We start from the raw sequence: 271606 nt of genomic DNA, 5'->3' as shown, positions 1-271606 counted from the left end.
AAAACTAGGATCAGGATTATATATATAGAGAGAAGATAAATCAACCCAAAATATAGACAAACTATCGAAGGGGGGGGTAATGAGACAACCAACGCACTAGTCAGCAAAGCAACAATGGGTCAAAACCAGAGCCAACAATTCTAAAAAAAAACAAAAAAGGGGAGGGCAGCGGGGGATGTGTGTGAGCATTTCATTCAGGGACAAAGACCATATAAGTACTTTATCTATATACATTTATAAAAAACAAAAAAAAACACATAAACGTTATCAGTGAGTGTTAAACGAAGTCAGTCAAAGTCAAAGGAAGTGGCAGTTGAAGTGGAAGGGGTGAAACAAACATACCATTAATTAAATTCAATTAATTATTAATAACGTTAACTGATATATACAAAGTACGTATATATTTTACGTTTATATATATATATATATATATATATTTTATGATTATCGTTTTTTTGATTTCACGAGCGTTATATATTTTTGATTTTCGTTTTATATTTTATACTTTTAATATTTACATTTGGCAATAACACACTTTGAACTCAGGTGCCTTTATTTTTTATAGTCAATTAAGCCTTGTTATCTTTATGCATAAAAAGTGAAATGCAAAAAAGTTTACAATAAATGAAGCCCTAACAACATGTAAATTTAATTAACTTTTTTAAAGCATAAACTTAATACTGTAAATAGTTTAAAAAACAAAGAAAGGAAAACTAAGGATGAGAAGAGAAAATAATGAAACATGAAATGTGCAAATCTTAATTTTTGTTATGCATAACTAATTTGATATGAGCAAAGGGCTCTAAATAAAATCCCGAAATGTTGAAATTCATTTTGAAAATGAAAAAAAGTTTCTGTTATTATTAACTTATGGGAAATGTGGGTAAGTGTTTTATTTATTTACATAAAATTGGAATAAGAAGATAAAAAAGAATGCTTTTTAGTTTGGTTTTTACCACTTTATCTGTCATTAAGGCTATAGATAGATTATAACCCAATAAAATCAACCTTTGAAGTAACTTCTAATCATCAAACATAGACTAACTTCAATCCTTTACAACCCATCCATGTAAAAGGGTTCGATTGTGTATACAAAGTATTGCCTAATTATACCAACTATCAGCCCTATTGAGTAACCAACATTCAGAACAATGAAGCTCGTTGTTGTTCGCCTTCGAGGTGATTATTCACATTTACATTCTATATACTATACCCGTCGAGGGTCTTGTCCATAAATCACAAAAGCTCTCAACTGTATCCAAGAACTAGGCAGCCCCACTAGGCGGGGCAACAAAGCAAACATTAATTGCTAAATAAACAATTCAAAAATATACAAAATAAAGATAATAATTAGTTTATGTTTTTTTTAGGGAATTTTGTTTACTTTTGATTTTTATAGCCTTGGAAATGGTTATTATTTCTGATATTTCCTGATGTACTACACTTTAGATCTTCCGATTAAGCTTTAAGTTTGTTTGGTTTGACTAATTTTTAATGGCTTTCTAGGGTTGGATTTTCATCATCATCGCAATTGGTTGAGAGTATCGATGACGCAAATTGAATAATCAACTTTTCACATCTATTAACCAAATGGTTATTAATTCATAATTAACAACATTTAAGCCCTGCTAAAATGCTATATATAAATAGTAAATGACTGAATAAAATGACAAATAAAGAATATTTTATTAATATTTATTTGCGTTTAACAAATATTCTTTGTAATATTTGTGAAAAGCTTCAGGTTTTCGTTTACATTTTCCCATACATCTGCGATAAATGATAAATTAGTTGCCTTTATATAGTCTGTTTGCACTGTATATGTACATATAGTGTGTGGTGTTAAAAGTGATAAATGGAGCAATATAATGCCAGTGCTTAAACCCATTGATCCCCCCCATTGACGTAGGTTCTAGCTGTTTTAAAGGAAAACCAGCAACCGGCACCTACTGCTTTTAGCTGATCAAAGAAAAGCTATAGTAAATATTTACCCTGGAATCAGTTTCGAAAGTAAATACGATTTTAAGACGATACACAATGGTCTCAACGCTTCTATAGTATCAGTAGGTTATTTAAGGTCGTTGCTAATCATCTTTTCTTAGCCAGCCCTCTCGATGGTTAAATAATCTCTTTAAGTAAGGGAAAACATTCTGTTGCTGCTGCTTTAAGAAGTCGCCCAACTGTCTGAAAATGCAGATTACGTTCAGCCAAAGAGCTCATCCAATTATAGCTCATTCCAAAGGTTCCTCTTGCGGATGTGGCATAGATATTCCAAAGCATGCAACTTGCACTAAATGAACTCGGAAAGTTGAGGCAAGTAGTTTTAATATTACATGGGGAGGGGGAAAAGCACTTTCTAGTAAGGAAATTTTCAGCTTTTTAAATTTTTCAACATTTTTGAAGATAAAAGTATTTTATAAACTAGGCAAAAGAAGTAACTTTTTATTTTTAAAATTTTTTCAAAAATTAGACACTTTTTTATAAAAACTTTTTAATATTTATTTTATTTTTCTATATTTTTTGAAAATTGTTTAAGACGTCAATTAATTAGAAAAAAGGCTAAAATCAACATTATAAATCCAAAAAAAAATCATAAAAAATAAAAAAAGGTTAAAAAAGGTTTAGAAATTAACTTTTTATATCACTTACATTACTAACAACATTTACAGCCTTCCAAAAATACTTTATTAATTGCCTACCCACTAGTTTTGTGTAATTTCCTTTACGACATGATAAGTATCTCGCGTTGTGTTTGTCGTTTTATCACAACTTTTGACGAGCTGCGTCTACAAGTAATCATGGCAAGCAAATATCAATCATGTTCAGGCACACAAACCCCCTATATATGACTTTATATATGTATATATATAGACATATAATATATACATACGTGTCAGTAACCACACTGCCTTCCGATACAGACGACATCCCCAAGTTCAGTTCGTAGAATTTGCTCAGTTTTTCTACGAATCCAACTCTCGATCGTCGTGCTGCCACTTGGTCTCTGGTCTGTTGTTTTTACAGCACAGTGGCGTCGTTTTGCAAGGGGATTGTAGGGGGACGTTTGAGTCAATTGGCTTAAAGCTTGCCATCTGGAAATGACGCAATGTTTTCGAAAACACATCAACATCAACACCCGACTTGTCGGCTGTCGTTGCCGTTTTCTGCTGCTGTTGCCATTGCTGTTAGCTATTTTTTTTGCTTTTGTTTTTGTTTTGCTCGCTGCGTTTCGTTTCGCTTGGCAAAATCAACAATAATAGCAATAACAACAACAAAAGCGATTACAATTGTTAATCTATATAGTATATATAGTCGCATATACAAACATAATTTGTATACATATATGGTACATCTAGTAAACTAATGATAAATTTTAGTCGCGTACTAAACAATAAATGGGAATGATTTTTACACTGGAGAAAATTTATGCTACTCAATGATCAAGAAACATCATATGCAAGGTTCTGTTGAAGTTTTATCTGTTTTATCCAAAAAATGTATTTTCTTTAAAAAATTATTAAAAATTTCACTAATAAAATTTGTTTTAAATATTTTAATTTGATTAAGTTATCAATTATCCATACAAATTTCTTGTTTTCAGTTTATTATTATCCAAAATTCTTAAATCTAGTTTCAGGAAACATTTTTCTCAGTGCCTTAGCTAGTGCCAAAAGAGGACTACGACTTTAGCTTTAATGTTGCTGCTGTTATTGTGGCAACTATTGTTGCTGTTGTATTGTCGGCACTGTTATTTACAAGTATTGCTGCTTTTTGTTTCTCTTTGTTGCTGTTGTTACTTTTGTTCGTACTGTTTTTCTTTGTTGCTTTTGCTTTTGGGTCTACAAAGCTATTGATGTTGTCTTGTGCCTGTAGTGTTGCTGTGGTTGTGGATGTTTCTGTTGATGTTGCTGATGGTTTTGTGATTTTACTGTTGTTCCTAATGTTGCTATTGCTGGTGGTCTTGTTATAGATTTTTTCTCTTTATGCTGATGTTGCTCTAGCTAACAATGTTGCTGATGCTTCTTGGATATTACTGTTGTTCATGATGATGCTATTGCTGGTGGTCTTACTATAGATGTTGCTGCTGCTTTTTGAATATTACTGTTGTTCCTAATGTTGCTATTGCTCGTGCTCTTACTATAGATGTTGCTAGTGATGTTGCTCTAGTTACTTATGTTGATGTTGCTATTGTGATGTTGCTGATTGTTACTTATGTAGCTATGGCTATTGCTTCTGCTTTAAGCGTTTATTTTGCTGTTGGTGTTGCTTTTGTTCTTGTTATATATGTATGTTGCTGTTGCTATTGATGTTGCTTTGCCTTACTAATGTTGCTTTTGACTCTACCATTTAGCTTCGTAAAGTAGCTGCTGTTGTTCATATTTCCCTTACCATTGCTGATATTTCGCTCTGCTGGCAGAGTTGTTTTTTATTTTTTGTACATATTCTTATCTTATAGCTTTACTACATCTGTTAATAATTCTGTTATTGTTTTGTTTTAGTTGTTGTCGTTGCTGTTGCTGTTGTTGCTGCTGCTCTGGGGGCCCCATGTCAGCAATCAACAGTTTGCCATAAATTATTTTTGCAAAATGCTCACGCTCCAATGCGACCCCAGGGAGTCAGTACACACACACACACACTCAATAATATATATATATATACAGTACATAGTATAGTATATATGGAGAGGGAATGATAAGCTGGGAAACACATATATATGGTCCCATTGCGATTGTCGCGCAATCGAGCATTGAGCAAGTCCCCCAGCTAAGCCCCATCTCTCATCCCCAACCCCTTGGCAACCCCATTTTCCAACCCATTCCCAGTGCCTCCATTGTGTTGTTTAGCCTCTAAGAATATCTCCAGCCAGTCAGCAAGACAGATAAAGATAATAGTAACAGTAACAGTAATAATAATAATAAGAACAGAGAAAAGCCAATGGAAGAGCCCCGCATTTGTCACTGGCATGGATGGGCATTGGGAAAGGTTGGAAAAGTGTTGTAAATCAATTAGGCAAAAGCCTTCGCCGCCAGTTCAAAAGTAAGCCAACTTACTGCGTAATACACAAGGGGAAATATGGAATTATATACTCGTTTATATATGTATTCCATTAACTGATTCATTTTCACTTATCAATTTGACCATAAATCATATTTATTTATCATAATTCGAAGATAGCAAATCAAATCTATGTTAATGGGGGAAAGGAAACTGCATTAGATTTGAGGTTTTCAAATAAAATATAGATATAAGAAATCCATTTCTTTCAGTGTAAAAATACCATAAAAGTAGCCAAGTCAGGGGGACATGCAGCATGCCATTATGATTTATGGCTAAGCAAAATGCACAAATGCTGTTCGATCTGCTTTGGGGATTGCATCCATCTCCTGGTCGTAAATAACCCAAGCCGGAACCCTAGAAATGGCCAACAGTAACTGGCCAAGCTAGCTAATTTGTTGCCCTAATGGGGCACCAATCAGGTGAGACGCAGATGGGAATGGCTGCTACTGTCCATCTATCCTAGATACATTCATAAATAAATCTATTTTCGATCGAAAGGAAGTCCTGGCCAAATGCAATTTATTACCAAAATGTTGACGTATTTAAGACTTCTTCAGCATTTCCTTTTAATTTTCTTTTCTGAAGGTAATTTATTTGCTATTATTCTTGCTAAGTTGGAAATGAAGTTGGGTAATCTTTTAACTATCAATTAAAGTGTATTGAAAGTTTGTAAATCTTTGTAATAGAAAGTTTGGTCAACTCAATAAATATTTAATAAAGTTAATGCCAATCTCTGACTGCTTCACAAATCAATAAAATACTACAAACATGAAGTAAAAAACACTTATTTTTAGTAATACATTTAATCTATTTCTTACATTCCGGAATCAAAACGAATGTAGTTTGTAATGAAAGGCAATCAAAAAGCCATTTGCTGAAAATGTCAATAAAAATCGACCAATCTTAGTAAGCGAGTGTGGCAATCTGTATCAATTTAATTCGCTTGAATTTATTTTGTATCTAAAAATATTGATCTAAAAATAATTAAAACTAAAAAAAAATGATACACAATTTATTATGGATTTTGTGAAATTAAATAGAAATTTAATAAGGCAAATCTGGTAATGGGCAAGTAATTTGAGCTAAAACCAACCAGTTTTTAGGGTTATTTATGTCACTTTATATACAAAAATTGTTTAAAAAATATATATATATATTTTTTTTTGTTCATTTTCCTACCCTTGACTTATTTTCCTGAGCCAAAAAAATGAATTTTTGCATGGATTTTCGTGTTGCTAGCCGAACAAAGGTTCCTCGCAACTCTTCTACTTTTTCATTTCCCGCAGCTGTCTGGCTGTGTTATTAATATCAACAACAATAATCACAAAAATCTCTCTCAAAAAAAATATGAAAAATAATTAAAAACCTATTAAAGTCAGGCAAATAACAAAAAAAAAAAAGAAACAAAAAAGTCAACAAAAACTGAACAATAACGAATGAAGAACACAGTCAAATCAAATTACCCAAAAAAAATATAAAGAAGAGGCAAAAATAATAAAAAATCATTAAATGCACGAAATGGGAGAGAAATGTGCCAGGGCCATTAAGAATTATATGCCCAAAAATAATAAAAAATAATAAAAAAAATAAAACTTAAGAGCCAAGTCAGGGAGTAATTATTATGCGAAGATCACGTATTCCCATTTTGCAAACACCAAACCAATGTGGCTAGGATGTGGAGTGGAGTGGTGATTGGGAATATATATCGTATATATAGGAGAGGAGAGGCTGGAGAGGGCGTGGCTTATCAGGGGGGAGGGGGTGTACGTGAATGCAGGCCACAATAGAAGGACGACGACGACGACAACGATTTATGCCACCAGACACAGGCTGGCAAATAAAAACATAAACCCAGATGAGGATTTGCCACTCAATGATGCCATGAAATTGCAAATACCCTGGGAGGGTGAAGTTGGATGATTGAATAAAGGCTTCGTGTTAAGAATAACTAACTTTAACATACTTTTAAATGATAAAGAAGAATATAACAGAGAAGGTCTTTAAGATGTTTCAGGATGTTAATCAACTAATTGACCTTTTTATGAAGTTTTTTCTTAAAATTTTGTTAATTGGTAAGGAACGGGATTTATATTAGATTTTTGATATTGAAGAGTACAAATATATTATTTTTTCTAGCAACAGACTAAGGTATATTTTTATATTAAATCTAATATGATAACTTTAATAAATTTGAGCAAAAATGATAACTTATTCTAAGAAAAAGTGTTAAAAAGGTCACAGAAAAATCCACTAATTTTACCTCTTTTCGTTTTTAAAGAATTAAAAAGCCATTTAAAATTCCATCCTCCCACCAGCCAAACATCTCAATCAAAGCGCTTATCAATTTCCAACTTAATGATCATTTTGATTTGAGATTTCTTAATAATAACAACCCTCGAATCAAAGGGTATAAGAACCCCTCTAATGCCGAATGTGTGGCAAACAAAACAAGTGTGCCGTTGTATGAGTGTGTGTGTGTGTGTATGAGTGTGAGTGTGCCTGTTTTCGTTGGCCAAAAATAAATTTCAATTTTGGTTTTTGTCCACATCCCACAGCCACCAGCCACTAGCCACCCCATTCCCTCATTCCTCAACCATCCCTAAGCACTCCGACACCTTGCTCTACCCATTATCCTACCTCCATATATATATGCAATATATATATCATATAATATATACATATATATAGAAGGTATAGCTATAACGTTTCCCGAAAAAAAAAAAACCAAAGACCCCTTCCGCCGGGCATCCCCACACCCAGTAATTGGCTCAAATTACACAAAACTCAGCTCCGACCGCAAATTCAGGTCCCGAGCTTGGCTCAAAACCGAAAAACTCAAAGCCCAAAGCCCAAACCCAAAAAACCAGACCAAAACCAACGCCAGAGTCCGTCCCGTTCCCGGCCACGACTCTTATTATTGTCATGGCACACAATATTGTTTCCAAAAATGAAACGAAACGAAACAAATACGTGACCAGAAATTAAAGAAACAAAAAAGAAAAAAAAACAAAAAAAAAACAAAAAATAATAATAATAACAATAAAGAAGACTGAGGCAGTGGCAGAGGCAGAGGCGGTGGCAGTGGCAGGCTGAAAAATAAAAACAAAAACTACGCCAGACCCCGAAAAACTGTGCAAAATAAAATAAGGAAACAGAAACAGCAGAAATCGCGTTGATTTGAATTTTAAAATGTTTCATGGCATTTGTTTTGTTTGCTATGGCATATAGCCGCCCCTCATACCCCACCCCCACTAACCACTCCTCTACACCCCCTCTACCCCATCTAGTTCCACAGTTTCAGTTTTGCGGTCTCGCTGTGCTCTGCTAACTTTGTTTTTAGACACAGTGGGCCCAAAAGTCACTAAAGTGCAACAAAGGTGTGAATAAATTTTTGATTGGAATGTCTTTTCCTTAACATTGGTAATTAGAAGTGATTAAATTAGTTAAGCAGTGTCTTGATAGGTTTTTTTTTAAGGATGTTGAGTCTATAAATATGATATTAGAAGGATTTTCCTTAGTTTATAATGTTTAAATACAAATTAAGTGCATTTAATCTAAAAAATGTAATAAAAACCGTTGTTATATATGATTTTGTAGCGCACTTGTTTTGAGTTTTATTTTTATGGCATTCATTTTTAAGCTTGTATTTTAAAGAACTTAAGGTGTTATAATAAGAATATTAATATTTAGGAGGGTTTACGAACGTTGGTCTACTATACACTTTTTATAAGATTTTATTTAAGGATACATTAACTGCAAAGTTAAGTAAGTTTTATATTTCTTAAATATTTTATTCCATTCTATTTAAGGATTCTTTTTTAAAAGATTTTATATAAGGTTAGATTAGCTGCAAAATTAAGTTAGTTTTATTTTTTTGTTATAATTCAATATTAATTTAACTTAGGAGTGTTTACGAATTTTGGTCTACTATACACTTTTTATAAGATTTTCTTTGAGGACACATTAGCTGCAAAATTAAGTTAGTTTATTTTCTTAAATATTTTATCCCCTTCTATTTAAGGATTCTTTTTATATGATTTTATATAAGGATAGATTAGTTGCAAAATTAAGTTAGTTTTATTTTGTAATTATTTTATTATTATTATTATTTGTAATATTTTATTCCACTCTATTTAAGGATTCTTTTTAACTGCATAGTTTACATATTTAATAAATTATCTTCTTATTTATATATACAGCTTAAAGAATAATATTTACTCATTTATTTACTATAACTTAATTGGTTTTTGAATTTCCTTCCTTTACTTTCTTGAAAGGACTTAATGAGTTTTAAATAAAGAAACCTATCAAGACTTTCCAGCCTATGACTGGCTACTTTCTATGATTACAAAGATCTTTTCAGGGAATTTAAACAGGAGAAAGTCATTAAGCAAAAACTAACTAGGAAATAGCAATATTTAAGACTGCTGTGGGGAAAATCAAATTTATATTTCTCAATTTTCAACTTGAGTCAAAAAAGTCATTATTAAATAAATTAGTTACCTCTTCAGCGCATCTTTAACTCTATTTAATATCTCCTTTTTTTCTTTTTAATATTTTTAAAATATTTAATTCTGCATTTTCAACATAAAAAATACTTTATTATAAAATAAATTAGTGACCTCTTCAGCGCATCTTTAACTCCATTTAATAACTCCTTTTTTTCTTTTTAATATTTTTAAAATATTTATTTCTGCATTTTTCAACATAAAAAAGCAATACTTTATTATAAAATAAATTAGTTACCTCTTCAGCGCATCTTCTTGGCCCAAAGCAATAAATGATTTTCTCTTTTTAATATTTTTAAAATATTTAATTTTGCATTTTCAACATAAAAATATAATATTATAAAATAAATTACTTACCTCTTTAATAAATCTTTTTAATGAAACTCCATTTAGTATCACCTTTTCGGCCCCAAGCAATGTAACTTTTCTCCTAATAATTAATATTATTTTTCCTTACCCTTGTCGGCCACAGTGGCCATTGGTTAATATCTATGGCTATCACTAAAAAAGTTTTACACTGCCATTTGCTGTCATTGTTGCTGGTTGAGTTGTTGTTGTTGTTGTTGCTGCTGCCGCTCTGTGCCATTTGGTGGGGCACAACTTTGCAGCTCACTCTGATATATACAATATATATATACATATATATAGACAAACTGGAAGCCGCAACAAAGTTGCAAGGCAGCGCAGTCGCCGTCCCAGACCTTATGCCTTATGTAAATTGTAGAAGAAGAAAAAAAGTTAAAAAAAAAAAATTGATAATGAAACTTTTCAACGCAATAAATAATAGCTGACAAGGGACGGCGAGAGTGCGAAAATCGAGGAAGGGAAGGCTGTTTTTCTTTTTTTTTTATGGAGATGCCGGGAAAGCAATAAAGGAAAGGCATGAAATTCTACGTTTATTATTGATTTCGTGTTGAATTTTTGATTATTTCTATAAATATTACGAATGGTGTACAAAGGTGGCACATTCTGGTTTTTGGTTAGGGGTTTCTATAAGTACAGTATAATATATATATATGGGGAAAGGTGTGAGCCGGTACACGTGCGTTGTTGATAAGGCCCGCCTAGGTCAAGTTTGAGCATATATAGTACAGCACTTATTATATGAACAGAAACAGAGACAGTGAACACACCCAGAATGAAATTTACACAACAAGAAAATATTCAAAACTAATGTTAAGGGGAATTTGCATTTTGAGTGTTGTTTTTAGGATAAATTAGGAATAAATTGGTTTTTTAGGGAATGAAAAGGCTGCAAAATTTTAAAGGAGAAAAGTTGAAAATTTTAAAAATATTTTTATAAGCTTATAATTTCTTATTTAAAAACAAATTAGGTTGAAAAATTGTTAAAATAATATTTAAAACTAACGATATGCTAAATATTTTATATAATATTCTTTACTATTTAAATAGATTTTTAATTTTTGGATTTCTAACTTTGTTTTCAAGACTAAATCTTCTTAAAAACTGCAATTTAATGACTTAAATATTTCCTTTTAAGAACTACAACCCTATAAAGAGCTAAAATGCGCTAAAAGCAATACTTTAAAAATGCTTAAAAGCCATAAAAGTACCAAAACTTCTCAAAACAACACATCTCAATAGAAAATATATTAGCCTTTTCAGCTTTACTTCTATATGGTAGTTGGCCATAAAAACCTTAAATAATTCATTCAAGACCATAACTTACTACATTGTTCTTAATTTTTTTATGATTTTTTCTTTCTGTGCACCCACATCCACGCACCCGTTTGCCTATTTTTTTTTTTGATTATATTTTTACTTATTTTTTTTTTATTTAGCGACGCTCTCGTTTTCGCGTATCGGCATAAAACTGAAAAATAAACAGACATAAAAAAGAATAAGAAGAAAAAAAGAAGTCGTCGTAGTGAAGCGGCGAAAATTGCTATGCAAATAAAGAATACGGCCTCCGCCCGCCGCCGCCCACTGTCACGCACTCCTGCACCCGCCCCTTACCCCAAAAATAACCCCATCTATATGGGTATATCTATGTTATAGGTGTATGTAGGTATGTATGTTTGTATGTACACCTATGGGGACAAACAGCCGAGATAAGCAAACACTCCTCGCACACACAACAAACACACACCTGGGCCACATCGATGCTTATGAGTTGTGCACACATAAACACATACACACACACACACACACACACACATACTTATCCATAAGTAATGGCAAAAGGTGTGCCGGGCATATTGTCGTCTTTGTCTTGGTCGCCCTCTCCTTCGCCTTCTCCCATCTTTCGCTATCAGTCCCGCCAACGCGCAATAAAAAAAAATATTCTAAGGCAAGACCCAAAACAAAAATACAAAAAAAAAAATACAAAAAAAAAAAACAAAAAAAAAATACAAAAAAAATACTAAAAAAATGTGAAAAAAGTTACAAACAAAAAACTATAAACAACAAAAAGTCATCAAAGTTGAGTTTCGCTTTGGGGTCTCCAGTTGAGCTGATAAATTTTCTACCCTTTGCCCCAAAAAAAGATGTAAAAAAAAAAGAAAGTGAAAAGCAGAAAAACACTTTTCCTGCCCCGTTTCCCAATTGGATTTAAGAATATTCAAAAATTCAATTACGTTTGCTGGGGCGGGGTGGGAGGTGAAAGGTTGCTTTGGGATTCTCGAATGTGAATTGAAAACTTTTCTCTCTCGCTTGGAGGAATACTTAAAGATATTGCTTTTAAAACTTTTAAGAGTTAAGCCCGGGAAAGGTCCTCTAAGCCATTTGGGATATTAGCCTTTTAGGTTACGAATGCTTATTAGATGTTTGGAAAGGCAATTTCATATATTTTACATATGATTTAGGGTTATGTTTGTATCTCTTTTTTGAGAAAAATTACAAAAGGTTTTTTAGATTGAAAACTAATCTAGGAATGAGGGAAATTTAAAAGTCAATAAGCCATAACGATTTTCTAATAAGTTTGCTTTAGTCAATTAAAAATCATAATTGTTATTTTAGAAACTCTTTTTAGCAGTTATTTAGTAACAAAATAAGTTATATTAAAAAACAGAGTGTTTTAGAAAATGTTCATAAAGAAACTCAACTTTAAGTTTTCCCTAGAAAGACTTTTCAAATTTATACCTTAAATTATCCTTTGATATCCTTTTTCCAATCCAAATCTTTCACTTTAAAGATATTTTCACATTCCCTCAAATCACTTTTAAAGTCCAAACAGCCCTCCCCCTAACACTGTAGGGTATCCCCTTAGTAGGCTTCACCCTAAACCAAAGACTCAAACCAAAACTGAAACAAGTCCAAAAATGTTTCGCATAAAAAAACTATAAATTGCGTCTGGCTTGAAAATTGAAATAATAACAAAACATGAAATAAACACACACACAAAAATTAAAAATAAAAACAAAAAACAAAAAACTAACAAATAATAAAAAACAGAAGTCATAACAAAGAATGACTTTAAGCATGGCACGACGACGACGTCGACGACAACTCATAAATATTTAAATTTGTGGCTGCGTCTGGGCAGTAGTTGCATTCTATAATTGTGTTTTCATTTCAAGTATTCTCGCTCGTGTTCCCGTGGTATTTTCTTTTTTTTATTTCCTTTTTTTATTGATTACGAGTGTAAACAAATAGTAAAAAAATCATAGACTCAATTGCAAATATTTATACGACACGAACAGTGAGATCTATCTACTTGGCGCCCCATTCAGCAGCACCCAGACCCAGACCCATCGATCTCTCTGCGTAACCCGTTCCAGTCGCATCTGGTCGCCCTATCAAAATAGTTCTATATAGCAAAGTCGTGTATAGTATATAGTATAACTATACTTATCGCCCCCCGACTGCAAGTACTAGAACTATTTGAAATTCACACGTCTCGTCTGGCTACGTTACGTACTGGATCTATCTATCCTAACGTCTAGCCGTCTCGATCGTAAATTGCTAAAAAGAACACAAAACTATAACCCAACAACACCTTGCAAATGAAAATTGAAAACTGCAATAAAAAAAAAAAATATACTGCGACGGCATTGATCAGTAGACCGTGTGCCGGGATCGAATCTCATTGAAGGGGGTCCATTGGTTCGGGCGAGGCTGCTCGTAAATTGCTAATTCCAAGTCAATGTAGAGCCTCGTTTCGGGGGACAGGTGTGGTGCCAGTGCCTGGTCGGCGGAGCAGCGGGCATGATTGATCATTCGTGTTATGATTGAGCTGTTAACTTGATTGAACAACAATATTTTTTAGGGTGCCAAAATTAGTAAGGCTGGTTTCCCCAGAACCAAAAGAAAGAAAGAACGTTTCTAGGGTCCAAAATAGTCAAGGGTAAATAGTTTAACGGAATTATTAAAGGGGTTATAATAGAGAATATCAACTTTTGTGGGATTATTTTTGGTTAGTTAAGTCGACTAGTAAATAAATAATATTTATCATTGATATATCATAACATATTATAGCTTTTCAGCGAATAAAACTTTCTTAAAAGGCCTTTTCTAAGCTTCATTTTAATCATTTTAAAAAATATTTTCTTAAGATTTTTTTAAACACAAAAACTTTTAAATTTCTTTAACTAAAACTACTTATTTTGATTGATAAACTTACCCAAAAACATAAACATATTAAAAAATATAAACAACTAAAAATAAAATCGTGAAAATCATGAAAATCCTGAACCTGTTTCCCTTGAAGTGGCTTCCCATGGCGTTAGTCGCTAGAGTTTCGCTTCGTGTGGCACATAAGTGGCACCACTGCCCACAGTCCAGTCCAGTCTCGAAGCATATTAATTGCAGCAATGTTCTATAAATGTCCCAAGTGGATAGCTGCCTCCCCTCATCCCCTTTCCCAACAATCAGCCACAAGCTAGTATGTAACTCAATTTGCATTTATTCATATTAATATTATCATTTGCCATATTGTTTGACGTCGAAAATGCAACTACAACTGCCAAGTGCAAGCAGAGGCTGAGACGAGGACAGCGACTGCGACAGCGACTGCAATGAAATTTAAATATTTAATTTAACAAGTTTTTCAATTAAATTAATAATGCAAATTGTTTGCCTCGCTGCCTTGTTCCTCGCTTTGCCAGCCGAGAGGAGCTGCCTCAGGATTGCTTTGAGTTACTCACTCGACGGCCCTTTGTGGAGCTGCAACAAGTAAACATAATTAAATAACTGAGTAAGCTGCAAATAAACAAAGGAATTAAAAATTTTATAGGTATTTTAAAATCTTAAATATTTAAATGCTCTTTAAAAGGGTTTTGGAAATATTTAAGGAAAACCTGTAAATAAAATGTTTAAAAATATATTTAGTTTGGAATTCGTTAAATTTTTGAAATAAAGTAGAACATTTTTGTCTTTGGAATGATAAATTGTTTTTAATTTTGTAAGTATTTAGTGTTTGATTAATTAAATAAATGAAAAATGGTAAAATAAAACTTTAATTTTATGGGTTTTGTAGGTTAAAAATCATTAGATTAGGAGGAGTATGGCCCTTTCTTATACAATTATCACTAAAAAGGAGAAGAATATTAAAGAAAAATATTAAAATAATTATTAAAATTATGAAGGTTTCTTATCTAACCTTTAAGTACAAATATTTTTAAATATTTAACTTAAATTATATCTCTATAAAGAGCCTCTGTAGTATCAACTTAGCAACTAGTTTAGCATAATCTTAGCAACTAGTTAGGTAAATCTTTTCTTAGTATATAAAACAATACTTAAAATTCCAGAGAACTTAGTACGTAATATTTAAATGGGTGGCAGGGTATGCAAAATGGACATTAACGAGTTGAAAGCTTAATTTATTTGTAGGTCATTTTCATGTAATGCAAGCAGAGGCAGCAGCGGCAGCAACAATCATCGCCGCCGCCTTCGCAGTCGCAGAGCAATCATAAAAAACAAATCAGCAAGCAGCGAAAAAAAAAACACGAAGACTGAGCAGTACTCATGTAGTACTCGAGTACCCGACAACAACTTAAAAAACAAAACTAGAAAAAAAAAAACTAAAGAAAAGAACAAAAAAAAAGCAGCGATGGGGCGCGACCAAGATTGTTTTTCTTTTTTTTTAGATGGCGTCGATGTCAACGTGGCTTGCAAATTAGTTATGTAAGAGAGTTATGGCAACAAGCAGAACAAGAGTCGGCTCATAAGGTTAAGAAGCTGACATTTGAGGCGTTTCGGGGTTAAGAGCTTGGCAATGAGAGCTGAGAATTATGAACCTGCTCTGGGTCACCAAAAAAAAAAAAAATTTACTTTCGGTTTTTCCTTCTATGGAAGATGAACTGATGGAAATCCATGCGAATTTTGTTGGGTTTATGACATCAGAAGGCCAGACAGAAAACAATCTCAAGACCTTATCTTATCCTAAAACCAACCAACTTGAGCTGTCAACATTCTAGCAAATATTACTCTGAAGTGAAAGCAAATTGGACAGTCCCAGTCTTATCGTTAAGCGTTTGTAGTTAGTTGGTAATTCCTATAGCAGGAGTCTATCTTTGGAATCTAAAATTATAAAACTGTCTGGCCTTGTGGAGGGTATGGCATGATTGTGATCTAGGAACTAGTTTATTTGCCTATTATCTTTTGGTTTTCAATCGGATTTTGTGTGCTTTTGGTCTAGTAACTAGAAGTATCTGATACTTTTTATTTTCTGTATATATTTGTATTTCTGAATTCTGATTATGATTTAGCAATAAGAATGTCTTTTACTCTATCAGCTCTATAACTTTATTATGATGTAGTTTTCGGAGTTTATGTTACTAAGCATTTATCTTAACATCTCTTTTTTTTACTAGAACAAATCTGGTGTCTTAAGTGTCTGCATGCTTTAAGCATGCTTTTTACCTAAAAACTGGAGTCTCTTATAGTCTATCTTACATTCTATTAAGTATAGTGGATAAAACCATTCATTTCCCTACAAACTCTGTCTTTATAATAATTAGACAAACTGAAAATTCGAGAATCTTAAAATATGCTTTTTTTCCTTTACTTTTAGTAGGATAAAGCATGCTTTAGATCTAGTAACTAGATTGGTTTGTCACATTAACTTACCTACAATCTACTCCTTTCTAATATGATTTTGATTTTAACCTAGCCTAGTTAGCTGTCAGTATTCTGCTAATATGATTATGATTTTAATCTAGTAACCAGAGTGTCTCTCGGTTTACATTTTGATCTATTAACTGGAAAATTTAATCTGATAATATTTTTCTTTCTTTTAGCAAAAAAGCATGCTTTTACCACAGTAGCCAGGTTGTCTTATACTTTTTACTTTCCTACAATCTGTTTCTTTCTAAAACGGTTATGATTTTGATCTGGTAACTAGAGAGTCTGTTTTTCTTTAACTTTCCAAGTTATTTGCTAATAAATCTGTTACCTTTAATCGTTTTCTTTAGAATAAAGCATGATTTTGATATGGTAACTAGAATATGTATGTTTATACCATTATAATATCGCTTGATCTGATCTAGTAACTAGAGTATCTGATACAATTCTCTTTCCCAAACTCCCATTCTTTCTTTTAACTTTAATTGCCAGCCTTATTTACCTAACTTTGCTCTTCCAATTCCTGTCCTAATGAATTCTTCTCATTGTTTTTCCTTTTCTCGGTTCTTTTACCACCTTTGAGGTTTCGGCTTATCCATGTTTGTTTTCCTTTTACCCAAAACTCTCTGCTCTTCCTTATCGCACTGCCTATTGAGGCCTCTAATATTATCTTTTCTACTTTTTGATCTTATCCGCTTTCACAATTTATTTGTTAGTTTAGCTGGGTTAGCTTTGGTTTATTAGCTCTTCTTTTAACGGGTTGCTTTTATGTTTTATTTCGATTAAACATACTGAAAATGTGTAAGTGATATCAGTAACGAAATTAAAAAGGCACTTCAATGGCTTCCCACTGAGTGATCATTGATCAGTGATCACAACATCGTTTCCGTTTGATAATCTTCTGGCATTGGAATCTGATTGATTAAACTGTATCAAGTTTCTTGTTTGTGAATCTTCGCCTGGTGATTCGTTTTCGTATGAATTTCTATTTTCTTCTTTAGGAATTCTTTTTGGCTATCAAAATGACAATCGAGAGCTTTGTTGACCAAATTATTTTTTAGCATTTTTTGGCGTAAACAAATTCGTAGAAGACGGAACGTCTGGAAAATAAGCCACCACGGCCATGAGAAATCGAATGTTGATAAGAATTTTTTTTCTAATCGGTTAGTGTTTTGGAGTAGCGCGATTGATAAGACTTTTTTGCTCTAACTGATAAGCAAGTCCAGACCGCTGTGGTAAGTTTTTGTTTTCTTTGAGGAGGTTAGTTTCGGAAACGTCACGTCTCGTTGGCAGAAAGAGAGCCCTAGCAATTCGCACTCGATTCAAGTGCGTTCTATTTTAAAAAGTCTAGTAAAGTGGGGGGTACCAATGTATGTCTATAAACATTATATTATTATGTTAAAAATTCATATCTTAACATCAAAATTAATGTAAATTAATAACAAAACAAAGCTTTTATTCTCTTTAAAATCTTACTAGCTTGCACTTTCTCCTGTTGCACTATTTTACCCACCACAACTGTCCCTACAAACAGCCGTCTGGCGATTGGGTTTTCTACGGGCGGTCTAAAGGTGGGCCCTACATGCGCTTTGCATGCCAAGTATATCCACATCCAGACCTCTGAATCACTGATAACACGTGCCAAGTGCACTCCACCTGACCCAAACCCATGCCCAGGGCCAGAGAAACCAGACAATTGCAGTTGCCTGGGCAAATATTTGCACCGATAATTCAGCTGTCAGACAATGGTTTGTCTCTAGTGCAGTTCGCCATGTGACTCCGCGGAACTCTCCCACTTCTGCCAGCCTACAATTGCCCACTCCCACTATCCCACTTTCTCATTAGCAGTTCAAAACTGGGCGAGTTATAAGTAGGGAGCCCTGCTAATTGATATAGCTGCATCATTGTCCAGTCGATGCCGCGATGACCATGACAAATCAAAATGAATCTTAGTGATATGAAACATACTGGGACCTATATATACACTTCAAAATCGGCGTTGTCAGTGCATTTAGTATATATAATATATATATGTATAGGAATATGAAAGTCATTTGCTTTCAAACAATTATGAACAAGGAAAAGATTCATTTTGAAATTTAGCTGAGATCATCGCCTTATTTAAAAAGTTCTCATTAGCCGGTGAAATAATTTTTATATAATTATACTTAAGATTGCTGCGATTGCGAAAAGTAATGACTTTAAGCACATTTTCTGTGCCGGAGATGTGGGAATTAAAGTTAAATGGATGGGATAGGTCGTGCATCTAGATTAAGTCACATACTATATTGATGATTACCTGAACTTGTAAAGTTTTGTTAGTAATTGCTAGCTCAGCATTTTCTTTAGAACTTATTAGAGGGTTGAGAAACTTTATAATTTTTGGTTTTTTCAGCTGGAATCTTCATGTGGCATGGGAAGTTTTTAAGATCAGGAAACTTTTCGCTGCATTTTAAAGTTGTTTTTCTGGTAAATTCTAAAAAAAAACTGTATAAATACGAACAATATTTGTTTTCTACGGAATAAATAATTCCCAAATATCTGGAATCTTCCTATAAACATCTGCTAAATATCCCATAAATATTTACCTACTTAAATATGCTCACTGATACCCACCATTCATTGCCTTAACTAATGCTTCCTATATCAAGTAAGCTTCCTGGTTTTGACTTCCCTTACTCTTGACTTTGCCAAATACTTCCCAGTTGAGAACCCAATACGAGGAGCTACCTTAAAATTAAAAACAGATATTAAAAGTAGAACTTTAAGTTAGGATATATATATACTTACCTGTACAGTGCCTAAAGTATGACTAATGACAACAGCAGCTTGCATAAACAACTTCGGGCAAATGTTTACACTCGCTGGGGTCTCAGAATATATAATTTCAATTCCAAGTGGACGGGCCCATGCAAATGAGGCCTCGACTACACTAAGTAACTAGTACTAACTCAAAATAAAACAGAGATATATATATATATGTATATCTGCCTGCCTGTATAGTACAGAGTCGTGTCTAAGTATTACTTAATATCATTGACTAAGCACTGCTCACCCAAAAGCCGAGCCATCAAAACAACTTTCGATTACGAAATTTAGCACAGTTCGGGTTCGTATATCTATCTATATGGAAGGGGGGAGGTTTCTTGGCGGTAGAGGCTGAAGAAAAGCTAGAGGAAAAAACAAACTTAATGAGCTTTGCGAAATATGTGTTTGCTTGCCCTTTCGATGGCTGCTGTCAAGTACAATAAACGACAACAGGTTGAAGACTAAGAATCGGCAACCTTAACACTTAACCAGCTAAAATGAAAATTGCTAAAAAAGAGAACAAAACAAAAAAAGAAATCCAAAAACCAAATGAAGACAGAGACGATGACTATGGCTTTGGGGATGACTAATGCTATCTGAAAAACTTTATAATGAAAAACTGAAACTCACCGATGGGGTAACCAAGACATACAAATTTCGAATTAAAATAAAGTCATTGAGTGTGGTTGAGTGGCTCTCCGGTGGTTGCGTGGTTCAGTGGTTCGGCATTGGTGGACTGCCGCGTGCACAGTAAATGTGATGCAGTGCCAGTGCCAGTGCCAGTGCACTGCAAATGCTATCTGAATTCCCGGGAAGATGCCATCTAAATATCACCAACCAGCCAAAGGTTGCTAAAAGGGATTTTAAATTGTGAATCAGTCACGATAGATGATGATCCACGCGGCTGTAATTTAAGCAATTGCAGGTCAGATTTTTTGATCAGGTTCCTAGAAATCACTAATAATTTGGAATTCTAGTTCGGGATGAAAGTTCCATGAAAATTTAATCAAAGTTTTTAGATTAATGGGGTAATTTAAGCTTTAGGTATCTGGGTTTATCAAATATATATATATTTCTTTTTACTAATGTAGAATAAAGAGAAGAGAGAGCCTAAGGAAATGTTGATCTAAGTCAAAATTTAGAACTTTCCAATCCAAGTAATATAAAGTTCTAGGTATTATAACCTTTTTTAGTTCGTTTGTTCAGCCAAAGTCTTGAAATAAGATTTATGCAGGCAACATAACTTGGATTTAAAGTGTCTTGTAAGGAGTTCATAAAAACTTTTCACAAACTCTGTAATTACAGCATTTAAAAACGGATCAATCAGCAATATAACCTGATCGTAATACGACCACATAAACATATATATATATATATATACAACCAAAATGACCTCAGCCAAGTCAATGCTTCCTGAGAACAAAAATATCCGTGCAAAAACACAAAAACCAAAGTACTCTCACAAAGGAACCTGTTCCGAGATACAAATCTACCCAGGCACCACAATCGTAAGACTCAGGGAACTGACGGATCTTGACGGGTTTCTATGCAGATTATGTCTCGTTTCGATATCTGTTCGGACGTGTAAATAATTAATTACAAAGTAAGTAAGCTTAAATGTTAATCCGCACAAGACAAATGCCTGGCCATAACCATCTGCGAAAGATAATCTCTTCGACGAAAATAGATATGCCAACATTGAAATCGAAAGACAAGAATCTTTCATTATATGTATTATATCTTTTTCTTTAATTTGTTTCTTTGAAAGTTTCTCAAAAAAAAAACAAAATAAATAAATTACCTTTAGTCACGAATATCTGTTACTTGTTTGTTGATTCCCATATGGTTGTGACAAAAACTTAGATGGTGAAAAGAGGCAAAAACGACTCACAGAAAAGGAATACTAAAAATTCGCATACAATTTGAGAATTTCTCTGCTGCTGATAAAAAGCGTATCTCACAGATACAAAAATTCGTACACAAGACAACGAATGTTCTGCTATTATTTAATTAGCGTTGAGCTTTTGGCCCTGGGGCATGTACTTAAGTGCATGCCGCTTGTATCTTGTATCTTGTATCTTTTTTGTTGTTCTATCATCTTCAGGGGATTAACGACACTCGAGGGCGGGGAAATAGGAGCTCAGCAGATAGATAACAAAAAATTTACATTTTTTATTGCCTGAATATTCGCATAATAATTGCCTTTCATGCAACAACAACAATAACAACAACAACTTGAAACCCGTACCGCATTGTGGCCACTTCGGTGGCAATTCAGATGTATCTGCCAGATACTTGTTCTCGAAAAATTTGTTTATTTTTGCCAAGCGCTGAAATGGTCTCCAGGGGGCTTACGGATATTTTTGCCGCTCTAATCTGATAATCACCGTGCAGTAGTCCCTCTTCTTACTCCTCCTTAGCCATTTTCCCTTCGATCTTTCCCCGTACCGTACCCGATGATGATGACTTTTCCGTCTCTTCCTCTTGCCACTTATCTGCTTTCCCAGCTCAACTGTTATTACCTTCGCTCCTTTTGTGCTACACTTGCTTCTTGTTTATCTTTTGTTTCTATGCTAAACAATTTTTGCACATGTGGCCCATGGTTATTGTTGTAGTTGTTGTTGTTGTTATTGTTGTTACTATTGTTGTTGTTTCTTCTATTGTTGCTGTACTTTGTTGCTGTTTATGCATTGTTCCCATTGTTGTTGCTGCTGACGTCGTCGGAGTTGGCTCATTGAGTGATTCGAGCCCCTGGCAACAAGAAACACGCACACTCTCAAAGACAGCAGAGGTCAAGGTAATAGCAGTTTATAATAATTATACATGAAAAACAAATGTTGAAAGAGAAATGAAGAGAGATTTAATTTTTAAGTTAAGTTTTGCTAATAAAAATATTAAACCTTAAATTAAAAAAATTTTATAAAAATCAAAAAATTTTTAACTAAGTAAAATTTGTATAATTTAATGTCAATATTAAATTAAATAATATTTTTCTAAACACTCCTATTTTACTAACCTCTGCTGTTGACATCATGGAATAAACATGCACCGACTTGCAGATGACTCACAATATTTTACACCGTCTTTGTTGTTGCTGGTGTTTTGCTTTTGTTGTTTGTTTTAAGTACCGTATTGTTGTTGCTTCGATTTACGAAACCTTCGCTGTTCATAAGTTTCTGTTGTTGTTGCTGCCGCTGCTGCTGCTAGCTCGCTGGTGCTTCTTCTGCTTTTGTGATTGTCGCTTTGTTGCCAAGCCAGGTGTACGAATGGAAAGTGTACAAACAAATACGAAAACACAATCATGCAGAGAGAAAAAGTCAACTAAGTTCAAATTTTAAATTTAAAATCACGTGTTTTGGTGATTTTAAAAGGTAATTAATTTTTAATTTATTTTTAGTTTTAAGTTTTTAAGGGAAATACTTTGATTAATAAGTTTATTAGTATTTCTTAAAGTAAGTTTAAACAAATTTTTAGAAGTCTTAACTTAAAAATCATTCTAAAAACATTAAAACACCAATGTATCCGTATTTTTTTCAAAAGAAGGTTATTTTTACCAATTTAAGCTTAAATTAACTTTCAAAAGTGCAACAAATTAAACCAATTAACTTTTCTCCCTGTGCACTTACATCTACCGTATATGTTTATGTAATTGTCTGCGTGTAGCTATCATTCATATTGTGAAAACCTTGGAAATGCTACAATTACTGTTGACATTTATTTTGCTGCCGTTGTTGTTTTTGTTGTTGCTGTTTTGGGTTTTAATATTTGTTGCTGTTGTTGTTGCCCAGTTTCGCATTTCCGCTTTCGTCGGCCGACATTTGTTTGTCACAGTCGACGACGGTTTGGCTCACAGTTGGTAACAGCGCCGCTTATCAGTTTTTGAAAAACAAACCAAATCTAAAGCGATACCGAAAAAACCATTTGAGTCACAGATACACAGATACAGATACTTGGGGTAAAAGCAACAACAAGCATACGAAGAGCACCTAGCACTAAAAGCAACAACAAGTTGAAAAACAAAATTCGTAATGCAAACAGCCAAGCAGCTCATAGATAGTCACACAAACACTTTTGCACTTGTTACAGGTACTATAATGGCCATATTAATAGTGGCAACTATTGAAAAAAAGAAAAGATAGAAAAAAAGAATATAAATATATTGATCTGGTTGATCTTAAGTTTTAAAATTTATAAAAAAAATTAAATAAAAATATGTTATACTTCCTTGAACTTTACTGTATGCTTCTTAGTACTTATTGGTAAACAGTAAACAAGATACTTTATGTGGAAAAACACTTTTAATAAGGAGATTCTTTAAGCTTACCATAATACTGTTAAATGCTAATTAATAATGTAAACTAAACACACCGACCGTTAAATGCTACTTAATAATGTAAACTAAATATTAAAAACAAATTTTAAATGAAGATTTCCTAAACTTTCACCTGCACTTGTTGCTGCTCATTGAACTTGGACACCGACCAGAGGTTCCTTCCTCGAAAACATTTTCTACAGCTTGGAAATAGTTGCAGAAGCGACAGAGATAGGGCGAGGCAATGGCCAGGGAGAATCTGTATCTGTATCTGAATCTGAGGAGCGACCGTGTCCAATCGAAATAATATATTGTAAGATCTATTTGTGGTCTGCTTACAACAAAGGAGGATAGCAGAAGGCGTAGGGCGGAGGAAAACGAACCCCTCCTCGACGGCAGAAAAAGAAAGAAAGAACCAAAACTGAAATGAAAAGATTCGAAGGTCATAGAAACTGTCAAAGAAGAGAGATGGATGTTTGGTTGTATGGGCCATATATGAATGGTATGAATCGGTTGCTGTGATTGCCCATAGACAAATTGTCAAGAAACATGACAATTGAGGATTTTGCCCTCTGCGAAACATACATATTTTCCCTAGAGTTTACCGATTTTTCCCGCTCGTTGGCTTGCTTGTCAGCAGGCAGGCAGAGGCAGGGCTGGCAAACGGATGGGTCAAGTTTTCCACACTGTGGGAATAATGACACTTTTAAGAGGCGGCAGGGGAAACAATACAGCAGCAGCTAACAATCGGCTACAATGGAATTGATGGCATTATAATATGGGAGCAGCCAGTAATTCGGGGCTTAGTAATGGGAGAAGATTGCCAGTACAATTGTCTCGGATTAGGGGTTTTAGGGTTTTTCTTTTCGTTTCTTTTTTTTCGAGCTAAATTGGGTCAAGTCAGGTGGCTTTTCTTCAGGTTGGATTTTTTTGCCAAGTGTAGGAAATGTTGCGGCTAATTTTGGGATTTATAGTATGGGAATTTTAGGTAAGCTAAGAGATATTGTAAGGTATTATAAAGATGAGTTTATATATTATATAAGATATTAAAGTTAAGATCAAACTAGTTGGTGGAAATATAAATCATATTTACTTTAAAGTTATAAAAAAAGAGTTAAAGTGGGATTAGATTTACTTCCTAGAAAATTTTAAAGATATTTTATAGAAGGCAATCTACAGATATTAATTTGAAGGAAAAACTTCTACATTTTCTTTATATCTAAAGCTAAAAGCTCTTCTTCTTTTTCTCCCTTGTTAATAACAAAATAGATTAGCCATGTCAAAAAGCCAATGAAAGTCTTAAACTGTCTAAGAATTTTCTAGGCCTATAAGCATTTCCCAAAAGTAAACATGTATCTATGAATATAGACCAGTTCTTGGAAAAGATTTTTCAATTTTCACCCTGACCAAGGCAAAAGCAACACTTTAAAGATATTAATCGAAAAAATTCCGAATTTTTTTGTTTTGATTTTGTGACAGCTAAAACATTTTCCAATTTTCTAATACCCCTCACAGAGGGATCTAACATTATTTTTCTCAGCCACGTGCCGTTGAAAAAAATAATAATGAACACGTCCAGAAACGAGTCCACCTACGAGCCAATGTTGATGTGACAAATCCAAAAGCTTTTGACTGCGCAAATCTCACTCGAATCGAAACTAAATTTTGGGTTATAAAGAAGGCGGGCGCGGGCAACACGTGCCGCAGAGCCAATAAGGCTGGAGACTTTCCATGGCCAGAATTTTCCAAAAAAAAAAAAGAATAACTAAAAAATTAATTGGCCAACAACTGTGGGAAGGTACAAACATACATAGTTGAGTTCCTAGAGCGGGATTGTTCAAAAACAAAAACCAGAGGACTTGACCAAATATTTGCGATCTTTTTTTGTCATTTTTTATTTACCACCAACGTTGTTCTCTTAATGTCTACAAATATAGATACATTTGTGTGCTTCAATAACAGAAATTCCGCATTTGAGAATATGCATGCAAAATTGTTGACAAAAGTGACACACCAATCTATTTATTCAGTTTAGGAATGGAACGCGTTGGAAAAACAGTTGAGTGTGGGGTAGGGGAGATGGCGGAGATGGCCAAGAGAAATTTAAAACAAAGCCAAAGGCAAACAAGAAGTTAAATAATATGGCAAATATTCACCAGACACCGACTCAAAGTTCGGAATTTTTGTCTGAGTTGGGGAATACCAAGCAGATGTTCTAGATGTTCTCAATTCAAACTTTAAAAAAAAAGAAAGGAAAGAAACCTTAAAAAGTATTATTAAAAACGAAATTAAACTATGGGAAAACACGCAGCGAAAATGTGGCCAATGGAGAATTCGTGGAAACGCGTGTTGGCCATAATCGAAACGTGTTTTCGTCAACGAAAAACTATCTTTAGGAGAGGCCTCCTCTACACTAGTTGAAAATATTTATGAAAACATCAATAAATTACAAAGTCAAGGAAATTATCAGCGCCAGGCGCGTCATCGGGGGGCATCATTAAAATTGCCTTGAGTCTCGACGGGGAAAAACAAAAACAAAGGCGGCCAAACGAAATCACGAAAATATTCGGTAGGTTCAAAATACGTATTAAAATAAAAAAAAAATATATATTTTTATAGCCAAAATGACATAAAAATATATAACAAAAATGCGAACGAATTGTGACGTGAAATTGATTCAATTAAATCTTTTATGACGTGACAATTGAATTCTATTTTCGCATCTAATTGGAACTGATTGTAGTTTCGCCCCATCAAGCCCAACAACCATCGCCCGGCGCGTACATCTCTACCAACACGTACTACCTCTATACTATATGGATTCCTCCTCTCTCTCTATATATATATATATATATTCTCAATTCTATATAGTCTATATAGTCAAATATTGTGTTGTCAACTAGTCGCGCGTACACTTGCACCCTTTTTGTTTCTATTCTGGGAAATGACCGAATATCGCAATTGTTGGTCCAAAAAAGTGTCAGTTTTTCAGTTTTGCCAGATTTTGCCCCCTGGACCGCTTTCCTTTTCGTTTTGGTAATAGACTTGAGGTGGATACTAGATGGTTTCGCCTTAACAAGAAGAATGACAGCATTTTAAATGACTTTCTACACTCGCTGTTCTTTGGCGAAAATATGGCACACGTCTGGCCGTAATTACAGATCGCACACGAATTAAAAGAAAATCATTTTCCTTGACGATTGCAAATTATGAAATTTTCTTTAATTTGCAAATTAAGTCATTTTGTTAGTTTTTTTTCTTATATTTTAGGTATGAAATAATATAAATATGTTCTTTTAGTTAAGCTAAATTTCTAACTAGTTAAGATAGATAACTTTTCTTACCATCTTAAAGCCATGCAATATCTTCCTACTCCTGATGCACTTTTTTGTTGTTAAACCTCAGCCTGTTTTTTGGCCAACTGAAGCGTTGCCGCTTTTCAGCCAAGTTCATAGTACCCATTGCGGCCCAACAACAAGTTGTGGGCCTAGCCCAAACTGGTTGCCCAATTGTCTTCCCCTGCTGATCGCGAGTTGCCGATTGTTGCCGTTGCCGTTTGTGTAACTACTGCAGCGTTGCACTCAAAAAAAAAAAAAACTTGGATACCCGATCTATAAACTTAAAAGTTAAATGCACTAAATGGTTGTTAGTTTTAATCTTTAAATGCTTTCCTTTGGTATTACAACTTCCTAAAAGAGTTTATGGTTTGTGGTTTTATTTATTACTTAAAAAAAGATTCAATTTCAATTTCAATTTTGAAAATTATATTATTTTATTTATTTCTTAACTAAATGTGTCAAATAAAATCTGTATACAGACTGGAATATTTTTAAAACTTTATTATATTTGTATTTTTTTTAATAATAATGAATTGAACTTATTTTCATCATTAGATCCCTAAATCAGTTTTTGATATCTTCTTCTTAGACAAAATCTTAGTTTAGTATAAAAAAAGTTTTTATATTTATGATTTAAATATATGTATAATATGTTAATATAATTTTTTAATAATTTTTTTTTAAAGACAAATCATCTTTAATCGTAAATATTAAGCTGAAAATTAATAAAAATCCAAAGGGCTGTTGTGGTTGCGGAATCCCTGCTTTTGTTGCTCAAAAAAGGGGCCGTAAATATCTTCTTTTATCAACTTAGATACAGATAGAGCTGATTTCTTTCAGTGTATTTAACACAAACTAACATTGTATAACAATATTCATCTACTTGACGATTTCTCTCAGTGCCGTTGCCATGGCCGTGGCAATAACGGGTTGTGTGGACTGTGCGGCGTTGCCGCATTTCAGTGGTTCGGTGGCTGCTGAAAGAAAGTTGCACCCGCAACAAGCTGAACCGCCCCTGCCCAGCCCCCCATGAAGCCCCTGCCCCTGTTGGGAACGCCAACAGTGTTGGCAGAAAAGAAAGCCGTTTTGTTTTAATTTTTTCCACAATTATTTTCCGCTAGCGCAGGAAAAATTATATGCTTTTATTTTTCGTAATTTTTTTTTGCCTTTGTTTTTTGCTCTGTATGTGTGGTATGGTTTTTTTTTTTCACAAAATGTTTTTGTTTTTTGTTTTGTTTTGGTTACAAATTTCTCACAATTATTTTTGTTGTTTTACGCAATAAAAAAACTTAACATTAAATACAATATATTTTTGTTTTTGCGTTTGCTTGGTTTTTGTGTTTTTTATTTCTTTAATAATAAAAAATTAATACATGTATTTTTTTCGTATTTTGCTTGTTTATTTCTTTCTTTCTCTCTCTCTGGTTTTTGTAATAAATAGTTTTTTCTTTTCGCTTTGATAGATACTTTTTGCTGGTAATAGATACTTTCGTGTGTATATGTGTGTGTGTGTGTGTGTGGATGGTGTGTGTTTTTTGTATTTGTGAGAACATTAAGTTTTCCTCTTTACGTTAATTGTAATTTTTACAAATTATATCGCATTGCATTTAATTAAATTTTTTCACATTTTATTTGACGATTTATTGATTTTGTTTTCGCTGCTCTACATTTAAGTTATGTTTTTTATGTTAAAGTTTTTTTTTTTTATATCGCATTTGGGAGTTTTACACAGACAAAAAAATTTTACAAATTTTTTACGCTTTCACATTTACTGAGATATTCATTGCCTTAAATTTTACGCTTGATTTTTGTTTTTGTTTTTCTTTTAATGTTTAATTTATTCTCATTTTTATGTTTTTGTTGTGGATTTTTTTTTTTTGTTTTTTGTGTAGTACGCGCTATACATTTAATAATATATAAAAATTTGTTAAAATCCTAAAATTTGTTGGTTTTAATTAATATTAATTAATAATTTAAAAAATTTTTATTGCAGCAAGCTGCGTCTAACTAAAATTGGAGCGTGTGTTCATCATCCTACGACTGCCTCCGCCTCGCCGCCTCCTCTGACGCATTTCGAGAGGCCTCTCTTCTCAGTTTTAAAGTTAAATTTTAAATTTACCAAGATCAAGTTTGTTTGTTTTGTTGGTTTGTTTGTTTGTTTGTTTGTTTATTACTATATAGCATACAATTTTTAAAAAAATCTGTTCTTTTGTTGTGTGTAAGTGTTGTATGGGGTGTGTGTGTGTATGTGTGTGTTTATGTTTGTGTAATGTGTAATTTTTTATCAACGTCCTTTGCCGGACTTTGGTCTATCCGGCAAGAGACTCTTAGCATCTTAAACAGTATCACATATTCATGAGTTGTCGACCGGCGAGCCCCAAAGCGAAGGCCCCAGAAATATGATTTTCTGGTTATCAATCGTGGGGCTGCCGTCTTTGAATTTCATGTTGGTTTTTCTTTTAGTTTTTTTTTTTTTTTTTTTTTGTAATTTGTTTTTCTTTAAACTTTTCTTCCGCTCTTCTCTTGCCTTTTTTTGTTTTTCTTGCTTTTGCAGTTTTTGAAAAAGGAGAAACAACTTAAAACTCTAGTTATTTGTTATAGCACTACGCATCTAAGTAAAATGGTGGTGAGAGTCACAATTACAAAAATCGGGCCTTACGGTCCCATATATAATATATAGTATTAGTATGAGAGTGTGGTTGGCGTACCCTAATGTGTATGTGTGTTTTAGGTGTGTTTGTGTGTGTGTGTTTGTATGTGGTGTAGGTGGGGTGGCTTCGAATACTTGCTTCGTTGTTGCTCTTCAACTGCAACAAACTACTGCTCTCGATCATCACAGGGGTGGTGTTTTTTTATTTTTTCTTTATAATTTGTTTCTTGCAGACTATATATACCAATATAATCTGACAGATCTTGCTGGATCACCATTATTAATTTGTGGGCGTTGCAATTGCCGCACTGGGGCTATGGGCATGGCTGCCGAAGCTATAGCTACGACGTGCACCCAAACCATCGGCGGAATATAACTTATTCTTGGTGATCGTATACTCCGGACTGATGGTGATCGTGCGGGCCAAACTCTTCATGAATTGCGGCAACAGTGACGTCCAGCCGCGATGATCCTGCCTGAGGGTCAAGTATACTTCAAAGGTGGACACCGTATCGGGATCGATTTTGATCGAGGCAATGCGCCTTGAATTCTTTGGCTCATCCTCGAATTCAATGTAAATGGTGCAGCCACGAATGCCGCATGGCTCCTTCTCCGACACACGGATTATTTCCCGGGCCACGCTCGGCGTGAGATCACAGGGTAGCGACACTTCCGTACAGGTCAAATGACGCGATTTGGCCGCCCTCAGTTCATCGAGCAAACGCAACGACAGATTATCAACGGCCTTCATATCATAATTTAATGAATAATAGTTGTTGCTATTGCTATTACTGCTGTTGATGCCACCCTCCTCCTCATCGGCATAATAGTAGTTGCTATTGTAGCTGCCACTGGGCTTTGTCTTCTTGCTCTGACTTTGGCCAACATTATTGTTGCTGCTGCCCGCCGGCTGTTTGTGCTTAATACTGGTAGCTGTCGCTGTGGCATTACTATTGCTATTGCTATTGCTGCCCCCAATGGTCTTGGACTTTTTGGGCATAACGGCCACGGCCGCTTCGACGGTAACGGGCGGTGTCAGTGTGCTGGTCCAATCTAAAAGTAAAGTAAAATCAAAAGAAAATCTTGATTAGTAAAGATGATTAAAATGTAAACTTTGTTTGATTTTGTAAATTTCCTGGCTCTGTGAACCCCTTTAAAGACTAAATTCTATTACTAAATCAGATAATGAAAAAGCAAAACGGAAGCCAAAAACAAACAACTAAACAATGAGCAACAGCCGCTTGGCAACAGCGGACCAAAGATGAAAGCGCAACACGCAAACGTGAAACAAAGTGGAAAAAAATATACAAAAAAGACACAGAGGGCAAGAGCCCAAAAAGAAAACGAAAAATCATTTTTTATTGCTGCTTCAGAGTGTATTTTTTTTCTGTTGCTGCCGCTGCTGCTGTTGTTGTTGTTGCAATTTGCGTACGTGACGAACAATTTAACATGTTTTTAAATTTTTTATGACATTTTCCTTTTGTAATGGCAAATTGATTTTTTATGCATTTTTTTGTGTAAATGTAAATTACAAAATCTTAATTGCTGATGAAATTTCAAGGAGCTTTGCAAAGCAGTTGTGGTTTTTTTTGGTTTTTAAGTTAAGGTGAACGAATTAAATATTCAAAAATATATTTTTGACTTTGTCAGATGTTTATTTTTGAAATCGCAAAAGAAATTTGTTCCACTTTTTTCTGAACTTTCTAGAACCCTAAAAATATCTTACTTTCTTCCAGAATTTTCTTGAACTTACCTTTAGTTTTGTTTGATCCTCGCACACTACCGTAGATACTTTGCACAGGAATAACATCCATTTTCATTGGTTTTTTTTTGTGGTGTGGAAAGTCGAATCGAATCGAAAGTCGTTCGTTCGTTCGCTCGCTCGCAATTTTCCGACGGCTTTTTGTGTATTTGCCTTCTGGTTTTTATATCACTTTTACAATTTAATTAATTTAAGATTATTTAAGTTATCACAATTTGCTGTTTGTTTTCTTGCTGATTGCTTTTTCTTCTTCTTTATCTTGTTGTTGCAGTTTAAATTAACATTTGTTGTTGGTTGGTTGGTTGTTGTTGTTGTTTTGTAGTGGAAATCACAGCACTTATGTTGTTTAAACTTTTATTTGTTTTGTTTGTATCACTTAAATGGCGTTGGTCCGTTGCATTTGTTTGATGGCAAAATTTAATTTTTAAATTTTATTTTGTTTTTTTTTTAGTAGTTTAAAAAATATAACGTCAGTAGCATAGAATTCTTCGTGAAACAGTTTTGTATTTTTGAAATATGTATAATATGTGGATTTGTTTAGCAGTGGAAAAAGTCTGGCTATGCACGTTTTTGCTGCTGCTTCATTTGATTTACTTTTCTGGCTGTTTACTGTATTTTCTTGTTGTGTCTATCAGTGTTTTTTCGAAGCTACTATGAGTTTCTCTGCCGGCGCGCCGCTTTATATACCCCACGGCCGGCCGCTGCCGCCATCGCTGTCGGCGTCGACAGCATTGCGGCTATTGAGAGCGAGCACTCTCTTGCTTTCTCGTACTCTTTTGCTCACACAATACTTAACAGCTGTTTCACTCAGCAGGTCTCGCGCCTTCTCGCTCATGCGCACCTACAACCCGGCCGGCAAAAGAGCGAGAGAATGAGAGAGGGCGAGAGCAAGCGAGCGCAGGCAAACGGCGTACGTGACTCGCAAAAGAGGAAAAGAAAAGAAAAACCCGAATTGGAGAAAACCACGTAAAGGATGATGATGGAAATGTTCTCCCGCAAGGAAACGAAACGAATCAAAAAAAGCAACAACAAAATAAGTAAAATGTAATGTAAACGAGAATAAGCCACCCCGGCATTACTGTGCTGCCGACGTCAACGGCGGTGGCAACAGCAGCAGCAGCAACGCCGGCAGAGGGGCAGGCTGAAATTTTCCACTCCGAAAACGAAAACTCAGTTGCAAGTTGCAACATGCTGCAAATAGCGGCTGTTGCCAGGCCGCAAAATAAAAAAAAAAACGAAAAAAAAAACGTACGATACGAGATAGCCAGATATAAGATACGAATGTATCTTCAGAATTTCCTCGCATTTACTACGGAAACAAGCGAATGCAAATTTTACTTCAACAAATGAAAAATAAATTAAGATTGAAAAATCTTTCTAATCAAGGAAAACTTAATAAAAAATTAAATTTATAGATGTTGATGTGAAAATTCGGTTGTTAAGCAAATTGAAAATTCGACAAGGTGCTTGTTTTTGATATTTGATTTTACAAACTTAGATAAGAAGATATACAAATTAAAGTTCCTCCATTTCAGGGGATTTTTAAAGCATTTCACTTCCATTTTTAAAATTTTTCCTAAAAACATGATAGAGTTCGATATCATAAAATATTAAATTTTTTTATAAAAGGGTTCTTTAAAAATGGAAATCAATAAAGATAATAGTATCATGCTTTCTAAATCAGTAATAAATAAGTTCCATAAAAACCTAAATTTATATGGAAAAACAAGCCCATTTTCTTTAGGTAAAACGCACTTTAAAATAAACTCAACCCATATTTATTGAACTTCATAAACTTGTTTTATGGTTCTTATATTTTATTTTTATACAAAATTTCTAAAAAAAATATCTATTTAATTATAACCCGTATTTTGCAGACTGGTAATAAAGAAACTTAATTTTATTAAATGGGTAGTTTTATAAAAAAAAATCTAATATAAAATATCAATCTTGTGAAATCCCAAAAACAGGTTTTACAAAGTGCACGCCCAGCCATAATTTATATTATATTTTCTCCCTGAATATTTATTTCCTAATCTTAAGCAATATAAATTTCTTGAACTTGTCACATTTTGCCATATGTATTATTTCACAAAATTGATTTCCTGATTGTGTTTTCTTAATATAATATATATTTACATATTTCCTTATTTTACTTATCAAATCTTTGAGCATTTTTATAAGTAATTTTTCATTTCAAAACGTTTTATTAAATAATGAAATACCTTTCCAAAATGCATAACTATGTCATGTATTCTTAACAGTTTTCTTATAAAATATGCTAATTTTCCCAAGTCATAAAATCATATTCCAGGAACTTGGATTTTCCCCACAAGAAAACACGTTAAATCTATAAATACTTTCTTCCGATTCAATGACAAATTTCATCATAATTTCAATTTTATGCTCGCTCTTTGATATGAAACTCGCACAACTGATTACTTGAGGACCTGTTCTTATGAATTCATATTCATGGACCCCGAAAAGCGAAGAAGAAAAATTTCATCAGCAAATGAAAATTGTGTGGGATAATTTCATATTCATATCATGATCCCTGGCTGTGTGTCCTTTCCTTTCAATTGAATGCATTTTCCTGCCATCTTCTTTACTTTTATATATACATATATATTTATTTATTTTTGCTTGCCATTGTTGTTTGCTGACCAAAGCTGGCAATGCTGCACGTAGATTGAAAACGAAAGATTGAAATGTATCTCATGAAAGCCCCTCAATCTCCACATCCCTCCAAAAAAAAGCAGAAAACCAAGTTCTCTTTCTGATGCTGGCTCAAATAAATAAAATCAAATTTCTTTCAGATTGAAATGAAATGCCTTGGCTGCCATGAAGCAAGCACGCATGTGTATTTGTATCTGTATCTTTGGGATATCTTTCGTGCCACATTAGCTTTATGTAGATGTGTTTTGTCAGATAATAAATGAATTGAAACGAGAACTTCTTTTGTTTGACTTTTGGCCCCTCTGACTCTTTGGCACATTGCAAAACTGAACTGAACTCAACTGATTTTTGATTTCTGATTTTCGGCTATCACAGATATAAACTTGAGAACTCTTTGAAATTTCGCAATCTTTGAAATGCGAACTCTAATGGTGGCGTGGCCCTGGCTTTTTGATTAGAAACAGGCATAGAAGTTGGCCTGGAAAACGGGCCCCAAAACGGGCCTCTCTTAAAAATAAAACAACAAAGAACTGTGATTCAGGTTGGCCAACAGACGGCGGCCAGGGGTTAATGATCAGCCAAATTTATTGCCCGCACAAAATATATACGGGCATAAATCGGCTCATAGGGCATGTGTTTGCTTATTTTTTGGCTAATAGAAAGCTGATGGCTCTTTGGGTTTTTAAGTTATTAACTTTTTTTGTGATTAAAAAGATTATAACTTGACTGAGAGGGATACGAAAGTTGTATAAATTACGAAAATTGCAATAACTTTTCTTTTTATTTCTATTAAATCTGAAATTCTTATAAAAATCAAATTATTATCCAATAACAACTCAATAAAATTATTTACCTAATTTCGATTACTCAATTGGCAAATTTTTCATTTCGTTTCATAAACAATAAACTGACTTGAATGTTGGAAAATTTAAATGTGAAAAATTTCGCAAGGTAAATCAATCAACTTTGAGATTGAAATCCACTTTCCCAAACTGTTTCCTTTGTGACTTGGGCGATACATGGCAGCCATCGTGCATATAGAGAACTTTCCCTCGGTGTGTTCTCCGCTTTTCCGGGAAAGCAATTTTCACAAAGTTTACGCTTTGGCTTTCGCTCTTGTGGCCCCCTCGAAGGCAATTTGTAAATTTAAATTAGTTTTACTAAACACAACACATTTTCACACCGGCACACTGACAACCACACACACACACACACACACACCCATATGTGTATGCATAAATTTTCATTAAAAAAATAAGAAAAGAGAGTGGCGGGGAAAATCGTTGAACGTGTGCAGAACCCAAGAAAATTATCAAGAACAAGTTGAGTTTTCTTTTTGCCTTTTTTTTTTCTGAGGGGATGGCCCTGCCAAAATGTTTCCCCGAAAAACCCAATAAAAAAAAAAGAGGAAAGCGAGCAGGTGAAAAATACAAGTAGAAATCATAATATGCTGAGCAAATTATCCATTTATCTAACGCAGGGAGATCGACTTTCGTGAAATGCTCTAAAAAGTATCTATAGAAAAAGGCAGAAAAAGTTATGACGAGCACAAATTCGTAAAGTTCATTGTTCTGAATCTGTAGATTCATAAGTATATATAGTATATATATTATACATAGATATATTTCCGGGCTGGCAGCCAAAGTTAATGCCAAGGAATTTGGCAAGTAATTTATGACACTCAAATGGAAATGGAAAACAAATGGCGATAAGCTAATTTGATAAAGGTGTTTGATCGATCCACAGCGATAACAGCGATTTGCAATTGAAAAGAGAAAATCATTCGCTTTTTTGCCAGATAATTATCGCTGAAGTGGACGGATATGCAATGCTCAGAGTTTCTACATGCTGATTATTTCAACAGGTTGGGAAAAAAAGGGGTAGAGGCTTAAGTTAACTTAATTTTAGGGGAATAAATAGCAGAAGTTTTTCATTACAATTGAGATAAATGTAAATTATTCAAATATCATTACTGTATTTACCAAATGTAACTATTTAACAGTAAAATATCTTTTCCTGCTCAACGAAAACCAAAAATCAGATACAAAAACGGCATGTCTGGCGCCACCTAGCGGTCGGAGTTTCCAATGCACTGGCGACGTGACCAAATGAACGTGCGAGTGCAAGGGAGATGGCATAAGGCAATTTTCAGCAAGGCAAAAGGAAAATGATTTGGCAGTTTGTCTTCGGGGAAAATAAAATGCCTAAAATTAGAGCACAAATTAGATTTCAATTGAATTGAGATGTCTGCGGACAAAAGTGTCCCACAGATGCATAATTGATTTATGCAAAGCGAACTTGGGGCGAAAAACTCGGGAAAACTGGCCAAAAAGTTTTCTCTCATTTTTCATTATTTTTTTTTATTTTGTTCCTGCCTCGAAAAGTAACTATGCAAATGCAAATGAGTCCGAGTCGCCTATTTATTATTTATTTATGTGCAAAATGAGGTTTTCCTTCTTGCTGCCACTTTTCCTACTTGATTTAAATAATCTGTATTTTGTAATAATTTTTCATGAAAATCTTTTCACTTAGCTCACTTTTTGAGTGGAAAATAAGAAAATCACATTCCCTCTTTTTTTTATTTTGTAAATCACTCAAGAGAAGTTTTCATGTAACCATTTCTCTTAAGTTTGTTTATTAAAAACTCACTCACTATTTTTTATCTCTTAAGTTACTTTGAGTTACTTTTTCACAAAGTAACTATATTTTTTCCTACCCCCGCTACCATACTCTTTTACTCATTTTCTCTTTCACAGCTGATGCAGACGGTACTCTCTCTTTCTCTCAGCTGGTCGGCAACAAAGTGAAATAACTGGAACAGGCTCTCCTATTGGATTTCTTTGGCTTCAAAATGTAAAAACTATAGTTGGTTGCTTGTTTTAGCGAAAATGTAACATAAATTAATGGTTAGCTATACTATTTAGTTGAATTTCTGCCTTTATTGCTGGTCTCTCTCTCTTGCATTGTCCATCTCTTTTTCTATGGCCCCAACTTGCAGTAATTTTACTGCCTCTCCGCTGTTTTTCCTCTGCTTCTGAGTTTGCAGCTGTTTCGCTCATCATATGTTTCTGAGTCGAGCCTCCCACTGTCCCCCGCCATGCCCCATACACTCTCTTGCCGTATGTGCAACTGTGTGTGTATTTGCATTGTGTATACAAAATCAGCCGCTGCTCGCTGCCGAAGCCGATGCCTCTGCCGCGACGCTGCTCCAAGCGCAGTCAGTAAAATACATACAAACAGGCAATGTATGGAGGTATGTATGCATGTATATGTATATCTTGATTTTCCAACTCGTTTCGCGCAGTCAACGCGCCCCCCAAAAACTCACGCACACACAAGCAAAACAGGCGCATGCATACATTTAAGCATATAGATATACGTATATGCAGTAGAACAAAGAGGTCCAAAATAATAGCAAAAACCTGAAATTAAACATTTATTTTGTAATAAGAAAAATCTTAGTATTCGGGATTTAAAAACATTATAGTAAGTTTTATGTGCATTTTTGTTATGTTTATATGATTTTTAGGTTTTTTTTGTGACAAAAATATTTTACATATTACTGTAATTTGTAAAAAACCATGTAGCCTAATTCAAAATCAAAAGTTATTACCCTTTTAAATGCAATCACGGCAATCAATCAATTGAATAAACTTTATATGGGTTCCGTTGACTTTAAGGTTGTGAAAAAGGCTTTACGATCACACGCTTGGCTTGAATAATAACCATTATCGGTCAACGGATATCATAAGGTGGTTCACCTTTATGAGTAGAAACTTCTATCGGTTGAAAACACTTTCCTTAAAAAATAATATGTATAAGGTAGGTGCATTTAGAATTTTGATAGGAAAGTGCCAAAAAAAGAAGTAGAACGTCTGATAACAGATACTTTTAATCGTTATTTAACTTTTTGGCTGACATGTAGAACCACTTTTGGCTATTTGTTATTGATTTCTTGTTGCTATTTGTTTTTGATTTCTGAACATGTTTTAATAACTGACTAACTTGTTGAATGCATTCTTGTTTTTTATGATTTTTTTTCTGCTGTTTGTGTTATCTTTGTTTTTAGAAAGGTTCTAATTCTTAGATCAATGAACCTTATTATCTGGTATTATTGACATCTTTAATATACATATTTATTTTTAGCATGTTGTGCAGCGAGTTTTAAAAAAATGTGGTTTTTATTGGGATAAATTTCAACTTAATATTTCCCTCTTTCACTTGTATAAACCCATTGTACCCTATTTATTTATCCACCGCTGTTTTTGTGCAACTATGTATGTGGCAAGTTAGATAGATAGTCGCACACACAAATACATATATATATAGATATAGCTAGGTACGTAGGTAAGTAAGTATATGTATTATGCCTAAGGTTTTGTTGCTGCCTCAGCTGTTATTGTTGTTGCTGTTGTTTGTGGCTGTTTTTTGTTGCTTTTTCTTATTGCCTGCACACACGTCTGTTGCGCGCAGTTGCCGATTTTCACTCACTGAGTGAGCTGAATCCACTGGAATCAACTTGCTCAACGGCAACGTTTCATTTTCATTTTCATCTCTTTTCCATTTGTGCCCCACTGTGTACATGTGTTTGTGTGCAGTAAGTGTTTGTGTTGCCGTTTGCTTGTTGTTGTTCTTTCTCTTCTTTTATTTTTTAGCTGGTTATTTATTTATTTATTTTTTTGTTGCTGCAGAAAAGAGAGGGGCCCGAAAAAGGAAAGAGAAAGAAGGAGCTAGAGAGAGAGAGCGAGTGCGAGTGCGAGAGAGCTCTGTGGAGCCCGGCCGGCCTTTTGTTGTTGTTCGTTTTGCTTATGGGCAATCATCTGTTTTATTCTGCACACAGATGCACCTAACACGTACATGCACCTACACAGGTGTAATTGCCTAGGCTGTATCTTAAAGATGTTTTTCTTAAATCCTTAACTTAAAGATAGCTGACTTTTGATGGCTTTAAGAATATTTTTAGAATGTTTATGCCGTAAGTAAGGAACGTTGTTACTTAATTTGTGAAAACGTTATAAGATCTTACAGTAGAATATATTTAATTATATTTTTTAACTAAATATTTGTTGTTTAAAGGCCTTAGATAGGTATATAATTTAGGTATATAATATATTAACAACTTTATGATGTTTAAATTCATATTTTTAAAGCAAACTCATTAAGTTTATTTTGTATAATAAGTAGTATTAAATGTAGTAACAAATATTTGCTTAAAGACCTACTTTATAATCTCTTTTGTTAATTTTTCCATATTATTAATAACCTTAGCACAAACATTTGCTGTAACTAAATCCCTAAACCATTTCCAGTTAGAGAAGGTGGCCTGTCCTTTGTATCTGTATCTGCTACAAAGTCATGCCATGTATCTTTTGTGTCTTTTGCTTGTGTTGTTGCATTCGCCGTCAGCTTTTTTTTCCATCAATAGTTCATTTTCTGCTTGGCAACGGGTTCTTTTTTCTTTTCTCCTCTTTTCTTTTCTTTGTATTTTTTTGTATTACCTCTCTCTCTGTCTCTCTCTCTCTCTTGTTTTACTTACTTTGTGTTATTTTTTTTTTAGATGACTACGTAAAGTTTCATGAAATTGGAGAAAACGTAGAAATGATGAAATTACTGGACATACATGTGTTCTGGGTGGCAATTCTCCACCCCCAAGAGCCCACCTTATTTTTTTTTGTGTTTTTCCAACATCTCATCACATATCATATCATGCCATCATATACCCACTCTATTTTCACCTCTTTCGGTTGATGAACGTGGATTAGTTCCATGGAAAAACTATGCAAAAATTTGATACACAAAGTTGTTGCTGCATGCGATGTACTATGGAACGATGTTTGCAGAATGGGGGAATGGGGCATGGAGATGCTGACTATGACTATGACACACCTGTCATGCGAGACCTGCAACAATGGGCGAGAGATAAAGAGCGGCAGTTTATATAATCCGAGTGCCATGGGTGATTCCATCAACAATGTCAAGATCCAGCTGGGAATTTGATTACCGCCCGCCCTCATGCCATTATGCAAATCGTTAAACCATTTCATTCCATTGTGATTATTGAGCAGATAAACAAGTATCTAAAGGTATTGAAATGTTAAAAACGCTATCTAAATGTGTAGGTTTATTGACAGTTGAAAGTTTATTATCTAAATTATAGTACCTGTTGATTTAAGTTAGTTATAAAAAAGTTTCTTTTGTTTTTTTTATAGTAAACATTTTCACCATAAATGATAATTTTGGAATATTTATGGTACTATAGCTTATAAATGAAGACCACACTCTTTTCTTATCAAATAATTGCAATCTTACAATAAATGACTAACCCAATATTAAATCGCATATCGATGAGTGTGTCAGTTTTTATGGAAGAACTAAAAAGCAACTCCCAACAAAGAAGTAAGTCGTACAAAGTGCTCGAATGATCGATTTTGATAGCAAAGAAGTGACTAATATCAAGTGGTTTATAAATAAGAATTAACTAAGTAAAGAATTAATAAAGTTAAAACAGATAAGAAGAAATTATAAACTGGAAGCAACAAATGGGATTATAGAATCATGCTAGACAAACGACTGTGTGACGTGTAACCTTTCAAGTTCAAGTTGATTATAAACAGAGATTGAGAATAACGATGGTTAATAACCCCTAGCGAGGGGCTAGCATAACCCCCTCACCTCCCTTCCTCCTATCACAATTAGGGATGCGGATAATGCGGCCCTCGACTTCTACTCTTTAATGGCCAGTCCAGGGCTCAGTCCTCTGCTCAGCTGGAGCTCTACGGGAAATGGACACCGTAAAAACGAGCAGAGAGCACGGAAAACGAGGGAAAACAATACAACCCCAAGCAACTCACAACTTCCTTTCCAATCAAGGCAATTTATCAATTTAGCACTCAACTCTGGCCCAGCCCCTTCCTCTCGTCCTCTCCTCTGTTTTTCTCTTCTCCCTCCCCTTCCTCTAGCCGCCCTAGCTGTGGAATCAACTCTCGACTGGGTATGGGAATAGCTATAACGATAGCTATAGGAATCGAAATGGGCATGGGTGTGGGAATAATGGTAGTAGGGGTAGGGTGCCATGTGCCCAACATCTGAGCGCTAATCACCCCTAAAATTGCGTGTGCTACGAAGGTCAGGAGCCGGCTATATCTTTGTTTTCGTCCTCGACACCGAATACGTATCCTTAGCTAGATACAGGAAGAAAATTAGTGTTTAAAAAATGCAAGTTTTAACTTTCTTAAAACTTGATCTTAATATTTATATAAGAGTAACACAGAAATCTAGAGTTCCGAAAGTTAAAAACCCTTAAAAAAAGAGTTTTTGATCCTAAAAGGAAAGTTTGCTTATCATCAAAGTACATAAAAGTTGAAATTGCAATACTTTTACATTTTTAGTTTAAGTTTAAGCTTAAAAACTACAAATTTAGATCATATTAGATACACATTCTTTCTTTCAGTGCATAGGACTGCTCAAGAAGTCAGCCTTTCGACGAGGTCAGGAATCGGGATTGTCGAATAACTAAAAATAGACCGCAGCTCAGCTGAGCAAAACAATCCGTCGTTTCCCGGGTCATGTCGCACTAAATCAATTAAACAAAATTGAGACTTGAATAGATTTAGCATAATAACAATAACAACAACAACTAGAATAGAAACACCAAGTGTATCGAGTGTCACCCCGGTTCGAACTTTTGATGGACGTAATTTATGCAGACCGTAACGAAATGGAAATGGTTCTAGTCGGCAGTCGGCAGTTGGCAGTCATTTTCAAAGATTTCTTGATTTCCCTAAATGATTTCATCAGGCCAAAGTGCGGACTGACTGCCCTGCCCCCTGCCCCTGTATAGAGTACTCCTCCTGTCCATCAACTCTACCTGATTTGAGGACCTCATCAGGTTTTAGTTTTTCTCGCCCTTTATATGGCTTGGTATACCTGAAACTAGACCCAACATTATCCTCAAATTTTCCACAATGAGTTAATGCTTGGGTTTTTCCCAAATCTCCCGCTGTTACTCGACTCTCGTTGAGGTCACCATGTTTTGACATCGATCACAAAGTTTTTTTTTTGGGTTGGGTAGAATAGTAGATGGGTTCTCTCTAGATCAAGTCAGATGGGACCACTAAAAGATAAATAGTTCTTTGCTCCTAAATCACAGTTGTCATTCTGGATAGTTGGCTAAAGTAGTTTCCAAACTGGTTTTGGACCTTTAACAGTTTAAAAGTGTTAAAGAAAGTTCAATTCTGAGATTGAATACCAATTTCCAATGATGAAATACGATCATTATATTACACCGATTTCGAAATATATATTCCGGTTCTACAACCTTTGTTAGCCTATAACTTTGAATCGGTTCTCAATAGTGGTCGTTCTGTCGCCTGTTTGTCTACCAGATGTTAAATACGATAGCGATAGCGATAACGAAAACAAGGCAATTTGCGACCGTCTAAGTATCAGTCAACAGTTTTCGCAACCACTATTGACCCAATGAGCCCCCTCAAAGCCACCTTCCTCCCCCCAGCAAACTTATCTAGCCACCAGGTAACTTTTTTCAGCGACGACAAATCGTCTGACTGATTTTCTGTTTCTATATATATGAGTAAATACGAGTCACAGTTGCGGTTAAAGTAAGACTATTTTTTAATACCTTATGGCATCCGTGAAAATGGTATTTCATTTCAGTTAATTTGATTTGAAATGGAAAAGTTTTTCAGGTTAAATGTAACTTTTTTCAGATTTTTCTAGATTTATAACTTAGGGATTGCCTTTGCTATATTAATCTTAAAAAAATAAGAAGAAAAGGCATATAGTATAAGGGTTTTTTTATCAAAGTTATGATAGATTTTTAGATTTTTATAAACTTTATTACTTTACTAAGAATCTTCTATATTTTAACTTTCGTTCTATTTTTCTTTCCCCCGCTGTGTAACAGGTGACTTAAGGCAACGCTGTGTATAACCATATATATATATATATATATATCTGAAGAATATTAAATCAATATTTAACGGTGCTAGGGAAAATATGCGTCACGTTCCTATATAGAACTTAACTTCTTTGCCCCTCCCTGCGACTACTCTACTCCATCGTTTTATGGCTCTTTGTGTTGTGACTGGGCAAGGTCGCGTGTTTTATCGCGAACATTTTGCACTTCAGATACGCCGAAATGGCGTGGTTCCACTGCTCCACTGTTCCTTTCACCCGCCCTCTGCAGTTTTTCCAACCTTTCCTTCCTTCCTTCCCAGAAATCACAAGGCAGCTACTACGAATACTACAAAGAAAACCCATGAACATGTCCCGAATCGCGTAGACAAAGCGTCTGCTTCTTTCGCAACTTTTTTTTAGGTGGAAACAAAGAAGCTCTGTGGGTCGCTGATTAGATCATTGGGTAAACATGATACTCGATGGAAAGCGATAAGAACTGATTGCGCCCACGGAAAGTGTGTCATTCAAAACGTCGAGCCTCTGATTCAGATTTCATTTGCAATTCTAGTTCTAGCATTGGGAAAAGGTTTTTTTAACTTTAAATTTTACTCCTTTTTTTTTAGATTTTACACAGTTTAGGCATCCTAAATTCGATTTTGAAGGTTTTTTAAAACTTAAATAGAATGTTAATATATGGCAAAGAAGTATTTCAAGACAAAAGTTAATAGATCTTAAGACTCAAAAATAATAAACCTAAACATGACGAATTTTCCTTGTTTTTAAATAGATAATATTACATATATAGAGACTTTCCTCAAACAAAATATCAACTCATATTAAGCAACATTTTATTTGACATTTTCATTTTATGAATCACTAAAATTTCAGCGGAACTTTCCCTATCAACTCAATATCTTTAGTAAAAAGTATCTCTTAATATTCAATATCAAACTGAAATCGTGGTAGTACTATCTTATGTCTGGCCCAGAAAACCAGTCACAGAACTTTATGGTCAGATTGCGAGTGGATTGCATCAGTCCAAAGTTTCCGAGTGAAATGGGGCCCATGGCAACCAAATTCGCATTAGTCAGACGCGATGTCTCTCTCTCGCCGGCTTTTAATAATTTCATCATGGCTTCGTGTTGAAAGACACGTAAGCTCCTCAAAAATAAAACACAAAATAATAAAGAGAGGAAGTTATACTCCCAAGGGTGAAAACCATTTACGTAAGAACCGAAACTTTGGAGCCTTTATATTGAACATCTAAAGTTGAGTCAGCTTAAGTTGCTGTTTCCAAGCGAGAAATGTTTCTAGAAATAGCAATTAGGTAGGTGAAAATTCTAGAAGAAAAGTGCATTCTCTTTGGTTGTCTATTAAATGTAAACAGAACATCAATTTGCCAAGCAATTTCGAGAGATAAGTATGTGTGAAAATATTTGAAATAAGCAATAGAAATTAAGATTGAACTTGGTATCACACTCTGTGACTTGCCTTTTTTCGGTATTTCAAAAAATTTATATAAAGTGGACCATTGAACTTAGTCTAATTATGGGAATCAAGCAACTCATTGCTGATTAGGAAATCAAAACAGAAACATTTTATTTAATGTTTCTTGTTAAATAAATAAACAAATAATTTTTTTAAAATTTTCTTGCTGTTGCCAACCGAAAAAGTCTTAGATAATAAAAAAAATGTGTTCTTGAAATGCGACGCTGAGTCAACTTTTGGTTTCTATGCGGAAAAGGGGAAATACGATTTCATCAGATTATGTTGGGTGATAACTTGCTTAACTGGAATTAATAATAATAAGCTAAATAAATATCTAAAGGAAGTTAAGTATTAAGTATTAAGTTATTAAAAAAAATCTGGGTGCTTATTTTATATTTTAGAAAAGCAATTAAAAATGTAAAACCAATGTCTGAACTTTATTAAGCATTACTTTTAGGTAGCTAAAATACTAATGATACATTTATTTATATATTAACATTAAGATAATTAAGAAGTTAAGACCATTTTTGTATTATTTATATATTCATTTAGTTTTTTTAATTTATTTCTTAAAGAACTTTCTAGAACTGCAATGTTGTCTTAGCCTCAATTCGATTAAAAACGAAAACAAACAAATCTGAGTTAATACTTCGTCTGAAATTGCAAACGCCAGTGGAGCCTCCACACTTCTGAATAATTGCCATTATATAATTGGCCCATTGGACAACTTGATACTCGTAAACAATAATACAAAAAAAGCATTCATTTCTGTCCATTTGTGGATCCATTTAAACAGTTTCATTTGCATGGATTGTCGGAAATTCTACCCCTATATAGCCTTTATAGCCTTTGGACAATTTGCTCAATGGAGCACTGAATCTAAATGTTCGGATATATATGTATATATATATATCTGTTGGTTATATGCAGGGGCATTTATCTGGACTCCACTGAGCGCATAATATTATCCGTCTCAATTTTGCAAATCAAAGCAGTTTTCTAGTTTCCATTATTGTTATATAAGTACAAAAAACTAAAGAGTTGCGGAAAGAACGAAGGCTTAAATGCCCTAAAATTAAATTTTGTTAGTAGAAGTTTTAAATATTAAAAGTAGAAAATAACTTTAATATTTATTCCCATTAAATCTTAGAAATTAAACATTCCTTCCACTTAATCTGTTAAATATTAGTAAAATTTCCTTAAGATTTCCATTCCTTTTACCAAAAGCGTTAAGCCCCCTTTCAGAAAGAGCATAAAAAGAGGCTCGCTGTCATGATTTTCGCTTTTACACACACACATATGCAGGAAAAACAATGAGTGTATCGGGAAAATAAAATGGAATAAAATAAAATAAAATGCTAGGCAAACAGCGGCTGACAAAGTGATTATATAAAAACCGTTACCAGTCAAAGCCGCTGGCAAAGAACAAAAAAAAAAACAGTTGGCAAGAACGAGACAAGAAAAACAGAAAATAATGCCAAAGAACGATTTCGATTTATCAGCAAAAAGCGAAACGGGAGGAAATAATATGAAAAAAACAAAAACCGAGCGTTTTTATCTCGCTGCTCAATTGATTTACATAATCAACGAAATCGCTTTTTACCACCCAGCCACCCGCCCCCACCACCACCACCCTTTTCCTTGCCTTGTTCTCTGTGCATTTAATTAAATGCTGATTAAGTTTTATTCAATGGAGCAAACACATACATATACATAGTGGGAGATATCTATAATATATAGTACGTACAATGTAGGGGCAGGAATACGTGGTGTACGTATACGACCCGTGTGCGTTGTTTGTGCATAGATTCGTAGATTAGTCATTGATATTGGGACAACGTGTTCGTTCAATTTGACTCGACTCGTTGTTAGAATCGAATCGTAAACGTGAATAATTTAATAACGTTCTCATTAAGATAATGAAATTAGTTCAAATAGTCGCCAGAGTTTGGTCAGATAATACAGCTCTGGCTGTCTGGCATACAGATTGATTGGACTCGGGTACATATGTGCACAAACATTCAAGTGCATATACATATGTATGTACATATTTGTGTACATATTCTACACTATTAACTTATGGCTGATTACTGACCATATCGCTGGCTCTTCCCATATCAGGTTTATATAACCCAAGAGCCTCATACAAAAGTAATCTCTTTCATTCGTATATGATAGGGTAGCATTATGCATATGCATTGATTATCTGTAAAAGACAGATGTTAAAATGTTTTATTATATTGCATTTTCAGAAGAGGAAACTTTGAGGAAAAAGGAGTTTTAGTTTAAAATATCTGCCTCATCAAGTCTCATCCCATTAAGGATTAGAAATTATAATAAAATCATCCTAAAATCGGAACTAAAAATCAGGCTAACATAATACGAATATCCATCGGACTTATAATCAATATTAGCATAGATATTTTAAGAGGATTACATAAATTGTCATCGACATATCCCAATTAAAGAATAAATTAGCCAGCGACACGTGTAAATTGAATAAATGTATAAATGCATAAAAAACGGAAAAAACATATAAATAAAGTTGGCAAAATTGGAATTTGCATATTCCGAAACCCGTTTCAAACTGATTCACTAATCAGAAGTGGGAAGATAAATATATGTTTGCTGCTATTCCGATCCCCGAGCGTGTGAACCGAACTTTGTCAATGAACTAGAAAACAAAAACTTTTCGATGGACTTGAGAATATTTCATTTCTGCGCTGTAAACTGTAAGTAAAAAAAGAAAAACAAACTTTATAGATAGATAAAGATGGTTGGACCACAGCTGTGGGGCAATAAATCAGGGGGAAAATTGCTGTTGCTGCTGCTGCTGTTGTTGTTGAAAAGAGGAAAACTTGCTTGGCCGAAACAGAAGGTGGGAAAACTGTTGAATTATTTCCCAGGACACCGGCACACGCACACGCACCTTTAGCTGTGGAAAATTTGTTACATTTTCACACTGTAAGCCAAAGCCGGCAAAACAATAAACTGCCAAATTCGCATAAAATATTTTGTTGGAATTAAAACAGAAGCATATCGAATGGGCCCAAAACTCTCGTGTGCACGGGGATCAGCCGATGAGGAAACCTCAAGGAACCCATAAATTCTGCTGAGAAAATCTACCAACGAAAAACAAAAATAGAAAATGTGTCAATGCAAACAACGGTGAGCCCTCTGGTCCTTTTTTGGCCATGGATCGTGAGGACCAAGTGAATCTGGGCCATAAAAGTGCAAAATGTTTTCCACTCGGCTGGTCCCTGATTCTACCTCTGGTACTCCTACACACCCCTGACAAAATCCCCGCTCGTTCCCATGGCATGCGATGCACTCGTTAGGAGCACAGAATTCGAATTACACTGAGAAAAATAGTTGACTACTTTTGATGTATAAAATATATTTTCAAATTTATACAAATTATTACATTTTATGATAAATTTGTAGACTTTCAAACAAACTAAATAATAATATTTTTTATTTTAATAACATTTCTATGACTTACCCAGATTTCCTCTATGTGTCGGTCCAGAAAACCGACCCGGCACCGGCTGACACTTGGACATGGGAAGCGGTCCGGGGGCGTCCGAAATCGATTTCAGCACTACCTACCTGCCAGGCCTGGCTGCCAGGTTGGACATGGGTTGGATGTGGTTCTGGTCTTGGCCTGGGTCTTTGCTATAGGTATTGGTATTAGTATTGGTCTTTTGAGGTCCAAAGAGAGACGGGTGTTACCTGTTACCAAGCTAATGGCCAGCAGACCGCGCGACCAACATAAATCCATAAAAACATGAAAAGGGAAACGAGCGAGAGAAAATAATTAAATTGCAATTATGTGCAAACAATTCCAAATCCGGACGATTCGGAAAAAGTTAATTACACGACAATAAAGCCCAGAAGAACGGGAATGGATATAGGTAAAGGTATACTCATATATATATATATATATATTAAGTAAGACTGGTAACTGGTTAGCAGCTACCTGCCCACATCACATCCACATCCGCAGGCTGATTGGCTCGGACTCACCGGGCTGACTTGAGCTGACATTAATGGGTATTTGAATGCGGCTTCTGGGCGCTTTAATCGGCTAACTGACTGACTGACTGACGGACTGGTGGACAGACGGACGGACTGAATGTGTCTTATGTCCAGTGACAAGTCGTCGGCCGCATTACTATATCGTTAGTGTAGTGTAGTCTGGGCCTTGACTGCGGATGATCGCAATTTGCTGATTTCGCGACTGCAGTAACTCATCAGCAGCTATAGTAGTACATACTCAACCTCATATCATCAACTGGTCCTCTCGATCTCTCGTGTCTCCCCCTAATGAAGACGGACAGACGGATTATGTTATGGTCTTATGATAAATTAGTCTGATCCAATTGTCTGCTTGAAGGGAGGAACCGAAGTGAGGGGTAGAGGCGGTCAGTCATCGAATTAGTGACAACATCGAGATCGGAACAAAGACTTTCGCCATAGATCTCAATCAGAGGCGGACTGATTAAATGAAATTTAATGATGCTTTCGTCGGTTTCTTCCTTAGTTTGTGATTCTTGATTGAGATGATTGGAGAGATTATCGAATGTTCTAGATATTGATTAAGTCATTTGCTTATGACATAAAACGCAGACCTTACTTAACTTCATTTTGTATTTATTCATTCCCTCCCAAAATATTAGTCCTTCTACCACTAAAAACACCTCTAAGGACACGCCATTACAACGAAAAAAGGGAATCCCTCTAACCTTGAACGCATTATCTGGTTAAACTAATTAACCCCTGGGCCGCAAAACTTTAATTAGTTAACCCCCACTTGCCGGAATGTTGAAATGCGAGCAAAATCAGGTTGATGAGTGACTGACAGTCCGGGGGCTCCCGGTTCACGGAGTTCGGACAAGTTTAATTAGATCTGCATATGCAATGAGGAGGACATGGACGGGTTCATTCCGGTAAACAGGTTAACGAACTGCCGGAATGGAAAGTGGCCAGCAGTTTGTGTTTGGCGGCGAAAGGATGCGTTGTTGTTGGCTGGGAATTCTGGCTGGGACCTGCATATCCCTGGCGATGGCCATCACAATTCCCACAGAAATCCAAAACCCCAACCTAAAGGCTTATGAGATGCATTTAAAAGTCTTGCTACAGAAAATCCTTTGGACTGCCAATGTTAAGCGTTGTTTTAGCGTTATCACAGATGATCTGCATTATCCTATATATGATCGGATATTTTTCGAATCGGTGGGTCGTCAAGTAATCCCATTCTTTGTGATGCGAGCAAATGCCAGTGAGGATCTCCTGCGGCCACCCAAGCAAGTTGAGCTCTTTGTTACGGCCATTAAGGCCAGTGATTGTGAATTAACTTTAATCACTATACTAAACGGCTGGCAGGTCCAGCGTTTCCTGAGATATATCTACGACAACAGATCTTTGAATTTGCAGAAAAAGTTTATCTTACTTTATGATTCGCGACTTTTCGAGAGGGATATGATTCACCTGTGGAGCGTCTTTGTGGGTACCATTTTTCTCAAAAGGGAGTTGGATAATAAGTGGGTCTTATATTAATATGTTTCTTGATTTATATTATGTAATTAAGTTATTATTTTTGATAGGTTTACCATCTCTACCATTGCCTTTCCTGGCATTTTGAGTGGCGTTCTGGTTCTTAAGAATATTGCCAACTGGGAACTGGGAAAAGGTGTTAATGGAAGGATTTTGTTTGCTGACAAGACAGGTAACTTGTATGGTAAGTAAATGACACTTAAAAATCTTAAATAATCTTTAATTAATTCCCCAAGATATCTGCAAACAGCAAAAGTATATTTATTTAGTAACCTATCCCCATAACCAATTCCTAATCCTTTTTTAATTCCCTTCCCTTCCCTTCCAGGAGCCCCAATGCCAGTGGCCATTGCCGAGCACGTGCCCATGGTTATGTGGGTGAACGCGACGAACAGCTTCCAAGGAGTTGAAGTGGAGATTATGAATGCCCTGGGCAAGGCGCTAAACTTCAAACCCGTTTACTACAGACCCAATCAAAGTGAAAACCTAGACTGGGAGCTGGAAACGGGCTATGGAAATAGTAATCCCGATGGATATGGACAGAATGAGACTTACATAGACTCAATGCTTATAGATGAGGTGGTAAGTGGGGATTAAAAAAGAGCTCTTAAATGATGATTATGATATGGTATTACAAACTTTAACTGACTTATTAACATTTTAATCCTCATAGGCAGCTCACAATGCTCGCTTTGCCATTGGGGATTTGCATCAGTTCCAGGTTTATTTGCAATTCGTGGAGCTAAGTTTGCCACACGATTTCGAGTGTCTTACCTTCCTAACACCGGAAGCCTCGACAGACAACTCCTGGCAGACCTTCATCCTTCCATTTAGCGGTGGAATGTGGGCTGGTGTCTTAGTCTCACTCTTTGTAGTCGGCACTGTCTTTTATGGCATTAGTTTCTTAAATGCCATTATCAACAGGAATGTATCTTCTGGATTCTTTCGTTTCCTTCGGAGAAATCATGCAGTTCCCATGGATCCGAAAATCTATCGAAGAATTAGTTTTCGCATTGCCATTAGTCGCTATCGTCCCCCTAAAGAATCTCGGAGACCTCGCGATCTCTTCGATGATTATGCCAACTGCATTCTGCTTACCTATAGTATGCTCCTCTATGTGGCTCTACCTCGAATGCCTCGCAATTGGCCTTTGAGGGTTCTGACGGGTTGGTATTGGATCTACTGCATCCTCTTGGTGGCCACATATAGGGCCAGCTTCACTGCCATTTTAGCCAATCCAGCTGCCAGGTGAGTTTTCTAGGTTTAAATAGTTTTAAATTTATTTTTCTATATTTTTTGCAGAGTTACTATTGATACTCTGGAGGATTTGCTAGGCTCCCATATACCACCCTCTGCTGGAGCCACTGAGAATAGACAGTTTTTCTTAGATGCCGATGATGAGATTGCTAGAAAAGTGGGCAATAAGATGGAGGTGGTTGGACCCAGCGATGATTTGGTAAGAAATATGTTGGAAAAATAAAGAATTAATGAAGAAATTAAAGTAGGAGTGCCTTCCATTCATAAATTTCCTTTATTTTACCAAAAAAAACACTAAAAACCCCCCTTAACCAGTTTCAAATCAGATAAGAATAATTAGAGCATCGAAAAGCCCGATTCATATCATTTTTAACTGGCCTTAAACTAAGATCCTATAAACTTACCCGATTTATAATGTCACTGTTTATCAGAAATTTCGTAGCAATGAACTTTATACCAAAAGATAGAAAAACAAAAACCAGTTTAAACTTGTTTCCAACGGCGGCCAAATATCTTATCTACGTGATAAGCGTATTTGGCAACATTTTTAATTTAACGGTATTAATTCTTTAAGTTGGCCAAATAATCTGCTTTGATATGAAAAGTATTCCGGCGACTTAATGGCTTTAGGCGGGGACTAATTTGTTGGGAAACAGGTCATGGCTTTAGCTTGTATGACTTTCCTTAGTTTCTTTAATGTTACTTATTTTTTATACTTTTAGGCAAATATTTAAAAAATTAAAGTTACGATTAGATAACTACTTTTGTGATCTTGATCATACTTTGCAGACCTCTCGCATTGCCAAAGGTCAGTGCGCCTACTACGACAACGAGTTCTATCTACGTTACTTAAGAGTGGCGGATGAATCTGGATCTGGAATCGGATCAGCTCTGCATATCATGAAGGAATGTGTGGTCTATATGCCCGTAGTGCTGGCCATGGAGAAGAACTCTGCTCTGAAAGAACATGTTGATAGCTCCATTCAACATCTGGCAGAGGGTGGTAAGTAGGGTTTTAATCTGGGTTAATATATAGAGGGTTAATATATAGAGAAATTTCCTCTTATCTTTTAGGTCTCATATCTAAGTGGCTTAAGGATGCCATAGAGCATCTGCCGGCGGAGGCTCCTGCCCAACAGGAGGCCCTTATGAATATCCAGAAATTCTGGAGTTCTTTCGTGGCCCTGGGTGTGGGTTATGTTATATCTGTTCTAACACTTTTCGCCGAGAGATGGCATTTTAAGCATTTTATTATGAAACATCCCATGTATGATGTCTACAATCCAAGTTTGTACTATAATTTTAAAAGAATGTATCCAGAGCAATGAAAAGGAAAACTTAATAAAATGATTTACTTTTTTGTAAAGTTTAAACTGTCAGCTTTTTCCACTTTTGAGGGCAGTATGATGCCTTGCTGCCCACATTACCTAAGAAACTCAAATCCTTTCCATTTCCCTCATGTAAACACTCTCGAGTACTGCTCGTTGTCAATCCAGCACAACATTCCATAAAGTAATGATATATGCACACACATGCCCAATATTTATAATTGCCGGCAGCACAAATGACAAATGTATCTGGTACTCAGGGCTGAATGGCAATTGAGAGGCTGAAAAGTCTTCATTGACGCACTAAGATACGAAGCAAATGCAGACCCGAAACAAATTTTTGTAGGGGGGGCCTTGTGGCGGCCAAAGGCAATATTTATCACGAGGAGCCAAAAGTGGCCTCAAGTGCCAGTGGCAATGTGGTGAATAAAATTCAAGAGCCCGGGATTCGATTCCTTCAATCACTTTTCGTAAATACTGATTTGCATTGTTTATGAGTTAATGCACATTAGGCATTATTTGTTTATGGCCATATCACAAATCCTGGGAAAGCCGAAATGATAAAAGCCCATAAATAAAACCATTTTTAAGTGCCAAACTAAACCCAAACAGAACAAAAAAAAAATCATCCAACAAACACAAATTCTATATAAAAACCAAAACCAAACTGAAAATCCCCTCGAGAATGGTGGGGCTAATAACAGGCACTTCAGGGAAAAAAATTCTGAATGGGAATGGCAATTAAAATTCAAATTTTTTTCATGCGTTGAGGTAGCCAGAAACCAACCAGACGTGCTAAGCAATAAACAATCCAAAGGTTAATAACAATCATAATAATTAATAAGCTTTTGTTTGGCCAGCTCTTTGGCAATTTTCAATATTTCTTTTTGATTTTTCTTTCAAAAATATGGAAAAAAGGTGAGGCAATCAGAAATATTTTGTAAATCTTACCAGCTGATAGATAAATGTTATGGGATTGCTAACTTGTTAAAGATTTCCATTATTTTACCTTCGATTTTATCGGGTAAATAGTATTGGAAAATTTAAAAATTAGAAAAGGTAAGGGTAAATGATTTTTCCTAACAAAACTTCTAACTTTTTTTTATTTAAATTACACCATTTATTTAATTTAATAAAACCCAATTGAATTGTCAACAATTTATTTATTAGTTTTTTCTGGCTGTTAACATTTTTTTGCTTGCCTGAAAGCTTAAAATGAAATTTATTTATTAGTCAAATTGCACAAATATTTAATAACTGTTGTTTACAGTTTCTGAAGTTTGTGCTTTTTCCACCGTGAAATTGTTTCGTTTTGTTTTTCTTTATGATAAATATTTATGGGTGTTTTATTTGTTTTGTTTTTAGCTTCAGCTTGTTGTTTACATTCCTATTTTATATAATTTAATTAGTTTTGCTTCATTTTATTGTGTATTTTTTGTTGCTGTTGTAGCTGTTGTTGCTGTTGCTTTTGCTCCTCGTTTTGTTTCTCTTTTTGTGTATATTCAGTGCTCAACATGGATTCAAATTCAGCAGGAATACTGCACTGAGAAAAATACTAGCTAAGCTTATTTGGTATTTAGTGTTGGGTTGTTAAAAAAAAAAACAATGAAAAAGATTTTTATTGTAAAAGAATTAAATGCCTACAAAAATTATTTTAAAACACTTTTTTGAAAAATATTTTTAAGGGCAACGTACATAATTAAAATCAAAAAAATTGGTACTTAAAAATATTAACATTTTTCCTTTAAAAATATACCAAAAACACTGTTAAGAAAATTCCCTCATATAAGATGGCTCCAAGAAGTATTCCATTTTCGATATAAAAGCTTATCGATAAATTTGTGATATTCTGACATAGAAAAAAGAAAGCACAGTGAAAAACCGCATTCATTTGAGAAAAAAGCTTAAAGATGTCGGAAAATAAAAAGGCAGTGGCTGGGCCAAATTTGGAAAATTACATCATTTGTCCCTACAATAAAGCCCATCGCATAATGCCGCTGCGTTTGACCTTTCATTTGGTTCGCTGTGCCAAGAATTATCCGTCCTCCCAAAAGATTCACTGCCCATTTAACACAAGCCATTGGCACTCTGTTAATGATATGAAGGTAAGTCATAAGCTATATCTTAATCAAATATTTAAGCCATAGTTTCAGGTCCATGTCATCGATTGCCCTGATCGCTTATTATTTGAGCGCACCAAGATGCCGGACATTTTGCCAGCGGTGGAGCCACAAGCCAATCAATTTGTTATCGAGACTGAAGAGGATTGGGACACTGAACCACCAGCTCCATCTTATAATCCGCAGAAATACTGCGAGACAGTGTTGGTGGTCCGTAATCCCCAGGGAAAATCAAGGGCCGCACGTCGTAAGTTTCGCGAAAGTGAACGCCAGCGTTTTAGGGAAAACGGCGAGTCCTAGAGATATCTTTATAGTAAAACCTTATCATAAAGATAAAGATTCAAATTGGAATCTTAAATATGAATATAATATAGAAATAATAATATTAATATATCAAAACTAAAGACAAACTGATTAAACTTTTATTTTCATAGCATTTTTTCTTTGAGTATCTTTGAAGTTGATTCGACTTCAAAGCCACCAGTTTGTTGAAATATTTGCTTTTGGCTGCGCTTTCAGTGTTATACAAAACCTAATTGACGTTTCCTTTTAATCCCCTCTACACCCCGCCCTCGCATTTGTTAGCCCCAAACAAACACCCACACTTCATTCAGACATTCCTGCATATAGCAATTTGTTTTGTAATTAAATTTCAAATATTGTTTATCTAAGTGTCCGCATTTTACAAATACCACTTTCGTACCTTGTTTACTTTTAACGAAAAAGTATGCATATATAAAGCTATATCATTCGTAACATTTTGGCCTTGAACTGAATCGAGTTCTTATGATACAATATTTATATGAGTAAGATGATTAATAATAAAAAAGATTTATATTTTTTTCTTTTTAATACCAATAAATGGAATTTTTGTAAGAATTTCATCTATGCCAAAATGTTTATACCTTAAAACTTATCATTTTCACATCCCAATCATAACTGAGATCATTTCCATATCAGCCTTAGTAAGAGTAAAGATATATACTTCTTAATCCCATTCAAATTTATAGACGGCCGTTGAACCTGAAGAAATGATTTCCATCCCAAACAACACTTTGCTGTTATTTTCAAATTTGTTTATTTTTGTCATCGTTTATTTTGGTTTATCTAAAATTATTGGAGAAATAAAATAACAAGAAATAGGACACAATACGAAAAACAATGCTTTCATCTCCGTTTACTTAAAATATACAAATTTTAAAAATGTTTTAGACGGCTGATATTTGTAGTTGTTCCTTCCAATTTGCAAATTTAATTATATTAAAATATATATAGCTGATCTAAATAATAAAATGTTTTAAAACCGGGCAACTGCTTCTGGAACTTTTTCGTTGGACAAAGAAGTCTTTGTTTTTATTTTTTAGTAAATATTGTCTATTGCTTAAGCTGACTTGGGCATTTGGAGTTATTATTAAAAATACCGACGGCTGTTTAAAAAAAAATACATTAACTAAAATCCAATAGATCCAGAGAGCAGTTGCTATTATGGACACCGACACCTTTGCTTTGATATTTCACATTGTTCTGTTTCAAAGGATAAATATTTTAACAATTTAGTTGGTTTAAAAGCGAATACCACATATGCTCCATTTATATAGTACTAAACTAGACGTCTGTATAAGAAGTACTCAGCTAGTGTATTGTATGCATATATAAAACTAGATCGTATCATAATTTGTTATGTAAGCTACCTTCCATCGAGTGTTTGCATATATACTATATTTATGTATATAAAAACCTACAGACATGAGTTCATGAGTAACTACAAATTGTTTCTGCAAAAGAAAACTTAATAATTGGGCAAAGAAAATGGTGATTTCAGCTCACATTACAAAACATTTCAATTCCTCTTGGTCAGTTTTCCCGGTGTTTTGGGGTCAGCAGTACTTAAAATTATATTGTTTCGTTTTAGCACTTAAACGCAGTCATTTCGGCTTGAAATCCCTTTCTACTAAACCTCAACTAAGCCTAGGACACATCTGAGTATTATTTTTCTTTAAACTTGAAAACATTTGCACCAAAACTGATATTGCTAGAAAACATATTGAATTTTCATATTTATCTGTTATTTAACCTCGTTTTCATAGAATTTTCCTCATCATTTCAGAAGTGAATTTGAACATTTTATAAAACTTTCTGCTATGGCATTTGGACAGATCTGAAGTTAGTAACTTTAATTTTATTTGGATTATTCGATGATCTTCGGTGTTCAAATTATAAACTTCATATAAAATAAAAATCGAATAAGCCAAGGGAAAATCATGTCAGCTAATCGATTAATGAAATTTGTTTAACTCAGATAGATTAATGCCTATATTGCATCATCCATCGCTAAGATATACAATATGTTATACATATATTTATGCAGTTATGTATATATCGAATTATTTATCACTGTTGCTGGTTTGTGTTTTCTGTTTACTGGTTGCCTACTGTGCGCCCTGGACCTCAACCTCAGCGGATTCCGCTTCAAAAACATCATCGGATTCCTGGCCCACATAGTCAATGTCATCCTCATCGCCATCCACTTCATCGTTCTCATCGTAGTCATCGGGATATTCACCAAACTCTGAGGATTCACCAAGCGTCCAGGCGTCGTTTTCCACGGAGTTTCGAGGACTGTAGCTGTTTCCCCCGCTCGTGATGGTCAAATTGTTGGCTGGGCGCAGCACACTGTTTATAGAAAATCTTAATTAATATTTTATTTAAATATAAGTATTTTAAATATTAATATTTCTATATGCACAATTTATATAATGCAAACAATTTCGGATGGTATGTATGTGTGATGTGTTCTTTCTCGATCTCTGGTGAGTTGATTTTTTGGCGAGTTCTAAGAAAGCTTTTAATCGTTGTCTAAGTGTTAGCTTGGTCTACTGACTGGTTTATGTGTGGTTAGCAGTTATCGGATTCGGTGTTATTGGGTATTAAGTTGGTTATCGAGTGGCATGTTGAATGTGATGGTCGGTTAGGCATTAAACAGGACAAACGTTTTTACACTTTACAAAGCCATTTAAGGAGTATTAACTAAAAATGTATTGCTATTAAGTTGGTTAAGTAGTTATGGTTGCAGCAATTTACAAAGTAATGAGAAGTTTGTTTTTTGAAATTGCCAGAGCAAAAGGAGAATTTTATAATTTTGAAAGATGCGGAAAGTGAAAATTGAGTTGTTACTCATTGATTGGTAATAATTGATAGATAATTAATCGATTATTTATAGATTCAAACAAAATGTTTTCTGTAATCTCACTGAATCCATGAGTAACCACCTCATTTTCAATTTCCCTAATGAACTACTAATGCAGATTATAGTTAGGTGATTTCCCCAAACTGATTACTGTTTTGAGTATATCAAAAAACATAATCTGTTTTTTGGAATCCCCTTAATTTCGATAAGAAGTTAGAGTTGATGCTGTTAGTTTTCAATCATCGAGAGCTTTTAGTCGAATTCATTGCTCAGCCAAACAAAATCAAATGAAGCCGCACAAGACAAAGTAACTAACGAACTGACGAACAAACAAATTGGTCGAGACAATTGCACAACGGCGAACAACAACGAAATGATTGATATTAATGCATATAATATTCAACGGTAATACTACGACTGTTTCTTAAACAGAATGCTCTATTACATTGGCAAATGATAGCCCCGCAATCGGCTTCGGGTTGGCTGTCGTTATATATAGTAATATATATATATTTCTTGTCGTTGCTTTGGAAAATCGTATTTTTTTTGTGGATACTACGCTAGATAGATCCGTTTCTCAAAATGATCGTTGTTCGGATTCGATTCGGCGATTGTATCTGGGCACTAGATTTGAATCCTAGTGATACAATCTGCTGTTGCCGCTGCTGCTGCTTGCACCAAGTTAGATCGGGTGGCATGTTCTTTTGTAGTAGTAGTAGTAGTAGTAGTGGAAAGTATTTGGTTTTCTTTTTTGTTTAGGTTTCGTGGAAAGATATTCAACTGAATGTTTAGGTGTACATATATGTTGATGGCTCAGAAATCGGTAACTAGCACACCATCCGTTGGTCATAACTGTCCACGGCGATAGTGGGAGCGTGATGGTCTACCGATTGTTATTCGTAGTGTTGATTTTGTTGTGGTGGTGGTGTAGGTTGTTTGTGTGTGTGTGTGTGTTGGTTTGGGGTGTACAGAAATTAAAAGAGAAGAAATCAATTAGCAAAATCAAAAGTACACAATGCTCGGATCATTTACGACTTAGTACCTATTTAACCGATTACTTTACTGAGCGGTGTTACATAACAAATTCAATACTGAACTCGTTTACTTGTCCACTACTTAGGTTAAATTAGGAAAGAAAATCAAAAGATTCAACTAGGTGTGAGTCATGAGAGATTTTTTGAGAATTACAGCTAAGATATTTGTCTATGACCAGAACGCACCTTTACCTCTAGCCGCGATATTACCCACAACCTTAAGCTAATAAAAGAACCAAAATAAAGGTTACAAATCAAATTCACATAATTGAAAGTATATCTAAAATAATTATAGAATAGTGTTCTGAATAAAAGATTCCTAAAATTCTAAACTTATTTCTAAATAACTAATAATTGTTTGTCTTTGTATCACAAAAGTATGCTACGTTTTTACAGACTTCCATGTGTTGCATATTAGACACTAATACAAAGAAGGTTTAACACTAGTTTGTGACAAGATTTAATATAAATAAGCTTAAATGTTGATCTACAGTTTTTGAATAGGAGTTTTAAAAAACCTACATAGCTTTACTTTAATTAGAAAACTAAATTATTTCACAAATTTATACCTTCTAAAGAAATTCTTCAATGGAAAAGAGTATCGATCTGTCAAAAAGTTGAAAAAGTTTTACTTTACAACAGAAAGAGTTAGGAGTAAACCTTAGTTAAAATATTCAACATTTAAGTTTTTTATAAAAACACAATAAACTCTTTATATCTCTAAAACTATTTTAACTGGGTTAAAGACATTAAAGGTCACCTAAAAGACATATTTATGTAATCCTAAATCCTAACTAAAGACCATCTAATTTACCTCTCAAACGGTATTTCATCAACCTCATCGTTGATCTGTCGCTGAGCTTCGCTTTGGGCACGTCGAGCTTCTTCCTTCTTTCGGCGATCCTCTGCTGCCGCCTTCATAGGATCATAGGTGGATCGTCGCTTCCACATGGCCATTTCGGCCTCCTTTTGTTTGTTTACTGAAGGGATAACGTATTAATATAAGCGGCAGTTTAAAAACTAAAAGCCATTTTCTCACCTGAGGCATCGCGACGCATTGCAGAAGAGTTCCTTGATCCCGGATTTCCACCTCCCAGCGATGTAGTACTGGTGTTCATCGCCGAGGCTGTACTGCGCACACTTCGATTACTGGCCCTTGTTCCCTCACCGCGACTCAAGCCCATGGAGGAGGCGCTGGGACTTCGTTTCATTTGATCCGCTGGCTTTAGAGTGCTCTTGGCATCGTTCTTTCGCAGAAAGTTATTCGACTGCGCTGACTTGTACTTGGAGATGTCCAGGTATTTGGGTTGCACGCGCTGATCCCTTGAATTGGAGTTGACACCAGCATTGGCTGTTTGGAGCAGCTGCTTCTTGGCATTGGCCAAAGAACTGGGCACCTGCTGGGCCAGTCGGCTGAGACTTGTCTCCCGGGGCATAGACTGTCGGGTGTTTCGATTGCCCGATCCCGGGGCTACCCTCGATGCACTCTTAATTCCACGGCGCGGCATTTCAGGTGTATTTGGACAGGCTACCAAGCCAGCTCCACTTTGTGCTATATTCAGCTTTCCCGCTGGAGCTGAGGCTGGTTTTGACGGTGCCTGTGTTCCGGCCACCCTTTGTTTACTCCTCTCGATCCGCATCAACAGAGCCTTGTTCATTCGCGTGTTACTTAGCGGCACAGCACCTTGGGTTCCCTCCTGGTTCTCCTCGACCTCCTCCTCTTCATTGCTGGAGTAGTAAGCACCAGTGGTGCCCATTTCATCCTCATCGTTAATGTAATACTGCAACTCATTGTCATAGTCGCTGTAGGCTTGGTCAAAGTTATTGCTGCTGGCGGATTTCTTTAGCTGCTGCTGCTGGTTAACGGTACTCAGGGCGTGGGCGTGACGGGCAGCGGGCGGTGTGTAGAGGTTCTGGAAATTGGGACGTGCCTGACGTACAGGATGTTGTCCTTGCTGCTGCTGGAAGCTACTCGATCGACGCAGCGGCGACAAGGGGGCAGCAGCTGGCTCAATCTGTTCCACTTCCTGACCAGGATCATACTCTAGGGAGTTCTTGCGGCGACGCAATTGCTTGAGAAGATACTCGCCGCTGGTGAGCAACTGCAGCTGCGCCTCGTTGATGCTGCTGGTCATGAGCGCCCGATGGAGCGGAGATCGTCTATAGCCACCGCCAGCTCCTGCGCCCATTCCTGATTCCAAACTGTGCTGCGGACTACTCTGAGCTGGCGATTTAACGGAGCTCCTCCGTGATAGCGACTGCTGGAGGTTACTTATAGCCGCAGCTGTTTGCTCCAAATAAGCATCCGTTGGTGGACGCGAGCGACTGGCACTGCGCGCACGTCCCAGCGTGTGCAGCGGCGAGGGAATCTTGCTGGGACTTTTGGGTGGTTTATATCCTGGCTCTAGCACCTGTCCACCACCACCTCCTCCGCCATGGCTGCACAATGCTGGATCGCTGGCGTAGTCACAGTCGCCCATTAGGCGATACCGTTCCGCCAGACTGCGATTAAGCTTAGCTGCCGCCGCATACTGCCGCTGCTGGTTGTACAAGCTTAGGCTGTCATCGGTCAAGGAATCTCCTCCAGTATCTGAACAATTATAGCTGCGTGTCATTAGTTGCTGAAAGAAGAAATATATATAAAAAACGAGAAATGAACAATTAAAAATTATGAACTATATATAGACCTAATGTTAGGTTTTTAATTGATTTTCCCTACTTTTAAGGAAGAATTAAAGGGATAGTTAAACCTATTTTCACATAAGCCCATATAAGTATGCTTTCATTTCGCACACCGTTTGACAGTGGTTTGTGTCCGAACTAAGACAGTTTACTTTGTTTCTACATTTTACATTGCGTGGGAGATATTTTAGAAAGAATTGAAAGTAATTTTATAAAAACCATCACCAAACTACAATTTTACTTTAAAAATTTTCTATAATTTAAAAACTGATTATTTATTAATTTTAATAAAATTATCTCTTTGAAGAATTAAAGTAATTAATGTGAGAATCACTGATGAATCATTTTTAGCAATCTTATCTAGACTTGTTAATAGAATGAGGTAAACAAAACTTAGCAGAGTTGTTTGACCTATACGTCATTTTAAATGTGCAAATTTGGTGAATCAATTAGCTCAAGTTTAATACAAAACAAATACAATGTCTAAAGATATTTTGGATTGACTTTAACTAAAGAAATTTGTTTTTTAACTTTTTATACGTCGGTTCAAAAGTTAGTGAAAAATATATATTAAAACTTCAAGAAATTTCTACATTCAAAATAAGGTAAGTCCCTAAAATTAATCTAAGTATGACTCATTCACTGCCAAACTAGCCAGACAAGATTTTGCCAATCAAATGGGATTTTTCCATAAATTCATTTATCAAAGACCGCGGCTTAAATCCAATCGGAAACCGGTTAGCCATCTTACCTGTGCTTGTGCCTGCTGCTGTTGCTGTTGCTTCCGGCGACTGGCACTCGTTCCACTGACATCCTGCGCCAGACTCCTGGCCCGAGCATTGCGTGCCCATTCTTGAATCCAATCCTGCTTAGTCTGCGCCGTTTGCAGCAGGGCAGCCTCCGAGCTTTGAGTAGGCGTGGTTGGCGTCTCCGGTAATTGGTGCTGCTGATTGGTACTAGTAGTGAACACATTCAGTCGATACTCGGCCTTCTGGCGATCTGTGGCCGATCCGGACAAGGCCTGCGTGTGTCTCAATTTAGCCTCATTGCTCACATACTCAGAGCTGTCGATCTGCGATGTGGACAAGCTGTGCGAGTGTCTGGTGAGCTTGGGATGAGTATCCAAGGCCCGTTGTTTGGCCAGCACTCCACTGGTGGTCACACTGGTAAAGCAACCCATATCCGCTGCAGGGGACGGAGGAGTGGGAGGCGACAGAGGAACCTGCTGGCGCAGCACGCGAGTCTTTAGTTGATCCAGATAGGCACCTGCAGAAAAATAAACGGTGGTCAGTAGATTTTCATTTAAAGAAAGATTCAAGTCAGTTTTCTTACCCGTAGAGCTCCTCTGGGCTGGCAGTTGCTGTGGTAGCTGCTCCTGCAGCGGCGTTTCATGGTAGTAGTTCACCTCTAGGACATTGCTACCGCGGCTCGACTTCACTGGCAATTGTTTGGGTCGCTGCTTGGCAGCCGCTCCTTTCCCATTCCTATCGATATTCATGAGATCCTTTTGCTCCTCCGTATAGTTATCCCCATCCAAAGTATAAGTGCCCGCTTCACTGACTGCATCGTTCTCGGCCGGTGGTTTACCATCCGCCAGCGGTGGTTGTGGACATAGCATCTCCACCTGGCGCAGGGCCAGCTGCATGGCAGTGGAACGGGGTGTAAACTGATTGCTCGTACGATTGGCCACCAGATTGGAGGTTCCCTTTGTTGCTGCTGGTGGTGGTGGGAGTTTGGATCGACTTGCGGGTCTAGGAGCAGGTGCAGCACTTGGTTCCGGTGCATTGGCAGAGCTTCTGGGCGACCAACTGTGTCGCTTGGAGGCATCTCTAACCCGGGAGGCACTACGATCTCGCACACGCATCTTCACCTGCACCGGAGGCGCTTGTTCGCTGTTGGGCGTGGCCGTTGTCAGGGATGAGATATCATCGGCCATACTACTACCAGCATCCAAACTACTTCTTTGCGACTGTCTTCCACTATTTGAGGTTGTCGTTGTGTTATCCTTTTCCGTCTCCAGTTTGGACATGGAGGCACCTCTCTTATGGCGACTCTGGAAACGTTCCATCATGTTCTTGTAGCGCGCTGCCTGAGCCGCAGAATCGTTCTCGGAGGCATCGAAATGATCAATGGTGAAGGCCAGCGATGCTTTCGTCGTTGCATTCGACTCGGTCGAGTTCTCCTCTTCATCGGCGCCTGATTTATTGTTGGTTTTGCTGTTGCTGTTGCTGCTGCTGTTGCCATGTTGCTGGTTCGCTCGGCTTTGTGCCGCCGCCGCTGCAATGGAACAGAAAAGAAGCAAACAGACACACAATTAAATTAGCATTTATTTACAGTTATTATTATTATTTTTACTATTAGCGTTTAAGCGGTGAAAACGAAACTAAGCTCTGTTCGCGTAAATTAAAATGAACTCAACTGAAGTGGCAAGCGGACGACGGAGAAAAATGATAGATAAATAGGTGCTGCAGCATAAAGAAAGTCAGGAGCGGTTTAGAGGGAATAAGGTGATTAAAATATATTCTCTTTTTTACCAAAGAATGTATTTTTTTTGATAGCCATAAGTGTTTCCTAGAGTGATTATAAACTAAAAACTCACTAAATTATAAACCTTACTTGCTAATAAATTAACAAGATTATTAACTTCAGAACCAAATATAGATTAAACCAATTAATTTAAACAAACAACTGCCAAAACTTAGCAACACCTTAAATTAATATCTGAACGAAACCCAAAACACCATAATAAAACAGCAAAAAAAAAATATTAGAAATTTAAGCAACATTTGTGATCTGGATATTCCAGTCATAAGACAAACAAGGAAATAGACAATCAACCTGCATCCCGGATGACAATATCGAGATATAGATATGTGGCTTTCCACTAAGTTCAACCAATTCAAGGGCCCCGATTCGCCCACCTGCCGCACGGGGCGATCCCTCACCGCTTCCGCAAAACATTTTCTATACATTTCCGCGGCCAAAGCACGGGCAAAAAAGAAAATCAAACAATTTGCTTTCAGCTCTGCCACACGAAGTGGCACAAGCACAAGCACAAAGACCAAGTCGAGAGGTGGGAGACCATCTAGGGGGCCGCCTCTCAGAATCGTGATCTATGGATGGGTAGCTTCTACGCTTACTCTATATAAGGCGGTCGGTTGGACGGACGGCAAGTGAAGGTTAGAGTTCGGTGATTTCGGTCAATTGCAGGTTCTTTTTTTTTTCTCTATATATTTTCTCTACTAGATGGATGGAGGGGGGGGTATGATTCCTACCACGGGCAGACCCACAAAACTTTTACGCTCTGGCAAACTTTACTGGCCATGGAACTTCCGTTTGGTTTGTACCATGAAAATATATTTCAAATACCATTTCCATATTTAACATAGATTTCACAGCCTTATTTTTTAAACAAGTTTTTCGGTCACGAACCAAAATATTTTTATATTTTTGTTTTGTTTTTGGCTAAGCATTATTAATAGTTTTGTGGTTGGGCAATTAAATAAGGAGTCAAGGTGATAATATACCATTAGCTTGGGTGTGAAATTAAAGTTGATACAGAGGTGTCTTCTATGCATTTCAAAATAGTTGTTCGTTTAGTTTTTCTAATTAATTTGTATGCTTTTGCAGCTAATAGCAGTTAATTTACTATATTAACAAGTTTCCGCATTAAGCTTACTCATTTTTGATTGGCACAAATTAACTTGTATCTGTAATGTGAGCTCTAACAAGATTCTCAGATTTCAACCTCAGATGCAACTGCTTAATGGGAATCATAAAGGGAAATGTGGCAAAAAATATGCACATTCTCTTTCTTCCCAATTTCCCATGTAGATATTTGACTGTCATTACTTACAGTGGTATTAGCTTTTTAATAAACATTTTAAATAATAATAATCATAATAAATAAGCTTATTATTTCATAAAAAGGAAAACTTCTGATATGTAAGTTAGAATAGTAATGTATTTATTTCCCATTAAGACATATCAAAAAGTTATCTATTGTTAAGAATAACTAGAGCACAGATAAGTAAGTAACTTTACTTGGCAACAATTGAATTGCCTTAAAAAATCTAATGGTCTTTGGCTCAACCTAAGAATCTTCTAGTTTACCATCCCAAAAAGCTGATGCGGAATGCCCATAGGAAGTTGCAATTTTCTTAAAAACTAGAACGCCTTGATTCGCTTGTTGGATGGCAAAATTTGCAATTTATTTTGGCAGGAAATATATCCATTTTCCATAGAGCGGAGCAATCACCGATAGACAATAGACCGCAATAGGTAACGACTGGGCTAACGGTAATTACGCTGCCCACTGTGCATGGCCATAAAATGTCTTCTATCGAGTTATCGTTGGTCTTCCACCTTCCCCCCGCTAGTCAACAAATTTTTCTATGGCCCAACAATTGAAAACTGTTGGCACAACACACAAATGTCGGGTATTATTGCCATTATTATTAGTTTTGGCCATTGCCAGTAGTGCTCGTTTAAAAGTCTTTTGTTTGGTTTTATTTGTTAGTTGTTGATGTTGTTGTGTAGTCGCTTTTACTTTTCGCAATAAATATAACAAAATACTAGACTGTAATATATATATATATATGTTTCGCTTTTTTGTCGGTCAGTTAGTTAGCTTCTATTGTTGTTGCTTTTGGAAAGTCGAGCAGAGGAAATTGTACGACCGCCTGCTGATTTCTGATCATTTGCCATTCGTTCGCCATAATTCCGAGTGTTAACTAATTTCGGTTAGCAAATGTGCACTCGAATATAAAGCCAGCGAATGCAAAACGGAAATGGATAACCAAATTTCTCACGTTACCAATTGGTATTCAATTGGCCTCGCTAATTGCATTTTGAGCTTACGTCATCGCCGATCAATCAGGTCTTTAGTTCCACTTCGATATTTGTGGCCTTTCGAGTGGATTTAGATTCTCTCACATTTAAATAAATCTTAATAACAATTTATTTATATTTTTTGTTATTTTACGCTCGGCGACAATAGAGAAAGCCATCGCTGGTGATCATCATCATCTGTCATCTGCGAATGAGGTCATCGACTGGCGGCCATTTGTTGCGCCTTGTTATCGGCGATTATTTGGCTTTTACGGAGCGTTTTAAAATATACTCGAGATATTACGGTGCTTGAGTTCAAGAAGAAAATTGTTTGGGAAGTAGTTCAATAGGATTTTAAAACTCATTTTTGACCAGAAAATAATCTAAAGTATTTTTATCCAAAAATATTCAAAATTCCAATAGTTCATGGCCATATATATTCATAGATATTGAAGGTCTGGCCGGAACATGTTGGGCATGAAATATTTTTTAGCTTCTTAGATCTCTTTCATATATTAATCTGACTTTTCTATTCTAGATTTTTAGGAAAAACCTAGGTATTTAGATTTTATGACAACCTAAAAATTGATACAAAATTGTTGAAATATTTTCGAGACATTTCTTGACGGCATATTCAGGAGCCTACAAATTTAATAATACAACTAATTAAGCATGCCTCAATCATTATCAATTTGGGAACAAGGCCAAAACCTAGAGATTTGTTCTGAATCTGTTTGATTCTTGGGTGTTTGCCAAGAATTAATGCCTCTAATTTATATTAGACTGGTATTCATACGCAACGAAGAATAAAAATGTTTTCAGAAAGAGTTTTGCACGTGATCAGAAAAAATAAAAACTGAGACTACAAACTTTTTAGGCATATTTTTTGTATATTAAAAGTTTATAGAAATCAATCAAAAATAAATCCTCAACTTCATTGCGAACTGTAACACCACAAAAATCTGTGAGTCATACCGATACATTGAATGAGTTAAGCGGATGACATAATACACTATTCGCAGAGTTGGCTAATATTTTGTCTCTCATTGTCAACGGTACTTGAATCAAATTGTATAAAAACCCCAATTCCCAAGCACCAAAACCCCTTGATTACCCCCTTTTCCACATCAAGTGCGGTGATTTGTTTTTCATAAATCTCCCATTTCACAATGTTTATCAGTTTTGGTTTCTTTTCGCAGCTCTTGCCAAATCTTACACAATTATAGCATTCGCCGTCATTATCTCACACATTTTCATTCCTTGCACGCAACACATTGGCAAAATAAAAAATATAAAAAAACCAAAAAAAAATTCAAAAAGTGAAACAGATTTTGTATCTGAGTATCTGGAAGTGGAAGTGGATGACTCAGCCAAAAGCTGTGGGGCGTTGATCGATCGGAGGTTACTGCGTTCCAGTCCAGGCTGCAGCTTTATTTGCCTTCCAGGCTTGTCAATTTTACACAAAATCATTTAATTTAAAACAAAAAAAGTTCAGGGACTCAAGTACTTAAATTATTTAATGAAAACGCAAGCAGAACTCGGTCAGGCTATTTCTTGTATTTTTATAAATATATGCTTTTGATTATATTTTTGTATATAAACGAAAGTTGTTTACCTTTAAACCTTGCCTTGTCTGAAAATTTGCATTCAAAACAATAATATTTATAACGCCTTTTGTCTGATTAACCAACTGTGATTAAAGTTTTTAAGTGTTTTGTTGATATTTTTATTTAAAGTTCTTGCTCTGCTGAATTTTAATTTTGGTATCCAGCCAAATCAAAAATAAATCACAAAGTATTTTGAACACGTTGCTATTGCTTAAATGCAACACTGGAATGCCATTATGCTTAGCATAATAAATCAATGTTTTACACGAGTAAACATCTAAGTTTTTGGAAAATAAACATATTAAGACTTTGGTTTCGAAAAATAGTTTTATATTTAGTTTTAATAGTTTAACTTGTGCAACGAAGCAGAGGTGTAAAATGCGTGAGGCGTAAACGAGTAGTTTACTGTTAAATTTATTGAGCAATTTTTATTATTTGTGTTGAAAAATTACTTTAGTCGTCAAATAAATAACATTAAATATGATTTTAAATCCACGTCAATCCTTTAATATACTTTTTCTTGGCTGCATTAAAGACTTATCATTGTAAAGGTATTGAAAAATCTAGAAATCAGCATTTCCGGTCCATAAAATAGCTAAAGAAGAATTCAAGATTGGCAACTTCTTAATTGGGTGTCATAGGGCCATAAATACAGAAGAGCTCACGAGCTGATGTCACTTGCCGCTTTCGCAGGCTATTGATCCCGTTCCACTTTCTCGAAACCAGAAACGAGAACTTGCTTTTCAACCTAACGTGGCCCACTGTGCCAATCTGAACAACAAACATAAACGAGGTGTGTTTGCGGGTGTGTGTTTCGCTATGCTGGTGAGTGCCAGCCATGACTATGACTATTGCAATAAATATTTGCGCTTAGTCGTGGCCAGAGACTCGCATAAAATAACTTCATTAAAAATTCAAATTAACAGAGAGAGAAAAAAAAGCAAAGACAAGCCACAACCTGGAACAACAAAAGCAAAAGCAACGCCATGGTTAAATTAGCCATCAATTGTCGCCGGCTTTTGCGGTTGCTGCTTTATCTTTTACCTAAACAGTTGAAAATAAGTTAAACTACCCATCGTGACATAAGCAAAGTGCGATATCATTTTGACCAAGGCTTACTCTTAAAGTTTAAATAATAATAAAGAAACCAACATGTTATTTAATGTGAAAATTTGTTACGCAAATAATATTATTTTAGCATATACATTTATTTTTATTTGTTTAATTTATGGTTTAACTGGTCCTAAATTATTTATGATAGTTATAAAGTACGGCAGTGTCAAAAGTGAAATAACGGAAAATAAAATATTAAACAATTAAGATTATATTTAGCTGTTAAATGAAAATAAAGTTGATGACTTTTCTTCAAGCGAAAGCTCAAACATATTATCTTTTCTTTTGCAGAACTCATAAAATGCAGGTTTTCTAACCCCAGATGAACTTACATCGTCATTAACAAACAGGTTTATTTACTAAATTTTAAATGAATTAATAAATTTAAACATAAAATTAAACTTGGAAAAGTTCTACAATAAGAGTTAAACCTATACTTTTCAATGTATCCTTACCTTTCTCGGCCGGCGATAGTGGCGGGTTGCCAAGGCAAAATTTGCCACAGGAGTCATCGATAGCGGCCCCGAGGCCCACGAAGCCGGGATTCATTGGATTCCTGAGCTGGACATGACGAGGGGAGGGAATTGGCGAACTGGCCGAGGTCGTACCATCTGGGCTATCTATTATTTCAGTCATTTTCTTAAGATTTTCCGGCGTTGTGTCAGCCTTTTCACGCCCATCGCTGCTATTGCCATCCTCATCGCCATATTGTGTACGGCTGATGGACAAATTGTCGCGGCCTTTGACTTTGGATGAATCAGCTGATGTGGCCACGCCCCCCACAGTTGATAGGGGGGCGGTGTCAGCTGTTATTGCTGCTGCCGATTCTACTGCGACAGCTGATGTTGCTGCTGCAGTAGATGATGTTGTCGTTGTTGTTGCTGCGGACGTTGTGTCATTTGCGTATGATGTCATTTTAAGCCCTTGCCCTTGACTCGTTGTAAATTTTGCAACAAATCGGAATTTATTGTTGGTTTTAGAAGTGTTACACCTATTTTCGCCGCTTTTCTTTGCCTACTTAGCTAATTAATTAGCTAGTCATTTCCACGTTTTCCGGCCTCCGTTGCGTGTTGTCTACTGCCTTTTCTACTACGCTTTCCACATCCTGCTGCGTTCCAATGTCGTTCTTGTGCGTAAAGTGAATTCCAGTTGGTTGCTTTTTACCTAAACAAATAGGGTGTAAAACTCACATATAGCAGTGGTCAAAACAAGAAGGATCTTTTATGAACTCGAAGTTAAACTTTTTAGTACTTTATTGGATTTAACAAACTTGATAAGTTTATATGTATATATTATATAAATCTGGTATATTGTAAGACCTAATCCATATATTTAAGTTCTTGGGAAATAATTATAAAAGCCACTATTATTTTGACCGCAGCTGTAAGTTGAAGAACCGAAAAAGACTTTTATTTTTCAGCTTAAGGATGCGTGATCACGCCTCAAATGAAAACGGAAACACTTGGAGACACGTTGAATAGGTAAATGGCCAAGAAATTTTCAATTGCGCGACGTGAGTTTTCCGATTGGACACTTGGAAAACTATTTGGACATTTCCACATGCAGTAAAAATAGCCGAAAAGCTGAAAGGCAGATTCTTGGCTGCCTTTTCAAGGTTGCTTTTGTTGTGCTTGAAAAACCTAATCGGATATTTTATTTTTACATTGAACACTTTTGGAGGCATACGCACAAGCACACACAGGCACAGACACACACAAAAGAACAGACTTTTGCGGCCAACACATACACACTTTCAAGGGCAGGGTCCAATTGGACTTTTCACTTGCATTTCCCTTTCAGTTTTCACTTATTCAGCGGCTTTATTTTCCGTTATTCTTTCTGCATTTGATAATGAACTTTTCTTTATCTTTGTCTCGATTTTCCGATTCGCGACACGCGCTCGCTTTTTTCGGACCAACGCTTACTCACGGCAATTCAGTCAAGAATGAGCGTCGCAGGTGTGCGTGAGTTGAGTTGGCCTGGCCAAAAGTGACGTCGTGAGAGATAGAGAGGGAGCGAGCACGCGACAACAATGGAGAGCGCACAGCAGTGTTGCCATCTATTGTTTTCAAATCTGGCTTTAAAAAGCTATACAAATGATTGCTTAAAGGTTACTAGCAAAGTTTTTTAAAGATGATAAAAGAGCAATGTTAAGTTACGAATTTTAATGAATTAATGGATTGAAAAATTGTTCAGCAAATGTTAAAATATTAGGTAATGTTAAAAATTAGCTAACATTTCTCGGGTTTTTCCGACTTAGTAATAGCCAGGCTTGGCTGGAAAATGGATAGGTTAGCAGAACTTCACGAAGTGTTTGCTCCTGGGGAGAGAAAGAAGGAGAGTAAGCAAACAGCTGGGAGTTGCCAGAGTAATTCAGGGTAGTCGCGTTTTTTTTTTGATGATTGAACTCTTCTTAAAAAAAACAATCAATACGAAGTTGAAGCTCGAAATAATTAGTTTCTTTTTTAATTAATTTTACCACCATATTGAGCATTAAAACAAGTAAATTTTGATATTTGTAAAAGCCAACAATTAGAGGACAGAAAGGTGGCAGCCCTAATTTTACTGTCTCTCTTTCAGACTCTTTCGCCTCTCCGCATTGATTGTTTTGGCCTGGCCAGAAGCTAATTAAGCCGTTGAATAACACAGACCAGAACACAATACACAAATCAGATAATTCAGCGAATGAATCGCTTTCTGCAGATTCACGCTTCACTGGCCGCACAAATATCCGCAGGCAGTGCACTCGACAGGTGGCCTTCAAACGGCGACGCTAACGCTATTTTTAAAACGAACACTTGTGATCACTCTCGTTTTTTACGCGAACAGGTGAACTAACTTAAATTCTCTCGAAATATCTAACTTTCAGTCACTGATATATAGGCTTTTAAGACTGGACAATTGTCAAATGGTGAAACAATAACAAATGCCGCGCAAATGATAACAAGAGGTGGAGAGAGAATGCGCGCTGTCTCTCTTTTCCTCCCCCTCTCTTTTCTTTTTGTATTGGCATTTACAGCCCCACCAATTTTTTTCTCGCCCTCCAATTTATGCACTTGTTTTACGTTCGCTTTTCAAAGCGTATTTTTCACTTTTCACTATTTTGTTTGGATTTTTATTGGCTCAATGAGCTGATTTTAATATTTACACTTAAATTTTGCGTTATAGAGGATTATTTACGTGCGGGACGAAGCAAAAAAAAACAGCGCCTGGAATTGCAAACTTTTTCGTTTGTTGTGCCAATCAGACTCAGTGTGACCGTGTCACGTACAGAGACTAAGCCCATAAATTTCCTCTTAGGGCTGCCGAAATTTAACGGAATTTTGATTTTTGAAAAATCATCATCAAAAATACTGCATCCTAAGAAAGTTTTAAGTTTCTTGTTTATATGTATACAAATTCTAGAAAAAAAAATTTGGAAAATTGTATTTCTTCGTATTTTTTATTTTATTTCTGAAAGAAGTACTTTATCCTCCAATATGTTGTTCCAAATATTTAGAACAAAACAAATTCTTCATTATCGGAACACTAAGCTAAAATAACAATTTGAGACGACCCCCACAAATAAACAGAAATGGGTGTGTTCCGAAAAACTCGCCATGCTTCTTATTGGGTCTCTGTTTATCTTCAGATAACATATAGCAAACATAGTGATAGCCAATTGTAATACCACACTTGATTATTTTTCAAGTATTATCTAAGACGTTTCCAAATAATCAACAGGTCTTTTATTCTAGATAAGTTTTAAAATTGCATTTATTCAGACATACATTAATATTTGTATATAGGTATGTAAGCTATGCATGTGTATATGGTTGGAGGGCACAACGCCAATCTTTATCTTTCGTTCTCCCCAAGGAGCTTACAAAACTAATAAAAACGAACGCAAACTTTAAGACTGCGATGCTGACTTGGGTGATGGGTTAGAATATGTGAATGCGGTAGCGGTTATATATACGTATATATAAATATAAATCTGTTTGCTTATAATTCGGTCCGCCAACTGTACACAAACTGATAAGTAACTGGGAAAGTAAATAAAATGCGGAATACTCGGGGAATGCATTAGTGCGTGGGCTTCTTAGCGCCCATTCCAATGGCCCACGTGTCCGTTTTCAAATGCCAGGTTTATTCTTGGATGAGGAAGTGGCCGGTTAGCCTGGACTGACTGCCTGACCGGATCATCTTCAAAGTACAGGCATTGCCGCACGAAATCCAGGAAAAGAACCTGAGCCTGCCCGGCGGCCACAGGCAATGCTTCCAAATTGGCATCGCTGCAGAGTCGTTGGACCAACTGCTCGCAAATCCTTGTATTGGTATCGACATCGAAAAGTGGTACACCAAAACTTACATCCAGCAGGGTCCACTCTTCAGTTGCGTCCTCCTCTTGTCCCTCATCCACCGACGGGGATATGTCCTCCAATGCCATAGGTATCTCCACAGAATTCTGCGAGACTAGATCCGCACGACTACTGCACTTGGCCAGTTCGCTAGCCAGCACTTGACTACAATCCGCTGAGGTAAACTCATTCGCAGGACCATGTTCCGGCGTGGCCGCAAAGTGGTTTTCATCGGGACTCTTTAATTGAAAGCTTGTCACCTCGGTACTTGGCACATTGTTTGGTTTGCTGGGCGCTGCAATCGAGGAGCGTTTCTGGCGTTGCGCCGGCTTTAAACGCACCTGCAGCTCGTAATCTTCGCAGCCGAGATCTGGCACACCAGTGTTTAGGAATGTTATAAAGCCGCATTGCTGGCGCAGATCCAATAGGTTGGATAGCTTCCGTACGGCCCGATGCCCGGCCCACTTAGCTTGTCGCGTGTCTGAAGGTTGGAACGGAAATGACTCATAGTGAAGAACGCCGGCTGTACGGATCCCATAACCCTGAAGTAGCACACAACCATTTTTGAGTTGATCATTCAGGTTGCGAAAGTTCTCCGAATTAAGCACGTACGAATCCGAATGCAGGATGTTCACCAGGAGTTTTCCGTAGCCCAAAAAAAGACGTGGCAAGGTCTTCAGTACAGTTCCTCGGCAAAGCAGCAAGCTAGGCGGTCCATAGCCTAAATATCAAAGCGGTAAAATAAAAACTAGTGCGATAATACTATTTAGTTAAATACCTGTGATATGATTGTAGAACAGCTTCATCCACATGGGTGCCACATCGGAGCTGCGTAGGAATTGGCCAAAGTAGGGAATGCTAAATGTATGACTGAGTGACGCCGTCAGCGGCGATGCGGCAATGATAAACTTGTACTTCTTCTCCAGAACGCGATCTCTTGTTTGTCGGTCCAAGCCCTCCAGACACTCTAGTCGCAAGAGATCCAAACCACCAGGCAGCAAATGCCGCAGTGAGCAAATTGTAGATCGCAGAATAACGGCGTGGGCAAAGTAACGCGAGACATCACCCTCGCCCTCCGCATCCAGCAGCGAAACCTGCTCCAGTTCAGCCAGAAAGCTGTCCAAGCTTTCCTCACACAATTTACCCACTTCGAACATAGTCACAGCATGGTTCTTTAAACCAGGAGATAGGTTGCCCATCATCAGAAAAGCAGTGAGTGTGGAATCGAAAAGGAATCCCACCCTTTTACCGCTTTTTGGCAGAGCAGCTGCGGTTTGAGCAGCCTGCTTTGTGATACTCACATCCTCTGGTTCCAGCTCAGAACTCAGTTCTTGCTCATCGCTGTTATTCATTCTTTCCTGGGGCGTTGTATTTAGATTGGCAAAGCTGAAGTCACTGGTATTACCATCCGAGGAAAGATAGCCAATGGAACTGCTGTCCTTATCTTTGTCCTTCTCTCTATCCTTAGGCGTCTTTGGTGATTTAGGACTCTGGTCAAATTCGAAGCTGCTACTGGCATGTAGATTGTAATTTAATGGCGTAATCTGTGGCGTTTCGGGAGTTTGTTGGTGGTTGTAACCTTCCCAGCTGGAATGATTTGGCTGATTTAGCTGATCCTGCTTACGATGAGCAAAGCCAAGCCGGCAGATGAACGAAATGGCCTGCTTAACGCTGTCCAGCTCCAATTGCAGCATTTGAGCCAGCTCGGCAATAGTCATGTGCTCATCCGCGCTGACAAAAATCTTGTAAAGCAGATTCTCAAAGTAATCGCCACTAACTCGATTCATTACAAAGTTCCGCAGCGGTGGAATCGATATCCTATCCTCTCCACTAATGGGCACATCTAAATAGATCAGACCCTTCTTGTACAGACTGTGCACCACCTCGTGATCGCATTTCCCAGCCGGCTGGGCACCAAAATCGATGAGGTCATCCAATAGACCTCTTTCCGCGGGCGATAAGAATCGGATATCTGCTTCTAGGACATAGCCAATGTCCAATCGCCACCAGGGTTCGATGTGGATGCGCACAGGAAAGCGTGGCAGGAAGTCAAGTGGATTGGGTCGCGACCCAAAGATTAAAGAACGTGGCGTATGGGTTTTCAAATCACTGATGAGGGCCAGGTACTCATTTCGGCCAATGCCCAAGACACGAAGACAATCGGCAGCCGTAAAGTTGGGCAAAGTATCATAGCTTTTATCGCTCCTCAAAAGCTGACCCAAAACATCCAAATAATAGTTAAAGGGCGTGACCCTCAAACCCTTTGTTACAATATCTGCCAGATGGTAGGGAAATGCACCCAGGCCATTAATGCTTTTCTGGACCAACAACTCGTAGTATCGCTGCTCCCGGCGAAATACCTTGGCGGCCAGGTTCCCCCGAAATCTTAGCTGATTCTTCAAACTATAGTTAAAGACAAACTTCTCGTAGTCGCGCTGATTGTTGTGAAGCACAGATCGCAGGTGAACGGGCAACAATTCCCAGGTGACATTCCCACGCACACATTGCTGCAGTTGGTTTTGGCAATTGTTTCCGGACCCCGCCGACGCACTGCCTCCACCGCTAGCCAAATCCTCTTGCTCCGTCATCTCGGGACTCGGATTGGGATTATTTTGCTGGTCGGACTAACTCATATCATGGCCTCCAGTTGCGGAATTCAGTATTTTCCTCCTGCGTTTTATTTTTCTTTATTTTTATCGAAGAACGATAGGTCCGATAACAGATGGTGCTTTTTGCTTCCTACGTCGACAGCTGATAAAAACTGCATCTCTTTTGCCACACTGGTCGATAGATCACCAGTAATTTTAACGAAAATTTGGGAAATTTATTTGGTCCCTAAAATGTTAATTTGTTTTTTTTAATAATGCCACATCTAAACTTTTTTAATTAAATTGTTGCTATTTATATATATTCTGGTGTTTCAGGTTTTTATAGTTAAAGAAATGAAATCTGAAGCCATGATTTTAATAAAAATTATGATAAAGTTAACAAATAATTAAATTACTTATTGATAAAATTAATATTAAAAGAATTTTAAAACAAAAAATATATGCATTATAAAGTTAAAATTTGTTTAGTAGCATAAGCAGTAGATGAATAATATGGTGTCATCGTAATTCTACCAACTAAAATTGGTAAAAGTTTGAATATTATATTTATAATTTATATATTTAATATTAATTTGTAGTTCAGTTCGAGCGGTAGCGTTAATTTTTCAAAATTCTAACCGAATCCTTTCGATAGGCACAGATATTCATTTTCGATATGCTTCTTTATCCAGATATAGATAACATAAAAGGCAAGACGTTAGCACGGGCATATCGATAGCATATCGTATAGAATGATTTTCAATATTGCTTTGCCTGCTTATTTTTAAAAACACTCGCTCTGAAGTCAAAATTGTCAAATTGTTGTGATGAATAGTTGAAATATATATTATAGACATCATAAAGTAAGAAATACGGCGATCATAGGTCGATGCGAGGCCAGCATAGTCAGCGATAAAAGGAGCGACAGCGGCAAAGCATCGGCAACTAAAGAATTTAAGGTCACAGCGACACAAAAAAGGGACATCAACATCGATTTTTTTGCACCCTTTTTTTTGCGTGCGGGGCACAATATCTTTTGGCAAACAAAGAAAGGGGCTGCGGCGGTGGAGGCGTGAAGTGCGCAGATATCAGCGAAGATGAGCGGAGGCGGTGGTGGCGAGGAGGAGCAGCATCTGCCAGGTGTTTCCAGGTGAATAACTTCTTTCTTTGCGATTATGGTAAACTAAATAAACTTTTCTGTCCTCTAGTGCATCAGGATCGGCAGCTGGAACGACGGGCGGTCGTTCCACTCCCGATGTAAAGCGTTCGGCGGTGCGCCACTTGATCCAGCGATATTTCCACCAACTACAATCTGGCTGCGGGAACGCCCACTGTACCAACGCCAATTGTGCCTCCAGTGGTAGGGTGGCGCCCATGACCCCCAACGAAGTCGCTGCTAGGGCACTGCAGCTTTTCTCCCAGGATGCACAGCTCTGTGAGGCACCCACATCGGCAACTAGCAGGTGAGGACACTTCTTAAACAATTGGTTGATCTTAATGATTGTAATGTGTAATGTGATGAATGAAATCTTGAAAATAACTTCCATCTTCCTTTCAGCCCCCAAGACGTGGACATGCTGTCGCCGAATGATAGCAGTAGCAGCAGCAGCGGCAGTTCAACGAGTACTATTACCTCCGCCAGCACCACCACGACAACTAGTAGACAATCGCAGAATGCTCAACCTGCTGCTGTAGTGGCTGTTTGCAGTCCAAATCTTGTCCAGAATATTCCCCAGTTGGATATAGGCTGCGTTGAACCCTCCTCCGGTGATTCGGAACCTTGTACACCCACCCTGCCGACAGTCCAAAGCCTGGAGGCCAACAGTCTGATGGCTCTATACGAGCAATGTAGGGCGGCGGACAGTTACGATAGGATTTGTCACGCTATCGGAGATGTTTTCTCCAGCGTGGATAGACTGAGTAAGAGCTTCATTCGCAGTGCAGAACCAGCGGCTTCTAGTAGTCTTCAGGAGCTGCTGGCCAATCCACCGGAGGCTTTAAACAAAGAGCAGTTACGAACTTTAGAGGGAGAACACGACAAAGACGAGGACAGTACACAACAGGTGGAAGAAGAGGTGGTGACAGAAGAAGGATTAGCAATCGCTTCTACTGAATCTGAAGTTGTTACGGAGGCAGAACCCGAAGAGGAGGATGAAGACGTGCCCATGGCTCAAACAACAGAGGCAACGTCGGAGGAGGACCCATCCCAAAGCAGCGACACGCAGGTGGATCTGCCTGGTTTGCGTCGAGTGCAGCGCCTTCTTTTTGGGTCACAAACGCGAGCCATCACGGACAAGCTGACCAGCAGCGTTATCCAACTGGCTGACTGGGTTCACTACATGCGTCCCGATTGGGAGAAGGTCATCCACTGTCTGATCATTTGTTTTGATCTGGCCACAAATAGTAAGTTTTTGAATTGTAACCCTAAACAATTTCTTTAATTTTAAGATTTCCCTAATTCTTAACAGCCAACAACAGTGTGGCAGACACAGACTATTTGGATAGGGTGCTTCCCAAGCTGTGTCACGCAGCTGCGGCCATGCCAGTGCACGCACAGGCACGTCTGGCCCGGATTTGGGCAGCTCATTGCTCGGATCAACTGCAAGCGTTGGTAGCTGCTTGCCAGCAACAGATCACAGTGCAGGTGCTCTTAGACGAGGATTCCATGCGTGAGAACGGCTCCATCATTAGCGTTACCAAAGTATTGAAGGTAAGGTATAGCTTATAACTTTCCCGTGCACAACTTATCGTTATTTCTCATCAATCAGATTGTCTTTTACGCTAACATTTTGGCTAGCGAGTTGGAGCGACCTTCTTGTCGGGTGCCACTGGAGGATCGGACGGAAACGGTGGCCGCATCCTCATCTAACAGTGTATCAGTGGAGGACGATATCTTTGCCTATAACTCAATACTGCAGCCGCACATGCCCAAATTCGCCGAGGATCAACTGGAGAAGGCACTACAGGTATCGGCCATTGATTGCCGGAAACCATTGGTTCCACTGGAGGAGTTTTACAACGAGGCGCTCAGCGATAACATCCAAATGCATCACGACTACCTCTCTTACAAGACACTGGCCATGGAAAGCGAGCTGGGCTCTGGCCAAAATAACTACTTTTCGTTTATGCTGTACGCTTTTATCCTTACGCCGGCTACTAAAGTAGATGCCTTGTACTACGACAGCCGGATGAGGATGTACAGTGAGCGTTATTCATCGCTTTACTCGATCCTTAACAACTTCGGCCAGGAGGGACAAGATGGCACTCCGCGGCCGGATCTTAAATTGTCCGTTCGCAGGGACCAGCTTATCAACGATGCGCTCATCGGGGTAAGTACATGGATTTCTTTAAAATGTTTATTTAATTAAAACTTACAATTAATGTTTACTTTGCTAGCTGGAACTGGTGGCCATGAGCAATCCGAAGGATCTCAAGAAGCAGTTGGTGGTGGAGTTCGTTGGCGAACAGGGTATCGATGAGGGTGGCGTATCCAAAGAGTTCTTCCAGCTAATTGTGGAGGAGATTTTTAATCCAGCTTTTGGAATGTTTATACAGCAGGAAGAGACCAATAATATGTGGTAAGGATTCTATTTTTTTAAGTATTGACCACAACTAACCATTTAATATTGATTATGTTTCCCAGGTTTAATGCCACACCATATGAGAACGGAGCTCAATTCACTCTTATAGGAATCATAATCGGCCTGGCGATCTACAACAACGTAATCCTGGCTGTAAACTTCCCTATGGTGGTTTACCGCAAGTTGATGGGTTATTGTGGCACATTCGCAGACCTCAGTGACTGGAGTCCAACGCTGAGCAAGAGTCTGAAGTCTATGCTAGACTACCAGGGTCAAGACATGGAGGAGGTCTTCGATCAGACCTTTAAGATCAGCTACAGCAATGTATTCGGCGAAATGGTGGAGCACGAACTGGTGCCCAATGGCAAGGACGTGTTGGTGGGGCAACACAATAAGCAGCTGTTTGTTAATCTGTACAGTGACTTCCTGCTCAACACGAATATCCAGCAGCAGTTCAATGCTTTCCGCAAGGGATTCGAAATGGTTACGGACGAGTCACCGCTTAAGCTGCTCTTCCGGCCCGAGGAGATTGAAATGCTGGTCTGCGGAAGTCGAGTGAGTACTTGTAAACATTAATGAATGAAAGTGCTTGATTGTTAAGCTTTCCTTGTAGGAATTCGATTTCGTGGAACTGGAGCATTCGACGGAGTACGAAGGCGGCTATACGGAAGAGACGCAGATTATCCAGGACTTCTGGAGCATTGTGCATGCTATGCCTAATGAGTCAAAGCGCAAGCTGCTAGAATTTACGACAGGATCGGCGCGTGTTCCGGTGGGCGGACTGAAGTGTCTCCGACTGCTGATCACGCGACATGGTCCTGATAGCGACCGGCTGCCTACCTCGCACACCTGCTTCAATGTACTGCTGCTTCCCGAGTACAGCAGTCGCGAAAAGTTGGAGGAGCGCCTGCTGAAGGCCATCAACTACTCGAAGGGCTTCGGCATGCTGTAAACTGTGCATATTGCCACAACTTTAAGTCCAAGTCTGTCATCGGAACTGAACCACCTCTCTGGGATGAACAAGGAGAAGATTTTGATGGGTTTGAGTTCGTTTTGGGTTCTGCCATTTATTTTTGATACGACCTGTTCAATGAGACAATATACACGCTCAATTTATGGTGCGCTGGCGAGCAAGCAGACCGAACGGACACTCGATTTTGTTTCCCTTTGTGTCACCCAGTTAATTGTAAATACACACCGCATATATACACATATTATGTGCATTCACCTTTGTAACATCCACATTTAAGTCAGAACGCGCTTAGTATTTTCCTAAATAAATTTCAAGTTGTGCGCCGAAAAGATTGGGACTTATTGATATTAATCCGTTTGAAAACTTTATTCTTTAGATCCGAGATGTACATTATATTTAAAAAGCGGTTGGAAAGTCCTATAATCCATCAGCTGTTTCTTATAGTTCTATAGATGGATTTTTTAGGGTGTTTTTGAAGTTGTGGTATTTCCTAACGACCACGCCGCGGTCACACGTTTGTTATTCGCTTTATTTCGTTCGGTGCGGGCGGAAACTCCCGAAATTTCGAGGAGCCGAAAATATTTCAAATTCTTATCACTTATTCTAATAAAAATGCAACTAGTATAAATAAACGTAAAGTGCCTGCAGAAAATTAGTGTGAGTGAGTGAGCAAAAAAAATAATTGCAGAATCATGAATAAACAACAACAAAGCGCTTTGTTTTTGTTGCTGCTGGCTGTGACGTCGCAAGGAGCCAGCGCAAACGCCGATGCTGACGCCGACGTCGCTGCAGCGCCGGAGACCAATTGGAATGGTTTGTTTCTAATTTCTAACTAGAATATGAGTTCATCAACAGTCATAGAATATTATGCACTGCATTCATTTTAGCGGCTTTCAAGTGCATCTCCCTCACGTAGGCATCAGTACACAGGAAGAAAATAGGACATATGATGATCTTATCTGTTAAATTGTGGAATCAAATCTTTCATTTCGAATCTTTTCACTTCAAATTTACAATAATGAGTAGTATATAATTTATCTAAATTTTAAGGTTTTGGAAAATACATTGAAATACATTTTTTCCTGTGTACTATGTACTACATATCTCACAGAATTTGTTTATGATCCATGCACCATCTCACTTCCCTTGCCTTTTAAAATTGCCTTTGTTTTCATTCCGCTTTGATGTTTGCGGTCGTTTACTCTGGAATTGCATGGAAACGGAGAAGATGCAGATGCAGATACAAATATTCGGATGCATATGTATCTAAGAAGAAAAAATTGTATTTTAAATAACAAATTCTTTTAACTATCTCATAAGTTTGCAGCCCTTAAACCTGATTAACTTGTTAGCTAATGTTCGTATGACCGGTTAATGTGGAACATAAAAAATAACATGACAAAACAATGCATATTTTATTTCTTTTTTATTGTGATTCTAATTTGATCCAATTACCACATTGTATTTGTGGGAACATAAAATAAATATATATTAAATTGCAGTAGAGCTTACGTAGAATAATAACAATTTGTTAGTGAAGAAAATATAATTTAATGAGAAACTTTTAAAAATGATAAATATATATCATTTATAGGTAAATAAGTTCTTGGGTTAAAATTCATACTAAAAATGTAGTTAAATCTATTCTAAAATATATAATAAACTTTTTAAGAATCCTAATTAATCACATGTAAATTATCTTTCGAATATCCCCTATAGACAAAATCAAAGTGTTCACCGTGGCCACTGAACGCACCGATGGCTATACCAGATATTTCCGATCTGCACGGGTCTACGACATTGAGGTGAGGCTGACCCCTTTTAAGGCTAGAATTATTATTAATTAGAACAATCTAAAATCGTGACAAGACTTAGATTTTGTGGTTACCGTTAGCGGTTAAATATGAAAACTAGTTAAATTCTTGATCTATAGAGATAGTATATTAAGAAAGTTTGTGTACAGCATACAAATTAAATTAAGGTTTTTAAAGATAATTCAATTTCTAAAACCAAACAGAGAATATATTAGGTCAGCATCACAGGTTTTTTGAAAAAAAAAAAACATAAAAATAATATTTAGATTCGCAAAATTTGCAATTAAATACGTTCGCAAGAACATCTGTTACCCACTGTTTATATGCAAATCTATTTTGATTGTTTTTATTGATGAATTTCTAATTTGACAACTCTAAGACAATCGAATCTTAATCAAAACTAGTATATAAAAAAGAACATAAAAACTATGACAGATAAGAACAGGGAGAGAATATGTCTTTTATGATTCCCGAGACTTGTCCGGCGGCTTGGCACACTTGGGCAACTTTGTATTGTTTAAATGTCTGGTTAGTATATAGCATATATAGTATATATCTGTAAATGTATGCCGCTAACCGAGCATCCGGCGTTGGCGTCCGATTTTCTGATGTGGAACACCAAGATTGGCTGGTCATTGTGGGCCAGCGGCAACATATAGTGCACACATGTTGGAGTCACGTAGTCCAGACAGATTCGGTGCAGTTGCCGGGGGTAGTAATTAGCACAATACATTAAGATTTTGTTTCCTCGGTCTATTGATAGCTTAGAACTTTCTACACCAAGTTGGTGGGAGATTTTAGCTTATCAGGCTCAGAGTATGTGACACTTTTTGTATTTGTCGGCCGGTTCAGAATCTTTTTTGTGTTAAAATAAATACTCGACAACAAAATATGCTGATAAGCTCGCTTAGCCGGCTTTTTTATAAGTGTAAGCTGATCTCTCCCCTTTTGTTTTGAATTTCTTCAGCTCTTTGTACTGAGAGAACTGTGCGACTCAAGTTATTTGATCCCAAAGGGATTGCATTAATGAGTTTCTTAAATGGCTTTTTATTTAATTTTACTTTTGAGACTTTTTAGCCTTTTATATAGTTAAGTAACAATTTGACAAATTATAATTTTCCGTTTTAAAACTATAAATATTTGTATAGGCAAATCTATAAGTTAGCATTTAGCATAATTTTATGGCTCGTGGATTTAACTAAACGTTAGTAAAGATCTAGTTATGATCAAACAACGGCTTGAAAATCAAATTCATAACCACTTGCCAAGACACTTTATTGTTATATTGCTAGCTAATCCAGTTTTTCATCAGAGATAAAAAGAAACTCGATCACGAGTTAGAATTTCTATTAATATTATTATAATAATTTAATCTCCAAAAGGTGACGACTCTTGGCTTGGAAGAAGAATGGAAAGGAGGGGATATGCAAAGACCCGGCGGCGGTTTCAAGCTTAATCTTCTGAGGGAAGCCATTGCGCCCTATAAAAATGATCCTGAAATAATAATACTATTTACAGACAGGTTTGTAAATTAATAAAAACTTCATAAAACATTATTAAATATATCATATTTTTTTTAGCTACGATGTGATTATTACTACAACGCTGGATGAGATCTATGAGAAGTTCAAAGAGTCAGGAGCTAAGATACTAATCTCTGCGGAGAAATACTGTTGGCCCGATAAAAGTCTTGCCAATGACTATCCCGAAGTGGAGGGCAAGGCTTCTCGATTCCTAAACTCAGGTGCATTTATTGGATATGCACCACAGGTTTATAGCCTACTTGAAGAGCCAATTGAAGATGCTGCCGACGATCAGCTGTATTTGACAAAGATTTTCCTCGACGAGGCAAAACGCGCCAAGCTAGGCATTAAGCTGGACACACAATCCAGGCTATTCCAAAACCTACATGGTGCCAAGAACGATGTGAAACTTAAAGTGGATCTGGAAAGCAATCAGGGTGTTCTGCAGAATGTGGATTTCATGACCACGCCGTCTATTATCCATGGCAATGGATTAAGCAAAGTGGATTTGAATGCCTATGGTAACTATTTGGCAAGGACTTTTAATGGAGTCTGCCTGTTGTGCCAGGAAAATCTTTTGGACTTGGATGTGTGTAATATATGTTATGAGTATATATGCTATGATTAATATTCATATTATTTTGTAGGAGAAAGAACTTCCGGTAATCTCGTTGGCCCTGATTGTCACACAACCCGTGCCTTTCTTCGATCAGTTCCTCGAAGGAGTAGAGAAGATTAACTATCCCAAGGAGAAGCTTCACTTGCTCGTCTACAGCAATGTGCCATTCCACGATGATGACTGCAAGTCGTTTGTGACCAAGCATGAAGAGGAATACGCCAGTGCTAAATATGTTCTTTCTACGGATGAACTGGATGAGCGGCAAGGCAGGCAGCTGGCCATGTAAGTACTAAAAGCCCATGTTAAAACTTCCTTAATGTCTTTTTTATATGTATTTAAATATATTTAATTAATAATTTTTACTTTTCCAGTGACAAAGCTCGTCTCCATCGTAGCGACTATATATTCTTCGTGGACGCAGATGCGCACATTGACGAAGGCGAGGTGCTCCGGGAGCTGCTCAGGCTGAATAAGTAGGTCAAGGTTCGCTGTAATTCGATTTCCAAAATAATAATATTTCCCGTCGCAGGCAATTCGTGGCGCCGCTCATTACCAAGCACAACGAGCTGTGGAGCAACTTTTGGGGAGCCCTTTCCGAGGGTGGTTACTATGCCAGGTCACACGACTATGTGGATATTGTGAAGCGGGAACTGATGTAAGTAAAACACGGATTTAAATTCTCAACTTTTTGATTTATAGGAAGAGGGTTTTGTATTATTATTATAATGAAGGCTGTACAAATTTAGGGGGCTTAATCTGCACATTTTCAAACTAGATATAAAACTTATAGATTTCGAGATAGAACCAAAGAGTTTTCGATCCCAAATCAATCGAATGCAATGGAGAAATCTGTCTTGAAACTGCGTCGATCGATGGAGTACATGTTGTCTGCAGTGCACTCATAGAGTCCCGCGTCCATTTGGGTAGCAGGGTCAATCTCGATCTTGGACTTGACCTTGTCGTCGCCGATACGCCATTCGTGGACGTGCATATAGAGGTGCTGATAGATCTCAGCTCCGTCCTTGTACCAAGTGATATGAGGTCGGGGATTACCCTTGGCCACGCAGAGGAAGGCAATCTTGTGGCCGAGGACGTACTCAAGATCAAAGTGTGAGGCTTGTAGAATTTTTGCGCCCTATAGAGAGACGGAAAAGAAGATGAATCTATTCATTTTCGGGGTTTTATTATGATAAAATCTTATAATAAATTCCTTTTCACTAATGTAATTTGTAATCCCGACCTGATCCTAAAAGAAAATCACCAAAAACTTACGTTATTATTGTTATAGTACTGATCAGACTCCGGATCGCGATATTTTCCCGTAATTGGCAGTCCGATCTGAACCCTGGACTTGGTACGTCCACGGCCACGCCCTCGGCGCGCCTCGCAAATGGGCGTGGCCAGCATTAGGAGACCCAAGGCAAGGCAAATGATCAGGCACTTAACCTGCATGACTCTCCGGATAATGGATATTTTTACTGGCAGAGATCACGATCACTTTTTCTACGACTGCTGATGATGGCGTTGCTGTGCGAATCTCGTTTGCTGGGTGACTGGTGATCCACTCGGTCAGACTACTCTGCATGCACCAACACTCTGCTCATCTCATCTAATTTGCCACAATTGTCCGGCGGATTAAATCCGTTTGGTTTTGCTCTCAAAATTCGCCGCTCGCGGCTTTGTTGTTCTGTTTAGGCTTTCTCATCGCCGCATTTTCATATTTCACTCAATTCCCTGGCTTGATTTGATTTGGACGCTTGCTGATATCGCTCATCATGGTGGGCACCCCTTTCCTAGTGTCTTGCTGGGATACGATCTAGTTTACAGTGGGTTGAGAACAATGTTTCTGGAAGTCTAATATATTTCTTGGCAAAAGGAGTTTTTGGTGAAACAACAATTCAATGTGTTCTTTTGCGGACTTAATATATTTTGTTTATAAAAGAACTAATAGTGGTTAAAATGGTTAAAGGTTATTAGGTGGGTTATAGATCTACCAACAATCTAGAGAAAATGTTTAAACTTTCTAAAAAATTCGCTTAAATTTCTAAAGGAAGCCTTTATCAAATTGTGTTTTCAAGCTGCATACAAATGCAAATTGTATTATTGCATGTTGAATGAAAAAAAAATATATATTTTGTATCCTTAATTTTGTTGTGCTTGCCCCACTGTGCCCTTGTGGATGCCATGGAGCGCTCAACACTTTAGAACTAAAAAGCCTCCGTTTGTTTGGTTTGCTTTCACACATTTTAATAAAATAAATGCAAAAAAATCACTTGAATTGGGTAATTGAGTCAATTTGTCGGCTTTGTTCACACACACACACAGACACTCACACCTATACACTTTGGCACTCAAAGATACTGACATAGATACACACACTGACAAGGAGAAAGGTCGGATTGAAATAGACATTCAATTGCCATAATGCAAGTCGCAAAAAATGTATTTTTAAATATTTTTGCATTTAATTGTATGGTTTAAGATATGCATTTTAGGTTTTAGGTTTACAAGGTCAAATAGTTCAAGTGTATAGTTAATGGTGATAGGAAACTTGGCTTAAAAGTTAACCATAACGTAGTCCGTGCGAAAGCCTCGACGATCAATGGCGTAGATATTGTCCGCTTGGCATTCGTAGAAACCTTAAATGGAAAGGTATATACAGACAAGATTAACTATAAAATTTAATAAATTAGTTTATTTTTGTTATTACCAGCATCCATTTGAGTTGTTGGATCGATTTCCATTTTAGATTTAACAATATTCGCCTCGATATGAGATTCGTGTACCTTGAAAAACCAAATTTAAATCATAAGTTTCATATCTAAAAATTCATAAGGTTACCTGAAAGAATCGGTGCTGGTAGAGCTCTGCTCCATCCTTAAACCAGGTGATGGAAGGTCGTGGGTTGCCTAAAATGTGTAAATTCCAGTACTACATAGATTGTATAACTTAAAATATTATATATCCACCTTGAGCCATGCAAAAGAAGGTAATCTTGCGACCCAGGGTATAGTCCAACTCGAAATGCGAAGACTTTATGATCTTGGCGCCCTGAAAAGTATTGGAAATTACTTAGAAATCTATTTTAAAACTTTCTCCACTCACATTTTCGTGATCATAATAGTTGACTGCATCCTGGGATCGGTGTTGGATCACCACGGGTTTCTTGCCCGTATAGTTACGACGCTCCGTCTTTCCCGCAGTACTTCCTATGATAATTATCCAGTTATTATATCATATTATAATGATTTTTGATAAACTCACTTTGGGCTTCAATGCAGATTAGATTCCCGAGTATCAAGAAACAGAGGCATAGGAATACGATCCGATCAAGATTCCAGATGCCACGAGGCATTGTTGTCCAGCCGAGATTCCGATCGCCTACGGTGAATGTTGTTTTCAAACTGCGCTCCCGACATCTGAACAGAACGTCATCCAATCCGTTCTAATCCGTGCGAATTTGATTGAATTAAGTGGATCTAGTTGAGGCTTCTGCCAGCGCAACGTCACTTTCCATTTTCGCAACATTGTTGCAATTTTGCTGGACATTCGCGGCCATTCCGCTGTCGGCTTTATCAGTCGCCCTGTTTTGACTATCTCATTCATCACTTTTATTTCTCATCTGCATTTGCAGTGGAATGTTCAACGTGCCCCATGTGACCAGCATGTATCTGGTGAAGAGCACTGCCTTTGATGCCATCTCCTTCAAGCACAATGAATTCGATCCCGACATGGCCATGTGTGAGTCACTCAGGAATGCTGTAAGTTTTAATAAATTTTAAATTAAGTAGTTTATCATAACCATAAGTTCGTGTTTTGTTACTAATTCGAAATGTGTCCACTCTTCATCCCAGGGAGTCTTCATGTACATCAGCAATCTGCGCATATTCGGTCACTTGGTCAACACCGATAACTTTAATAGTTCGGTGACACGTCCGGACTTCCATACGCTGTTTAGCAACCGCTATGATTGGGCGGAGAAGTACATACACCCGAACTACTCGCTTCAGCTTAATACCAGCTACAAGATACCGCAGCCGTGTCCGGATGTTTTCTGGTTCCAGATCGTGACGGACGCTTTCTGTGACGATTTGGTGGCCATCATGGAGGCTCACAACAGCTGGTCAGATGGCAGCAACAGCGACAGCCGTCTAGAAGGTGGATACGAGGCAGTGCCCACAAGGGACATTCACATGAAGCAGGTGGGACTGGACCAACTGTATCTAAAGTTCCTTCAGTTGTTCGTGCGCCCGCTGCAGGAGCGAGTCTTTGAGGGATACTTCCACAATGTAAGTTTTACTTTATTTTAAATATTTTTCAAATTATTATTATATATTTTATTTTAGCCTCCCCGTTCGCTGATGAACTTCATGGTGCGCTATCGTCCGGATGAACAGCCTTCGCTGCGTCCCCACCACGACTCCTCCACGTACACCATCAACATTGCCATGAACAAGGCGGGAATCGACTACGAGGGCGGTGGCTGTCGCTTCATTAGGTACAACTGTTCCGTGACCGACACGAAGAAGGGATGGATGCTGATGCACCCGGGACGACTGACTCATTACCATGAGGGTCTGCTTGTGACCAATGGCACTCGTTACATCATGATTTCGTTCATCGATCCGTAGGGGAGCCAACAAACTATAAGTCATACTCTTTATCAAACTGCCATATCGGCCAATCCAAAGAACTGCATACTAAGCCCAATGAACGAATTGTGTCGATGGAATTGCGGCATCGGCCCTCTGTTTCTGATGATTTTACATACTACTTTTGAGATCGATAGCTTTAGGATCCCTCGATGAATCTGTTGCAGCCTTAAGTTAATTATAAGTTTTTTTACCAAGTGCAAAGTGTTCAATTTTTGAATAAATAATTTAATTCAATAATTAATTAGATGTTTTGTTTAATGTTTGTAAAAAATATATTTTTATTTAGCTCTGCTTGTTTAGTGGTTCAAATTTAACTTGCTTAATAAAAGCGTAAGTTTTGTATTCGTTTAGGTCGAAAAGTGTTCCACAGTGCTACTGTTAACGTAACACTGTTAGTCAAAGTTCTGTAACAACAGCTGTTTCACACTAACAGCCCTACCACCCACGCGAGCAACAGTAACAGAGCAGAGGATGTTTAAATATCTGCTGTTATTAACATTTCACAACAGCCACTTGACAGATTGCCCTGCATAGTGGAATAACGACATTGCCCCTTGTATCTAATAATGTTGACAAGAAAAAGTTTATGAATCTGAAAGTAGTAAACTTAATATATAAGCAAACATGAATAGAAATGGATAATAAATGCATAAACCTTCAAAGAAGATTACGAAGACTTGCCGTAAGAATACGTTATCATCTTATTTTACTTACTCAAAGTCGAGCCACTGTGCGCTGTTGTTGCATCGAACCTAAGAGTTCGAACTCGGAGGAGTTCGAAACTGACCATTTGGTTGGAAGAAAAATGTATTTAAGCGCTTGGCAAAGCACGCTCTTTGTTATTGCTTTTTTCTCGTCCGGGTGGAGCGTTTCGATGTAAATTGCAATTCAATTTTTAAGGAGTATCAACAAAAGTTTGCTCTAAGTCTAGTTAGAATATTCCAAAATAAACGAAATTCGTTGCAAAAATTAAACACAAACAAAAGGAATATTTGAATGACTCTAATTTGGAGAGTTTGTGTGCGGGTGTGCGGTAAATTTACAGTTAGTTGCGCAAAGTGCGTGTTTAAAAATAGCAAGAAAAGACGCTGGAGATAAAAACCGAAATAAATAAGGAGAGGAATAAATGAATGGCAAAGAGAAATGCAAATATATCGGGTCGGTCAGTTTTAAAACGCCGCATCCTGGAAAAGTGTCAGTGTGTTGTTGTGTGGCGCGCGTGTGTGTCTGTGAAATAAACAAAAAAGGCGAAAGTTTACTAGCTCTCTCTCTGTCCTTCTCTCTTTGTGCCGCCCTCTCTTTAGGCTTCTGTCTTTCTCTCTCTCGCGGGACGAATTTCCTTCGATTTTTCTTCCGCCTGGTTTTCCTGTTTCACTTCCCTACATTTTTTTTATTACTCTATTTACACTTGGCGAGTCCTTCCCGTCTATGTGTATGCGCGTGTGTGTGTGTTCCATCTCACACCTGATGTTCTTGTTGTTGTTGTTGCTCCTTTTAGCCGTTCCTGTTGGCCAAGTTTTCATGTTGTTGCTTTGGCAACCATTAACAACAACAAGAACAACAAGGAAAACATCACACACATAAGGGTAAATCCGTTTTTAAAAACATTTCCACTCTTAAAAATAAAACAGAAAAGCGCAGCCAGACAGTCTGAAAAATCTATAGAAATACAAAATTTTCCTTTTTGCCGGCACTAAAAACCGAAAGTGGCCGGCCGTAAGAGTACCCTCGATTTTGATGAGCAGCCAACAGAGATTTCCGGTATCCAGACAAATGGCGAGGCGGAGTCCCATGCTCCAGGTGAGTGCTGGTGCTACCTCCCCCCTTTCCTACTACCGAACACACGTTGAAAAAAACATTTCCTCTTTTCTACCTTATTAATCTAATCTAAAAATGTTACCAAAAATGTTTTTCGGTGTCGAAAGTTTACATGATTTGAAAATAAAATAAGGAAATGAATTTCCAAACACTATCTCTCTAAAAATGTAACGAATTTTTCCATTGCAAAATATGAAGTACATTTTTTTGATTGTTTATTATCTTTATGTTCAATGAGGAAGTAACAAGATAGCACACGAAGTTTAAAATGAAGTAGTAGTACTAGTTAATATAGAAATAGGAGCATCTATTAGTAGTAATTCTTTCTTTGATTTATTGTTAAATCAATTAAGAATTGGAAGGTCGGTTTAGTATTATTTCTCTTAAAACCAAACTAAGTTTATTAAACTTAATATTAGTTTTTTTTCTGTGGAGGGTAGCTTGCATGTGTGTGCCGATTACTTGCTGTTTTCTATTAGCGGGTGCTGGATTTTCCTTCATCGTCGCCTTGAGCAGCTGCTAATAGCTTGTGAAAAAAGTAAACGAAACGGAGCGAAAAGGGGCAACAAAAAGAAAAAATAGAAGGTGGCGAAAAAGTGGGAAGACGGCGGGGGCCTCATAGGGAATAGGGTAAATGGCTAAGCATGTGTGAAACTTCCTCACAATGGGAAAACATATGGTGGCAAGTTCAGTGCTTAAAGTTCTAGATTTCAAGTTTCCGCACTTGATTTTATAGCCCATCAATTTCCAGTACATTTGTGTGTGCCAGGCATTTAAATTAAATCCAATTATCATTCCGAATTTAATAGTTAATAACTTTTTATGTATTTTATTAAGTTAACTGTAAAAGTAATACCTTTTCAAAGGGAACTTTCTGAGGTAATTAATTGGAAAGATAATAGCAAAGTCCTTGGCTGTGATGACAGATTGTTTCTTGGGGCTGTAATTGATTTATGGATTTGAATCAGCAACTGATGTGAGAACTGTTAAATTAATATTTAATGTGTATTAATTATAAGTTATTAGGAATTTAAAGCAGTTAAAAGTTTGTAGAGTTTAATCTTGGCAAATAATTATTTTTCTTTCAGATAAATAAGTTCTTTAAGTTCCATTTCCAGTTGTTGGTTTTCATATTTTGTTTAGCATATTCTTTTTATGTTTTTCCATATGTTAGCTGCTAATTGACCAAAACCACTTACATTTTTTAGCGAAACTAAACCACGTCATTAGAAACATATGTTGTTAAAACTATTTAAAACGTTTGGTACTTCTAGAAATTTTATGACACAGCTTTTAGTTTCTTGCCTCTTAACATTCTTTGTTAAACTTTTATTATTAAACAAAATAAGCTAGCTAGCCTCTCAACAGTTTGATGACCCAAAGCTGGAATCTGTCATTGCCTTAGGTATAGGATGGAGCTCTTTGTGGGAACTGAGCCCTAAATCAAATTTACATCCCCAGCAACCATCGTAAAAGAAGGCAGCTGAGCTGGCCCCCGGGCAGGTGGATGAATGTGCACCTCCTTGGAAAAGCTCTCCTAGTAGACACATATGCAAATGATGGCCCAGTGCCCCCCTCTACAAAATCCCCTTTCCCTTTCTCCACTCCCATGTGCGTGCGTGCGAAATCTGCGAGTTGAGGCAAAATGATTAACAAAGGCTCCCTGAGGTGCGGCAACAAGGAGGTGGTGGCCCTAGGAGTGGATGGGGTTTTGTACTAGTGGTGCACGAAAAAAAATTTTAATCTGCGGATAAAACAACATTTGTCGATATTATATATTCTAAATTTTATTTATAGTTTTTCATTTGCTTCTTTCTGTCTAAGAATTATGATTTTTGCATAAAAGCTTTTTGGCCTAATGAAACTAAACATGATGCTGTAGATTATGATATGTTTTATGAGGTTCTGACAAAATTTTAAGGAAAAAAAGTTCATATCTTATCCAGTAAAAGATAGAAAATGAAAGTTTTCTTGGGGTTTAGATAATCTTATCTCGACATTCACTTTACCTCTTAACTTGTTTTTTCCTGGATTTTCAACTTTTATTTTTGGTGTACTCACATGAGGAATTACATCCATCGTCACTGACACGGACACCAACTGAGACGCGGGACATTTGGACAGATCCTGGGACAGAGGCTAGGCCCCTTAGGGACAGGCGCAGTGCGGCTGTCAAAACTGGGCCCAGCCCAGCCCAGTCCGCCCACCAAACGACAAACCCACCATCCTCAACATCCTCTACTTTTTCCATGGACGCTCATGTCCTGGTTAATGACATTTGAGCGAGAAGGAATCTCCCCTCGGGGCGGGCGGGGACTCAGGCCGACCGAGTAATTTGTGTCACGTTTTAATTTTTGACGCCGCAAAGGACGTTCAAGTGTCTCCCCTCGTGATTATGACAATTAGGATTGCGTTGGAATCCTTCTCGGTTATTTTGTTTCTCGTATTTAAAAAGGTTTATTGTGTAAGCCGCGCCGGGGGAGCGCTTTTGTCCAACTTATGTCTGTGTCCCCCCATTAAAGTGGGTGAGAATTAAATCTAATTACTTTTAAAGCTCTAATGCCATATGGTAGTTTCAATTAGTAAAGGCTAGTGTTTAGAATCCCAAAGAATATTCTCTAAAATGCTTAGTAAAATAATCTATTTGATAATCCTTGTTTATGCAAATTTCAACTAAAAGTTATTAATTACAATTAAATGCATTTAACGATGAGTAATGGCAAAAGATTAAATTACGCATGCTATTGAAATTAACAAAGGCTATTTCTAGTATGTATTTTGATTGTTTATTTCGTGAAATTATTACCATTTAATATTTAAACAAATGTGCTTTGATATGCCATTCATAGAGCTTTCCTCTTTTATGCTCTATCAATCGATTGGTTGGCCTTTTTAAAAAATCATTTTTGATAAACATATTTAAAATTCGCCATCGCAGTAATTGGATAGATTTGCATATCAATCAATTTGCGGCGTAATTGCCATTTTAAAATGAATTTTCTGCTCTGGACGTCGAGTGGTTGGCTCAAATCGCCGCAAAGTCGGCCGAAATGCGTCAGTGGAAAGTCCGCAGTCATTAGCGGTGATTTCTTTTTCAGTTTTCCTTCTCCTGAAACGCACTTTGGAAAAGAAAATCCTTCCCTCGGCGGTATGTCAAAAGTCCTGTACTCTACTGAGTTTTTCCTCTGCTTTGGAAGCTGACAGGCAGGCAGCTTAAAAAGTGGCAAAAAGCATTTCAGTTTGGCTTTAAAAGGTCGGCGGTAAATTGACTTTAATGCGAAATTTTTAAAAGGTTTGTCAATATATATTTGTTTTTACATTACTTAAGAAAATAAAACTTTAATTCCTTAGAAAAATAAGCCTTAAATCATATTTTTAATAGGTTCTTTCAAAAGTCTGCCTTGAGAGAGAATTTTCATTTGCCATTCTGAAATTCAATTGAGTTTAAGTGGTATTTCCTAACCTGTTACCGCCAGCTTCATTCCGAACCCCTTGGAAATGTCATAGGCATGGCTTGCATTTTCCCATCCTCTTTGCTTTCCCTGCTCTTCTGGTCGGCTTCTATCGCCTGAGATCCTCAGCTTTCCGCTAGAGGCCTCAAGGAAACCAACAACTGCGTAAACAGAACACAACAGGAGCGACAAGAAGCGGACAGGACATTAACAAGAACGGGGTGGGGAAGGGTAGGAGCTGGGGAAAGGACTTCACTTCAGTCAATTTGACAAACATGACACAGAAACGAAAACTGCCTGGTGCACAGGAAGAAATTTGGGTAGTTAAGTTTGAATACGTAATACAGACTTTAAAAATCAAAATGCTTAAAAATAAGTATTAAATATTTAGTTAATATAAAGATCATTTAACTATATATAAAACGGAAAATTAAACTAAGAAAAACTTTCCTTAAAAGCCAGAAAAAGGTAATAACACATGGCAAAAAAGCCAATTAAATTTTGTAATTAAAACCCAACGTTGCATAATAATAATAATAATAATAATAATGATTTTTAATTACACTTTTCTTATGATTATTGCAATGTTTTTTTTTAACTTTTAATTAGTAAATACCCTCAGAAGTTTCGCCAAACTTTCTTTAAATAACATACAAAAGCCAAAGAAAATAACCCAGATTTTCTGGAAGTTTTTCTCTATGTTTTCCCGGTGACTGGCAATTTAGCGAAGCAGTTGCTCTAATGGACACTCAGACGCTGCTGGAAGGCATCTTCCTTCTGGGAGGGAGGGGGACAGGAGCTCGTTGGGCAGACGGAGCTGGCAATTAAATTTTTAAAATGCCATTTCAAAAGCAATTTCGAACGGCAGTGGAAATTAAAAATGCCAACTGTGCGTGTGTTTTCCTTGGAAAATAGAAAACAGAGCGTGAAAAGGAGCTGCAGTAGGGGGGAAAGGAGGCACGACAGGACAGGACAGGACAGAACACCAAGGACAGCGGCAATATTTTCGCAAATAAACGTAAATTGAATTTGCGGCCAAGAATGGCAAGTTTTGTGCGGCCGACCAGCACAAAATCACCCAAAAGAGAAACAAACTTAAAAGAAAGTTTTTACAAAAGTTTTCATTTTGTTTTCCTTTTCTTTTTTTTTGTTTTTGTATGTCATCATCGAGGAAATCCGGCGCCAAGTGCCGGCGCCTCTGCGGCTACTTTTTCTTTTCAGCCAACTCATGTGATTTCCCCAAACTTTTTTCTTTTTTTTTCACCCCATCCTGAAATGCGCTTTTTCCTCGTCTGTTTTGCTTGCCATTTTCGCAGCTCAGCTGTTGTCACCACCCACTCATCTCTCTTCCTGGTAAATGCAATTTTAACTGGGCCCCTTTAACCCAACGGCCCAATGCCTGCATTGCCATTTCTCACACCGTGTTCTCTGGCCCGTCTTCCTCGTAATTTAATTGGCAATTTGAACAGTTTTTCACTTTCGTCTTTCTTTCTGGCCAAATGCCATGAACTTCCAAGTCCAAGTCTGGCGCAATCTCAATTTGACCAAAAAAACCAAATGAAAACAATGTTTTTATTCGTTTTTCTTTTTGGCAATTTCTAGCAAAGGATGAAATCTTTTGTAAACTCAATTTGATTATGCACTGGACACAGCCCAGATTGTGCTGCCCATATTTTCTCTGGCCAGCTTCTCTGTCAAAGGGAAAAATGACAAGAAAAAAATAGAAAGATGGATAAGCACTTTTTGCCAGGTAATGAAAGACAAACATGAGAATGTTTGATTTAGTGCAGATTCTTCTAGTCTGGGTAAAAGGAAAGAGATTAATACCGACATTATTTGAAATTCGATAAAGTGTGATGTTTTTTTTTATTAAAATGCTCGTTAGTTGAAGGCGAATTTCTTTAATACATACATACATACATACGTATGTCTCAAAAGTAAACTGTAAATCAGTGCTGCTCAAATTCGTCTTTCGGTAGGGGATTTACTAACACAAATACAAGAAAGAATGCATATATTGAGTGACGCTTTTGTGTTGATTTACAGCTGTGCACTGAGAGAAAGAGACTTTACTAATTTAACATTCATTTTAACACTCACGTCGACGGCCCACTGCGAAATAAACTCTAAAAAGCACACAGAAGTTATACGGAATGATTTCCAGTGCAAGTGTTCGAGGATGATCGAGGAAGAGGCAAGAACAAAATATATTACAGTTAGCGTCGAAATGAGATGGAAAGAGAAAAACGAAAAATTGTTGGTGGAATAGCGCCGCAAGTGAGCAAGTCCATATTCAGCGAGCATTTACAAAAACAAATGAGCACTCAGAGTATAGGCTTTTAGTACCTCTAATTAATGGGATAATGGATAATATACAGACTTATTATATAAAGTATTGGTTTGAAACTAAAAACAGCATATAGGATGTCTAATGCATAATTATAATAATAAACATATATGTATGTTCTAAGGCACTATTCATTATACCATTTGACATCCTATATTCCGGTTTTATTTTTAGCCTATCTTTTACATTAGAAAGTAACAATTTCCTGCCTGCTCTTATCGTTTTCTCCTAATGAATAGACTGTATGAAAAACATAAAAAATCAAAGAAATTGCCGGCCACTTTGCAGAAACTAAAAAGAAATATCAGAACGAAAAGTAAATAAGAATAATGAACTCATTTGTATGTACTGATAAGGCCCAGCTTGACCCCCCTTATGTTTCTACTTATCAGAACAGTAGAACATACAGAAAGTAATGTATTTTCAAACTGATGATAGCGCACAAAGTGATTTTTTACATAATATATGTATGTATATCCAAAAACAAGCGCAAGCCTATATAAAAATAATGGGTTTGTTCTCTAGAAAATCTAGTCTTATAAATTACACTTTATCTTGGTATTAATTTCGTACGACTTATCTCATAATTATGTAGTTTAAGCAGTTAATCATCTATTTAATGGACAATAAACTAACTACCAAAGACATTCTCTTCTTCAGGAAGGTCAGTTATTAAGTTGGGGTCAAACGAATAAACAAAACCGAAAGAAGAATCATTAATCATCAAAAGCCTTAAAAGAACAAGAAAGATTTATCTTTGAAGAATGAAGATAGGTTTGTGAGTCCCAAAAATCAGTTGGGGTTTAATGAATATGCATATATATTATCTATCTAAATTATATTTATGACTTAACCAAAAACAAATTGTTATTAATAGTTAATCAAAATAAAAACAAACAAACATCACGTATTTCGCTTACAGTCACAGCTATGGCATTGATTTCCCTTAATGCATATTTTATTGGTTAATTTATAATAATTTAATAAACTATCAAGTCTTTATCTCGTGCTTTTCCGCCATTAAATAAAGCTGACAAACTGATTTTTATTGACTTGAGAAGCGACCTTCGCGCCTTTTGAGAAATCAAATTAGTATTGGGGCCTAATTAGTAGCATTGATCGTTTTGGCAGGTGATTAAGAATACCGGCATGCGAAATAGGAAAACTGTTCCAATGATTATAACTTTTAAATAGTTTGCCCAACAAATCATTGACACCTTTTCCTAAGCAAACGAATTCCTTTTGCTTCAAACTTTGACTTAGTATATGTATCAACTGTTGCGTCCATCGAAAATAAAAGAAAAAGGCGCTCCCAAACTCACGCAACAGTTTTCCTAACTTCTAACCCGAACTCACGCCCGCCGCCCACTAAGTTCGATTGATGACGCTAACGATTGATGATTCCCGATGGGGATGACTGGTTGCCTTGTGTGGGCCTAGAATTTTGGGAATACCATTTAAGCCAGAACCTGGTTGCCACAGTGGAATGTTAACAAGTTTTTGTCAGCTGTAGATAACTTGATTATATAGAAGCTTCTATAGGTCGATATTGTTTATTATTTCCATTACACTTAATCGATGTAAGTTTACTGTAGATTCAATGGCCATCTCATCTGTTTGTTTGGAGTAAAAATATTTAGTTTGATATAACTAGCACGTAGCAGATGTTATTAACATAGAGAGTATCTAATGAGAGTCTTTTGTCAATGAAAATATTGACTTTGTTAATAGGAAAGTTAGATATGAGATACAATACTGGACCTTCTCTTTTACTTAGTCCCGCTTGATATCACCTTAGACACCTTTACAGACCTTCTTAATTAGTCGCAATTCTGCCCACTGTAAACCTCATTGACATTAGCCTAATAGCTCATCCATCCATTTCCAAAGCGAACCCATCTCATCGAATCGAGCCCAGCCCAGCCCAAAAGCCATTAGTCGCAGCACACTAATTTGTTGTCATAAATTTTATGGATCTGGTCTGCTGTAAAGTCGATATTATATATAGCTCACAATATCCCCATTATTCCGAACGATATTTGGGCAAATTGGATCTGAATATAGATGTGTGGTAGATATGAGTTGATAAATGCCACACTGTTTGACTCTTTTATGGTAGCAAATCTGTGCCACACGACGTCACTTTTGGCTTATTAATCAATTTTTGGTCTATTGGCAAAACGAAGCTTATCTAGAATGGTTTTAGGTTCAGTTTATCAAAACTTCTGTGGGAGACAACCCACCTTACATTTGGTTTAAATAAATATTAAAAAAATGAGTTTGCTGTTTAGTTTGTCTTTTGAGTTAAACAAACTTTAAATTTAATGTGTTAAGTGTGCTTGTTTTCATGTTATTATTGAGCGTGAACAATGAATTCTACACTTGTTAAGCAAATCGAATTTAATAATGTTTTTTGTGGTAATTCTAGAAATTATTAAATAAAATATGTTTAGTACAAAGCTATTTGGTGCGCTAATGAAAAGCTCTTGTTTAATTTATTTAATTTGTGAGTTTAATTGAGAAAAATTTAAATATGTGGCAAAAATTGAATGAAAATTAAACAATGGAACTGTAATTAAAACGAATTGGGTAGGTATAAAGGCAGTGATTAGTTAGTATTAATATCATTTTGATATTTGTAACATTCTAATTTAAATTTAATATTTTTGTATAATAATTTAGCCAAGAAGTGTAGAAATCTACGCAACATTATGATATAAAGTTCTTTACTATTTCTCATAATATTTAAGAACACATTTCATCCATTTGTATGCAAAGGCTATATAATAATAACGATGGATTATATATATATATATGTGCACTTACTTTCCCACTTCATCAAGCACGAACTGCAGGCAACTCCAAACTCAGAAAAAAAAAAATGAAACAAAGAAGCAGCAGAGCGCGACTCTTAAGAATTTGTGGCACGTTTCCATTGATTGCATTTGAGAGCTGCCACCAAACCGGATATAAATGACTCTATGCACTATAACTCACATGGCCATAAAGGCATTCAGATACTGCCACTGCCTTCCTCCTGGCCTGCTCCTGCCTTCTCCTCCAGAAATGTTCGTTAATCCATTAAATTTGAAATATGTTTTTGCGGGTGGCGTGGAGGGGGCGGGTAAAACCCTTCGCCTTGTGCATCCTGGAAATCCCGCTCGCATTCAGATAAATGCCATGGTTGCTTGGGTAATGCCGATGTGTCAAGTCTGGGTTCAAGCGCCTCGAAAGCTGCCAACACAAATCAAAATGCAAAAAGTACTTGCAATCACCTCTGCCATTTCGAAGAGCAATTTCTTTTTCCTTGAGAAAACTTTCCCTCTGTTTGCAGAGAAGTTTTAGGGTCGTAAAAGTGGCAAAAAACAACAATATTTCATTTAAATAAATAAGAAATGATTTTGCAAAGGCAAGATGTTGAGAAAACTTGACCAACGGACTTTTCTTTGAATAAATATGACTTTTGTTTTGTGAGTAGATTTCAGTTTTTAGTAAAGAGGAGACTTATTGGAGTTTACCTTTAAATTTAAAGCATTTTAAAGGCTTTTAATTTGTAATTCAAATGAAAATTATACCTTTGAAAAATGTGAAAATGTAAATACCAAACAAAATGGTGTAATAAGCTGGTCAGTTAACACCGCTGCAGCGCGCTGGCCAATGCACATGCCCCTGGTATTATGCAATTGTTTTTGCCACAAACACAGTCAGGAACACACACACAAACACATTCTGAAACACCAACACATTGATGCATAAAAGAGAAATTGCGATGCCGGCGTCATTTTGATGGCTCTCCACAGTGGGACATTTCATTTGACGCTTATGGCCGAAATGAACTGGAATTGAATGGAACGAGATGGAAAATAGAAATAAAGGAGAGGCGCTGGCATTTCCCACAACGACTCCTAAATTCGTGTCCTTGCCGCAAAACGAGCTAGTGGTTGGGCATTCAAAAAGCACTTTGAATTCCAACAATGCCACAGAAATTCGCTGTCAGTCGTTCATAGCGTGTTTTCACTTTAATTATTAAAAGTGAGATTAAGGTGAATGGGAAACATTCTGGAAAGTTGGCTCTTTCTTCTGTCTAAAGTATGATCTTTAATAAGTGGAAAAACCTTCACTTTAATCATTCCCTTCTTGAACTCATAACTCATATTATTCATAAACTTAAAAAGTCAAACTGCTTATAACGACTGAGAACATGTTTATCAACATTTTGTGCCATAAGTTAAAAACTGGATGAGGAGGAGCTGTCAACGATACGTGACAAATGCCAACATCTTTAATTCAGCCATTACATAAAATAAAATATTGTGATATAGCACTCTGACATTTGTGCCCCACAGTGTCTCTGGGCTCATCCACCCACCCACTGTGCGTTGGTGTTTGCGTCCATTCAAGGACATGCCCTGGCATCGCTCTCGAATGGCATCCGGGTGCTTTCGAGAGCCTGGTGTGTTCGGTGCAGCTCCTCGACGCCGCTCTCCATAACCCTGGCAATGGCAGAGTGTTCCATTTCCACTCTGACGGCCAGACCCGCTCGTAACTTCCAACCCCATGCCCGCCATTTTCCGGGTTTTCCTCTGTCAGCACTTGGCGCCCACTTGTGTGGTATTTTGTTTTTACACTCCACCGCCCACACAACGCTACACAGCAAGAAAATTATAAAATGTTTTTAGATTATTATAAAAAAAAGTTGATGGTTTGTAAGAAATGTGATTAAGAATTGTATTATTCTGATGTAGAGACTTTTAGATTTCTGTTATTAGTTTAGTTAATCATTTTGTAATATATTTCTTGCAGTGCACTTAGCCATGCCCTCTTGATGGGCCTCCCGTCTGGCTGGTATGCACACATCCAGTTGTTTCCTTTTTCATTGCGGCTTTATTTGTTGGCCTCGGTGTGCTGGAATTGTCATGTAAATGGGTTAAGTTCTGACATTAAATTGTTCTCGCCCAGATTTTTCATTTGTGCTCTCCACTGCTTTGACGTTTTGGGCCAAAATGATTTCCCATTTCTGGTCGACCTACCATATAGTTCATGATCCCCGTTTTCCGCATCCTTCAGCCTCCCTCAGTTTTTCATTATTCATTAAAAAGCAAAGCCGAAACAATGTCTGCAATTTCTGCCAACGGGCATAAAGAGATTTGCAGTATTTGTTGATAATTGCATTTTGTACTTTGTCCTGTTCTGGTCAGGCCTTTGACCAAGGCATTCGAATTTATTAAAATTGCTTGCAAGTCTAGCAATGAGATGGAAAAACTGGCATCTAAAGCAGTTTAATTGAATTTTCTTGAATGGTAATTTATAAAATAGTTTCTGCAAATGAAATGAAATTAAATTTGTACATGAATCTAAATAAATAATGAATTTATATCAACATTTTATGATTTTTAAAAAAAGAAAAAAAGAAGACACATCTCCCCGACGGGGAATTGAACCCCGGTCTCCCGCGTGACAGGCGGGGATACTAACCACTATACTATCGAGGATGTTGATTTCCGTTCTATCAAATATTCATTTCTCATACACCTGGCTAAAGTTTATTTTTGAGATGTCAGCATTCATTTATTATTGGCTATTTCTGGCTTACAATCAAAGTATTGATAAGAAGCCGTATAATCATATCTTTAGCTTGCAAACTTGTTGACATTGTTATGGCAATTTGCAACCAAGACCATCTTGACACTTGCTTCATTCTTTATAATCTTAAACATGTAAAACATAAAACAGATAGAAAATTGAAACCATTTAAATATGATACACTTTCACATAATAGCCCGAAGATAATCACTTAAACATTTGTTAAAAGCTTAACAAAAAAGTTAGCTAATATACTTCCGCAAGTTGTGGGTGCACTTTAATTGCATGCAGATTGAGGCGGATAAAAAAAGAGAACACAACCGAAACAGAAATCAAATTAAACTAAAGCGAAGAACAAAACGGCGCCGAACTTTGTTGGAATCATGCAAAGCGCAGCACATTTCGAATTGGCCATTGAACTTTGATATCAAAAACAGCGGCAACACCGGCGAAAATGGTTTTTAAAACGCTTAAACACGCGAGACCCAGCCAGCCGCGCCCCATCATAATTGGAAAAGTCTGTAAGAATCGCCAGTACCACACAAGCTTGTACCTACTATATATGTTTCTATATATATATACACATACATATATGTACTTTGTATAAATACATGTGCTTGGGGTCTGGTAGGTGGGGGGAAAACAACTTCCGCTACCAGCTGATAGACCCCTCTTTCCCTTGTTCTTATTTCCCCAGGCAGTTGTTAACAACTTTGCGCAAATTACATTCGAAGAGTGGAAACTGTAGTCGCAGCGGTTAGGAGGTCGTTCTTTCAAAGTACAAGTGATTAGCCCAACTGCAAGGGAAATAATGCATTCAAGAAATTGCTACGTTTTCAGATTAACTAAGAAGGAGGCTTAAGAAAAGAGAGTCTATTTATTAACCTCTAAAATATATCTACCGACTGACTGGATAATATTAAATATGTTAATTGATTGATTGATAAAAAAAATTGATATTAGAATTACAACAGATTTAATTTCATAAGGCACTTAAGTACGTTGATAACTGAGCCATATACAAGCCATTAATGGTTCTCGATTGCCATATGACAAGATATTGCAAAGTGGTTTATGTTTACTTATAGAGTAAAAGGGTATATTGAATTTGTCGAAAGGAATGTAACAGGTTTAAGGGAAGCTTTTCAGGCCATATACAGTTTATATATCCTCGATTAGGATAACTCACAGGAAAGTACTAGCTATGTCCGTCTGTCCGTTGTTCTATCTGTCCTGCATATCTATCTATCTATCTGTATAAGCTCTGAGATCTCTGGAACCTAAAGATTATAACTTAAAACCTATAAACGATAGTAACGTATGCTTAGTTGTAGGCCATGATCTGATATGTGTCTTATCATATGGCAATATTTTCGTACGTAATAGATACATTTATTACGTTGAATGGGTAATCGATTATATAGTTTATATTGAATATATGTATGCAAAACCAAGGAATTATTTGATTTATACTTATATTTATTGGTACATTTGGATAAGATAAAACCCACATTTTAGTTATAGTATCCAAACTAATCAGATAATTAGTAAATAATTTATAAGCAATACTAAAGTTTCTTTTAATTTTCTATCCATCTTTTATCAGGCTTCCAATGCGGCAAATAGTTCTATGAAATGTAAGTGGAATCCAGTGAGCGAACCATTCACAAAACTGATAGCGCAGTTTAGTATATAGACTATATATTATATATGGACATATGGATACATAGGAGAAGCAAGTGCGATAAAGCCAAAATCAACATAATATCCATACAATTTCAGAATTTTCGTTGCGTACCACCAGCTAGCTACGTACGCCCTATCGTCGACCGTCCCGTCCCGCCCCCCTGAACGCCTCCGTCCCGCCCTCATCCGCTTGGCCCTGCGTGGAGGCAAATCAGAGAGAGAGAGTCAGTAAATGGAATGAAAATAAAATAAATCAAAACCGCAAAGCCAGCGAAACGGAGCAGAGTTGACAAAAAAAATAAGAAAAGAAATATAACAAAGTAAAAGGCCAGAGGAAAATCACATATAAAATTCGAAAGCGAACGAATGAAATCAAAAAACCAACATAGAGTAACGTGGCCAACACGAAAGAAATCATCACAACTTGCAACTGCAACAGCCATACAGTTTGTAATAGTAATTTGAGGAATTCGAGCCAGTTCCGGCCACTAGGATGAAGGGCAACTATACCAGTCTTGGCACGTACAGTGGGATCAATGCCGGTGGCAATGGCAAAATGTCGCTGGGCAAATCCATCAAAATGTACCTGACCATTTTCATTTTGACCACATGCATTTACATGGCTCTCTATCAGTATCACATATCCCGCGAGCCCTTCGCCGCCAGCGAAGTTGTCAAGGTGAGTGGAGCTCAAATTTCAAAATTTATTTAAATTAATTATTAGGTTTATAAATTAAATTATAATCTAAATAATAAAAAGATAATACGTCTGAGCAGCATGACATTTTTAAATAGTTTGTAAGCCTAGTTAAAATAGGAACAATTAACATGATATATAATTTTTTTAAATATTTAGTAATAAAAATATTGCTACACAATTTAATGGGAAATTTGTTTGTGGGAGTTAATTTTTTGTTACCTTTTTTCTTGGCTAGTGTTTGGTAATGGATTGCTGTCTCTTTTCTAAATGCACTTTACTTTTCCCAATAATCTTGCACAACTTGCCCTATAGTTTATATTCCAAGGTACTTATGTCAAAGGGAATACTAATTTAATAATCTTGTATAACTTCATTTGATAGTCTACAGCGGCAAAACATAATTTAATATATCTGACTTTAAGGTTTAAAGTTTTTGACTTCTGTGACCTTGACCTAAACCATGATATTAACTTATTATCTAAAACTTTGGCCACCTGTGCGATTAAGGCGTGGGAACAAATATTGTTTTTGTGTGCAAAAAAGTAACAAAAGTGCGTGAAACATAAGCAAGCCTAACAACAAGCTTTTAATCAATGAAGATAACATAAATGTGTTATATTTGGGGAAACCCAAAAAGTTCTAACTGAGAAACAGGAAATCATAAAATAACATTTATGTACAGATAATGTACTATATGTGTTATTTTTTTGGCTGTCACAAAATAGATATCAGTAAAAACCGCTAGAAGCACGAATTAATATAGCAGACGCTAAATAGAGAATAAAGAAAGATTAGATTTAAACGTGCTTGGAGTAAAATAAACCAAAAATATCATTAGAAACGTTGGGTTGAGGAAGGTCGTGTTTTTACTGTATAATTCCCAACTATTTTTAGCTATCATCTTAATCACACTTTAGTGCTAACTCTAGAACCTAACTAGACTATATACTATTGTAATGTTTTCTGTGTGTTCTTGTTCTATTTCCTCTGATCCTCTCTATATGAAACCTAATCTCATTGACTACCTAACTTTAGCATCAAGAGAAATCATCGTCATATATCGCTTCATATTTGTGGTCACCCATTTCCTTGCTAATGGCCAATAGTTCCTCAAACACTATTAACAATTCCATAACAACAACAACAACAACAACGACAAGCACAACAACAGCTCCAACAGCAACAACAACTAGAACAGCTGGTCAAAAACTGACTGCCTCCGCCTCCATTCGCATGGTTTCATTAGCTGCCACCATACCCACATTGATAAGTTCGTCATCGGATTTGAGATCGGGATCGTTGGGTGGTCATCCTCAAAAAACTGCAACCACTAAAACTACTACCACGACAACCACAACAACAACAACAGCCAGTGGGTTGGCCACAGCAACATCAACAAGAACAACAACCACAGCTAAAACAAGCGCAAAAACACCTGCGGCTACCACGCCCACTGCCGGGCACATGGAAAACGCTCATAAGACTCGACCAACATTCGTTGCCGCATCCGTGCCCGTAAATATATTGACATAATCATAATCCTAGACGAGCACTTCACTTCCCCACCTCCACCTAAAACACACTGAGAAAAAGACGGCTAAAAATATAATAAATATCTATAAAAAAGCCTTAAAGCGTAAAATACTGTTTCAATAAAAAATCATCTTAAAATAAAATACTAAACTTTAATCCTTCGCTTCAAGAAAGTTAAATATACTAAAATACTAGATACGGATTGCTAGAAATACTAGAAAATCTGTTTACATTTTCGTAAAAATAACTGAAAATCGAACACTGTTTAACTTACTTTAACGTTAAAGATCAAATATCTGTAAACTTCTTGCTACGTTTTTCTCTCAGTGATCTAAAGTTGGAAACACCCACAACTAACCAAACTTATTACACTCCTGCTCCTCCCGCATTTCACATTTTGTGTTTTAATCTTGGAAAGTGCATTTCCAGCTTATCTGCATACTATTTTCACTTGGCTTGTGCATGTCCGTACGAAGTGTTTGTTTGTTGTCCAGTGTTTGTTTGTGTGTCGCGGGTTGGTTGTCATAATACGATAACCGATTGTCGCACTTGTTGCCCTCTCAATGGCCATTGACAACCTGCTGGCAACTCTCTTATCGCTTTTCTTCACCCTTTTTTTTTGTAATTTCCCTAATTGCCATTTGCTAAACGCTATGGGAGTGCTTTTATATTTAGTTGGGGTTGGGAAAAAGGAAAACAAAATGACTAAAAAATAATTTTACTCTCTTTAAGAATACAAACATATATTCAACGTAAAATAAGTTTATGTTACTTTTACTTTTCTTTTTCAGTTTTAAGTTGACAAATATTTGTAAATAATAATTATTCTCTTCTAAGAAATACTTTTGAATATTTTAAGATTATGTATGTAAGATTGCACTTCACCTTAATTACTAATTTCTGCCTGAAACTGGACAAACATAAATGCATATTTAGCAATTATTTAAACTAAGCTGAAACCAGAGCAGGGCAAACAAACAAAATGACAAATGTGTTCTACATTTGGCCAACCGACTTTGCCACTTTGGTACGTTAATTATGGACTCATTAAAGTCCTAAATGGGAATATATTACCAACCACCGACTTGGAATAATGCGAACTCAACACAATGGGACGCTGGGCCGCACAAATTGCAGTGTTTAATTTAGCCAAGTTTTGTTTGGCCAACATGTGCAAATTGGTTGCCGGCTATCCGTATCACGATTTCTGGGTTAATCACATGCATTATATTAACCAACAAGCCACCGCCGCCGTCGCACTAACTGCGGGCGTGCCACTCCAACTGGTGGCAGAACAAAAAGATTCTCATTCACCATTTGGCATGAGCCTAATTTGAAAATTGCTCTAGTGCGTTGCTCACAAAACCAAAACCGCAAAACTGCATCTAAAAAAAGAGTAAACTATATACTATATATATATATAGATAAATTAGTAGCATTGAAAGCAGGCACTGAAAATAAGGGGTGGTCGCTGATCTAGATTCCAGGTTTATGCAAAACACAAAAACCAAGCCAATTGAAAACATTCACGCGCCTTTGTTGGTTTTGTGGCATTTAGTAGCCAGTAGTTGCAGCTACAATCTGCCATTCCAATCCACCCTGCACTCAATGTCAACGGTCAAGCTTATCAGTGATCAGATAAATTTCTTTTTTAAAGGATTTTCTGGAAATTCAATAGCTTGGAAAAATGTATTGGTATTGGAAATGACCCAAAAAAGGATTTTTACCTAAACTTACTAACTTTAATGTCTTAATCTGTAACCCAACAATATTTAAAGTTTAATAAAAATGATCTATCTGGTAGATAGAATAGAAAACTAGCAATGATAAAGGGGAGCTATCAAATGAACTCTTCTGATATTGTGAAAACTGAGCTAATTTGCATGTTATCTCCGCCCCTTGATCCCTTCCACGTAGTTTCATTTGAATATCCGAGTTTATTTTGCAAAATAAATTTAAATGCATTTTCTTTTTTTTGTATTTGTTTGATATTTTCCACCCCCTTGCATGTGGTGGGTGGGTTGATGGTGGGTGCATGTGTGTCAACAATGGACAATTTGCAAAGTGAGTGCGCCAGTTTATTTATTTTCAACGTCAGTGTCGTTCAATGGGCCATGGGTTCACAGGCGCAACATATCTAGAACGGGTGTTTGATGCCACATGTGTGTTGGAGAGTCCACTGTGAGAAAATATGACTAACAGTTGTATAGGAAAATATTAATTTGTAACCTCAAGTAGAAGGTATTATTTCCTTACTCCTTAAAAGAGATCTTTTTTTTGTAAATTTTGCTTTAAAAGAAAATAAAATTGCTAGCTTTTTCTCTCAGTGAATTTGACTAGCGAAATGCGACCCATATTGCTTAACCAGAGCCTAGACATACTGACTTACGGCAATGATGGGCGGATGTGGCTAGCTTGCTTTCGCCTAGTCAAGTCATTGGGCTGTAAATTAATTTGCATAATTGCTCATAAAAAGAAGCTCACGCCGCATTACGCACCACCCACTGGCACCTAACGAGGCACTCAGCCACCCAGCCACCTAGCCACCTAGCCACCCAACGACCCAACTAACCCAGTAACCAGTCCAAGTGCAGTGCACACATACACGCACACAGATAGAAACAACGTTAGATAACCTAATGACACTCAACTCAAATCAACTCGACCCACAGCCGCCCCTGTACATAATCACGCCCACCTACCGACGACCCGAGCAGATGGCGGAGCTTACCCGGCTGGGTTATACCCTGAAGCATGTGGTGAATCTACTTTGGCTGGTCATCGAGGATGCCAACATAACGAATCCATTGGTGTCCCATACTTTGGATCGAATTGGTGTGCCCTATGAGTACATGTTGGGTGAGTACTAGTTCCTTACCCAGACTCTAGCCCAGTGTCATGTCCTGGACACATTCAAGTGATATTTACGAGTCACTACATCGCACCCATTTCCATTAACCATTTACCATTTCCTTTGCGATTTTCCGTAGCGCCCATGCCGGAGAAGTACAAGCAGACGAAGAAGGCCAAACCCCGTGGCGTCTCCAATCGGAATCGAGGGCTTGAGTATCTGCGGCAACATGCCACCGAGGGAGTGCTCTACTTTGCCGACGACGACAACACCTACGACATTAGCATATTCGAACAGGTATACCTATTGAAAGGAATAGCAGTAGTAGCAGCAGCAGCAGGTGGGCGGGTTGTCCGTTTTACTTGCCCTCTGACCTACCCAGTACATAAACCACAATTTACACGAATTAGGGGTCAAAGGCTGCCCATTCCAAATCAATAGACGATAGATAAGGGCCACCGTTGCCACGCTTTTGGGTAGAATGTTAAACAATTGAAATTGATGTTTAAGGATCAGAGTCAAAGATGTCAGGAATGGGGGTTTAAACTTTCTTTCTTTTCTTAAATCTTAAATCTTTCTTTTAGTTTACAATCAAAAACGTATCTTAGTCGAGAAACTATCTCAGTTTTTAATCCTCTTTTGTATATTTTCTGTCTCCCAGATGCGCTACATCACCAAGGTGGCCATGTGGCCCGTGGGGCTGGTAACAAAGACCGGCGTAAGTAGTCCCATAATTCAGGAGGGCAAGCTGGTGGGCTTTTACGATGGCTGGATCGGTGGACGTAAATATCCTGTGGATATGGCCGGATTTGCAGTAAACGTTAAGTTCCTGAAGGAACGGCCCAACGCCCAGATGCCCTTTAAGCCGGGTTACGAAGAGGACGGCTTCCTCCGTAGTCTGGCGCCGCTGGACAATAAGGAAATCGAGTTGCTGGCCGACGACTGTCGAGATGTGAGTTGGTTTTTTATAATTAAACATTTAAATTTAAAAATTTACATAATAATTTGTTTTTAATCTTCAAGGTTCTTACGTGGCACACGCAAACGAAGAAGAACGCCCCCGCCCAGGAGCTGAACAGGACGCGCTACAAGAACACAAACCTGGAGTATATAGACAAGCTGCTGGTCCGCCCATAGGGACATTGACTGTAGTTAGCTAGTTAGGCTTAGCTAGGCAATGCTCATCGTATTTACGGTGGCTTGCTAAAACCATTTTGACCGTGGCTCTGACGGGTTGTACTGGTACAACCCGGCGCACGGAGAAACCAATCAGATTTGATCAGATCATTAGTCGGTGTACATTATTATCATAATCATACGGAGTAGTTAGGCTCTAAGCGCACACACACACGCACCTCTATGATATATAGTTCACGGCACCGTAGGCTTTGTTTGACCCCGTACACGTATTCCTAACGTACGCACATCTAAAAAAATACCTTAAGTAAAAGTATTGTATCATATCGCTGCGTCCATGACTATTTTGTAAATAATCGCAATGATTAATTTAAGCTACAAGTTTATTTTACACTCTAAGTTAAAAAAAAAAACGCAACGAATTGGATAAGATGTTCCTAGACCAAAGAAAAGGCAGCCCCTTAAGTTCTGCATTCAAACCATTCCCTAGGGGAAAATTCAATCACCAAAAGAAAGCAAGGACTTCCTTATTCGTGTGAGTTCAAGGTCGGAAGCACAACAGCAATCAATTAGGGCAAGGTGTCAACAAAGACTTATTTCCCCGAAATCCTCCTGCAACCGGGGCAAGCGTTTCAATAATTCATGCCGACATATGGATGGTTCGTTCTAGGGGCGAGTGGCACAGATAAGTCGCCTCTTTCCACCAGCGAAACCAAATCGCGTGCCTCACTAAAATTGCACGAAACAAAAAAAAAGAAAGAAAAATTGGATACAAACAGGACGAAGGGGACATAGTTTAAACATTGTAATGGCTCCTGCTAATGGGACTGAATGGCTCAAAAGTTTGGCAAAATCAATTTTATTCCAAACACTGCACGAGTTTTATGTGTTGAATGAGAACTCTTATTTTGAATATGCCTAAGAAAATGCGTTTCTTTTCTGATTTTTCCGAAACGGGTTTCCAAAGCAACACTTTGTGCACACTATTCTTATAAGTAAGTTAAGTTTATAAAGAAAATTTATATTGAAGTTATGAACTGCACTGAAAAATCGCCTACTACATGTAAATAATAATCACCAAATATTGTAACCAAATTTTTACACATCCCCCAGCAAAGGCAGGGACAATGCGCAGGGATGGGAGGAAACTATGACAAATGGTATTACGAAATTTATACAATTTATACAATTGAATATGGAATATGGAATACGATAAGCCGCAAAGCAATTAGTTAGGTACTTATAAAAATCTTAAAAAAAATATAAATAAATATTAACAATCGAGTATGAAAGAGAGCTCGCAAGCAAGTAACTTAAAAACTTTTCAAGAATATCGAAAAAAAAAATGTTTCAAATGAATACTAAAGATACAGAAATACGTCTAAAACTATTCTCTTATTCAAGTAAACTAAAAGATACAATGTTTAAACCTGACAGGACTTATAGCAAGGAACTTCAATCATTTTTTAACAAAATACAAAATACCTTTCAATAAATTGATAAACTTTTCTTAAGAATTTTCAAAAGTAAACCATGTTGTTTTATTCCTTTCCCCAACAAGAATTATTTTTCAATTTAGAGAGATTGTACATGGGTGTTTTTATTTTGGAACAAAATCTTGCAAATATATATATCATCGAAAAGTGCGGAGTTGGAGTAATCGAAGCATGTTGGTGATCTACATAAAATCTGATAATATTATATCATCTAGTGGCTTCAGGCGGCAGCATCAATCAACTGGTTTAGAGTCCTGCAGTCGCTCATCCCGTAAAGAGAGGCCTCATCCAGGCAGATTTCTGAAGGTTGTTCATAAATCTGCCTTAGCTCGTTGGCATTAGTTTAGATACTTGGAATATTTTACGTGTATTTACCATCGCCGTTTTGGTTCTTAATCTTCATTTTTCAACCATTTATATCTTTTTCAAATACCAATAAGGATTTTCCATCGGACAGTCAGCAACAGTAGAATTTTACTACATTCAGTGCTAGCTAAATTATAATCTCTTGTGCATCATCTAGTAAGCTTACATTATATGGCACTAATCTGGGTAAGTAATTAAAACTATAAAGCTAAAAGTTGGAGTTCTTATGAGTAATCTCAAAAGGGAATTTTTCATTACTTTAATTTTGCTACTTTCAAATGGAACTTACTTGTTTTTTGTTTGCGAATAAAAACTGTTTATATATTGATTAGATTTTATAAATAGTATTTAAGTTCCTTAGTGCATTGGTCATTCGCCAAGAAAGTCGATTTATATCATAGACCAAGAGACAACATAACAAGCTTACATGCTTTTGATCAAGTAGGAAATGGTTAACTAAAAAATAACATAAATATGATAAAAGGTAATCTAAGTATCTTTTCTGATCCATAAATAACTTTAAACCAAAATTTCAAGAATAATATTAATAGACCTTTAGTTTATGATTTAGTTCTTCTCTAAGCTGATCTAATGAAACTAAAAACAAAATCTAACTAATCTTTGATGACATCTCTTGTGCTTAAATGTGAATCGTTCTAACTTTAGCAAAGGAGTTTCTATAACTTTTACGTTCCTGGGATTCTACTGCGTGGTACTAAAAAGATAACTCAACATCGATGGCTGCACGTGAAAGCTTATAGTTGCCTCTTCCCACTTGGTACGAATCAGACGCTGCAACGGCGTGTTGAGCGTCGACTCCTCCTTGGCGACCACATCGTTACCACCGCTAGCGCCACTAGCAGCACCACCAACACCGCCGCTAGCGCCACCCACACCGCCGCCGGCACCAGCACCTCCTCCACCGGAAATGGCCGTTGGCGACGTAGCGCCGCCTCCGCCCTCCTCTTTTCCGGACATCGAGGTACTCTCCGGCGTGATTGGTTGCCGCTCCAACATGACCAATGCCTGTTCGTTGTACGTCCGATTATCGATGGTCATCAATATCTGATGACCCGAACAGCTATAGTAGTTCACATCGAAACGCGACTCAGCATGGTAGTTGCGCAGCAAATCCGGATTCTTGTTGAAGATTACGCCGTAGTGTCCCGTGCAGCTGGTTATCCAGATGGGATAGTTGGGCGTCTTCAAGCGGGAACCCGGCTGACGACTCTGATTAACAGCAGCCTGTTGTGAGAAATGTACCAGAAATGTATATTTTTAATACTTAAAACAAAAAATATACTTAAAATTTATAAATAATTTATAAAAATGTAGTAAAATTCTTAAAGAAAAGATAATAACTTTTTAGATTAATTTACTTACACTAGCCGATTCAATGTCCCAAAGAAGTAGACCAATCATGCAGCGCTTAAGGACTCCATATTGAGGAACTGCCTGGAAAAATAGAATTAAAACCATGGTCATACAAAGATCTTATAGGACTATCTCCTGATCTCTGGCTACCCACATAGCTACTCTCGTCTCCCACATTTACAACACCATTGTGTATGTAGGGCGTCGCACGACCCGTCAGCAGCAAAGTGACAATCATTAGGGAACCCTCCTCATGATTACTGGAAGTCAAGGGCGAGGATTTGGCAGAGTCCAGATCGGTTCGAACTCTGTAAAGATATTCGAAAGTATTCACCGCCGAAAGGTAAATTTAGAGTGATTATAAAGAAAAGGTTCTCTGAAACGTAGCAAAAGCATTCGCAATATACAAACACTTGGGGCTAATCTTACTTTCCCATGGATCGCGTGAGGACGGCGCTATAAAGGAACAGCAGGGTGCCCGGGGTCTCCTCCTCTGTAAACTTTTAGGTGGGTTAAGTGCAAACTGTTTGATCAAATAGGCTGGGCAAGTAAGTAGTTAACTATCTGGGTCTTACGTATTTGAAATTTCGCTTCAAGAAGTATTCCAACTCCTCGTTGGGTGATAGGGTAAAGACATAGAGCTGAGAGATTATATAGAACGTATACTTTATATAGTATTTTAATGTGTTTTAAGCTACGAAGCAAAATAACTTATAGTGTCTATACAATCAATAATAATATATTATGCAATAACGGCACCTACTTTTTCGGTTACGGAATCGTGAAAGTAACAGGCGCTGTGCTCCACGAACACCTCGTCCTCCGAGGGTAGAACAATGGTGACCTTGCCCTTGTCCGAGATGGTACGCAGGATCTCTAAGAGGGCGCAGAACAATGCTTCTCGTTGCATTTCAGCTGTGGCCAGGAGTGGGCTGAAATCAAAACACAGGTACTCTGGATAACCCACTCAGACTCGCACACAGCCAAACCGGAAACGGAAGTGAAAAGGGGAAATGGAAACGCACTCTGTAAGCGAAGCAACGCGACTGGTCTTCCGGGCAAAGAGCAGATACTTTAAGACAAATCCCTGGACGACAGACAAAAGTCCACGGGTGGCATTTCGAGGCGAACGGAGACCGTAGGCCAGCTCCTCCTTTGGAGCGCCAAACACAAACGATGTCTGAAGCCATTCGGCTCGCATGGGAATGGCGGCGGTACCGAAAACCAGATTACGCAGATCCTAAACGAAAGCAAATCTGCTGGATCAAATCGCATCCGGATGCGGATAACTACTAATTACCGTGGCCAATTCAGTGGTAATGGGCGTACCGCCCTGTGTGATGAACTCTTTGTTCATTTTTTGTTTTTTGTTTTTTCTAATTAGCTGCTGATTTCCGTTTCCGCTAGAGACCTTTGCTCCACTCTGCGACTCGTTGGCGAATGATTTCTCGACGAGCACGGTTCCGGGCTCCAAGTCGAGCCACAGCTGGTAGAGCGTTTGGAGGTGGAGGCGACGGCAGACAGCTAGCTCCTAGGCATTTCACACTTCAGCATGGATTTTTAATTTCATATTTAGCCGTGGGCGCACGGGGCGTATGCGCAACTAAACAGAAGTCAGGTGGCAGTTAGTTACAGTGGGCCTGATTAAGATTCTGTTGCATTTTATAACGTTTTTACTTCTGTTATAAAAATATTAGATACTTACTAGATTTTTATTTTAGAATACATAATATTTTAGAAAATCTATAGAAAATCAGATGGGTAAACAGAATTATTGATTTCTAGCCCACTGTGCTGGGTTTTAGGCTTAGGCTGAGAGGGTCGTTCGCTGTCTGTCAGTCAGCGAAAGTAACTTTAAATGAAATTGAATTGAATTTAGTTCTGTGTGCGGCACACGAAACTCGATGTATGTGGCACAAGAAGTGAAAGTGTTACGTCGGGACGAGACGGAGACGGAGACATGGGACATAGGACATGGGCTTGGCCATAGGTGGAGGTTATATTCAACTGGAATCTGGCATGTTGCACAGAGCCTGTCAGGGTGCTCCACACAACCGGAAATATGTAGTTGACGCCCATTTGTGCCTATTCCGAGGCAGGAACACCTGTACCAATGCCGTCGTGTGTGCATTACTGGGTGTTAATATTCCAATGATAAACTCTGTAAAGACATTCCAGAGGCCACCGCAGTATTGCTCAGTCATTTTAAATTTAGACAGCACTCGTGTTTCAGGCTCTCTCGATTGATTTGTTGAATTTTTGGGCGGACCTAAATGGAAGTGAAAGTGGCCCAATAACTGAGGCTGATTGGCTGTCTGGCTAGCTGCCTGGCTGGTTATAACCTTGGCCAAGTCGCCGCGAATTTTATTAAAGTCCCAGACTTGGCATGCACAACCCAGTGAATGCCGCATTCACTAAACGACTAAAAGCTGCTAAGGTGTCAAAAATGATCTGGCTTAGCCAAAGTGTTGAAGGATAGCTACTTGAAGGGTTGTTAAGCCTAAAAAAAATCTTTTTCCTGTCAGTTAATTTTCACTGTTTTGATAGGCAGTAAAAAACTAAAATTAAATACAATTCGCTTAAAAATTTATTCATACGTCCTCAACCAAAAAGCATCATAAAGGCATAAATACTTTGCATATAATCTTACAATAAATATTATCATTTCACACCATATAAAACCCTATTCCTGACCTATTCTCTAGCATATTCATTGTCATGATGTCATTGGAATTGCAATATGCCAGAGAATAAGCTAGTATAATATAAATATTTATAAAAACATTTACCTTAAAAACTACATTTTAAACTAATGATTTAGGTCGACCTGTTTCGGCACTCATCTCAACATCTCTGGCTCTGGGGGTTGCGTAATTTCCCTCATTACGGTTCTAGCCGAGGCAGGAGCACGACCCATCAAATATAGGATATTGAAATACCAGTCAATGAGACGTAACTTAAAGGCTGAGCAAAACAAACAGTATTCAAAGTAGATACGCCGTCTTAGCCAGTGGAAATATTGCACGGGACTTCGTCCACTCTGCTGCATATAAAGACACTTTTGGGCATATCGTGCCATCACCCGGGGACGATTTACCACGTCTCCGTGCTGATGGCTAATTGCTCGCACCGTGTTTAGATTACGGACCTGCAATAGAAAGGTCAACGGTTTAGGAATGGTCGAAGATCTTGATAGACTTAGTACTCACCACAAACAACATGCTTCTGGGCATCTCCTTCAGTGTGCCCATAATATGCTCAAAATTATTCCTAGCTATCTCCTGCATATGATCGATATCCTCCTGCGTCAGTTTACCCCTTATGCTGCCTCCTCGATTTCGAATAGGTTGTTGGAAGAGTACTTCGGCGAAGCGCATGTAGTCGCCTATTCCGATCTTCTCGGCGGCGCTCTGCATCTTGGCCTCATCGCGCAGAACTGTAGCCTCCCAGAATTCGCACAGTGGTCCGCGCACATTTTGAGGCAGTTCTTCGTAAAGGCCATGATCCAACAGGACAATGTCCGCTCGGCCATTTTTATTATTTTTACGCACAAAAACTAGAGAAAATTAAAAAAAAAAACATTTAAATAGAAATTATAAAAGTGTTATTTTGAAAAGTTAACCCACTGTTTCCTGGATGAGGATCGGCATGTACGAAGCCAGTGTAGAATATCTGTTCAGCAAAGGTCTCAAAGAGCTTAACATCGATGTCCTTCAAGCAGAGCTTTTCTCTTTCTATTGTCTTAAGATCGTTGATCTTACATCCGTCCATCCACTCAAGAGTCAGGACGCGCTGGATGATATATAGAAATATAAATATATTGAATATAGTATGGTGATCCAAATATCTAATGGATACTCACCGTTTTGGTATGCGACCAGTAGACTTTAGGAACATGGACATATTTGAACTTTTTCATATCCGTGGCACACCGTTCTGCATTCCGACCCTCCTGTAAAAAGTTTAGCTCCAACACCAAATTCTTTCGCAGATCATTCAAGATCCAACCGAAGTTGTAGTCCTTGAAAAAGAACTCAACAATGTCCTGAAGGAAGATTATGGTGCCTAGGTCGCTGATGAAACGTTTCTGGAGATCATTGTACTGCACCTTGACGGCAACTTGCTCACCACTGGGCAACTTGGCTTTGAAAACCTGCGCCAAACTGGCGGCTGCCACAGGTTTGTAGTCAAACTCTTGATAGATCTCCTCGGGTAGCTGACCAAAGTCCTTGCGAAAAACTTTCTGCACATCCGCCTGGGTGGTTGGCAAACAGCGATCCTGCAGCAACGACAGTGTGCTGGTGTATTCCACGGGTAGGATGTGATTGATGGCGGCGAATCCTTGCCCAACTTTGATGTACAGACCGCCGTTCAACAAGCATGTCTCCAACAGACGATCGGCGCTCTTTTTGTGAAGCACTTTCACCTTCGTTTCGTAATCCGGATCATTCTCGTCCAGTTGTAAATAGTCAGCTGCTATTAATCCAGCAGTTTTTAGAGACCGAACGAATCGCACCGAAGCTCCGCAATAGGTGAAGTCGTTTACTATCCCATCGTAAGCCAACGCACCTGCTCCGGCTGCTAGGAGACTCAATCGGACCACGGGAATACCGCGTTTCTGGACAGGCACTTCTCGCTGGCCATGGAGAAGTCTTCTGTCCAGAATACGGCTTCCCACGCTCAACAGCTGCCGCGCACGCTGAAGGATGGAAAATATCCGGATTTATTAGTCATTTGGTACTTTAGGATTACAAAACTCACCTGAAGAGGTCGCATTTTTCGTCCGCGCGCTGCAAAGTTCACCCAAACTTTAGCCTTTGGCCACCTGTCGCGATATCAGCTGACGAGTCCGAACAGCTGTTTGTGGAGCCGCCGTCGTGATGATAACAACAATGCGATGATGGGGCAACATCGCCAACGCCTTCGCTCATTTGGCGGTTTAAGAAATTAAATGTTTTTCCGTTTTGTCAACTGACAGGTTATGTGTGTCAAAAATAGTTTGTATACTTTGATAGACAAAGCATACTTGAAATTGTATGAATCTACATATACTAAGAAATTGGCCTATAAACATAATTAAAACTAATTAGATATATGTAGATAAAACTCAGGTTTTCTAGTTAAGTTCCGCCGATTTAGTTCAGACTGCAAGACATTTTATGCTTGTCAAGATGCTTTATTTGAGTTCTTAGTTTCGACATTTTTACAAAAAGTATTCCGCCTGTGGTACCTTTGTGGGACGTTTTCGATTGTCCGGAGTAGCGGCATCAAAGATAATAAAACTGCGCCTGAGCGCCTCATCCAATTCTAGGATGGAAGCCACATTGCCGCAACTTTCGGTAAATACCAGAATTGTTATTGCAGAGTTTATATCTTGGATATGGAGAACTCACCGATAGCAGTAGTTAGGAGCTGACCATACAGTCAGAACAGATTTATTGAAATGCCACTTATAGCCAGTCATTGCCAGCTGGTGGGCGCGGCAGATTAAGTCCAAGTCGTTATCGTGTCTGAACCGGTCGACTACATCAGATCCAAAGAGGTAACCAGCCCCACGAGGCGACATTTCCCAGCCCTCCTGATCCTCAGGATCGCTCCAAAGCAAATCGCACATTGGTCCCTCGTGCGGTACCTCCTGTTTGCGATCAAGACAATGGATCTGGTTTAGATACTGTATGGAAGGAGACAGTCCACCGTGGACGCAGAACACCTTGCTATCAATTAAGGCAGCTGGACTGAGGTAGTCAAAGAGATCCGTGCAGAATCGCCAAACGCTCGATGAGCCGAACTTTCGCATGCACTCGTCGTAGAATCCATAAACCTGGGTGATTTGGCGCGTCTCGTGATTCCCGCGGATCAAGGCGATGCGATCCGGATGGCGCACCTTCAGGGCAAGGAGAAGAAGGAAGGTCTCCAAGCTGAAGTGGCCTCTGTCCACGAAGTCGCCCATAAAAAGGAATTTCTCTTCTGGCACACGGCCGGCAACCTTGAACAGCTCTAATAGGTCGTAAAATTGGCCATGCATGTCGCCGCACACAATTACTGGTGCGTTCAAGCGCTGCACATTACCGTCCTCCACTAGTATTTCGCGGGCCTTGGCGCACAGGATCTGGATCTCTGATTCCTCAAGAGCCTCGCAGCGATACAGTCGCTCAATCTGGCGGTCCAGATCGTTTTTATCAGTCATTGCAATATTTGAAGAATTGGAGAACAGTTAATAGAGCTTTGAGACTTGTTTAGAAATATTTTTGACAAGGCTACTTGCTTTGACAAGCTTCGGTTGTGCCTTGTGAATAATTTTGCAAGGCTACTTTCTATGACGTTAAAACAATTGCTTCTTGTGGTTATTTTAAATTAATGTTTCTAAATTTAAGATAAATGTGATTAAATTATTGATTTTGATTTAAATGCATAAAAGTTATGGTAATATGTGGAATATTTGTTTTTTATTTTATCGATGGGATAAGTTAATATTTATTAAGTTCAACACAGGGGTTTGGAACAAATGTATAATATTGTTGTTTGTTTTATTTTAAATTCAAAATAATAAAACTTAACCGATTGCGGTTTTGGCAAATACCAATTATCTTTTCAGTATATTTTAATTGGCGTCCGGTATATTTGAATTAACCAAATACGGTCATGCTGATTTGTAGTTTCATTGTTGTTGGCTTGGCTCTGGATTTTTTCTGTTTGCGGCAACGGCGGCGCGTTTGAAGTACGATTCCCAAGTGCAGCAAATTGTTTACATTGTGTGCACCTATTTGTACTCACAAATTGAAGGCAGGGCAGTAAACCAGTGAGATCAGACTCCTCGAATAACCAAGATGTCGGGCACCATACTGGAGAACCTAAGCGGTCGGAAGCTGTCCATATTGGTAGCCAGTTTGCTGCTCTGTCAGGTGCTGTGCTTCTTGCTGGGTGGTCTTTATGCTCCCTTGCCAGCCGGTCATGTCACCGTATTAGGATCGCTGTGCCGAGAGGATCACGCACGTCAGAATGATACTGGATTCTTGTTGTACTCCCGCGGAGCAGGTGCCTGTATTCCCGTGACCAGGGAGGAAGTAGAGCGAGATTCAATGAAGATGGCCAACGAGTTAGTCCATGTATTCCAGATGCCGCTACCACGTGACCTTCGCGATTTGGACTACTCTCGATGGCAACAGAATCTCATTGGTGTGCTACAGGTGGAGTTTGGATACGATTCCACATCGGAGCTAAGGGAGCCGCCCAGAGAACTCCAGCTGACCATCGACATGCGTTTAGCTTACCGGAATAAAGGAGATCCGGATAATGGTTGGAAGTTGTATGCCCATGGCGTGGAGCACCGCTATCTAGATTGTGCTTCTTCTCATGTCGGCCCCACAGAGACACTCTATTCCTGCGACATGATCCCATTGTTTGAACTTGGGGCTCTCCACCATAGCTTCTATCTGCTCAACCTACGATTCCCGCTCGATACTCCACGTCAGATGAATTTACAGTTCGGCCACATGCACGATCTCACACTGACCGCCATTCATCAGAACGGAGGATTCACTCAGATCTGGCTTTTGCTTAAGACTGTTCTGTTTCCCTTTGTGGTTGGAATCATGATCTGGTTCTGGAGGCGGGTGCATTTGCTGCAGCGATCTCCAGCGCTGTTGGAGTACATGCTCATCTATTTGGGAGCCGCTCTGACCTTCCTCAACCTGCCGCTTGAATACTTATCACTGGTCTATGAAATGCCTTATATGCTACTGCTGAGTGACATCCGCCAAGGCATATTTTATGCTATGCTGCTGTCCTTTTGGCTGGTCTTTGCCGGAGAACATATGCTCATTCAGGATGCACCTAATAAGTCGACTATCCGTTCGCGCTACTGGAAGCATCTCTCGGCCGTCGTTGTGGGCTGCATCTCGCTGTTTGTGTTCGACATCTGTGAAAGGGGGGTCCAGCTGCGTAACCCATTCTACTCAATTTGGACAACTCCACTGGGCGCAAAGGTGGCTATGACCTTCATTGTGCTGGCTGGAGTTTCAGCGGCCATTTACTTCCTGTTTCTGTGTTACATGATCTGGAAGGTATTCAGAAACATTGGCGACAAGCGCACCTCCCTTCCATCTATGTCCCAGGCCCGTCGACTACATTACGAGGGTATGTTATCTATCGTCTATTTTTACTCTCGACCTAAAATAACTATTGATGTAAAATATTATTTTTTTCGATTCCCTGTAAGTCAAGACAATATCTCCGTTTCAAGATAGATACTTTTTAATATTTTTTAATTTGATGTAACATCCATATTTTTTTTGGAATGCCGTTTAGTTTACATTGATCAACCAATAGCACATTGGACAGAAATAGCAGTTTTTTACTGGACAACTTTTACTGTGCTTTGTGGTCTTGTTGTGCAGCTTTTTATTTCTGTAGTTAATAAACCTAAGGAAGATAAAGGTATGACGAAGCAAAACTGAATAATGAATTCATTGTTGTACTTAAAACCTCGAACCAAACTAAATAATAACTCTAATTCAAAGTGTACTCATATATATTTTAATGTGCTAATACGCTAAGACTTTTAAAATACCTATTAACGTAAGAATAAACAATTTCAGGCCTCATTTACCGATTCAAGTTCTTGATGCTGGCCACCCTTGTATGTGCTGCACTGACTGTGGCAGGTTTCATCATGGGACAAATGGCCGAGGGTCAATGGGACTGGAATGACAACGTAGAGATTCAACTTACCTCTGCTTTTCTGACCGGCGTGTACGGCATGTGGAACATCTACATATTCGCCCTGCTCATCCTCTACGCCCCCAGTCACAAGCAATGGCCAACAATGCACAACAGCGATGAAACCACGCAATCCAATGAGAATATCGTGGCCTCGGCTGCCAGCGAGGAGATCGAGTTTAGCCACCTGCCATCAGACTCCAATCCCAGCGAGATCTCCTCCCTCACCTCGTTCACCCGCAAGGTGGCCTTCGATTAGGCTGGGACATTTGAAATATTAATATCGATTTCTAATGGGTTGTGTGCCAAACTGAGATCACGATTTGGCCTGCAGCCGTAACGCTCCAAGTGTGTGCTCATTTTATTACCATAGTCAGTAGCATTTTCTTGCCTAGTTTTGCATTCTGTGCATTCGACAACGCGATCAGCATTATTACTTAACATTAACGTATAGATTGTCTAGTTTCTCTCAGCATGCTCAAAGTGTACGATTTTATCTACTGTATTTTTTATGTATGCCCCGGCAGTATTATCTATTGAAGTCCAATTCACTAGCTCGTAAGTTTTAACATATTTATCGAATAACATTTTTTATATACATATTTACATTATAAGATGGTCCTTTTTTAATTGACAAAAAAAAAGTAAGAGTATAACGTAATCTTTACCTTGGCAACTATATGTTAAAAAATAAGGTTGGTCTTTTGGTATCTTTTGAAACCGAAAGACTTATGTCAATCATAGATTACGTTAAACTAATACGATTTTTTATTTATTTACATTCACCACCCTTTAAATATCTATCAACAGGACTCTGCTTAGATTTTTAAACTAAAACGTAGAGCAATTTCATATTCAAGTAGCAATGCATCGAATAAAAAGCAATATTGAAAATGCCGAGCGGTTTTATTTTGTAAATGCCAAAAAACGTATGTATTATTTCGATCTACGCTTTTAGTTTGTAAGGAATGCAGGTTGCAGGAACTACCAAATGATCCTTTGAGGAGCGCGGTAATTTTGCCAGTAGAACTCTTTGGTGAAGTACACATAAAATGTGGCCACATTTAGGAGCAGATGGGCCCCAAGTTCCAACCACTCAGCGTAGCCCTTGCGAGTGTATCTCGTGTTCAGCCGGAAGAGTATGTAGGGCACTAGGAAGTATCGCAGCTCTAAGAGCCGCTGGAAGCACAGCACTAGGAAAAGACTGAGCGGGAACATCAACTTAAAGCTGTCCGGCATGTGACGAAGTCCGCAGAAAAGTACGTAAATAGAGAACAGGTATACCGGTGCCATGGCGTAGCGGAACCACCAGAATCGTCCGTAAAGACGGCTCCAAACGTAGAAGGTATAATGCCTGTTGTCGGCTAGTAGATATGGATGCACCTCAGTGTTTAGGTGCACCACCAGCATTATTAGCAGCATCGCCAAGATGGATAATACGCGGTTTCTACGGATTAGATCCGCTGCCGGACGAAATTGGCGTATGGTATTTGATATTCCAAATCCAGCGGCAAAGACAGCGAAGTAGAAGAGCTGCGGTATATGCAAACTGGCTTCGTGAGCACTCTTGTCACCCACCACAATGGATCCATTGATGAACAAGAATCCCACAAAGGGTAGAATGATTGAAGCGTAGAAACAGCATTTCGCCAAGATGCTTAAAATGCAATTACACAGTAATTGGGGGCTACTGAAAAGCTGTATCCATAACTGAAAATATAGAAAAGTAAACAAATGAGTGTTTATACAATGCTACAAAAAAATATGAATCTATATACAAACTTTGCAATGAATACTTTAATTTCTAAGAATGTAAGGTGTGGCAAGTAAAATTTTAAAGTAACTACATTTGTATTGCAATTTATATCAGGTTATGACATATTTTTAAGAGATAACTCACCTGCTTGCCCAATAATTGAATTTTATCCTTGGGAACGGCCTTAGTTCGAGCGCATTGATGTATCAAGGTGTCCAGCACGGTCATCCCAGTGGCCATGCAGATCCACACGATATTTGTCTGACGCATAAGCACACTGGCGGCTCCAAAAACCGCCGCCGGCAGATGTGCCTCTTGTTGCCAATAGTTATAGAACATGAGCACCATGGTCAGCGACAGGGTGTCCGTGTAGTATAGATGGCTGAAGAAGTAGAGTGGCGGAAGCACAGACATCGTGATAGCCTCATGGGCAGCATACGAGTTACCCCCAGAGCCGGCTAGGATACGCCTTCTGATCTTGTAGAGCAGAAGGATATTGATACCGGCACCGGCCAAGCTAAGCATCCTCAAACCAGTCACTGTGCATAGGTTAAAAGGATTGAGAATAAGGGTTATCAGGTACAGGCCCGGAAACGTTGTTATTTTGGGATCCCACTAAAGAAGAAGACAGGATGTATGGTGTCTGGTATATGTAGTACGTAACTCAACTACTAACTACATCAAATTCTTTGCGGCAAAAGGCCAATCCCTGTGGGATGTGAAACTCCTCGTCGATTACATAGTCTGAGGTGCCGTTCACCCGCAGGAACAATGGCAGCGAATAGAGTACAAAGCCCACAGGCAGAACCAGTTTCCAGGAACCATTCATGGCAGGGGATCTTCTTCCTTCTCCGCCTTTCAAAAGAGAGCTCCAATTGTTTGGGTTTGTTTATTTTTGGACCGAACCGAACCAGCTGGCAATGCGCTGGAATTCACTAACGCGTTTCCCGGAAAGAAACGGCATTAAAATATACTGAGCAAAAATACCATCCGCGTTATTAAGGGGACTCTCAAAATTATTTTTTTGGGTTTCTCATTTCTAACCTTAGTTGTATAAAATTTTAATTTGATTTTCTGCAGGATTTAAAAATCCAAAAAAAGAATTGTTTTTCATCTACAGGTGTACGGTCTGACTTGAAGTTTATAAGTTGTTTTATATCAGTAATAATATTGTCATAAAATAAGTTTTAAAAAATGAGTTTAAAACTATTGGATTTGAACTATGACTGCAGACTTCCATTTTAAGCTGTTTGCCCTTAATGGATCATTTGCCCTTCTTCCATGTTTGTAGTCGCTTTCATAACATTTTTAAGGATTATGGCAGGAGCTTCTATAAGGAAATATAACTTTCCCAAATCCAAGACGAGTTAATACCGGTTCGAGTTGTTGGTGATCGAGTTAAAAGTCTATACTACAAATATTACCCGGATTTTGTTGAAAATGTGCTTAAGATTCTATCCAAAGCGATAAGTTTACTGGTGAGCCTGGAGCATGTTACATATAATAACATATAATAACGTAATATTTCAATACAGTGAGTTCTATAACATGATAAATAGACCTCGAGCACGAATGTGGGTACCATCTCCCAGAAGATTCTGCGGATGCTTCAGGCATGTAACATCAGTATATCAACACACGACTGGGAGATTATGAAATTAAAGCCAAACAACGGGTCCAGAAACCAGGTGGTTCTTTTTATAAACGTGGTGTCACTGGATCAAATTATAGCCGCTAATAACACTCTGAGACTCGCCACCAATGACTGGTCACAAAAACCGAAATAAATAAATATCTGGAAAATTTGATCTGTTTCACATTTAAGGCTGGTAACTGAGCCATAAGTCTAGTCTTCACAGAGTCTCTCTAGATAGTTAATGTGAACCCATCGCCATTGAGCAGCGATATCTATTGGAAGGTATTCGAGGTGCTATCAAAATACTTTTCAGGTGAGTCATTTCGATATAATTAATTTTAGTTATTTTTGCAGTTGATTTACTTACAGAAAAAGGAATTTTATCCCTACATACGTTCAATTCCTCTTTAATTTGGTTTCGTCTACCTATATATCTGACCTATATACATATGTATATATATGTACATATTTTTTAAAACACCATCAATGAACTTATGATCAAAATATCTCTCATGAAATCCATTAGTTATATATCCCAATAAGATTAACTATTACTCTTGTGAACTTTATAAGGTTTTTTATTCATTAGGCATTTGAATATACATTTCGAACTTTAACATAGAGTACATACAAACAGAATGTTTAACAAACAGTACGACTTAATGACTACCAAATATCCAGGGCCCAGAAGCAACTGGAGGATCTAACTGATAATGCCTTTAAAACTGTATATGCGCTATATAAAACGTGTGATTTGTATAGATTGCGTTAATTTGTGTTTGGTCTGAATAAGATTGTGATGGTGGTGGTGGCTGGAGCTTTCGGTTTATCCAGTAACCGGACATTGGTCACAGGGAAAACTCCACCTTCCGCTGTCGTTGCTACTTGTTCACACTCCGATAGATCATAGGTGCCGATCGGTCGTTGGTCTTGGTGTGTCGCAACTTAACCGTGGCGAACTGAGAGGCTCTGCAAAAATCAAGGACTTGTCCATTTGAGAATGTGATCCCTAATCCGTGGGACCTCTACTTACAGCTGGAAATACAACCTACTAGGGGGAATGGTGGGGCTAGCTGGGATACACGGACTCGCTAGAGGTCAGTAATCTATGGAATAGTTGCGGTAAATACCGCGCCTGCTAGAAAACCAATTTACATTTGCATTATTCCGTCTAAAATTAAGCTTAAGCTTTGTCTTAAATGAAGTTTAAAAATCAAAATTGTATGGATATGAATGCAGGCACCAAAACTCAAGGGATAGAATGTTCAATGGAGAGGTCCTTGGTCTATAAAGTTTCCTCTGGCATGTTCAAATGCATGGATTGTTCGTCGTCGGCAGAAATACAAAAATTTAAATAGCTTTTAAAATTAAAATAAGATATGTACATAAACAAACAAAACAGAAATCGTCTTAGAGACTACTAAAACTAAATTATACAGGGTAAATATAATGCTTAAATCAAACGAAGGAGGGTACAGTGGGAAGGGGTTTTGGGATGACGGATATTTCCCAGCTGCACTTTCCTTTCACACACTCTCTGCTCATTTTCTTAACCGGTAAGAAGACGGCGAAACTCTTGTATTAATTCGCACTCGCACCAATTCCTAACCCATTATATCCTACTTCATCTTGGCACTCGCTGACTTCTGGCCATGCTGTTCCTGATCCCAGAAGTCGTACCATGGCCCGTAGCTCTTGTTACCGGCCAGACTCTTCGAGTTCCGCTCCAAGGTGGCACTGCTGTTACTGATATTATTACTAGCGGAGGCGGAGGACTTGAGGAGGCGTGTTCGCGGCAAAATGGTGGCCGTTGGTGCTCCCGAACTGGCCGTTGAATTGCGGGTCAAAGTGCTGTCCTGCTCCTTTGATGAGCCCTTCTTCAGCGTATTGGTTGCCGTCGTGGATGTGGAGGATCGGAATGTGTGGAACTCCATTTGCTGATGCTGTTGCTGATGATGACGACGCAACTTGTCATCCTTGCGCACCAGATGATCATTGATAACGATGCAATCGTAGGGATCAGAACTGGTCGACTTGAGCTCCGCATCAGATTCCTCCTCATCCTCGCTGGTATAGTACTGCTTGAGTATATCCTGTCGCTTCACCGTCTTCATAACCAGTCCATGACCATGGTTATTGCTCTTGCCCTCGACATCAAAGAAGTTGTTAACATCGCTGAGCTTCAGGGTTCCATGTTCATCGCTTTCACCTTCGTCCGTGGATTGTGGAAACTGCTGCAGTTGCTGCTGCTGGCTGGGCTTGGAGCGACTCAAAGTCTGGGACTTGTGCTGTGATCCTGTGCCCGATACCTGTTTGTCCAACTTTCGGTGTTGCTGCTGCTGCTGCAGCTGTTGATCCTGCGACTGACCACGTCGCATGGTGCTCATCCGCTCCGCCTCCGTTGGCTCCTCAATGTCTATCTCTATGGTCTTCATGATCTTCATGCGGGACTTGGGGGTATAGCTGCTTCTATGTTGCTGTTGCTGCTGCTGCTGCGGTGGCTGTTGTGGACTCACCCCGTAGATATTCTCATCCTCATCTCCATAGAGTTCCGTACTGGTTAGGCTATCCTTGCGTTCGCGCTTCTCCTGCGAGGAACTGGAGTTATGCGACTTGGTAAGTGTGCCATTGCGATCCTCTTCAGAACGCCGTTCAATTTCATCACGATCGCGCATCTCCTCCATATTTGGAGCTGCCACCAGATCGCGGTGCTGCCACAAGGACATGCCGGCTAGGATATCCTCGCCGCTTCGTCCGCCACCGAACTTCCAGAAGGATTTGGTGCGCTTCAGACCAGCACTAGAAGCCTGCAATATCTCGTCATCGGAAGCAATAAGATCGTAACGCATCTTTCCAATTCCTCCTCCGCTCTGCCGGCTCAAACGATGAAGGCTCTTGTCATCGATTTGACTGTCAACGCTATTCCGGAAATTACGATTCAACGTCCAAGATGCCACATCCCGGGGCACCGTGTTCGTATGGGAATTGGTATCCGCCCTGCGTCTACATTTGGTTTGTTGTGTAATTGAAGGGGAGTGGTTTCGGAGTGTTTGTGTGTGGGTTTTCGTGTTTTTGGGTGCATTTTTAGGTGGTTAACACAAAGGATGACAACAGGACAAAATGGCGATACATGAAATCAAACAAGAACATAAGAAAAGCAAATGAAAATAAGTAAATTCAATCAATTAAGGCTCTTTAAATCAGGCAGTAACAACATGGCAAGGATTTCAGTTAAATGGGCTATGTTGGTAGGGATTAGTGACAAAAGGAGGAAAAGCAGGGATGCTGTGGCTTTACTTGGAGAGCAATAATTTTTATAGTTAAGCGGTATTTGGAATGGGATTGTTGCTTTCCAAGTTTTTGATTTATAATACTATACATTTGGTTTAACTCTAGAAGAAGGATCAATCCATCTTTTAGATTATTAACCTATATTTCTAGTCCACCTACCGGATGGGTACTCGTTGTGTGGCTGGTTCCTCATCAGAATAATCAACTTCCGGCTGTGGTGGTGGCTCATTGGCGAATCCACTGTCATTGCTGCTGTGCAGAGAGGTCTTGGCAGCCACCCCGGTCTTGCCTGAAGGATGGTTCTTGGAGCTCTGCAAGAATATAACATAAGCTGATGTTCTTTAACATAATCAATATTAAACCTACCTGGACTCCATTTAGCAGCTTTTGCTTGCGTCTTTCCACTGCCGCAGTGACTCCTCCGTTGGAGGCACAGAAGCTTTGCGAGCTGTTCAACATCCTAGAGGAGGACTGACTCTGCGGTCCATTTGGCACCGGAGCTGGCAGTGTGGGTGGTGGACCCGGGCGTGGGTTGGCTGCAGAGCCCGGACGGTACTTCTTCTGCTGCTTGATAGTATCACCGAACATTCGTGTGGGCGATGACTCTTCAGCGGAATGGTTTCTTCGTCTCCGGTAAGTTGCCTCATGGCTCTCCATCAGCTCCAACTGTGCCTCGTAATCCTGCTGCTGTTGCTGATAGCTTCGCAGACCTCCTCCGCCAGAGCCTGATCCAGATCCGCCTCCATTACGCTCATAGCTCATCAGCATGTTTTCGTATCGCCGACCGCCTGATGTGGTCGCTTCGGCGACATCCGCATTGGTATAGGCCACCGGGAACCATCCAAAATGCTGTGTCCTCAGATTCTCGCCAAATTGCCAGCCCTTGGCCTTGCCGCCGACCAGGGCAATGCGGTCGCCCTCCTCGAACGACAATTGATTCTCCCCAGATGGCATGTATGCATAAAGGGCCTTCACCAAAGGACGCTGATCGCCGCGCTGATCATCACCCAAAGTGGTCAACTGCTCCTCGATGATCTTGTGTTTGTTGCCTATCAATCGAAAGGGAATGATAAGTATAAGTATAACTATATAATTTCAATCCCACCTGAGCTTTGTCCAGTGCCAACTAAAGCCAGATTGAAGTCCGATTTGGCACGTGGCAGCGAGTTTTGGGCATAATGCGAGGGTCCAGTAACGCCCATTCCGGAGATGTTCTCCCGCTCGTGTAGGGTGCGCATATCACCATAGGGTGCATCAATGCTACGCGACTTCTTCAGCTGGGCTCCGTGACCCTGGAGGTGATCGTCCTCTCCATCCTTAATCCGTTCCTATAAGAACATACAATTTTTCAGTATATTATTGTTGTTTTCAGAAATTCGGTATATTAAATACCGAAAAAGTTAAGAAGGAGTATTAATACTGAAATAACTTTAATGGCGGAATCTCCTTGACTAAAAAAGAGTCTAAAAATTCTTTTCTTTAATTTAAAACCACAAATTTAATTTCCTCAAACAATTCACTCTTAACTAGCAAAAAGTTTTGGTTAAGGAAAATGAAAAACAATAACCACAATCATTTTTGTTAGAAATAGAACTAAGAGAGGTTTAAACCCCATTAAAAAATTTATTTTTCTAATGTGAACAGAGGTCAGCCCGAATTTCCTAAAGCCATTAGAAATGATTCCTCTGTTTCTTGTTTGTACGGGAAATAGAAGACCTGGGTTGTTAACAGAGTGGTTAGCGCCCAATCGGATGGAATCGGCTGGGAATAATAATGGGCGGAGATGTGGAGATGATGACTCACCAGGCGGCGCATGTTCCCGTTGTTGATGTTGTTGTTGTTGCTGCTGTTATTGTGGCCATTGCTGCTGCTGTAGCCACTTTCATACGCGGCCGGTGGAATGATCTCACGAGAAGCGGCAATCTCTTGCCAATTTTCGAAATTATTATCAATTACCGTCTTGCCGGTGGTGTGGTAGGCCATCCAGTGCTTGGCGATCGAGCACTGGCGCTCCAAGACGAATCCGTAACGTCGACGCTCCTGTGTCATGGCCTTTTATCGAGAACGGAAGTGGGAAAGAGTGGAAAAGTCGTAAATATCTAACAATTTTTCATAATTTCTAAGATAATTTAAATATTTTTTGGACATTTTATACAATATAATCAGTTATAAATTTGTTTATTAAAAATGTTAACTTCTATTATAGATTCATTTCTTTCTGTGTACTCAATCAAGATTTGGCTGGCAGCCAATGAACTTACATTCTTATAGCTCTGATCGCAAAACACATCCAGCTTCTTCTTCTGATCCTCAAGCAATTGCAGGCTCTGTGGGAAAGCGTATGTTTTTTGGTGGCTCCTTTAGATCCAAGGTACTATAAATGCATCGACTTACCCTCAGCTCCTTTTCGGTATTCTCGGGCGTGGCCTTTTTCTTGCGCTGCTTCTTCATCGTGGAGACGGCCTTCTGATAGCTCTCCATACGCACCTTGTGCTGTTGCAGGAACTTCTTCTGCTCATGCTGCACCACCTTCGTGTCCTTCTCCAGATTTGTCTCCAATGGCACCAATAGATCCACGTAGAAGGCTTTCAACTGGAATGTAAATTTAGATGTTAATTTTTGTAAAGAAAGATAACCCCTCGAAGTACTAACAATATTCATTTGCTGATCCTGTATCTCCTTGTTGACATTTACAACGCTCATCAAAGCTGAACCTAAATGAAATACAAGAATATTTAAGATCAAAAGTGCTTTTTTAGGTCTCTAGTCTCTGAGTCTTACCAATATCGCCCGTTCCGCTTTGCTGGGCGTTCATCGCAATCTTGGCCAATGCTTCATTGAATAGACGAGAGGCAGTTGCGGCACCTGTTGCATGAAATGGCACGGAATGCATTGCAAATTAGTTAACTGTACTGCACTCTGGCAGCAGCGTCGATTATGGTGTTACTATCGTATGATAGTTGGTTATAACACACAACCAAAACTCACCGTGCAACGCCTTGAGGTAACTTTTGCCCGCTGCGATCAGCTGCCTGGCACCCGGATTGAATCTATCAAGTATGTTCTGCAAATTAGAGGAGATCAAATTTTAGTTCATATATACATACTAAGCTTATCGCTATGGTTAATTAAATGTAATTTACTGGCCAGCATGCACCGACATTTCAATTTCATTAGCCCCCTCCAAAACCTGGTAATGGTTTTCCCCGTTTTGCCCCAAGCAGTAAAAGTCGGGTTGTATAATCTTGTTGATTTGAGACAATGTTGTTGTGGTCAGGCGGCCGACAGCCGGCAGAGACATCATTAGTTCCGTGTAGTCCCAACTGAACATACTCCTAATGCTAATTGCTCATTTAGTAATCTCTCATCAATGATTTAGTAGCGGTGAATGTAAATGAAAGTTATCTGATAGATCGGCAAACATAATTGCTAAATGCATTTTTATTACTAACTATTGCAGTCAGTTAGTTATTTTTAACCAAAGAGTTTTATTTTTGTGTTTTGTGAAATGTACATTCTGAAATGTGATCCAAATTGACCAGATCACTTAACACTATATCGAAAGACTATATCGTAGCATTGTTAAACCTGTTTCGCTAAAATAAAATTGAAATTTATTGGTTGCAGTTTTTTGTTTTACTGCCGGCAGTAAATTTTTTACTCAACAGCAAATGAGGAAGACTTCCAATTATTTAACCAGTTTCAAAGCTGATGAAAACTTGATTTGTTTTAACTGGATTAGCCTAGTTTTTCATTGGGATTACTTTCAAGATAGAAAGAGCATCTACCTTTAACAACAAGGCAGAACCTATTTATCTTTCTAAAAATATCTAATTTCAATAATAAACCTGTAGAAATTCTCACTTCTCAGCTGATATCAAACTACCATCAATCATTGATGAACTTACAGCCTCTTTGGCCTTAACGCCTTAAGTGATTTATTATCCACAGAACTCCTTCATAACCTGAACCTATTTAAATACAAATCTATTACTTAAAATGAGTCATGTAACCAATCAATTGATCTCAGCTAGGGCCTCGGAAAATGCAAAATGATGAACAGAGAAAAACGACAATTAATTAACAACTTTGCACATTAGTACAAAATTTGCATACAAAATCGTGAGAGTGTGCTTCGGGATGAAGCTGCATTACGGCTGGGGGCTGGGATGACGTGAATGGTTAGACATGTGGAAGGGAAGTTGACATCACCGTCTCTGTTGACACCATAAAGCACCATAAATAATGACAAAGAAACACTTTGGGTCCTGGGCTTGGCCTAAAGTTGAGCTGGCGAGACAAGCAGACAATGCCAAACATTTAACACGCAAACCGATAAAACCCGAAAATCTCAATTCTCTTTTCTTCAGCCACAAAGCCTTTGCATTGTTCCAAAGACAGTCATTAGAAACTATCGAATATATTTTTTGGGCAAAGTATAATTGATTGTTTTTCCAAGTGATAGACGAGTAATACATACTGAATCACTTCCGTGCTTCATAAGGCCAGTACTCAAAGTCTGACTACCGAATTCTTTGGCCCCCTCGGTTAATTAACAAGAAAATGTCAAAAACCCATATGTAAACAAGGCGTTCTCTGTGGAACAGTTCGTTTCGCTTGTGCCACGGTTTATTGCCAAATGTTTACGCCTCGAAATGTTTGCTTTTCTACACACAAATTTATTGGCTACAAATGTGGCAGCAAGGCGTGGGAATGAATCGAGCCAGCAGCAGCACTCCAGCTCAGATACTTAGATACTTATTTATTCAGATACTCAGCTCGAAGGTCGTCTCCGTTTAACGATTCAACTTCGGTTGAGAGTGTTTGCTTTTATGATCTACTAGCTGGCTGATTTAGTTTAAGACTTCACGAGAAGATATATATATAACAGATATCTGGTGCAGTTATAGTTGCATTTGGATCTTCTAATGTTTGTTTTGGGCCAAGTGCACTTGACTTTGCTGACCTCATCGTAATTTATTTAACTTTGATACGGATACCTTAATAACACGTACAGATAGCCAAGTAGGTTCGTGGCTTCAAGTGCGTTGCGTCGAAACATTTATGGGTTTATCAATGTTAATTGTTTCGTTTTTTTTTAAATCTTTTCCTTGCGATGGCAAACACATTTTGTGGTTAATGCAATCAATGTCTTCGGATCGAAGTTTGATTATTTATTTGGGATTTACCTTAAGGTTCGTTAAATGATTATACCCTTGAGAGTAATTATGACAACAGATTGAAAAATCAATGAGCAAAGGCGAGTTTAGTAAATTGAAATTTGTGATCTTTAAAAACAGGAAAGATTTTGTTATAACCACAAACTTTATAAGCAAAATCCTTGAAAATGTGTAAAATAAAAGTATTTTATAAACTAACTTCCTCTTTCACTTGTTTTAACTCCTATAATACACCCCATTAAATAACCCAAACCAGATTTCCTTTAATCGCGATGACTATCGGGTCATGTAATTGGCCTAACTGCTTAACAAATTCCAGCTCGTTCGATCCGGCAATTAACATTTCTCCTCATACACCCACTCTTGAATTAAAGCTGACGCAATCGCTTATCACGCCCGCGAATCTGCGACCCACTGCGGCAACACTTAACCCAAAATTAATTGAGGTAGTCTTGGCCAGTACCCAGTACTCAGATCTCAATCCCCTGTTGAAAACCCAGGCCCAGACACAAGACCCAACTGACTTGGTCTCTAATCGTCGCTTAACATAAATCGCCAGCAGTGAGCGCCACACATGTATTATTTTTAATTAAAACAGAGACTAAATGCAAAGCATAACACGAAAGCCTCCCCTTTTGCGCTTAAAAAGCCAACGAGGCGGAATGTTAGGCGGTACACAGAGAGAAAGAGTGTACTTACTTTTCAAAATATTATTTTTGCACTTTAAAATATGAAAAGAAATAATATTTAAAACATAAACTAAACAAGAAACTGCTTAGAAATAAGTTTTAATAGTCAATTACTAGACACCTTAGTTTACTAGTCATATTTCTCTCAGTGTCATATAGACAGGGGGCTTGAGGGGGCTTTTTGGAGAGCCTCCTTCAGGTTGGGCCATAATTCAGCGACGCCAGCGAGCGACACACCCACTTCAGAGCATGCGAGAATGCAGCACCAACTTCAGGCAACAACAGTAAGCCGCAATTATGCCAATTAGAAACCAACAAATGCAAAAGGCAACACGCAACAGGTTTGCCAGCCACAATTCCAGCTCAACTGTTGTTGACAAAAACCTCAACGAAGGCGTCAAGGCGCAACCAGTCACGCCTTTAAAAAGCAAGAGAGAGAGAGAGAGAGAGAGGGGCAGGGGGCAACCCATCTAGGAGTGGTAGCCCCCAGAGTGGAAATCCCTTTCCCTTCCCCCGACAGATGAACGCAAAGTGCGTGAAAAATGCTAAACGTAAATAATTCTCGCTTGCGTGACTTCTTCCCAGGCACTTGGAAAAACATCGCAAATGAAAATGTAATTTGGTCTAAAGCGAAGACTAGATGTCCTTGGTGATAGGGAAATATATATATGGTATTATTACATGACAAGTAGTTAGATAGGAAGGATGAGAAATATAACTAAAGCTTTTCCACTAATGTTACCATAGGTTGGCTTCCAAGAGATACATCTACAAAAATATTCACTTTCCTTTTATTTATAATAAAATTTATAACTTTTTTAGCAATAACCTTTCTAAGAGTGAGTAAAATCAATCTGATAAAGCATTTAGAAAAGCCCACACAATCCCTTTTCAGTAAGAGTAGACGAGAAATGGACCCAGCGGGTTTGATAGGGCTTCTCGCCGGCAAGTCGGACGTTAACCCAGTTCCATTTGCCATGGTCATACCCATGTCCATGCCCCCCCCTCAATCCAGACGATGTGACATCGTTACAAGTGTCGGCGTCGGCCCCTCTAATGCAGCCTTAGAAATGCCTTCTCAGCATGGCAATATCAGCTGCATAGCCCACAATTCCCAGATTCCCACTTTGCAGTTTGCAGTTCTCTGGTCCGAAGTGCCTTTTCACAGCTCCACTACCAACCAATCTAACCCATACCCCAGACTGTCTGTGGGCATTAGGTGGCTGCAATTTTAATTTATTTCTACCGGAGCTTCAGCACATCGGACACCTTCGTCCCACCATGCTGGGTCCCCAACTCTTGCGGGGCTTCACCTCCTTCTTCGCCTGCCAGTCTTTATGTTGTTTTTTCTTTCGTATATATAGTATTGCGGCCCGCAGCAGGTTGGCTTTTGTGTGGTCAGCTGGATGTCATTCTGATCCGATCACCTGGCATCAGGCTCTCCTCGCAGCTAGCAGCTCGCAGCTCGCAGCTCGCAGCGACTTCAGTTTCGATTTATGCTACGGGGAATGTGCCATAAATCTAAGCGAATGACAAACAATCCGAAGGCATTCATCGCCACCGGCAATTTGCTGGCAGCTGTTTGAATGAAATGCGTTTTTAACATCGACTTGACGGCCCCAACTTGCGGTTTTATTCAGTTGAAAAAATCATATAAATATACGTACACGTGAGAGGAGAACAAGTTAAGGATTGGGGCGATTTCTTGGGCCTTAAAGCAAAAAAATGACTCACAACGAAAACAAAGACTTCTTTAAATAATATACTCTTCAATGTGATGTATTTTTCTTTTTCTCAAAAGAACCACAAATAACTATTTGCCTTTAGATAAATTCATATGTCTAAAAGGGAAAGTGAAAGCGGCTATTGCAATCATCTCCTGAGCACATCTTTTAGCCAACTTTACTCGTTTGCCATTCAAGATTTATGGCTGAACGGAGTACAAGATTTATTACGGGTGCGGGCAACACAAAAAAATCAGAGAGTTTTATAAATTACAACGATGCTGGTGAATTATATAAGCATTTAAATACAAAAGAGATCTAAATTAATCATTTTTTACACAAAAAGTAACAAGGAAAATAACAATAAATTTTAAGCACAGCCCAAAACATATAATTTGGGCAGTTTTTACAAAAAAGAAGAGAAAAATTACTTTTTATAAGAAATTTTTGTTCAAATTTGTTACCCTTACATATGTTATTGGTATAAGGAATTCAAAATTTGATATATATATCTTGAAGATATAAGATATTTATCAACGAAGTTCCCTAAAACACAAGCCGAAATCCATCACTTAGCTAATGACCTGTAAAATTCCAAAATTCCTGCTCCATTTGCATACCCGCATATGGGGAGACCCTCTTAAAACTACCAAAGTGTGCCAAATTTAGAAAGGCCAAACTGGCCACTCGAACTAAAGATAAGCCAATGCGGTCTGCTAATGAGTTTAGAATACCGAAAGGCTATCTATCGAATTAATTAAAACTCGTTCCAGAACTTGCACAGGCCAACCCAGAAGTTAGTTCACACGGCAAAACCAGACAGAAAGATAGTCAATCTATTAAGCCAAATGAAACTAATATAAAAGACTAACTAAAAGAGAGAAAAAATCAAAAGTTGATATAGTAAATCGATTGATAGACCCGTTCAGCCAGAGCAGTCAAGACAATTGCTCATAAATCACTGGGAATTAAGTCATAATCTGGTATGTGTTGAGGAAGTGACTCCAGATGATTGATGTGCGGTCATTGAGATTCCAATTCCGATATTTTTCCTGCCATTGACAGAGCAGCAAGTTCGTTTCCTGAGTCTTTCGTTTGTCAAAAGCGGCAACCCACTAATTAAAGCAACCAGCAGCACACCTATTTATTCGATTCGACATTACACGGCTGCGACTCTGTCACAAATAAACAATAAGAGTGCGAAAAAATGTTGAAAAGAAAAAACTCTAGCGGGAAAAATGCAAAAATGCTGGTCGCGAAAATGCAGCCATGTGCAACAAGCCAAGGAAGCGGCCCCAAAAACAAAATTTCCGCAATTTCAAGCGGCAGAAACCGCAGAAACCCAGCAACAACACCCAGCTAGTTTTCCTAGAAACAAAACAAAAAAACGACTAAGAGTTACATAATGAAATAGATGCGCGAAATGTGCAATACAACTTCCACATGGGGCAGATGCAACCGCTACAAGAAAACCAAAGAAAAAAGAAGCCGAAACTTGCCAAACTCTCGAGGCGGAGTCGTCGCGTCGCGTCTGTCGTCGTCGTCGTTGACTTGGGAGGATTTTTCGGGGGATTCGCAAACAAACAAATCAAACCACCAATTGAACTCGTTTGCTAGGCTATATATATATATACCAGACTTATATATATATATATGACCAAAAAAGATACAAAACCTATGCCGAAAGATACAACACAGCCACCGTATGTCGTGACCAAATTTGGCTATGAATTTACAGCAGCCCCACTGACAAGAAAAAATTCACTTTCAAATGCTGTTTTGCCATTTTTATCTTCAAATATTTGTACGGTTCTCCGTTACGATTTCTGGTTATGATTTAAACACCCTTTAGTGGTAGGGTAGTTAAAACTTAACCTCAAGTTATAGTGGTTAAATATTTGCTTAAATAAAAGTTTTTATTCCTGACATCAAATGACTCAACTACCTTGCCAAGATTATTTTGTATTTTCCTGTTTAAATAAGTTAGGCACATTCTTTCAGTCCAACTTAATTAAACCTAATAAAAAGCAAAGTATGTCAGTAAAAAGTATGTTTAAAATCCTAGTTTACAGCTCCATAAAAACACAAAAGTCTTGGAAAATTTCAAGGGTATCCATGATAAACTTTCAAGTCACGGCTTTTTGTTTTCATTTTGTAGATTAATTTTTGGTGGCTTTCATTTGGCTGGCAAGCGCTTATGGAGATCGCGTGTGGCGATAAATTTAGTTTACAAAAGGAAAACGTTTAAAGTTATAAATTGTTTTCCAAAAGGGTAAACATCGGTTATGAGCCAGCCTAACAGTGAATTAGTCTCAAGTGGCTAATAGAAATGGCCTTCATGCAATAGCTGGCTTAGTATTTGGATGTCAGGGGGGGGTTATATAAGTTTTAATTTGACCGCCAAAGTAAATGAACAAACTACAAGTAATTGTTAATAAAATTAAAGGTTCTTGTGAAATGATAAAGTTGATTTTATAAATAAGTTAAAATAGTTAAATTTTAGATCATTGGTGCCTAAATTCCTTTAGGGGCAGAGCATTTACTAATACAAATATAAGAAAGCGTGCACACATTTAGTGACGCTTTTGTAAACCACACAAAAGATGTACACTGAGAGAAAGAAATACACTTTTTGGTGCTAACCAATTCGTCACTCATTTCATTGACCCGCAATGCGAAATAAACTCGAAAGTGCAAACAGAAGTTATAAGGAATGAGTTCCAGTGCAAGCGTTCAAGGAAGATCCAGGAAGAACCAAGAACAAAATATTTTACAGTTAGCGACGAAATGAAACGAAAAGAGGAACACTAAAAATTGTTGGTGGAATACATCGGAGAGCGCTCAAAGCGAGGGTGAGGAAGCCCATATACAGCGAACACAGAACATAGATAATGGAAGTTTAAATCAGACTTTATGCAGCTCTAAAAATGTTCTTGGCACCTTAGAATGTCTATTTAACCCTATTGTCTCATCAATTAACAACTAATGAATTGGTTTAATTAGTAAAACAAATAAAAAATGTTGTAATAATTAAGATAAACTTACCCGGTACACGCCATCGACGAGTTTTGTAACTTCCTCGGCCTCCATTGTTGCTGCTCTGATATTTGGCCCTCCTGCCGTTGGATGGATGAAGTGGATTCAAGTAGCCGAAAAACCCGGGGCTACTGATCGATAATGATGAATTGAGCGACCGAAAGCCGTGTATCGAAAACTCACTTGCAGCCCGAAAATAAATTCACTTTCAACTGCAGCGCCCAAAGGCCGCCGATTCAGATTCAAACAAAGTCGCGGCCTGCACTCGATTTTCACTTTCTAAAGTGGCACAACACCGAGACACCCGGGGGAGACACCGAAAAATGACTGGAGTCTGAAGACGAAGACCCCGAATGTGGCAAAGACGTTGAACCGGGCCCAAAAGACTCGAATTTGGAGTAAACTTGTAACTTTGACTTTCGTTGCAGAATCTTGGAAATCTCGTTTCAATCGACTCTTTTTTCTTTTCTTTCTCTGTCGTGACTTTCTTTTTGGCGGGCAGACGAAGACCAACCGCACCACGTAACGCGATCCAGGCAAATGAAATGAGTTTTGAGTTTGTTTATTTCAGTTTCAGTTTCGGTTACTGTTCCTCTCAACAAGTTTTGTTGGGTCTTCGGGTCGTGTTTGTTGTTTGTAGTTTGCCGTTTGCCCAGTGACTTATCAACAACTTGTGGCTTCGGCACGTGATAGAGCTGTTCGTGGATCTGAAAATAACAGAGAGAATCGGAAGTTTAGTCACTCAGCTCATGGAAATCCCTAAAATTGCCTAGGCAAAAATGCCTGGCAACAGGAAATGTTTAATCGATACTTTGGTAAGGATTTTTCACAGGTTAAAGTTTGTCAAACATAATATAAAAGTCATATTACAAAATTACTGAGCTTAAAAGTATAATCCCTAACTATGAGCAAACTCGACGACCTGCTGTCCAAAAAGAAGACGGTTGTTCCCGTTTTGGACCTCAGTCGCAGCAATATCCAGACTGTGGAGGAGTTCAAGCGACTTTTAGAAAAGGTGCCCGACTACAAGATGCGACCGGTAAAGGTGCGCGCCGAGGAAATAAAGATCCGGGAGAAGGACTATGCCTTCAAGATGCCCAAAAAGGAGATGCGAAAGTTGCTAAGGGCCAATGGAGAACGAGAGGCGATGTACACCTACGCAGACCCTGTGCCCAGTGAAATGAAGGATGTGGTACTGATGGAACTCTGTGCAGTGCCCATCGATTGGAAGATGTTGACTACTCTAAGGCCTAAAAACAAGCAGGAGGAGGAGTACTTCAGCCGCATGGTTGAGATGGGAAAGTTGGAACTGAAGACAGAGGCCCGAGATCGCCGAGAGTTTGCACTTAATAATTGTGTCAAGAAAATCAAGAATAAATCTGGAATTGTGGAGTCTCGACTTATGACCTGCGAGTCTTGCGGCGAGGAAATGTGTTGTGGTAAGTTAGAGATTATATTAGTTAGTCAGTAACACCAACTAACATAATATTTCTTATTTAGGCAAGACTTGCGGCGACTTTAACTACGATCTTTATATTCGTGTCGAGGCCAGAGTGGTTAAGCCCAAGCCGGCTGCATTGTCCTCCAACAAGGCCAAATTGAATGGCCGCAAAAAGTCAACTGTGGCCGGAACTAAGATCAAGGTCAAAAAGTCCTCCAACAAAACCAGTTAGAAAAGCTTTAGGGAAAATATTTACCTATATTTATCTAGACTTATTTGCTATTAGATTTTTCATATATTTAACAGGTTTTATAAAATTTATTCGATCAAAAAGCTACTGGAATTTACTTTTATAAACATTTCATGCCATGTGTAACATTTGATAAAGTTGCTAATTTGTTAATAATGTTCATGCCTTTATTATCCCAAGGTGTTAAATAATGAGGAACCTAAACTTAATTAAAGGCAAAGACTAAATAAAACACTAAAAATGTTGGGCATTTCCTCTTAGCTTTTATTTACAACTTATAAATCAGGAGTGTTCAAATTCGCCTTATGGCAGGGAATTCACTAATACAAACATTAGAAAGTGTGCACATATTTAGTGACGCTTTTGTGTTGGTTTGCAGCTGTGCACTGAGAGAAAGAAATACACATTTTGGTGCGAACCAATTCATCACTCATTTCTATGACCCGCAATGCGAAATAAACTCGAAAGTGCAAACAGAAGTTATAAGGAATGATTTCCAGTGCAAGTGCTCAAGGATGATCCAAGAAAAAAACGAAGAACAGTTAGCGACGAAATGCGGAGAAAAGAGGAACACGAAAAATTTTTAGTAGAATAGCGCCGCGGGCTCGCAAATTCTATGGGCGAGTAACCCCATATGCAGCGAGTATTTACAAAAACAAACGAGCACTTCACAGCATAGGCGATGAACACCCATGTTATACTTAAACAAGCATTTTAAGTCATTGTAACACCAAATATTAACTTAAATAATTGCATTAAAAAATCTAATAAAATTCTTTAAATTTTTTTTAGTAAACGTTTAGTTACAAAAATATTGCTTGGAAGTTTTTCACTTCTTACAAACACAAATTCCTATGCTCCTTTCTAACGAATTCCACTTAACATCCAAACTGTTAGCGAACAGCTTCAAAAATGTTGTAAACTGCTGAAAATAATGATCACAACTCAAATGCAAAATAGTAGAAATTTTTGACCATTTTTTTTTGCTTGCTCGACAAGCGATACTCGAGTGTTTTATTTACCGGTCAGCAGCATAAAACTCAAAATGAAATGGCTAAAATATTTAAATTGCCAAAGAGCAACACAAGCGAATGGCCATTAAGACAAAGTCAACAAGGTAACAGGGGTTCTCGGTGCTCGGTGGTCTGGAGAGACTTGATTATGGGTAAGTAGAGAATACACTGAGAAAAATTGAACTTCCTTGAAATTTGATTGATTACAAGCTATGTCTTCAGATTATTGCTATAGAAAAAATTTATTTTCTATATAAGTTTTCAGTAAAATGCTCATTCAAATCCAAGAAAATATGTTTTTAAAGAGAAAAGTGATCAATTTTAGTTTTCCATTTTCATTGACAAACAAAACCTCTTTGATGACAGATTTTTCTATATTTTTTCTCCACGTAATACAACGACTGAAAGGCGCCTGCGGCTATTTCGATGCGTTGGCGACATCGCTCCAGTGGCAAACAGCCACTTACAGCCCACGAATCGCCGATACAGCGACTTGTGCAACAATTTGTGCAAGTCTCTGCTCTCGGCCAGAATTCAATGGCCATGTCTCAGGCAGAGCCTGTGTCTCCGATTCTCCACTTCTCCTGGTTGCCCACTTCTCCAGTCCCATTCTCAGTCCAGCAAGCTGCACAGCTTTTGATTACTAATGAGACTGAGTTCGCTTTTGAGCTCTGTCAGATGGACGATGGTAGCAGCTCTGATTTATGCGGTTTATTTATGGAAATATCTATTCGCGTAGAAATTGAAAATTTACTTTGAATATCAAATTTATAGCCTGCTGGCTGGCACACACACAGCCGGGGGGCCAATGCGAAGTTTGGCTTGGAATCTTAATTTGATTTTGATTTTCTTACAACGAAACTTGCAATTAATTGAAGAATGTTGAGGGTAAATGGAGTATGTCAAGATTGAATTACCAAGTTTATTTATAAAAATTGAATGCAAGTTTAATGATTTTCACATACAAAATAAACACTTATAATTTTTAGCTAAATATAGATAGGTTTTTAATAAATAAAAACTTTAATGCCTGAAGTCTGTTGACTTTTTCCTTTCTTTCTTGACTTATCTCCTCTCAAGATGTCATTGCTTTACTTTTCATTGTTGTGTGGGCTTTGATTGTGGCTTCCAAAATATAATTATTGTAATTGAGGGAGAGATTTATCTTTTCCTCATCTCTATGCCCCTTCCCTGTATCATTTCCCTGCATAGACACAGGTCATAACTACAATTCACCTCGTATATCAGCTCAGATTGTTGACTTTTACCAACTTAATTGTGGAACCGAGTTTGAAACACCATTCCGGATGAATTCTGTTATTGTTAGCCACCATGGAACATGGAACAACAATCAACAGTCAGCATCAATATGTCAGCACTACGCCGCGGGTGACTTTCGTATCTTGGGGTCTTTCACCTGGCCAAAAAAAAAAAGACGTGTCAAGACGATTACGTAGGCACACGCGTCTTTAACTCGGATCTGTGTGTAACCGATCGGAAGATTTCCAACATAAACACGGCCGAATGAAAATAAAAACATGGCCCCGAAATGAAACGCATTTAAATCTTACGAAATACTCGATGTCGCATCTCTATATAGTTATGCAGATGCAAGATAAACACATACCAGATAAGCTGGTAAAGTGAGAGTGTCGGCCAGAAAGAAAGTTAGTTTTATTTTTCGTTAGGCTTTCGTCTACGTGATGTCTGGCAGGGCCACGCCCTACGGCCTTGATTAGAATTCCAAGTTGCCCGGCAAACCGAAAGACTTAGGCAACGAACTTCGCAGCAACTGCATTCTTTCGCAAGCAAGGTTAGCATCGTCACTGTGGTCAGCAGTGGAACTTGATACTGGATACTGCATTCTGTATACGACGACTTAATTATGCATCTGCCATGAAAATGTATGCAAAAACGGCGGTTGTCTATTAAGAACAAGGCCAGAATCGCCACTTGGCTGACTTAGCCAGAGAAAAATCAAAAATAACATTGCTGAGCTAAGAGTTGGCTGTGTGATTATTGGATTTTAATTGCTACCTTAACATTGGCTTTTTGTGGAGTTTAATTGGTTTTGGAAGTCAAGTAAAAAGTAACTTGGGTAATAATAATTATAAAAGAATTAAAAGATAAAAGAATTATACAAAAAGTAAGGTAATAAAAAGGAAAGATTTATGTTAAAAAAGGTTTAAAATGTCTTTTAAATTGGTTTAAGATTTCTGATTTTAAACTTAAAAGGAATAAAACTAAAATATTCATATAAAAATATCCAAAAATCTTAACCAAAATCCAACTGCCTAATAAACTTGTTTATTTGCGTGGGAAGACCCACTCCCACCGAAAACCAACTGCATCCTCCCTTCCTGCCAATGCCGTAAATCACTTGGAAAAACTTTCGCCAAATCGAAGAGCTGATGAGCAGTCAACGACCATTTTCCTGACAGCCTCGCAATACATGCGAATAATCGGGCAAACAACTTAAAGCAGCATGTCCAACATCAGTTAAGCCCAGAGAAGAAGATTGGTTTGCGAATGAAGAGGCCACTATTATCAAATGCTCATCATTAACATTTGCTAGCTGCTGCCTGGCTGTTGCTGGAATCTCGACGTGACGATCAAATTGCAGCACATGTGAATACACGTGTGCTGAGCTCAGTTGGACAAAAGGTGAGCCAGCTGAAGATGTTGCCGGCATATCTGTTGTTGTGAAAATAAAATTAAACTAAAGTCTGAAGACAATGCACTGGGCGAAGGGGCTGGCTCTGACTGTGGCAGATGCATAATCGTATCTGTGCGCTAAATTGCCGCCAGATAGATTTGCAAATGAGTCTTAGATACACACAGCACACAATAACATTGTTCAGCCATACCACAACATACCATAGGAAACTATATATATATTTTTACCTGCCCCTCACCTCTCTTAGCTCATTCAGTACCATGCAAATTGAGAGACTCGGCCTGTTCGTTCAGTCAAATTGGCAGTGAAAGTAAAAGTTTAAGTTATTTTTTTCACTCTCTGGGCTGTCGAACCAAGACCAAATCCCAAACCGTGGCCAAACGATTCGAACGCACATGAGCTGCCGACGAGACGGGGCAGGCATCTCGACTGACACTTGCCTTGCCATAAAGAGATGTAGTCCATGTTTCACCTCGCCCTGAACTGTGGCACCTCGAAGGCCCCCAATGCCCCTGAACCTAACCTCCCCCGCTGGCTAAAAGACCGCCCAAAACCATTTGCTTTTTGCAATTAACTTTTAACCAGTAAATATCTTAACAAATTTTTTTTAATAAAGAAAGTTGGCTTGTAAAATAATTATCGGAAATATAACTTAAACTTTACCATAATGGTAACAGAAAGTAATTTCCAATATTTAATAACTTAAAAATTTCAGTGGAAAAATAATTAAAAACTTGACAAGTTATTGATGAAATAAATTTACTAAGAAAGTCTAGAAACCTATTTAGGTTTGGTTGTTAATGAATTTATACATTTAATCATTAGCTATCTGAACTTAGAAGATCCTCATTTAGCGAAAATTATCTCTCTTTGGTCTAGCTTGGCTGTTCCATTAACCCACTGAGCTTGGCTTCTTGGCGAGAGAGATTCCCCCTCCACCCAGCTGGAGGCTGATCACCGGACACACCCAACTTGGGCCACCACCATCTTCCATCTCCCATCCCCCACACACAACCACATACCATATCTTCTTGCCTGAACGATCGTGACTCCATTTAGCCGTACTGCTCACGTACTGGCATCTCCTGTTTATTGCCATTGCGCTGGCGGGGAAAAAAGAAGCTCTCCCCATCATAAATTAGGTGCAGATGGAATCTCAAAGTGCCGACTCTAGTTTGTTGTTGGTTGGATTTTTCTCTGGGAGCGTTAATGGCCATGCCTATAACTTTGAACAGGAACTGCCTGTACAGATCGTACACCCACATCAAAGAAAATTAAAGAAAATTCCAAAGAAAATCGAATGGTCTTGTGATGATGATCATTATGGAAAGGTTGGTAAATTTAACTTTAACTTTAAACCGGAACCCAGCCAAGCTAAGTACTTCCACGTGCTGTGAGCCAAATTTGATTGATTTCCAAGCACTTGTCATGGGATTTTCTTGGCCTGAGCAGCGGATCGGTAGCTGAGACTCCAACTCATTTGTCCGCCCACTAACCAATCATCGGAATAGAGATACTCAGAGTATTGGGTCCTAAGACATGGAGTGCCAAAGTGAAACAAATCGCCAAACGACGTACTGACGACTGCGTCACCTGCAAGGAATGCGACCTTGAGCTGTCGTCGGCTATATGGGGCTGGTTGTTCAGTTGTCGTGACTGCCCAGGCCCAGACCCATAGCCAGGTAATGGCAAGCCGCAATATCAGAGAAATATCAGCCTGGGACAGACCATAAATCCGAGGCAGACTTGAGGCTTGAGCAGGGGTCTGCGGGCGGGATCAGAATCTACTTGAGATGAGACAAGACAAGACGCAGAAAATAGCGCAAATATCTCGCTCTCTCTCTCTCTCTCTCTGAGTGGCATACAATAAAACACGTTTGACGAACGATTTGATGGTGAAGATGAAGATTGAATATCTGTCAGATACATATATGTACGAATGTACGTACCTAGATTGGCAACCACAACAACAGCGATAAGTATCTTTGGAAGACGGCGCTCACTTTTATTTTCAACATTGCAACCGCACTAACCACAACAACAACAACAATGAATCAAAATAACAAAGATCAAATGAGAACAAAGACCCAGCAGCAGTAACGAGAATAATATCTCAGACTACTATATACTATAAAAAGTATCTGCCAGTACCATTTACTTTTTCCATTAGAAACTCCAGCTGGCAAGGCCAAGCCCCATGAGTTTGTCAGGCCCAAAAGTGATTCGCTCATTACTTGAATAAATATAAACAAATTTCTGATATTTTGGGGAATTATTCTGCCCAAATCAATATTTGTCTAATTATACGAAAATGACAGAGAAAAATGGGGATAAATATTTACATTTTTTGTGATATTTATTCAGTTAATAACTTTAGTTAAGTAAAGGTTTAAATTCAGTAAAAAAGATTCGAAATAAAATTCCTATAAAATTCTTTAGTTTATGGATTCTACCCGCCCTTTCACCTGAAACTTTCCCATTGCCTCTCGTTCATACTCCTCTCAAATCTGCGTCTCTAACGTTTTTCAAGCTCGTTAATCGACGCCGAAAAGGTGGCACAGTTATAAACCCCGACCCATGAAATCGTTTTCAGAATCCAAGTCAATGAACCTAAAAGACTGCTCAGCGTTTATTTATGCAGTCGGAGGCCCAATTAGTTATAGGAATGTCTTCGAAAAATAACCAAACCAAAAGCCACTGAAATATTCGATTTGCCATTCGTAAAAAATGCACAACTGATTAAAAACAAAATATTTGAGTAATTCTCCCCGCGCATTCTTGAAGATTTGACACAGTTTTGATTAGGAAAAACCTGTTTCGGATCTGTGTGCTAGAATTGGTATTAATATTTGCTGGCTTGCCTTTGTCTGTGTTTGCATTCCATTTGTCTCTCAATAACCAGTTACAGAATCTATAATTTTCGCTGAAATTACATTATGCAAATTGAAATTTGCATTTCGTTATTCATTGAATTTCTCTCCCTTTTTTCGCCTATCTAGCCAATCTGTCAATCTGTGATTATTTGAAAAGTTTAAGAAGAGGGAACTTGGATTTCTATACAGCTTGGAGTTCAATGGTTTGAAACGGAGTTCAAGGGATTTGCATAAATTAGCAAATGAATTCGCCATTTGATTTTGTAAGAGAGAATTGTGAAATCTCAAGAGATTATTACATCAATATAGCAGCTTGAACATGATATGAAGTTCTAAGCGATTACCTTTCTAAAAGTTATTCTTCTTTCTCTACCTAACCTTCTTAAGCTTTTCTAAAAAGGCTTTTCTGGGTTTCTATACCAAAGAGAGCAAGGCATTAAATCAAAAGCATAACCCCAATTATACCAGTTTTACGACAAACATTTGTGGCTTAAATTAGTCGTAAAACAAAAGACTCAGGCAACAAACTTGAACCGTAATTAAAGCTACGTGCCGAGCCTTATTAAACATTTCTGCTGATCTGCAAAGCCAAAGACCAAAAGAAGTAAACAAATGGCTTTTATTTTTCGGGGATCGGCTGTCGTAAAAATCACTCAATAAACCGACGGAAATGACTTGCTCTCCGAACTGGCAGAAGAAGCGGCGGCAAAAGGTAAAAAGTATCTTTCGGTCTTAAAGAAATTTCATAATTAGCCGCAGTGAAACCCGACGGGGCGCGACGTGAGCTAGTCAGATCACATTATCCCAGCAAGTTGAGATGAAGATGTACGCGGCAGTTCGTGCATTTAATTAGCCATTTTCACACATTTCACTTTCAACAAGCTGCCAAATTGTGAAAAGCCAAGATGCTGGACAGTTTGTTTTTGTCTCTCTTTTGGCTCAATGAAACGCAAAAAAGCCATTAGCCGATCAAGTGCACAAAAAGCGTAGGCTGCTTGACAAGACCGTTCATTGTAGCTATGTCTCTTTGTATCTATGTATCTATGTATGTATCTTTGTATCTTTGTATCTTGGTAACTGGTCATCTGTCGCTTCCTCTGTTTTGTGTGCCCACAGCGGTGAATTGCTTTCAAGTGGCCAATTTCTATTTTTTCCCTCCGCCGCTACTTTTTTTTGGAAATCTTTTCTTAATTGAAATTTCCCATTGCATTGAACTTGAAAGCTCGCAGACATTTGGCATAAATCTCAATCCGTCTGCAATGGCCAAAAATTCAATTTCCATTAGGCTAAAAAGTGGTCACATTGATTGGCAATCGATGGACCGACGTTTTGGCTTTCTCATTTGCTGGCCCGAACTTTGATTTCTACCTGCGTAATTAGCATTTTTGATTTGTTTGTTTGTTGTTGTTTTTGGTTGATTTGCATTAAAATCCCTCTGCCCACATACTAGAGCCTCGATTAAAAATAGAAATTGCGCCGAAACAGCGTGTGGTTAACTCATCCAAAGGTGATTTACAAACCTGTAATAGAACAGAGAAAAAGTGCTTGGATTAATGGCCATATAAAAGTTTCTAGAAAATGACATTGTCATTTAAAATATAAATTGCTTTTATTTATTTTATTGGCACTTGAAATGTCAAATATTTTTATTCCTCTGTGAAAGGTTTTAGAAAGTCTCCTCTTTTCGCCCCAACAAAATCTCAGCCAAAACCTCATTAAAAGCCAAAACTATTCTTAATGAAAAGCATTATATTTGGCAAAAGCATAAACCTCGAAAACTTAAATGGCCCCACTTTTACTTTAAGCTAGCCAAAACGATGCAATTTATTTGGCCAGGGATTTGCGAGTGGGAAAACTGGAGACTGTAAGGAATATGCAAAATGAAAATCCCATCAAGCCAACGAACGGAGATGGTACAAAATCCATCAGTCTACGGCAATTGCAGCTTAGCAAACGCAAATTGACCGTAATAAGCATTAGCAACTTCACGGTGCTATACGCTGTGCTGCCAATATTAGACGGCGCTTATTAGCCACTTAATAAAACCGAAAGGCAATTAGGCCTGACTGGCTGGTATTGATGTAAAACTGCAGACAAAATGATATAAATGCCACACTAATCAGGTAATAATAGTGTGATGGGGTAAGTATATATATGCATACTATATAGATTGATATATAATGACAGGCCAAACAGGCTAGTATACGTTTTTCGGCCTAAAGATGCTTTGCGAGATCAGAAAAGTCCTTCTGAAGAGCCAAAACTATTGATAGTCCAACGAATGTAATTTTTTAACTATTTTAAAACGAAAAACTAAATCCCTAAATCGCAAAAACATTTTTAGATATTTGTCATATTAAATACACATATTTTTTGTAAATTTGTTTACAGTTTTTCCAAGTTCAGTCTTAATCCCACACCATTTCATCTCAGCCATTTCGACTTGCATGTCCATCACTTGGACTTGGCTATCAATAACATTTAATTTAATTCCATTTCACTAGCAACTGCAACTCTCGTTCGGCCACTCTTATTGTGTTTCTGTGCTGAGCTTAGTTCATTAAGAAATTGTTACAAATTACCTGTGGCGTGTGTGCCAAAAAGCTCACTGCCGTTTGCCGTTGGCCGTTTGCAACATTTCGCCTTAATGCGATTTGCATTGAAAATGGGCACAAAAGTCGATTTGCTGGACTGGGCAAGGTAAAATCAAACAGAAAACTGAACTAAAAACTGCAAAATGAAACTGAAAACTGAACACTGAACACTGAAACTGAGGTGGAGTGAACTGTATAGTAGTAGAGACTGTAAAATCCAGCTTATTCGCGGGCTATTCACCTGCATTTTTGCTATTTGAGTGTCCCAAATAAATCCACCGCCCAGCCAAAGCCTTTTAGGTGTGAACTTTTTTACTTAACCATTTGAATTCGCTTTGAGGTCATCGGATCAAGCCGAAACTTGTTCAGTTGGGCTTTGCAAAGGAGAGCAAATCGAATAAAAAATCGAATAAAATAACAGAGAGATAGCACTCGAAATTGGGTCGCCGTGCGTGTTATTATTTGGTGTGTTAAAAAAGAAAAAAAAAGAAAATAGGTGTATATCAAAATCATATACAATATTGGGAATGGGGAAACTGAAAAGAAATAGCATTTCCATAATCAAATTGCTGCCAACCGGGCGTATTCGCAATGTCCAATTGTCCCAGCGACGTTTTGGCATTTTTTAATGAAAGTTTTCAGCGCATTCAATGGATTTTTCTATGAAATAAAACGTTGCAAAAGGAAATTCAGAGGAAAATATCAAAATAGAGACACGCCCACGAAATTATTGGCAAAAACCGTCAAGCAATTATGCTTATTGGCTGCTGGCGATTATTGCCGCATTCTTTCCTCTCAGCCACGAACGCGGCAAAGGCTTTCGATTTCACAATTGAATTGGTTAAACTTGTTCTTCGATGGCAATTGGCCGCTGGCCGCACTGAATCGGCCGCAAATTAGGTAATAAATAAATATAGAAAATTAAAAATAAATTACAGCTGGCCGTGTTTTTAGGCAGATAAAACTTTGTTACAAAATAAATCGGGTTTTGAGCGGTTTTTATGCAGTTTTTATAACCGACTTTAAGTGATTGTTTATGATTTGATCTAATTATTAGACTTGGAGAAATGTTTATTAGAATGAAAGGAATATTTAGAATGCTGTAATGTGGGAAATTAGAGGTCTTTTGATTAAGTATATTTAAATTAGTGAAAAACAAGCGTTTAACTATCTTAAAAAGACAATAAATAAGAAAGTTATTAATGAATTTATCTTACAAATCTGCTCATTCTGTGCAACCAACATATTTATTACCTTAAATATAATATTTTTTACATAAATAACCACAAAGACCTTCACTACAGTAAGCTCTTGTACTGAAAAGACTTCCACTTAACCCTTGACATTTTGCCAGCATCTTCAATGTCAACCAGTTGGCCCGCCGATTGAACAATTTCAATAGCAAATCAGTCTTTTTGCTCTGCCAACCATTGAAAGACACTCGGTTCCCTGTTGGAATTTTCATTTTCAATTTCCATTGGATCTGAACCAAAACAACTTTCAATGCAAATGGAAACCTGCAACCTGCCAGCCAGCAAGCCTGCAACTTCGTGGGTGATGGAAAAGGCGGCTAGTCAGGTAGTGACATATCGTTAGGTTTACCTGACTGCCTTTGGCTGATAGAAAAATGCGGTTAATGTGGTTAATGGCAATTGCCGTTGGAGTCTTAGGGTTCGGCTGCGGCTCAGGCACTTGTACACTTTCCTAATTAAGTCAAAAGCACTGCCATGTTTTGTTATTGTTACCAAATATGGTCTTGCCTGCTTGCCATGTGAAAGATATTTATGTTCAAGTTGTCAGCTTTTTATAAGGGATCTTTTTTTAGATCGAGTAAGAGGTGTAACCTTCAGACTTGGGTTTATTGAGTAAGCAAATTTGGTAAGTTTATGTTCCAAAGAGCAATACTTTTGGTAAACTTAGTCCCATTTAGAACTCTATTCGATTAATGTGCTATTATTAACAAAGTCTCTATCTAAGACAGAAATATATTAAGCAGAAAAGAGAGTATTTCTAAAAGTGTTAACAATTTTCAAATAATACTTCACAAAGTTTAACTCTCCAGCTTCTCCTCATGCTCCCCATAAGTTTATTAAAAAACCAAAACATTCATCTAACCGGAAATATTAAAAAAACGTTATTATATATCCATAAAAAAATGCTAATAACCATTAGTTATAACCCAAATGCAGTTCGATAGCGCAACTGTGCATTTCCATTGCATAAGAGAGTGCATTTCCCCAACGCTTTTGCCAACGAACGGAAATGATCGCTTAATAGATTTTACTTTTTGACAGTTAACGCAAAATGAAAATTCATTTGCGATTCTCGGGCGGGCGACACACGAACGATATTCGAGTGGTGTTCGAGGAAAATGCTCTTGCCACTTCAAGGAAAATGAAATACCATAGCTAAAGCCATTACCATTACCAATACATAGCAGTTGCAGCTCCAGCTCCCAACTCTGGCCAATGTGGCAGTTTGTTTTGGTCCGAGGCTGGCCAAAGTTGATGGACTCGTTTGGAGCGCCTACAGCAGCACTAAAAGTGAATGCAGGGGGGGAGCTGCAGGTCGGGTAGGAGGGAGGGGGGGCAAATCGACGCTTTAACAATTTGGTTAAAGTTTAATAAACTTTATGAAATGTTGTCTTGAGTGGGAAATGCAGTTGGTCCGCGTGGAGTCGTCGACTTCAATGACAATGCTGCCAATGCTGCAGGGGTGGGATGGCGGAGGGGCGGCGGCGTCTGGCTGTCAAGTGAGTTTTTGGCCAGATAATGTCCAAGGCGAAAAGCAAAAAAAAAAAACATTAAAAAACTGTGAAAAAGGAAATCCTAGGCAAGCCATGGGACATCAGGAAACAGCCTGGCTATGTTAGAAAGTAACCATTATTTGAATGTTTTTTTACTATTATATTTTTGGTTTTTCTTACACTTTTTTTCTTTTCACCTTTTTTTTCAAATTCTGTTTTTATTGTTTTTTATTCAACATCATTTATTTGACATCGCCTTTGTTTTCTCGATTTTTAGTGCGATTTTTGGTGGCTTCTTCGTTTTGTTACGCAAGCGGAAAATGTGCATTTAGTTTTCCTTTTCGGTTGACATTTTTTATTGATTTTTTTTATGCTGTTGCAAGTGCCGCTGTTATGCAAGGGAATGTTGCACTCATGAAAAAGAATGATGAAAGTTTTTCTTATATTTTTTAGCTATAATTATTTAAGGCAGCTTTAAGCAGGGAGTTTTTATATATTTTTGGTTTTAAATTTAAAGAAAAGTATTATTAAAAATAAATTTTTGTATTACACTATCTTGTGACTTATAGAAAAATAGTTTCTAGAGAATCTTCTTCAAAATGATCTAAAATTTAGATTCTAAATCTTAATAGGTTTATGCTGATTGCTAACTCTTGTTAGAAAATCTTTAAAAATCGATATTTTCATTGCAGATTTTGGGCTAAAAAGGGGTGCATTTTTGTAATAAATTACCATCACCATCAATTAAAAAGAAATTCTTCTTAAAGCAAGGATGTAACCAAATCGCATGGAATCCCACTGATCAATATTATTAATGGTTTTCTTAATTAAAAACGATCCACACCCAAAGTGGTCCACACCAAACAGGAAACCAAATCGCAAAAAGTTGGTTAAAAATTATGATCAATATATTTTATAGATTGTCAAATTGAATAGATGGAACACCCATTCGGGGGGCGTTCGGGGGAAGTGGCCACTCCCACCACACTCGCCAAAGGCTAGAGAAAGTGAGCCAAATGGCATGGCAAGTGGAGTGGATCGCTCCGAGGGTTATCATTATGTACTCATATGCAGAATCCAGTAATTACAGCACACACTGTACATATATGCTGATGAATTGTGAATGCCTTGCATCCGATAGATACAGATACAATTTTGATTAATCGCAGCGAAAAGAGAGCAAAGAAATTAGAACGCCAGCGGAGTTGGGGGTATGGGTCTGGGTCTTTAGTTGGACATTCCGGATAATTGGTGGGTTCGAACTGGACTCCCTGGCAGAGTGAAACTCCGAACGAACTGATAAGCGGTTAATTAACATTGCAGGCAAAAGAGGTGGCGGTGTGGTTTAGGCCATGGCATCTACACATCCACCTGGCCAACATGAAAATTGCTACTACCATGTGCAGCAGAAATATTTTCCGATTTTTTTTTGTTTTGTTTTTTTTTTTTAGCCCGCCACAAAGTATTTTTAAGGCGTGTTGTTTGCCGTTTTCAATAGATTTTTGTCTTTAATGACTTTTGCCTGGGACTCCGGACTTCGGAAACTCTTTGGCTTTGGCTCTGGCTTTGGCTTTGGCTCTGACTCTGGCTTAATGGCTTCGATCGTTTTGGCTTTTGTTCTGACTCTGTGGCTTTCGCAAGTGGGCTTGGTTATTCGGTTGGCCAAATGGATGGATGTATGCCCAATAGGTTATTCTATCTGCAGGTGTCGGCATCGCTTTTGAGGAGAAATCCCGCTAGTTGGGGTTCATAATGAGCTGTCCGGGAGATCAAACAGGTGCTCGCTCAACGATCCATCCGGTGGGGTATTTTTCTTTCTATTTTTTTTTTTTTTTTAAAAATAGGTCGCACATGCTGAGTTTAGATTTTTGACATCGATCTAAGATTTGCTTAAGCTGAACAGGTTTTTCATTTGCTAAAAGAGTTAATTATTCTGTGAGTTCAGAAAGGAATTTCAGCGGAAGAAAACTATTATTATTAGTCGTTAGGTGTAGAATTTATTTTCCACAGTTTTAACATTTGGTTTTATTTTTTAGTAATTTATTTAAAACAACAAACAAGCTGCTGGTTTCGGGTAGGAAAAAGGTGATAAAACCTTTTAAAATTAACTTTAAATTCGTTTTCTGTATATAAAGTCACCTTTACTGCCTAATAAGCTTGTATTTCAACCATAAAATATTATATATTATTTATTTATTATCTAATTCCTTTTCTTTTTGATTTAAGATTCTCTTCTTTAAAACAAAAGTAGCATATTTTCCTGCAATTATTAGCAGTTTTTGAAAGTATCCCTTTTTCCTTTCACTTCAAATATTTTAAACTGTAAAAAAATACTGTAAAACTGTAAAAGAAGCTCAAACTTTAATGTCTACCACATTCTTCAGTAGCCTGATTAGCCTTCCTGTTTAGGTTTCTAGGCAAATATTAAATATTTTAAACTGTAAAAAGGACTGTAAAACTGTAAAAGAAGCTCAAACTTTCACGTCTGCCACATTCTTCAGTAGCCTGTTTAGCCTTCCTGTTTATCTTTCTAGACATATGTGGACTTAACATATTTACTATTCCCCATTTAACAACAAATTAAAACCCAAATATAGACAGCCAGAAATTTCATTCATTGAAACTTTAAGCAACAACCAGAATGCCCCATAAAAGTCAAAGCCACATGCTAATTACTTAGTTTAAACTCAAATTGCTGAAACGCTTTAAACCTATTGAACAAACAGGGTTCCGGGCAATGCAAAACAAAGGCTGACATACCAGGGAACTCATTAAATAAAATGAGAACAAGCCGTTTGCCGAGATGTTGGAGAAACAACAAAAAAAAAACAATCAACATTCGCCACAACAACAGCAACAAGAAGAACAAAACCACAAGAAGTTGCTGCAAAATAAAGTCCAACAAAAAAAAAAAAAAAAACAATAACAGCGGCAGAAAATAACCAAAGATGAAAAGTTCAATGCACGCAAATCGGATTAAGCAAAGAAAATTAAGTAATACTTGTACTTGTGGAAATCTGAAAATGTGCCCAGAAAGGTGGTAAATAGAAAGGCAGCCCACGGAAGTTGTACGCCTATTTCAAATTTCATATAGAAACTACAATTTTCCTATAAATATTCGCAAGCCTCTTACCTTTAATTCCTACAAAATACGAAATCCAAATGCGTAAATCCAAGTGGAAGTTTCTTTTTTTTATTTCTCACAATTATGTTTGTTTTTTTTTTTTTTGTCAAAAAACTCGAACAGTTAGCACTCCGAATTTCGTATTGTTGGGGATCGTTAAGTGCGCAGACGTTACGAGTTTAAAAAAATCGCACCAAACCGGGTTTTTTTTAGATTATCGCGGTATCGGGTATTGCGAACCGAACGCATCGAAGCTTCTAACTCAACTGACCTAAAGTTGAGCCTCTGGATTCCATCAACCGCCACGCGCTCAAAAGCTTCGTCTTCTGAGCTTTCAAAAGCAACTTCGTTTGGGTAAGCTTTCTTGAGTATTTTGAGGTAAGCCAAAAAGCAGGCAACTAAATACAAGAGATACTGCTACCTAACAAATATTTTATGTCCTTTTCTTAAGATTATTCATTTCTGGCACATCTTATTTATTAAACATATTCAATTGTCTATATTTTTTAACATAAGAATACTATTATTTAATCCATGAAGAACTTGTTTTAATACCTGCTACATAGTTACAAATATTACTCATCCGCCATGTTGGTACAATGCATGCATTTTTCAAGTCATTTTCTATGTTATTTGGCTTTATGCTAATATCAACTGGTTGGTTAAATCAATTAAAAAATTAAAAGTAAATAAAATAAAACTTTAAGACAAAGGACTTTTCATTCTACTTGTCGTTAAACAAAATGTTTTTTGACTATTGTTAGAAATGAATTTATCAACAGCTTTTTAAATATTATACAATGAGCTTCCCCATTAGATCTATTCAAATTCATTTGGCACAAAATAAATATTTATTTCTATTGAATACATTTAATCATCAGCCAAGAACCAAAACTTGGTTATATAAGCAACCTAGTTATGAATATATATTAATGCCACATGTTAAGACGCAACCTAAGACAAATAATTAAACTGTTTGCTTAGACAAAATAGTCTAAAACATCTTCTAACAATTTGGCTATAAATACTCTGACTTCCTATCGGTAAAGCACAACTGTCACCGTAGTCAAAGCTATCACACAAGATGCGATCTCAGCTAGCTCTCTTCCTTGGCTTCGTGGCCCTCGTTTCGACTGTCTTGGCAGCCAGTACTCCAGCCGCAACTCCGCCAGCCTCAACGCCGACTACAACTCCCTCTTCGTCTCCTGCAACGACCTCTCCAACGACCTCCCCAACAACCTCCCCAACTACCTCGCCAACATCCTCCACAGCGACCACGGCGAGCAGTACTTCAGCGGACAGCGCCACCACTGCACCCACTACAGTGGCTCCCACAACAAAGAAATCAAAGAAGAAGGAGCATAAAAGGCACTGGAAGAATAAAACGAAGAGATCGGCAGTGAAACACATCAAACACAAAAAAGTAGGCAAGAGAAATGGTCGCAAGAACACATCCCGCCGAACTTGAAGCCCTAAAATGGAATCCTGCTGATGAAAATGATCTGGCTGACAACCCTAAACGTTTTTACACTTATTTTTTAGTTTTATACTACTTATGTTTTTATAATAATCGCATTATTAAATGAAAAGAAATGAGACTCTCAAATTTTTGTGTTTTCCTTCCTTGCAATTAAATTAAAACAAGTCAAAAATTAAATACCAAAATTTAAAAAAAGATAGAATCTAAAGCTTGATTAAATAGCAATGGATGGTTTAAATTTTTAACGTGAAATATTTTAAATTGCTTTAGCTTAAATACCTCACTAGCGGTTTTTGCAGTTTTGGCCGTTCTTTTCAACTCGAAACTATTAGTAATTTAAATAGCAAACTTTGTTTCCCAATGAGTTTTTCAGATTCCAATCTTAAAGCTAAAACATTATTTGGCGTCGTTTGGTGCTTAAAATGGCAAAGCCAGCAGCTATTGTAAATATGTTCTCACGATAGAATCATAGATAGATTTTAATGCTTTTGGTAAACTTTATACCAAAAACTTTAAAAGAGAAATTAAATTCGATTGATAGAAATTAAAGAAGCCTGGTTTCTTCGCTGCGAAATTCAAATTAACTCCCTGAAGTCTGTCCAAATAACTTTTACACTGAGACCAGGAAACTGCCCAAATGTCACACTTACCGGCTCAGCAATTCCACAAGATACCTGTGTGAAGTACTTTGGAATGCATCTCGATCGCAGACTGACATGGACATTTCAAATAAAAGTGAAATATCAACAACTCAGACTGAAAACCCTGAAATTGTCCTGGTTACTATGTAGAAAATCAACTGTCACTTTGGAAAACAAAATTATCCTCTACAAAGCCATTTTGAAAGTAATTCAAATATTGAAATACTTCAGCCCTACTTAACGCTCCTCGCTATGTAGCCAATGCAAATATTTATAAAGATCTAAATATTCTAACTATAAAAGAAGAGGTAAACAAATATAATAAGATATATACAGACAGACTTCACAATCATGTAAATAATTTAGCCCTAGGTCTAGTAGGCAATAGCTTAACATTCAGAGGACTCAACAGATTTCACATTCTTGATATCCCTGATAGGTAAATTGAAGTAAAGGAGAAACTATAGAAGTTTATTAAATATAATAGCAGGTTTCACTGGAAATCATATTCACTGGAAGTCATAAAATTTACTTATTGTCACAAGACAGATTGTAAGTAAAAGTATTTAAAATAATATAAATTATTCTTTTAAGAAACCAATAAGAATATATAAATCAATAATCTATTCTTTCTTGATGGTTAATAAGGGTTAGGGATGACTGCACTCTGTCCAGACTTATTAAAAGCAAAATCTCAGGATTATATAGAAAGAACTGATAATTTAATGAAGATTTAACATTGGAAACATAAATATAAAAAGTAACTTAAGATTAGGGTTAATAAGTGGAGTCGTGTGAGTCGTTATCAAAATCTCTTGGGTTTGCCGAGTTCACAATGAAGAATCCTTCTTAGTTCCGACGCGATCGCCTCCTCTTCTTGCTGTCTTCATCAGTGCCTCCGCGCTTGTGGTGGGTTTTTCGGACCACTTTTGGTCTGTGAGTTTTCTCTTTGTGGTGAGTGGTAGTAATAACCTTATGATTCGACGACTTCGTGGTGGGAGCGACTGTGGTGGGTGCAGTGGTGCTGCTGTCGGTGGCCGTGGTGGGTGCGGTTGTCGCTGTGGGGGTTGTTGTTGAGGTAGTTGGGGAGGCTGTTGGAGAGGTCGTTGCAGGAGACGAAGCGGGAGTTGCAGTCGGCGTTGAGGCTGGCGGAGTTACGGCCGGAGTACTGGCTGCCAAGACAGTCGAAACGAGGGCCACGAAGCCAAGGAAGATAGTTAGCTGGGATCGCATCTTGTCTGATAGCTTTGTCTATTGCGAGTGCTGTGCTTTTCTTGGCAGAAGTCAGAGTATTTATAGCGGAATCGTTAGAAGAAGTTCCAGACTTGTTTTTCTTAGGCAAACAGTACAAGTTAGAACTTATTTGAACACTAAAGCCACATATGTCTTCCTCAACTTTTTAGGTTATCTAAACAAAGACAACTGTTCCACAGTAGAAAGTCTAAAGGATTTGGCTAGTTCAGCCTTGAAGGCAGTGCCGCATATTTAAATCCTTTTAAAAGGGTATTGTAATTTGATCTTAGTCACACCATTTAAGTAACTGGACCTTAAAGAAAAAGTCTTTTGAGTGTCATAACTTTGTATTTATTTTTCGTATAACTACATAGTGAAATTCTATACGAACTGGCTCTCAATGGAATGTAAATCGATAACGGACTGGAGAGCCTCATAAGTTAGGTTTTGAATTAGTATTTAACCGAACTTAAAACCAATTAGTACCGTGACAAAGGAATCTCAAAGAGAAATTTCAAAATCAATTCAGTAAATAATAAATAAAAGAATATAAAATTAAAAATTGGTCTGACCACATCGTATAAACATCTTCTGTTGTACATAGTTTGTATTTTATTCAAGTGTTTTGCTCTGCTCTATTGAGTGGTGTAAATTAATTTGAGTTCAAAGGCATTTTAGGGAAAGTACAAATCGGATATAAACATAAATCGAAGTGTAGAAATCGGAAATCAAATCACGACATGCTTGGGCGTACACATATTAAATAATATCAAGATTAGTTAGACTCAGAGAAGTTCTATGAGCTAAATACAATGCTTTAGTTAGGCGAGTAATTTAGTTAAGATTTTCTGTTTCTCACTTTTTTTTTCTTGAGTTTCCTCTTGGGTGTTTAATATTAAGTTTTGTGTTTTCCAACGTGTACAATTACGAAACATTATTTTGGTTTTGTAATTACAATTAATAATTGAATGGCAATCTTTGTCCTATCTCTAGGCCCCACCCATGTCATCCACGGCAATGGCACACAGCACGTACATCATTCCGGCGCTTAGAAGAGCCGTAACCGGCACTGTCACAATCCAGGCATAGGCAATGTTCCGGAATAGGTGCCAATCAACACTGCCGTCCTCCGTGGGCGCAACATCCTTATCAGTTCCCACTTGATGTTCCTGGTCATTTGACTGTTGACCCTTCTTGCGACCCGATGCACTCACATGCCCCACGAAAACCACCGAACCGACTTTGCAATGAGTGGTCGAAATGGGCAAGCCAATTTTGCTGGCCAGCAGTACGGTGATGGCAGCTCCGACTTCGATGGTAAAGCCACTAAAAAACAAATAAAAAAAGAGATATTATAATAATTAACATTATTCTTAAAATATATACACTTATTACTCACGTTGATGAGGTGATTTTGGTGAGGTCATTGCCAATGGTCTCAATGACGCGTCGTCCCCACAGCCAGAGACCCACGGAGATGCCGATGCCTCCATAGATCAGAATATAGATGGGACTTTCCGCCCGCTGCATTACCGAGCCCTCGCGATAGATCATATAAAGTGCAATCAGTGGGCCGATGGCGTTGCTCACATCATTGCCACCGTGCGCGAAACTCCCAAAGGTGGCTGTCAGGATCTGGAGGAACGAGAAAAGCATAGAAATCTCTGGGGTCTCCTCAGCACCACTAGTTCTTCGTCCACCGGCCGCCGCCCGCTTTAACTCCTCCTCCTGCTCATTTAACGCCTCCTTGCTCTCGATCAAAGGAACCTTACTGGAGTTGGGCGATAGTGTAGAACTGATCATCAGATCGAGGCTGCCGGCACTCTCCACCACTTGAAGGTTGTTGTTGGTGGCCTTGGTAGCTCCGGCTTCTAGGTCCGTTCCGATGGGGCTCGCCTTGTGCTGGAAAGTTAAGAAAGAATAATAATGGTCAGTACGGACAGTTGAAGATATCTAAGACTGGACAGATACCTTTTGCTCCTCTTTGGGCGACTGCATCCTTTTGAAGCACTCCTGCAACTTGCGTCCATTTTGTTGCTGCTGTTGCTGTTGCTGCTGCTCGTCGATGAAATTCAGGCTAGTGATCGTCAGATCGGTGTTGTCCAGGCTAGCCTTGCCCAACAGGTCCTCTGCCTTCTTGATCAGCTGCGGATCAATCTTGTACTCCTCGCCGGGTGCATTGTTGTTCTTAGCCGCAAGTCCGAATGGAGCCAGTTTAAAGGTCCTGGGTGAGTTGTCACTCAATGAGACCAGCTCGGTAATTTCCGCGATGGCTGGCAGTGGCTTTCCTTCGCTAACCAGCGACAAAGGACGACGCTGCTTCTTAGGACTGCCCGACGGCGAGGATTCTAGAAAACATTTAATATGATTCAGAATTCTTATCATGTATTGCTTCATTACCAAAACAATAAGTATATAATTTGTATTTCTAGTCTAAAGCCCGATTAGGTTTAACTAAATATTTATTTTGATTGAATTATTTTCTACCGTAGAAAAATAACAAAAGTAGGCAACAATCTTTGTATAACCAACCTAGTTATGAATATGTTTATATGCCACATGCTGAGACGCGACCTAAGACAAATAATTAAACTGTTTGCTTAGACAAACAAGGCTGATACATCTTCGAACAATTTGGCTATAAATACTCTGACTTCTGCCAAGAAAAGCACAGCACTCGCAATAGACAAAGCTATCAGACAAGATGCGATCCCAGCTAACTATCTTCCTTGGCTTCGTGGCCCTCGTTTCGACTGTCTTGGCAGCCAGTCCTCCGGCCGCAACTCCGACAACCTCAACGCCGCCTGCAACTCCCACTGCGTCTACTTCAACGACCACTCCAACTGCCACCCCAACTACCTCAACAACAACCTCCACAGCGACAACCGCACCCACCACGGCCACCGACAGCAGCACCACTGCACCCACCACAGTCGCTCCCACCACGAAGTCGTCGAATCATAAGGTTATTACTACCACTCACCACAAAGAGAAAACTCACAGACCAAAAGTGGTCCGCAAAATCCACCACAAGCGCGGAGGCACTGATGAAGACAGCAAGAAGAGGAGGCGATCGCGTCGGAACTAAGAAGGATTCCTCATTGTGAACTCGGCAAACCCAAGAGATTTTGATAACGACCCACACGACTCCACTTATTAACCCTACTCTTAAGTTACTTTTTATATTTATGTTTCCAATGTTAAATCTTCATTAAAGTATCAAAACCCTGCTATATAATCCAGATACTTAGTTTTAAAAAGAAACATCATTAACTCACCTACAGAGTCCTCGAAGTTAAACTTGACTGGATTCTCGGCACGCAACCGCTTAGCAATCTTGCGCCGCTGCAATGGAACCACTATCAACTGCGTCAGCAAGGCCACCAGCAATGACAGACCAAAACTGGCGGTCAGGGCTATCCACGTGGGGATGTTGTCCATATAGAGTAGCTTGGGTCCATCTAGCACTACACTGATCACATTGATGAAAAACGTCACGCCATAGAAGATGGGCAGTGATCGGAATCCTGCCTTAAGCGGCTCCTGGGCACGCAGGATGAATCGGCGAATGGCCAGAAATAGGAGGATGCTAACAACTCCGCTCATCACCGGCGAAATGAACCACGATCCCACGATTGTGCCCAGGGTGGACCACTTCAGGCCTTGAACACCGCGTGCCACCAATGAAAATCCAATGGTCGAGCCCACAATGCTGTGTGTTCCCGAAATGGGTAGCTTCAAAAAAGTGGCCACCAGCAGCCACACGGCACTACTGCCCAAAGCAGCCACGCAGCCCAGCATCAACACCTCCTCGGCGCCCTCATACAGACCCACTTCCAGGATTCCCTTTCGCATGGTATCCGACACCTTGTAGCCTTTAAGGAAATATGGATATTAATATATTTAATCATGCTTTATAGCTATTGACTTACCAATCAAAACGGCGCCCGATATTTCGCATATGGTGGCCAAAATGCATGCCTGCCGGATGGTAAGTACTCCAGAGCCAACGCTGGTGCCAAAGGAATTGGCCACATCATTGGCACCGATCCCGAAGGCCAGGACAAAGGCGATTAAGAAGCCGATGACAACCATCCATAGTAACTCCGGCGAAAAACTCTCCATGTTGTGGTGGTCAATGGTTGGTTGGTTCGCAGTTAAATGTAATTCAAAACCCTTTCGGTGCAAACCACTAAACTCTCTCGGCTCTAACTAAATACTGATTAGACTCCTCGCTCCTCGAAAGTAAACTGAACTCAAAAACTGTATGGATTTTTGGGTAGTGCGGATTTAACTGGGTGGATTTGTGGATGGCGTTGAATTGTGCAAAACAATCGTTGATAACTTATAAAATACAAGACTACGTAACAAATGAGGGTCGAAACAAAAATCCAAATTGGTTAATAAGTGAGAAATTCTTTTCAAATATTCTCTAAACAGCCATATTTGCGCTTAAACTTCATTGTCGTTATTTTCATAATGAAAATGGGGGAACAACTCGCCGCTTGGAACTGCGAAGGTGCGTTACTTAGTTGACTAATTACCCTGAAAATGTTTATATCTCTAAATTGTAACCCCTTTTCGGTTGGGAGCCTCTCTCTTCAAAGCTGAGGATCAGCTCCGCCTTAAATTATAGCAATAAATAAATAAATAAAATCCTAAAAAATATAACCCTGCGTTAGACAAAAACACCGAACACCGAAATGAAACGAACAATAATATTCCAAATTAAAATCCTTTTCCTTTTCGCCAACAGCAAAATTCCTGATGTTGCCAGAATTTTGATGATTAATGTTGGAAAATATTCAACATTAACTCCACATCAATTCGTTTAATCCTCCTGGATGACTCCTTAAGCAATTGTTGTGTTTACGTTTTTGAGTTTAAACGACGATGTTGTTGATTAAGTGGATATAGTGTTGTTGTGTTGGTTGTTTAATAATTAATTATAATAAGTTTCTTGTTATGTTGAATAGGAGTTAAGAAGTGTCGAGTTGGTAAACTAAAAAGCAATCGTAATTATTTATTTCTGATTCAAAATTTAATGGTTAGAATTCTTACCTGACGTTTGGGGTAGCAAAGTTGTTTCAACCATAGAGAATTATTCACCATGTCTGAAAATAAATGAAAAATATTAGAATTCTTAATCAAGAATAAAAATGAATATCTTTTAACCTATCTTTGGTTATTTTCACGACTGAACCAACCAAGCTCACAAAACTGTTTGGGCAAGAAAACGATTTTGAACCCAAATTAAAACTGGCTAAATCAGCTCGAAATCAGCTAGGATTTTCAATTCAGTTCGATTTGCATGTGAATATCAGTTTGTAGGTACTTTTAACCGGTAACAACCGGAAAACAAGCATTCAATGAATTTTCCAATGAGTTTGCTTTGGTACTTCTACGGAATTGTTTATAGTTTTCTTTAATTTGTTCATATCCAGATCCAACCGGACCCACGTGGTTGAATTCAAATGGAAATTCGCAATTGAAATTGTAATTGCCACTGGCCGTTATTGTTATTATTGTTCAGATTGTTGTCATCAGTGTAAGTGCAGAAAACAATAGATTTTCATTGTTTACAATGAAGATCAATGACTGCATGACTAACTGTTTTTAACTTAATTTAAATTTGCTTTACAAGAAAAGTAATGATTTTTGTTCCTACTTTTACGTTCTAGAATAACTTCAGAACTTCATTCAACAGAAACAGAATTCTCCTATCTATAGTATAGTATACGTACTAAGTTTTAACTAGTTTGTAGTACATTACTAAATATTTAGTACATCTATAAAAAAACACCTAACATATGTTCTTTTTATTAACCATGACGATTCCTGGCCATAAACGACTTAACGACCTTGGCTTTCCAAAAGAACTGCAGAGCAAAACAAACCGAAATAACATTTTCCTTTCGCACTTTCTCACATATTTGACCAAACTTAAATAGAAAAACCTCAAGAAAACCCACCCACAAACAAGTGGAAGACAAATGACGGCAAGAGGCCGTTGGGTGGTGGTTAATAGTTGGGGTTAGAGGTCAGTGGGTTGAGCAAAGTAACCAGGACAATGGCTGACACCGCGGCTTAGCAAGGTCGCAACGTTTTTGTGCTGGCGCTTGGTCGCGAAATTTCCATATTTGCGTGCTGTGTCATCGGTGGGTGGTTTACGCTTTTCACCCTTGCCACCCTCTACGAACCCACAGTGGGTGAGCACATTTACATCCTCACAATGGAAACGACAAGGAAACAATCATAGGTTTGTGGTAATCACCTCCAATTTAGCGGCGTATTTTGAACTTTTGAGCTATAAATACGCAAACACGCAAGATTGCACAGTTTGTGAGTCATTCCATATTACAAATAAATTTTTGTTTATGAGATCGATTCAAATTTAGGTTAGCTATAGTGATTTATGTTTATTAAATCGACAAATTAAAAAAAAAAAAAACAAGTTAAAAGGGTAATATTAAGAGACTCATTTGCATCTAAAATATTAAAATTAAAAGGTTATTATTTAACTAATAAAAATTAGTAATAAAAAATCATTGAACAAATATAATTGTTTTCCTGTAAAGGAATGCTCATTTAAAGCGTTAACTATGTCCTTTGAAATTCCTGTGGCCATAAATCACTTGCTGCACATTGTTGATTGAGAAATTACAGTTATTGCCCAGCAGGTGGTCAGTTTGTAATTGGAATGAACCGTTAAGGTCGGGCAGATCGAAGATGAGAGGGTGATTGGGTGGCTGGGAGGCGGTCAATCAATGTGCAAGAGCTTTAGGTATTGCTATTGCAATTGCATGACATGGAAATGAAATTAAAATGGATTGCATAGGTCCAGATGCACTGAAAAAAATGGTAATATACAAAGATTTATATTTGAAATTATGACTTAAAGTAGTTATTACCATGTCTAGCCCAACTTATTACGTATTTATCGATATTCAAAACATAATTAAGTGTTATTATATGTAAATAGTTTTTGCGACTGTACGATATACCTGCCGCGTCATTTGCAACCTTGACATTGCCGCCTACCAACTGCATTTGCAACTGGCTCTGGCAAACAGTAAACTGCATTTAATATTGATTTAATTTGCCGCACTGTCCCAAGGACGGATCAGGCTTAAAAAAACGCTGGAAAGGAAGGGAAGGCAAATTTCCCTGCACGCTCACTCAGCTCAGCTAACACAATTTCCACTTGTTGTTTTGCCGGAGCGGCGGTGGGCTCAGTTTTTTAGGGTGGTTGTTGTCGCAAGTTCAAGGTCATGCGGCCGCCACAATATCCAGGGTAACTTTGTTTTAAATTAACACCACCGTATCCAATGGTTGCCAAACTGCACCATGTACAACAAAGCCCCTTTCCCATTTCAATCAGTAATCCGCATTTCAGTCCAATCCAATTGGAAACGCTCTCAGGTGTGAAAGGGATGCACACAAATAATTAACAAAGACCTGCCACAAGCAATAGCAACAGGAAAAACAATAATACAAAACAACTAACAAGGGTCGCTGTGCACCTAAATTAACAAAATTTAGAGTATAAAAACGAAATTTATCAAAATTTACATTACAAATAAAAAATTTGTGTTAAAAAGGTAATATTTTTTAGACCTCCCATAAACAAGTTATCTATTTAAAACTAAAAAACAAAGAATCCACGAAAAACTTTCGATTTTATAAAAATAATTCCAACTATCGAAAGACCACTGTGTTTATGCAAACGTTTCCAACACGTGTGACTGTACACACTCGAGAAGTAAACAAAGCAATTTGGACCCCTTTTGGCGAATTTTTCCTATGTATTTCTAATTATGGCCTCTTTCTTTCCTACGTTCTTTCTTTTCTACCTTCTTTGCATTCATAAAAAGAGTTTAAACTTCAAAAAGCTGTTTTGTTTTTGTTTCATTTTTGGGTTTTTTTCCATCACACGCGATCCGAAAATGGAATCACGATTTTGTCGGCTGATATTTAAAACGTGTGCTCAAAAAAAATAACAAAGAGCGTATTTTACTGCCTCATTGAATATCACATATGTATGTATGTATGTTTATGTATATGTTTGTATGTATATACATCTGTTTATATGGTCGTACAAATACATATATTTCTATTGAAATACCATTCCCATTCAATAAGTTTCGGGCACCTGGCAACAGGCAAATATGTACGTACAATTTAGCTGGAATAAATGGAGGGAACTGCCATAACTCAACCGCATTTAGATTTTGAAAACTTTGGGTTCAGTTCACTTCGAAATTACTTCAAAATGTTGTCCTAATCGAGGGTGCACTCTATCTAGTTGGGACTTTTTTGAAATCCTTTATGTATGTATGTACTTTAAAATTCCCGAAGTGGGACCCAGTATTCTAACTGTACTTTCCAGTTTGAGGGGCACTTGTGCGATGACCATCCAACCACAAGTTGCAATAAGATTGGAAGCACTGAATCGAAATAATTTGCACACACACTTTCCATCCGGCGGCGAGTGTGTACACGCTTTGACCTTGCGGGGTTGCTGCCACCCCATCAGCCCATTCCCACCCACCGAACAATTTACTCCCAACCCAACTCATTCATAGCGCAAACTAATACGTTTATCCGCAATATCATTTTAAAGCAGAAACAAAATTTGAAAATTTCTTTCTTTGACGTAAGCACAAAGATCTGATATTTAAAAATTCTAAAAAGTACACATATTTTTCAAAAATTATGCAGAATGCGTGTATACAGATTTCAGTATTGTGGTGTTTCGTCGTTGCGCTATTTTAAAGTTGAAATGTTCTATTTTGTTTCTTTTTACTTGTTAAATTTAGTTCCCAGACGCAAAAACTGTACATAAAATGATGCCGAAGTTTCTTTCCTTCTCTCTTTTTTTTTTTGGTTACCACAGTGGGACTCATATGAACAACATCCGTAACTAGTAATTCGTTTACTTTAAATCTTAAATTACACCAGATACCATATTCAACTAACTTTAAAGATATAAGTTAGTAATTTTAAAAGCCGTTCTAAGTTAGAAGGAGATGAAAAAATGGAAAGACAACGTCAAAAAAGCCACAAATGTACAAATTTGTAAACAGAAATCAAATTTGCTACCAAAACGTGAAATCAAAAAAATTGTTATATTAAATAAAATTAATTTCATTAGACATCTGAGAAATCTACTTAATGAAATCTAAAGCCCTAAGGTAGGCTATATATTTTTACCCGGTGCATTTTGATTACCGGGTATTTTTTAGTCGGGAAATTCTTTTGAATATGTTTATCGTTAAAATCAATTTTTAATTTTGAAGAAATAAGTAAAAAGGCAATTGGACAATTTCACAAGAAGATAAAAGGATGAACGAAAATGAATGATGAGAGGGGAGGTAGGGGATTGCCTTATTCGATAATGAATCATACTAGCGGCGATGTTGTGGGGAAATGAGAAAGGCAAGAGGAGTGTCTGGAAGCTGCGAGAAAAGATGAGAGCAAGAGAGTGCGCAGCGAAGTCATGTTTCGCCCTAGAATCCTCTCGCTCTGCCCACCTTACTGCAGCTGCGAAGCAACAATAACAACCACAACAGAGAATCGAAAACAGCTGCACACGAAATCAATGGCCGTCAAACTGTTTTGCAAAATATCCAAAAAGTAACTGTACTCTGATTTACTGAAAATACAATATGCTGATTTTTCTCTAAACATAAAATTTTCAAATTGGGAGCCATAAGAAACTTTTTCTTCTTCTCCTTTTACGACCCCACTTATTTCTACGCCCAATCGATATCCCAGTTTATTGATTTTTCTCAACAAACATTTTACATTTGTTGCTTGTTTAGTTTTAGCATAGTTTTTTATGTGAATAAAAAAAATGTTGGCAAAAAAGTATCACACATACATACACACACTTTGAGCACACCCACGCGAAAACACGCGGCGCCAGCCAGACTACAAGGATACACAAGGATATATGTATTTATATCCTGCACACACACAAAGACTCTCGCATTGAAAAGCTCGACATGAGCGAATCCTGCGGAAAATCCCATAGATGACAACTATTTTAAATGATATAAAACAGTTCGGGGTACTCCTTAAACGAATTACTCACTTGATCAACAGCACTTTTTCAAATCAATAACTCGTCTATTGAATTTATTTAAGCGGGACGAAGTCGCGCGCAACCACCGGCTTGCTTGGCTAAGTAGAGATGATACTTCAACCAATGCCTACTCGATAGTATCGACTCGATACTATCTATCTATTATGCATTTGGTATTTTGTACCTATTCAGTGTAATGCTGATTTGATTATATGTACGGTCATACGATAGCAAATACGACCACCCATAGTGAGCTATACGTATTTACGGTTTTTGCAGTGTGCCAATCTGGTCACACTGCAACAGCCGTGACATTACAGAAACAAAAAAATAAAAACAAAATTTAGGCCTCCTCTAGAAAAAGGAGATATAGGGCAATAAATCTCGTGCAAAATCCACAAGGATAGCCATACATAGAATGTTCCACTTCAGCGGCTTTAATATGATGTTCCCGGAGGGACGCAGTTTTCATGCCACCTACAAATGCTTCTCCGTATCCATGTTGCCCGGAAACGAGCGGTCCGACGTAGAAAAGGGTGGAAAGAGTAAGTTCCTGTGAGATATATGGCTATGGTATCGATCTTTACTTTCGAACATTTTCAGTTATAATGCCTCCCTCCGCATTGGACACGCTTACCCGTCTGAATGTAGAATACCCGATGCTCTTCAAGCTTACCAACGGCAAGAAATCGCGATCTTCTCACGCCGGTGTCCTTGAGTTCGTGGCTGATGAGGGCAAATGCTATCTGCCGTACTGGATGATGGACAACCTGCTGCTGGAGGAGGGCGACATTCTCAACATCGAAAGTGTTTCACTGCCGGTGGCCACGTTCTCCAAGTTCCAGCCGCACAGTACCGACTTTTTGGACATCACCAATCCGAAGGCGGTACTGGAAAATGCCCTGCGCAACTTCGCTTGCCTTACGAAGGGTGACGTGATAGCCATTAAGTACAACAAAAAGGTCTACGAATTGTGTGTTCTGGAGACAAAGCCCGGCAATGCCGTCAGCATCATTGAGTGCGACATGAATGTAGAGTTTGAAGCCCCAGTGGGCTACAAGGATCACTCGGAAACACAGGCCTCGGGCTCTGGACAGCAGGGTACGGCAGGATCTGTAGGGAGTGAAGTTGCCGGAGCCGCCAATGCCATTTTGGAGGAGGTTGTAGAGACCTTCAAGGGATCGGGGGTCCGTTTAGATGGCAAAAAGAAGAAGGAAAGCCAGCTGGAGACACCGGTCCTTAAGAAGGTCCTGCCGCGCGGCGTTCCCGACTACGATTTCCAGTTCGGTCTCATTCGATTCGATCGCAACATTCGTCCCATCAGTGATAGGGGCAACGACGATGGTGCATCAGCTGGCAATGCGGACGGATCCGATGCGGAGAGCTTCCACGGCACCGGTTTCTCCATGAAGAAAACGCGCAAATAGCTCTAGCTATAGTTCTAGTTCTTAGTAATATATTGTGTGACACATAGAAATTAAAGGAAGAACCTTATAGGGGCAGCGTCAGCTTGATGATCTCCTCCTTTGGTGGCGCCGGTGGTGATATTGTGGTCATGGGCGGCAGGCGCCGAATCTTACGACCGTGCTTGCCCTCCTTGCGCTTCCACAGTCCGGACCGAGGACGATTGCCCATCTCCCGCATCCGCTGGGCACTGCCAACATGCTCCTTATTGTGATCTGGGTTAGAGAGTCGACCCACGGTGGCCATGCAGGTGCGCTGGAAAGCAAACTCCCGCTTGGAGGGTAGCTGTACCACAACTTTGTCGTCAAACTTGCGCAGGATAGTGCCAAAAGTACCGGCGGCATGGATCAGATGGCACATCTGCCCGGGATTTTTCTCTAGGCAGTGAATACGGGTGCCCACGGGCAGCGCTCCAAGAGGATATGCATCGCCTTCATTGGGACGCACTACAGGAGTATGGAAACATCAGTCACATAGAACAGGGAAACAAAATATCTTTTTAATATAACGCATAATTGGTTTCAAAAAAACTATATCGGGAATTTTAAATACATATGTATAAGATAGACGGAACAGTTAATACTTTTTACTATGAACCGATTAAAGTTCACACTTAAAAAATTTAATAAATATTAAATACTTACTTAACTCAAATTAAACCCATTTAAAATTTTTTTGATCAAGATATATGTTATATAAAAACATGACTGTTTCTAATCGAACTTACCTGGAATCCTCGGGATTAGTCGAGAGGTCTTCAGGATATCGCCCGCTTTCATGTTCTCAGTGGCCAGGATGTACTTCAACTCATCGCCGACTGCCACCAGGGCCACTTTGGCTGTACGGCAACCATCTCGGATCACCTCAAGTACCACTTCCTCTTGGGCACCGTCCATGGGACCGTCCCGCACCCATTTTACCCAGCGATACTGCTGCTTAATGCCCCCGCCAATGCCTTTAGCCACTAGGCGACCAGAGATAGGATCTCGACCCGCCAAGTGGGTGATCTTCAGCGGCTCCACAGTGTACTCCTCCGGAAAGTGCACAGTTCGACGGAATTGCTGCCCGGCACCGGGTTTTGGTTTCTCCACCACTTTGGTTTTGCCGCGCATCTGTTGCAACGACACTCCCACTGCCGCCATGCGTGGCGGTGTTTGTAGGGTCAATGTTGTGCTCAGCAAACGTGTTAGACTTTGCATCTTGTCAGTTTAATTTAAAAAAAATCGATCAAAAATAATTTTCCAAACTGTTACAAAATCAAGATGCGGTTGAAAACAGCTGATGTGCACTGTTGCCAGACCTTCGACTGGCCATGCCTGACTTCGAACGCTGGCGTTGCCACCGCGTCATCCGAACTGCTCTCTTCTTCTTCTCCTTCACCGCGCTGAAGCAATAAGAATCGGGAAAACCGCATTAAAATCGCTGAAAAAGTGCACAAATCGGCTTTAAATTATTGCCCAATTATTAGTGTTACGTGCATAACAAGAGATTAAACAAAGTGCAACAGCCAAAGGTTTTTTCCAAAAAGGTACGCAAAAAAATAAAAATAAACAAGGCGAACAAAAAATAATATACACACACAAACGCGCAGCGAAAAACGTGTTGTGTGCAAAAAAAGACTGAAAAAAAAGAACAACAAAAACAGTTCGAGTTTGATAACCAACGGCGAAAATATAAACAGCGAAAGAGAGAGAGCGAAAATAAGTAGTAATAAAAATCAATAGCAGAGTGAGCGGAAAAAACAATCAGCTAAAAAGGCATATAAATAAATATTAAGTTTTTATTTTGGAACACGCTCACAACGCACACACACACGCACACGCGTATAGGTATGGGTGGCCTCAAGTGTGTGTACATATTTTGATGTTAGGTGGGAAAAAGCGGGCGGCAAGTTTACGCAATCGCCGAGCGAAAACCAAAGAGCAGCAGGCTTTAGCTATACGTTGTGAAAAGTGTGCTTTTTGTGTGTTTACAAAGAGACAAACAAGACATCCGTCGTATCTATGTATATATATGTATGCGCAGGTGGAGTCGGTTGCTAGCTGAAAAATCAACGAGCGGCATTTTTTACGCATTTCCAATACGCCATCTGTATGTGTGCGTGTGTGTCTGTGTGTGTTTTGGTGTTTTTATTTATTTATTGTGCTTCTCTTTCGCCGTCGTTTTGCCGTTACGAGTGACCCAACACACAGGCACATAAATATATGTACTCGCCAAATCTTTGTGTAACTGTGTGTATGCGTGTGTTTATTTATATGACCGTATGTATGGGCGTTTGTTTGCCTTTTGTTGTTCTCGTTAATTTTATTTTGGTTTCGTTTTGCATGTTTATGCATGCAAGCTCGATCGATTGATGGGGAGCCATGTGTGGCCTGCCAGTGCGAGAGTTCTCAATCCGTCCATGTGTATGTACGAGTTCCAGTATGCGTGCTTTTGTGTTGGTGCCAAGTGGAGCCAAGCAAGTCGGAGAGTGGAACAGTGTTGCCAACGTTCTTTTATAACCGCATAAAAAAGAAGTTACTCTTTTTGCCCATCCTACCTCCCCTTTCCCATCGAGAAGCCACAGATCATTCTGCGAAAAGTTCCAGTTGCCATGGAGGTCTAATTCTCCCTTAATGCAGTTGTTTTCCCCAAGATCCTTTAAGTTGAACTTCCATTGTTTGCCATTTGTTGCACAGGTGCCTTGTAAAGTGTTTCATAGGATATAAGAGGGTCACACTCAGCCATTGCTTGCATTCTGCTGATTCAAAAAAACCTTTTAAGTATTAAATACATACATACAGGCAAAACGTTAAAAAATCGACTAATTACATTTGGTAATAAAAATATAAATGGAAAATTATGCTATTAAAAAATACATATATGCATATGTATGTACAAATTTCATTAATCATCATAAAAATAAATTAATTTTGTAAAAATTATATTATTTACTATAATAATTATATGTTAATATCATATGGTCTTTAAATTAAATGATTTAAATTCAAAAATCTTAGATATAAAATTTTTTAAGATATCTTAAAATATGAACTTCAATTTTAAATGAAGATATTTTTTTTTACTTAAAATGATTTATTTGCTAATTGTGGCATGCATTCGCCTGTTGGCAACACTGGCCGCAAGCTCAGTTTTATTTTGGATAGGGGGATACCGATATGTGTGTGGAGTTGGAGAGAGGAGATTTTTCCATTCCCGGGAAAGCGAATAAGAGCGCAAGCGTGAGTCTTTGCAGTTTGCCGCTCTCTCGCCCGCTTCGCTACATATACATATCTATGTATATATATAAGTGTGTGTTTACTCACGTAGTGCCCGCCGCGTAGTAGTAGTAGTTGTGTTATTATTATTATTATTATTGTTGTTGCTTCAATCGGCGCTTGTTTTTGTTGCCGACTGAGGTATATATGTTGGTGCGATTGTGTATGTGCGGCTGCGGTAGCAAAACAGAGTAAAGCAAAAACTGATACAGCAACGATGGTCGTGTGTGTGTGTATATTTGGAAAATAATTTGTGGCTGACGAAAAGAAGAAACCTTGGGGCCAAAATGAAAAAAGAGCGAAAAGCGCGTGAAAAGCTATAAAAAAAAGGGAAAAATGTAATGCACTCGATTTACAAACGGTGTGCAAATTAAACAAATACATATGTTCTTAATGTGCAAAGTCAATAGGTAAAAAATTGTAAGCTGCAAAATCATACAAAACGTTTGCATAAAACAAAATAAATGTAGATACTCGAAAAATATAATGTTAATATCGGGCAATTGTGTATGCAAATTGATAATGCATTATATGTAATATTGATCAAATTGTGTTCCTATGAAAAACAAAAACAAAACTTGGTATCGAGTTAATTATAACAACACATATTGGTAAAATATAATAGCGCATATGTATATGTATACAGTTTATTGGTTTATTTTATTTTAACTTACATGATAAACAAATACGGATAACTCTTTATTTACATAATCAAACAATAAATAAACACATTTGATTGAAGTCAATAGGTAAAAATCTGTTACATTTTTCGTTTTGCAGGTCAACAACAACAGTAACCGAGCATAGGACAAGTGGGATTTACCTTTCAATGGCCGCCACTACAACAACCACAACCACAACACTAGCAACAACCACCGGCAATAGCAGCAGCAGCACCACCACCAACAACAACCACACCAACAGCGTCAACAACAGTATCGCTAGCAGCAATAATAACATTGTAACCGTACACGCTGTACTAAACAACCCACCCACCAACATTGCAGGCGGTGGTGCTGCTGACGCCGCCACCGTTGCGATTGCCAAGGACATGTTGCAGCTGCACCATGGCGCAGCAGCAGCAACAGCGGCGCTGAATAACAACAATAATAGCAACAGCAGCAACAACAATAACAACAACAGCAGCAACAGCGCGGGAAGCAACAATAACAGCGCTGATCAGCTGATCAATAACAACAGCGGCAATTCAGCAAACCACCCACCTGCCACTAGTAGCACCAACACCACCTCCTCCTCTTCTTCCTCCTCAGCCAGCACCACCACCCCCTCCGCCAATGCCTCATCATCTCTGCCGCCATATGGAGAGCTCCGATTTAACCAAGAGGTATTGCCCATCACGGATGCCGTGACGGTAATCGGACGCAACTCCTCCACATCGCTGGTCCACTTTAACGTGGCGGAGAATAACCTGGTGTCGCGCAAGCACTTCCAGGTCCTCTACGACGTGGAGCTGCGCGCCTTCTTTGTTCAGTGCCTCAGCAAGAATGGCATCTTCGTGGATGATTTTTTGCAGCGGCGCAATGTGGATCCACTTCGTTTGTCGCAGCGGTAAGTGAAGTTCGTAAATCGTAGATGGTCGAAACTTATCGGCATTAATACAGCCGGAAATATTCCGGTATTTATGGAATATGATTTTACGAATAACTATCTATGTTTTTTTTTTATTATTAACGTCAATTTTTATTCTCATAGAATTGATTGGTTTTCTAATAAGATGTTCCTAAATCCTAAATTAATTGTTGTACCTATAAAACTATGTATTTATAAAATTCATCAAATTCCCTTTCATTTCCAGCTGCTACTTCCGCTTTCCCAGCACGGAGATTCGCATCGAATTCGAGAGTTTTGTGCCCGCCACTCAATTGGATTCAGCCGCTGGCCATTCGCCATCGTTGGTCGTAAGTGGTGGTGGAGTGGGTGGTAGTGGAGCCCATGTTATTATAACACCGCCACCAAGGGACGAACTACATCAGCAGCAGTTGCATCACCACCAGCAGCAGTTGCAGCAGCATACGCACCACCAGCCAGCGCACCATCTGCCGCTGCAGCAACAGCAGCAACCGGCGCACCACCCACTCCCACACACACCACACCACCCGCTTCACCACACAGCTCTGCACCAGCAGCAACAGCGTAGCGGCAACATTATTGTGGCGCCACCAGCTGGGGCAGCTGCCCACCTTATCGCTGGAGATGGACCCGGCGTCTATTCTCCACTCAAGATTTCCATACCCAAGAAGGAGCAAAAGAGTCCCTACCTATCACCAACTGGCAAGTGGAATTTCATTCTGTATACCATATAAAAAACTAACACAGCATAAATTATCTTATTTTTTATACATATCCTAATATTTAAAACGAATTATGATGTAAGTTATTAACATAAATTGAATTGATTGGAATCACAGGTACAATAAGCGCCGCCAACAGTTGTCCGGCTAGTCCACGTCAGGGTTTCATTCAGAATCAGCCCAATAATTACAACAACTACAGCAACAACAATACAGTAAGTAAATCCTTCAAGCAGTTATATAATTGGCATACTAACGGGAAATAATGAATTTCAGCAGGATCTGTTTCAGACTCCCTCCACAGCCAGCTACAATCACAACGAGAAGCCGCCGTACAGTTACGCCCAGCTTATCGTCCAGGCCATTTCTGCCGCACCGGACAAGCAGCTAACGCTCTCGGGCATTTATTCGTTTATAGTCAAGCACTATCCGTACTACCGCAAGGAGACTAACAAGGGCTGGCAGAATTCCATACGTCATAATCTCAGTTTGAATAGGTACTTATGATTTTAATTAAATAGAATCGTTATTGTTCCTTACATTTATTTTAATACTAAACTTTCAGGTATTTCATCAAGGTGGCGCGCTCCCAGGACGAGCCTGGCAAGGGTTCCTTCTGGCGTATTGATCCAGATAGCGGTGCCAAATTGATCGACCACAGCTACAAGAAGCGTCGCCAGCGGAGCAGCCAGGGCTTCCGCCCGCCATACGGGATGCCTCGCTCGGCGCCAGTCTCGCCCAGTCACATGGGTAAGTTTTTGTTTAAAAATCTCAACAAAAAAATCTACTCAAAATGTTGCGTTATGGTTTTTGATATAACCTTCTCTTGTAATATTTTTAGATAATTCGCGAGAAAGCTCACCGCTGCAGGATATTGTGCTTCAATCTGCACCCGGATCACCGGGAATGTCGCTGGAACAGCGCGCCGCTGACGCCGGTTTGTTTTTATAGATTTTTGTTGTTTTCTTAATTTTTCGATTATAATATTAACGTTATTGTTTTGGAATTGAAGTACATTACTAGAATTAAAATTATTATTATTATTTTGCAGAAATCATTTACAACTCTCAGAATGCACACCAGCAGCAACAGCACCAACCGCAGCAGCAGCAGCAGCAGACACTGTCAAGCAATTCCAATCAGTACAGGTGATGATCAATGTAATTTTTTTTTGTTTCACATTCCTAACAATACCTTTGGTATTTAAGCAGCGGAAGTCCGTACTACGTAACCAATCAAAACTCTGGCGTAGCCGCGGCACCACAAACGCATGCTGAGGGAAGCGGAGCGGGCGGAGGTGGTGGAGTTGGAGCCCTGATTGCGCTGAAGAGAAACCATGTATTGAGCGGTGGGGCATCACATACGCTGCATCAGCAGCAGGCAGTGGCACAACAGCAACAGCATTCAGAGATTATATATGAGGAGTTGCCGACCGACTACAGTGGCCACATCGAGGCCACTGAGGAAGAGTGCGTCACCACTGCCACCGATGCCACCGTGGCCAAGCGTCCCAAGTACGTGTCCGAGGTGCTCTGATGCGTGCGGATCCAGAAGCACCGGCAGAACAAGGGCAAATAGTTGGCCCCACGGGTGGAATCGATTAGAAAGCAAAACAAAAAGTATCTCCATCTTGTATATTGAATTTGCCAATCATAGACCTACCTATACCCCAAAACTAAACAAACAAATGCAAAGCAAAGCGAGCCCAAACAAACACTACATAAGAAAAATGTACGCACGCGAAGCAATGCAACACGAAAGCAAAATGTATAAATTGATATGGAACATTTTACAAATATCAACTGTGAGATTGTGTTTGAAATGTTGTCCATACAACCGTTCAACGGCTGCAACTACATGCACACTTTTCGAAATTCGAAATCCGATTCGAAGTTACGACTTAATCCCTTAGATCTGACGAATTCAATATGCTCGATGACGCTACTCTCTAAGTAATATAATAAAATGTAAGTTTAATGCGAAGTAAAGCAGCAAACAAAGCAAAATTATCTAGATATATGCGATTGATTATTGTAATGATTGATGATTATGATTTATAAGATGTTATAGCTATGTGACCGAAAAAGCGTAAAAGAAAAATTGGGGGAAAATCAAGTAACAAGCAACCAACCACACAAGTAACAAACAAACAAACAGGCGAATGAATAATATTACCTATCTACATACCTTTACCTATATCGATTTAAATATAATATATATATATATTTATCTATATATATATATATATATATAAATATATACAAAACATAAAAATACAAACAAAAACAAAAAATGATGAAAATTAATAAGTAATATCTACAAATTTACGGATACAATAACGATATATAAAGATTGAAATGATAGCACATTATTTCTTATTAATGAAGAAAATCCCATTTAAGTGTTTGGACAAAGTGTATTAAAAAAAAAATCAAATGTACAGTTTCTTGTTTTATTCATATCCAAACGACGCGTATAGGTTCTTTAATACAAGCTATTTGGTACATACGATTGAACTTCTTTTCAACTTCATTTTTCTCGGTTGGTATGAGGCATTTGTTAAAGACCCATTCAACAGAGTCTTTGATGAGAATTAAATTAGGGTCGGCCGCATACTGCTCCACCATATAAAATCGCGATCTTTCTGTCAATGCTCCAACCATGACCTTTAAAAAACTCCCTGAATACATCCGATCCCAATTCATAAACCATATCCGTAGTTTCAGTACACTTAAATCTGTTGTTGATCGGAAATCGCTTTAATAAGTTCCATTTCGAATACGTGGTGTACATCCTGAAAATATAATAGCAAGTACGCCAGTCTATTTATTAAGACCTCCTTGCATGCCACCCCTAGCGATTCGACCGTCCAAATGTTGGCGCACTCCAAAAGCTTAAGGATATCCTCCTTGGTATAGCAATTGAGAGGCAAAAAATCGTTCGGTAATCTTTAATATGCGTTGCTATACTGAATAGTAAGTATTAAATAGCTAAATGTAGCAAATATAATGCACAATATTTAAGACTTTCTAGACACACTGTATTAATTTGGCTAACCGGAAGTATCACCAACCTTGTGACACGGGAATCGGCGCGATCCAACAATTACCCAGCAGTCAGTCAAATCATCGTCCTCCGTAATTTTTTTTACATGTAAGTTGCCAGCCTTTGTAAAATATTTCATATATGAGATAATAATGTTTCAGGTTAACGATTCCTTACCAATTCACCATAGTTATAGATAACTTATTGTTTTATTTAGTTTAGATCTTCGATTGAAACAAAGCCCTAGCAGATGACCTCCACATTCCCTCTTTTAGAGAACAGATAAACAGCCCCTCGAGTCGGTGCAACGATCGTCTCACAGCTCACACCAACCACTTAGCTTCTTCCCTGGCTAACGCAACTTTAGAAGACGTCTAAAGCGAAGGCATCCAGCCGAGGACGTATTAGTATTTAGTATTGATTTCTAGTTATCTAGTTTTAAAAATATGTTAATTCCTTCCTGCTATGTATTTATGTTATTTGTTCATTATTGTTCTCAACGTATTATAGCCATTGTTGTTATACCAAAAAAAAAAAGATCTTCAATAGAAAAATCACCCTTGAATTATGCGTTGTTGTTGTAAGCTTAACAAATATAAATTTATCGGAAAATCGATTTTTTTTGTCCATATATTAGAATATTAGTTATTTTTATACTTTAACGATATTTTGTAGCTGGGTGCTTCAATGCTGATAATCACCGCTCACAATCTTCTGAGAATGGATATAAAATCCATGTATTAAATATCATTTCCATATTTTTATACAATACAATTTTTTTGATATTACATTTTTAAAGTATTTTGGAATTCGTCTTCGCATAAACGCAGTAACTGCAAAAGACCGCGCTGTCTTTCTAACCTTCCCTACGACGGTCACACTGTACGAGATACCTGGAAAGTTCGCAAGTTTTTTCGTTTTGATAAATATATTAAATTGTCAAAATGGTTGTTAAAGCCGTCTGCGTAATTAATGGCGATGCCAAAGGCACTGTTTTCTTTGAACAGCAGGTGAGAATCAACAATATTTTGATGTTGCTTCTAAGAAAAATTGCTGGAAAAACAAGTTCTAAAGGTCAAATTGCCGGCTCTCCCCTCATTTCTCCTTTTCCATTTTATTTAAGGTGCTTGAAAAACTTTCGAGAATTTCAATTAAGTCAGATTACTAATTTTTGCATTGTCACCTAACAAACGCACAGTTATATAAGCTCAACAACGACAAGCACATGTGTGCAGCCAAGTACTTACAGCAGGGGTCATACAAATGAGAGTGATTTTTAAGGCTTTATGGGGGTTAAATATAACATATGTAAATTTTTTTAGAATTATCCTCAGAACAAAAATATTCATATTTTTAATTTTTAGAATTTTTAGAAAGTTTTTTCAAGTTCTCTTGATTTGTATCTATTATGTGTGCAACTGTGAGTTTTCATCTTATCTTCTGCTTTAAGTTAGCCTCCCATGTTAGTACCCAATCAATATTGTGGGTCCCAAAAATTGTATGCTTCTGTTGGGACAAGTCATGATTAAACGCCACTTCTTCGTTATCAGGAGGCTAACGTTATCTTGTCTGTTTAACTAATTTAACACCCTTCCCTTTGTCACTCTAGAGCAGCGAGGCTCCCGTAACGGTCACCGGCGAGGTGTGCGGTCTGGCCAAGGGCCTGCACGGATTCCATGTGCATGAATTCGGGGACAACACCAATGGGTGCATGTCGTCGGGACCGCATTTTAATCCGTACGGCAAGGAGCACGGTGCCCCCGTCGACGAAAACCGCCACCTGGGCGATCTGGGCAACATTGAGGCCACCGGAGACTGCCCCACAAAGGTCAGCATTACAGATTCCAAGATCACACTCTTCGGCGCTGACAGCATCATTGGACGCACTGTGGTGGTCCACGCCGATGCCGATGATCTCGGCAAGGGTGGACACGAGCTGAGCAAGTCTACGGGCAACGCTGGTGCTCGCATTGGCTGCGGCGTTATTGGCATTGCCAAAATCTAAGAAGTAAACAATTCCAAAATCGGCCTTTGTGCTGATCTACTCTATTTAGCACTACTAACTGGATTTATGCAAACGATATATTTCTACCTATATATAACCTGTGGTCTGTTAGGTTAATACGCAACCTTAAAGGTTCAATAAATTGGTGTTTTCAAATTGGCCTATAACCCAAACGCAATGTTTTTGTTTTAAAGTGTAATAAGAATATTTTTAAATTCTGTGTTATTGACTTTGGTTACTCTTAGGGCAGCTTGGTAAGTCTTTATTACGCACTTTATAAACAATAAGAAAACTTATATTATTTACAAAACATGGTGAAAACCTATATTTGCCACATGTGTAGAAAACTATATTAGTTCCATGTGCGATGCAAATAGACTACAAAAGAATAGTCATATTACTTAAAGGATTCAAGGTGTATAAATATATGGCCTTAGGTCTTGTTGAAATATGACTGGTAGACAATACCCAGCGAAGAAGTGGCGAACAGCGTGAAGTAGCTCCACCAGGTTGCAAAGCCCAGAAAGCCCTTGTAAACCTCTGTGGAGAAGACCTGTAAATATAAAGGAATATGAGAAGTAGAATGGAGTAGAATATAAATTAGTCTCACATTTTTTAGGCTACTGAATGACGCCTGCAGCGATTGTGCCGATTCAAGTATATTGAAATCACCATCTCCTTGGGGCCCGACACCACCAACTGGCTCCACTTCGCTGGCCGCACACTCGTGCTGCAGGACAACGCTTTCCCGAAAAATGCCTGCCCAACTGAAACCGCCCAGGCTCTTGTACATTAGTGTGAGATAAAGGCATAGAATCAGAGGTGCAGCAAATTGCAGGGTCACAACACACAGATAATAGAAAATCGACGAGATCTACAAATGAGATAAAGCGATGATGTAACTCCATAAGAAATTGTAATAAATCTTACCTTCTGCTTAAACTCTACATTGGTGATCCGGCCGGCCTCCTTTCGTAGATCTAGGATCTTGTCATGGGCCAGATTCAGGTACGATTGCAGATATATAGGCATCAGAGCAAAACGGACAACAACCACAAGGATCACTAGCAGCAGGCGGAGAGTCTCAAAAACGTGCGGCTTTAGTCTGCAGAAATGAAGAGTAAGACAAGGCATAAAAATGTGAAAGCTGGTAGAGTTAACACTCTTGCTTACAATGGCTGTTGCATTCCCTGGAAGACACGCACCGTCAGGTAGTCACGGCTGATGGGGCGAATCCACAGAATGACCAGGATGAAGGGCAGCACAAAGCTAAGATTTAGGAGAACTTGCAGCATCCGATTGCCACGGCAGTAGTTTAGTGAGTCCCAGTGCATCTTGGCCATCCGCAAGCCGGGGAAAGTAAACAGCGAGCCGAGCAGTCCGCATCCCATTGCCAAAAAGAATTTGACCACGATCTTGGAGGCAGGACCACTAAGAAATTGATAAAAAAAAAAAAAGGTCAGCGAATTACTTGGCGTAATTAGATTGAAACACTCACGACGATGGCAGGCCCTGCTCGGTGAGGAACTTGGAAGCGCTAGCATTAAAACTCGCATAGGCATCCTCCAGACCCGTCTCCAGGATGCGCTCGTCCACGATCAAAACGACCATGGCCACTAACAGGTAAACAAGACAGGCCACGATTACCATCGACCTCTCTCCTATAGACTCCTCGCTCTGGAAGTAGAGCACCGTAAGCGAAGAGAGAAGCTTTAGGGCAAAGAAGATGACCAGCAGGCACCACACCATGCTCAGATTAATCTCTTGTCGCAGCGGGTAATAAAAGTGGAACAACTGTGGATAGAAACAAATGACATTGACTACGTTCTACCACTTGTATGGAATCTTTTGCTTTATATCGCAACAGATTTATGAAGAATTTCCAATAACACTGTATTGTGGCTTTATTATATTTACCCACCTCAGATATCACGTATACTATTCCTGTATAGACGCTAAAGTCCAGAAGCCATTGGTACTCGGTAAAGTATCGCAGATGGATGACATCGCGTTCAAGGACCGGTGATGTTAGCAGCTCCACTTCGATGCTGCGCGGTATGTGAAACTGTGCGCCCGATCCACCAGTCCCATTTGCCTGTTTATTCCGACCACCTTTTGGTGGCTTCTCCTTGGGCACCCCGCCACGGGATCGCAACTCGTCGTCGGTGGGATGTAGGTATCGATGCAGGCCGGTGCGGCAGAGAATCCATTTGGCGAAGGAGTAATGGGGGCTCAGCTTCTGGATGACGCTGACCATCACCAAAGTGATGACCAATTGGGCGCCCAGCACAGCCTGCAATGGGACAAGAAGAGTTTGCGTTTGGTAGCACATGTCGTGGCTATTTTTGGGTCCCTGCGCTCCGGTCTATTTTTGGTCCATTATTACGACGGACTCTTAATTTTTCCGGGCAAGCCGGTCGAATGGCCAGTTTTTCCCTTTCAAAAAGGCATTGTCCACTCGACTTCATTTATATTACCATCGCTTCCTATTGACGTGAAGAAGTAAAAATGACTGAAGTTACAACTTGTCCTAGTTACTGCGCTAATTAATTCATCATTGTTAATTAAAAACGGAAATCTCTAACAATCTTCGTCAAAAATTTTCTTTGGTTCGGGCAGTGTGACCATTTGTTGGTTTTTCCAAGAAGACAACGAAATGTATGGAGAACTTTTGGCGGCAATTTAAATAAACTTTTTAGTTTTTGTTTAAAACATTTTGTAATAATAATAACATTAAAAAATCATATTCTAATTTAAACTTTAAAGCTAAGCAACCTCAACAACCTTCCATTGCTTATAGTTTCTTTTTTAAATTTTTATAGTCACTTTAAAATTTCCGTGTAAAAAAAGTTTGATAAGAAAAATGTCGAACGGGAATAATCAATGTTTTACGAAGATCTGGGATCTGGGGAAATGGAATTCGACGGATATAAAGCACTACCATTCTATATCGCGCATCCAAAAACAGCTTCGCATTGGAAACTGGGAATATCTCTGTCAACATCCAGAAGTAAGCAATATCCACATACTTAAACCCTATTTTTAAAACTTATCCACTGATCCGAGTGCCATTAGATACGGGCCATCATTCGGGTAATTCTGCACCAGGCCCTCAATGCAAAGCCAAAGCCTGAAAATCTCCGAAAATTTGTGGCAGATTTGTTTAACTGTGGACAGAACCCACTTCTAGTACCTATGGTAAGCTTAAGGAAAACCTAATAAGTACTAAGCTTTTCTCATAAAAACCACAAATTTTCGTAGATAAACACCCAGCTGAAGTACGTTAAGGACCAGTTGAAACAGGGCCGCTGGAGTCGGTTTGATGCAGAGATGCTCTTTATGGAGAGTCCTTCGACGCACTCGCTCCTTTCAACAGCCTCTGAAGACAGCAATGTTCATCCCGTCCTCACATATGCACTCGTCTTTAAGAAGCCCGACGAGTGCGGCATCGATAATCCTCCATTCTAGAAATCAAACACTAATAAGCATTATTAGTAATACTAACACTTTTAAGATCTGTTGTTAAAAATTAAACTCAATAATAAATTTAGATCCATTTTCAAGTATTGCATTCCTTAACTCTTAACACTTTCTTTTTCAGAAGTTTGAAAATTTTTCAATTTTTTAGGTGGATGCTTCAGTTTAACTTTGAAGAGTACTAATGCGAACTTGTAGCTCTTATATATGTAAGTACTAGTTAATTGCTTTAACTAAAAAATGCACAAGTTTTTCTGAAGTCGCTTTTTATTTTTTATTGAAAGTCGTGGTTAGGGATCCCTAGAAACGGGCAAAGCGGCGACCGAAACGGCGTTCACGCACGCGGTAGCGCCTGACTACACGACCGCCATCGTTATCCCCATCGCGGTTTCTACGGCGCCTATCTCCTCCGAAACGACGATGGATAATGAACCTTCTGCGATGCCTGTGGCGCTTCTTTTTGGACTTATCGGTGGTGGCGGCTGTGGTGGTGGTGGTGGTGGTGGCGGCTGTCGTGGCACTTGAGGTATCGGATGTACTAGAGCTGGACGGGGAGGTGGAGCTGGTGGGAGAAGTAGAGCTCGTTGGGGATGTGGAGCTCGTTGGTGAGGTGGAGCTCGCTGGCGGGGTGGAGCTCGTTGGGGATGCGGGTGTACTGGCCTGCGAAGACAGGACAACCAGAGTGGCCAAAACGACCAGGCTTAGCGCAAGAATGGGACGCATGATGACTTCAATTTAGCTGGGCTTGGGATTCTGATTCTACCAGCTACCGGATCCACCTATTTATAGTTGAGCCATCCGAAGCATCTGAAGCTACTAACAGATCTTCGGCTGTTTGCAGATCAAATATGTTAGGCATTTTGGATTTTCCCAACTTTGGATTATCTTTATTTAAAGCTGTTTTTGCTCAGTTAAATTTGATATTGTTTTAACACAAAAGAAATAGAGTGCATATCTTTTGTTTGTACACAAGTTCTTATTTTAAGTTAATGATTATGTTCTTTTTTATACTTTTCTTGTGTTGACAAACTTCAATTTTTTTATTCAGAGTTTATAAAAGGCATTCAGTAATTTAATTCGAAGTTTAAGAACGTTAAACGAACCATCGCGCAGTTTTTGAGGCGACTGTGATCTACTTCAAAATAAGCAAGGAGAATCGCCGCAGTCGAGTGCCGCGACTGTAAAGTACTCGTTATTATTTAACTTAACATAAGCATAACAGTAACATAAAAAGTAATGTAAAAGCATTTACAGATATAGTATAGCCATGTTTTGCTGGAATTATATATTAAGAAATTGTTATTTACTGTGTCTAAAAACTTTTATTTCGTTATTTCTACTATAATAAATAAATAATGATATTCCTGTTAAAGAAACTCTAACATTAATGTTGTCGGAGACTAAGACTTCCGTGGATTGTGATCGTTAGGATGGACGTGTCCACGACAACCGTGAACGGATCTTATAACTGGTGATCCTTATCAAGAATTTAAATAGTTCATAGGGTTGATAATGGATCCCTTTACCTTTAACGCACAAATATGAAAAACACCCTAAGAAATACACTATTGAAACAACGAAAAACGAAAAGTTAAAGTGCTACTCTTGAAAAATAGGAACTCTTTATTAGATCGTAGAATACATATATTTCCCTTTCATATGTTAATCCTTTTAATTTTAAGAAACATTAAAAATTAGAGAAGGAAGTGGTATCTGGCCATCCAATATGAGAAATAATATAATCCAAAAGCTGTTTTCTTTGCTCAGAACCACGACGTCTACGCTTAACCACGACGTCTACGCTCGCCTTCGCGCCTGCGGATGATTCTCCTGATGATGCGGTGTCTGTGGCGACGGGCCTTATGCTTCTTTTCTGTCTCTGGGGTGGCTGTGGTGGTGGTGGTGGTGGTGGTAGTGGTAGTTGTTGTGTCATCTGATGATTCGTCACTAGAACCGCCAGAACCACTGGCAGAACCACTGGCAGAACCACTTGCAGAACCACTGCTAGTAGATGTGTCGGTGTCCGTAGTAGCGCAATCAACCGAGTACAGGCAGATGGCCACAACAACCAAAGTAAGGGCGAGGAGCTTCATTTTGTAACTGATTCGATCGGAGTTACCAGAGGTAATGTGTGGTATTAAATCTGTTCCTCTCCCTTTTATAGTCCAAGCTAACACGCTGAAATGCTAACAAATTGCGTCAAGGGAGTGGAAAATTTTAAGATTTTTAAACCGATATTTAAAAATACCACTACAACAGTCTAATTCCAGCAGTTGGGCTAAGTTTGTTATTTTCTCTCAGGGCTTGTTTAATAAGAAATTTTATTTTTATTTTCTGTCTCATACCATATATTGACTTGAGTTCTATTGTCTAACTAAACAGCAGTAGTCAGAGTGTTAACATAGTACTCAGTTAGGCAAATATGTACACGCTTCAACAAACTTAACAGAATTTCGGCTATTGTTTAGTATTTCAGTTGGGCTTACTTTAATTAGACTATTTAAAATAAAAGTTAATAAAAGTAGAATAATAAAAGAAAAACTTGTATTACTATGGATACAATAATATCATTTTCGTAGAAAAAAAAAACGAATATTAAATACAACTAAATAATGACATTCCTGTTGAAGAAAATCTAACATTAATATTGTCGGAGCCAAAGACTTCCGCGGATTGCGATCGTTAGGATGGACGTGTCCATGACGACCGTGAACGGATCGTATAACTGGTGATCCTGATCAAGAATTTAAATAGTTCATAGAGTTGATAATGGAACCCTCTACCGTTCACACAAAAGCACACTAAAAAATACACTCACAACTATTGAAACAAGGAAAAACGAAAAGTTAAAGTTTTACTCTTGAAAAATATAAACCCTTTATTAGATCGTAAAATATATATATATTTCCATTTCATATGTTAATAATTTGAAGTAAAAAAACATTAAAAATTCGAGAAGGAAGTGGTATCTGGCCATCCAATATGAGAAATAATATAATCCAAAAGCTGTTTTCTTTGCTCAAAACAATTTATTTAGCAAATTTCTTCTTGCTTAACCACGACGTCTACGCTCGCCTTCGCGCCTGCGGATGATTCTCCTGATGATGCGGCGTCTGTGGCGATGGGCCTTGTGGCGATGGGCCTTCTCGGGGGTGGCTGTGGTGGTGGTGGTGGTGGTAGTGGTAGTCGTTGTGTCCTCTGATGATGATGATTCGTCACTGTTGCTAGAACTGCTAGTATCACTGCCAGAACCACTGGAAGATGTGTCGGTGTCCGTAGTAGCGCAATCAACCGAGTACAGACAGATGGCCACAACAACCAAAGTAAGGGCGAGGAGCTTCATTTTGTAACTGATTCTATCGGAGTTACCAGAGGTAATGCGTGATACTAAATCTGTTCCTCTCCCTTTTATAGTCCAAGCTAACACGCTGAAATGCTATCAAATTGCGCCAAGGGAGTGGAAAATTTTCTGATTTTTAAACAGTTTAATTCCAAGATTTGGGCTAAGTTTGTTATTTTCTCTCAGGGCTTGATTAATAAGAAATTTTATTTTTTTTGTCTCGTACCATCTATTGACTCGAATTCTTTTGTCTAACTAAACAGCAGTAGTCAGAGTGTTAACATAGTACTCAGTTAGGCAAATATGTACACGCTTCAACGAACTTAACAGAATTTCGGCTATTGTTTAGTATTTCAGTTGGGCTTACTTTAATTAGACTATTTCAAATAAAAGTTAATAAAAGTAGAATAATTAAAGAAAAACTTGTATTACTATGGGTACAATAATATCACTTTCGGACTTTCACTTTTTAACATTAACATTAACATGGTTTACAACCAGATAAAGTACAATCTATACTCCCTAAAATAATGTACTGAAGGATATAGGGATTGATTTGCATTACAATAATTAGAAACCTTCTACACAGGATACGGTAGACGAAAGAAAATAAAGTTTTCCTCAGGAAAACTTTCTATAATTAGCAAAGACGTGGTTTCAAAACTGGTCTTATTTGAGGGAAAGATCTATTATATTTATGAAAAGAAATATGCGTCACTCTATTTCTCTTTTGTTATGACAATACCTATTATAGTTGAACAATAACAGCTGTAATCATGACATATTCTAGTGATGGGAAAATCCAGAGTACTTTACATATTTGATCTGCAAACAGTTAAAGATCTGGAAGGAGTTTTAGATGCTTCATGACGGCTTAACTATAAATACGTGGATCCGGTGGTTGGTATTATCAGAATCCCAAGAACAGAAGTAGAAGTCGCCATGCGTCCAATTTTTGCGCTATCCCTGGTCGTCCTGGCCAATTTGGTTGTCCTGGCATTACAGGCAGATACCACCTCGCCGACATCCTCGACATCGCCGACATCCTCGACCTCGCCCACAAGCTCTACCTCCCCGACGAGCTCCTCTTCATCTGATACCACGACATCTAACACCACTACCACAACAGCCTCCACCACTACTACCACCACCACTGAGGAGACCAAGAAGAGGCATCGTCGCAGACACCGCAGGCACCGCAGGAGGAGGGTCATCATCATCCGACGTGGAGAAGGAGAGAGGCGCCGCAGGTACCGCGATGACGATGCCGATGGCGAAAGAAATGACGATGGTGGTCGTGTCGTCAGGCGCTATCGCATTCGTGAACGCCGTGTCGGTCGCCGTGGCTTTCGCCGTTTTAACCGCTTCTAAGGATCTAGATACGAATTTCTTTGCAAAATAAATAAAAAAACTGATAAAAAAGTCAGCGTAGTCCTTATTAAAAGCTGCGAACATAATGTAAGAAAAATTAAAAGTAACAGAAAATGTATCAGAAAATTTATACATGTTACATCGAAAAAATACTTCTAGGAGAAACATCTAAAACTTCCTATTCCATCGTTGGGGCTGAAATTTTTGTAGTGCAAATTTGATAAAGATTTAGAAATTTTATTTTCTTTTCTATTTATACAGTAACTGGAATTATGTTAACTGTTTTGTTAAACTAAACTTACTTTAGCACTCGGTTAATCAAATAATGTTCTTGCTTTAAGAAAATTAAATAGAAGTCTCTTTTATTTATTTTGTCTGCGTTGAGCTTACTTTCTAAAATTTAAATAAACTTGTTAAAATAGAAACAACTAAATATAATAATATTGTTAGGAGAATAATAGTCGGCACTAAATGGACGGTCTGTAAGTTGGCACGATAAGTTTATTCCAAAATACCGTCCAAAAATGTAGGGCACATTTTTATCAATTTTTAAAGCCATATTTTTTTTTTTTTCACTATTGGAAGATTTGTTAAATCATTTTTTTTGTGATCAAGATGAATTATGTTGTTACTTTTGATAGTTGTCGAAAATGTTGACTAATCCTTAAGAAAAAATAATAGAAGAGTTGATGAGTACACAATGTAAACTAAAATATGGAGATCAATTTTGATCTATTCTCCTCTTGTGTTTTACTGTAATATTCAATTTTAATATAACTTGTAGGGGTTTACATACATACTTTTTATTTCATCCTAATACCAAGCTTATACGAGGTGTGTTCAAAAAGTAAGGTGACTTTTCAAATTTCTCGGGCAACATATTTTCGATTATCGTTTTTTTTGTTTTGTTATATTGGTACACTCTTCCCTAACATCTGTACCAAGTTTCAATGGAACATCCTCTTTTGTTTGGTTGTGAGAGGCGTAAAGTTACAAGTTGTTTTGCGAGCTCGGCGATTTTTTGCTTTTTTCGGTCTTGGCTCGTCTGGGCTCTTCCATTGGGACGATTGGGCTTTGGTTTCGATATCATAACCATATACCCATGATTCGTCACCAGTTATGACCCTTTTGAGTAAATCTGGGTCGTCGTTGACGTCATTCAACAGCTCTTGAGCGATGCTCATGCGACGGTTCTTTTGCTCAAAATTCAGCAATTTCGGAACAAACTTCGCTGACACACGACTCATACCCAAAACGTTTGAAAAAATTTCATGGCACGAGCCAAGCGATATACCGACATCTTCAGCAACTTCTCTGATAGTGATTCGACGATTTTCCAAAACAATTTTCGTCACTGCTTGAACGTTTTCATCAGTTGTTGACGTGCTTGGGCGTCCAGAGCGAGGCTGGTCATTGGCATCTTCCCGGCCATCTTGGAAGAGTTTGTACCACTTGTACACATTTTTTTTACTCAGAACAGTTTCACCGTATGCCACTGTCAACATTTCAAGTGTTTCAGAGCACTTAATTTTATTTTTTACACAAAATTTGATGCAAATCCTTTGATCCATATTTTTCGATAGCAAAAAATCGCCGAGCTCGCAAAACAACTTGTAACTTTACGCCTCTCACAACCAAACAAAAGAGGATGTTCCATTGAAACTTGGTACAGATGTTAGGGAAGAGTGTACCAATATAACAAAACAAAAAAAACGATAATCGAAAATATGTTGCCCGAGAAATTTGAAAAGTCACCTTACTTTTTGAACACACCTCGTATAATAAAATTAAACCATTTGAAAAAGACAAAAGTTGTTGCCAACTTGCACTCAGTTAGGTAAATATCTACAATAGTACATACCAGCTTTTAAAAATTAAACAGAAGTTAGGTTTGTTTGTTTAGTCTTAGCATATTAACATACTTCCTGTACTTAAATGTGGCTATAATTAAAAAATTTTTAGCTAATAAGTAAGCCTGTTTAAGTTTAATTCAAGTCTAACTATAGGTCGTTTTTGATTTCTTTAGAATGTGTTTTTAAATTTTAATGGATGCACTGCATCGCTGGATGGTTTTTGGTTAGATAGGCGAATCACTATCTAACGAGCTTGTTATACATATGATGGGAATATTCTGGGCTTAAGTCTATAATCAGATGTATTTACAAATGGAGATTTTTTATATTCACTTTTGATTGATAAGGATGTTTTTGAGTTCAGTGCATAATAACTCCTCTAACTGTTATTTAATTTTCTTAGTACTTTTCCAAGAGCTAAATATATCTACGTACATGAAAAGATTATTATTAGATAGGCATGTTCTTAGCTTTCTCTCTCTCTTTATTTATCTTATGCTTTAACAATAAAAGAACAACTGCAGCTTAAATCTCGCAATTATTCAGAGCTGGGAAAACCCAGAGAAAGTTAAATATTTGGTCTGCGAACAATCAAGATCCGGCCAAATGCCTTAACTATAAATAGCTTGGTCCAGTGGGTGGTAGTATCAGAATCCAAAGCCCAATCCTCAAGAGAAGTAGCCATGCGCCCCATATTTCTGCTATCCCTGGTCATCCTGGCCACTCTAGTTGCCTTGTCATCGCAGGCAAGTAGTAACTCTACCTCGACCGACACTGCGACCACCACAACTACCACCACTACAACCACAACTACCACGGAGGACACCACCACCACAACCACAGAGAAGTCGAAGAAGCGTTGCAGGCACCGCAGGAGGTTCCACATCCGTGAAGATCGAAGGGATCGGAGAAGGGAGAGAGATAATCGTCGCCGCAGGAACCGCAGTAGCGATAGCGGTCGTTCTTCGAGGCGTTACCGTGTTCGTGAGCGCCGCTTCAGGCGCTACTAAGCTTTGAAACATGAAATGTTTTCAACTATAAAATAAATTCCGCTTTCAAAAAATATGCGTTTCAAATTACTGGTTTTTTCAAAAGGTTTCCTTCTCCATTTTGAGCAAACATTAACTTAAATAATTCTTAGGAGAATCAATTTTGGCCTAACAAAGATTAAACTTAACCGAAATTGGGATATTATGAAGCTAAAGATTGCTTATAATAATTGACCACTAATTAGTTATATGAGTTAAGCATCGCTAACGCATATTTGTATAATGCTAACTTCTGATCCTTAATATATATACATATACATATATACATATGTATATATAAATTGCAATAAAATCTCACACAGAAAATTAAATTTTGACTTTCGACACCAATTAATAGTCATAAAGTGAACATCTCAAAGGTAAAACCCAGACCTCTCTCAACGTTTATGCTCCAGCGACAACTAATTCAATTTGGATGAAAAATATCAACGCATCAGCGGAGCCATCATGGTCAAAATAGGTATATAAGAGCCAAATGTTTTGAGTACGGCTTAGTCAGTCGATTCTGGAGCACATATTCGATGGCATCAACTGGAAATGATACGAAAACTGAAAGCTATTCGTATCCGTTTGCGGATTTGGCAGATGAGCGGACGAGGAATTGGCCACTAGTTGAGTCGCCTTGGAATGTTTCCGCTCTATTGGCACTCTATTTACTTATGGTTCGCTACGGGCCCAAATGGGCAGCCAGGTGAGGTCGTGGTCATCCATTCATCCATCCAGCTAGCAAGTCTTTACAAACGTGCACTGGCCATTCCGGACTCTTAGGTACAAGCCGTTGCAGTTGAGAGTTCCACTGTTCTGTCATAGTTCAGCCATGGTCTTTCTAAATGGCTATATCTGTCTGGAACTCTTCTCGGCCTCAAGGGCATTAGACTATAGCATCGGGTGTCAGCCGTGTCGGGTGAGCTATAGTCCACATGAAATGCGGGTAAGTTCAGAAAGCCTAAGTGAAAGTGTACTATCAAATCAATTTGTAAATCAGATAGCCGCGGCCTTTTGGTGGTTTTACATCTCAAAAATAATGGAATTCGCTGACACGGCTTTCTTTATCCTGCGCCACAAGTGGACCCAGCTAAGCTTTCTGCATGTGTACCACCACAGCACTATGTTTGCCTTCTGCTGGATATTTATCAAGTGGTTGCCAACGGGTTCAGGTGAGAGTATCCTTATTCAAATCCTAGTTTCCCAAAAGTAATCCCTTTTTTCCAATGCAGTTTATGTACCAACCATGATAAACTCCTTCGTTCACGTCATTATGTACGGCTACTATGCCTTGAGTGTACTGGGTCCACGTACTCAGAAGTTCCTTTGGTGGAAGAGTTACTTAACTGGCCTCCAGCTTCTGCAGTTTACAATCGTCTTGTTGTGGGCAACTCAGATAGTCCTGCAAGACTGCGAGTACGGAAGCTGGCTAACTCCAATTGGAGGCGCCTATATGGTGCCTTTTCTGTTTATGTTCGGAAAATTCTATGTCCAAAAATATAGGATACCAAAAGTCTCTAAGAAAACCAATTGAAACAAATTTAAAATGTTAACAATAAGATTCTATGAAAATATGATTTATTTATAGCTTCAACGTGACACTCTCTGTAGTTATAGCGTTGTATATAAAAGTATTATCGATGGGCTTGTATTGTTTGGTAATGATCTTGATCACTTCTTGGGCAGCACAGCCACCTGAAAAGTTTAAACAAAAGATAATGTCGCATTACTCCTAAATCATGGAGACTATTTACCTATAAAAGCGGACACTGCATGCAACTCGGCGCCGCCATATCGACAAATCTCGTGCAGCACATCGTCGCTGATGCTGGCGTGCATGCCCAAGTCGCTAAGCATCTTGGCGGCAATGCTCTTCAAGCGTCCAATGTCCTGCTCTACGATACATTCGCCGGGAATGTTGCCACACTCACTGAGAAATCTCTCGTAAGCACGCAGCGCAAAGTTGTAAGATGTTAGATCGCCCTGCAGCTCGTTGTCCTCAACTGGAAGGCAAAGTAGGAGTAAGTATTAAATTATGTTCTAAAGCATGAGCACACCCTCACCTAATAACAGCAGGCGACTGCTCTTTTCGTATTCCTCTGCTATTCGTGTGCCTCTTATGACCGATAGTCCGGCTGCTTCTCGGCAAATCAGACGCACACTCCTCTCATCAATGCTATCGGCGGGGAGGCCGAGCTGTTTTAAGTATTCCTGGCACTTATGGTATACCTGGTCGGCGTCTTGCAGCGCCTGTTGACGGTAGATGTGCTGAAGGGCGATATAAGAATCCGTGTTGGCCGTCATGTCCGGTAAAACACCAGGCAGCGGCAGATGACCCTCGTTCTCATGTATCACAAAATGCTTTAGAGCTTTGGCCATGATCCAGAAGACATTGCTCTAAAGGTGAAATACAAATTGATTAATATAAAATATTTTGTAAATATTTAACGTGAGGAAATACGAAACCTTCTTGTTTAACTGTTCACATGCATCGTCCTCGAATATGCCTTTAAGACCCTTGGGAACCTGTCCCGCACCAAATGCTGTATTGACTGCCTTTATGGCCTCTTCGTAATTTTCCTCTTCTGCCTTCATTTCTTCCCTAATGGTCTCCCTCAATTGGTTCTTCTCCTTATAATTTCTGGGGGTCTGAGCACCGTCCGATTGTTGCTTCTGCCAGACATTCAGGTATTTGTGGAGGACCAGTAGCCAAGGAACTTTACTGGTCACTTCGGTGCCTTCGAGGTGCTCTCGCAGAGCATCGAATGGGTGCTCTAGACGCAGATCAAACTGTCTGTTATCCGGATGCGCCTCCACGATACAATGCTCTCGAATTTGCAGTCTTATGGTGCCTAACATGCCCAGCGAACGGCAGTATATCAGGGGCACATTCACTTCCCACAAACGTTCAGCCAAATGCAATAAAGTCTTCTCATTCAGATTAGATGCAATTACCAAATCAAAGCCGTCAAAGAAGTTGGGTCTATTGGCTAAAATATAGTCTGCACTCTCCTCCACATAGTCGCCATTCACATCCGGATTGAGTTCCTGAAGTAGTTGCATACAAGCCAAAGCTTTGGATTTGCCCAGATAGCTCTGATCCAAAAAGAAACTAGGATGGTAAACGAATTTTAGTAGTATTCTTGGGTTATGGGAGCTACTACCGACTTGTTGCCCAGATCCTCCTCCTTGACGGTAGTGCCATCAGCCACAGTAAAGCCACCGATACCGGGTAGTACCAATCCTTTGGCAGTTTCACAGCCCACGGCCGTAACATTGACCAAACAAATAGTCGCAGCCTCTAAAAGTGTCTGCCCATGTTCGCCCCACAGCCTAAATGGTATCCATTAAGGTAATAAAACATCTATTATGAATTATAAAGAACTAACCTGATTTGCCTGTCATATTTCTTGCTTTTATCCGAGAGCTCGGGTGACTTTGGCGCTGGAGAGGACATATTGCCAAACTTTATGTGCAAAAATTTGCTAACCTACCGGGCGATATTCTTCGATATCGGTAGGCGGTATTTATCTAGGCCTATCGTTATCGATATATTTGTTTGGCTTATAGTGTGGAAAAACACGTTGCTAATTTAAACTTTTTCTTATTCAAATCATTTATTGACTATTACGTATTACATTTCATTTAATTTTATTGCTTTAGACTACAACTACGTATATGAAATCAGTCTTTACAAATAAATTGTATAAACAGTTGATAAATATTAAAACAAAATTCTGAGCAAACCAAATAGTGTCAAATTGTTGACAATTTTTGATTGACATTCCAAGGCTATTTATGGGTAAATTTAAATTTACTAGTTTTTTTTTAAATTAATTTAATAATACCGCAAATCTTATCATTGTCGGGCAGTGTACACAGCGCACTTTGCAACACTGCAAAAACAGCTGTTATTTTTCGTGTAATTTCACAACAAAACAATCTACGTCGCTGCTGTGTTTTCTGCTTCATTTTGTGTTGACTTCAAATCAAATTTTAACTAAATACAGATTAGAATTATCACGGACAGAATGCCGGCCAAGAGGAGAACTGCAAGTTCGGCGTCGACCAGCAAAAATAGCGATTCCCCATTGAGTCCGCGTTCAGATGATCCAGCGTACCAAGAAAAAAGAAAGAAAAACAATGAGGTAAGTTTCGGGTGTAAACAGAGAGCATGCATGGTATGTTTATATAGAGATTGGGAAACATGTAGCTAAGTGGCCCCCAGAAGTCCCCAAAAATAGATGCTAACACTATTGATTTATTATTATTCTCGAAACAGGCTGTACAGCGCACACGCGAAAAGACTAAGAAATCGGCTGAGGAACGGAAGAAACGCATCGACGAGTTGAGGAAGCAAAATGACGCCCTAAAAGTCAAAATAGAGCAGGGCGAGAAACATATATCCACTTTAAGGGATCTGATAATTCAGGGCGAGAAAACGGAGGACGGCCATCGCATCATCCAGGAGATTCTAGCTGGTCCCGATCCAGATGACAATGACTAACGAGGAGCTGCTCCTGATCTACATTATAATATTTACCTACTTTTAAGATTGATTTAATCGCATTCACCATGTTTATTATACCATTTCTTTTATCTTTGTTTAATTTCTCGAATTCTATCACAAATTCTGAACTACTTTTTTGGATGACTAACTTATGAGTAAAGTTTTCATTGTTAGAATATGTACATTCAACTTGAATATCATAAAGCATTGAAAAATATAATGGCAAATGTGTAAAATTAATTTTAAACATATTAAAATTTGTATAATCGCATATAATAAAGTAGTAATAATTTATCTGTAAACATGAATTTAAAAAGCTCTCGATTTTGCTACTTATTTTATTGAAGAGAAAAACCTTTTTACATAAGAAATGACTTGTTTAAAAAAAATCAATAACGTTCACTACATTGGATGATTTAGAACCAAAACAAAAGCCTTAGTCAACTTAGTATTCATTTGCAAATTTAAGGAAATAATGTGAGATTACATGTTTTTGAAATTGTGCATATGTTCATGTCAGTTTTACTCATGCAGGGTCATAAGAATTTTAAATTACACATATTGTTTCATTATTTATGAGAAATAAACAAAACGCAAAGAATTCCTACTGAAACATCTACATAAACACTAGTAACTACTTTTAAGTAGGATTTCCGGGAAAACACATACCGTCGTAAACGTCCAATTTCTCCATGTGCAGGCTGAAGACCTCGTCCATTTTTTTTAGATATTAAACTAGGACTAGAACGGGCGAGAAAATCTTGTAGTGCCAATTAGTTTTGGGTGTCCCGTTAGAACTCGTTCTCTTTGTTTTTGTTTTGGGGCTGATTCCGTTGCTCTGCTTCTTCCGCTTCGGCCAAAAGCATTGATTTATAGCACTTTTCGCACATTCATTTGATGCACAATCCGATGGATTTAAAATTTGATGTTTCGGTTTCGTGTCGAAATAGAAGTTATATTGTGGGGATTTTTTTGTTTCTCTCGCGTTCAATAAATTGCCGTCTTCCGCTAATTAGCACACCACCCGCACACACACTGATTTCCGATCCGGTACGATTTCAATTTGAAGTTGCTCACATGGCACGAGGCGAAAATTGTAATATGTTGTCAGTTTTTTGGAGCGTTGATTTGTAGTTTCGTGCTAGTCGAGCGCTGAACGATTATTTCCTTATTTTTTATTTATAATTTCACGTAACTTATTTTGGTTGTTTTGGTCTCACGCTAGCTCTTTCGCTGTAAGGCCAAGGCTTGCTCTCACTCGCTCTCCTACACTCTCTCTTTGAGATAGTGTTGTAAAATACAGAAAGAAACAGCTGATCCAATAGCGCCTTAAAAGCGCTTTAAATTTAAAGCTTTTTATTGTGAAAACTTTTTTAAAATTAATAACACCTTATAGGGATATTTTTATATAGAGAAAATGCTTGAAAATGATTGAAAATAATCAAAACTAAACTTAAAGTAGTATCCATCCCATTGACAACAGTGACACAGTCTGACACTCCTATTGAACCAAAAAACAAAAAAATATATTCAGTTCTAAATAATGATACAAAATTTAGTTAAGTAATAATGCTGTTGCCCTTAAAGAACTTTCAGCCTGTAGTAGAGGACGCCAACGTGAATGTAACTCTCCTGAAGCGCCAGATCGCCGAAGATGGAACTAAAACACAGGCGCTGCTGCTTCAAGCGTTCCGCTTCGAGTTGCTTAATGACGCCAATGCGTATCCGCTCCTCCAGGATCAGCTCCAGCGCCAGCCAGTCGGTAGGAGTCGTTAAGCCAGGGATAGGCGAACTAACCTCCCCTATAATCCCCAATGCCATTAAGAAACCCAAAAAATCGAAAGGATTCCTTTCGTTTTTGTTCCGCAAGAGGGATAATAAAATAAAGAAACGTGATCAATTAAATGTTAACCACATGCCACTGGAGGAGCCGGATGTCAGGAAGTTAATTCGTCTATACTGCAAACATGACAGCCTGTATAACCCAAAGAACCTTTACTATGGCAACAAAGAGATTGATGAGGATTGCTTCAATGACATGATGCGATCTTTTCCTGGCAGAAGCAGCTTGGAGCTAAGGTCCTGTATTGAACAATTAAGGATTCTTTTCGAACGGGAATATACTATTATCGAAAAAGCACGGAGAAATTACGGAGAAAAATTAACCCCTTCGATTCGGTACTACAACGAATTCCTTTTCCTGGTGCCGCATCTTTGTATTGATTTTGATAAAGATCTTCCAAGCAGTGGACCTAGTTTGCTGTCCACGGCAAAACTTCCCTCTACGGATTTAAAAAACCAAATGGCCACCACGGAATTGCTGTGCCATAAACTTACCAACTTTACTGGTTTTCCTTTGTCAGCTTTTCCCGGAAATCTCATGCTGAAAAGATTAAAGAAAACTAACAAGAATGGGGAAAAAAAGGAGGTGAAAACAGTGGATCAGCAGGAAGAGGTCACAGAGCCGAGGAATCAGGGGAAAGAAACTGGCAATGGTCAAAAGAATAACGATATTGAAAAGATGAAAGAACAGAATAACGATATAGAAAAGATGAAAGAACAGAATAACGATATGGAAAAGATGAAAGAACAGAATAACGATATGGAAAAGATGAAGGAACATGATGAGCAAGAACTCAAAGAGGAAGAGGATCAGGAAACGAAAGTTAAATTTTCGCCTTCTTTGCAGCAGAAGTCTTTAAAAAGCAGTGAAGCTGATAACAGTCAAAATAAATTAAGTTCCAAGATCTCTACTCAATCTTCGTACTATGCCAATGAGAAGGACTTAACAACCACCGACTTATCCTCGCCAGAAAATCGGGAAACAATATCACAATCTAGTCAAAAACCTTCTGCCTGTCCCTGGCGACCGGAAAACTCGCCTTGTGTGCCGCAATGTCAAGAAGCAGTATCAAAATCTTCTCAGAGCCCCTTACCATGTGCACCTTGTGTGTCCGGATATAGGGCAGAACTCACAGAATCCTCTCCAGAACCAGTTGTCATGATTGAAAATAAGACCATTAGCCAATTTCATAATAATCAACAGGTACAGATGCTATGCGATATGATACGTACGGAACTAACTACTGCCCCGGATTTCATTTACTTCGATGCCAAGTGGCGGATTATAGAGATATTGAGGGAAGTCCACAAGCGACAGCTGGTTCATCAGAAAGCTATACCACAACATAATAACAAACGACCGATTCCGCCCCAAAAACGACTTTGTTTGGAACCGAATCTTATGACTAAAAATCAAAAGTGCAAATCGGATAAAAACGGTCAGGAACAAGGACCCTCGAGAATTTGTAACCACCACAAGTGCCAGTACTGCTGCCGACACAATAACTGATCTACAGCCAGAACCCATCCACCGCTATCAACAATAACCCTGACCCACTTAGTCAACAGATAAGCTTTTCGAGCAACAGAAACCACTTTCTTTCCGACGCAAAATCAGTTACATATTGGAGTGCCATGGAGCTGGACAAATTGATCAGTAGTTCCAAGCTGTGGTGCAGGAGGAACTCGTCAATTACAGCCAGCGAATGCATCCTCAGTGGGTCACTGATCTTCGGCCACTGCAAACCAACCATGTCAAGGAGTATCTTACAGATGCACCTTATCTCATATTGATCTTCAAGCAGACCTACGGTCTTTTGAATGATGGAAGGCGAAAGAGACACTACTACAATGAGATATCCACTTCAATATCGGCTGGAATCCTCTTGTGCTCCCTTCAAGCTGCAGGGCTTTCGTCCCTGGTCACCACTCCTTTAAACTGCGGCCATGCCTTGAGATCTCTCCTTAAGCGACCCGTAAATGAAAAATTACTTATTCTATTGCCTGTTGGGTATCCAAAAGATGGCTGTACAGTACCGGATTTGGAAAGAAAGAATTTGTCAAATATTATGGTTTCATTTTAAGATATGTTTTTAATAATTACACATCAGTTCAATAAAGACATAGAAATAAGTTTTAATTTTGTAAAGTTGGGTCGTTGGTTAAAAACTTGAAAACGAAAAAACTAAAATTTATGTGTATATATTTAAGTATTAAAAAATATATTCTTCAATATTTGAACATTTTGTAAAGGTTTTGTTAACAAAACTAAGTTTTAAATTGTATTTTATAATCAAAAAATTTAATAACGATAGTTTTCGCCATCCCTTAACATTAGCAAGCACTGCCGATAGCGAAAGCAAAAGTAGCAGTTTAGGGTATATTTTTTCTTTGGTATATTTCAAAGAACAATTTTAAAAACATATTTAACATTTATGTGTATGTTGCACATATTTAATAAAACATGCTCCAATAGAATCATTAAAAAATTTTCGAATGCAATGCGGAAATTAAATAAAAATAGGATTTCACTAGACTAAATAAATGACAAACAAAAAAATTTAATGGTATATACGGTATATGGTATATTTAAAATATGTGGTATATTTTCCTTCACTTTTTGCTTTCCTTGGTCACACTGCAAATGACACAAAAGCAAGGGAAAATTTCTGCGTACGGTTCGTGTGCTGTGTGTTCAAATTCCAAATAGCCACCAATCCGGTGTTAAACGTGTGAAACCCTCGGCTATGATTACAAATATCACATTACTATATAAATAAAAAGTCGATCAAATTCGATCGAATCGAAATCGCTGCGATTGCACTCAAGGTGGCCTGTCCCGTTGCTAATAAGTGTTCGCGAATGAGAGCAAAGCAGATGGCGAAGAGCGTCCCGCGCTTCAGTGTGTGTGTGCGTGAACGAGTAGAAAGCGGCGGTAAAAACCTTCGCGTGTAACATACAACCAAAAAAACAACCATTTTTAATATAAAAAAAAATATAATCTATTACTCAGTGACACATAAGTACAAATAGTACGCAGGGAATTTGAAAAATCTATAGGAAATTATAGGAGCAACAGTCGCCGAGGAGCGGAATCTGCAGACGAAAACAAAAACGCTTTAAAAACGCAGTCGCCGATACAGAAAGTGCCAGCGTGTGAGTGTGCATATGTGTGTACGTAGTAGTAGGAAAGGAGAACGGTGAAGTGAGAAAGATAGAAAGAAGAAAAAAACCTAACTGGCTGTGCAAAACGCGCGACTGATAAAGATTGTGATAATCACAGAATATAATAAAGAAACGGTGAAGAAACCACAATCAAAATTGGTTGAATAATAATATTTAAGCCAACGCCAGTGCTGAAAAAATCGGTCCGCATTATCATCGAAACGTTCAGTGTTGCACATCGTAGCCGCCCCACGCATAATCCAACACTTTCCCCCTCTCCGTCCGTACACACAAACACACACGGATTTGGATTTTGATTCCTACCTCTGCATTATAATATTGGGATTGTTTTCACTCGCGAGGTGAGTCGAAGATGTACGTATTTGTTCTATTTGAAATAGAATTTCCGAATTGCATGCTAGCAGCGGGGAAAGTGTTACCGCCTGTACTGAAACTGTACCATATTGTGGAAGAAGAAATAGGCAATAACGTGGAGGGTACGGTAAACATTTCCTAAATGGAACACAATAAGAAACATAGCAATGTTCATAGCAATAATTTTTTGAAAATGCTATAGTCTAATCGGATTCTTTGTAGCTGAAAAAAATACTATCAAGTAGTTAAATGTCAAAAAAAGTTAAATAAATTCGTTAGAATAAAATAAAAAAAAAATTTAAAAATTCCTAATATTCTTACAGAAAATAATAGTTTTCCTTTTAATCGACAGCTAATTTTTATATATTCAAGGGTTTTAATGTTATTAAAGAAAACATAGTAGTTTACTTTAAAGAAATGAAATTAAAGAGGGAATGATGGAATGGCAGTTCTTTTAACTGTCTATAATTCCATTATGTTTAAAGTGTACTAAAATTGAAATCTTTTTACTTCTTTCCAGCTTAACAATGCGCCACGATCAGTCACTGGTCTTTTTTAGTTTTTTTTATTAATTGTTTTTTACGTAAGGAATACGTAGAATAATTTAAAAAAAAAAACTTAAGATTTCGGAAAAAGGAAAATAGGGAAAACTTAGCCATGAGTCGTCTGCAGAAGCAACATTACGAGATCTTGAGCAGCGGCACAAGCAAATCGCGCCGCAAAAATCAACAGAATCCCCTCGAATTGGGGTCGCCATCGGTCGAGGAACAGGATCAGGTGGGGCGGAATCATCTAAATGGTAACGTCGTGGCCAATGGCAATGGCAAAAAGCGGAAGAATAGTAAATCCAAAACGTTGACCAATGGTAAAAAGTCCAAAACGAATCAGGAGGATTCTGGTTCCGGATCTGGCAAATCATTGATATATAACAATAATAATAACAACAACAACAGCATCAGTGTCACCAATGGTCAGTACAACAACAGCAACAGCAAGACCACATCAGCATCTGCAAGGGATTATAATTATCGTGAGACCATATCACCGCCAACACCTCCATCGCCGCCAACTCCAAATGTGGCGGAAATTGTTTGTATTTCGGATGCAGAAAGCTATGACGGACGGGATCCGGAGCGGGACTTTTCAGATCAGGAAGTAGAGGAGGAGGAGGGAAACGGGATTGATGAATCGAGCCCAACAAAGTCTAAGACGAAGTCCAACAATGCTGCTGCAGCAGCGGCGGCCGCAGCAGCAGCAGCAGCAGCATCGATGGCCTCATCATCGGCCACGCCATCCTACGCCATGCCCACCAGCAACAGTACACCCCTGGATCTCGACAATGAGTCCCATCAACGAGACTTGGAAACTGTCACCGATCTGCGATCCTATGGTGAGTGTTTTGAACGTAGGCTATTCTCTTTAAGTGATAGTGATAAAAAAAAGATAGAACCAACCAAAGCAAACGAAAACTAGACAACAATATGTTTACCGCAGGGCAGGTCAAGTTTCGTACCTATAAAATATCGAAAACTAATGAAGTAAGGCAGATAACCTTCTGCAAAAATGTCACTTCTTAGCTTAGCCGAAGTTTTTTTTACTTAGTTATTAACTAAGCATAGTTAATAATAATAATAATATAATAATGATGCCTAAGAATTGTGTGATTATTGCGTTTAAAAAAAAACAATTGAAAGGCAGTTAAAATTTCTAATATCAAAGAAAGTAGTTGTTGTACAATGGGGTGGAATAATTTATAACATTAACCGGGGATGTCTCAAGGCTTGATTGAGAAGGAGGCAGAGTGGCTGACATTTGGTCAATGCCAGATGTGCCGTCTCTGGCGTCCTTTCGAAAGTCGAGCACATGCATTTAACCTTGACACGATTACCCAGAAAACTCAACCCGGCTTTGTTCGGTCTTCGGGCCAAATCCAAAACTACTGACCTCCCCCGAATTCACCCAACCGCCACCCCGCGTGCATACTCACCTCTCACCACACTATGTACATCAAGCAGACACAATATCCACCACCCGAAAGACTCATTGGATAACAGTGGGACAAATTCCCTTTAATGATGGTGCAATTTGCATGTGCTATGTGTTAGATTTAACACCATTCTGTTGAACTTTATAGGTAAAGTGGATTTACATATAGTTTTTTCCCTTTTATTACAATGCTCTTGAAAGAAGAGTGTGTGGAAAGTAACACCTTTTGTGGTACTAGCACAGCAAAAAATCTCGTTCCTTTGGTAAAATTTTTTTACTAATACATTAGAAATTCCAATGGTCCTAATTTCTTTTAATGCGCTTTCTAAATGCCTTGCCTTGTAAACAAACAATCTTCTTTCACAATCAATAAATACGAAAAATTCGAATATGTTATTTATGTTTCGATACACTGTGCTGTTTTTTGACATCGCCGTGCAGTCGTGACCATGTCCGTACGTATGTATGTACCTACTTGCATCAATGTTTGTACGCGTTTGCTGTATTCACAAACATGCTTGTTTGCATAAACGGTTGGTTGTTGTTTGTAGGCAGGTATTCGTTTACTTGAACTTGACAATGCAACTCGACGAACATCTAGCATATCTGTGTACATATGTATAATATAGATGTAGGAACGAGTTAGCCTCTGGGATAATTGCCTGCAAATTGATAGGTGAGCTACGTTTGCCGTTTGGTGTTTAATTATCACAAGAACACAGTCACGGCAACGGGGCGGGGCCAGCTGTGCTATTTTGTCGCCCCCTCCCTTTTCTAAAATTATATGACACTGAGGGAAATACAATGGCTAATGATCAATTTGTTGACAAATGCTCTTAAATTGTAGAATCTCAAGGGAAAAGTTATATTTTGCCAATTAAACTACGATTCTTTCCAAAATGAAAATAGTTTTGGACATACTTTAGAGTTTTTCCCCTCATTTTTTCTGTGTAGTTGTTAACCCATCAGAATGGAGAATTATATTCTCCGTACAGTAGTGTTAAAACTAATTACTAAAAGTAAGTTAAACAATTCTCGTGCGACAACTTGCGGTTGGCACTGAGAAGTTTAAAAAAAGAAAAACGAAAATGTTGCTATCAGAAAATTCTCCACTTGTTTCGGTTTGTATTATTCATATTCTTTCGGGTTGCGTTCATTAAACTTTGCCTAGTCACAGCGAGAAATAAATTTTTTGTGCGGTTTTCGGTTTAAGAACCTGGCAAGAGAATATAATGCATATCAAGGCCAATTTATTGGCCCGACGTCATATGCGTTCAAACAGGTCGGTTTAAAATAAATAAAAATACCTAAGTAAAATTCATATTTACCTTCAAAAATGTCAAAAATGTTTCATATTTTATATAAAACAAAGCTTAGCTTTAAAAATGTTCATTATAATATCAAACAATGTAGATGAAATTGTAATTAAATCGAATTACTGGGAATTTTTATTATATAATTAAATTTAAATGGAACAGTTTATCAATATTTCAATGAAAACAATAACCGATGACCCAATGAAAATGCTTAAATTTAGGAAATTATTGTAATCATTCAGCTATCAATACTCTTAACGATGTGCCTTTTATAATAATTCGATTTTAAAACGAATTTATAATTAATCTTTTAATATTTATGTTAGTTTGTATCATGAACTTTAAATAGTTATTGGTTAAGAGGAATCCGGTATAAGTAGAATGCGTAAAAAGGAGAATAATACGGCAGTTTGTTTAATTTTAATATTCTAATAATGTAATAACTTAGAATATATGTATATATAAGAAAATATAGTTTTAGTTACCCTTTTAAATGTTCAAACAGCAGAGGAAAGCTTGTTTCTGTGACTTAGAATTATACGTTATTGATTTATAGATTATTGTTTACAAGAAATCTTGTTTCCTTGTTAACCACAGAATGACCCAATAGTTTGGGTGCATAGTGTATAAAGATACCAGCCGTCCACCCAAGGAATGTTTTCCCTTGACAGGTATACAGTTTTTACACCATCTTTTCAGCTTTTTCTCTTGTTGAATCAATAATTCCAGCAAAAAGTTGCTTGCCATAATTCGCCACCCACTTGAAGTCCTAAGTTCATTGCACCCCCTTATAGAATTTCGGCACGCGTCATCATGTGCGTTTTGCTGGTGTTTCGCGTAAATTACATTTACTTGCTGTTAGCAACTTGTATTTTCAAATAATACAACAGGTTCGGTCGACCAACTCTCGATACCATTAACCCCTGCTGAAGTTTGTGTCAGTGTTTCTTGATTTCACAAGCATTCGAAATTTTTGATTGCTCCGTTGCACGAGGGTTGAATGCACGCAGATAGATTGTAATGCTGAAATAATGTTGGTTAAATTGTAACAACTTTATACTTTGTATTCGCTGCACTGAACTTCTTAAAAATATCCTTTAAGGTTCAAGGACAATTTCACAAGCTGCTGCTGTGGCTAGGACTCATTTGTCAGCCACATTTCTCATTTATACTCGTCATACTTTCAGACTTTTAGAGGATGAGAGGACGTTGGGTTAAAATGGGTTCGAGTGACTCATTTCCAACAGCGAAGGATGGTGTTTTCCTACACACAAATTAGTCACTTGGGGACGTTTTATGTAATGGCGAGTCAAATTGAATTACAGTGGTCACTCCAAAATTATAGGTTTATTATTATTACCTAGATTTCAATTAGAAAGGTATAACTTTTAATCATGTCTTCGTTTTAAAGAAAGTGGTTATCAAACGTGTAATATCACTTCGCTAGATAATGAAGTAAAAGAAGCTTAGATAATAGGTTGAAAGTTTTTGTTTTTGAAGTTGAGGCCTATTTTAGTAATTGCTATAATTAAAGCTGTAATTTTACCTGAGGGAAAAGAAAGGAGATTGAAAGCGCAGAATATTGCACTAGTATTGTAATAACCTTTAACACTATTTTATTTGATTTAATCAATCATTACTGTTTATCCTTTAAATCCTACAAATGTAGTCTGGGCCGTGTAATAATCGTAAACTGTGCAATCTCGTGGCTAGACATTTGGGCCAATGAACCGTTGCGGCCAATGTGGCATATGGCCTCCCCAAGAAGCCTAAAATATATATGTATCTGCAGACAGAATCTCTCCTTCCAAAAATTGTAAAAAAAAAGGACCTTGCTTTTGTCCTTGGATTTTCAAATGCGCAGAAGTGTTTGGTCAACTAAATTTCTGTTAAACCCAACATTTCCAACTCTCCATTAATGTATTTATGTGAGTAATTTCCACTTTGTTGATTTCGCCTCTAAAAATGGAATCAAGTGTCTGGCACGTGCTGCACGAGCGATAAAAATAAAATGTGATAATTCGTCTCACATGTGTCAAGTAAAACAATGCAGGCAACTATTTTTATCGCCCCCACCAACAATTTACACTTACTTACGATACATACGTATTACATAGACTATCATTATCGTCTTTTCCCAGAAAAGGCAAATAACATGGTTTGCATTGGTAAATTGATTAGTTTCAGGAGCAATTTGTAAATATATTTTTTCGTTTTTGTATTGATTACAATGCTAATGTGTGGGTGTGCTTCTTTTCTTTTACTTTTTTGTAGTCAAATTGTACAGTGATGAGGCCGTCAGTCTGAATGATTTCAAAATAATACGTGTTCTTGGAACAGGTGGTAAGTAAAATGTTATAGGTCTATAAGTATTTAGATCTGTATAATATTGACTTTGTATTATCTATTTATTTTCAAAGCCTATGGACGAGTTTTTCTCGTTCGCAAGCTAACAAGACACGATGCCGGAAAATTGTATGCAATGAAGGTTCTCAATAAGATAACCGTAGTCCAGAAGCGAAAAACCGCTGAACATACCAAAACGGAGCGAGTGGTAAGTGGAAAATATAAAAATTGTATTATTAAATCGCTTATTTTATAACCAATACCAAAACACAGATAATGGTCAATTCTGCCTCTACTGTAACCTTAAGAAACCCTTTTAATCATTTTTAGTAGCAGAACGACGGTAAAGAAAACGTGTTTAATCAACTTGTTTTTTTTGGACATATTTTTTTTTTTTGCTTTTATTTACCGTTACCTTTTTACCGCTGCGTGATGTTTTTGCAATCACATCGCTTCCAGACTTCTTTTACTTTGGATTCCTCTTCTCTTTAATGACCACAATAAAGTGCAGCTTATTGAAATTAAACCCGTCGAGCGATTTGACAACCTTCAAAGTCGCACGTACAGTTTCCAGTAGCGAATTGGGGGAGAAGAAATAAGAAGAAGCCAGTAAACGGGAAAGCATAAAGAGGGAAGTGGGTGGAGAGAGGGAGAGAAATGTTCTTGTGACCCACATAGCAACTTGTTCTTGTTGCACCGGCAAAAAGCTACTGGAGAGTCATAAAGAGAGAATACACTACAAAAAAATATATCTTTAATTTGTATATAAAGCCCTTTAGGTAAAAAAAAATATTTTTTAACTTTAAATGTTAAACCAAAAAATATTTTCTATTTACATAAAATCACTTTTTAGCACATTATAGATAGACATGTTTTCCATAATTATCAATTTAATAATTACCTATAAATTTGTTCTTGTGTCTGGAATCGGGAGAGCTGGAGAGAGCTTCTTGCTCAGATCAATAGTGGAAGTTGTTGTTGCAGCTGCCTAGTGCAACCGGTTTTTCGTCTTTTTTCTCTCTCTTTGGCAACGAGAGAGTCGTAGTAAATCAATGAAAATAGAAACGGAAAAGGGAGAAACAACAAAATGCGTTAAATAACTGCAAACAGGTGTAGGCGCATTAGCGGCAGATAGCTTAAACAAATTTACAATTGGGCGCCTTGTTATTAGGTTGTTTTCATGCTCTATTTTTGTGTCTCTCTGTTACCCTTTTCTCTTACACCTCCTCCGCCCACTTGACTTTTTCAAGGTACAATACCTGTGCTACTAACCCAGTTATCAAACATCGCCGGTATCTGCGTTTCGACAAGCCTAAAACTTGCCTCGCGGTAGCCAAAATAGAAAGGAATAATAAACAGTCGGGGTAAAAAAGCGGAGCACAATTCAACATTTTACCCTCTTTGTACTATAAAAATGTAAAAGAAATAAAGGACATAATAAATAATTATATTATTTAATTATTTAAATGTAAATCTTTAATATATAATTTGTTTTTTTTTTTTGAAGTTGTTAAATTTTGTTTTTTCTTAATATTTGATTTCTTAGTTCTAGTTTTCTGACCACAATTGTTAGTGTAAACAAGGCAGAAAATGTGAAAGTTTTTATCTGAGAGAAAAGAGCGAAAGACGATTTCGGTTCATTAATTCATTGTTAAAGTACTTGATTTCACTTTTCTTCTTGCATGCTTTTCTTTTCTTTCGTTCTTCCGTGGAATATCAGTCTTAAAATGCAACAACAACTAATTTGCAAAATAAATACAGGCAAAGCTAAACACACACCCATACTTATACATTTGAATTTATGTATATTATTCAAGCTGTATTTGTGTAAACAAAGCTTAAAACAAAACAAAAAAAATAAGATTTGCGATAAGCGAATGAGCGAATGCAGTGGAAAAATGGGGGCGGATAATATCGATAAGAGGCTATTATAGCGGTTAATATGAGTTATCAATGTTTGGTATAAAATACTTGTTTATTTAATTTCAGGTATTGGAGGCCGTTCAGCGTAGTCCCTTTCTCGTGAGTCTCCACTATGCTTTTCAATCCTCTTCGAAGCTTTATCTCGTCTTAGGTAAGATGCTAACATAACATTCGAAAAATTAAACTAAACTGTTAATATCCTTAAAAATTCAGACTTTGCTAATGGCGGAGAACTGTTCACGCATCTCTACCACGCGGAGCACTTTGATGAATCCCGTGTGCGGGTGTACATAGCCGAGGTGGTGCTGGCCCTGGAGCAGTTGCATCAGCTTGGCATAATCTATCGAGACATTAAGTTGGAGAATATTTTGCTTGATGGCGAGGGGCACATTGTTTTATCCGATTTTGGGCTCTCGAAGATCCTAACCGCGGAGAATGAATATCGGGCGCACAGTTTCTGCGGGACCTTGGAATACATGGCGCCGGAGATTATCCGGACGGGACCACCCGGGCACGACAGTGCCGTGGACTGGTGGTCAGTGGGTGTGCTCACCTTTGAACTGCTTACCGGTGCTTCGCCGTTCGCAACATCCGACGGACAGAGTCAACAGTCGGAGATTTCGAGACGAATCCAGAAGGAACAACCTCTGATACCATCCTCATTTAGCGCCAACGCTCGTGACTTTGTGTTGAAGATGCTGGAGAAGAACCCAAAGCGTCGGCTGGGGGGCAATCATCGAGAAGCCAGCGAGATCAAGGATCACCCCTTCTTTCATGGCATTAACTGGCAGGAGCTGCGCAACAAGCGGCGCAAGGCGCCCTACAAGCCCACCCTGACAGCCGAGGACGATGTGCAGAACTTCAGCAGCGAGTTCACAGACCAGGTGCCCGAAGACCCCGAATGCGATGCCCCTCCCAGCCGAATCAAGCTTTTCCGCGGATACACGTACGTGGCCCCCGAGCATTTAGAGCAGATGCGACGGGATAACCATTGCCAGATCCAATACTGTAATCCAGGACTTCAGGTGAGTTTAATTTAAAATAATGATAGCCCTTGACTTATGTTTTTCTCTTTGTTATTTTTAGAATATACCTTCACGCCCGGATGACCTTGAGCTTGGTACCCGCACCGTAAGCGGTGCCTTTGGCACGTGCCATTTTGTAGTCGACAGTTCCACGGAGATGGTGTTTATGGCCAAGGTCATACCATTGTCTAGGTTCCGACCCTCTGAGGTTGATGCACTGATCTCGTGCGCTCTGGACGTAGCCGGCCACAAAAATATTGTGAGCTACCATGGAACGTTTAGGGATAAGTGCGAGACGTGGATTATTATGGAGTACCTGTGTGGCGAGGAACTGACCGCGTCTATTCGCATGGACGAGGACTCGTGTCGGGAGATTTTCCTGCAGCTGGTCATGGCCGTGCGGCACGTCCATTCGAAGCATTTTATACACGGTGACCTGAAACCTGAGAACGTAATGTTTGAGAGCCGGGAGGATAAGCACGTCAAATTGGTCGACTTTGGCAATGCCTGGTAAGGCAATTGATATTAATTGTAATTTTCCGGTGATGATTTTATTTGTACTCCCACAGTTACAATAGCTGTTTCCAGAGCTGGAAAGACAAGCCGCGCTACACGTTGGACTATGCTCCTCCTGAAATGCTCGCGGACTCGAATCTCGTCACTTATTCACCAGCGGTTGATATCTACGGTCTTGGTGCGACATTGTATACCATGTTGGTGGGTCATGCACCTTACAGGCAGAATGTGAACGATGTGGATCACTCCCCATCTGCCCATCATGATATTCGCAAGCGCATTCGTCGGGAGACGTTTAACCAGCACTCTAAGCGCTGGGAAAATGCAAGTCCTGCGTTCCGGCAGCTGGTGTGCTGGTGCCTGCAGCGAGATCCGGCCAATCGACCTACACTGCTAGAAATTCTTGACAGTGAATGGCTGCATTACAGCACCAACGATCCAGACGTGGACATTATTGTACCTGCAGAGCAGCAGATGGTTGTGGACCTCAGCGAAGACACCATGGAGCAGCCGGCGTTAGGTATGTCGATCGAGCAGGAACGGCCAGAGTCCACATTCGAAAAGGCTCCAGAGGATGAGGGCTTAATCCAACTCAGCGAATCCACGGATGCTACTCCCACAGTGGAATCTAAAACGTTAGCTCCCACTTTGACTGCCGCAATTGTTCCTCCTTCTGACGATGAAGACCTAGTAGTGCACGAACGATTTGACCCGATTTTCGAGATCCAAGCTGATTTCTGCGGCTTTGATGAGGAAGCGCCGCCTTTGGCGCGTTTTGTGGAGTTATGTTCCGAACTGTCTCTGACACAGGATGATCAGGAGTACATGCCACCGCCACCAGCTCCAGTCTTAGATCGTGTCGAATTAGTACCAGCAAACCAACGGCCGAGAACACGCCAGCAACTTCGATCTGAATGCCAGATATCACTCGGTGCTCCCGCTCTGGAGGACAGCAAAGCGTCCTTACGCTTGCTCATGCAAGAACTTCCACCGCCCATTGACATCGTGGTGAACCGCATTCCGAAGAGAACCCAGAGAGTTGTTCGTACATTACCTCCGTCGTTCGGAACCACCAAGCATGAGGAGAGTTTCCATGGTTTTAGCAAAACGGCAAACTCCTGGCGAAAGGCCCGGGCTAGCTGGCGGCACTTCTGTCTGCTTATCAATGGTGTGCAGCAGGTGCTTAAGATTAAGTTCAAAAAAGCACGTCGCGTTTATTGCTTGCCAAACATAAAGTTAGAAAAGTTGGACGATGCCTATGAAAAACCGCTGATCTTCCCGCGGCCCAAGAGGCAATTGAAGGGTACAAAACGGGAGCCCAAGGTGCCGCGGCCACCTACGCGAGTGCAACCGGAGAGGGCCCGGGCGCTGCGGCAACGATATCAGTTCCAATGACATGAGGATGACGACGTCGATGATCTGGAGGTGGTGGAAATCATGGACGAGCAGCTAAATGAGAGAGATGAGCAACCGCGAGCGGTGCTACTGTGGGAGGGTGACTTTAGAAGACCACGGATGTACAGCTGACGACAAACATTGACCCAATGGCCCCCCCAGAACAACGACGACCAGACCCCGGCCAAAACAGCGGGTGTAGACCCCTTGGTGTTCTGCACCCAGCAACGCACCCACTAACAATGTAGAGCAGCAGTTAAAGGATCCGCAAGACGCACCAAAGATCCTGTCAATAAATATTTAAAAAATTGTTATGCATTACTCTAAGTTCAGAACTCATTTTACTTATCACTAATTCAACCATGGGAAACGATAAAAACTTAACACATAAAATTATACAAGGAGAGTGTACCGCAACGTCCTTATAAGTGTATTCTATATGCAATTTGTTGTGCTAGTTAATTATTTGAATAGCCTAAATGTAAAAAGTCAGACACAAAAAAAAAACGGGAACTATACAAAGGCAACTTTTTGCAATGATCTTAGTGCGGTTAAGACAAACAATAACAGATATCGACAACATAACGCAATCACTAAACTCATTAAAACGTTTTGCAATTAGTTTAGTGAAAAAAATTAATTTTTAAGCCAGTGAGAAGAACGATAGAAACCCCCATTAACACAAATATTTCTTTCTTTTAAGTTGTGCTCTATGTTAAGTTATCTTTTTTAATTCCTAATGCAGCATTCACAGAAGTACAGAAGTAACTCAAATTTTCCCCCATCGTTTATTGCCAAGCTCCATCGGGATTAACTAATTCATTTAATTCCGATTCTGCTTGGCAATAATATCATAATTCCTTTGAAATCATTTCAGTTAAAAAGGAAAAATAAGAATCGTCCGATAAGTTTTTCTTCGAGGCGGTCCAAAAATTGCTATTTTTGCACACGAAACTGATCAAGAAACGTTAATAGTCGTAGAATTGTTAATAGCAAACCAGCTTTTAATTGTTTTAAGTATTTTTGATTGTTTATTTTTTAAATTTGGCGCAAAACCTGCAATTATTTATGTTAAATCAATGGATATCGATGAAATCTAAATAAAATTAAAACAATTACCTTATTTTAAACTCGCTTGATTTGTATATTTTTTATTCTATGCTAATTTTTTTTTTGTGGAAAACCTAAACAAACCCAATTCACATATCGAACTGTGTAAATCTGCCGTAGAGTCGATCAAAATGGATGTTTATAAATCATGGTGTAAATTTTAGTATAAAACAAATAACATTTATATTAAAGTTGCCTTTTAACAAGTTGCCTTAGAACACACACAAATGTAAAACCCAAAAACTCCAAGAAGTCGCAATACGAAAAGTTAAACATACCCTACATTTTATAAGCAAACCGATAAACAGATTAAGAAAACTATTTAGCATCAGTTTTTATAGACGCGATCATTGGCAAATCGTCGTAGTTTAAGATCACTGGAACTAATATAGACCATAGACTCTGCCCAATCTACCTACAAAAGGACGCAACAACCAATGGGGGACAACTAGTTAAATGTAAGATTAAAGCAATCAAATCGTATTGAACTCGATTTTTATAGTTCGGCCAAAGCGTTATACGAATTACGGATAGTTATGTTAGACAAGCAACCGAAAGCGATTGTTTAGCTTCGGTTTAATTGAGGTATGCAGATGAATTTGAAACAAGTTGTTAGCTATTAAGTCACCAAAGTCTGTACATAAAACAAATATCAAAATGCAGTTAAAATAAAGCATTTCAAATCATAACACAATGGAATTTTTTAAACTTATTCAAAATTGAATTTAATCTTGCTTTTGTGTATTTACACATCTATTCATTAAAATATTTTAGGGTTTTGATAATCGATTTCAGTTTAGTGTTTCCGCTTTTTGCCAGCTTTCTGTGTTGGTTTGCCACCAAATTTCTTGCCCTTGTAGGTTTTCGTATTCGATCGCCGCTTTTCTTCCCACTTTAATTGCTTATCGGAGGATTTGTCCTTGTTGAATACGGCATTGCTGGTTCCCTGACCCTTGACTTTAGCCGTTTCTTCCAGCAGCGAAGAGAAGTCATCGGCGGCCGCAAACAGGGATGACATATCTAAATTGTTTAAAGAAATAAATGATAATACAGGCTTTACAATATATTAATTAATTAATAACTTACCATGACTTTGTTTAAGTGTTTTTGCAAAGCTTCGTCCACCCACCATGCCAGAGGATTCTCTACGGGATTTCTTGGACCTGGGTGGTGCATCTTCGTCTTCATCGTCCTCGTCTTCGTCTGGACTATCAGGGGCATCGCTTGAATCACTGTCGTCTTGGGCGCCCTCAGATATTGAGCCTTCATCATCATCGTCGTCGTCATCATCCAGTGGCTCCAAATCGATTGAGCCCGTTTCATCACCAGACTGATCATCTCCAGCGCCTTCCATTTCATCGTCTTCATCTTCTCCTAAATCATCATCACCCCAGTCATCATCTATCTCATCCATATCCTCTTCCGCCTTGTCAGCCTGTTTCTTCTGTTTCTTGTCCTTGGACTTGTCCTTCTTCATCTCACCGCCGAGCTCCTGAAGGAAGTTCAGCTCCTCTTCATCCTGTTCCTCGTCTACGCCATCCTTAAACTTCTTGCCAAAGTACCCATCCAAATATGCCTCAAATTCATCGTCGTCTACTTCGCCCTCTTTTAGATACTCTTCTCCAGCCTCACCATCCTCACCGTCGTCCGCGTTCTCCTTCTTTCCATCCTTTTGTTTTTTGTTTTGGGCCACAATTTCCGCCTGCTTGCGCTTGTGCTCCAGGAAGTTGAAGATGAACATCTCGTCTTCTGTGCAGTTGGTCTTAGTCAGCGACTTTACTGGTCTACCACGTGCTCCGTGAGCCATGTATCGTTTGTGGGCCACTGTAGCACTTTCCGCCGCGTGTGGAGCATCTAGCTTCTTCGGATTCTTAAAGGCAAAGCGTTCCAAAAAGTGCGGCAGACCGAAATCTCTTAGCGGATCGCCATAGTAACCAATTCGTGATTCTAAGGTAAGGTAATGTGTTTTATATTGATTTTAAAAGATATTATAAGGATTACTCACGCTGTAGGATCTGCTCGGCGAACACCTGGACAGTGGGATGGTAGTGCTGACGCAGCAGCAACAGTTCGTGGCGGAGTGTATAACCAGCTCCTGCAAAAGCGGGCACCCGATGGTAAGGATCGTACTTGCAGGAATCAATATCCCGAACTTTAGACTCTGTGGCAGCTACAGTGGCATGATGCCAGGATGACACTTTTGGCTTGGCATCGCCCTCAACTTTATCTTCCGATGGTTTCGAGTCTTTTACATCTTCCTCTTTCACATCCTTGTATACCTCCTCATCATCACTGCCAAACTTGTCCAAATCAGCAGTGACTAATGGGACTACTTTGGAACTTTCATCCACCTCCTCGGACGCTCCGGTTCCACCAATGAGCTCACGACGCATGCGCAGCAACTTATGGATAACTATTAAACAACCAGCAGCAATGTGGGGAGGAGCGTAGAGAGTCAACTGCAGAAGACGCTTTACAAACGCCTGAGCCCTGGCAACGTGGTTGTCGATGTGAATGGCACGATGAACGATATGCAGTAGATGAGCTGCCGTTTTACTTCCAACATTGATGAGGTTCAAATCCAACAATTTTACATAAAGAGCATTATAGAACCGATCCGATTTTTCTGTCTTAACAGTCACCAGTTGCAGCAGCAAACCAAGAGTCTGTACAGCGACCCTAATATCGGCCAAATGGACCAACCTGTAGATAGTGTCCTGCATTTCCTTGGTAAGCAACTCTCCATTACTATCCTTTGCTGGTTGAGCCTCTACGATAGCTTTTTGTAGACACCGAAGAATGGCTTGCATTGTCCTATTATTTACGGCTCCCTTTTGGACGAGAACCTTGAAGAGGGCAAAGCAGATGTTGACTAGCTTAGTACAGACTTCCGGCCGGCCGGAGGGTGCTATGCTAGACAGGAAGCAAAGTGCAAAGTGCTGCGCCCGCTCTGATATGTTGTTACGAAAAAGTAACTTCTCTGCCTCGGATACAATGACGCCACACATGTTGGGATGTTTTTGGGCAACCTCGCTAAGATGATGCAATGCCTTAGAGGCTATCTTTGCAATGGGATCACCCAACTTATTGACAAGCATAGTTAGCAGCAACTGCTCCTTCTCGGGCGCATAGGCCAGCAATCTGGCTGCTGACACAATAGAAGAGTTCTTATTGTGCTCCTGTCCTGTCTGCAATCCTTGCATCACGTTCTTGAGGAATTCATGGTACTGGTCCTTCAACTCACTCTCGAAATGCCAGTACGCGTAGATGCGACGCTTTTGCTCATTGCGCATTTTCTCGTCCTTCTTTAACTTTTTCCAATCAGCTCCTCGTGTGTGCACCGCCAGAAGCTTTCTGTTAGGCGGCAGCAGCACCTCCTGCCACAAATCAGTGAGAACTGTAATCACATCATTGCTGGCCTTGTTGGAGATCTTACAAAAGCCAATCAAAGTAGTCAGAGCTTCCAGGTTGCCCAATGGATTGCTTGTTACCAGCAGGGCGCCGGCATTGGCTCGATCCTTGGCCGTACCCTTGTGCAGAGCAGTTTGTAACCACCGAGCATCCGATGGATTTCCTAAAAGGTTAAACAAAGCATTAATTTAGCTAACTAAATACATCCCTTCCTTCTAAACTTAGACAAATCTGGTAATACATACGCTTATTAAATGTTGTCTTCTCTGCTTCAAAGGAAGTCTTGCAGAGATTGTAGAGCTCCATTTGCTCGTTCTCCTTCATGTCTAAAACCTCATCGGTAGATGGATAATCGGGATGCTGAAATACATAAAATTCAAAAGTAAGACTATGTTGGTCATTTTTTTTAAATAAACCTACCACATGATACCATTTCTTTTGGGACTCCTCATCCTCATCAATTTTAGATTGATATTTGTTGTGCTTTTTGGAAAAAGACTGTCCCAGTTCGTCATCACTATCTCCATCGCTATCGGAGACATTTTTACTAGCCCCGTCTTCATCGAACTTGATACGTTGGGGTTTTTTGGGGTTCTCCGAGGTGGAATCTTCACCATCTCCAAACTTAATTTTTTGAGGTTTCTTGTTCTGTTCGGGATTGTTTTTAAAGGAATTCTGAGACACTTCTTCGCCATTCTCACTGAACTTCATATTCTGTGGTTTATTGGTAAAATCTGAATTTTGGACATTATGTTTCTGGTGCTTTTTATTATATGCTTTTTGATGTGCAGATTCTCCGTCTTTGCCAAATTTAATTTTTTGTGGATTTTGACCATTTTGGTGATTTTTGTTAAAGGATTTCGGAGCTACCTGTTGGCCATCATCGTCAAATTTAATCTTTTGTGGTTTATTTGAATGATCAGGCTTTTGGCCATTATGGTTTTGGTTGTTTTTATTAAAGGGTTTACCACCCTTAGCCTGTCCATCCTCTCCAAACTTTATTTTGTGTGGCTTTTTCACCGGTTCGTTGCCTTGAAATTTTGGCTTATGTGGGTGATCCTTTTTGTTTTGTTTAGGAACAACCTCGCCAGAATCATCGAACACGATTTTCTTATTCTTAGGCGGTCCCCCGAATTGCACACCTGTTGCCACTAATGCCGGCATGTTTTTATTTAGCTATTTATTAAATAAAAAACATTAAATAAATTAAACTCCGGTAGAAACAACTCGCACGTGTATTCCAATTTGACATTCGCCACGAAACGTAACAACATATGGTTTTTTCGTTTATCGATTACATTTTTTGACAGTCGATTATATAGGTGACGAATTGCACTATAAATTATTTGCATATTCTGCATCTTTGCAGGTGACAAAATTAATATATGCAAATATAAACAATCAAAAAGCATACGATTTTTTTTATATGATTCAAAGTAGCGTGTTATAATAAATATTTAGTTAAATTACACAGACCTAAAACTGACATCTATAAAGTAATTTTATTTGTGGTAAATTTTAAAAAAACCATATACGGTCATACTGGGATTTGGCGTTTTGGTTTTATTAGGACGTTCTCTGCTTATCCCTCGTGTTCGCCGACTTATTTTGAAAGAAAATCTCAGATTTTCGGGAATTTGGAGCGAATATCCAGGCCTAGATTTCGAAGAAGTTATTTTAGGGAACTAGCATTGTGATGAGCACCGAATCGGCAAAGCCGGCTCTCAGCCAGGAGGCCATTGTGGCTCAGTTCCAACAGCTGCGCAATGATCAGCGTAATTTGGCCAACAGTTTGAGTACGCTCGAAATGGATCTGAGGGAACACAAGTGAGTCACCAGGGGCCCTAAGATGTTTGACCATCTGGTGGGCATGTTTGAAAACACAATAAGACACATAAGTAACCAATGATTCTTCCCAGAACTGTGATAGAAACTCTGCAGGCGGCGGATCCGGAACGCAAGTGCTTTCGTCAGATTGGCGGAGTCCTGTGCGAACGAACTGTAAAGGATGTGCTGCCGCAATTGGTGGAGAACAAGGACTTCATAGCTAAAACTATCGACATGGTCAGCGTCGACCTGAGCAAAAAAGGCATCGAGTTGAACAAGTTCAAAGAGGAGCACAACATCAAGATCAGGGGTGAGCACCTGGGCGCCGAAGGAGCCAAGGACGCGGATGCGGAAAGCAAGGCGGAGAACCGTAATGTCTTGGTGTCCAACTAGGAGCGAATGATTACCTCACCACACCGTATTTATTGTGTCTATGTTGAGAGGGAACTCTGCCAGGATTTGCGAGCGATAATCCGCGTTTATTGAATACTTCTAATGTTGTATGTACTTCTAGCTATAAGGCGCAGTTCGCGACACGCCCCCAATCGCACCTTCACACCAACATTATCCATAAATTTCCTCATTTAAACTTAACCCACTCTGGTCACGAATTAAAGAGAACCGAAACCTTAAACTTCAGTATGAAATTAATCATGTGTCTTGTGATTCATTGAAGAGCGCTCGTTATGAGATTAACTCACATACTAAATTAAATGGTAGAACCTTTACTTCTCAATATTATAAATCAAATTTAAAACTTGCATATTAATACCAATTGAACACTTTTATTTATATAAAAGTAGAAAAGAAAATTGCAAGAAATTAGAAATTTTTAAAACAGTGTTTACATTGGTAGTCAATCTTGTGCCTTTTAAATTTAAACTTTTAAAATGGAATTGTATAAGTTAATTTATTAAGACTAGACTACCGTCTATTTACCATTCCCCTGAATATGGCTAGGCCATTATAGTATTATACCTAATTCGGTCAGTCAGTAGATCCCCCTATTCAACTTCTGGTACTTTTTCCGGCTCCTCCCGCCGAAAGTCCCTTTTTCCACCGGATTTGCTCAACAGGCGGATGTTGGTGATACAGATGTCGTGGGAAACAGCCTTGCACATATCGTAGACTGTTAAGGCAGCCACGGAAACGGCGGTAAGTGCTTCCATCTCGACTCCAGTTTGGCCGGAGCAGCGAACGGTTGCCTCCAAACGGACTGAGTGCTCGCTCTTGAGAAGAGTAGCCTGCACCTTCACGGAGGACAAGCTGATATTGTGACACAGGGGTATCAGGTCGGAGGTGCGCTTGGCTCCCGTAATTCCAGCCAGTTGGGCTACGGTCAGGACATCTCCTTTGGCTAGTTCATTGGCTGATATGAGCCGGGTGATCTCCTCACCGACCTGGACAGTGGCCTCAGCACGAGCTAACCTCGTGGTCAAAGGCTTTGCGCCTACATCCACCATTTGAGCCTTTCCCTTTGCATTGACATGGGTCAGTTGGCTGTAGTTCCGCACTAGGAGCTGTAGTCTCGAGGGATAGTATGCTTGGTGAAACAAAAAATGATGATTATGGTGATGGAGTAGGGGCGCAGCATCTGCAACGGGAGAGAGGAGAGATTGTGTGGTGTGTCTACTAGCCGCCAATGAGTATCATAGGCCGGTTCTCCATCTGCGACAGGTTGAGCATGCCTACGAAGGAGGACCAAGGACTGAAGATTTTCTACGATTGATTTGGGATTGTAACTCACCTGCATGCTGTTTCTTCTTGCGCTGAACTGCCGCCCCAATGAGATCCACCAGCTGCTCCTCTGTTATATTCTTATTTCGCATGGCGTCTCTTAGCGAAAACTCCTTGTTGCCAAACAAACACACCTTGATATTACCATCCGCCGTGAGTCGCAATCTGTTGCAGGTTCCACAAAAGTGTTCGGTCATGGATGTGATGAAACCCACTTGGCCCTTAAACCCCGGTACTGCATATGCTTTGGATGTGTCATTGGGTCCATTAGGTAAGGCCTCAAAATCCGGCCACCTTTCACGAATGGTTTGCAGGGTATCTTTGTACGAAATCAGCCTCTCTGTATGCCATTTGTTTCCGGAGAAAGGCATATACTCTATAAATCGCACATCCACAGGACGATCCTTGGTAAATTCCACAAAGTCACAGATTTCATCCTCATTGAAATCCCTCATAAGGACACAGTTGATTTTGGGACGATAGCCCAACTGAACGGCTAGATCGATACCGGCTATTACCCGCTCCCAACCTTTTCTACGGGTGATTTTCTCAAAGCGATCCCTTTTCAACGTGTCCAAGCTGATGTTGAGGGAATCTAATCCAGCTCTTTGGAGCGGGAGCAGTAGGCGAGTTAGCACTAGACCATTGGTGGTTATTCCAACTTGCTCTAGTTCCGGTAAAGCCTTCATTTGTTCCACTATCTCAACTATATCCCTTCTTACAGTTGGTTCTCCTCCAGTCAAGCGGATCTTTCGCACTCCTTGCTTTACAAAAATACGCGCCAAACGGAGAATTTCCTCGGTGGTTAGGAGTTTCCCTTTGGGCTGCAAGGGAACTCCTTCAGCCGGCATACAGTAGTCGCCTAAAAATTATTAATTTTTTGTAAGATAGTTTTAAACGAGAGTTTATTAGATATGATGATTGTTTACATAGGAAACTACCTGGATGATGATTATTTTAAAAGAAATTTAATCAGAAAGTTACTACAATTACATACCCTTTTGACATTAAGAAGAGAACTTTCTGGAGTCCAATTTAAGATCATTAAGCTATAATTTATCAAGTGTTGTTTGCTATCAGTAATTCAATCAAAAATGTTGCGAAAGCTGTCGCCAAAAGAGTTAAGTACAATAGAATCCCAAAAATGAAATTAGAATATCTATACTAATTTGTTAACACGAAGGTCAAATATGAGGTAAATTACTATTATGTTTACCGCAACTGTTCGTGTTTAAGAAACGAATTTCGCCACATTATTCAATCAAGGCTGGGATCCACTTCATAGCAAGTATTATCAAATGGTTTGAGCAATAACAGGGTGAAACTGATAAGGGTGAAAACATATGTAGGTGTTTCGGGGCTCGGAGTAACTTACATCGCAGGTTGCAGCGTTCGGTTAGAGATATTCTGAGATAGCTATGGTGTCTGCCAAACGTATCCGTCAGTGGAGAATTCTAGGTAATTTCTAGATTAGTGAAATAAAAACTTTTGCAACAACCCAATGGAGAACTCACCTTTCTCTCCACCTGTTTCTCTAGTGGCTCCAATTGCTGAACACTTGCTGTGGCCAGGTTTAGTGAACCGGTTGTGGCCTTCAGTCGAAATCCTCCTCTCCAAATTGGAGATACCTCAGGTGCAACCCCTCCTCGATTCTCCTGACCGAACAATCGAATCGCGTGTCGGACCAGTAGTCGCATTTTTTATTATTTTGATTGATGTTCTCTCAGCTAAAATGAATTTTAAACGAATTCAGTCGGCTTACGTAAACAGTAAACCGGCAATTTGCGGGGGGCACGCGATGTTAAGGGATCTATTGTGGCCAGAGTGGTGAAGCATACAGATTTCGGACTGTCCGCTGTGATAAGCAATTACATATGCTTACGGGCACGCTGCTTATACCTTTGGTTCCGCGGGTTCTGACCGCACCCGGCGAACGTTGTTTATAAACTAAGTGGAGAGTGGCGATCATATGGACAAGCTAACGCAGCTTTCGCCATTCGCCAAAGCTTTCTAATGCCAGTGTTAGGAAACATTATTTTTTTATTTTGGATGTTGAATGGGGGTGTTAATAGGAAACGGGGGCCGGCTCTATAGAGCTTTGACCTCTGAAAAGATTTTTAAACTGCTTGGCTTGGTAAATATAGGGAATGCTTTGGCTGCACTTTAACTGAAGGTTTTAAAAATAAGAGATTTGTTTATATCATAAAATAAGATTTAAAAGATAGTATTTTACAAACAATTTCTGAGTTTGTCACCTCTTTTTAACATATAGATCTTGATATCAATAAACAATTAAATATGTAATTCAAAAATTCTATCAGAAAACCCTTTCTTATCATCAACTAGTATTTGCCTCAAGAAGCCATAGGTCTTAAGAAGAGAAAACTCTTCGAAAGAAAAAGATTGAAAGAAGTCCATCTAACTTGAAGACGCCACTGTACTTAAAGATCCCTTTTTGTTTATCTTTCTCTTTTCGCCCATGGAACTGCCGCTCATTTCCCCTTTGAGGCTGTATTCCGAATCTTTGTGGTGAATTCTCCGGCACATGTTTATTTGAAATTCGAATAAGTCCGCATATACACAGAATAATCGGCAGTCGATGTCGGGAATCCATCAAGAACAGAGCCCTTAGAATGCATAGTCCACGTCTTTGGAATATAAAGCGGGCATCAGTCCTCCTCAGCGCTGCTCTTTTGCTCTATGTTTTTGTTTTCTCCAGCGGCTATCAAAAGTACCAGATCGAGGGCATTATCAAGCGGAGCCAACCGGAAAAGGTCTGGGAGTATGTGGCGGATTTTAATAAGATGCGGCTGCTAAATCCCACAATGTGAGTATTAATCAGATTTGAATGAATCTAATTAATATTATATATAGTTTACTTAATATCTTTCGTAAAAGTCAAAAAGAGTGAGTTAACATTACGAAAATAGATCATCAAAAGATCTGAGGTATTTGTCAAACATATGGAGCTATATTATGAAAGCCTAAAGTTTATAGCTCTAAATATTAAATAATAAAAAGTTGAAATCACGCAATAAATTATTTAAGATATAAAATTTTATTATTGTTTTTAATTCAGCATAAGTTTTAAGATCCTAGCCGATCACGGACACGCCCATGACTGGCGCTATACGGTGGAATATACAGAAAGACTCTCCCATTGGCCCTACTGGTTAAATACGGCTACAGCCAAATATGTGGTCACCAAAACAATGCCCGGAGTGACTCCGGTGGCCTATGTCATCAAGTCTACCCATCAGACTTGCTTCTTTGCCGGATTCTACTGCTGTAAGATGAACTAGTCGATATTTTAAAGTCTTTCTAATTATATATTATATACATTTTGCAGTGCAATCATTGAGTGAGTTTACATTCAGTAAATCGAATGGAGATACCTTGGCCCATGAGAACGTTCAGTACCAGTGTCCTCCTCTTCTGGGCAGCGTGTGCCGGCGGGAGCTGGTATTCCAACGCCAAGCGGTGATGCACAACTTAACAGTTATTTTCGGAAAACAAAGAGCTTAAAAACGTTTTTAAATATGGAATTTGTGCAAAAATTAAATTTAATAACCTTTTAAAATAAACCTTAATTTTTATTGAAACACAAGAAATGAGGTTTTGTTTTTGAATCTAAACTCTCATATTAAAAATGGTTTATTTCGTTATAGTAAAATCTGTAACATAATAAAATTTCTTTGTCATTAAAAAACGATTTATTTCGTTACTTTAATATTGTAAAATACAATATTGAATGTATACATAGTTATAATTTAACTAAAAACTCGCCTAACTACTGGCGTATAAAATGAGGACACAGAGAAGAAAATTAAAAGTGGGAAAAATAAATGAAATTCGAAGCTTTAATAAGTTAATTTTACTAGAAAAATTACCAAAATTAATTACTTATAACATAACGTTCTGAATGAATAGTCGATAAAGTCCAATGTCTTTTTAATTTGATGGTTTAAACTTTAAAGTTATCTTCGAAATAAGCAAAAAAAATAATAGATATTTAACTAAATTGGCTAGTTAATGTCTCAAGATCGATGTACGGCTAAAGTTGCACCATGCTGATATTACAACCTATTAAAGGAGTCTTTTTTCCAAGTTTAGATGCTGTTAACTATTGCTTTGCTTTTGATTTAGTAATATTTTAGCTATTTTTTCACGATACATTTCTTTAGATTGCGGGTTTTGTTAATCAAATATAAACTTCAGAAATATTTTCGTGAAAATATGGCTTTATCCAAAAAGCAGGACTTTGCCTTGCTGTTTTGGCTTTAGTTAACTTATTTTTTATACTGCTCGTCATTTGAACAGTTCCAATCGCTTTCTTTTGGTGGGTCCTGCTGCTCCACCACTTCTTGCTGATCGCGTTTGACAGGCTGCTGCGCTCGTAGATGGAGTAACCGGTGTACTTGGCGCGCTAACTGATTCCACAGAGCTGGTCTGTGAAGCTCCTCCTCCGAAGACAGACCCAAACCACCGCGTGAGCTTAGTGGCCTGTGTTGGTTTTCCTCCATTTTTTGGGGATTTCGGAGATTTCCGAATCGATGTCAGAATGGTGCTGCGATTTCCACTAGTAGGTTGAGTCTTCTCCTGGGTAATCCCAGAACCTATCAAGTATTTTGTGATTTTATTGGCCTGCGTTGGCCTGGCGGACTGTTGATCTTGTTGCACGGGTGAAACCTCTCCAGACGAGTTCAATCTCATTCGACTGCCAAATTGACCATTATTTGTGATTTCAAAGAAGTCATCCTCCAAAAGAGTTCTTCTTCTTTGGGTGATGGCAGGTGCTACGTCATCTTTTTCAGACTGTGGCAAGGTGGGCAAGACTTTGGGACTAGTTTTAGCCTGCTGCTGCTGCTGCCGCGGCTCAAACATTTTCTCCAGTATATCTAAACAAGATCGGTCGCGATTCTTTCTCGGCGACAAATTATTTGACATTGCATGCTGTTGCTGGAACTGTTTCACCTCAGAGCCGAATATCTTAAAGCCTTCAAAAGGAGAGGAGGGTCGTGGTTGTGCCAAAGGAATCTGTGAGAGCTCCGAGGAGATGCTAAACAGGTCTGGAGATTTGTTGGCAGACCTTTTGGACGGTGGCAGTCCGAAGCCCCCGCCAAAACTAGAACTCACAGGCGGCTCTGGTTTACGTTTCCTTTTTAAAACCTTAGTGCGACGACTCTGCGATGGATCCCGCGGCGAACTCTCATCATGAGAGCTGTTGATTACCACTGTTTCAACTTGTTCTTTGGATGCCGGAACGACCACTACCTCTGAGTCGTTGAGTAAATTAAAAGGAGACGGCAAGGTTAGTAGCGTAGGGGTTTGCTGAGGAGTGAAGGGCACCCGAAAAGCGGGTGACTCTACGTTATCCAAATTATCTGGTATTCGCTGTGCACATTGCATGTACTCTGAGGACAAGGAACTACCGCTCAGCACTTGGGGAGTTGGAGGCAAGGGCTTGGGATCCGGCTTAGTACTAGGTTTATTTATGGTGTTAGGTTCTGATTTGCATTTCCTTGGGCGTCCCGCCCTTCGTTTGGGAGTTTCATGTGCAGGCTTTTCAACAATTTTCTGCTTCGTTTCCTGGTCGTCTGCAGGTTTTACATTGTTCTCTTGTTTTCGCCTGGGTTTGCTAGTTTTGGGCGTGTTATTCCCCTCAGACTTTATTCTTTTCGAATTGCTCCGCTTGATGTCATCCAGTGAGTGGCAGTTTAAATATTTGCTGTTTAATTTTGATTCAGCAGATCGCGTTAAACGTTGCATCCCTCGCGTAGCCGGACGATCCATTGCAGTCACAGGCTGTTTTCTCTGCGCTTTCCTTCTGGTTGAGGGCTCCGTTTTGGGCGTAACAAACGCAGGAGCGGCTACAGAAGGAGGTGGTGTGCTCAAATTATCCATGGAAACTCTTAATAGTCGCACATTAAGCTTTCTTGTCTTCGGAGTAAAAGTAGCAGTAGCCGCTCGAGTTCTCTTTTTGAGCTCTATTTCAGAAACTTCATCATCCTCCTCGGAATCAGTGAGATCAGCTTTTTTCTGAGGTGACTTTTTCTTGCGGAATTTTCTCTTTGATTTTATTCTTGGCGATTCATTTGAAGAGGGTGTTCGATTAGGCGGTGTATTTGGAGGAGTAACGATCTCACAATCGTCACTGGATACCACTAATACTTGATTTTGGTCGCCTGCAGGTTCCACTGTTATGGGTTCAATGTCAGAGTCAGAGGATTCAAAAACCAGCGGTGACATAGCAACTACCTCATCCCCGCTGTGCTCAGATAACTTATCAGTCTCTTCAGCCTGTACTGTTTCGTTCTGCTTATCCGGATTGTTGTCCACGGAAGCGATTGTGGAGCACACCTCTGAGGAACCACTAAGTGTGCTTTGGCTATTTTTTGAGGCCAACCACAGGTTCAAATTGTGTTTGTATTGCTCTGGAGCGACGAGTGGCAAGCTCTTGTCGAATTGATGGCGGAAACGACGTATACGAAAATCCCTAAAATTAATAAAATATATTTTATTTAATCAATCGAAATATAGGAAATAATATTCTCCTTTTAATCTCTTTTCTAGTTGTATGCTTCAGTAAAACTGATACGAGTTCCCTATAGATAAGATTGTAGGTTACTGTGTCACCTACTTGATGTACTCGCTGAGGAATCCTCGCTGCTTGTAGTATTCCTCGAGATCTATCCGCTTACTGAATACTTCCTTGGGATCTGGCAAGTGAAACTTGCGATCGAAGCTCTGAAAGCTACGGTACTGATGCTCTAGCCGTCCGCCCAACCGCAAAACATTGTACAGCAACTTTACGTCGGACTGCAGATAAAAAGAACCAATGAACTAATGCTCCATGCGAGTAAATTATGATTGCATTGCCTCACCGTAATGTCAACACTGGAGATAAGCATGTTTACGCGTCCCTCGAAATGCTTCAGCAGCATGGAGGTGCAGAAGCTGTTGTTCAGCGAGTGCCCTCGATTGTCTACTATAACGTAGTCGAACTTGAGGCGACTGAGATCTCCAATGCTCCGTAACTGGCTCCACTTCGCCAGATAAATGTTGTGTGGGGAATCTGTGGTGTCTGGAAGCAAAAAGAAAAAGTGTTTAAAGGTCTCTTTAAGTTCTTTGTTATTTTATGTTATACATAATTTTAAATTAAAAAAAAAATATTTCGTTTTATTGCGAAATAAGTACATATAAAAAAATGCATATATTCAGTATGGGTGTGATTCAGAAGCTTTTTACGGAAAATCGTCATAAAACGTTACATTTATTTACTCCTCCCTTGAAAAGGTTTAAAACGCATAAGTATGTACATATGTATAAGACGTTACCCTGGACTCCTTGAATTATGTACACCTGCAGGTCTGTAAGTAAGTCCAAATGGAACCGCCAACCAGCAAGCAGTTGCTCATCGTTTTGGAGTACTATGAGGGTTTTCTTGGCGGGATCTAAGGCACTGAGAAGTGCCGCCACCGTGGCCAATTTTCCAAGTCCACTTTCATCGTTTAGGATGCAAAATTCCCGTTTGACCAGACGATCGTAAAGGAACCGTACTGCATCCAACTGGAAGCTTTTGAGATATTGCGTCACGTGGCTGGTGACCAACGCATCCACAGAGAGCCGTAGCTCCGAAGTTTGCTCAGATACAAAGTGATACATTATCCTTTATAGATTTCAACCTAGATATGCGCGTGATGGAGCGCCAGGTAGATGGCTATCAGGATGTAGAGCAACTGCAAATACGAGAAGATCACGAACATCGAGAACGAGCCAATGATCATTTTTCGCGCCGCTGGCGGCCCATCGAATTCTATATTTTCCGGATGCAGTATGTCCACCACGTTGTTGTTGTTGATAATTATAGGATGTTGAACGAAATGCATGTGCCGCCTTTTTGAAATAAAAAGGATCTTTCAGGAATTCGGGTTAAACTTAGGTGGTCATTGCGGGGGGCGCGAAAAACAGTTCAACAATTTAAGAAGAAAGTATTATTTTTGGCTCCAATTTTTTTGACCATTCACACAGAACCGGCTGCGTCTTGTTGGCGAGATCAGCTGATTGGCAGTGTTATACAACGTATACGTGAATAAAAATAGCTAAGTAAAAAAGCAATTAATAACTAAATATAACTAATAATATCATAAAAATAAAATTGTTTGCATAAATAAAGCTTATATAAAATTTACTCAGCATATATAATAAAAAAAATTATTTACACATCCTAAAACGACTACTCATTAATAGCTATATATTAGTTGACAACAACATCACTAGTAAAACTGTTGCATTTCTCTTAGCGGTTTGTTTTGCTTCGGATTGGTTTTTTAAAATATAAGCCGACATGGGTACCGCAAAAAAGGAAAAGCCTGAAGTGAAAAAGAAAAGCCCTGAAAAAGGAAAACAGCAAAAAGCCAAAGCTGTTCCCGTTCAACCGCCTCCAGTAGTAAAACAGAGAACTGTGGTCACTCCTTGGCGAGACACGTGTGTAGATATAAAATAATTTTTTGTTTATATATTAAATTATAACGTTTTAGGCTGGAGTTTAATGAGACATATGACTTTTTATTTGGAAAAACCTCCACGACCGCTAGTCGTCGTCAGGCACTCAGTAAAATCCGCATTTGGAGCCTGCGAAGGGGAAATCTTTGCCCAGCGGCTGTTTTGGCAACTTCGGTGCTCGTCGAGGCGCAATTGGATGACAAGGAGGGAAACTTTAAAATACAGCAAGCTTATGCTAGTGCCTTCACGCGATTCTACAACTTCATGTCCTCCATAATTCAGGGCTATAACATGTCTAGCATGTATGAAACGGCCAAGGAATTGGGACTACAGTCGTTCATCGTGGATCTGCGGCATCTTTGCGCTCATGGACAAGAGCTTCCACCTGTGGAGGTGCTTAGAAGCACCTCAGATCATTGTCTGGATTGGCTGCGCACTTACTATTGGCTTCCCCATAAGGAAACTATGTCGAATTTGGACGCTGGAAAACTGAAACGCAAAGACAAACTCAAGTTCGAAAAGGCAGTGAGTGCTCTTCTAGAAATCTACGATCTGACTTTGGAATGCCATTTCAAGGGAGCAGAGAAACTAAAAGCTATTAGTAAACTGAAATCCAGCAGTGAATTCAACAAGATTCGCGTTTATTCATCCGCAAAAAAAGCAAAGACCGCAAAGGAAATACTTAATGCAGTGGTAACAGATCTCAGTGCGCTAATCAAAAGGGAGTCTTCTTCTATGAAGGATTTGCTAGATATATACACAGGATGCCTGCTTAAAATGGAATACTTCCTTGGAGTTGGCCTAGAAATCGATGACAACGAGGATATCCTCATTGCAGCTACTCAGGGCCTCTTTAGGCTACTTGCAGTTCAGGGGTATATCGAAAAGGTGTTTGTGGCGTTAGTTCAATTGACGGAAAACGAAAATGAACCGGAGGAAAGGCGATTAGGGGCCGGTTATTGGGCTTCGAAGATGATTGAATCCTTTGGAATGTTGCTCCGCATGAAACGCATGTATAAAGAGGAACTAGATTTGGTTTGTAAAAAGATGGGTTTTTTGAAAGTTATTTTCTAAATATTTTACTTTTTCGTAGAATGATAAACTGAAAGCAGTTGATTTTGCATCTCTCAACACGGATAAAATTTCGAAAACACTGCGCAGTCTTCTAGTTCATTCAAATGTGGATCCTTCCACTACTCTTATTTTCGGGGACAATCCCAAAAAGTCAAGGTCTTTGGTTTTTGAGCGGGAGTTTATTATGCAGCGTGTTGCTCCTTTTAGCAAATACTCAGCGCCAATACTTAAAGGGTAAGTCTTGACTTTCTGAATTTTATTGGTTTAGCACTAAATACCTTATCTTCTTAGATTACTACCGCTCGCAGATCCTCCTTTCAGTAAGGTACAATTGGAGAGTTTGGGCGAACTTTGCGATGTTCGGTTACAGGGGTTGACCCAGGACGAACCTATGGAGGAAGAGAGTTCCTCCAAGCAATGCAGTTCCTCTGAAGAAGACAGTTCCTCAGATGAGATATATGACTTAGATTATTTGGAAAAGCTTGTAGCAACAGCATCGCAAAATAAAGACAACAGCTTTAACAAGGCGCACACTTCTGATCTGGGCATTTGGAAGCTAGAGAGCGGTAAGTTTTTACCATTAATTAAATATATTTAAATAAACTATTGATAAAAATTACTATTTTTGTATTTTACAGACAACGATTGGTCGAAATCTGCCTTAGGTGTTTTGCCTTATGGTCAATAAAAATACGCGTTATAAATAAGCCATGTTTAAATGTTTATATTAAATAAAAGAAGAAAACAAGTTTAAATTTTATTTTACCGCGCAAATATATCATGACATTTAGGCATTCACAGTGAGCTCACCATATCAGCTGTGACTGCATTCGCGGTGAATGCTGATTCGGCATCACTGACGTCAACAATTATTCGCGATTTAAGTTTATTTTGATGTAAATAAGAATAACTTGGCTCAAATATGTTTACTCTGTGGACACTGATCGAATCCTCCCTTCTCTGCCTGAATGCAGTGTGTATTCTGCACGAGGAGCGTTTCCTGGCCAAGTGTAAGTTTTAACTTAGATATTTGGCTGCCATTGCCACGATGTTTAATTTTGGAACACCTTTCAGTTGGCTGGGGACGACAGGCTGGCCAACAAGACTTTGGAGCACCCACGGCCAAGGACCAGGTGCTAAATCTCATCCGTTCTATACGCACAGTGGCCAAAAGTAAGAAATTATGAAATCCTTATAGACAGGTTCTTTACATTTAATCTCTTTCCATTGCAGTTCCCCTAATATTCCTTAATGTAATTGCGATTATATTTAAACTATTACTTGGTTGACATTAAATATACCATAATAAATGTACCATAAAGCCTTTGTATATGAAAAGTCTTATTGTGCCACTTGGCCGCCTCCAGATTTTCTCTGGAGTACACACTTGACGCGGTTTTCTAGGGCTATGCTGTAGGCATCTAGTTTGTAGGCCGCTGCTTCCAATTTGTCGACCGTATCGGAAATCTCATCAATCTGCTGCATCAATGGAGCTAGTTGCTGAAACTTAAGCCTCAATTCACTGGTCGACGTGTTCAGATTCTCTGCAATCTGCCGCATATCCTTGTACTTGGCAATTGTAGCCTTGTTCATCTCTTCCAGCAGTTTGTAATCCTCTAGAGGGGCATTAAGTTCGTGGGTGATGTACTCCTCCGTTTTGTTAAACATTTTTGTGGCCAGTCGACTTAGATTTGGGTCGTGTCGCGTCAAAGCCTCGAAACTGGAGGCGCTGGACAAAGTTGGACCGTGTTGTGGGGAGTCTAGGAGATGATTGGGATCTTGAGCCGTGACAGCTGCAGCGCTGGTTGTAGGTTTATCCATTGTTTATTTTATTGAGTTACGATTTTCCGAGTTTTCTTTTCCAAAAACAAAGTTATTGCTTTAATCAGCTGATATAGTGTTTCGCAGTGAATAGCATTTTCTATTGGACTTCTTAAAATTCACTACGAAACGTGTTTGAAATGTATATAAGAAATAGTCTCGATCACTATGTACCCTTTATTTAACTAATCATTTTCTCCTTTTCAGGGTTAAATCGTTTTAAGTAAATAAATCTTAGCTTTTATTGCATTTTATAACAGGTGTATTTAGATTTTCGAATGGGGTTTATCCAATTTGATAATCAAATGTTTGTATGAAGGGTTGGTTGTGTAACGGTGCTATTAGTTCCTCATTTTTTTTTTACCAATTTTTATTTATTTTTAAAAGTAAAAGCAAGTATTGTGAAATACTAAATTCAAAACAGTTTAAATTCGTAAACTTATTTTTGATCCTCACTTGTTATAATATATGTATGTTTACACCATAGGCTTAAGTGTTATTCGGTAAAAGTGGAAAAGTATTTTATCTGCTTTGAAAACCTCATACCCCTAGCTTTTAGTACTGATAGGTATAACATGGCGACCACCAAAAAGTTAGATGTTTTCCCATTGTTTTCCATAAATGCGAGTACCCCTCGCACAGATAAGGCATTAGTATGCCTGGAACAGAACGCTAAACATGTCAAAAACCAACCAAGATCGCAAGCTTAAGCACCTTTTCGACGGCGGCGACTGGAATGTATACGAACCGAATATCCTAAATCTCGGAGTGGGTGCTCCTGGTACAGATCTCCTGAGCGCCAACTGCGACAGCTTCAGAAAGGCCACAGATCATTGCCTGGTAGGTACATATATCTCTTACGCAATCAGCTCTATCAGATTATCTTACTCTGCTCTCTTTTTAGGAACGTGAAAAGCGGGAAAACCAGTCGCTGATTTTTCAATATGGACCTACAAGTGGTACATTTGAGGTGCGCCGAGAGATTTCCAATTATTTCACCGAAATGTTTGAAAGTCCCGTTAACTGGTAATAATATTGGGTTATTGTGGCTTTATCACTTATCGTATTAACATTGTGGTTTTGGTTTTAGTGCTGATTTGTTGATTACCACAGGAGCTACCCAGGGCCTTCACCTTCTGCTTTCCACGATGATAGACTTTCAGGGTTTTGTATTCGTGGATGAGTACTCCTATATGATTGCCCTAGATAGTATCAAGCACTTTAGCACTCTGACCATAGTTCCTGTAAAGTTAAACGATGATGGTGTGGACTTAAAAGATCTCGAAGAGCAGGTTTCCAAACATTGTTTTACTTCGGAGAAGAAGGAGTTCTGGGGAATGTACTATACCATACCCACGTATCATAATCCAACGGGGATTTTGTTCTCGCCTGGTGGGTTAATTATTAGAAAACTGATCATCTTATCTTAATAACCTACATATATACATTTTAGAGGTGTGTCGGGGAATCGTGCAACTGGCCCGCAAGTTTGACTTCCTGGTGGTGTGCGATGATGTATACAACATACTACACTATGGCGAGAAGCCCAGTCACTCCCGTTTGTTGTCCTACGATGATAGAAATGATACCGACTTTGCAGGCCATGTAATCTCGAATGGTAGTTTCTCGAAGATTCTAGGACCTGGAGTTCGCTTGGGTTGGCTAGAGGTGCCTCCGCGACTTAAACCAATCTTGGATGGAAGTGGTTTTGTGAACAGCGGTGGATGCCTTAATAACTACACGTCTGGAATTGTGGGTAGTCTCTTTGAGCTGAAGCTAGCTCAAGAGCAGATATCTGTATTTTATGAAGCCTACAAGAAACGAATGTTGGCCACTACCCAGGTTCTTCGAGATGAGTTGCCCGAGGGATGTAAATTAGTCAGTCCTACAGGGGGATATTTCATCTGGGTAAGAATACCCGAACACCTAGATTCCCGAGAGTTTCTCAAGTACTGCCTAGAACACCAAAAGATATATTTTATAGCGGGAACACGCTTCTCAGTTGATGGCCAAACTGGTAAGCAGTTCTTCCGATTGTCCATTGCTTTTTATCCAAAGGAAAAACTGGTGGATGGAGTGAGAAGACTTTGTCAGGCACTTAAGTGTTATATAGCCACACAAGAGATCCCACACGGCGTATCTTAATATGGCAAAATATGTTTATTATTGTGGTTAACTGCTATCGTACTTTAAATATGACTTATAAAGATGTGACTTGGCACTAAACTACTTATCAAAACGTTATTTACTACATAAAGAGATATATGATATACACACACTTGTTCTACAGATTCTTGGGCATGATGCTTAAAAATATCACAAATCTGATAAATTCTATACAAATACACATAACAAATAGCTCAGAGTAGAAGTTTACACATGTACAGCAGATCTCAGCTCAACTGTAACAATATCCTTAGTTGCATCTGCATCTGTATCTTGTCATTTGTGCTGCGCTGCGAATGTCTACAGATTTCAATATCTTTCGATTGCTCATAATACTTTCGCTTGAATTGGAATGCCCGCTGGCGTAGTTAGATTTACAAATATTATGACTACTCGGAGAAGGTCAAAACGATCTCCTTGAGCGAGGTATACGTGCCGATTACTAGGCCTAGGATGCCCACAATGATGAGCACAAAGTTGCCTGTTGGAATTCTTGATTAGTATATGAACTTAAGAGGGTAATTATAGAAATACTCACTTAACACTAGCCATGCCTTTCCGATTCCCTTGGTCTGGTACCAATGCGTACAGATCTGGATGAGAGCCGGGAAAGCTAGACCTAGGGCAGACAAGCATAGAGCTCCAAACAGAGAGATGAACAGCTCCAGATTGGGAATGGCCACGGCAAGGAGGACTACGGAGAGGTAGAAGTTTGAAAATGATTAGCTTTTTGCTTTTGAATATTCATAAATAACATTTTTCTAACACTAGAACTTACAGGTGATCAGGACGAGGACCGTTCGGACTGCATATTCCCAGAACAAAGCATTTCGCTGGGAGCCCAGACTCTTGGCCACATAGTCGTTCCAGGTAATATCAATTGCCACATAGCAAGCGAGTCCATGGGTAATATAGATGGCGAACGCCAGCATTCCCTTGACGCACATGGAGAGACTGGAACAGGAGTCCTTATAATACTAACTAATCCGGAGATTAATGATGAGTTAACTTACACTTCATGCTCTGGCATGTTTAGAGTAATGGAACCCAGCACCGCGGATCCATAGTTGAGATAACCAAAGAGACCCATGCCCACATAGAGGAACACAATGAGGACCATGGATACGTTGAGGACTCCGCAGCTGCCACCGAACTTCTGCGGGGTCTTCATCTCATTCTCCAAGGGCAGAATCACACCAATGGCCTCCAAGGCGAACAAAACTGTGCCAAAGAAGAGCGGGAAATTCGAGGGTTTTCCAAAGGCATCCTTGCCTTCTGTGGTGAGTGGCTCCCGGAAGATATAGTAGCAGATAATACCAAAAGAGACCATTGTTATGGCGTTGGCCAGTGTGGAAAAGGGAGCCAGATACTTCAGATTGCGGACCCAGTTGATCAGGATCAGTGGCAGGAGGATAATGATCATGCAGAGTCGCACATCGATATTTGTATCAGCCACTGCATCTACAATGGACTTGATGTTGGAGGCCACGAAAACCACGTACACGCAGCAGGTGCCCAGTTGATAGATCAGCAGAAAAGTATTGACCACTGTGCCAATATATGGAGCAAAGAAACGGAAGAACTTGGGTCCTTCGCCCATTGCTGTTTCCGCCACCATTGGATAGTTCATGCTGGGCATCTGTGATAGGGAAAATTCTATTAATCGCGATTACTTAATTCCAGGATCTTCTTCTAACCAACCTTCTTTCTGCGACACAGTTCATATTGCGCCTTGACCAGCTGATGGATGCAAAAGGTGCAAATAAAGCCAATGACAATGGTTCCAATGGATCCCGTGATGTACCCAGAGTTACGGAAGGCATTTGGCATGGCCAGTATACCAGTTCCCAAGGAACCTTTTAACAAATGAAAAAGAGTCTCCGAGTTCCTAGAAAGTACAAGATTTGTGTAACTATTTGAATCCTTTCTTTGGACATCTTATTAATAATTACGTTGTGGGGTGCTCCACATCACGATGATGGTAGGGATTGTAGTCGGGATCCTTGGCCACTATGGCCTTGTTCTTCTGACCCTTCTCGGCCAGTTCCAATTTGTCTGCATGGTCGCCGACGTAAGCCGCATTGCTATGCCCATTCTTAGTCATGACTAAAAGCATATTTAAATATACGAAAATTTGATTGATGGGTAACAAGATTTAAATAACAAACATTTTATATCAACACAAAAAAGGAAAATTTAAATTATCTACATTTTTTTAGGCTAAGCTATTTGCATTTTCTTAATAATTGGTTTACATTCTTATTTTCTAAATGAGATGTCAACAGACATGCAGACATGCATCTACAGTAGTGACTCTTTTGCTAAAATTTTTGTTTTAAATGAACAGCTAAAAATTCATATATTTATAATATATACAAATACTTTGAATATTTTCTTTGTAAAAAACAAACACAGCCCTTTTTATAACCCTTTGTTGTCTGTGAAAAGTCACGTTCTACAGTAGTGACTCTTTGCATTTCGATTAACTGGCTACCTTTGAGTCGTTCTCTTTGAGATCAATCTTCATCAGTGGATCTTAAAAATCTTTAACTAAATCTATATCTGCATCCGTAACTGCATGTGCATGTGCATCTGCATTTGTGGCGCAACAAGTGCGTGATGTGCACGGTGCACGATGCTCTGAAAATAGTCTGTGCCGCTGACATATTTCTAAATTGAAAGCAGACCTCGGCAATGTCAAGTTCAGAGCTAGCGAAGCGTTGCCCCGATCGCGTCCATTCCCCCATACCGAATTTTTAGGGTATTGCGAGTACCTGGCATTCCGTGCGGTGTTTTGAGACGTGCTAAAATAGAACGAAACACACAACAATGGCCAATTTTAGTGTCACTTGTCTGTAGAATCGGACTTTGTTGTCCGCCCTAAACGGCCCGTCTCTACTTTCCCTCCTCCCCCTAAATGTCACCATATCTCAGCCCATGCTTAATTAGAAAATATGTATTCGTGTGACATCGGGCAATTTGAGACTTTACGGCTTCCAGTTAAGATAATCTCAAGCTGACCGAGAGATATGGAAATTTTGGCAAATTACGCCAACTTTTCCGGTTCTCAGTCTTCGTTTTACGAGCGTGCCTCTTGCAATTGTCGTCATTATTATTATGTTATGATATGATATGATATGCAAGACGGCTTCGAGTTCGTCTGCCTTGCAGAACCCACCCAGACCTGATCTATAACCTGTATGACTCTCTGCATAATCTCAAGTACGGCGGCTTTTCTGTACCACTTACAAAGTCTCAGATATGCGGAAGTCATTAACCGATCACCGGGGAGCTCTTGACAGTGATTGTACTAAATTGACTTTTGGGAATACATGAGTAATATGAAAACATGGGAAAAACTATGCAAAATTAGTTATTTATGAGTGAAATAATTGCTTTTTTGCATTTATAATCATTTTATGGGAAAATTAAACCTTATAGAAAAGCTTTCTATTGAGAGAAAATCTTTACTTAGCTGTTAAGACGATTGCTGGGCGTATGAGTAATGTATTTCTAAGGGGAATACTATATCTTATATGAATTTATGGAATATTCTTTGATCTTCCAAGGCAGTAGAGTAAATTCGATTCTGGTTTACCTCACTTTATTAAATAATAATAATAACAATGGGAAATTCTTCAATATCTTAATAGCCTTTTAGATAACTTTCTAATAGTCTAATTCCGGCTTACGCTTTACGAGTCCATTGTATCACCACCGAAAATAGACAAAGGCTAGACTCCACGCAAAACAGAATTCGCAGAAATATAATTTCCATAATTTATTTCAACTAACAGCCCAAACAAAACAAAACCTCTTTTAGTTTGTTTTACTAATGAAGTGCAGGCGGTTTTAACTGGATTGGGCATACCCGTTGGCATTTATCTTGCTAATAAATTAATTTTATTCGACTCTGCCGATTTGCAATGCGCCAATTTGTTTTGACTTGACCGCCAATGATTTAGAGGGCCTTTTCCTTTCTATTTGCCATATATTTGTTTTTGCTTCTCTCATCATGCAGCTGTCTAAAAATATATTTTTGAAATCCTCGTTGAGCCAAGAATTTCCCATGAATCGGTTTGGATTTTGTTCACGTGAACGCCAGTTGAATACCAATTGAAAGCGGCACGCGACTCTCCCGGCTTTTTGTTTTGATTTCTTGGTTTTGTTTTGTTTTTTTTTTATTGTCTTTTTATTTACTCACTGGTATTGTGGGTTTTAGCCGTCTAGACTCTCGAGAGTTAGCCAAGTTCAATGAGCCAGGCCAGTCCGTTTGGCCTTAGCTGCTTTCGCAGCACTTGACTCCGTTGAATCCGCCGCGGAATACAAATTTCAATTGTCAGCAGCAGCAGCGGCCGCGGTGGCTTTCTGGTTAATAGTTTGGTAGTGGAATCTTGGCCTGGCCCAAACGACTTCTAAATGGCTAACTGGCTTATAAAAGCTGTCGGCCTTGCTCCGCTTTATCATTTCGTTTTCGAAACTGGAGTTTTCAGCCATGTTTAGACTAAGTCAAACCTCTGGCACTGAATTTTGGAGTGGAAAAGTTCTTGGCAAACGCAACATGCCGAGCAGGTGGAAAATTTTACTTGTTCAACTGTTTTTTTTTCTTTAAGCCTATCAATGTGGCAGCACAACTGCAATTGCCAGTTTTTTAATGAAATTTTCCACGCAAAGCGATAATTAATAATACGGTATGGTGGGGGATAACAGGAGACGTTGATATAATTCCATTTCTACAGAGTACATTTTTCTTTGATAGAAAATTGTAAATAAAGTGGCGACTTATAAGCTAGTTTGATTAATTTTCAAATTTATTTGATTTATTTTTTTTATTTTATATATTAATTAGATTTTTTAACAATACCTTTTTTTTTAAATAAATCCCATAAAGATGTTTCTGTAAAATATTGAGCCTAAGATATGCCTTATAAAAAACTTAAAAACTTCCAGAAAATCATTTGTAAAAATATAAGCATTTAAAGCAGCTTTAGATTCACCCAACCATAGTTTTTTCTTGTTTTTCCATTTGCCAGTAAAGTTTAAAGACACTTACAAACTGCAACACTACCTACTACTAACACTGCTAATCACAGTTTTTATAAAAAATAAAATTGGCAACTTCAAGTTAGTAATCACCTTTAAGAATACCTTGGTAAGTTATCTTTTTTTTAACCATTACTCAGGGGTGTGCAAATGTCAGAGAAGTCACTGATCTTTGTGTGGCAACACTTCAGCTTGGCTAACCTGACGTATGAGTGATGTTGTCTGAAAGCCATGTTCTTTATCACATTTCTATGCTGCTTATCACGAAAGTCACTCATGCTAAATCAACAATAATAGTCTGCGGATTAATACCACTGCATTATAAATATTGTTCAAAGACTTGAAATTATTTCACCGATGATTTATATCTTTGAGATATAAATTGCTGTTGGCAATGGCTCAAAGGTGTATATTATTAGGTCTGTCAATGATCATGGGTTCACTTCTTCGTTAATATTGTGAAACGACTTAAGATTCTTATCTTAAGATACTCGAGATCTTATCTCAGTATATAAATAGATGTACTGCTTGCTAATAAATGTATTTAAGCTCTTTGTAAATATTTAAAATTTCCTAAGTCTCAAAAAAGTAGATTGTTCTTTGAACTTTTCGTGAGCTATTTTTGGTCACTCGATCGATAATTTGCGTCAGGCATTTGATGCGCGTCGCTGGCTAAATTTAAGTGCAATTAATTGGGGGTTAGTTCACTTAACTTAGCTAAACTGAACTCAACGATCTGTGCACTCATGCCCGACTTACTAATTTGCAAAAGTTGCGCCTCGCCACTTCCGCTGGCTAATTAGCCCAAAAATAAAGCTCACTAAATAAAAATAAATACTTGACTCTCACTTACCGTTGCCTATAAAACACTTTTATTATTTATAATCAGGAATGAATGCAATTTTCTATATTTTTTTTGGTAATATCCAAGTAAAATCGGTAACTAGAAAATTGATGCTTGAAAAAACCTTTTAACAGCTGGCAATTAACCGAAAACACTCGTTGACAGAGACGGCGAAAAACCAAAACATAAATCTAAATCAACGCTGATCAACGGTAAACAGAATCCGCACCGCCGCGCACTATATATACATATATGCTATATAACTTGTATAGTTGGTCGGATCTGCGATGTGATCGTGTTGGCCGCGCGTTAACGACTAAATCAGACCCAACGTGGGTCACCAGTTTTAAGCATCGCGCGAAACGTTGAACGACACTCGGATACTCATGCAGCCGATTTTCACACAGACGACACTCCCGGCGCGGCGCACAGGGAAACATCTCGCACATTTGCCGAGTGTCGCAGAATCCCACTGAGATTTCGGTGGTAACGGAGGGGGTTTCAAATGGTTAAAGGGGAGAGGTTTGCCCTATAAGCATAGGTTTGCTTACTTAAACTCTCTGAGGATTCGAATATCATCTGCAATAATTTAGTCATCTTAAAGTTACATCATTAGTTTATAAGTATTTGGTTATATTTTGTTGCATGCTCTTGTTTATTTATTTAACGTTTCCTTTTGATTCTTATGGAAAATCAAACAAGTTAATAGTACTTTTTACACTTCGTACTTAGTACATCTATCAAAGCTGCTCTTTTACTGTCTTTACTTCAAATATTTTTTAAACTAAATATTTACTGATCACGTTTATAATTATTATTCCCGGAATTCCAGACTATTTATCTTTGTTCAGAGCTAGCACTAATTAATTTACCAACAAGTTTGCGTTAATAATTTGGCTCAGTAATAAGTAGCATTGTTGATTTACCGTGTTGCCTATCCTAGACGCTAGTTTATTTAAGACTAGAAAATAAATTTTTAATATTTGAGATACTAATTTAAGTTTTATGACTTGCCTTTGGACAATCTTTAGTACTTCCACCTGCTTATCAAGTTCAATCCCTTTGATATCAACAGGGAGCTGGAATCTCTTCCTTAACCAGCTTTCCCTGTTCCCAAACATCGATGGTTAACAGTTTTGTGATCGTTTAACGACTGTCACTGGACGTGTTTTCATGTAACCATCATCAAGGCCTGAGCTTTCAGATGCTCCTGCCTCCTTTCAGCTGTCCCCGCCCATCTCATCTCCATGATCAGTGGGCCACTTTTTATGTCTTGGCCAAGAGACGTTGCCAAATATTCGGCCGGGGCATTGTCTGGCTTATGGCAAGACGGCTAAAGAACCAGTAACCAGTAACAACTACTGTGTCCATTGCAGGCAGTGCAAGACACTTCGATCGGCTGGCAATTAACATGTTTTTTTCTTGCTGCGAGGAGGGGGCACGAATCGATGGCTTAATGCACTTTCTCAGCGCCAGTTAACTGGTTTTTGTGCAGATCTGAGAGGAGCGGAGAATGGGGAGGATCGTTCTGCGACAGGCTGTTAACTTGGCCAAATGAAATTTCGATCCGCTGGCCGCGTGCCTTCCTGCGTTTCATTAGTTTGCCAGCATTGCGCATACGCCACATGTGCCTAGGAATTACCCAGTTATCCCTCAGTGGAGCAGAGATTTGGTTACCCGACCCGATATATATTGGATATCAACAGAAACCGGTTGTCATCTAACCAGGCTCTGACGTATCTTTCGTCTAGCCAATCTTGACTTTGGCTATGACGCTGGATAAGTCAGAGGTAGTCTGGTTGCCCAATTTGCTAACTTTATTTGCGCATTTCTTCTTTCCAATGACGTTGGAGAATCCACTCTAATGTTTAACCGCTTATTGGCTAAGTGATTTCGATCAATGGATGGCGACAATTAAGCAAGATGTGTTAATTTTATTAACCAAATTGCTGGCAATTTGCACCTAAATAATCATAAAATATGATTTATATGAGTCTGATATGACTAGTTTAATCAGATGTTCAAGGAAAATATAAAATGACGTTATGTTTTCGAGGTAAAATCTGATTTGATTGAGTATCTGAAAAAAGGCTTTCAGGTTTTAGCATTCGTATTTAGATATCATTATGAAAATGACACATTTCCAATCTGATGAGGCAAGGCAAACGCATTTGCGAATAAATATAGAGATTGCCGTGTGATAATTGCCTGCGAAATCCATTTGATTAGGTGTAAAAGTACACTAACGCACTCTGTTTTGCTTAATTATATATAATTTGATTGTTTTTAGTATCACAAAGACACATTCAGGAAAAACGTAATTTAAAATTATTATTTATTAGTAAAAAGTGTTTTAGATTTGCCAATGAAAAGGAGCTTTCTTACAACTTACCTAAGAAATAAGTTTTGAAAATATTTAAAATAAATTTAATACGTTAATATTATCTAACATTTATTTCCAGTGCATCACAGTTAACAGCTGTTAAGCGAGCTATCACATAATACGGGCAAGGGAAAATTGATTTCGCCCTGAACTTGCTATGCCCTGTTCGGTGTCACACCGCCGCGCGAACACGTGCCGCTGGTCCACAGGTCCACTTCACCATTTGCATGCACCTCCATGTTGATATTCACAATTCCATTTCCCCATGTTGAGCCAATGGGTCAGGTGGTCGACTGCCCTTTGGCCTCGCCAATTTCCCCACAACTTTTACTTTCAGATTGAAATTACTCGAAGAGCCATACACATCGTATATAGAGCGGGTTCTGCCCACCCATATATCATATCAGCGTGTAAATTTGTGGCAGCTCAATTGAAAAATTGCTTTGTTATTCTCAATTTGAGGCTCTAAACAGTTTTAGGCACTATGATGCGTTGGTTTAATCCCAAAGAATTGCGCACCAATGAGCGAATCCCATTTGGGACACCTCTGTGCCACTGATGAGTGCTGATTTATTATTATTATATTGGGGTTGGCTGGTCCGCTCGGCTTTTGCCTCGCCGAAGGAAGTTCGAATTGAGGGTGACACAGTTTTCTAGTGCTGCGCGAAAAGAGCTTACCATCGGATCCATCCGTGGCTCCGATCGGTTCAGTTCATCCCACGGCTTGGTCAGGGTGAAAGGTTCGTGGTGCAAGGTCTGCTGTTCTCCTAGACTACTTGCCATCTGCCATGGCGACGCCAGAGAACGTAAGTGGCTTTAAGTCTCCAATAGCTTTAGGCCTTAAGTGTCCTTCTTTGGCATTTTTAGATTTTTATACGATGTTGTAGTACAAAATTATGCGCCTTTTCTATTTTATTAATAAAAATAGTAAAAATCAATAGTCCTGAAAACCCTACTGAATCGACAAGTAACTTTGTTTTAATGTATTTTTAAATATCATCTAGAAAACAAGATTACTTAATTGTTTCCATAAGAATGTTTCGTTTTATGGTTCCGGTTTTAGCCGTACGTCTTAATGGCTAAAAATAATCACTAGAGGGTTAACTAGCACCCAGCTTTTTTTTAGGTAATCTCCACTGGTAACGTAAATAGAGCCCCTTATGCTGGGTTTATCTTTGTGATAAGCGCTCTATGTCTAAGTACTGCGTGTGCACTGGCCTACAAGATCGCTGACATCTTTATCGGCCGACTTATGTCGGCTGCCTCCGATTTTGAGTTATTTCTCACGTTCTGCTGTCTGGGCCGCGTTTGTGGAATTGCAATAAAAGAGTCTAAACTTCATTGTGTTTAGAGTGGAACACCCACCAACCCGTGAACCCCGTTTCACCCCCGGACATACAGGCGAATGTCTGACTCAATGTTAATGTTCATGCTTAACCAGTGCCATTGCCAAGTGCGAATGTTATTTCAATGGGGAGATCGAGGGGCTAAGGCGGTACTCGAGCGAGTTCCGAGAGCTTTGGGATCGAGATAGAGGCTCACTGCTAACTTTTGTTTTAAATTGAATGTCTGGCCAGATTCGCGCTTTTATTCTGTGTCCGCCAATCGCTCTACAAACAACTCCGTCAACGAACGCGCGGCGTATACTCGATTTTAATTGTTTTCGGGTTTCCATTTTTATTGGATGTAATGACGTTAGCCGTGATTAGCGGATCGGGCACAGCCTGTGATACTGTAAGTGCCTCGTAAGCGTAATATATCCGAGAGTATTTCCCAATTGATTACTCTCTGATAGGAGCAATCGATCGATCGAGATTAATGTATTTAGGAATTCGGTTAGGGCCATCAATAAAATTGGGCCAAAATCAAGTGCAATTAGCGGTTAAATTGTATATAATTTGTGAGTGATTTATGAAGTTATTTAGGTAGCCAAGTTTACAATTTTAAATGAGTAAAAATATTACCAAATTTTACTTTTAGAATTGAGTTATTTTAGCCTTTTCCAAATTGGCTTATTTAAGAAGTATTTTCTACCAATATCAATACTCAAAAACGAATGACTCTTAAGAAATGCTGAAGAGGTTTATGACAAGACGTAGAAATGCATATACATTTCACCTGATATCATTATCCGATTAATGTCAATTAATGATTAAAGTGGAATTCGGCTGTGGCCTTCAAAGTTTACCTGCAAATCAAAAATAAATCACAGATAAATCTCAGATAAATCACAAATAAATCATAGGAAACCAAATGAGAACGTCAAAGTTCACAAAACACAGTGGTGTTTTGCTGGGAAACAGCATAGTAATTGCCACCGTATATCACTTGAGATTGCAATTAGGCGAGTGTAAACAAGGCGGGTGATATTAGGGCAGCCTTATCGGGTGCTCCCCTGTTTGCTTTCGGATTTTGGTAAGCCTCTAGTAGTAGTTTAGGATGGGCAGTCATTAGGTGAATGTTACCTAAGAGTGACTGTTCTATGGAGCGGATCAACGCAGAATGATAGAATCGACATTGGCAGCAAGTGTAATTAGACATAAGTGCTCATTAGTTAAGCTCGTGGAGATAGCTGAATGGCTGCCACATTGTTATAGATCGTGTTTATAGCTTTTCCAGCTTGATCCGCTTAAAAAATAATAACAAAAAAAATCGTCAAGGTTTAGTGATAAAAAGGCGGGTACTATGATTCATTAAGGGGGTGATTCTACCCCGCCCTGTATTTATAGAAACATCCAAAATAATACGAGCTGGCTATCAGTTTTATCAGTCCTTTTGGCTATTTTTGCATGGGCTAATCAGACGGGGAATACATGGATTTTTAATTAAATGAACATGCTAGCAGTTTTAGTCGGAAGCGGGTCTTTAGATCTTACTATCTGCAGACCAGAATTAATAAATAATAGCGTCATTCAGCGGCAGGTGGATGGATACTTTGTACCCTGGCCCTGGGATTTTTCAATCTTTTTTTTTTGCGGATACAACTGTGAAGATAGGAAAATCTTATCCATTTCTTAGTGCGAAGTGCTTTCTTGTCATTTAAAGTCAGTCAAGACGATTAGTTTGAGTTCTGGAACTGAGTGAGTTAGGCGTGCCTTCTAAAATCCTTCCCCAAGTCAAGGAATCAAATATCCTTAATAGGTGAGCCTTAGAAAAAATTATATACGTGGACTATAAAGTGCCGTGTGAGAAGTGTGCCAGCGATGTATCTTCTTCAACTGTTACTGAAATTAATTGATCGACACGGATTTCAAAGTCAACAACCTGAGCTTCATCGGATTATAAGCTGACTTGTTTGGGGGTTTTTTGCGGCAAGTGTTTTTTGTGAATGGCCCAAGGATTTACGCGTTGTGAGTGATGAACTGTGTGCTTTGTATTAAATATTTCTGTGCCTTGCATATCAATTGAAGGAGTGCGAGACTTAGGTAATACCCAATATTTTTTCTCTGCGTTCCGCTTTCTTATGAGCTTGCAGTTTTTGAGTTTTGAGTGGTTTTATTTGCAAACAATTACGGCCAATATCTCTTTGTCTTGCCAGAAACCCGTTTGGCAATCCAATTTCAGGGTGCGTTTTGGCTTTTGCATATGCAAATTGCTTAAGTAACACGCCCGTCAACAGCCAGAGATACAGATTGCCTTAAATTAGCGCTCAAGTACGACTTGATTCTGATTTCTACTGGGAAAGCTGTATTTGTTATTTTTATGTTTATCTATAAGTTAAGTAGCTAAATCCATGCTGATCGGCGCAGAGGTCACAAAAATTAAGGAGCGGTTTTCTCGCAAAACATATACAAAGTTTTTCAGCTACTTCCAATTTGTCTAAGGGGGCGTATGAGCAATGCCAACTGCAGGAGAAGCACTCGTGCGCCACCTACAGTCAGGGAAGGAAGGAAATACCGTTTGCAGGCAAACCCAAAAGGTGGCGCGTCTTACTATAACTTCCTAAAAGTAGGCAATCTATTTTTCAAGACCAAGTTTCCTGACCGTTGAAATCTTTTAAAAACCAAAACCAACCCCTCTAGATCACTTATCTTATCACTAAATCTGCATTGCAAAACGTATAAATTGATGTTCAATTTTTATTTTATTTGATTTGCAAGGCCATGGCTCACCTTGATCTCAAATCCAAGGTGGTCTCAATCAGAAAACTAATCCCTCGCCAGAAGCAATTCATGCCAAAAGTCGGTCAAGTTTGAGTGAATGCAACAAGCTGACAATTGCAAGAAATTGCAAAGGCAAAGAAAATTTTCCACAATTATAATTTGCCAGGAATTTAACCGCTTTGAACTGGTTTCTGTCAAACTGAAGCAGCCGTAGACGAAATATCAGACGTGCAGTTGGCGCACGTTTCGAGTTACCCATAAATAAATGCGACGCAGAAATCAAATTGATTTTAATTTCAGCAAATGACTGATCCACACACTTCTGTCTTCTTCTCTTTTCATTTTCCGATCGCCGAGCCCTTGGCGTTTATTTTTGGCAATCAATTTCGGACTCAATAAATGTTTCTTTTCGAAACTTTCATGGGGGTCGTACGTTTCAATTGGCCGCCAATTGAGGCAGTCCAAATTGGCTCGTCATATCGTCGTCATATGTGCACTTTATCTGCACGATATCGCTAATTAATTAGCCATGCCAGTTTTCCCAGGCGTCGGTTATCTGGCCCTATCTGCAGTGTTTAAGCTCTCGGAAAACTGATTCTGTTGATTGCAATGCAGAGGAAAAAAACACCAATAAAAATGTTGTAAGATATTTTTATTTTCTGATAAAATAGTTGGATATCTGATTTGGGAGTACAATTTTTCATTACTTTAAGCGAACAAATGCCTTTTGAATTTTTAAAACATTTTTCATAATAATCTTGTTAAGTTAGAGCTTATCAAGGATTGGCTTATAATTTTTGCAAATTTTTACAAATTTATGGGAAGTTTGAGAACTTTTTGAGTACACTTTAAAATAATTTAACATTTGAAGAGATTTCAAATCTTATTCAGTCAAATGTAATCTTAAAGATTTCAATGATTTATATTTAAATAGTAAATAATATTTTATTATTATTTCAATATTTAAGGAGAACTTCTAAAACATAAAATTTATCCTTTTCTTAGAAAAATTACACAATGAATCTAAAAAAATGTTTTTGCTTCATTTAAAACTATTCTGATAACAGAGTGAGTCAGAAAATTGTATTTATTTTATTATAAATTGCACTCCCTCTCTCAAACTTTATCTTAAACGATAATATTTGTAACATGTGAGGCTTGCGCCGTATAAGTCGTCGGCATACAATAAACATTCCAACCGGAACTGATTAAATAGCCAATCGGTGTGCCATTTAAAGCTGCAATAGATTTCCTTTTTTTGGTGAATCACCAAGGAAAACAGCAAATATATATCAGGGAAATCGGTCTAAGATTCGTTTTCAAACTGTTAGCCGTATAACGGAAAATGCCTCGGAGCGAGTGCTCTCTCTCTTTCAGTTTTCTCCGCCTATCGCCATTCTCTCCGGGGGAAATCGTTTTGGGGGTTTTTACTCGTCGTTTCAACGCGAAGGTTTGGCATTCTTGTTCGGTTTGTCAAGCAGTGCGGTCGATTGTCGGAACTTCGAACTTCGTTGAGAAATCAAAAGTCAAAACTACTCGAATCGGAAATTATTGAAATCACCGATTCGAAACCACAGTTCCCGGTCACGGTCTCGCTCTCTCTCTCTCTCGACAAGTTGCATTAGTAATATTGCATTTCTTATTCTAAAATCCCAACTTCAATCTCACTTTTGAGCCGAGTCTTGAGCATTGCTATTAAATTTGCCATTCAATTCTGTTTTGTATCTGTAACAAGTGCTTGGAGGCCAGCCTCGTTTATCGAGGATCTTAACCCCCGACGGCCCGATCCTGCATCTGTATAGATATCGGCTGATCAAGGATTACCATTACCGTTACCGTCGCCATGAGTTTCCATAAGAGCGACTCGCGGACGCCGCTGGCGCCCACTGAGTACACTGTAAGTAATATTTTTTACCTAAATCGGAGTAGTTTGGTTTTATCTTCTTGAGTTTCTGAATTTTTTGGGGTTGTTCTTAAAATGAGTTGAATTTTGTTTATATTTTTCTGTTTTCTCTTTTTAGGATTAGTCATTTTCTGAGCTTTGTTAAATAAAATATTAGAATGAAATATTTTTTAAAAACAAAAAAAGTTAAAAATTCGTTTCTTAGCCAGAATATGTCTGAATATTAAGAGTTAAGGGCTAAGCTAGATATTCCCTGTGTGGAATGTTCTGGAAAAAATCCCTAGGTAGGGTGAAAATTTGAACTTCATAGCCAGGCTTTACTAGCCCATACTAAGCTCTAGTTCAAGAAAATATTTTTAATTATCCTTTCTTTCACTTTTCAAACATCATACAAGCTTTTTAGTAACTCCTCTTCTTCCCAAAACTTTCCACTTCCTCCCCTTAAGCCCACCTATTAATTACCAGAACCCTAAATATGATATCACCTTCGATTCTCGCAACTTTAGATTTATGCATATCATCATCGGTAAATGATAAAATTTTCCATTGATTAATTTGGCATAAAGGCTTTTTCCACGGACATGTGATGTGACACATTTCTCGCACTTGGCTCGAAAGTCCCGGGACTTAACCCTCTAATGCCTTGTTTATTTATTGATCGATGGCCGCTTGCCATGGTTTATATTTACAGTTTCGCTTTGAATGATTGTTTATGCAAATCTTTCGGTTAATGTTTGTTTGGATTGATAACAAACCGAAGTCTAATTTCGGGGATGATTTCGGTCGGTTCTTTTTTCGGCGGTAATTTCTTATTTTTCCTTTTTGGCCGCCTGCTCATTTATGGTTTTTGTTGTTATGAGTAACAGGCCAAACAGTTTTCCACCCGCTTTCCCTCATTACTTGTTGTTGTTGTTATTGTTGTTCCTTTTTGGTTGCTGCCTATTTTCAGGGCACCCAGCGGAATTTTCCACTCGCCGAGCTGCACTTTTATGTCTGCCGGGACTCGAGACTCGAGCATAATGGATAATATAATGGGAGTGTGTGTAGGGCATTCAAGCGACCGGTTATAGCTGGTACAATATGTACTACCTACTGTGTCAGCGTATTTCGGGGTTTCGAGTTCATGGAATAATTCTTTATTTTGGCTGCTGCGCAAGCGCCAAAGTGGAAAAAAGTGCTTTACTTTACGGAATTCGCTGAAACGGCACTAAAATAAAGTTCTGGCACCAATTCGAGCTCTGGGTTTTTGGTTTCGCACTCGGTAACTTTCCACTAAGTGTGTGTCCAATGGGAGAACCTCTAAAGTCGTACATATATATATAGAGCTATAGCTCTATAGGGGGTGTTCCATGTCACTCTACTGGCACATTGCGTCAGTTTGCACTTGAAACCCCCCTTTTTTTCCGAAGCTATAACATTACAGGTAAAAACAAACGATGGGCATTGTTCTGGATATCGGAAAATGAAAATATATATACTCGTAGATCTGATCCAATTTCGGCATGACAACTTTTCAAGTTATTTAGATCAAAATGTAATGTTAGCCATCAAACGAGATCGAATTCGATCCAAAGGGGCAGCAGATAGATCGCGTGGCAGACTTGTAAATATTTATGAATTTTATGTGGAACTTTCGAGAAGGAAAATCTTAGGGAAATTTATTAGAAAATGGAATTTATTGACCCTTTTTGAAAATGAAAATATTTATAAATTAAATAAATTGTTTATTGCTAGGTAATGTAAAATTGGTAATTCTTTAAAGGATCCCTTAACATTTCTTATAAGAAATTAAATCCAAAAAATTGCTATTCTCAGCCATTTGATTGCATCAGAAAACCATTTAACTATCAAAAAATCTTGCTTTTAAGGTAACTACTCAGGGGAAATTCTATTTTGTAATAATGAAGCCCCATTTTATAGTTGTGGCTAAACATTCCCTAATAAGTTTTAACGACCCCTAGTTACGAGCAGTGCTATAAGTTAAACTCAGCTGTTAAAAAAACATAATTCATTTTATGTACGGCACTTAAAAATGTTAAAAATTTAAGTGATTTATAACATATAAATCAAAAATTAATGTCGTGTATTTTTTCTTTATGTTTTGGGTACTTAAAAATAATAAAACAATTTTTTTTTGGCTTTTCCCTTAGGCATTTTAGCACACCTAACTTTGAACTTCTTTACTTGGGGTTATTATTTTACATTGAAAGTTACAATTTAAAGTAGTTTTAGTTACCCCTAAAACACCTATTTATGATTACTTATATTTAGAATATTAAGTATAACCCATTTCTTTAAGTGTCTAATTTAGTTTCCCTTTGCATTTATCGGTCAACCCAAAGCGTCCAATCAATCTTCTAACTTTATTGCAAATTGGAAATGTCATGAAAGGAAAGTCTTTCAATTTAGCACTGACAATGGTATCATGGGACTGAACTTATTTAATTCAGGGTACTCGTGATTCGGAGTGATCAGTGCAGCATGTTCCATATCTTATCGGCAATTGCTGGAAATTGCAAGCGCCATGGGTGCAACACCGAGGGGTGTTCCTAGTTACCCAGTAGCAGTAAAATGTAATAAATAGAAATCTAATTGACAGATTGCTGACGATTTTCAGGGGAACTGAACCCTCTGCCACGTGATTTCCCCATGATTTCAAATCCAATGCTTAGCTCTCGGCTTGCATACTGCACTTCATTTTTTTGTGGTTCACATTTTGCCAACAAATATACAAAATTTTCCATTGCAATTTGTTGTCGTTTGCCGTTTTTCTTTTTTCGTTTTTTTAGTCTTTATTTTTGTTGCCATTTCCATTTCCATTTCCACTTTTCGCTTACATAAGTTCAATGGCACGCCAGGTTGAGGCAGCTATGGAGTTCGTTTTATACCCAACTATTGACAGTTTTAATTAGGAAAGCACACGAAATGCCCGTGCACTTTAGAATGCCGCATTTTTCTCGTGGCCCAGCTTAGTCATTTCGGCAGGAAAAAGGGGTCTTAAAGGGGCTCTCAAAATGTAAATATGTCATGTCCGGAAGAAGGCGTCACCCTCTCCAGATTAGTCACACAATCTCGGCGGTCTTACAAGTGCCGTAAAGCCTCTGAGATTTTTGTCAAGATAATACACCCCTAATTAATAGGCTTCCCCTATCGTTATCGCCTGGGAGAAGCGTGGAAATCGGGAATTACCTGTCGTAAATTAAACGCTTTTCGTTGAGAATGACAGTGAACGATGGCAGTGACACTTTTCAGGCAACACAAGTGTTTTGCGCAGTTCCAGAAATCACTACTAGTATCTGTTATTAAATAACCAAAAGCATCAATGATTGCCTTATTTGTCTTTTGGCTAATTGAGAGATAAGTATTTCGTGTTGGGCGGCAATGCAAAGCAGCAAATCGATGATATGCGGCTATTTACTTAGCGGCATTATCTTTTTGCGTGTGATACTCCTCGTTGGAGTGGTTTTATAACAGTCTATTAGATACAAAATTTCTATTTGAATTTTCAGTTTATATTGTTTTTTCGCTATTTTTAGTATTTACCATAATAAGGTCAAAAGTAACAATTACTAAGCTTAACATTTACAAGAACTATTTTTAAAATTTAAGATATCATACTAGTTTTTCCCTGTGCTCTTATCAATCGCTCATTATCAATTCAGCTCCCCTTTATTTCTGTTCCCATTCGCCACACACTTTGCAATGTTAACTACACTTGACTTCATTTTGCTGAACTTGAGTCGATGCAGCGACACGTGTCGCGCTGTGCTGGGGCAGCTCCAATCCCCCTTTTAGTTCACCCCTCCTAGAACTAACATCCCGCTGACTATGTTTACTATTTTTGCCATCGACACGTTTCTGTTTATTTTGTTGCCAGTTCGAAAAACTCTCTATGTTAAAAGGCAATAAAAAGTGCAACGCAATAAGTGATTTTCGGATCGCTCTCAATGCAGTTGGAGAAATTTTTATGAGATCTTTAAAACTTTTTGAAAATAAAAATAAATTAAATTTACTTTTAAACATAAATATCTATTGGAAAGGAAAGGAAAAACCTTTTTATTATTAAATTATTTCAAAAAGACTTTAAATCTTTCTTTTCTAAAAATTTCTTTAAAATTCAATTTTTGGTTTTGTAAAATCTTTTTTTTAGTGCATCTTACAAAATTGCACAAAAACACGAAATGGATTATTTGACGTTAGAAAATAAAATAACTTAAATTGTTACAGAATAACAGATGTCTGCCTGACAGAAGAAAAGTGACAGATTTAGATTGGAAGTTCCTTCAAGTTTTTTTGACATTTAAAACATAACTCAACTCAAATTCAACTTAGTTCCAATTCATATTTCTTAAAATCCATTTAAAATAACAAATTAGTACACATAAAGTTCCCCTTTTTAGATTCCAAACAGACACCTTTCCAGTAACTTATCACAAGTTCTTACTAAATTCTTATAAACTAAATAAAAACTTATTGTTACATCAAAAAGTAACTTATAGTAAATGCCATTGAAATATTGAATAACTGACTGACTGCGCTTTGGTCGCAATTAGTGGGCCCTGCAGCTGTCTAATTATTTTGCTATCTCTTTTCAAGTTCCAACTTTCAGTTTTCCAAACAACGCGCTTTTGTTTGCCTTTGCATATGCGCAGTCCAAGTTCTGCGTTTTTAATGGGTTCATAATATGGGCTGCTGTTATCCCAAGCGGAAAGAGGCTGCTGGATTTGTATGTAAAATTCTTAACAAATGTGGGCAAATCGTTAACGAAAATTTGTTTGGGCAAATTTGAAGCTCGGCGAGGGGCAATCAAGCGTGAATGACCGCACTAAAACTTTAAGTGCTTTGAGTATTTTTATTTTGTGTTTTTGATGTTATGTTTCTGTGGATTTTTTACTATTTAGATGGGATTTTATATGAAATTTAAATTAAATAAATGATAAACTCAAATTAAGGGTTTGATTTTTAAAGTGTACTTAAAATGCAAAAGTTCACTTAAAAATATAAAATAATTGTAAAAAAATATATATTTATTTATTATAAATTTTAAAATTTTAAAATTGCAAATAATAAATTAATAAACTTTATTTACTTAAATAAAATGTTTCTTACAACAACATTACTTGCAATTTACATTTTACTCTACATTTTATGACATTGCATGTCGATCTTCAGTAGCTATGTTAACCGATTGCTGTTAGCTGTTATTCTTACCCGAACCTTAGCCTCATCTGTTAAGTAACAGCCCTGTTGCTTCGTCTAACATCCCCTAGATGGCGCCTCTTTTACTTTGCAAGTTGAAAACTTAAAATGAGCAACAAAAAACACAAAACACTTTGAAACTAATAAACTAAATGGACAATTTACACAAATGTTATTTAAATTTTTTGTGCCTTTTCGCACGTATTTGTTGCGCAAATTTGCAGTTTCCTCATTAGCTATGGCGCTTGCCTAGCAGTTTCAATTTGTTTTAATTTCAAAGCGATGAAAAACAATTTGCATTTTGCCCCTTTCCCCTTGATTTTCCCTGATTTTTCCCACGACGATCACGTGTGGAAGAGCGGTTTTTGTTTTGCTGTGACGTCAGTCGGAGACTGCACCCAAAAAATCAAAATATAAAAGAAAATTGCTAGCTTTTTGGGAGTCGAGAATATGTATGATCCCACTCAAGAGCATTATAGAGAGGAGAATCCGTTGAGGTGGGTGGTTTGGGTTGGCTATGTGGATTCGGTTGGATTTTCTGGCGGTGGCGAGAGGGCGGTGTTTTGTTTGTCGCCGTCATTACAGCGTTGGCTGGCCGCCTTGATTCAGTTGCTTGTCGCCGTTTGCAAGAGCCACGCGCTGAGATTTATCCCGCTATTCGCACCGCCCACCGCTCAACCCCATCGCCGACCAACTGGAAATTCACTTAGCGTGACCTTGGAAGACCTCAAGCTGAACGACCCAGCTGGAAAGCCGCCACTGCCGCCGCGTCGCGAGCAGCTGTCGGAAAAGGGACAAAGTTTAAGCCTCTCCAGTTTCAGTGGCTCCAAAGGCTCCATTTCCGGTTCCGGTTCCGGTACCGGGTCCGGACGGAAACTTTCTGGTGCTGCTTTGGCCCGGCATAAGCTGAAGATGTCCTTGAAAAGAGGCGGACCACCACCGGTGGCAACAAGCGGATCCGGTGTGATGACCACCTCGTTGGACCAGCAGGTGCCAAAGGGACAGTCACGCTCGAAAACAGCCAAAGCTTAAATATCACGCATACGCCTCTTGTTACGATCCGGATCAGTAGTTAAAGCGAATTATCTATTTAGTTTGTGTCATAAAACTGCATTGAACTTGTTCATTGATCTTGTTTTTGCGTATTTTTTTTGCTTTCCACTTTTGGGCCACAATTCATTGGTTCCTCCGTTTTGTGCACTGCAGCTGCGAAGAGCTTTTACATAACTTTAGCTGCTCGCCTATGCATTCTCGAAAATTTTTCAGCTCTCTATCTCTCTGATTTTCCCACAAAAACTTACGTACTCATCTTTGGCTTTTCCTTGTGGCCGCTTTTCCTCTCGTTGCAGAAAATCCCGACGGTCGCTGCGGGCTACGGTGAAAACGAGAAGCCCAAAGGCGGCAAAGGTGGGCAACCCAAGTGAGTATTCCCCTAAACAAGAGCATGAGAGTCGATCCTCGTACCCGTTTTCGAGATTCTATGGCCGGGAATCGAATCATTCGTCTGGTTGGTGCCTTAGGCAACGGCCACGTTTGCTTCGATTCTGATTTCGTTCACGTTACGGCTAAAGAAACTCGATCGGGATGTACAAGAATATCGATAATGAGTCCTCCACGACCATGTTTGAAATGTACTCCTCTTCGGACAGGTTCATCCGCCCGGACATGGCCGATGTACCCGTTCAGCAGGCAGCTGGATCGACGCTTCCATTGGTAATCACTCGGAAAAAAGGCGACGACTCGGAGGATGGCAACTACAATCCGTTCGAGCACCGCAAGGTGCAGCATCCCACATCGTAAGTACTTAGTTTAAAGATCTAAATAGGAGTGTTGGAAAAAGAAGTCATAAAAAAGGGCTTTAGAAAAGGATTTTTTAAGAGAATCCTTACACTAAAATTCTTTAACCACAACTGAAGTGAATAATCAAACAGTATTTCTAAGTAAGCTCATTAAATATGTTCTAAAAATACGAAATTATAAACCCGAAATGTTTCTTAAATCTTTAAATATTAAAATACGTGCATCTGTTTTTGAGATCGTGTTACTTTTAATGAAGAAAGTTTAAGTTAAGTAAACTAAATAACCTCGTACTTAAATATATAAAAAAGAAACTAAAATTCAGAAAAACTAAAGAAAATCTTTAAGATTTCCAATACTTTTCAGGCTAATATCACAAAATATTAAAAACCCTATAAATCCCAACCCTAACCTCCACTGTATTTTATTTTTTGGCACACCGGATAAGCAGCTGATCCAAAGTCATTAAACGCCCAATGACTAATCCCCTTAATTAAATACCCCCCACCCGCGTCATTGACCTTTAACCGATCAAAAGACTTTGACTTTGCATCATTCCCAAACGAGTAGAACGGAAATGCAATTGTATTGACATTGGCCTTGGACGTTTTGGCAAACTACTTTTTCCAAACTAAAAATAAGTAAAATCGCAAAGGAAAATCTCAGGCGGACGAAACAAGCTAATAAAACGAATACACCGACAAATGTTTTGCTCGTCTCGTTTAGCGTGTGGAATGAGGAACCCGCCTTCCCTTCCCACCCGCTACATTTTCATTTAAGAGGTGGGAAAACGTATCCGCAAGGCCTTGCGCTTGCAATTGCAATTGCGTGAGAGGAAAGTGGCGAGATTTGCGGCATTTCAACAGCTCACGAAAATGATTATTAACCCAGCTAGGAAAATATGTTATAGATACGAAATAATAAATGAATGGAGAACCACGTGTTCGGTTGGGATTCTGGGAAAGCCCTCGAATTACAAAAAAATCAAGAAATATAGTCGGGCATCACGCCACCTTACTTCTACCCTTTTTTGGCAACGATATAGAGAATCTCTTTTTGTTTAGCTTTATATCAAAAAGACTGACTTTAGATAATAAAAGCTTCTACTTTTAATTTATGCATTTAAACTTACTTTTTATATTTATTAATAATAAAGTATTCAACTTGCTAGAAATTCCTAACGTTTAAAGTTCTTCCATTTTGCGACATTTATTCTAAAAATAAAATACAGACGTAATATGGTATAATTAGATTCCAAATTCTATATAAATAATAACCTATTTTAACCTCTAATAAATTTTAAAAAACATTAAAAAATATTTCTAATAACTCTCTTCCATTCCGCCCCAGGGATCTCGAGACATTTGTGCACCTGCTAAAAGGTTCGCTGGGCTCTGGAATATTGGCCATGCCCATGGCCTTCTCCAATGCAGGCCTTTGGTTTGGCTTGGTGGCCACGTTTGCGGTGGGTACCTTGTGCACCTACTGTGTCCACATCCTGGTCAAGTGCGCCCACATATTGTGCCGGCGGCGTAAGATCCCGATGATGGGATTCGCTGATGTGGCAGAGCAGGCCTTCCTCGACGGACCACCTTCGCTGAATCGCTGGTCTCGCTTCATCCGATTTATGGTTAATACGTTTCTGGTGATCGATTTACTGGGCTGCTGTTGCATCTATCTGGTATTTGTGGCCAAAAATGTTGAACAAGTCGTCCTGGTTTATATGGAAACGGAACTGGGCATCAGGGTTTGGATCATGATTGTGACGGCGCCACTGATCTTCATGTGTCTCGTGAGGAATCTGAAGTTCTTGACGCCCTTCTCGATGATCGCCAATATCTTGATGTTTGTGGGCATCGTTATTACCTTCACCTACATGTTCTCCGATCTTCCTGCTCCCGTGGAGCGTCCTGGCATTGTGAATGTGGCCCAATGGCCGCTCTTCTTCGGCACCGTGATCTTCGCCCTGGAGGGTATCGGTGTAGTTATGTCCCTGGAGAACGACATGAAGAACCCCAGCCATTTCATAGGTTGCCCCTCGGTCCTGAATCTTGGCATGGGTCTAGTGATTGCTCTTTACACTCTGGTTGGATTCTTTGGCTTCTTGAAGTATGGATCCGAGACCCAGGCCAGCATCACGTTGAATTTGCCGCTGGAAGACAAGTGGGTTTTGGATTTTTTCTATATTTTAAGATCAGTTTTTATTGACTTGTGTTTTTGTATTTTCTTAGGTTGGCTCAGTCCGTCAAGTTGATGATTGCCATCGCCATCTTCTTCACCTTCACCCTGCAGTTCTACGTCCCCGTCACGATCTTGTGGAAGGGACTTGAGCACAAGATCCGACCGGAGAAGCAGAACATTAGCGAGTACGGACTACGAGTGTTTCTGGTGGTAAGTTGAAGATACATTTCGATATCTTTTTAGGAACTTTATATTAATCCAATTTCTTCTTTTGCAGCTTCTATGCGGAGGCATTGCTGTGGCCCTGCCCGATCTGGGTCCCTTCATCTCGCTGATTGGAGCCGTGTGCCTGAGTACACTGGGCATGATCGTGCCGGCGACCATCGAGCTGGCCGTGTATCATGAGGATCCCGGTTACGGGCGCTTCAACTGGCGGTTGTGGAAGAACGCCGGTCTGATACTGTTCGGCGTGGTGGGTTTCGTGGCCGGTACCTATGTCAGCATCCTCGAATTCCACGAAGCGTTCAGCGGCGGTCACTGAGCTACTGCTAATCTAATTTAAAGTAGTCATTAATGAAACTCTTCTAAGCACAGGGATGTCTAAGTTAAGTTTTTAACTAATTTTAGGGCTAACCAAAGTTTTCTAGGACTCTGAAACCTCCCGCCTCGCCCCGTCCCTTTTACCCAACATCCTGTCCCTCCACCGATCCCATTCCTGATTTATATATCTATATATATATATATATTAACCCTTTAGCGAGAGTATCAGCAACCAAAAAACAACAAAAGTATTTCGATTTAGTCGATGCCACGCCCTTGACGAGCTGTGGGGGAAATTCGTGGAATGGGCGTGGCATTCAAATTACTTAGAGAATTCTTGTAGAAGTGATTTTGTATCGTAGTGATTTTGACAACAACTTAGTCGTAATTAGTTCCTACTCGAACTAAGCCAAGACAGACGGACGCAGCTTAAGTTTGTTTTCGTTCTTCAATTATTTTGTTTTATCATTGATTTACTCTGTACATTATCGACGCCCTAATTCAATAATCATGACATATTACCAATTACCAATATACAAAGACCAGCTGCTGGGGCAGCACAAAAACGGCATTAAAAAAACAATAAAAAATCTATTTAAACAGCCAAATTGGATTTGTTTTATATGCATAATAAATGAATTATATGTTTTTGTTAATAAATAAAAGGTAAGTGAATTTATCTTTGGCTTATTTTGTAATTTTCTTCAAGGTCAGTCGTCCCTGATAAAATGGGATATAAATAAGTTTTGTAAAATGTGGCATAATTTTGGGCGGAACTTTAAACTTGCCTTTGAAAAATTTTGAACTAAAACTGCATTAATGGTTCTTTCTTGGCCAGATTGTTTGTTTTAAACATTTTAAAGTACGTTATAATACAGTTTGACTGTTTGGAAATTTATTTTATATTTTTTTGAAATTAACTAATTTATCAAAATGTTGTAGTGCTCTAATAGTGACTCTATAGATCTTTAACGGCCTGTATTTAAGGTAAAATATTCCGAAACAAGAAATCCAAAAAAAATTTGATAAAATAATAACTGATATCTGATCACTGATTTAGTACAATTAGTACCTCATAGAAATTTAACCGAATTTTTTAATAAGGGGCTGGTTTAAGAATTCGCTTGTAGAAAAATGTTACCTTTATCAATTCACTAAATCCCACTACTTAAGATTCCATAATATGTACTACTACTACTAATTATAACATTTAAGTACCAACCCCTTAATACAAAGTAAATAGTTAAAGCCTCACCATTATTTATTTGTATTCTAAAGCTTTCGATAAATCTAAAACTCCTTAGAACTTCCTAATGCATTGACCCAAAACAATGTTCTCACTCATCGTAACCTTGAGCCCTGTTGACTTTTCCCACCGCCTAGATTTGCGGCGTTGGTGGTTTCTTAATATTTATTTTCTTTTCTTTTTTTGCGGGGGACAAACAATTCAGCACTTGATAGCGCTGTTTTGGCGATCGTTCAGAACAACAATTCGCATTTGAAACGCCCGGAGCGAGGAGCTTTCCCACGCTACTTGAGCGGCGGGAGTTGAAATAAAATTAATATATATGTGATATGAGGCGCTGAAAGCAGAAACGATTTGGCTACAAGGCGAGGGAAACTTAACCCATGTTCAGATAAGATATTTATCCAGGTGCTGCAACTCCAGGAACGAGAACTGTTCCTCCTCTCGAGTGGATCGTAATCGTAATCACCCACCAAAAAAGAAGGAAAATAATATTCCGTTGGCAAAAAGAGCAGCAGAACACGAAAAGGCAAATGTGCAAACGCAATTCAATACAAGTCCAGGTCCGAGCTGAACTGAAACAGAAACAGAAAACTGAACCGTGAGAAAATTACACCCACAGATAACCAGGCGGGGGTATTGGTATCCGCAAGATACTCGTACTTAACTGCACCGATAAGCGTTTTGCATTGTGACGCAATCGTTTTTCGAAGTGCGAAGGAGTATGAGAGATACTCATGTGTGTGCACAATTGAAAAATTACTATTTACCCAGCAAGAGTTTAAAGTTCGTGCCCATGACGGCGTATCTCGTATCTGGCGGATATGCGGATACGCACACATCGATTCCTCGATAAGGGGCAGCGTGTGAAACCAATCAGAAACCCGTTGATTGAGCCCAGAATGACCCACGACGACTCGTCGAGTGTGTGTGCCTGCCTGGCTGCCTGGCTGCCTCTTGGATCTATTGGATCTTGGCCTTTGGGTTTTCCATTCACTTTCCCACTGTTCGGTATGGAAATCAGGAGCTGGTCAGGAAGTGTTTTCTTTTGCAAATTTTATTTATTTATTATTATTTAAGTTTTATGCTGAGATACTGATTGGACTTTTCATAAGAATCAAACAGTTTTAAGTAGGTCAACAAAGATAGCACCGAAAAAAACGGGAAAACTTCAAACCACAAGCAGCTCTTATCAAAATCCCAAATAACACCTCTGCCATTTTGTGAATTTAAATTATGGATTATTGCCTTTTTCCATTAGCTAACATTGCATTGCAGGGTAGTAAGTTAGTTTGATGAGCAACTGATTAACCTTTTGTCTCGTCATTTACTCGTCGCATAAATCGCAGGCCCGTTTTGAACTTCTGTTAATTTGGAATTTATGATCGGCCGCTGGCCAAATCGATTCGCCGCACTTCCAACCTCCAACTTTCGGCTTCCAGTTGGTAGTTACCAACTTTACATTTCCCTGGACAAGTTTCTGAAGGCGGCCAACAGTTTGGTGCTAGCCAGCCAATCCACCTGCCCGATCGATGGCCAGATAAATGGCATTTTATTAGTTGGCTACTTACCCGGCTTACTCGGAACGTAAGTCGCCAATGGCCGGGCTGGCAGCTTAATGTCAGTGGCACAATGTTTGGGCCATGTTTATTGGGATTAGTTGCCTGAAATTATGACCAATTTGTCGGGTTCAATGAGATGCAGCACCATCGTTGCAGCTCCTTTTCAAGTCAATTGGATGCAAAGAGATGTTCCTCCATGGGACTCGAAGTGCCGGTGGATCCATAATCCATAGAAGGCGCTCCTTGAGCACTTATTTTGCGTACATTTTTGGCAAATCGAAATAAAATTAAAGCCTTAAACAGATAATGCCCCATCAACGCACTTTCCAACGCTGCCTGCCTGCCCGCCGTTGGTATTCAATGCAAATCTGGGCTCACGAATCGTATTTGCTGGTTTGCTTTGGGTTTGGGCTTGGGTTCGGGTTAATAGAAAATTTATAATGCCAGTGAGCCATAAATTTGCAAAAACATCCACCCACATGCAGGCAAGCTAGCCAAGGAGCCTTTTTGTGTGGGAAATAGGCATAAAAACGCTGTAATTTGCAGTTGACAAATACGCAAAAGTCCTTACCCAAGCCGGGCTGCAAAAATTAACTCATATTGCAAGTTGGTGGCTTTTGGGTTCTTTAGATTGAGGTGGCCAGGAGGGATTTTACACTGGAAAGGTAGTGGTATTAAGATGGGCTTAAACTTACTTAACAAGAGTATTAAAAAACTGTGTAAGGATAATAGCTAAAACAGTTTTTGTCATATTTTTAAAGATATCCTAACCTATAGATATAATAGGTTACTTATGAATCAAGATTATACTTGTAGATTTGAAATCCTAAAATATTACTCATTTATTTCACCACGTTTGTGTTTTTTAAACAAGACTAAAGATAAAATATTGCTTTAAAAATGATTAATAATTTTCTAAATATTTTTTATTACATATATAACACATTTTTCTCAGTATAATAGTAGCAGGAGCCGCCTCAGTTCGAGAGACCCGAATGATTTATGCCCGCAGTGCGGCCTACGAATATGTGCACCGTGGCAAGAGGCGGGAGGGACAGGAGTTGCTATAATAGCAAAGGGTAGTGGGAGGTTGCTCTGTGCGCCAGGCGAGAGTGTTTTGACCCCCCTTTCCAGCCCCCTCCTGCCATCGCTTACCTTGCCCCCTTTAAAGCATCCCACTCTGCAGGTTCTCCTACCTGTTGTGGCTGCGCCCCAGGCTGCAATTGTCTGCTTAAAAGCGCTCATTCTGTCCACAATGAAGCCACATAACTTGGCCGCAGTTACCGTCTGTTACCCATGGCCAGCGTGCCTCTTGGTCCCCCTCCGATGTGATGATTTATTGCGGATCCCTGGATCCCTGGGTCCCTCGCTGTCCACCTCCTTGGGCCATCCTATGCTCCTTTTAGCGCAACCCAGCACGGTAGCTGCTGCTCCTCTCGCTGAAACCGAATTGAAACTTTATTTAATAAGTTGATGTTATTTGTTAACTGCGCGAAGGGCGCTTCCAGAGCTCCACTGAGTTATGTGGCTGGGCCAGAGGAGGTTCATCTAATGCTGGCCAAGGTCCGAGTACACCCAGAAAAAACATGACTTCTGGTCTGGCTATGCCAATATTTTATGTGATCTGCTCTTGCTTTGAGTTCTTAAATTAATACAAATTTTAGTTCAATTTAAAACATAGATAAATGTTATACATTCTTAATCTCATTATTAGATTTTAGATTGATCAGACTTGGTAAAATTCTATTTCTTGAAAGAACTAAAAACATTTCTTTACCTTTTAAATGCCAATCGGATCTTAAAACTGCAATGACCAATAATGAAATTCATTTGCGGACGCACTTGACCCCATTGGGAACCGATCAGACCTTCTCCACCTGCCCAATCCTGCGGCGATTTGTGCGTATGTCAAATGAATTGCATTAGAAAGTCCGGGACGGGATCGGCATTGGGCATCGGGCATCGGGCATCGGCGGATCGTCAGACAGATGGTTTGGCGGCTGGCACTTTAATCTGAGCCGCGGCACACTTGCTGACAAATTGCTGATAAATAAAGCGAGAGATTTGCAATAATGCCTTTCTAATTTCATGCGTCGCCATCGGACTTGGCTCGGCTCGGGCTCCTTGCCATTGGGCATGCAAAGCGCACAAAAAAAGCGCTCCTCCAATCCTGGCATGGCGCCTTCCATTGAGATCGGCCAGCCTGCAGCAGTCACCCGGCTGCATATGGCCCCGGCTCAGTTTTTAAACATTTTCCACACGTAACGCGAAAGTTTGAATCATTTGTCCAGCGCACTACGCAGCGATTTTCATTTAAAATTCTTGTCACAGACATGTAATTGCAACGCGCCAACGACATCGTCGATTCCAGCTCCAACTTCGATCCGAGTCCAACGCTGTGGGCAAAACCAAGAGCACGGAGAGAAATAATAACTACTTATGGGTAATCTTTAATAAAGATTAAGTACAATTTTAATTTTAGATTAAGATTTAGTATGGTAAAAATTAACGGCTTTTCCATATTTGAAAAAATTCCAAAATGAATTTTAAATATTTCCTCTTTCTATATAAATTTCTTCCTCTGCAGACGGATCTATAGGCTATTGACAATACGTTTGTCAGTCGCGATGGCCGCTGCTGCAACTTGTCCCTCCCCCTCTTCTTGCCCCACTCCCCCACTTGCGCCCCCTCACACCAAAACGCTCTTGCCCCTTGCCATCTTGTGGCGCTCTGTGTTGACACAGATAAGTGCGTGGCGGTGGCGATAAGTAGCGTTTTATGCATTAATTTCAGCTCAAAAGAGCATTATTTATTACGCATTAATGCGCTGAATTAACGTTTATTTAATTAATATTAATGCGGCTGCCGCTCTTGCGGTTGCAACTGCTAGATGTTGTTGATGTCGTGCTGCAGCAGCAGTTGCTGCCTCATTTTGGCATAGATTTTTTGGGTCGGTTAATAAGTTTCTTAGGTTCTCTTTAAGGAATACTACAAATATTGAATAGAATTTAATTATAAAAAATGCAGTCGAAATTTTTTCTAATCTTTGGGTACCTAAACAGATTAATGTGAATATAAATTCCTTTGAATTCATTCTATTTATAATTAGAGGATATAGTTTCAGTAACTTTCAGAATTGCTTAGCTATGTGTCATACTACGTGTATACCCAAACGATCCATATCTCCACTGGCCTTCCATGATCCCCAGCAATGACCCTCAAGTTGTGCAAATATTTTACCAAAAAAATCGAAGTGGCCGTCGATCTGGGATCCGAAAATGAAATTGAAATCGAAAGTAAAGTCGTCAGGCAAATACATCACTCGGTGTCGCCTCGACAGATAGCCGAAAGGAAACGGGCGTTTCGCTGGCCAAATATTTGCTCACAAGATAAGGGTTTATTTCTTTAATTTTTGTGTTTTTTTTTTTTTTGGGGTAATCGATCAGTGTCAAGGTGGGGGTGGGGGCGTGGACATCGTAGCGCAATAAACTCAATAATTTATAGACCAATCACAGACCCAGTGCACGCACCGCGAAACAAGTGAAAAAATCATAGTCCAAACACACATAACGCATTAGAGGCGATCCTCTAGTTTGGAGAAGGAGGAAGAAACCCACTTGGATATACTTTGATGGTGGATGGGGGTGCAATTTATAGGATAGACAACGCACAGCGGGTAGCCGCGAGTCCCGAGGAGCAGGCATCATCCCAGTACTTGCCTCATTGCCAATTGATTTATACAAACGGCAAAGCAACGGAACACAAATTGGCTGCCTCAAAGATCTCTCTTCCTTACTTTTGATTTTTCTTGGTTTTTTTTTGTTTTTTTTGTTAAAGAAAACCTGCTATGGGAAATGATTTGTTGCACTTTGGTTGCAATCACAGAGTTGCGTATACGCAGAACTCTTTGGGGCCGCTGCTTAACCTTGTGACCTCCACGCTGGGAGGGATCCCAATGGGCCAGAAAAAAAATAAAATATATATAAATAAGAACTAGAAGACCTGCACGTGTGCCTTGATCGCCTTTTCATTGGAAACCCCACACATTAGAGATAGATATCAACGCTTTGCATGCCGACTGCGTAGCTAATTAGAGCCATAAATGGCAAGAATCCAAGGCAATCCCCCGGCGGAAAGTGAGATTGCTGGACCAGGGAGGTAGGCAGGCAGCCAGGCAGGCGTTGGCAAAAAATGCCACACAAAATGACAGCGGACCCGTTGACCGTTTTTGGTTTGAGAAATCGAAGTGGCAACGGGACGCAGCAAACACCAGTTTATCGGGGCCGAAACGGCCCAAAACAATAAATTACGCAATCCAAATGCTCAACTGCAGTCCATCAATGGCATAATGAGGCAGTCTCGAGATTCAGAGTCCCAGTCCGAGTCCCAGCGTGGATGCATTACCATATCGGCATAAATTCCGGAGCACATCGTTAAGTGGGCTGACGAGTGGCCGGCGAACGAAGAAGACGTGTGTGCGCTGGAACAGGCTAACAGGTTGCTGCCTGTCTACTTCATGTTGCATGCGGCAGGTTGCTGGTTGCTATTTTGCTGCTTTACTCACACTGCACACTTGCCACATGCCGTATGCCGAATGCCGCATGCCAAGCTTCCTCCAAACCAAAACTCCCACAGCTAATGAGGGAATTACCCGCAACGCAATGCCAATGCCACATCGTCATCGCCGTCGATAATGGCCCGGCTGCCTTGTGCCTTGTGTCCCACCTCAGGTAGGGGGTTAAGCCAGTGGGCGGCGAAGCTGACCTTTGGGAATGGCGCCTGCTGACCAGAGAGATAGAGCAGCTTTAAAATGCCACTCCAAGAATTCTTTAATGATTCTGGATTAAGTCCTGCTTAAGTTGAAGTATCTATCAAGTAATTACAATCTTAAGTATGAGCCTTTTTTTATTACATTCACAAGATTACCCAAGCCTTCAACCTATATTAAAGGCTGGATATAACAAATCTTCTTATGGTAACTTCTTGCTATAACTCTAAATTTAAATCGTTGAATTGCCTAAAAAATCGAAGAAGTTTTTGATAATTTGGCTCATAAATAGGAAAGCTTTATAGGAATCTTAGTGCTGGTGGTGGATCCGCAACTGTAGGGGTGGTGGTCAAGGCCTCAGTTGTTTCAGTTGTTTCCGGTCCTTCGGTCGTGTCTTCTCCGACCCACATCTTAAGCATGTCCTTTATAGAGAATGCGGTGCCTTGCACCAATATAATTGTTCCAACAACTATATAAAATATATCCTTTACGAGTTTCCATCGATATTTGCCATAATCATATTCCGGCGGATAATATAAACAGATCTCAATCATAGCGGGAAATACTAGGTTCAGTAGGGATATAGTAAAGGCTCCGACCAGTGACAGTAGTGGTCCCAGATCTGGTAGTACGATTCCAACTATGACGCTAACTATTACATAACATACGCGAAGTATCAGTTCCTTTATAACAGCGTGCTTTAGTTCACCGTCCTTGTTCCAATAATGGGTCATTATAATGTCAATGACCACACAACCTGTCAGGGGATAGGTCAGGAAAATGGCAGTGGCAATAAAACCCTTGGAAACCTGCGATACTCTATAGGTGATAAATCATGGGTAATAAATATAAAATAAAATTATATAATATTAAGGATATATCTTACGTCTCGTCGGTGGGAATATTTAGCGATAAACTGCCTTTAACTTCGTCGCCATAGCGCCAGTAGCCCATGACTCCGAAAAAGGCATAGGAAAATATAACCAACACTATGGCCATATCGAGAACTCCAAACCAGCCGATGTAATGTTCCGGATGAGCCATCTGTGCTTCAACGGCCAGCATCTGTAAAAAGATTGTAACTTGTCAGAGAGGATAATGTTTAGTAATCACTGCAAAGGACTCACCACGCCCACCGATGTGATCGAGAACAGGGCAATGCCAAAAAACATTGGCAATAACAAATCTTCTTATGGTAACTTCTTGCTATAACTTTAAATTTAAATCGTTGAATTGCCTAAAAAATCGAAGAAGTTTTTGATGATTTGTCTCATAAATATGAAAGCTTTATAGGAATCTTAGTGCTGGTGGTGGATCCGCAACTGCAGCGGTGGTCAAGGCCTCAGTTGTTTCAGTTGTTTCCGGTCCTTCGGTCGTGTCTTCTCCGACCCACATCTTAAGCATGTCCTTTATAGAGAATGCGGTGCCTTGCACCAATATAATTGTTCCAACAACTATATAAAATATATCCTTTACGAGCTTCCATCGATATTTGCCATAATCATATTCCGGCGGATAATATAAACAGATCTCAATCATAGCGGGAAATACTAGGTTCAGTAGGGATATAGTAAAGGCTCCGACCAGTGACAGTAGTGGTCCCAGATCTGGTAGTACGATTCCAACTATGACGCTAACTAGTACATAACATACGCGAAGTATCAGTTCCTTTATAACAGCGTGCTTTAGTTCACCGTCCTTGTTCCAATAATGGGTCATTATAATGTCAATGACCACATAACCGGCCAGGGGATAGGTCAGGAAAATGGCAGTGGCAATAAAAGCCTTGGAAACCTGCGATACTCTATAGGTGATAAATCATGGGTAATAAATATAAAATAAATTTATATAATATTAAGGATATATCTTACGTCTCGTCGGTGGGAATATTTAGCGATAAACTGCCTTTAACTTCGTCGCCATAGCGCCAGTAGCCCATGACTCCGAAAAAGACATAGGAAAATATAACCAACACTATGGCCATATCGAGAACTCCAAACCAGCCGATGTAATGTTCCGGATGAGCCATCTGTGCTTCAACGGCCAGCATCTGTAAAAAGATTGTAACTTGTCAGAGAGGATAATGTTTAGTAATCACTGCAAAGGACTCACCACGCCCACCGATGTGATCGAGAACAGGGCAATGCCAAAAAACATTGGCAATTTTTCTATGGGGCCAAAGAATAGATTGCGTTCGCTTATTGGAGGTAGATCGACGAACAGATAGTACATCATTATTGCGAAGCCGGTGTATATAAAAATGCTGGCCGCAATATTAAACGGTACGAGATACTTTAGTCGGCGTAACAGAAAGGGGAAGATCATGAAGAATCCTACGATTACGATAAAGATTCTCAGGTCGATTACTTTTACGTGATAATCACATAGCTGTTTTATGTTGACCGATACAAAGATTATATAGACAACACAAACCCCGAATTGCGACAAGCACAATACTATGTCCGCTATATAACCCCCAGCCTTTGCCATACATTTGAAGCATTTCGGTCCCTGGCCAAAAGCATAGGCCATCGTCTCTGGATAAGTGGCATAGCCGACCTGGAGTCGCCGGGAGGTCTCCACCATACAAATAATCTATATCAATACCAAAACTTATAACTTCTTTAAGCGATTAGCTCAATAAGAAAACTTACCAGCATTTGCATGCCATGGATTAGCATAAAGCAGATCAGGACTAGCAGAATAACGCCATTCACTATCCCAGCGAAGTAAAATGCCAAGGGTAAAGCCAAAACTCCGGTTCCGACCACGCACTTCAGTAGCGACACAAAGGCCCCAAAATCGCTGGAAAACGTATTTAGAATTTGGCTTAATCTATACATATTCAGTTATTAAGCTTTGTTACTTACGATATCGGTTTAACAACATTCCTGTTTTCGTAAGGATTATAGCCGCTATGGATCGAAAGATTATTAATAATAGGTTAAGGCACTAATCTTCTCTTTACCCCTTATCGGCCATATTCTAAATGTATGAATCTCTTTTTCCGTTGTGGATATTGTCGAACTATGAACTTTGAGTGTATGTATATCACCAGCACATGACAGTATTAAGTAAATGAAGTAAATGACTTTTTGAATGAAAAATTTATGACATGTTGCCTTTTTGTTTTGAAATAAAACGTATAGTCTCCTATATAAATGAAAATGAACAAAAAACAACCGCGGCTCGAAGCTTCCTTAATAACGACTAAACTATACCCTAATACTCTACAATAGAGGTGCTCAACGGGAATGCTCTGAGTGCTCATTTGTTTTTGTAAATGCTATGGGCTTGCTCGGCCAAAAGCTTTGAGCGCTCACAGCGCTATTCCACTAACAATTTTTCGTTATCCTCTTTCCGCCTCATTCGGTCGCTAACTGTTCTTTTTTCCTGGATCATCCTCGAACACTTGCACTGGAATTTATTCTTTATAACTTCTTTTTGGTTTATCTTTCTTTTCGAGTTTATTTCGTAGTGGAATATGTAAAGTGTTTCACATTCTCTCAGTGCACAGCTGCAAACCAACACAAAATCGTCACTAAATATGTGCAAGTTTACTTGTATTTGTGTTAGTAAATGCTCTGCCGTAGGACAATTTTGAGCACCCCCGCTCTTCAAGTAAAGAGCATCACTGATTATTTCTATAAGTGTGCCCATGTATTTTTACGTTAACAACCTTATAATAATTTCTAATAAAAGTACTAATAAGTATGTTTTTAAAGTGGTATTTTATATACATACTTTACAATAACATTATTATCAACAAACATAATAGAAAATGTAACTGAAATTTTCTAAATAATAGGATAACGAGCACGGAGGTTTCTCAGTGTCATCATGGTACCCGTTATTCCACCAGCCAAGCCCATAATGATGAAAATCGTTGATCTGATAAGAAAGATCTTTCCAGTTCCATAGCCCTTGTCATAGCGACTGCATATATCCACAATTCCCGGCAGGATCAGACCCAGTTGGGCTAAACAAAAGGATCCCACAAAGGCCAGTAAGAGTCCAAAGTCCGGGTACTGGAGAGCCACCAAGACCGAGGCAATTACCAAGGCGATGCGCACTAAGGACTCCACCACCTTGTGAGAACCGTCCTCTACTTCCGGTTCTAAATAGTTATGCCAAATAATATCTACAGTTACATAGCCCTGCAGAGCATAGCTAAAGAATATGGCCAGAGCAAACATTCCGGACACCAACTCAGGGAGACTTTGTCAATAAGGAGATTGGTTTAGTTCGAGAATTTAATTAGGAATACTTACAATTCATTTTCAGGCAAATTCTGCAAGATCGAGTTTTCCGTTTCTTGGCCATAACGCCAGTAACCAAAGAAACCAAAGAGTGCATAGATAATGATTACCACAAACATACCTCGATTAAGGACTCCACAGATACCCAGAAAGTCCTCCGGCGTTCGCATACTGCGACCAAGTGTTAGGATCTAGAAGTAAGGGTATCCTTAAACTAAGAAGTACGAATAGAGGCTTAAACCCACCACACCAACAGATTCAATGGCAAAAAGTACAGTGCCAAAGAAGAGGGAAAAGTTTTTTAACGGCTGAATGGCTTCAAGCTGTTCAAATCTGGGAAGATCCCGAAAAAGGTAACTAAAAATTATAAAGTAACCTAAAGATAAAAACCTTATTAAAAGAGTATCTAAAAAAAAAAAAGTCATTAACCAACCTACAAGCAAAAGAATATTGGAGGTCGTGGCAAATGGCACTAGACTCTTAAGATCCCTTATTAAAAAAGTTAAGATCAATGGCAAAGCTATTAAAACCATGTAAAGTCTCTCATCCAGCTGCCATAAGTACAAATCCCCCAGATGCTTCAGGCTCCTTCCTATAAACACGACATAAACACAGTCCACACCAAAGTGATAGGCACAGAGTAGGACATCCACAAGATATCTAAATAAGCCATTAGTTTAGTTATTAGT

General features: G+C 38.7%; 53 protein-coding genes and 1 non-coding gene across 79 annotated transcripts in view; 26 read left to right on the top strand and 28 right to left on the bottom strand.

The window, feature by feature from the left end:
* LOC108114448 (homeobox protein cut) overlaps positions 1-647 on the top strand; it is a 7082-nt gene extending 6435 nt beyond the window's left edge. The window contains exon 4 of the mRNA XM_017225448.2: positions 1-647. This exon is cut by the window's left edge and continues 788 nt beyond it. Within this exon, the coding sequence (XP_017080937.1) occupies position 1 (1 nt within the window). The 3' untranslated portion in view covers positions 2-647.
* A 27779-nt stretch (positions 648-28426) lies between these two features.
* Positions 28427-32120, bottom strand: LOC108114579 (protein scylla). Its single transcript, XM_017225633.2, has 2 exons — positions 31454-32120; positions 28427-30753 (listed from the first exon to the last, which is right to left on the bottom strand). The coding sequence occupies exons 1-2, from the start codon at positions 31518-31520 to the stop codon at positions 29981-29983; spliced, it is 840 nt and encodes a 279-aa protein (XP_017081122.1). The 5' UTR covers positions 31521-32120; the 3' UTR covers positions 28427-29980.
* A 17435-nt stretch (positions 32121-49555) lies between these two features.
* On the top strand, positions 49556-52702 carry LOC108114054. Of its 2 annotated transcripts, none has more exons than XM_017224808.1 (7): positions 49556-50085; positions 50149-50282; positions 50427-50680; positions 50772-51346; positions 51401-51554; positions 52145-52355; positions 52430-52702. In XM_017224808.1, exons 1-7 carry the CDS (start codon positions 49556-49558, stop codon positions 52681-52683), a joined length of 2112 nt encoding a protein of 703 aa, XP_017080297.1. In that variant the 3' UTR covers positions 52684-52702. The 2 variants fall into 2 exon arrangements, with proteins under 2 accessions (XP_017080297.1, XP_017080296.1); XM_017224807.1 differs by having other exon boundaries at positions 52145-52358.
* A 1828-nt stretch (positions 52703-54530) lies between these two features.
* On the top strand, positions 54531-55165 carry LOC108114074 (gametocyte-specific factor 1 homolog). Its single transcript, XM_017224829.1, has 2 exons — positions 54531-54788; positions 54837-55165. Exons 1-2 carry the CDS (start codon positions 54594-54596, stop codon positions 55101-55103), a joined length of 462 nt encoding a protein of 153 aa, XP_017080318.1. The 5' UTR covers positions 54531-54593; the 3' UTR covers positions 55104-55165.
* A 710-nt stretch (positions 55166-55875) lies between these two features.
* On the bottom strand, positions 55876-72510 carry LOC108114458. 4 transcript variants are annotated; one of them, XR_005993719.1, is made up of 8 exons: positions 71186-71364; positions 69712-70420; positions 63039-63983; positions 62458-62972; positions 60064-61645; positions 59839-60004; positions 58436-58873; positions 57364-57476 (listed from the first exon to the last, which is right to left on the bottom strand). XR_005993719.1 is itself a non-coding variant. In XM_017225460.2 (7 exons), the coding sequence occupies exons 2-7, from the start codon at positions 70169-70171 to the stop codon at positions 57233-57235; spliced, it is 3912 nt and encodes a 1303-aa protein (XP_017080949.1). In that variant the 5' UTR covers positions 70172-70420; positions 72437-72510; the 3' UTR covers positions 55876-57232. The 4 variants fall into 4 exon arrangements, 3 of the variants coding, with proteins under 3 accessions (XP_017080949.1, XP_017080950.1, XP_017080951.1); XM_017225460.2 differs by lacking the exons at positions 58436-58873; positions 71186-71364 and adding an exon at positions 72437-72510 and having other exon boundaries at positions 55876-57476; XM_017225461.2 differs by lacking the exons at positions 58436-58873; positions 71186-71364 and adding an exon at positions 72405-72485 and having other exon boundaries at positions 55876-57476.
* Positions 72511-72994: 484 nt separating this feature from the next.
* Positions 72995-76333, bottom strand: LOC108114645 (protein FAM91A1). The gene is made up of 2 exons (XM_017225716.2): positions 74375-76333; positions 72995-74317 (listed from the first exon to the last, which is right to left on the bottom strand). The coding sequence occupies exons 1-2, from the start codon at positions 76182-76184 to the stop codon at positions 73338-73340; spliced, it is 2790 nt and encodes a 929-aa protein (XP_017081205.1). The 5' UTR covers positions 76185-76333; the 3' UTR covers positions 72995-73337.
* A 561-nt stretch (positions 76334-76894) lies between these two features.
* LOC108114646 (ubiquitin-protein ligase E3A) lies at positions 76895-81067 on the top strand. The gene is made up of 8 exons (XM_017225717.1): positions 76895-77334; positions 77393-77647; positions 77743-78587; positions 78653-78894; positions 78953-79513; positions 79581-79762; positions 79828-80320; positions 80379-81067. The coding sequence occupies exons 1-8, from the start codon at positions 77282-77284 to the stop codon at positions 80715-80717; spliced, it is 2970 nt and encodes a 989-aa protein (XP_017081206.1). The 5' UTR covers positions 76895-77281; the 3' UTR covers positions 80718-81067.
* Positions 81068-81256: 189 nt separating this feature from the next.
* LOC108114614 (procollagen-lysine,2-oxoglutarate 5-dioxygenase) lies at positions 81257-89590 on the top strand. Its single transcript, XM_017225677.2, has 10 exons — positions 81257-81551; positions 82458-82543; positions 83935-84074; positions 84133-84664; positions 84723-84976; positions 85066-85167; positions 85224-85349; positions 88329-88455; positions 88549-88983; positions 89041-89590. Exons 1-10 carry the CDS (start codon positions 81431-81433, stop codon positions 89323-89325), a joined length of 2208 nt encoding a protein of 735 aa, XP_017081166.1. The 5' UTR covers positions 81257-81430; the 3' UTR covers positions 89326-89590.
* On the bottom strand, positions 85373-86310 carry LOC108114616 (immunoglobulin domain-containing protein oig-4). The gene is made up of 2 exons (XM_017225679.1): positions 85967-86310; positions 85373-85829 (listed from the first exon to the last, which is right to left on the bottom strand). The coding sequence occupies exons 1-2, from the start codon at positions 86144-86146 to the stop codon at positions 85521-85523; spliced, it is 489 nt and encodes a 162-aa protein (XP_017081168.1). The 5' UTR covers positions 86147-86310; the 3' UTR covers positions 85373-85520.
* On the bottom strand, positions 87138-88292 carry LOC108114615 (immunoglobulin domain-containing protein oig-4). The gene is made up of 6 exons (XM_017225678.2): positions 87959-88292; positions 87800-87903; positions 87664-87745; positions 87536-87603; positions 87405-87480; positions 87138-87333 (listed from the first exon to the last, which is right to left on the bottom strand). The coding sequence occupies exons 1-6, from the start codon at positions 88047-88049 to the stop codon at positions 87251-87253; spliced, it is 504 nt and encodes a 167-aa protein (XP_017081167.1). The 5' UTR covers positions 88050-88292; the 3' UTR covers positions 87138-87250.
* A 605-nt stretch (positions 89591-90195) lies between the features above and the next one.
* Positions 90196-111987, top strand: LOC108114537 (galactosylgalactosylxylosylprotein 3-beta-glucuronosyltransferase P). 6 transcript variants are annotated; one of them, XM_017225575.2, is made up of 9 exons: positions 90196-90382; positions 90981-91149; positions 104156-104186; positions 104332-104914; positions 105971-106450; positions 109141-109327; positions 109459-109616; positions 109981-110271; positions 110343-111987. In XM_017225575.2, exons 4-9 carry the CDS (start codon positions 104729-104731, stop codon positions 110454-110456), a joined length of 1416 nt encoding a protein of 471 aa, XP_017081064.1. In that variant the 5' UTR covers positions 90196-90382; positions 90981-91149; positions 104156-104186; positions 104332-104728; the 3' UTR covers positions 110457-111987. The 6 variants fall into 6 exon arrangements, with proteins under 6 accessions (XP_017081064.1, XP_017081066.1, XP_017081065.1 ...); XM_017225577.2 differs by having other exon boundaries at positions 90196-90393; XM_017225576.2 differs by having other exon boundaries at positions 90196-90407.
* On the bottom strand, positions 102387-102458 carry Trnad-guc. Its single transcript has one exon. It is a non-coding gene; the product is annotated as a tRNA-Asp (tRNA).
* Positions 111988-112072: 85 nt separating the features above from the next.
* On the bottom strand, positions 112073-115102 carry LOC108113979 (inactive ubiquitin carboxyl-terminal hydrolase MINDY-4B). The gene is made up of 8 exons (XM_017224720.2): positions 114993-115102; positions 114718-114932; positions 114456-114624; positions 114268-114333; positions 114122-114192; positions 113847-114000; positions 113702-113773; positions 112073-113563 (listed from the first exon to the last, which is right to left on the bottom strand). The coding sequence occupies exons 1-8, from the start codon at positions 115047-115049 to the stop codon at positions 113021-113023; spliced, it is 1347 nt and encodes a 448-aa protein (XP_017080209.1). The 5' UTR covers positions 115050-115102; the 3' UTR covers positions 112073-113020.
* A 1159-nt stretch (positions 115103-116261) lies between these two features.
* Positions 116262-118540, bottom strand: LOC108114715 (uncharacterized aarF domain-containing protein kinase 5). Its single transcript, XM_017225817.1, has 5 exons — positions 118454-118540; positions 117555-118391; positions 117319-117484; positions 116902-117248; positions 116262-116840 (listed from the first exon to the last, which is right to left on the bottom strand). The coding sequence occupies exons 1-5, from the start codon at positions 118466-118468 to the stop codon at positions 116532-116534; spliced, it is 1674 nt and encodes a 557-aa protein (XP_017081306.1). The 5' UTR covers positions 118469-118540; the 3' UTR covers positions 116262-116531.
* Positions 118541-118878: 338 nt separating this feature from the next.
* LOC108114013 (serine/threonine-protein phosphatase 4 catalytic subunit-like) lies at positions 118879-119910 on the bottom strand. Its single transcript, XM_017224760.1, has 2 exons — positions 119086-119910; positions 118879-119025 (listed from the first exon to the last, which is right to left on the bottom strand). Exons 1-2 carry the CDS (start codon positions 119877-119879, stop codon positions 118896-118898), a joined length of 924 nt encoding a protein of 307 aa, XP_017080249.1. The 5' UTR covers positions 119880-119910; the 3' UTR covers positions 118879-118895.
* Positions 119911-120343: 433 nt separating this feature from the next.
* Positions 120344-123304, top strand: LOC108114248 (protein wntless). 2 transcript variants are annotated; one of them, XM_017225140.1, is made up of 3 exons: positions 120344-121828; positions 122000-122128; positions 122290-123304. In XM_017225140.1, the coding sequence occupies exons 1-3, from the start codon at positions 120520-120522 to the stop codon at positions 122667-122669; spliced, it is 1818 nt and encodes a 605-aa protein (XP_017080629.1). In that variant the 5' UTR covers positions 120344-120519; the 3' UTR covers positions 122670-123304. The 2 variants fall into 2 exon arrangements, with proteins under 2 accessions (XP_017080629.1, XP_017080630.1); XM_017225141.1 differs by lacking the exon at positions 122000-122128.
* LOC108114249 (putative Dol-P-Glc:Glc(2)Man(9)GlcNAc(2)-PP-Dol alpha-1,2-glucosyltransferase) lies at positions 123298-125096 on the bottom strand. 3 transcript variants are annotated; one of them, XM_017225142.1, is made up of 3 exons: positions 124843-125096; positions 124311-124781; positions 123298-124120 (listed from the first exon to the last, which is right to left on the bottom strand). In XM_017225142.1, the coding sequence occupies exons 1-3, from the start codon at positions 124993-124995 to the stop codon at positions 123395-123397; spliced, it is 1350 nt and encodes a 449-aa protein (XP_017080631.1). In that variant the 5' UTR covers positions 124996-125096; the 3' UTR covers positions 123298-123394. The 3 variants fall into 3 exon arrangements, with proteins under 3 accessions (XP_017080631.1, XP_017080632.1, XP_017080633.1); XM_017225143.1 differs by having other exon boundaries at positions 124846-125096; XM_017225144.1 differs by having other exon boundaries at positions 124839-124855.
* Positions 125097-126362: 1266 nt separating this feature from the next.
* Positions 126363-156711, bottom strand: LOC108114247 (brain-specific angiogenesis inhibitor 1-associated protein 2). 4 transcript variants are annotated; one of them, XR_001772738.2, is made up of 13 exons: positions 156450-156711; positions 139732-140429; positions 132082-132157; positions 131875-131958; positions 131746-131807; positions 131488-131685; positions 131355-131420; positions 130897-131145; positions 130199-130421; positions 129460-130142; positions 129253-129404; positions 126836-126940; positions 126363-126771 (listed from the first exon to the last, which is right to left on the bottom strand). XR_001772738.2 is itself a non-coding variant. In XM_017225136.2 (12 exons), the coding sequence occupies exons 2-12, from the start codon at positions 139774-139776 to the stop codon at positions 127422-127424; spliced, it is 3222 nt and encodes a 1073-aa protein (XP_017080625.1). In that variant the 5' UTR covers positions 139777-140429; positions 156450-156711; the 3' UTR covers positions 126363-127421. The 4 variants fall into 4 exon arrangements, 3 of the variants coding, with proteins under 3 accessions (XP_017080625.1, XP_017080628.1, XP_017080627.1); XM_017225136.2 differs by having other exon boundaries at positions 126363-128805; XM_017225139.2 differs by having other exon boundaries at positions 126363-126940.
* Positions 140525-141691, top strand: LOC108114250. The gene is made up of 2 exons (XM_017225145.1): positions 140525-141161; positions 141223-141691. The coding sequence occupies exons 1-2, from the start codon at positions 140627-140629 to the stop codon at positions 141393-141395; spliced, it is 708 nt and encodes a 235-aa protein (XP_017080634.1). The 5' UTR covers positions 140525-140626; the 3' UTR covers positions 141396-141691.
* Positions 156712-156787: 76 nt separating the features above from the next.
* On the top strand, positions 156788-158023 carry LOC108114252 (G8 domain-containing protein DDB_G0286311-like). Its single transcript, XM_017225146.1, has one exon. It carries the CDS (start codon positions 157525-157527, stop codon positions 157906-157908), a length of 384 nt encoding a protein of 127 aa, XP_017080635.1. The 5' UTR covers positions 156788-157524; the 3' UTR covers positions 157909-158023.
* Positions 158024-159410: 1387 nt separating this feature from the next.
* Positions 159411-159794, bottom strand: LOC121530026 (protein new-glue 2-like). Its single transcript, XM_041818368.1, has one exon. The coding sequence runs from the start codon at positions 159792-159794 to the stop codon at positions 159411-159413; it is 384 nt and encodes a 127-aa protein (XP_041674302.1).
* A 335-nt stretch (positions 159795-160129) lies between these two features.
* On the bottom strand, positions 160130-169992 carry LOC108114554 (sodium-dependent phosphate transporter 2). Its single transcript, XM_017225601.2, has 7 exons — positions 169891-169992; positions 164856-164908; positions 163727-164796; positions 163073-163669; positions 161766-162142; positions 161194-161696; positions 160130-161120 (listed from the first exon to the last, which is right to left on the bottom strand). Exons 3-7 carry the CDS (start codon positions 163917-163919, stop codon positions 160784-160786), a joined length of 2007 nt encoding a protein of 668 aa, XP_017081090.1. The 5' UTR covers positions 163920-164796; positions 164856-164908; positions 169891-169992; the 3' UTR covers positions 160130-160783.
* Positions 169993-170135: 143 nt separating this feature from the next.
* LOC108114305 (ubiquitin fusion degradation protein 1 homolog) lies at positions 170136-171389 on the top strand. The gene is made up of 2 exons (XM_017225209.1): positions 170136-170426; positions 170485-171389. Exons 1-2 carry the CDS (start codon positions 170300-170302, stop codon positions 171306-171308), a joined length of 951 nt encoding a protein of 316 aa, XP_017080698.1. The 5' UTR covers positions 170136-170299; the 3' UTR covers positions 171309-171389.
* On the bottom strand, positions 171316-172666 carry LOC108114306 (39S ribosomal protein L2, mitochondrial). The gene is made up of 2 exons (XM_017225210.2): positions 172073-172666; positions 171316-171791 (listed from the first exon to the last, which is right to left on the bottom strand). The coding sequence occupies exons 1-2, from the start codon at positions 172542-172544 to the stop codon at positions 171373-171375; spliced, it is 891 nt and encodes a 296-aa protein (XP_017080699.1). The 5' UTR covers positions 172545-172666; the 3' UTR covers positions 171316-171372.
* A 2716-nt stretch (positions 172667-175382) lies between these two features.
* LOC108114300 (transcription factor mef2A) lies at positions 175383-179354 on the top strand. 3 transcript variants are annotated; one of them, XM_017225204.2, is made up of 8 exons: positions 175383-176171; positions 176419-176894; positions 177032-177129; positions 177194-177411; positions 177480-177664; positions 177756-177851; positions 177966-178062; positions 178123-179354. In XM_017225204.2, exons 1-8 carry the CDS (start codon positions 175432-175434, stop codon positions 178448-178450), a joined length of 2238 nt encoding a protein of 745 aa, XP_017080693.1. In that variant the 5' UTR covers positions 175383-175431; the 3' UTR covers positions 178451-179354. The 3 variants fall into 3 exon arrangements, with proteins under 3 accessions (XP_017080693.1, XP_017080692.1, XP_017080695.1); XM_017225203.2 differs by having other exon boundaries at positions 177191-177411; positions 178126-179354; XM_017225206.2 differs by having other exon boundaries at positions 177191-177411.
* A 1467-nt stretch (positions 179355-180821) lies between these two features.
* Positions 180822-182137, top strand: LOC108114307 (superoxide dismutase [Cu-Zn]). The gene is made up of 2 exons (XM_017225211.1): positions 180822-180969; positions 181569-182137. The coding sequence occupies exons 1-2, from the start codon at positions 180904-180906 to the stop codon at positions 181962-181964; spliced, it is 462 nt and encodes a 153-aa protein (XP_017080700.1). The 5' UTR covers positions 180822-180903; the 3' UTR covers positions 181965-182137.
* Positions 182138-182179: 42 nt separating this feature from the next.
* Positions 182180-184583, bottom strand: LOC108114304 (transmembrane protein 161B). Its single transcript, XM_017225207.1, has 7 exons — positions 184442-184583; positions 183886-184257; positions 183463-183758; positions 183138-183395; positions 182895-183069; positions 182575-182838; positions 182180-182517 (listed from the first exon to the last, which is right to left on the bottom strand). The coding sequence occupies exons 1-7, from the start codon at positions 184442-184444 to the stop codon at positions 182398-182400; spliced, it is 1488 nt and encodes a 495-aa protein (XP_017080696.1). The 5' UTR covers positions 184445-184583; the 3' UTR covers positions 182180-182397.
* Positions 184584-184777: 194 nt separating this feature from the next.
* Positions 184778-185527, top strand: LOC108114031. Its single transcript, XM_017224778.1, has 3 exons — positions 184778-184974; positions 185040-185162; positions 185226-185527. Exons 1-3 carry the CDS (start codon positions 184828-184830, stop codon positions 185430-185432), a joined length of 477 nt encoding a protein of 158 aa, XP_017080267.1. The 5' UTR covers positions 184778-184827; the 3' UTR covers positions 185433-185527.
* Positions 185528-185621: 94 nt separating this feature from the next.
* LOC108113912 (protein PRY2-like) lies at positions 185622-186658 on the bottom strand. Its single transcript, XM_017224618.1, has 2 exons — positions 186646-186658; positions 185622-186169 (listed from the first exon to the last, which is right to left on the bottom strand). The coding sequence occupies exons 1-2, from the start codon at positions 186656-186658 to the stop codon at positions 185742-185744; spliced, it is 441 nt and encodes a 146-aa protein (XP_017080107.1). The 3' UTR covers positions 185622-185741.
* A 383-nt stretch (positions 186659-187041) lies between these two features.
* Positions 187042-187560, bottom strand: LOC108114037 (RNA-binding protein with serine-rich domain 1-A-like). Its single transcript, XM_017224783.1, has one exon. The coding sequence runs from the start codon at positions 187532-187534 to the stop codon at positions 187226-187228; it is 309 nt and encodes a 102-aa protein (XP_017080272.1). The 5' UTR covers positions 187535-187560; the 3' UTR covers positions 187042-187225.
* An 849-nt stretch (positions 187561-188409) lies between these two features.
* LOC108114038 (RNA-binding protein with serine-rich domain 1-like) lies at positions 188410-188809 on the bottom strand. Its single transcript, XM_017224785.1, has one exon. The coding sequence runs from the start codon at positions 188782-188784 to the stop codon at positions 188494-188496; it is 291 nt and encodes a 96-aa protein (XP_017080274.1). The 5' UTR covers positions 188785-188809; the 3' UTR covers positions 188410-188493.
* Positions 188810-189633: 824 nt separating this feature from the next.
* Positions 189634-190190, top strand: LOC108114055 (protein new-glue 3-like). Its single transcript, XM_017224809.1, has one exon. It carries the CDS (start codon positions 189724-189726, stop codon positions 190150-190152), a length of 429 nt encoding a protein of 142 aa, XP_017080298.1. The 5' UTR covers positions 189634-189723; the 3' UTR covers positions 190153-190190.
* A 433-nt stretch (positions 190191-190623) lies between these two features.
* Positions 190624-193015, top strand: LOC108113911 (protein new-glue 3-like). The gene is made up of 2 exons (XM_017224617.1): positions 190624-190634; positions 192631-193015. The coding sequence occupies exons 1-2, from the start codon at positions 190624-190626 to the stop codon at positions 193013-193015; spliced, it is 396 nt and encodes a 131-aa protein (XP_017080106.1).
* A 523-nt stretch (positions 193016-193538) lies between these two features.
* LOC108114608 (elongation of very long chain fatty acids protein 4) lies at positions 193539-194633 on the top strand. The gene is made up of 4 exons (XM_017225670.1): positions 193539-193745; positions 193823-193985; positions 194040-194211; positions 194272-194633. Exons 1-4 carry the CDS (start codon positions 193576-193578, stop codon positions 194571-194573), a joined length of 807 nt encoding a protein of 268 aa, XP_017081159.1. The 5' UTR covers positions 193539-193575; the 3' UTR covers positions 194574-194633.
* On the bottom strand, positions 194601-196591 carry LOC108114607 (nedd8-activating enzyme E1 regulatory subunit). The gene is made up of 6 exons (XM_017225669.2): positions 196429-196591; positions 196208-196372; positions 195506-196151; positions 195103-195436; positions 194794-195042; positions 194601-194734 (listed from the first exon to the last, which is right to left on the bottom strand). The coding sequence occupies exons 1-6, from the start codon at positions 196494-196496 to the stop codon at positions 194622-194624; spliced, it is 1575 nt and encodes a 524-aa protein (XP_017081158.1). The 5' UTR covers positions 196497-196591; the 3' UTR covers positions 194601-194621.
* Positions 196592-196630: 39 nt separating this feature from the next.
* LOC108114611 lies at positions 196631-198802 on the bottom strand. The gene is made up of 2 exons (XM_017225672.1): positions 198219-198802; positions 196631-197089 (listed from the first exon to the last, which is right to left on the bottom strand). Exons 1-2 carry the CDS (start codon positions 198265-198267, stop codon positions 197040-197042), a joined length of 99 nt encoding a protein of 32 aa, XP_017081161.1. The 5' UTR covers positions 198268-198802; the 3' UTR covers positions 196631-197039.
* On the top strand, positions 197071-197857 carry LOC108114609 (CCAAT/enhancer-binding protein 2). The gene is made up of 2 exons (XM_017225671.2): positions 197071-197187; positions 197322-197857. Exons 1-2 carry the CDS (start codon positions 197071-197073, stop codon positions 197544-197546), a joined length of 342 nt encoding a protein of 113 aa, XP_017081160.1. The 3' UTR covers positions 197547-197857.
* Positions 198803-199041: 239 nt separating the features above from the next.
* On the top strand, positions 199042-201163 carry LOC121529673. The gene has a single exon (XM_041818316.1). It carries the CDS (start codon positions 199204-199206, stop codon positions 200899-200901), a length of 1698 nt encoding a protein of 565 aa, XP_041674250.1. The 5' UTR covers positions 199042-199203; the 3' UTR covers positions 200902-201163.
* On the top strand, positions 201053-201524 carry LOC108113909 (iodotyrosine deiodinase 1; the record flags this gene model as incomplete). The annotated part of the gene is made up of 1 exon (XM_017224616.2): positions 201053-201524. A coding segment is annotated over one exon (423 nt), but the record flags the coding sequence as incomplete, so codon positions are not given.
* A 490-nt stretch (positions 201525-202014) lies between these two features.
* LOC108114341 (chromosomal serine/threonine-protein kinase JIL-1) lies at positions 202015-213765 on the top strand. Of its 2 annotated transcripts, none has more exons than XM_017225272.2 (8): positions 202015-202918; positions 203452-204321; positions 208508-208576; positions 208654-208787; positions 210569-210653; positions 210716-211527; positions 211589-212037; positions 212097-213765. In XM_017225272.2, the coding sequence occupies exons 2-8, from the start codon at positions 203589-203591 to the stop codon at positions 213436-213438; spliced, it is 3624 nt and encodes a 1207-aa protein (XP_017080761.1). In that variant the 5' UTR covers positions 202015-202918; positions 203452-203588; the 3' UTR covers positions 213439-213765. The 2 variants fall into 2 exon arrangements, with proteins under 2 accessions (XP_017080761.1, XP_017080762.1); XM_017225273.2 differs by having other exon boundaries at positions 202015-202931.
* A 1482-nt stretch (positions 213766-215247) lies between these two features.
* On the bottom strand, positions 215248-219215 carry LOC108114342 (uncharacterized protein F23B12.7). Its single transcript, XM_017225274.2, has 5 exons — positions 218380-219215; positions 218205-218319; positions 216554-218122; positions 215635-216495; positions 215248-215568 (listed from the first exon to the last, which is right to left on the bottom strand). The coding sequence occupies exons 1-5, from the start codon at positions 219121-219123 to the stop codon at positions 215345-215347; spliced, it is 3513 nt and encodes a 1170-aa protein (XP_017080763.2). The 5' UTR covers positions 219124-219215; the 3' UTR covers positions 215248-215344.
* A 298-nt stretch (positions 219216-219513) lies between these two features.
* On the top strand, positions 219514-220420 carry LOC108114160 (probable prefoldin subunit 2). The gene is made up of 2 exons (XM_017224950.1): positions 219514-219786; positions 219879-220420. The coding sequence occupies exons 1-2, from the start codon at positions 219656-219658 to the stop codon at positions 220177-220179; spliced, it is 432 nt and encodes a 143-aa protein (XP_017080439.1). The 5' UTR covers positions 219514-219655; the 3' UTR covers positions 220180-220420.
* A 131-nt stretch (positions 220421-220551) lies between these two features.
* On the bottom strand, positions 220552-223598 carry LOC108114150 (molybdenum cofactor biosynthesis protein 1). 2 transcript variants are annotated; one of them, XM_017224938.2, is made up of 5 exons: positions 223423-223598; positions 223038-223250; positions 222899-222977; positions 221534-222385; positions 220552-221380 (listed from the first exon to the last, which is right to left on the bottom strand). In XM_017224938.2, exons 2-5 carry the CDS (start codon positions 223218-223220, stop codon positions 220791-220793), a joined length of 1704 nt encoding a protein of 567 aa, XP_017080427.1. In that variant the 5' UTR covers positions 223221-223250; positions 223423-223598; the 3' UTR covers positions 220552-220790. The 2 variants fall into 2 exon arrangements, with proteins under 2 accessions (XP_017080427.1, XP_017080428.1); XM_017224939.1 differs by having other exon boundaries at positions 221302-221474; positions 223038-223598.
* A 386-nt stretch (positions 223599-223984) lies between these two features.
* LOC108114157 lies at positions 223985-225120 on the top strand. The gene is made up of 3 exons (XM_017224948.1): positions 223985-224350; positions 224603-224811; positions 224873-225120. Exons 1-3 carry the CDS (start codon positions 224157-224159, stop codon positions 225046-225048), a joined length of 579 nt encoding a protein of 192 aa, XP_017080437.1. The 5' UTR covers positions 223985-224156; the 3' UTR covers positions 225049-225120.
* A 24-nt stretch (positions 225121-225144) lies between these two features.
* LOC108114147 (protein suppressor of underreplication) lies at positions 225145-229188 on the bottom strand. The gene is made up of 4 exons (XM_017224932.2): positions 228861-229188; positions 228408-228607; positions 228164-228342; positions 225145-228019 (listed from the first exon to the last, which is right to left on the bottom strand). The coding sequence occupies exons 1-4, from the start codon at positions 229186-229188 to the stop codon at positions 225832-225834; spliced, it is 2895 nt and encodes a 964-aa protein (XP_017080421.1). The 3' UTR covers positions 225145-225831.
* A 20-nt stretch (positions 229189-229208) lies between these two features.
* LOC108114162 lies at positions 229209-229576 on the bottom strand. The gene has a single exon (XM_017224952.2). It carries the CDS (start codon positions 229410-229412, stop codon positions 229209-229211), a length of 204 nt encoding a protein of 67 aa, XP_017080441.1. The 5' UTR covers positions 229413-229576.
* A 194-nt stretch (positions 229577-229770) lies between these two features.
* On the top strand, positions 229771-231850 carry LOC108114151. Its single transcript, XM_017224940.2, has 5 exons — positions 229771-230010; positions 230064-231063; positions 231122-231336; positions 231394-231668; positions 231741-231850. Exons 1-5 carry the CDS (start codon positions 229871-229873, stop codon positions 231788-231790), a joined length of 1680 nt encoding a protein of 559 aa, XP_017080429.1. The 5' UTR covers positions 229771-229870; the 3' UTR covers positions 231791-231850.
* Positions 231851-231921: 71 nt separating this feature from the next.
* LOC108114161 (immediate early response 3-interacting protein 1) lies at positions 231922-232416 on the top strand. The gene is made up of 3 exons (XM_017224951.2): positions 231922-232112; positions 232177-232275; positions 232336-232416. Exons 1-3 carry the CDS (start codon positions 232025-232027, stop codon positions 232389-232391), a joined length of 243 nt encoding a protein of 80 aa, XP_017080440.1. The 5' UTR covers positions 231922-232024; the 3' UTR covers positions 232392-232416.
* LOC108114158 (biogenesis of lysosome-related organelles complex 1 subunit 2) lies at positions 232292-233024 on the bottom strand. Its single transcript, XM_017224949.2, has one exon. The coding sequence runs from the start codon at positions 232921-232923 to the stop codon at positions 232444-232446; it is 480 nt and encodes a 159-aa protein (XP_017080438.1). The 5' UTR covers positions 232924-233024; the 3' UTR covers positions 232292-232443.
* Positions 233025-233513: 489 nt separating this feature from the next.
* On the top strand, positions 233514-235195 carry LOC108114154 (2-aminoadipate transaminase). Its single transcript, XM_017224945.1, has 4 exons — positions 233514-233763; positions 233828-233949; positions 234014-234315; positions 234377-235195. Exons 1-4 carry the CDS (start codon positions 233602-233604, stop codon positions 235066-235068), a joined length of 1278 nt encoding a protein of 425 aa, XP_017080434.1. The 5' UTR covers positions 233514-233601; the 3' UTR covers positions 235069-235195.
* On the bottom strand, positions 235065-241300 carry LOC108114152 (proton-coupled amino acid transporter-like protein CG1139). Its single transcript, XM_017224942.2, has 7 exons — positions 240986-241300; positions 237042-237195; positions 236791-236977; positions 236103-236728; positions 235868-236043; positions 235628-235783; positions 235065-235570 (listed from the first exon to the last, which is right to left on the bottom strand). The coding sequence occupies exons 2-7, from the start codon at positions 237191-237193 to the stop codon at positions 235479-235481; spliced, it is 1389 nt and encodes a 462-aa protein (XP_017080431.1). The 5' UTR covers positions 237194-237195; positions 240986-241300; the 3' UTR covers positions 235065-235478.
* A 2739-nt stretch (positions 241301-244039) lies between these two features.
* LOC108114148 (proton-coupled amino acid transporter-like protein CG1139) lies at positions 244040-259690 on the top strand. Of its 5 annotated transcripts, none has more exons than XM_017224936.1 (6): positions 244040-244165; positions 255914-255984; positions 256214-256360; positions 257712-258524; positions 258593-258752; positions 258820-259690. In XM_017224936.1, exons 1-6 carry the CDS (start codon positions 244148-244150, stop codon positions 259081-259083), a joined length of 1473 nt encoding a protein of 490 aa, XP_017080425.1. In that variant the 5' UTR covers positions 244040-244147; the 3' UTR covers positions 259084-259690. The 5 variants fall into 5 exon arrangements, with proteins under 5 accessions (XP_017080425.1, XP_017080424.1, XP_017080426.1 ...); XM_017224935.1 differs by lacking the exon at positions 244040-244165 and adding an exon at positions 245034-245093; XM_017224937.1 differs by lacking the exon at positions 244040-244165 and adding an exon at positions 246459-246500.
* A 7087-nt stretch (positions 259691-266777) lies between these two features.
* LOC108114153 (glutamate transporter polyphemus) lies at positions 266778-270221 on the bottom strand. Of its 3 annotated transcripts, none has more exons than XM_041818274.1 (6): positions 269627-270213; positions 269529-269573; positions 269313-269463; positions 268771-269253; positions 268530-268708; positions 266778-267477 (listed from the first exon to the last, which is right to left on the bottom strand). In XM_041818274.1, exons 1-6 carry the CDS (start codon positions 269638-269640, stop codon positions 266958-266960), a joined length of 1392 nt encoding a protein of 463 aa, XP_041674208.1. In that variant the 5' UTR covers positions 269641-270213; the 3' UTR covers positions 266778-266957. The 3 variants fall into 3 exon arrangements, with proteins under 3 accessions (XP_041674208.1, XP_041674210.1, XP_041674209.1); XM_041818275.1 differs by lacking the exon at positions 266778-267477 and adding an exon at positions 267826-268462 and having other exon boundaries at positions 269627-270221; XM_041818276.1 differs by lacking the exons at positions 268530-268708; positions 268771-269253; positions 269313-269463; positions 269529-269573; positions 269627-270213 and adding exons at positions 267545-267723; positions 267786-267950.
* Positions 270222-270455: 234 nt separating this feature from the next.
* The window catches only part of LOC108114155 (proton-coupled amino acid transporter-like protein CG1139), a 2173-nt gene continuing 1022 nt past the window's right edge, over positions 270456-271606 (bottom strand). The window contains exons 5-8 of the mRNA XM_017224946.1: positions 271351-271577; positions 271163-271293; positions 270930-271108; positions 270456-270876 (exon numbers count right to left, since the gene is read on the bottom strand). Of these exons, the coding sequence (XP_017080435.1) occupies positions 270456-270876; positions 270930-271108; positions 271163-271293; positions 271351-271577 (958 nt within the window). The remainder of the gene's footprint in view (positions 270877-270929; positions 271109-271162; positions 271294-271350; positions 271578-271606) is intronic.

This window comes from Drosophila eugracilis, unplaced genomic scaffold (genome assembly GCF_018153835.1).
Source record: "Drosophila eugracilis isolate 14026-0451.02 unplaced genomic scaffold, ASM1815383v1 contig_2154, whole genome shotgun sequence".
NCBI classification, from domain to species: domain Eukaryota; kingdom Metazoa; phylum Arthropoda; class Insecta; order Diptera; family Drosophilidae; genus Drosophila; species Drosophila eugracilis.
Note: the sequence above shows the minus strand (reverse complement) of the source record. Positions and strands in the feature narration are given on the sequence as shown.

Coding starts and splice junctions, on each gene's coding strand:
- LOC108114579 (XM_017225633.2), bottom strand. CDS start 31,520: ATGAAAATGGATGTTATTCCTGTGCAAAGTATCTACGGTAGTGTGCGA. Junction 30,754..31,453: donor AGGATCAAACAAAACTAAAG/GTAAGTTCAAGA, acceptor CTTTACTTTTAG/ATTGGACCAGCACACTGACA.
- LOC108114054 (XM_017224807.1), top strand. CDS start 49,556: ATGCGTTGTTGTTGGCTGGGAATTCTGGCTGGGACCTGCATATCCCTG. Junction 51,347..51,400: donor TTAGCCAATCCAGCTGCCAG/GTGAGTTTTCTA, acceptor TATTTTTTGCAG/AGTTACTATTGATACTCTGG. Junction 52,359..52,429: donor TCAACATCTGGCAGAGGGTG/GTAAGTAGGGTT, acceptor CTTATCTTTTAG/GTCTCATATCTAAGTGGCTT.
- LOC108114074 (XM_017224829.1), top strand. CDS start 54,594: ATGTCGGAAAATAAAAAGGCAGTGGCTGGGCCAAATTTGGAAAATTAC. Junction 54,789..54,836: donor ACTCTGTTAATGATATGAAG/GTAAGTCATAAG, acceptor CCATAGTTTCAG/GTCCATGTCATCGATTGCCC.
- LOC108114458 (XM_017225460.2), bottom strand. CDS start 70,171: ATGACATCATACGCAAATGACACAACGTCCGCAGCAACAACAACGACA. Junction 63,984..69,711: donor ACTATCGCCGGCCGAGAAAG/GTAAGGATACAT, acceptor GTTCCATTGCAG/CGGCGGCGGCACAAAGCCGA. Junction 61,646..62,457: donor AGCAGCAGGCACAAGCACAG/GTAAGATGGCTA, acceptor TTCTTCTTTCAG/CAACTAATGACACGCAGCTA.
- LOC108114645 (XM_017225716.2), bottom strand. CDS start 76,184: ATGACGGAGCAAGAGGATTTGGCTAGCGGTGGAGGCAGTGCGTCGGCG. Junction 74,318..74,374: donor GTTCTACAATCATATCACAG/GTATTTAACTAA, acceptor TTTGATATTTAG/GCTATGGACCGCCTAGCTTG.
- LOC108114646 (XM_017225717.1), top strand. CDS start 77,282: ATGAGCGGAGGCGGTGGTGGCGAGGAGGAGCAGCATCTGCCAGGTGTT. Junction 77,648..77,742: donor CCCACATCGGCAACTAGCAG/GTGAGGACACTT, acceptor TCTTCCTTTCAG/CCCCCAAGACGTGGACATGC. Junction 80,321..80,378: donor TGCTGGTCTGCGGAAGTCGA/GTGAGTACTTGT, acceptor CTTTCCTTGTAG/GAATTCGATTTCGTGGAACT.
- LOC108114614 (XM_017225677.2), top strand. CDS start 81,431: ATGAATAAACAACAACAAAGCGCTTTGTTTTTGTTGCTGCTGGCTGTG. Junction 85,168..85,223: donor GAGCTGCTCAGGCTGAATAA/GTAGGTCAAGGT, acceptor TTCCCGTCGCAG/GCAATTCGTGGCGCCGCTCA. Junction 88,984..89,040: donor TTGAGGGATACTTCCACAAT/GTAAGTTTTACT, acceptor ATTTTATTTTAG/CCTCCCCGTTCGCTGATGAA.
- LOC108114616 (XM_017225679.1), bottom strand. CDS start 86,146: ATGCAGGTTAAGTGCCTGATCATTTGCCTTGCCTTGGGTCTCCTAATG. Junction 85,830..85,966: donor AGTACTATAACAATAATAAC/GTAAGTTTTTGG, acceptor GTCTCTCTATAG/GGCGCAAAAATTCTACAAGC.
- LOC108114615 (XM_017225678.2), bottom strand. CDS start 88,049: ATGCCTCGTGGCATCTGGAATCTTGATCGGATCGTATTCCTATGCCTC. Junction 87,904..87,958: donor AATCTGCATTGAAGCCCAAA/GTGAGTTTATCA, acceptor TAATTATCATAG/GAAGTACTGCGGGAAAGACG. Junction 87,334..87,404: donor AACAACTCAAATGGATGCTG/GTAATAACAAAA, acceptor TTTCCATTTAAG/GTTTCTACGAATGCCAAGCG.
- LOC108114537 (XM_017225575.2), top strand. CDS start 104,729: ATGAAGGGCAACTATACCAGTCTTGGCACGTACAGTGGGATCAATGCC. Junction 106,451..109,140: donor TCGTTGCCGCATCCGTGCCC/GTAAATATATTG, acceptor CTCGACCCACAG/CCGCCCCTGTACATAATCAC. Junction 109,617..109,980: donor ACATTAGCATATTCGAACAG/GTATACCTATTG, acceptor TCTGTCTCCCAG/ATGCGCTACATCACCAAGGT.
- LOC108113979 (XM_017224720.2), bottom strand. CDS start 115,049: ATGAACAAAGAGTTCATCACACAGGGCGGTACGCCCATTACCACTGAA. Junction 114,933..114,992: donor TTACCACTGAATTGGCCACG/GTAATTAGTAGT, acceptor GCTTTCGTTTAG/GATCTGCGTAATCTGGTTTT. Junction 114,193..114,267: donor TGAAGCGAAATTTCAAATAC/GTAAGACCCAGA, acceptor CCCACCTAAAAG/TTTACAGAGGAGGAGACCCC.
- LOC108114715 (XM_017225817.1), bottom strand. Junction 117,485..117,554: donor ACTGGTCGCATACCAAAACG/GTGAGTATCCAT, acceptor TATATCATCCAG/CGCGTCCTGACTCTTGAGTG. Junction 116,841..116,901: donor CCAGAAGCATGTTGTTTGTG/GTGAGTACTAAG, acceptor TTTCTATTGCAG/GTCCGTAATCTAAACACGGT.
- LOC108114013 (XM_017224760.1), bottom strand. CDS start 119,879: ATGACTGATAAAAACGATCTGGACCGCCAGATTGAGCGACTGTATCGC. Junction 119,026..119,085: donor GCTCCTAACTACTGCTATCG/GTGAGTTCTCCA, acceptor ATTTACCGAAAG/TTGCGGCAATGTGGCTTCCA.
- LOC108114248 (XM_017225140.1), top strand. CDS start 120,520: ATGTCGGGCACCATACTGGAGAACCTAAGCGGTCGGAAGCTGTCCATA. Junction 121,829..121,999: donor CCGTCGACTACATTACGAGG/GTATGTTATCTA, acceptor AATGCCGTTTAG/TTTACATTGATCAACCAATA. Junction 122,129..122,289: donor TAAACCTAAGGAAGATAAAG/GTATGACGAAGC, acceptor AAACAATTTCAG/GCCTCATTTACCGATTCAAG.
- LOC108114249 (XM_017225142.1), bottom strand. CDS start 124,995: ATGAATGGTTCCTGGAAACTGGTTCTGCCTGTGGGCTTTGTACTCTAT. Junction 124,782..124,842: donor GCCGCAAAGAATTTGATGTA/GTTAGTAGTTGA, acceptor CTTCTTCTTTAG/TGGGATCCCAAAATAACAAC. Junction 124,121..124,310: donor TTCAATTATTGGGCAAGCAG/GTGAGTTATCTC, acceptor CTATATTTTCAG/TTATGGATACAGCTTTTCAG.
- LOC108114247 (XM_017225136.2), bottom strand. CDS start 139,776: ATGGAGGCCGAGGAAGTTACAAAACTCGTCGATGGCGTGTACCGG. Junction 131,959..132,081: donor TTACCTCAAGGCGTTGCACG/GTGAGTTTTGGT, acceptor TTCATGCAACAG/GTGCCGCAACTGCCTCTCGT. Junction 129,405..129,459: donor AGCTGCTAAATGGAGTCCAG/GTAGGTTTAATA, acceptor ATATTCTTGCAG/AGCTCCAAGAACCATCCTTC.
- LOC108114250 (XM_017225145.1), top strand. CDS start 140,627: ATGAGCAAACTCGACGACCTGCTGTCCAAAAAGAAGACGGTTGTTCCC. Junction 141,162..141,222: donor CGGCGAGGAAATGTGTTGTG/GTAAGTTAGAGA, acceptor TTTCTTATTTAG/GCAAGACTTGCGGCGACTTT.
- LOC108114252 (XM_017225146.1), top strand. CDS start 157,525: ATGCGATCTCAGCTAGCTCTCTTCCTTGGCTTCGTGGCCCTCGTTTCG.
- LOC121530026 (XM_041818368.1), bottom strand. CDS start 159,794: ATGCGATCCCAGCTAACTATCTTCCTTGGCTTCGTGGCCCTCGTTTCG.
- LOC108114554 (XM_017225601.2), bottom strand. CDS start 163,919: ATGGAGAGTTTTTCGCCGGAGTTACTATGGATGGTTGTCATCGGCTTC. Junction 162,143..163,072: donor TAACTTCGAGGACTCTGTAG/GTGAGTTAATGA, acceptor AATGTTTTCTAG/AATCCTCGCCGTCGGGCAGT. Junction 161,121..161,193: donor ACCAAAATCACCTCATCAAC/GTGAGTAATAAG, acceptor TTTGTTTTTTAG/TGGCTTTACCATCGAAGTCG.
- LOC108114305 (XM_017225209.1), top strand. CDS start 170,300: ATGTTCCACTTCAGCGGCTTTAATATGATGTTCCCGGAGGGACGCAGT. Junction 170,427..170,484: donor CGTAGAAAAGGGTGGAAAGA/GTAAGTTCCTGT, acceptor GAACATTTTCAG/TTATAATGCCTCCCTCCGCA.
- LOC108114306 (XM_017225210.2), bottom strand. CDS start 172,544: ATGCAAAGTCTAACACGTTTGCTGAGCACAACATTGACCCTACAAACA. Junction 171,792..172,072: donor ACTAATCCCGAGGATTCCAG/GTAAGTTCGATT, acceptor ATACTCCTGTAG/TGCGTCCCAATGAAGGCGAT.
- LOC108114300 (XM_017225206.2), top strand. CDS start 175,432: ATGGCCGCCACTACAACAACCACAACCACAACACTAGCAACAACCACC. Junction 177,130..177,190: donor ACTACAGCAACAACAATACA/GTAAGTAAATCC, acceptor AATGAATTTCAG/CAGGATCTGTTTCAGACTCC. Junction 177,665..177,755: donor AGTCTCGCCCAGTCACATGG/GTAAGTTTTTGT, acceptor TAATATTTTTAG/ATAATTCGCGAGAAAGCTCA.
- LOC108114307 (XM_017225211.1), top strand. CDS start 180,904: ATGGTTGTTAAAGCCGTCTGCGTAATTAATGGCGATGCCAAAGGCACT. Junction 180,970..181,568: donor CTGTTTTCTTTGAACAGCAG/GTGAGAATCAAC, acceptor TTGTCACTCTAG/AGCAGCGAGGCTCCCGTAAC.
- LOC108114304 (XM_017225207.1), bottom strand. Junction 183,759..183,885: donor TAGTATACGTGATATCTGAG/GTGGGTAAATAT, acceptor TTCTATCCACAG/TTGTTCCACTTTTATTACCC. Junction 183,070..183,137: donor CAGGGAATGCAACAGCCATT/GTAAGCAAGAGT, acceptor TCATTTCTGCAG/ACTAAAGCCGCACGTTTTTG.
- LOC108114031 (XM_017224778.1), top strand. CDS start 184,828: ATGTCGAACGGGAATAATCAATGTTTTACGAAGATCTGGGATCTGGGG. Junction 184,975..185,039: donor ATCTCTGTCAACATCCAGAA/GTAAGCAATATC, acceptor GAGTGCCATTAG/ATACGGGCCATCATTCGGGT. Junction 185,163..185,225: donor ACCCACTTCTAGTACCTATG/GTAAGCTTAAGG, acceptor AAATTTTCGTAG/ATAAACACCCAGCTGAAGTA.
- LOC108114037 (XM_017224783.1), bottom strand. CDS start 187,534: ATGAAGCTCCTCGCCCTTACTTTGGTTGTTGTGGCCATCTGCCTGTAC.
- LOC108114038 (XM_017224785.1), bottom strand. CDS start 188,784: ATGAAGCTCCTCGCCCTTACTTTGGTTGTTGTGGCCATCTGTCTGTAC.
- LOC108114055 (XM_017224809.1), top strand. CDS start 189,724: ATGCGTCCAATTTTTGCGCTATCCCTGGTCGTCCTGGCCAATTTGGTT.
- LOC108114608 (XM_017225670.1), top strand. CDS start 193,576: ATGGCATCAACTGGAAATGATACGAAAACTGAAAGCTATTCGTATCCG. Junction 193,746..193,822: donor GGGCCCAAATGGGCAGCCAG/GTGAGGTCGTGG, acceptor CCGGACTCTTAG/GTACAAGCCGTTGCAGTTGA. Junction 193,986..194,039: donor ATAGTCCACATGAAATGCGG/GTAAGTTCAGAA, acceptor TTTGTAAATCAG/ATAGCCGCGGCCTTTTGGTG.
- LOC108114607 (XM_017225669.2), bottom strand. CDS start 196,496: ATGTCCTCTCCAGCGCCAAAGTCACCCGAGCTCTCGGATAAAAGCAAG. Junction 196,373..196,428: donor AAATATGACAGGCAAATCAG/GTTAGTTCTTTA, acceptor GATACCATTTAG/GCTGTGGGGCGAACATGGGC. Junction 196,152..196,207: donor GAGGAGGATCTGGGCAACAA/GTCGGTAGTAGC, acceptor TTACCATCCTAG/TTTCTTTTTGGATCAGAGCT.
- LOC108114609 (XM_017225671.2), top strand. CDS start 197,071: ATGCCGGCCAAGAGGAGAACTGCAAGTTCGGCGTCGACCAGCAAAAAT. Junction 197,188..197,321: donor AAAGAAAGAAAAACAATGAG/GTAAGTTTCGGG, acceptor TTCTCGAAACAG/GCTGTACAGCGCACACGCGA.
- LOC108114611 (XM_017225672.1), bottom strand. CDS start 198,267: ATGGACGAGGTCTTCAGCCTGCACATGGAGAAATTGGACGTTTACGAC. Junction 197,090..198,218: donor GAAATTGGACGTTTACGACG/GTATGTGTTTTC, acceptor CCGAACTTGCAG/TTCTCCTCTTGGCCGGCATT.
- LOC121529673 (XM_041818316.1), top strand. CDS start 199,204: ATGGAACTAAAACACAGGCGCTGCTGCTTCAAGCGTTCCGCTTCGAGT.
- LOC108114341 (XM_017225272.2), top strand. CDS start 203,589: ATGAGTCGTCTGCAGAAGCAACATTACGAGATCTTGAGCAGCGGCACA. Junction 204,322..208,507: donor CACCGATCTGCGATCCTATG/GTGAGTGTTTTG, acceptor ACTTTTTTGTAG/TCAAATTGTACAGTGATGAG. Junction 208,788..210,568: donor ATACCAAAACGGAGCGAGTG/GTAAGTGGAAAA, acceptor ATTTAATTTCAG/GTATTGGAGGCCGTTCAGCG.
- LOC108114342 (XM_017225274.2), bottom strand. CDS start 219,123: ATGCCGGCATTAGTGGCAACAGGTGTGCAATTCGGGGGACCGCCTAAG. Junction 216,496..216,553: donor CGCCGAGCAGATCCTACAGC/GTGAGTAATCCT, acceptor ACCTTACCTTAG/AATCACGAATTGGTTACTAT. Junction 215,569..215,634: donor AACACTTAAACAAAGTCATG/GTAAGTTATTAA, acceptor TAAACAATTTAG/ATATGTCATCCCTGTTTGCG.
- LOC108114160 (XM_017224950.1), top strand. CDS start 219,656: ATGAGCACCGAATCGGCAAAGCCGGCTCTCAGCCAGGAGGCCATTGTG. Junction 219,787..219,878: donor ATGGATCTGAGGGAACACAA/GTGAGTCACCAG, acceptor GATTCTTCCCAG/AACTGTGATAGAAACTCTGC.
- LOC108114150 (XM_017224938.2), bottom strand. CDS start 223,220: ATGCGACTACTGGTCCGACACGCGATTCGATTGTTCGGTCAGGAGAAT. Junction 222,978..223,037: donor AGAAACAGGTGGAGAGAAAG/GTGAGTTCTCCA, acceptor GAAATTACCTAG/AATTCTCCACTGACGGATAC. Junction 222,386..222,898: donor CGAACGCTGCAACCTGCGAT/GTAAGTTACTCC, acceptor AATAATTTTTAG/GCGACTACTGTATGCCGGCT.
- LOC108114157 (XM_017224948.1), top strand. CDS start 224,157: ATGCATAGTCCACGTCTTTGGAATATAAAGCGGGCATCAGTCCTCCTC. Junction 224,351..224,602: donor CGGCTGCTAAATCCCACAAT/GTGAGTATTAAT, acceptor TTTTTAATTCAG/CATAAGTTTTAAGATCCTAG. Junction 224,812..224,872: donor CTTTGCCGGATTCTACTGCT/GTAAGATGAACT, acceptor TACATTTTGCAG/TGCAATCATTGAGTGAGTTT.
- LOC108114147 (XM_017224932.2), bottom strand. CDS start 229,188: ATGTATCACTTTGTATCTGAGCAAACTTCGGAGCTACGGCTCTCTGTG. Junction 228,608..228,860: donor CATAATTCAAGGAGTCCAGG/GTAACGTCTTAT, acceptor TTTTGCTTCCAG/ACACCACAGATTCCCCACAC. Junction 228,343..228,407: donor TCTCCAGTGTTGACATTACG/GTGAGGCAATGC, acceptor TTTTATCTGCAG/TCCGACGTAAAGTTGCTGTA.
- LOC108114162 (XM_017224952.2), bottom strand. CDS start 229,412: ATGCATTTCGTTCAACATCCTATAATTATCAACAACAACAACGTGGTG.
- LOC108114151 (XM_017224940.2), top strand. CDS start 229,871: ATGGGTACCGCAAAAAAGGAAAAGCCTGAAGTGAAAAAGAAAAGCCCT. Junction 230,011..230,063: donor GTCACTCCTTGGCGAGACAC/GTGTGTAGATAT, acceptor ATAACGTTTTAG/GCTGGAGTTTAATGAGACAT. Junction 231,064..231,121: donor ATAAAGAGGAACTAGATTTG/GTTTGTAAAAAG, acceptor ACTTTTTCGTAG/AATGATAAACTGAAAGCAGT.
- LOC108114161 (XM_017224951.2), top strand. CDS start 232,025: ATGTTTACTCTGTGGACACTGATCGAATCCTCCCTTCTCTGCCTGAAT. Junction 232,113..232,176: donor GGAGCGTTTCCTGGCCAAGT/GTAAGTTTTAAC, acceptor AACACCTTTCAG/TTGGCTGGGGACGACAGGCT. Junction 232,276..232,335: donor TATACGCACAGTGGCCAAAA/GTAAGAAATTAT, acceptor TTTCCATTGCAG/TTCCCCTAATATTCCTTAAT.
- LOC108114158 (XM_017224949.2), bottom strand. CDS start 232,923: ATGGATAAACCTACAACCAGCGCTGCAGCTGTCACGGCTCAAGATCCC.
- LOC108114154 (XM_017224945.1), top strand. CDS start 233,602: ATGTCAAAAACCAACCAAGATCGCAAGCTTAAGCACCTTTTCGACGGC. Junction 233,764..233,827: donor AGGCCACAGATCATTGCCTG/GTAGGTACATAT, acceptor CTCTCTTTTTAG/GAACGTGAAAAGCGGGAAAA. Junction 233,950..234,013: donor TTTGAAAGTCCCGTTAACTG/GTAATAATATTG, acceptor TTTTGGTTTTAG/TGCTGATTTGTTGATTACCA.
- LOC108114152 (XM_017224942.2), bottom strand. CDS start 237,193: ATGACTAAGAATGGGCATAGCAATGCGGCTTACGTCGGCGACCATGCA. Junction 236,978..237,041: donor GATGTGGAGCACCCCACAAC/GTAATTATTAAT, acceptor TGTACTTTCTAG/GAACTCGGAGACTCTTTTTC. Junction 236,729..236,790: donor AACTGTGTCGCAGAAAGAAG/GTTGGTTAGAAG, acceptor TCCCTATCACAG/ATGCCCAGCATGAACTATCC.
- LOC108114148 (XM_017224933.1), top strand. CDS start 255,477: ATGTCCTTGAAAAGAGGCGGACCACCACCGGTGGCAACAAGCGGATCC. Junction 255,555..255,913: donor CCACCTCGTTGGACCAGCAG/GTGCCAAAGGGA, acceptor CTCTCGTTGCAG/AAAATCCCGACGGTCGCTGC. Junction 256,361..257,711: donor AAGGTGCAGCATCCCACATC/GTAAGTACTTAG, acceptor ATTCCGCCCCAG/GGATCTCGAGACATTTGTGC.
- LOC108114153 (XM_041818274.1), bottom strand. Junction 269,464..269,528: donor AATGTTGTTAAACCGATATC/GTAAGTAACAAA, acceptor TACGTTTTCCAG/CGATTTTGGGGCCTTTGTGT. Junction 267,478..268,529: donor AATATTCCCACCGACGAGAC/GTAAGATATATC, acceptor TATCACCTATAG/AGTATCGCAGGTTTCCAAGG.